At 47.3% G+C, this 284,250-nt stretch overlaps 6 protein-coding genes and 1 non-coding gene across 15 annotated transcripts; 5 read left to right on the plus strand and 2 right to left on the minus strand.

Moving 5' to 3' along the window:
• Positions 1-10,893: 10,893 nt before the first annotated feature.
• Positions 10,894-28,033, minus strand: FCF1 (FCF1 rRNA-processing protein). Of its 2 annotated transcripts, none has more exons than XM_012742102.2 (8): positions 27,957-28,033; positions 27,615-27,682; positions 26,049-26,120; positions 24,838-24,986; positions 19,628-19,700; positions 13,570-13,657; positions 12,277-12,371; positions 10,894-11,434 (listed from the first exon to the last, which is right to left on the minus strand). In XM_012742102.2, exons 1-8 carry the CDS (start codon positions 27,957-27,959, stop codon positions 11,386-11,388), a joined length of 597 nt encoding a protein of 198 aa, XP_012597556.1. In that variant the 5' UTR covers positions 27,960-28,033; the 3' UTR covers positions 10,894-11,385. The 2 variants fall into 2 exon arrangements, with proteins under 2 accessions (XP_012597556.1, XP_075859979.1); XM_076003864.1 differs by having other exon boundaries at positions 27,944-27,991.
• Positions 28,034-28,054: 21 nt separating this feature from the next.
• Positions 28,055-67,327, plus strand: AREL1 (apoptosis resistant E3 ubiquitin protein ligase 1). Of its 3 annotated transcripts, XM_012742065.3 has the most exons (21): positions 28,055-28,221; positions 40,858-40,961; positions 43,221-43,542; positions 48,164-48,224; positions 49,142-49,368; positions 50,312-50,549; positions 52,965-53,134; positions 53,398-53,578; positions 53,759-54,006; positions 55,486-55,563; positions 56,331-56,472; positions 56,606-56,727; positions 57,712-57,787; positions 58,314-58,423; positions 59,113-59,292; positions 59,473-59,598; positions 61,705-61,834; positions 61,922-61,980; positions 63,994-64,083; positions 64,499-64,674; positions 64,752-67,327. In XM_012742065.3, the coding sequence occupies exons 4-21, from the start codon at positions 48,209-48,211 to the stop codon at positions 64,852-64,854; spliced, it is 2,472 nt and encodes an 823-aa protein (XP_012597519.1). In that variant the 5' UTR covers positions 28,055-28,221; positions 40,858-40,961; positions 43,221-43,542; positions 48,164-48,208; the 3' UTR covers positions 64,855-67,327. The 3 variants fall into 3 exon arrangements, with proteins under 3 accessions (XP_012597519.1, XP_012597511.1, XP_012597528.1); XM_012742057.3 differs by lacking the exon at positions 40,858-40,961; XM_012742074.2 differs by lacking the exon at positions 40,858-40,961 and having other exon boundaries at positions 49,142-49,338.
• Positions 67,328-67,480: 153 nt separating this feature from the next.
• LTBP2 (latent transforming growth factor beta binding protein 2) lies at positions 67,481-202,305 on the plus strand. Of its 2 annotated transcripts, XM_076003865.1 has the most exons (37): positions 67,481-72,491; positions 73,612-105,013; positions 111,615-111,685; positions 126,984-127,230; positions 151,449-151,630; positions 153,732-153,902; positions 154,408-154,614; positions 155,279-155,562; positions 156,618-156,720; positions 167,777-167,851; positions 170,394-170,516; positions 171,850-172,014; positions 172,284-172,499; positions 173,619-173,638; positions 174,838-174,877; positions 175,488-175,601; positions 177,400-177,528; positions 178,291-178,419; positions 183,405-183,524; positions 188,646-188,765; positions 189,826-189,948; positions 190,162-190,287; positions 190,648-190,773; positions 191,046-191,168; positions 191,269-191,394; positions 191,791-191,913; positions 192,511-192,642; positions 192,936-193,061; positions 193,556-193,699; positions 194,582-194,773; positions 194,894-194,977; positions 195,704-195,832; positions 196,152-196,289; positions 196,379-196,546; positions 196,807-197,088; positions 198,824-198,973; positions 199,385-202,305. In XM_076003865.1, exons 2-37 carry the CDS (start codon positions 104,517-104,519, stop codon positions 199,528-199,530), a joined length of 5,451 nt encoding a protein of 1,816 aa, XP_075859980.1. In that variant the 5' UTR covers positions 67,481-72,491; positions 73,612-104,516; the 3' UTR covers positions 199,531-202,305. The 2 variants fall into 2 exon arrangements, with proteins under 2 accessions (XP_075859980.1, XP_012597491.2); XM_012742037.3 differs by having other exon boundaries at positions 67,481-105,013.
• A 3,980-nt stretch (positions 202,306-206,285) lies between these two features.
• Positions 206,286-206,417, plus strand: LOC142871784 (small nucleolar RNA SNORA17). Its single transcript, XR_012919972.1, has one exon. It is a non-coding gene; the product is annotated as a small nucleolar RNA SNORA17 (small nucleolar RNA).
• Positions 206,418-207,261: 844 nt separating this feature from the next.
• Positions 207,262-208,622, minus strand: ISCA2 (iron-sulfur cluster assembly 2). 2 transcript variants are annotated; one of them, XM_012742019.2, is made up of 4 exons: positions 208,497-208,622; positions 208,187-208,289; positions 207,967-208,082; positions 207,262-207,523 (listed from the first exon to the last, which is right to left on the minus strand). In XM_012742019.2, the coding sequence occupies exons 1-4, from the start codon at positions 208,565-208,567 to the stop codon at positions 207,349-207,351; spliced, it is 465 nt and encodes a 154-aa protein (XP_012597473.1). In that variant the 5' UTR covers positions 208,568-208,622; the 3' UTR covers positions 207,262-207,348. The 2 variants fall into 2 exon arrangements, with proteins under 2 accessions (XP_012597473.1, XP_012597481.1); XM_012742027.2 differs by having other exon boundaries at positions 207,953-208,082.
• A 317-nt stretch (positions 208,623-208,939) lies between these two features.
• On the plus strand, positions 208,940-220,212 carry NPC2 (NPC intracellular cholesterol transporter 2). Of its 3 annotated transcripts, none has more exons than XM_012741995.3 (5): positions 208,940-209,125; positions 215,318-215,425; positions 217,119-217,291; positions 219,370-219,487; positions 219,753-220,212. In XM_012741995.3, the coding sequence occupies exons 1-4, from the start codon at positions 209,044-209,046 to the stop codon at positions 219,454-219,456; spliced, it is 450 nt and encodes a 149-aa protein (XP_012597449.2). In that variant the 5' UTR covers positions 208,940-209,043; the 3' UTR covers positions 219,457-219,487; positions 219,753-220,212. The 3 variants fall into 3 exon arrangements, with proteins under 3 accessions (XP_012597449.2, XP_012597456.2, XP_012597464.2); XM_012742002.3 differs by having other exon boundaries at positions 219,757-220,212; XM_012742010.2 differs by having other exon boundaries at positions 208,942-209,125; positions 219,370-220,212.
• Positions 220,213-263,776: 43,564 nt separating this feature from the next.
• Positions 263,777-282,468, plus strand: SYNDIG1L (synapse differentiation inducing 1 like). 2 transcript variants are annotated; one of them, XM_012741985.3, is made up of 5 exons: positions 263,777-263,875; positions 278,830-278,987; positions 279,192-279,668; positions 280,445-280,585; positions 280,735-282,468. In XM_012741985.3, exons 3-5 carry the CDS (start codon positions 279,252-279,254, stop codon positions 280,891-280,893), a joined length of 717 nt encoding a protein of 238 aa, XP_012597439.1. In that variant the 5' UTR covers positions 263,777-263,875; positions 278,830-278,987; positions 279,192-279,251; the 3' UTR covers positions 280,894-282,468. The 2 variants fall into 2 exon arrangements, with proteins under 2 accessions (XP_012597439.1, XP_012597432.1); XM_012741978.3 differs by lacking the exon at positions 278,830-278,987.
• Positions 282,469-284,250: the final 1,782 nt, after the last annotated feature.

Raw genomic sequence — 284,250 nt, forward strand, 5'->3', positions numbered from 1 at the left:
GCTCAAAAATAGGCAAACTGAAATTATAATGTTAGAAGTGAAGGTAGTAGTTGCCCTTGGGGAGAAGGGAAAGGGGTGCAGGGGTACATGTGGGTTTCTGAGGTGCTGACAATATTTTATTTCTTGAACCAAGTGGTAATTTTAAAAATATTTGCTTTGTTGGCCAAGCATGGTGGCTCATGCCTATAATCCCAACACTCTGGGAGGCTGAGGCGAGTCAATGGTTTGAGCTCAGGAGTTCAAGACCAGCCTGAGTAAGAGTGAGACCCTGTCTCTACTAAAAATAGAAATAAATTAGCTAGACAACTAAAAATATACATAGAAAATAGCCGGGCACAATGGCGCATGCCTGTAGTCCCAGCTACTCAGGAGGCTGAGGCAGGAGGATCGCTTGAGCCCAGGGGTTTGAGGTTGCTGTGAGCTAGGCTGACGCGATGGCACTCTAGCTTGGGCAACAGAGTGAGACTCTGTCTCAAAAAAAATAAAGATTTTCTTTGTTAAAACTTATGGAGCTGTACATTTATGCTTTGTGTTTTCCTGCTTGTGTGCTATCCTTCATAATTTTTAAAAAAGTTTTTAAAACCAAAAGTGGGAAGAAGAAGAAAAGTGATGGTAGTAGAAGACAGAGAAAAATAAGATTAGATGGAGGAAGGTGGAAATCTTCCCTTTCTTCCCACCTGTTCTGATAGATTCTAGCTCTCAGGTCTTCTATCTAGAACCCCTCCCTCAACACAAGAGGCTTTTCAGCACTTACCTGGAAGATAGCACCACTGTTTAAACAGGCCCTTCCACATTCCCCTCATTGTTTCAGCCACTCAATGCTTCTAGCCTGCACAATTAATTTCCAAAGATTAACTGTGGAAATTAATTTTCCACATCTTCCTCATATAGAATCCTGTCATCTTCATCTTCATCATATAGAATCCCTGTCTTCAAAAAATTCTTTAAAGGAAGCCTTATTGTTTGTATAATGCTCTCCTCATGACATCTTAGTAACTGACTTAACATTATAAGATCAATGCAGGCCCATTTTTTTAGAGATTAATTTCACTAATCTAGAATGCAAAAAGTAAAGAACAATAAAAGCATAAAGTGTTCTTATTCACAATGATCTAAAAGATGAGTTAAAGCACAAATCACACAGAAGGTTTTATTTGGGAGACCCCAGAGAGGTTCAGCTGTTAATCGTCGGTGCTGTTAAAGTCAACTACCATGAATCTTCTCTGGACTAGATTTATAACCCAGCTGCATTTCTTACTTATTATGTTTCATTCTTGCTGTTACTAGGGTGATTTGGGTGAGGCAACGAGGACGTGATATTTTATTGGCTGGTGGTTTCAGGCTATATTCTGATTGGCTGACATTTTGCATACCATTTTGTGGAATAAAAACCCTGCTAGTTCTTAGAGTTCATGCTGCTGGAAACAATAGGATCTATTAATAGGTGCAGATTATCTGTTATGGGGCCTATGTACCCTCAGGCAACCATTTCACCAAGGTTCGGGATGGATAGTATCTAGTCTGAGAGTAACCTGGTCATACATAGCCTTGGCAATAATAATGCTTCTTCCTCTTCCCTTCACCATGGAGCCACGTTACCATTTTATCCTAAAAAAGAACCCTGATAGGTGTTTATAGATAATCTTAATCACCATGTGGTCAGTCCTTTCAACCATTCCCAGTTTAGGAGAGACTGGAACTTGAGGGTGGTTGTATCCATTACAGTTCTTTGGTTGTTAGCTGTAGCAATAGTTGAAACTTAAAAAGAAATGTATTAGAAAGATATTGTAGAAGTCACAAAATATACAAGAAGCCCATATGCTCCTTAGTCTAGGAGTAGGAAAAAACTTGGGTAGGACCTATTCAACTATCAAGGGACTGGATGCTGGAAGAAACAAGGTTCAAATCATATTTTTCCCCTTAAGCCACTCACTGCCTTCTATATGGGATGGTGAGAGGAAGGATCTTGAAGAAGGAGCCTCTAGTGCTTCCTTCAGCCTGTATAGTGAAAGGAGCAGGCACTCAGACTTAAATTCTACCAAACACAATTGAGGAAAACATAACACTTCAAGAAAAAAACCAAAAAACTCTGGACCCTATTAGGAAGGAAGGGTGGATGTGGGCATGCAAAAACAACAAACATCCACTAGCCTAGACACTTTTTCTATACTCTGAAACATAGCTCAATTGTGTAATTCTAGCTCAAACACTCACGTTTGAGTATTTGAGAAAGAGGTGTAATGAATACTGTTTGCCTACAGAACATCCATTTCCTTTCTTCTTCCTTCTAAATAAAAATTCCAATTTTGTTAAAATGAGGTGGAATTAGGCAAGACGTGGTGGCTCACACCTGTAATCCTATCACTTTGGTAGGCCAAGGTAGGAGGATCATTTGAGCCCAGGAGTTCAAGACCAGCCTGAGCAACATAGTGAGACTTCATCTCTACAAAAAATAAAGAAGAAGTTAGCCAGGCATGGTGGCGCATGCCTGTAGTCCCAGCTACTCAGGAGGCTGAGGCTGGAGGATTGCTTGAGCCTAGGAGTTTGAGGTTGCTGTGAGCTATGACTATGGCACTGCATTCTATCCCAGGCAACAGAGTGAGATCCTGTCTCAAAAAAAAAAAAAAAAAAGGTGGAATTTGAAAAAAATTCCTAATTTTATTCAGTCTCTACATCTCCCCTTAAATATCACATGTCACTCAGAAAAAGCTGACTATTTCCAGCTCCAGGAGTAGGTCCCAATTAGTCAATTATGGTGATATCATCCCTCTTGTAATTAATTGGTTCAGAGATACTGGATTAACCTAATGAGCATATGGCATTTCTTTGGCCATCTGCTTTGGTTTTAATATTTGTCCCTTCCAAAACTCATGCTGAAATCTAATCCCCTGTGTAGCAGTATTGAGAGTTGGGGCCTTTAAGAGGTGATTGGGTCATGAGGGCTCTGCTCTCATCAATGGATTAACCCATTCATGGGTTAATAGGTTAATGGGTTATCATGGGATTGGGAATGGTGGCTTCATAAGAAGAGGAAGAGAGACCTGAGGTAGCATGCTCAGCTCTTGCCATGTGATGCCCTGTGCTGCCTCAGGACTCTGCAGAGAGTCCCAACCAGTAAGAAGGCCCCTTGACCTTGGACTTCTCAGCCTCTATAACTGCAAGAAACAAATTCCTTTTCTTTTTAAATTACCTAGTTTCAAGTATTCTGTTATAAGCAACAGAAAACAGACTAAGATACCATCCAAGGGTTAGCATCTGCCCAAAGTTGGCACAATCATACTCGAGGAAAAGATTTTCATTACATAGTTGGAAAAGAGGACTTCTGTCTCTCCAATGGATGAGAACAAGGAGTATGTTACCCAACTGCTATTTACAACCAATTGGGAGCCATGAAGGAAGTAAGCTTGGTGACAAAGCCAATAGAAAGAGAAGGTCAGAATTAAGGAACATGATGTTACAGCCCTGATAGTGCACTGAGTTGCACTACCTTTGAAATTCCTGTTATTTGAGGTTCATTTCCTTATCGTTTAAGATAGACTGAGTTTGAGTTTCTGCTACTTGCACTGAAAGCGCCCTAACTGAAACCTGGAGAGATATTCTAACAATACAAAAACAGAAATCTCAGACACACAGTTGTGCCTCATGGAAACTCAGGAACCCCACTAGGGTACTACAAGAAGGGCTGTATATGTAGGCCTCACAGAGATTGGAATGTAGTTCAGGAACTGGATGTCCCTCAGTACCCGTCACTCCCTCAGCATCAGGAGGTTCTTCATCAATTTCTATCCTAGGACTCTGTCATCATGTGTACCCCACTTCTTTTTATGTATGGTTTCTTCTCTTGCTATAGCTGTTCAACTCTCCACGTCTTGAGATCTAAATTTCCCAAAGGATCTGTTTCCTTAGGACAGAATTTTCCTAACATTCCACCCTATAAGCTCCTGGCCAATCTGTAGATTGGATATTTGCGCATAAGATGCCCCAATCCTTGACCCAACTAGCAGTGATCTAGTTTCCTGATTATGAAGTACCAATTTGGCAATTTATGTGGAAGAAATCTCTTAGAATTGGCCTATGAGTATGCTATTCATGGCAGGTTTAGCTGTCCAGTACACACATGATAGATCACTGGATAATCTAAGCTCAAAGTTCTTTCATCATGCCAATCTCTTAAATAAAATATTAATCCACAATTTGTACCCATAATGTAACATTGGCCTTTATCTTTGCCAGAATGGTTCCACCTCTGATATTACATTATAATTACCTATTTCTTAATCATTTATTTCTATAACTCTATCACTTCCTCATTTTTAATATGCCCGTTATAGTCAACCTTCCTGAGTCAGTCCTTGGACTGATCCCTTCTCCCCTAGGCCACCAACCTCTGTCATGACTTCACTATTTTTTTTTTTTTGAGACAGAGTCTCACTCTGTTGCCCGGGCTAGAGTGCCATGGCATCAGCCTAGCTCACAGCAACCTCAAACTCCTAGACTCAAGCAATCCTTCTGCCTCAGCCACCCGAGTAGCTGGGACTACATGCACCACCATGCCCGGCTAAGTTTTTCTATATATTTTTAGTTGGTCAATTAATTTCTTTCTATTTTTAGTAGAGACAGGGTCTTGCTCTTGCTCAGGCTGGTCTCGAACTCCCACTCGAGCTCAAACAATCCCACCTCGGCTTCCCAGAGTGCTAGGATTACAGGTGTGAGCCACCATGCCCGACCATATGACTTCACCTCTTTTCCTATCCATTCCTGAAACTACGATATGTCAATTCAACCTCTCTGGCAAACATCCTCAACTCCCTGTTCTACTGTTGTACTTGCTCTATAAATTCCCAACTGTAGCTCATTTCGTCCACTCACTTTCCTTTGCTCAATGTTTCTGGAGAAACCACACAACATACTGTTGGTGCCACTACTAATTCAGGTGCTGTTCATTCTGAGTTCCAGCATCACTTTGGAATCATTTTATATGATGTTTGCCCGGAAAGTATCCAGCCATTGTTAATAAAATATTTCCTATTATACGCTGGATACTTTCTGGACAGACCTCGTATGTCATTGACCTCTCTCACTCACTACAATACCTATTTCAATCCTTCACCACCACCCCAAGCCCTGTCTCTCAATAAATGGCCTTGCTTTAACCTCACAGAGAGAAATGAGACCAGTGGACACAAACTGTCACAACTTCTGCCCACACACTCACATCCTAATTTTACTGGCAGCCACCCTTGCCTCCTATTCTTTAGTTCCAGAGTGGCTCTTCTCCTGTCCCAGGTTAATCCTAGCCCTCATGCTCTCGAGCTCATCTCTTGACACTACTCTGTCAGTAATCTCTTCTCTCTGTTTTGCTGATATTTTCCATCAAATTTTGTATTTTGAAAAATTGCAAGTCTGCAGAAAAGTTTTAGGAATAGTAAACACTGCTATACTCTTCACCTAGGTGCATCATTTATTAATGTTTTGCTACTTTTTCATCTCTTATTTCTTTTTCTACTATTAATCATCTTCCCCCCAAAACCATTTAAGAGCTAAAGATATTATTGCCCTTCATATATAAATATTCAGCATGTATTTCCTAAGAACGACAGTATTCTTGTATGTAACTATATAATATTTACACTAAAGAAATTTAATGTAAAATTCTACTAACAATCAGTTCATATTTAAATGTCTCCAATTGTCCCAATAATATCCCTTATATTTTCTTATTTTTTTTAAGTGAGAGTCTAATCAAGAATCACACATTGCATTTAGTTGTCATGGCTTTCTAGTCTCCTTTAAAATGGTTCCCCAACATTTTTTTTTTTTTTGTCTTTCATGATATTGACATTTTCTAAGAATCCAAGCCAACTGTTTTGCAGAGCGTACTTCAATTTTGGATTTGACAAATCATTTCTTCATAATTCAATTCAGGTAAAAAATTTTAATTTGGGGGACAAAAATACTACACAGGTAATGTATCCTTCTATGCATTGCATTATGATGTATATAATGTCAGTTTGTCCTATCAGTGATGACATCAAGTTTGATTATTTTAGTAAGGCAGTATTGGCCAGATTTTTCTATTGTAAAGGTTAAGTATAATCTCTGAGGTGATAATTGAGGCTCTGCAAATATCTTGTTCCCCACCTTTTTCCACAAATGCTTCTAGCATCTGATGATTCTTGCATGAATCAGTTATTACAATGGTGATTGTAAAACAGTGATTTTATATTTACATTATTCCTTCTACATTTATTAGTTGTCATTTTTATATATATATAAAAGCTCTTCTGGCCGGGCGTGGTAGCTCATACCTGTAATCTTAGCACTCTGGGAGGCCAAGGCGGGTGGAATGCTCGAGGTCAGGAGTTCGAAACCAGCTTGAGCAAGACCCTGTCTCTACTAAAAATAGAAAGAAATTAATTGACCAACTAAAAATATACATACAAAAAATTAGCCGGGCATGGTGGCGCATGCCTGTAGTCCCAGCTGCTTGGGAGGCTGAGGCAGTAGGATCGCTTGAGCCCAGGAGATTGAGGTTGCTGTGAGCTAGGCTGATGCCATGGCACTCACTCTAGCCTGAGCAACAAAGTGAGACTCTGTCTCTAAAAAAATAAAAATAATAAAAATAAAAAAAAGCTCTTCTGCCAGGCATGTTGGCTCATGCCTGTAAATCCCAGTACTTTGGGAGGCCACGGTAGAAGGATCATTTTAGAAATATTCACAATAGCAAAGGGAATAAGGATATTCTGATTGGCCCAGCCAAAAGGATGATCCCACTCACATTATGGGTTGTGGGAGCAGTGAGCCACAGTCCAGTCCAATGACATTGGTCTTCTCTAAGAAGAATTCTGTACTAGTGAAGGAAGGGGAGGGAAAGCATTATTTTCAGAACTTTTTCTATCCATTTACATATGTACCATATATTCCTATATAATATTTTTGTTCTTTTAAAACTTTAAAAAACAGATATCACACTCTACCTAATTGTTTTACAATTTGCTTTTTTCTCTTAATAATAGTTTATAGAGTCTATACTTCTATAGAGTTTATACTTATAGAGTATATACTTCCATTTAAGTAATAAAGCTCTACCTTATCTATTACCATCATTCATAATTGTGGTAACATAAACATAACAGAAAATCTACAATCTTAACCATTTTTAAGCGTATGTATGTGGCTCATTCATATTGTTGTACAACCAATCTCCAGAACTCTTTTCATCTTGCAAAATTGAACTACACACTCATTAAACAACTTTCCATTCCCCACTTAGCCAGTGCCTGGCAACCACCTTTCTACTTCCTGTTTCTGTCAATTTGACTACTCTAGGTACCTCATATAAATGGAAATCATACAGTATTTGTCTTTTTGTGACTGGCTTATTTCACTTGGCCTAATGTCCTTGAGGATCATCCATGTTGTAGCATGTGTCAGAACTCCCTTCCTTTGTAAGGCTGAATCATAATGCATTGTGCATCTATACCACATTGTGTTTATCTAATCATTCATCGACGGCACTGGAGTTGCTTCCATCTCTTGGCTATTGTGAATAATGCTGTGATGAACATGGGTGTGCAAATGATCTCTTTAAGATGCTTTTGATTCTTTTGGATATATCCCCAGAAGTGGAATTGCTGGATCATATAATAATTCCATTTTTAATTTTTTTGAGGAACCACCATACTGTTTGTGGCTACACCATTTTACATTCCCACTAACAGTGCACAATTTCTACATATCCTCACCTACGCTTGTCATTCATTGTTCTTTCATTTCTTAATAGTAGCCATCCTAAGTGGTGTGAAGTGGTATCTGGTGTCTTATTGTGGTTTTGATGTGCATTTCCATAATGACAGTGATGTTAAGTACCTTTTCTTGTACTTTTAGCCATTTGTATATCTTCTCTGGAGAAAAGTCTATTCAAGTCCTTTTCCCATTTTTAAACCTGCCTCATTCTTTTAAAAAGTTCATGACATTCCATAGTAAAGACCCTTTTGGTGCACATTAGTTTGATTTTAATTTTTCTATACTATAAATAGCAGCACAGTAAACATCCTTCTATATGCTTCTTTGTACACATTGAATGTTTCTTTACACACACACACACACATATATATATAAAATATTGTCCATGCTGATGTACTTTAAAGTAAATCACCTGTATGATACCTATAAGTAACCAAAAAATAGAATTGGGCTCAAAGGATATCTGCCATTTTTATTTTAATGGATCCTCTAACAGCTGTCTAAAATGGTTTTACCCATTTACACTCTTGTCAGCAAGACAGGAGTACCCATTCACCCACACCCTTGTTATGTATATTGGAAAATTTAGCTGGGCATGGCAACACGTGCCTACAGTGCCAGCTACTCAAGAAGGTGAGGGAGGCCAGGCACGGTGGTTCACGCCTGTAATCCTAGCTCTCTGGGAGGCCGAGGTGGGCGGATTGCTCAAGGTCAGGAGTTTGAAACCAGCCCGAGCAAGAGCAAGACCCCGCCTCTACCATAAATAGAAATAAATTAATTGGCCAACTAATATATATACAAAAAATTGGCCGGGCATGGTGGCACATGCCTGTAGTCCCAGCTACTCAGGAGGCTGAGGCAGTAGTATCGCTTGAGCCCAGGAGTTTGAGGTTACTGTGAGCTAGGCTGATGCCACGGCACTCACTCTAGCCTGGGCAACAAAGTGAGACTCTGTCTCAAAAAAAAAAAATTAAAATAAAAGTAAAAAAAAAAACAAGCTGAGGGAGGAGGATTACTTAAGCCCAGGAGTTAGAAACCAGCCTAGCCAGCAGAGCAAGACCCCATCTCTACAAAAAATTCAGAAATTAACCAGGCTTGGTGGCACATACCTGTAGTCCCAGTGCTTGGGAGGCAGAGGCAGGAGGACTGCTTGAGCCATGGAGTTTGAGGCTGCAGTGAACTATGATTGTGCCACTGCACTCCAGCCTGGGTGACAGAATGAGGCCCTGTTTCTTTAAAAATAAAAATCTTCTGATCATTCATTTGTTTTGGGGAGGAGAAGGAAGTGTCTTGTACAGAAATCTATAATTTTTTTTTTTTTTTTTTTTTTTTTTTTTTTTTGAGACAGAGTCTCACTTTGTTGCCCGGGCTAGAGTGAGTGCCGTGGCGTCAGCCTAGCTCACAGCAACCTCAAACTCCTGGGCTCAAGCGATCCTCCTGCCTCAGCCTCCCGAGTAGCTGGGACTACAGGCATGCGCCACCATGCCCGGCTAATTTTTTATATATATATCAGTTGGCCAATTAATTTCTTTCTATTTATAGTAGAGACGGGGTCTCACTCAGGCTGGTTTTGAACTCCTGACCTTGAGCAATCCGCCCGCCTCGGCCTCCCAAGAGCTAGGATTACAGGCGTGAGCCACAGCGCCCGGCCAGAAATCTATAATTTTAATATATTCAAACTTATCAATCTTTTATGGCTTTAACATTCTGCTTCCTAAGACTTTTATTTAAAGGTTATAAACACACTCTTCTTTGTTTTTTCTAATGCTTCCATAGTTTAAGGAAAAAGTTTAGATCTTTGATTCACTTGAAATATATTCTCATGAATCATGTGAAGCAGGAATCTAAATATTTTTTTTCAAATGGATAGCCACCTTGCCATTATAATAATATAACAATAACTGACATGTATTGAACAACACTTACTTGGACCAGGAACTGTTCAATTTCATCCCACCTTATTGGGCTTGTTTTGAGGATTACACAAAAACGTTTTAAAGCAGCAGCAAGGAAAGCACCAAATGTTTATGTGGTTTGCCTGAATCATAGAGACACTAACTGGTGGAAGCAGGAGTCTGATCCTAACAGAATGACTCCACACTATTTGACCTTCTAATATAATTTATTTTTCCCACAAATTTGAAGTACCACCTTAATAATATGCCAAATTCCCATAAATATGTAGGTTTGTTTATAGACTTTCTATTGTGTTCCAATGATCTATTTATCTATTTATACACTATCTTGTGAGCACTGAAAAAGTCTACTCTGATCATGTTATCTATCCTGCATAAAATTTTGATAACACCCTCAGGATCAAATCCAAAACCTACAGCGTGTCATGTAAGGGCCCCTCCCTTCCACTTTCTACCTCTGAAGTCTCAGATGTCGGTACAGGTCACTTTCCCCATGATTTCCTATCTTCTAGTCATAAAAACCCTCTGGCAGTTATTTGAACAGGCCAAGCACATTCACTCCATGTAACACTGTGCCTCCTTGTTTTTGTTCATACCACTTGCTCTGCTTTACCGTATCTGCCTTAGTTAGTGGGCAAGCACCTATCCATTTTTAAGATTAACTCTACTCTTTCCTTCCTCCCCAGCCCAAGTCAAAAGAAATCATTCTTTCCTCCTTTATGTGTCCACACTTGCCTCTAGCACTGCTATTTGATTGCATTTATTTTTTTTTTTTTTTTTTTTTTTTTTTGAGACAGAGTCTCACTTTGTTGCCCGGGCTAGAGTGAGTGCCGTGGCGTCAGCCTAGCTCACAGCAACCTCAAACTCCTGGGCTCGAGTGATCCTTCTGCCTCAGCCTCCCGGGTAGCTGGGACTACAGGCATGCGCCACCATGCCCGGCTAATTTTTTATATATATATCAGTTGGCCAATTAATTTCTTTCTATTTATAGTAGAGACGGGGTCTCGCTCAGGCTGGTTTTGAACTCCTGACCTTGAGCAATCCGCCCGCCTCGGCCTCCCAAGAGCTAGGATTACAGGCGTGAGCCACAGCGCCCGGCCGATTGATTGCATTTATTTATTTACATAGTTTTCCCCCTACCTTACCTAGTATAAATTTAAATGTTTGTTGAGTAAATCAATATAAAACAATGACCATCAAATTGTATGCGCAATCATCAGAGCAACTAATTTGTAAAAAGATGCAACAATTTTATTTTTATTGTAAATCAACAATTTATAATTGTATAAATTTATGGGGTACAAAGTGATGTCATCATTTATGAATACAAGGTGGAATAATTAAATCAAACCGGTTAACATATCCATCACCTCAAATACTTAACATTTTTGTGGTAGGAACATTTGAAATTTACTGTCTTAGCAATTTTGAAATGTATAATACTCTATTATTAATACATTTACAACGCTATGCAAGAGAACTCAAAAAAGAACAAAACATTCTTCCTGCCTAAGATTTTGTACCCTTTGACCATCATTTTAAAATTTTAAATGAGACAAAATATCATTTTCAAAATAGCATCCAACAGTGAGTGTATTTAACCATATTCAGCTCATAATAGAGCAAATGGGTGAACAGAATAATTCATTGCCCTGAATGTTTAACAAACTGCTAACAGAGAAAGTTGGTTGAAGAAATGCAGAGGAACACTGTCTTATAAGAATTAGAACCGAGGGGCTCCATAATCATCAGGCATCCGTTCAATATTGTATCTGATCAAGACAAAAAAATTAACACTGGTAAGAAAGATGGGCACAGAACCATCTAAAATCCCATCCTTTACTGACTGCAACACTCTTACCCCACTATGAATTCTTTTGTCAGTGGGAACATTTTGGGGGAACATGATAATGAATAATTTACATTAAAAAAAATCAAATTACTTATTTAAAAATAACTAATTAAAAAATTTTTCAAGCTGGGCACGGTGGCTCATGCCTATAATCCTAGCTCTCTGGGAGGCAGGAGGATCGTTCAAGGTCAGGAGTTCGAAACCAGCCTGAGCAAGAGCGAGGCCCTGTCTCTACTAAAAATAGAAAGAAATTAATTGGCCAACTAGAAATATATAGAAAAAATTAGCCAGGCATGGTGGCGCATGCCTATAGTCCCAGTATTCGAGAGGCTGAGGCAGAAGGATTGCTTGAGTCTAGGAGCTTGAGGTTGCTATGAGCTAGGCTGACACCACAGCACTCTAGCCCGGGCAACAGAGAGAGACTCTCTCTCAAAAAAAAAAAAAAATTTTTTTTTCAAAACAGATATTTCTGGCCAAAAATACTAGCTTGCTTTAAATTGCTGCTTTGTATTTAAATTGGCACATTTCTCTATTTCTTCTAATAATCTTACTGTAACGATTTAAATGTCTGCCTCATAACTAAATCCTACCTTTATCTTTTGCCCTTGTTCTTGCTACTCTGTCTCATTTCTTCAAGTTTAACTATGTAAACGTTTGATACAATAATTTCTTTCATATTCTCTATAACCTTATCCCCTGACCTCATTTTTAACTGATATCAACTATATACTTCTAATCACTTTCCCAAGAGAAATTTCTCACCTATGGTTAGAAATGTACATGATAGGAACTCCAGGGATTTTCCGGATTCTTCGTTTAAGGTCTCGGTCAACTGTGGCCACAATGTAACATTTGTGCTGTAAGAGACATAGATTGGTTTTCACACTGAGCTCACTGAGTACACTTAATGACTATTGGATAATGGCACAAACACTGACTAGTTTGGAGAATCATTCATTTTCACAGTGAATAGTTGAAGAGAAGATTGTAACAATTTGCTGCATTGCTATTATGATCTAGTTCATATTTATAAAATATATAACAAGATGCCTGGGCTGAATGTAGCCTTAAGAATCTTGAGGGGGAGAACAGAAAACTACTTAAAAGCTGCAGAGTGTTTTCTGTCTCATAAGTGGAAGAGACTTTCACATTTGAGGCAGGCAATTCCTGAGTTTTGGACTCTATGCAAATTAAAGTGCCTTAGATTGGAGGGCAGCTCTCTCCTTTTCCGGGATCTTGGGGCTTGAGCATGCTCTGAGGCCTCCTAGTGGTAGAGGTAGGCTACCCTATGGGCCAGAAAGCCAGAATAGGATCTTTAGGACCTGAAGTTTAAGCCTAGTAGCTCCAAAAGCAGTAACACTTAGGTGTCAGTTGGAAGTTATATTGTACCTTACTTTTGTCATATCTGAATCTCTCACTGAGTTTTATAAAAAGCTTCAGCATGGTGTCAGCTATGCTGTGGGAAATTAATGGAATGCTGGCCTTATCCATGGGAAATAGTGGCTAAAGGGATGGCCATGCAATTACCAGATGAAGATTATCCTTAGCAGATGTTCTGGTGGTGCTTGATAAGGAGGCCAGAATGGAAGAATTAAACACCTGCTTCTTTAGGGTATGTGTGAGATAGCACTCTGGGAGGCTCTCATATATAACTGAGAAACACTTTTGGGTTAGAGATGGTGGACAGGAATAAAATTCCTGCAACAGGAATAAGTGGAAATGTAACTTTATTTTATATATCCTACATTAACTCACTTAAACTATTTTACAGAGATTTGTGAAATAAAAAATCAGTAAGTGTCCCAATCACATACAGTGTAAATGCAGGTGCTGAGATCTAAAATCCATATCTCCTTCCCAAGCCTGTGCTCTTTCCATTATGGTTAGAGTATAGATTTTCAAGTTACTCTCTAAAGTAAATGAGGATACCTATGCTTTTTATGAATAGATGCTTTATAATTTTTTTAATCATTTATTTTACTTTACTGACATTCAAGAGATAATAGTTTGCCTTTTTTTTAAGGCACAAAATAAACATTTACAAATTGATGATACCTGAGTTACTCTCTGTACTAAGCAGTCATCTGCATAGGTTCCTTTATGTGTGCATGGTAATCGTTCAAATCTTGGATCCTTGGCAATTCTGTAGGGTTATAAAAGTGGATTAAAGAAACAATCAAGCAATTGGATGATTTTCTAAGTCTCAATCAGTGAAATAAATGTAACACGACCTCAATGGAGATTTTAAAGCCCCCCTCTCCTCCTAAAGCTTATGCTCTAATTGGAAAGACAACTCACAAGGAAGACAACTGGTGTGCTTACGTCATTTCATTATTACAAAATCCTGAGCTATTATGTATCCATTTTACAGATGAGAAGGCAGTTTCAGAAAAGTTAAATCAATTTATTCAAAACACAGTTGGGAAAAGCCAGGCTTCAAAACCAAATCAATTTTTTTTTTTTTTTTGAGACAGAGTCTTGCTTTGTTGCCCAGGCTAGAGTGAGGGCCATGGCGTCAGCCTAGCTCATAGCAACCTCAAACTCCTGGGCTCAAGCAATCCTCCTGCCTCAGCCTCCCGAGTAGCTGGGACTACAGGCATGCGCCACTATGCCTGGCTAATTTTTTTCTATATATATTAGTTGGCCAATTAATTTCTTTCTATTTATAGTAGAGACAGGTCTCACTCTTGCTCAGGCTGGTTTCAAACTCTTGAGCTCGAGCAATCTGCCCGCCTCGGCCTCCCAGAGTGCTAGGATTACAGGCGTGAGCCACCGCGCCCGGCCCAAAACCAAGTCAATTTTAAACTAACCATTTCACTTTTAGGAAGTTGTCTTACACAAATATACAAGAATACAGGCACAAGGATGGTCACTATAACACTGTTTATAGTAGTGAAAAACTGGAGATAATCTAAATATCCATCAGCAAGGTAAAAGTTAAACACATTTTGGTGCTCCATCAAAAAAAAGTGAAGTAGAGCTGTATGTACCAATGTGGATGGACTTATATGAAACTGCTGAATAAACAAAGCAGGCCAATGAACAATTTATAAATATATAATATGATTCAACTAAGAACACAAATCTATCTAACACTATTTATTTAGATTTGCAATTGCCCAGAAAAAGGTCTGGAAAAATATATAATGACCCTTCTCAGTTGTGACTCTTGGGGTAAGGGACTGGACAAAGTGTGAAAGTGGAGGAAGACTTTTACTTTTTTTTTTTTTTTTTTTTGAGACAGAGTCTCGCTTTGTTGCCCAGGCTAGAGTGAGTGCCGTGGCGTCAGCCTAGCTCACAGCAACCTCAAACTCCTGGGCTCAAGTGATCCTTCTGCCTCAGCCTCCCGGGTAGCTGGGACTACAGGCATGCGCCACCATGCCCGGCTAATTTTTTATATATATATCAGTTGGCCAATTAATTTCTTTCTATTTATAGTAGAGACGGGGTCTCACTCTTGCTCAGGCTGGTTTTGAACTCCTGACCTTGAGCAATCCGCCCGCCTCGGCCTCCCAAGAGCTAGGATTACAGGCGTGAGCCACAGCGCCCGGCCTACTTTTTATTTTATATATATATATATATATATGTTTATATTATTTGCCATAAAAATTCAAACACATATTATTTTCACACAAATTTGAAAAAGAAGACCCCCAAGTCTGTGATTCCTAGAGGCCTTCTCTTTCTATTGTATTTCACAATGATAACGAGTCACTGAAATGAAAAAATAGGTGTACAGGTAGTAAGTGCAACAAAAATCTTCCTCCATATTGCAGTAGTTTGGTGCTAGGTCAACAGGGGTTGGATATATTTATTTAAAAAAATGACATGGAGATGAGATAAAATGAAGATGAAAGAATGTACCAAGCTCTGTGAGTATAGGCAGGTACCAAACTGGCACCAACCACCTGTAAATTGGTTGTTGGTGTTCAGGGAGAGTGAGTGGAACTTTCTAGCTGGGGGAAGGACTTTTATGGAGAAGAGAGTTAAATAGGGCTGGAAAGAGTCTTCAACACTGGGCTGACAAATGTGACAATATAGGTGATGTGGACTCATTAAAAGATTTCTGAGCAACAGAGTGACACAAGCAAGGCTCTGTCTTGGGAAAAACAAGCTGGCTGTGGTGTGGAGGATACACTAGAGGGAAGAGTTGCCAAGAAACTAGGTAGGCAACAGTCTAAGATTTTGCTCTTTTGGTTATCTCTTTACACCAGAAATCATTTGTTTTCTTTCTATAAGCTCTTTCTCCAAAATATACCAACATGCTTTTGTATCTTTTCCATCTTAAAAAAAAAAAAAAAAGTAAAACACCTTTTTACTTACATCCCCCTTCAGCTAACACCCCACTTCTGTTTCTCTTGACGCCAAACTTAGTTCTTCCACTTGGTGCTTCTATTTCTCACCTTGCATTCTTTATTTTTATTATTTTAAAAATTGTCCTCTTTCCCCCTTTTAATTTGAATTATTTCAGGCATATAAAAAAGTATAAAAAATGCTGACCATCTAGTTAAATAAATGAAACATTACAAATAAAAATGGAGCCCCTTTCCATTTCTAAGGTCTCTCACCTCTCCATAAGTAACTATTATCCTAAATTTGTTTTTTTGTTTTTTTTTGAGATAGAGTCTCGCTTGTTGACCAGGCTAGAGTGAGTGCCGTGGCGTCAGCCTAGCTCACAGCAACCTCAAACTACTGGGCTCAAGCAATCCTACTGCCTCAGCCTCCCGAGTAGCTGGGACTACAGGCATGTGCTACCATGCCTGGCTAATTTTCTCTATATATTAGTTGGCCAATTAATTTCTTTCTATTTATAGTAGAGACGGGGTCTTGCTCTTGCTCAGGCTGGTTTCGAACGCCTGACCTTGAGCAATCCGCCCGCCTTGAGCAATCCGCCCGCCTCAGCCTCCCAGAGTGCTAGGATTACAGGCGTGAGCCACCGCGCCTGGCTCTAAATTTGGCATTTAGCATTTCCACATGTCCTACTATGCATGTAAGATTGCATATGTACATACAATGTAGTATTGATTTGCTTGTTTTTAAACTTAGATAAATGATATGCTCCTGACTTTTTTTTTTTTTCCAGAGACAGAGTCTCACTTTGTTGCCCAGGCTAGAGTGAGTGCCATGGCGTCAGCCTAGCTCACAGCAACCTCAAATTCCTGGGCTCAAGCAATCATACTGCCTCAGCCTCCCGAGTAGCTGGCAGGCACCACCATGCCCGGCTAATTTTTTGTATATATATTAGTTGGCCAATTAATTTCTTTGTATTTATAGTAGAGACGGGGTCTCGCTCTTGCTCAGGCTGGTTTCTAAGTCCTGAGCTCTAGCAATCTGCCTGCCTCGGCCTCCCAGAGTGCTAGGATTACAGGCATGAGCTACTTTGCTGGGCCTGGTCTACATTTCTTAATACATTTCTGCTCACCCCCAAATCATTAAGATGTTTTCTATAACATATATTATACTAAGAGTTTAGATAGTTAATCCAACTGGAATTGATTTTTATGTGAGGTAAAGATAAAATTTTATTTCTTTCCACAGGGATAATCAATCACTTTCCCACTGATCTAAACAATTGTACTACTCTAATAACTTCCATTTTCTTTTGCCTAAAAGAAAATACTTTTAGATATATATATAAAATATAATAAAATTCACTAACTATAAAGTTAGTTAAATGAGTTTTGACAAATTTATATATCCATGTAACTTCCTCCACAATTGAGAGACAGAACATTTGCAATGCCACAGAAAGTTCCCTGTCCCCCTCTGCAGTAAGTACCCTTTTCCTAGCCTTGGCTCCAAGCAACCATTCATCTATATTCTTTCCTAGAATTTCATATAAGTGGAAATCCATTTCTGGAGTGATAGAAATGTTTTACCTCATGAGTATTATATTATGGTAGTTCCACAACTGTATATATTTGCCAAACCCATCAAATTATACAAGTAAAATTGATGAGTTTGACGGTATGCAAATTATACCTACATAAAGGTGACAAAGAAAAAAAATCCACTGGTCTCACTCAAGTGATTCTTTTCTGGTTTTTTTTTTTGGCAAGGAGGAGGGGATAGACAGAGTCTTGCTCTGTTGCCCAGGATAGAGAGAGTGCTGTGGTGTCAGCCTAGCTCACAGCAACCTCAAACTCCTGGGCTTGAGGGATCCTCCTGCCTCAGCCTCTGGAGTAGCTGGGACTACAGGTGCAAACCACAACATCTGGCTAATTTTTTCTACTTTTAGTAGAGACAGGATGATCTCTCACTCTTGCTCAGGATGATCTCAAACTCCTGATCTCAATCAATCCTCCCACCTCAACTTCTCAGAGTGCTAGGGTTACTGGTGTGAGCCACCGAGCCTGGCCCTGGTCTCACTCAAGTGATTCTGTACTTTGAATGTATCCTTTACTTACATATGATTTTGTAATTTTAGGCATTAATCATTTGGAAAATATTAATTCAATGAGGCACATAGATTTTCCAAATATTGACACTTTTCATTAGATAACATATAAAAAAAGGCCGGGCACGGTGGCTCACACCTGTAATCCTAGCACTCTGGGAGGCCGAGGTGGGCGGATTGCTCGAGCTCAGGAGTTTGAAACCAGCCTGAGCAAGAGTGAGACCCCATCTCTACTATAAATAGAAAGAAATTAATTGGCCAACTAATATATATACAAAAAATTAGCTGGGCATGGTGGCGCCTGCCTGTAATCCCAGCTACTTGGGAGGCTGAGGCAGGAGGATTGCTTGAGCCCAGGAGTTCGAGGTTGCTGTGAGCTAGGCTGACACCATGGCACTCAATCTAGCCTGGGCAACAAAGCGAGGCTCTGTCTCAAAAAAAAAAAAAAAAAAATATATATATATATATATATAATGAATCACACTCAATATCTCTATGGGTTTCAACAGAAAGGTCTTTAGTATTGGGAATATAATATGCTCACAGTTTTCCAAAACTCTAATTTTCACCTGAAAGCTTGAATTTTAGCACTGGCAACAAATGTAAGGTGTTTTCCTTGAAATGACAGGCTCACTACCATTAATTTTTGAGGGCTGGGCATGGTGGCTTGTGCCTATAATCCTAGCACTCTGGGAGGCCAAGGCAGGCAGATCATTTGAGTTCAGGAGTTCGAGACCAGCCTGAGCAAGTGTGAGATTCCACCTCTACTAAAAAGAAAAAAGAAAGAAATTAGCTGGACAACTAGAAATATATAGAAAAAATTAGCCCGGCATGGTGGCACATGCCTATAGTACCAGCTACTGGGGAGGCTGAGGCAGGAGCAGGTCTGAGGTTTGAGGTTACTACAACCTGAAACTCCTGTGTTCAAGTGATCCTCCTGCCTCAGCCTCCTGAGTAGGTGGGACTACAATGCCTAGCTAATTTTTATATCTTTAGTAGAGACAGGGTCTTGCTCTTACTCAGGCTGGTCTCAAACTCCTGAGCTCTAGAAGTCCTCCTGCCTTTGGCTTCCTGGAGTGTTAGGATTTCAGGTGTGAGTCACGATGCCTGGCCAGCTCTGGCTTTAAAAAAAAATTGCCTATGGGTGATAGTGAAGAATATAATTACTAGCACTGTATGAGTTCACTGCCTTGATTTGTACTAAGGCATTAGCAGTTTTGCCATCAGTTTTGCAAATATCAACATAGTGACAAAGGCAATGTCTTTACATTATTATGAAAATAGTTTTGTGAATTCCCTGCACAGGTCTCTGGGACTCATAGGGTCCACAGACACACTCTGAGAACACTTACCCAAAATTTAAGGGTATTTCTGGAGTAAACTCAAAATTTAAAATGTGAATCCTTTAAGTTTGAGATTCTGAAGGAGACATCTACATAACAAACTAATAGAAAAACAGTTTCTAACTGAAAATCTAGAGGAACTTAAAAGGAGGCCCATAAGACCAGTATGGCTAAAATAATTGAGTTCAAAGAACTTCAGCTTAAAGTTTTCTAAACTTCCAATATTTGCTTTTTAAGTCACAAAGAAGCAGCTTTTTATATGATTTTTATTTAAATTAATTAGCCAAGAAACCTTGAGACAGCACACAGATGGAGGGTCAAAAGAATCTTCAGTATACCAATCTAGAACAAATCTAGCCCAGCTACTTCCTACCTGAGAGCCACTCGATACTTCTGCCCCAATTTCTCAATTTCAGCCATTACACAGTCAGTTATACAAGGAATACCTGCCAGGAAAAAAAAAAATTAGGAACAGAACTTGTGAAGAAATTATCTCTGAATTATATCCTGTTCAGAGTCTTTAAAAGACCCAAGGGAGTTCTAGAATGACAGCAGAATTAGCACAATGAAATAAATAATAAGAACTAGAGAAGAAAGCTCTGCCAGCCCAGCGCGGTGGCTCATGCCTGTAATCCTAGCACTCTGGGAGGCTGAGGCGGGTGGATTGCTCAAGGTCATGAGTTCGAAACCAGCCTGAGCAAGGGCGAGACCCCACCTCTACTATAAATAGAAAGAAATTAATTGGCCAACTAATATATATAGAAAAAATTAGCCGGGCATGGTGGCACATGCCTGTAGTCCCAGCTATTCATGAGGCTAAGGCAGAAGGATTGCTTGGGCCCAGGAGTTTGAGGTTGCTGTGAGCTAGGCTGACACCATGGCACTCACTCTAGCCTGGGCAACAAAGTGAGACTCTGTCTCAGAAAAAAAAAAAAAAAGAAAGCTCTGTTTATACTAGGGAACTGCCCCAACCCCGCACCACAGATTCACAAAAGTATCTGTCATAGACATATTTGGCGGAAAAAAAATTGGATCCTGTCATTATATTAATAAAAAAGTTCTAGGTGGAAAAAAATTTAAATATGAGCCAAACTCCATGAAATTAACCAGAAAATGCAAATTTGATCACATAAAAATAAAAACCTTCTGTCAGAAACAGAAGAGCCAAACAAAGCCATAGCAAAGTCAAAAAGCTAAACTGGGAAGAATATTCCCACAAATTTGTCAAACAGCTAATTTCCTTAATATACATAGATCTTTTAATAATAGCTTACAATTATGTGCTATGTGTCAGATACAATTAACCTCTATCAGGTAGCACTGTTATCATTATCCCCATTTTATACATGAGGAACCTGAGGTACAAAGAAATTAACTAACTAGATAGCACATGGTGAAGCCAAGATTGGAACTGAGTCTATCAGGTTATAGACTGGGACCTTAACTATCATGCTATATTTTATTTCATTTCATAGAAGAGGACATATAAATGGTCAATGAGACTGTAGATGCTCAATCTCACTCCTAATTAAAGAGATGCAAAAAATCTTTCCCACCTAGTGGAGTGACAAAAAACCCCATACTGAAAAATCTCAATATTGAGGAAACACATATCCTCATATTAAGTTTGTAGGTATATAAATTGGCATAACTATTTGACCATTTTCATTTCATTATTTGAAGGCAATTTTTTTTTTGAGACAGAGTCTCACTTTGTTGCCTAAACTACAGTGAATGCCGTAGCATCAGCCTAGCTCACAGGAACCTCAAACTCCTGGGCTCAAGCGATCCTTCTGCCTCAGCCTCCCAATTAGCTGGGACTACAGGCATGCGCCACCATGCCCGGCTAATTTTTTTTTATATATTTTTAGTTGGTCAATTAATTTCTTTCTATTTTTTAGTAGAGACAGGGTCTTGCTCTTGCTCAGGCTGGTTTTGAACTCCTGACCTTGAGCAATCCGCCTGCCTTGGCCTCCCAGAGTGCTAGAATTACAGGCGTGAGCCACCTCGCCCAGCCTATTTGAGGGCAATTTTGCAATACTTATTAAAAATATCTATACCCCTTGATATTGTAATATAGCTTCTAGAAAATGTGTCCTAAAGAAATATTCACATTTTTACATATAGACATATCCACAAAGGTAATCACTATAGCCTTGTTTTATAATATGATAAAAACTGGAAATAATCCAAATGTCAATAGAATATTGGGTTTAAAAATTTATGTATTTTAATAGAATAATATATAACTTAGGAAAAGAATGAGGTCCATCACATATACTGACATAGAAAAACATTCAAGATATATGTTCAATGTAAAAAGCAAGGAGAAATGAATAACCAAAATGTGATCAATCCATACAATATTATTCAGTAATAAAAGGAAAGTACTGATACATGCTATTAATTTGTGACCCCCTGAAGGATGCAAACACTCAGATGAAAATTAAAACAAAAACAAATAGAAAAAGTAAATATAAATAAAAAAATAAAATATAATATAAAAAAAATTTGTGACCCCTGAAAACATTATGCTAAATGCAAAAGGACTAAATAGTATATAATTCTATTTTTATGAAATATCCAAAATTGGCAAATCTATAGAGACAGAAAGTAGATTAATGGTCACCTAGGGATGGGAAAAGAGAATAGGGAGAGTGATGGCTAAAGGGTAGGAGGTTTCTTCTAGGGATAATGAAAATGTCCTAAAATTGTCTAGTGATGGATATGTACAACTCTGTGAATACACTAAAAGCCACTGAATTGTACATTTTAAAAGGATGAATTATATAGCATGTGAATTACATCTCAATAAAGCTGTTTTAAAAAAGAGGAAATAAGGTATGATCCATTTTTATTAATAAAACAAAAATAAACATTATCTCACACAGATTATATATGAATTTTTTAAAAATGTCCCTTCTTGAGGAAAAGCATTATAGGGAACTTTCATTTTTATAAATACATTAATACTTTTGAAAGCAGAAAAAGCTAAGAAAATTTTAAATGAAAATACAATGACCAGAAGAAAAAGCATTTGTAAAATAGAGGCACTAAGGCAGTGAGATCAGACAGTCATGGATTCAGAGGGCAATGCATGCTTTAAGAAGATAAATTTCAGAGCCATATGGCAGAGAAGTGAGCAAAGACTTACAACTGGAGTAAGGAGACAGGCCTAGGAAGACCGCCATAAGGAAAGGGAAAGTAACAGCCACAGCATTCATGGTCAGAAGAGAAACCTGATGGGAAGGGAATTATCCTCCCTCGTTGGACTATCAGGTAGAAATGGAAGGGACCTCTTCAAGGTAAGAGGATAAAGGCCTTCCTTAAGGTTTAAAGGCAAGCATGCATGCATGCATTCATTCATTCATTTATTTATTTAGACAGAGTCTTGCTTTGTTGCCCAGGCTAGAGTGAGTGCCGTGGCGTCAACCTAGCTCACAGCAATCTCAAATCCTGGGCTCAAGCAATCCTTCTGCCTCAGCCTCACGAATAGCTGGGACTACAGACATGTGCTACCATGCCCGGCTAATTTTTTCTATATATTTTAGTTGGCCAATTCATTTCTTTCTATTTTTAGTAGAGACGGGGTCTTGCTCTTGTTCAGGCTGGTTTCGAACTCCTGACCTTGAGCAATCCACCCGGCTTGGCCTCCCAGAGTGCTAGGATTACAGGCGTGAGCCACCGCTCCCGGCCGCAAGCAAATATTTAAAAAGCAGAACTTAAAACAGTTAAAGAGTCTCCTACAAATTTGTACTGTTCTTTAATATTTTTTCAGCCTTTGCTTTGAGGTACTGTGACATAGAAGCCTGCAGAAAGTGGTATTTTTCTTAATAAATTTATTTTTAGAAAAGGCACAGTGAGAGCATTTAGCTGTATACATTATAGCTGCATTCTAAGGTACACATATCTAGAAAAAGCCTAACTACAGGACTAAAGCTATCCTGATTAAAGTTCTCACTAGAGATTAAAGTTCTCCCTAGATATTATTAGTGTAGCTACAGAGTCAAGGAAACAATTCACCTCCAAAGGGCCACATTTTGACCCTCTATCCATTTAGCTGATAAATACAACACAGCATTCCTGAAGAAGCAGCTCAGACAATTATAAGAAATGCCATGGAGAATATAAAAAGCCTATCAAATTTAGTGTCTTCCTCCATACAAGGCCACCCAAGGCCCATTCTTAGAGGTCTAGTAGCACCACAACTTTAGATTATTATTTCTAAATGATTTTCAGAAAAAGAATATGCATACTGCTTCAAAAAGAAATACAGAAAGGCCTATAAGAAAAAATAACTTTCCTTTGACCATTTCCCATCCCACTATTTCTGATCCTCAGAAAAGACTATTTATTCCATTAGCACCATTTTTCTCACATACTAGTTACTTTTTTTTTTTTCTTTTTTCTCTGAGACAGAGTCTTGCTCTGTTGTCTAGGCTAGAGTGCTATGCCATTAGCCTCGTTCACAGCAACCTCAAACTCCTGGGCTCAAGCGATGCTCCTGCCTCAGCCTCCTGAGTAGCTGGAACTACAGGCATGTGCCACCACGCATGGCTAATTTTTTCTATGTTTAGTAGAGATGGGGTCTTGCTCTTTCTCAGGCTGGTCTCAAACTCCTGAGCTCAAGCGATCCTCCTGTCTTGGCCTCCCAGAGTGCTAGGATTACAGGTGAAAGCCACCGGGCCCAGCAATAGTGGTTACTTTCATCTTCATAAACATATACACCTAATAAATATATGCAGCCATTCTCACATTTATTAACTTTATGCATTTAAAGATTTTGCTCTCGTATACCCTTCACACATCACTTACCTCCATCTTTTCATCTTCTTGGTAATAACAAATCAATAAACAACATTGACATTACTATCACTCTATAAATGTTGTTCACTGTAAAGTATCCCTTAAAAATTAAAGAGGAAGGTGCAAATTTTTCCTTTGATTTCAATAATTTATTCTTAATTGCAAAGTAGAAGTCTAATTTACATTTGTACCTTTAACTGGATGACTGGAAAACATATGACTTTAAAACTATCACAAATGTAACAGATCTTACCATGAGAAAGTTATTCCCTGATACATGGCCTAAATTTTCTCATTCCCACACATGGTAGTGATGGAAGATCATGTGAGGGAGGGGATACCCAAATACACAAAGGAAATCTATTAATGGTAAACTGCATACCTAGGTGTAAATAAACTACCTCAGATCCTTTGTGGTACAATACAAATAAACACCAGGAATATATACACTTAATGTAAAAGAATATATATACTGAAAAATATATAGATTTTTCGTTTATATAGAATTTTAAAATAGAAAATTCCCCTTTTACATTTAAAATTGATGTCCATGATGAGTCAAAGCACTTTGTTTTCTGAATTGTGAAAGTTTAATTATTCTGTCAAGATTGCATTAGATTTAAATTCAGAGAATACGGTTATTGCTATAGTGACCACTGCAAATTAAATGGGCAGCAATTCAGTTAACTGGAACCCCCACCTCCCTCTTTTAATATATTTGGATAAAAATGATTATTCTGTATAAATATTGCAGAAATGTCTAAGTATGATACTCACACTTGGCATACAGACAGTCCATCATTGACTGTACTAAGTCCAGTTTGGCTTTAATAGAAAAGTTGATAAAGTTGGTATCAACCAAGATGTGGTACGGTGGGCCCAGCTGGGTATTATATTGGAAGAATAAGCAGGAAGGGTGTTGGGGGCTGAAGGTAAAACAAAACAAGTACACAAAGTAAAGTTTATATTGATACTTTGGTATCAACAAAAACAAGAAGTCTCTGCTTGGGACAGTTTACTATTGATTAAACTCTTCTTGTTCATTGGAAATAAATCTTAAAAAGGAAGGCAAGGAAGTAACATTATATTTTTATTTTCTTTTTTTCCAGTAGAGACAGGATCTTGCTCTGTTGCCCAGGCTGGTCTCAAACTCCTGGACTCAATCTATCATCCGGCCTCGGCCTCCCAATGTGCTGGGATTATAGGTATGAGGCACCACACCCGGCTGCAACATCACATTTTAATCTCAGGTCTAGTACACTCACCACAACTTTAAAAAAGCAATTATTCAACCAAGCTCTTCCTCTAATAGGAGCAGAATAGCCATGGGCACAGGAAGGTAGAATACAGCTATTATGAATGATCCTACAGCAAGTTTGCCATTCTCATAGGATCCTAAAATGGTTGTATGGAATTTGGTATAGGAGAAAAGTTTGTCCAGTGTTAGGATTATATACTACAGCAAGGCCTGTATCTCATCTAAATACCATGTCTACGTTGAATATGACAGTGATTCTAAATGTTAGTCCATGGACCAATATCCATCTGTGATAATATATCTATCACTAAACCAGGGCAAAATGAGAAAAATAAGGAAAATGTGGTGAGGTTTTCATAAAGTTAAATGTACTTATTTAAAAGGAATAATCTTTATTCTGAAAACATATGCTTACTTTTCTTAGTGATACAATCTCTCTTTTATGAAATGCTGCTGTGTTTAAACAATGGCAAAGAAAAATATTAATAATCCTAGATTATATCTCCAGGATTTTAGGGGAAATTTTATTGCTCAGTGAAATTCAAAACCTTCAAATCAATGCAATTGGTATGTGTTCATCAAGGTGACTTTCATTTGCATAGTTGTGTCAGAATTACCAACAAAGGATTGAGTAAATCAGCTCAGTGAAAGCCTGGATTTCTAAGAAGTCTATGGTTTTAGAATGTCTCTTTTAGTTTTAAAGGAAAACTTAAAATTTTTGATTACTCACACTTCTCTTTCCTTCAGTGTGCTGGGATCCTTCTTTTCTTTCTTTTTAGGTTTTAATCTGTCCTTTTCTTTACTAGGAAACAAAGTAATTTAAATCCAAAGGAGAAGAGAATACCACAGCAGTTATAATCTCATTCAAAAACCAAATGTTCCAGTGTTTTTTTCTACAGAGATAATCCTATTTTGTGATTTTTTTTTTTATGTTAGTATCAGCATACATCTCCTGAGCAATTAACTATAGTAGGAAGTAGCCTGGAAGTACTGTAATTGATACATAAAGCCAATAATGCATAAAAATTGTTAATGGGTAAATAAATGTTGGTTATACTATCATTTCCTTCTTAGTCAGAATCTCTCATATCAAGGCTCAAAATCCACTTCCAAGCAGTGGGGAAATAAGCTGATAGTTATCTTCTGAAGACCTAGATGCTTTAACAGTAGGGGGGTAAAAGGGTTACCCCATATGCCACTTATAAAGGGCTAAAATGTAAAGACACATGTACAAAATTTAACCTGTAATTAGAAACAAAATATTATCAATGGGGTATCATGTCTAAAAAATTACATAATAAATCCATACTAAAGGCTGAGAAGAATAACTCTGAAGGCTCTAATGACATTCTTTTGTTCTGAGACTCTTTTTTTGAGACAGAGTCTCGCTGTGTTGCCCACGAGGGAGTGCCGTGGCATCAGCCTAGCTCACAGCAATCTTAAACTCCTAGGCTCAAGCGATCCTACTGCCTCAGCCTCCCGAGTAGCTGGGACTACAGGCATGTGCCACCAAGCCCAGCTAATTTTTTTAATATATATTAGATGGCCAATTAATTTCTTTCTATTTATAGTAGAGACAGGGTCTCGCTCTTGCTCAGGCTGGTTTCGAACTCCTGAGCTTGAGCAACCCGCCCACCTCGGCCTCCCAGAGTGCTAGGATTACAGGCATGAGCCACCGCGCCCGGCCTGTTCTGAGACCCTTAAACACAAGGAAGATCAGTCCTTATTTAACAGCTATTTCTATTCTTCACTGAAGCTGGGAGCTGTTTAGATTCTCTTTATAAGGATTAGCACCCTAGTTTCTTCTTCCACGATGATTCTTATAAGATTTATAAAATGAAGATATCTGTGACTTTTCTCATTTTCTCTTTCAAAAATACTTGAGTGTTAGGCACTAGAGACACAAGACAAACATGGTCTCTGACTTCACCATCTTTCAATAATAACAACATCTTTTTCTGGGAAATGTAGTAATGTAATGGTAACAACATAAAGATAATCGTACCCACCTCACAAAATTGTTATGAGGTTTAAATGTTATGTGGTAGATAAACCATACAACAACAGTGGAATTAAGTGAACACTTAAGAAATGTTTAATTTTCATCGCCCTTCTCAGTGTAATCGCTCAGCAGCTAAATGACTGTCATATACTTGACAAATATCCCATGCTACATAAATCGAAGACACAATAATATCAGAAGCAAATAACAACAAAAACTTTGACTACTTATCCCCTCGTGATTCTTATTACATCCCTGAGTAGTCTAAGAACCCAGTTGATTCCGGACACTCACAGCCTCTGATCTCTGAGACTAAGCATTCGCTTCATGGTCGCATACTTCCTTGTTTTCTTTTGCTTCCCCTTGAAACAGAAGTTTTAGAGTTAAAAGATTTGGAAATACATTGCACCTTCTTAAATCTCTTCTTTTCTCTTGTCCACTCCCTTCCCTTCTTGCCTTAAACATCAACCCCCTCTCCACTCCCTAAAGGTTAACATGCACCGCTCGGAGCAGTTTAAGAGCTAAGACTAGAATGAAAATAAGCAAGAGGAATGTTGAGAAAATTTGGCCACAGGCTGACTCCTTCCATCCCCGCCCCAAATCGGTCTGACAACCGTTCCTACCCTCCTCTCTCACCATGCTCACGCCACACTCCTATTTCTTCCGGAATCACCAACGGCGCGACATTTTTACGTCATCCACATACTGCTTCCGGCAAAGAATAGCCCGGAAGCGGAAGGCGCTTCGGGAAACGGAAAAGCCCTGAGCCGGTTCCCAGGCCGGGCAAAGACCGGCACTGGGGTCTCTTGGGAAGGTTGGGGGATTGCCTTCTTCTGAATGCTGCCACCATCTCCCAGGACCGCAGAGCTGGGACTTCGCTACGCCGCAGCCCCCTGCTTGGGTAAGGTTTCTCTCCGGCCGGAGTGAGCCAAGAAGATCCGCTTGCACCTGTGTCCCAGAGAGGGGGAGGACAGGAGTGGAGGGTGCGGAATCCTGGGTTGCAAGTAGTTTGGGGGAACACATTCTTCCCATTCTCCAGCGCTGGGTCATCGGAACTCTACTGCCCAACCTTGAGACTCTGGTCTCTACTTGGTTCTTCTAGCTTGCATGGTGCTTTGTGCAGCTAGGTGGACGATTCTCTGCGGGGACATGTAGTGTATTCGTCTCGGTGAAGAGAGAGATAGCGCTTGAGCGCCTTCTTTAGACTATCACTAGAAAATTGGGGCATAAGGTTGAATATATTTCGATTTACCAAGCCAGGAAAATGGTGGGAAACAGTTAACATTTATTGTGAAGCCTTGGTGTGTTATCTTTAAAGAAAAAGAGAGAATTAGTGAGAACAAGAAAGGAAAGGTAACTTCCGCCTTTTTGAGTATCTGCTGTGTACTCCAGGGGTTCTTAACCTTTTGGAGATCACGTACCTCTTGACAGTTTGTGGAAAGCCAGGAAGCCAGGGACAGTTCTTTTACAAATGGGCGCATATACAATTTGTGATGCAGTTTATGAGTCTGGTGGACTCTGAGGCCCATCCATGGGCCCTTTAGGTGTCTGTAAACTTCAGGTAAGAACCCCTATCCTGTACACTGCACTTGTCACTTTATTCATATTACATTCTTTGACCTTCACAATAACTTAAGTACCCTGATTTTACGTATGGAGAAGCTGAAGCCCAGATTTTATTCATGGGTCTATTTGAGTCTGTTTGATCTCAAACCCTGCATTTTTCTTATTGCACCATGCTTCCCTAGTGTATGGAAGCCAAAAAGATTATCAGGTTAAAAAAAAAAAAAAAGGAGATCATCATATAGCTCTTACTGTGAAACATGGGCGTATGGGTTAATATGAACTTCGGAGTCAGACTGCTGTGCCTTGTACTAGCTGTATGACATTGCACAGGTTAATCTGTGCCTGAGTTTCTTCATCTGTAAAATGGAGATAATCATAATAGTGTCCATCTGATGGGGGTGTTAGCAGGTCTTATGTTATCCTATTCATAGTTAAAATGTGAAGTGCTTAGAACACATTACTACAAAGTAAACCAAAGTTTTTCTATTATTATCATTGTGTCTTCCAACTTAAGAGTATGTAGTAGAGTTGTAATTTTATGCCAGTTGTATTTTAATATAGTTGCACTAGAACTTGAATTAATAAGCTTCAGAAACTTTATTAAGTTTTCATGTCCTGAAAAGCTCAATTGCGGAGTGGTTTCTTCAGTTGATTTGAGTGTAGGCATACTGGTTTTCGGTTTCTCCTTTCTGTTTTGGGCATGCATGCATTTAGCTAGCTTTGTAGTTCACATATCTGTAGGCTCTGCATTTTTGATGTTGAAATAGTTTTATTATTGAAACATCTACAGATACTGTATGCACCTCCTGCTTTACCCCATTTGAGGTCACTAGAATTTCCTAATCTTTTGAAACAGCTTGTCTCTGGCAAGGTATCATTTGTGGGTGGAGTGAACAGTGGCCACTTTTTGGATGCACTTTCTGGTGACTAGGCAATACATTTTCTAAGTAAACATGGTCAATTATTTTTTTAAACATATGGGGACTGATTAGTATTATATATAGGTTCAGAGGGAAAATTGCATATGATTAAGTAGTAATTTGCATTTAAATTCAGGCATCGACAGAAAAATACTCTCCTCTTTATGTGTACCTTGAAGTTGAAATCTATGAACAATAACGATTTTTTTAAAAAGCAATTTGTAATTTCTATTCTGAGAATTTTCTGATTTCCTTGATGGTTAATACATCATAGGGAGCTAAATTAGTGTTGGAACACCATGGGGGATGAGAACATACTTAGAAAAATATGTTTTTGTTGCTTTGTAATTGTATTGCAATCTGAGATTTAAAGTACTCAGATACTCTATAGCATTGTTTGATGGGGTTGGGAAAGGGGGAGTTGGTGTTGATTTGTGTTGGATGGGAGCAGAAAGTAATTGCTTTTGGGCACATACTTGTGAGGAAAAGAAATTATTTTAGTCCTTCTCAGCAGTCAAGAGGGTTGTTTTGTATTTTTCTGCAGTCTTAAAGAGAAAAAATCGCTCAAGATATTGGACCCACAGTTTGAACACATAATTGGGCTTGGACTTCATTCCATTCACTAATTGGTCTAACTTACTAATTTAAGTTGATAAATTTCTTTATAAAATTATGGATAATGAAAGATTTCCTAAAGAACATCTTGTATTTCAATGTTAGTTATAGGTAGATTCACATTTGTAGCCATCAAGAGAAAAAAAATTAATGTGAAGATATTTTTTCCATTTTGAAGTTACAGTTTTTACATTTATTTTCGTAACTTATATGACATGGCTTTTTTCCCCCAACAGACATTTGTTGCTGTTAATTATTTTTCAGTTAACTTGACTGCCTCCTAAATGTGATAGCATAGTATACAGCATGTTCTGCTCCTGAGGCTTTGATATTGAATTAGTTTGTAAGGTTACTTCAGAGGTAAATTACTGCTGCATGTTCATTCATTCAGAAAGCATTTTTTGAGGGCCCATTCTGTCCTAGGCAATGTGGTAGTTACTCTTCAAGACCACAGTTCTAGGCCAGGTATGGTGGCTTAGGCTTACAATCCTAGCACTCTGGGAGGCTGAAGCGGGAGGGTCACTTGAGGTCAGGAGATCGAGTCCAGCCTGAGCAAGATCGAGACCTCATCTCTACAAAAAAATAGAAAAAAATTAGCCACGCATGAGTGATGCGTGCCTGTAGTTCCAGCTACTCAAGAGGCTGAGGTAGGAGGGTCACTTGAGCCCAGGTGTTTGAGGTTGCTGTGAGCTAGGCGGATGCCACAGCACCCTAACCCAGTGACAGAGCGAGACTGTCTAAAAGAAAAAAAAAAAACCCACAGTCTTGTATTGGAAAAAGACTTATGGTAGGGGGCTGATTAGAGGTATGAGTTGAATATTTTAGGGGAATTACTCTACCTGTTCATCTTTCTGATAGTGGTTCAGGTCAGAGTACTGTTGTACTCTGTAATATTCATTCATTCATTCATTTATTTATTTGAGACGGAGTCTCACTCTGTAGCCTGGGTTAGAGTGCCATGGTGTCAGCTCACAGCAACCTCCTGGGTTCAAGGCATCCTCCTGCCTCAGCCTCCCAAGTAGCTGGGACTACAGACACGCGCCACTGTGCCCACCTAATTTTTTCTATTTTTAGTTGTTTGGCTAATTTTCTTTCTATTTAGAGACAGGGTCTCGCTCTTGCTCAGGCTGGTCTCGAACTCCTGAGCTCAAGCAATCCTCCCACCTCGGCCTCCCAGAGTGCTAGGATTACAGGTGTGAGCCACTGCACCCAGCCTGTTGTGTAATATTTAATACTATCAACATACTGTGTAACCCATCAGATTTCATTACCTTAATGGATTCTATATAATTTTACCTTTTATATGGCTTTAGCTATTAACTAGCTTAGGTTTAAATTTCAGTTATTTTTCTGTGTTTTTTTCACTCTGAAAGGTTTAGCCTTTACCAATATTCTTTTGTGTAGTAGTTTTCAAACTTTTGAGGTTGTTTAACCTTATTGCAGTTTGTGTGTGTGTGTGTGTGTGTGTGTGTGTGTGTGTATGCACACATGTGCACATCTGAGCCCTCAATATTGTGTTATATCATCGTGAGAGTGTTTTCTTGGTGGGACTCTTGAAGCCTATTCTACAAGGTAGGGTTTAATAGAGAGAGATGAGTATTCATTTAGCTATTAGAAACTAAAACGTCTCATGGTAGATAACATGTTTTGTCATTTAGTCTGACTTGAACAGAACAGACTTGAACAGATTTTTTTTTTCTTTTAAGAAACAGGGTCTCAACTATGTTGCCCAGGCTGGATTTGAACTCCTGGGTTAAAGTAATCCTCCTCCCTCAGCCTCCTGAGTAGCTGGGACTACAGGTGTGCACCACCACACTTGGCTTGATTTTATATGAATTTTTGTTACCTTGAAGAATTTGCATCATGTTTTTCAGAGCTTATAGCTAAAGCATTCATTTCAGTGTAATTTGCCTGTTAGTGTTGAGATAGTCAACATCTGTTAATTGTATTTTCTATTTATTGTATGTTTTGGCCAGAGATCAGTTAAAAGTAATCTAGTAACATGCAACATACGTTTTCTATAGTGTTCCCTTGCTTTTATCTGGAGATCCAGCTCAACGTTATTTTAACCCCTCTCTTGTCCACTTTGGGAAGTTCAAATCCAAAGATACTCCTTTGTGTATATGGTGAAGCTATTAGGAAGAGAAAGCAGTTAAAACCTTCCAGGGTTGATTTAGTTTTTTCATGTTTTGATGAAGAAAGAAACCCAACAGGGTTGTGCAAATGGTTTGTAGAAAGGGGTTGGGTTAGTTTTAGCCCAGCATTACCTGAATTGGGGCAGTGACTAGGGAGGCCTGGTCAAAATCCTAAGGGGGAGAGAATATAAAGTGGAGGATCATATGTAATTAAAAAAAATTTTTATTGTGGAGTAATTTTAAATTTATATAAAAGTTGTAAAGATAGCACAGAGTGTTCTGTATACCTTTCACCCAGCTGCTCCTAAATGTTAACTTCTTATATAACCATGGCACATTTTTCACAACTAAGAAAGTAACACTGGTACAGTACTATTACCTGAACTATAGACTTTATTTGAATTTCACAAGTTTTTCCATTAATGTCCTTTTTCTGTCCTAGGACCCAATCCAGAATACCAGGTTCCAGTTAGACCATGTGTAATTTTGATAAATAGTTTGGGGTTTCCAATGAGTGCTTTTTCTATTCTATGTATGTGGTCTAGTAATCCCCTCTGCCTAGTGCTGAAGAGTGAAAGTCATTGACTATGAGAATAAATAATACTGCAAAGATAGTTAGTGTTTTTATTCTTTGACTCCCAAAGCATTGTTAACTCTGTGGAAAAGTTGGCTTTGCTTCCAGGAGGGTGCTGTGAAGTTTCCTGAGAAGCCAAGAGTTGATGCTGATTAAGGTGCCCATCCTCATCTATAGATTTTATAATACTACATGGAACTTTATGTAATTATTTGTCCATCTTCTTTACTAAACTGTGTTTCTAAGGGGTAGGGGACTGTCTTACTCATTTTAGAATCCTGAGGGTCCAACATATTGCTTGGCATGTGGTGGGTTCTTAATACACACTTGTAGAAATTAATAAATCCTTTTTTGGTCACATTGATCACATTGTTTGGTCAACAGAAATTTTGTTTTGAATGAGTGGTGAATTTCTCCAAATTGAGCCATTTAGGTTGCCATTTCTGTGGCTAGTTAAGTTTTTCTTCTTAGAATCCTAGGGTACTATAAAATGCTCATTTAAGGTTGCTTTTCCTTCCACTTATATAAGTAATTTATTTTCCTTAAAAATAAGAGTAGAATTGAATGTAACAGAGGGCAGTAGAGGCAGAAATTTTGGTAGCTTTTAAGTATATGCGTGACCATTCCAGTTCCACCCGACTGGGCTGCAGATCTGGCTGTTTGCCTGCCACTTCATGCACAGTTAATGAAATAACAACTTCCTAGACTTATTGAGGGAGACGGCTTGTCAGATTCAGAAAATTAGTTTTAAAATCTTTCTGTTATAGCCAAGATTTAGTGGTCCAAGGTCACCTAAGCATGAAAGCTGCCATGGGATGGGAACATGGGGGCCTCTGTCCTGATTCTGTGGACAGGGCACGGTAGAGTCAGTTTTGTATATAAAAAATACATCAGGATAAGAGAGAGCAGTACTCTGAAGCTAATATTTTCTAGATTTAGAGTGAAGAATGGTACAGAGACATAGATGTCTATTAACTTACTAGACATAGTTTTCTGTTTTGTTTTTCACCAGACATCCCACAAGTTACGAAATGAGCAAGGGTAAATTGTCACTTCTTGTTCTCCCTGTTTTACTCACATTAGCTTTGAATCCCTTTTTCCTGCTTTCTCTGAACTGTGCTGAGAATGAATGGCAAACTATTCTAGGGAACAGTTCAATCTAAGCTATGCTTTTGTGTATACTATGTTTTTATTTCATTTTGAGTCTAAAGAATTCTGGCTTGTTTTAAAGAGAATGGTGCTTTAGAGAAAATCCAAAGTGAATTAAGAAATGTAGAATTACTTTTGTCTTGGTCAGCTTAGCCTTTATAAAGCTAAATTTTAATTTACCCAGTGAGTGATTATAACTTTCTCCAGCCTCCTCACAGCTTAGAGTGACTCAGTATGGTAAGAATGATCTTTAAAAGCTTCTCTTTAAAATTAGAAGTGTAAATATTAATAGTTTATTGTCCTAGGCTTAACCTCAAGGTTTTGGGTTGTGATATTTAGTTGTTTTTAAAACCAGCATCAGCGGTGCAGAGATTTTGTATAGATTTGAGGAGAACTGAGGGACTAAAACCTTGGCTAAATTTAGGCATGCCATTTATTAGATTGAAGAGGGGGAAAATCTGTTAAAAGATAAAAATCTTCAAAAACAGACTAAAACTTAAATAGTTCATGCTAATATGGGGCATTGAATTTGAAAGAAAGAAAAGGATAATAAACTGAATAATTATGTGATAAATGGAATCCAGGAGTTTAAAAAAAATTGTTAAAAAATTTGATGATTTTCTCTTGTGAAACTTTTAGATGAACTTCTAGAAGAAAACAGGAGAAAAATCTTTGTGACCTGGAGTTAGGCAAAGATTTTTTTTTTAAATAGGACAAAAAAACCACAGAAACTATAAAAGAAAAAAATGACAACTTGCATTTCATCAAAGTTAGAAACTTTTACTCTTTAAAAAAAAGAGTTTATTTTCTGTTAAGAAAATGAGGCTGAGTGTGGTGGCTCACACCTGTAATCCCAGCGCTTTGTGGGAAGGCAAGAGGAGCAATTTAGCCCAGGAGTTTGAGGCTGCAGTGACAGAGTGAGAGTTTCTTATAAGAAAATAAAAAAAAGGAAAGGCAAACCACAGAAAACATTTGCCAAATGTAAATCCAATGAAGGGCTTGTATTTATAATATATAAAGAACTCTTACAACTCAATAGTAAGAGGGCACAAACAGCTCAGTTTTAAAAAATGATAAAACCCTGACTGTGCATTATATATATGTAACAAATTTTCTCATGTGCCCTATAAATTTGCACAAATTTTAAAAAATGACAAAAGATTTTAACAGATACTTCATCAAGTAATCTATGCAAATAACCAATAAGCACATGAAAAGATGCTCAATATTGTTAGTCCTTAGGAAAATGCAAAATAAACCCACAATGAGGTACTACTTCACACCTATTAGAATGGATAAAAGTTAAAAGATCAATAATACCAAGTGTTGGCAACTGGAGCTCTTGTGCATTGCTGGTGGAAGTGCAAAGTGGTACAGTCACTTTGGAAAACAGTATGGCAATTTCTTTTTTCTTTTCTTTTTTTTTTTTTTTTTTGAGACAGAGTCTTACTCTGTCACACTGGGTAGAGTGCAATGGCATCATCTTAGCTCTCTGCAACATCAAACTCCTGGACTCAAGCCATCTTCTTGCCCTAGCCTCCTGAGTAGCTGGGACTACAGGTGTGCACCACCATGCCCAGCTAATTTTTCTATTTTTCATAGAGATAAGGTCTAGCTCTTGCTCAGGTTGGTCTTGAACTCTTGAGCTCAAATAGTCCTCCCATCTCGGCCTCTCAGAGTGCTAGGATTATAGATCATGCCTGGCCAGTATGGCAGTTTCTTGTAAATTAAATATATACTTACCATATAACCCAGCAATCCCACTCTTAGATATTTACCCAAAAGAAATGAAAACATGTGTGCACACGAAGAAATGTACTTGAGTGTTTATAACAGCTTTATCCACAATAGCATCAAACTGGATGTAACCCAAATGTCCTTCATCTGGTGAATGGACAACTAAATTGTAGTATGTCCATTTAATGGAGTACTACCCAGCAATAAAGAGGAATGAACTACTGAAACATGTAACAACATGTATGACTCTAAAACAGGGGTCCTCAAACTTTTTAAACAGGGGGCCAGTTCACTGTCCCTCAGACCATTAGAGAGTGCGAACTGTGGGCCTGGGATGAGTCAGCTGCTAAGCATCAGTTGCTGCAAAAACCCCTGGAGGGCTAGATAAATGTGCTAGGCGGCCCGCATGTGGCCGGCAGGCTGTAGTTTGAGGATGCTTCCTCTAAAACCATTAAGTTAAGTGAAAAAATGCCACACACAAAAGACTCCATTTTTCATATTATTTAAATTTATATGGCATTCTGTAAAAGGCAAAACTACAGTGATAGATAACATGTCAGTATTTGCTCAGGGACTAGGGGGAGGGGGACTGACTGCAAAGGAGCATGAGGGGACTTTTTGTGAATGACGAAATGTGCTATATCATGATTGCATTTTATATGGTAACCTTATACAGTTGTGAAAACTAATTGTACAGGCCGGGCGTGGTGGCTCATGCCTGTAATCCTAGCACTCTGGGAGGCCGAGGTGGGTGGATCACTCAAGATCAGGAGTTCAAAATGAGCCTGAGCAAGAGTGAGACCCCACCTCTACTAAAAAAAAAAAAAATAGAAAGAAATTAATTTGGCAAACTAAAAACATATATAAAAAAAATTAGTGGGGCATGGTGGCGCATGCCTGTAGTCCCAGCTACTTGGGAGGCTGAGGCAGGAGGATCGCTTCAGCCCAGGAGTTTGAGATTGCTGTGAGCTAGTCTGACACCACGGCACTCTAGCCCGGGCAACAGAATGAGACTCTGTCTCAAAAAAAAAACAAAAACAAAAAACCACAAAACTAATTGTACATACTAAATTGGTGATATTTACTCTTTATAAGTTATACCTCAATAAAGCTGATTTTTAAAACGTTATGACAAGATTTTTTTGCCAGCAGTTTATGCAGGATTAGAGAATGGATTCAGATTAGTTTAGATCTGAATTTGTTATAGGCACTAAAATGATTTTGAAACAGTAATATCAGTGAATTGAGGCCGGGCGAGGTGGCTCACACCTGTAATCCTAGCACTCTGGGAGGCCGAGGCGGGTGGATTGCTCTAGCTCAGGAGTTCGAAACCAGCCTGAGCAAGAGCGAGACCCTGTCTCTACTAAAAATAGAAAGAAGTGAATTGGCCAACTAAAATATATAGAAAAAATTAGCCAGGCATGGTGGCGCATGCCTGTAGTCCCAGCTACTCGGGAGGCTGAGGCAGCAGGATTGCTTGAGCCCAAGAGTTTCAGGTTGCTGTGAGCTAGGCTGAGGCCATGGCACTCACTCTAGCCTGGGCAACAAAGCGAGACTCTGTCTCAAAAAAAAAAAAAAAATCACTGAATTGAGTTACAAAGAGCTTACTAGTTATCAGTGTTAGGTCAAGTTTAGGTTAATATTCTTGTTAATAAGATGGAAAAATATATAAATTTTATTGAAGAAGTTGCTACATCAGAAAATGAGAGTCTCAGGTAATTCAGGAAGAAAACCTTAGGGCCGATTTTGAGTCCCCCCCCCTTTGGTATCAATCTTTGAGTCTGATACTGTTGACCACTAATTTCTAGAAATAATCATTTTCTTTTGCCTCTAATAAACCACTTTTACCATTTTTTCCCCTCTTCTCTGATTGTTCCTTCTTGTTCTTTGCTAACCTCTCTTTTTTTTTTTTTTTTGGTAAGTTTAATACCCTCAGGGTTCTTCTTGGTCTACCTGCTTTCCACAATGATCTTATGATCTTTTCCATTCCCTGTATCTTCAAGATGTGGCTATCTCTATAGCTTTATGTGCTTATTTTGTTCTTTTTGTCTGGTGGATATATTTACCTGATTATCCTGTAGACACCAACTCTGGACAGGATGCCATCCCATTGCAGGGTACACTCATACACAGACCCACAATTCACTCAGATGGGGACCATGTAGACATGCCAATGAATATAACATGTACATCTTTGGGATGTGGGAGGAAACTGGAGTACCCAAAGAAAACCCATGCAGACATGGGGAGAAAGTGCCAACTTTGCATAGACAGTGGCCCTGGCCAGGAATCAATTTTATTTTTCCTCCTCAATGTTATAATGAAACAAGGTTGACCTGCTGTAACTTGTCCAAGATCACTCAGTAGTAAGATTCACACTCTTAAATTATTTGTGAAAACCCTATGTTGCATTTCACTCTGTAATTCACTGACTACCAACATCTTTAGGTTCCCCTTCATCATTCATTTCACATTTCTTGAGCATTTGCTCTATGACAGGTAGAGTGCTAAAAGCTAAAGTCACAAGGATAATAAATAAGACAGGGTCCTTTCTAAAAGGACCCAAGTGGTCTTTCTAAACACTTTGCTTTCATAATGTTGAACTTTTTATCACTCCTTATTTTGACTTGGTACTTTTGCCTATGCCATTCTTCCTGCCTAGAATATTAGTCGGCCCCCCCATATGCTTACTCATTTTTAAGTAATCAGCTCTGTTGTCTCTACTGTGAAGACTTCTCCACTTTTCCAAGCAAAGTTACCTTTCCTTCCTCTGCCTTCCATACTTTATTTATTCCTCTTTCATGGCATTTGCCACATTGTACTGCCCATCTCCCACAATGGAGGTGGAGCAAGTTCGTCAAGGTTAAGAAAGGACCCTGTCTTATTTATTATCCTTGTGACTTTAGCTTTTAGCACTCTTCCTGTCATAGAGCAAATGCTCAAGAAATGTGAAATGAATGATGAAGGGGAACCTAAAGATGTTGGTAGTCAGTGAATTACAGAGTGAAATGCAACATAGGGTTTTCACAAATAATTTTAGGCAATGAGAAAATAAATACAGGTATTTAGGGATGGGGAAACAGCAGAAAAATGTCACCTAAAATGTGAGTATATCTTGCCCAAGAAATCGGTCAAAAAAAAAAAAAAAGAGAAATACTATAATTAAAAAATAAATAAAAATTACTATTTAAAAACAAAAACAAAAAAATAACATGTGAGTATATGGAATGGGTGGTAATGCATAGTAGACCAGAATTTGAGTGGGGAGTGTAGTGCTTTTCAAACTTTTTGGCTCAAGTACCTCTAGTGGCAGAGGATAGTGGATATGTACAATCCCTTGGGAGCTGGGAGCAGAGACCTGTCCAAGCAGCCTTTCTGTATATGAAGCACAAAATACCTATGAACATTTTTGACATAGCTATGTTTTATCTTTAGAAATTCATGCAAATATTACATTCTACTTTATTATTATGAGTTTGTTTTAATATGAAAATACTTTTTTCTTCCCAGTCACTCATCCTCTAGTAAAATAGATGCTGCCGGAACATGTGTCATTTATCCTCTGGCTTCTAGTACATTCTGGCATGCCCCATATCCAAATCTGGGAGGCATGGAATAGGGTTATAGTCTAATATGGCAGCATACTAGCTTTCTGTGATCTGGGGGATGGCCTGCTCAGGAGTATTGTATTATGGAACTGAGGAGCGTGAGCTCATATTGTTCTAACAAAGCTGTTCCTGGAAAGCTGCAGTCATTTGGAGGCACCTCATTACCAGATCATTGGGGACCAGCTGGAGAGAGTTCACAGAAGACCTAGGAATGATTAAGAGACTAGAGGGGCTGATTGATGAAGAAAGTGTAAATGAAAACCATATAACTTGGCTGAACAAAAATAGCAGAAATATACAACTGTATGAATATCTCAAGAGTATAAACTTGGTGGGGGAGGACAGTCTTTTATGGTGAGATTTTGGTGTAGGGAGAATAAGCCAGGATGAAATTAAGCCATGGTAAATGTAAACTCATAATCCAAAGTATCTGATGTTGCACTTTATTTTTTGGAACCTCCTTAGTTAGGCCACCCTTATCTGTGCACTTTTTGCAAATTGAATGATTTGGTTTAATTTCATGTCCCTGTACTCATGGGTGGTGCTTCTGTGTAGAGAATGCTAGAGTCTACATCTTACAAAGCAAAATTCTTTCTTTTGTCCTGTCTTTGTGGAAATCAGTAGGTGATACTGAAACTCCTATGTGCTGCCACTAGCTCTGTATGCACCAGAATTCCAAAATGGGTTTTCACATCAGGTTTTCATAGCATTTTAAAAGTAGAGACTACATCAGTAATATGTATTGTAATAATTTTAGGAACTTGAATACCGTATTTGGTCCCTGAGGTACTGGTTTTAGGAAATATTAGCCTTGATGAAATGCAAGCATGATTATATGAAATATGTATTTTGGAAAATGATCATGCAAAATTCCTAATTGGGATATGGGAGGCATAAATCTTTTAAATAAGTATTGAAATTAGGAACATTTGCATAATTTTGCAAGTTTTGTAGCTCTTCTAGAGGGGATAGTAGAACTGGAAGAAAATGATTTTAATGCTTTATTTGATTTATAAAAATGCATTTGTTTATATAAGACAGTTGTGTAGCTTTAAAACTAAGACCACTTGACCAGGAATTGGTATGGTTTTTCTGTTAAGGGCTAGATAGTAGAGTTTTATGGGCCATGCATCTCTCCTGCAAGTACTCAGCTCTGCCATTGTGCAAAAGCAGCCATAGACAATATGTAAACAAATGAACTTGACTGTTTTCATTTTGTTTTTACAAAAACAGGTGGCTGTGTGGATTTGGCCTGCAGGCTGTAGTTTGCTGACTCCTGCTCTGGACTCCTACTCCTGAAAGTGTGGTTTATAAGACCAGCAGCATCAGCATTACCTGTATGCCTGTTAAAGATATAAAATATTGGGCCCTTCTTAGGCAGAGTGCTCTAGAATCTAAACCATGCTTCTCAAACTTCAACATACATATAAATCAACTGGGATCCTGTGAAAGTATAGACTCTGACATAATAGGGCTGAACACCATACTAGCCATTGGGAGGCAAAGATGATAAGACCCAATCAGTGTCCCCAGGGAGCTGAGAATCTTTTAGGAGAGACTACTATGTAAGCAAATAATTTTAATATGGATTAATAAATGTTATAATAGAGGTATCTTCAGCATAGGAGTATCACAGAGGAGGAAGTGATTGATTCTGTCTGGAGTGGGTAGAGTCCTCAGAGAGGCCTTAGGGCTGCACCAGAGAAGGGGGAATGCTTGAGTTGAGTCTTGAGTCTCACTAGAGGCACTGAAGCATGGGGTAAGCATGATAGTTCATGGTGGAGACAGTAAAGATTATATTAGAACTGGGAATTATTTGATTTAATACTCAATTAGCTGATCACAGGATTGGAAACCCACTAATATCATAATGAATAGAAATAAAAGCTCAGTATATTCTATCTTCCTTCTTTATACTGTTTCCTTATTTGAAAAAATGATAACTTTCCTATTCTCTTCTCTTTTTTAGGAAAATAGGTCCCTAAAAAAAATATGTTCTCCAGAAATAGGTACTTCTTACATATCCTTTCATCATTAAGAATTTAAAAACCACTAAAAGGGCCTGGTGAGGTAGCTTGAGTTTGTAATCCCAGCTACTCAGGAGGCTGGGGTAGGAGGATCAGTTGAGGCCAGGAGTTCAAGACCAACTTGGGCAAAATAGTGAGACCCAGTCTTAAAAAAAAAAGAAACAAAAAGAAAAACACTAAAAGATACAGGTAGAAAATAAAAATTATTTATATTTTTATGTTTTTCCTTCTAGTCTCCTTTATATAATATTGTATTTCTAAAATTGGGATTGTGCTATGTAAATAATTTTTTCCCTGCTTTTTCATTAAGCATTTTAATTGTGAACATTTCTCTATATTGTTATTCCTTAAAACTGTCATTTAAAAAATTCTTATGTAACATTCTCTCACAGGGATCTCTCACAGTTTATGTAACCATTCTTATTTGGGGATCTTTTAAGCTGGTTCCAGTTGCTAGTTGACCCACGTTTTGGCTCATGTACTTGGCAAGTCTATTGCTATATTTTAAAATAAATGTATATATTTATTTTTAATTTTAAATGTTTGCCAACTCGTTTGATTTGCTGGCCTTCACTTATATTCTATTCTTCTGTTCTTGTTAGTATTTTGTATTTTCTACCTTGGTTTCCCATAGTAGAGAGAGAGAAATGTAGTCACTAAAAGCATGGATTCTGGGTCCGGTTTGTCTGGATTTGACTCAACTCGTTGTGTATTATCTTGAAAAAGTATCTTAACCTTTCTATGTCCCAGTTTCTTCATCTGTAAAATAGGGATAATTGTCTGTCTTAGGGTTGTGAGTTAATACATATGAAGCACTGGGAATAGGTCCTGCCATGTGGTAAGATGGTCTCTTTTACTGGTTAGTAGTCTCCTCTAATTTGTTTCATGGTGGGTGTTTGTGTATGCATTGCCATAAACCCTCTTTCTGCTACATTTTTGGTTAATGAATATCTTTGAGAGTTATAAACTGACTTCACTGGATGTTATTTATTTAGTGACTTTATTTTGAAAGTTCACAGATTTGTTTTTCCCACTCGTAGCAGTGTATTTTACTGTTTTAAATATAAAATCAGCTTTGTTTAACCATGTCTTGGAAGTGTATACATGGGCACAAAGGGAGAAAACTGCATAGGCTGATAGATTGGGTTTTAAAGCTCTTTGGTGGCTTCTCTTTTCCAACTGAATATTATCTTGCTTCCTTATCGTGGTATATAAGGCCCTCTGTAATCTGGCTCTGCTGGTGCTTTCGTCTCATTTCCCAGACCCTGTGCTTAAGCCCCACTAAACTGAAATTGGGCATGTGGTCGTGATAAAGCTCACTCTTTAAATCTGTGCCCTAGTGACATAGTTACAGACAGTGAGGTTGCCAGTTGACTTTTCTTGTGGAGTTGGAGAGTGACCTTAAGGAAACTGTGGAGTTTTAATTAGGAATGCTTGTTCAGAGTTTACTAGCCCTTGGTTATTTTTAGTGGCCCACAGTTTCCACTACCTGTTCAACCTCCTCTTTATTGTTTTCTGGGGAATCTCTTTCAGAAATAACCTATATCACTAACCTTGTTTTCTTTTTAGGGTAGGATCCTGGGACACCAGAACATACATATCTTCGGGCAATTGATTGTGCCCTGCACTAGAGAAAAGTCTGGGAATGATATAATCTTGGGCTGTATTTCTCTGCCCTGGAATTCATACAGTTCCTTCCAGAAACGCTGACCCTCTGCTTACTCTGACACATCCTCAGTGAAGATCTGATGGACAGACCCTTTCTGGTGATCTTGTGGCTTTCTTCTTTCATGTGGAAGTTGGAAGATAAGGTGAAAGGGGCCAAAAGTTATCTGCTTTGGTGAATACAAGTGCTCCACATGGTTCTCAGAACATGGGCCCTCGTTTAAAGGTAAGGAAATAGATTGTTTTAATATTCAGTTATTGGGATGCAGAACGTGGATCCAGTGACCAGGTTTAAAACCTTTTCAGTAAGGGATAGCTGTTGAAGTATGCAGTTGCAGTGAGAATTGACTTTGCGTCCCGTAGGACAATTTTAATTATGAAGAAACCAATTCTCCATTTTCAGGAAATGACTTTTTCACAATTGATCTATCTATGGTATTGGAACTAAAATTTATTTGCTATTATAATTATAAATCTTAATACTCCAAAAAAGCAAAGCATTTTAGAATATGTCAGTCCACTTTCTGACAGTTCCTTGAAATAGGTATTTTCAAGTATTTCCCCCCTTTTTGTAGGTAATGTGAGCCAAAGTGCTACAGCATTGAGCAACTAGACCAGGATGCTTCAGTAAGCAAGTTATATTTTTGCACTAGATGATTGATACTACATTCCACTTTCGTTTGTCATGCTTTATTTTTATTTCAAAAGATTAGAAAAAGAGCCACAAGAGTTTATCATTCTAATTTTAGCTTTAGATTCCTTACAGTAAGATTGGGTAATGTTTTTCATACTTTTACCTGTTTTCTTAAATCTTTTCTGTTCCCAAGTACTTCACCATCCCTATGACTTCATTCTTTTTCATGATCCATTGTTGTATGAGGTTTAGAGCATTGGACTTCAAAGTTAGACATGGGCTTGAGTCTCAGCTGTGTCACTTAAGCATCAGTGAGATGTTTAGCAAGTTAATTGTTCTAAGCCCAGCTTTTTTAAACTATAAAACAAGAATAATAATACTTATCTCACTAAGTTGTTGTGGTGACAGTTACTTAAGCTAACATATGTAAAGCGCTTAGGCCAATGTTCGGCTTGTGAAAAGTGGCTCAGTAAGAGGGTAGAGAGTTATGAGTTTAGTACTACCATTATTCTACTAGCTTAGAGGATCCCAATGCTATATAATAAGGGCAAGAACACTAACAAGATGAACTGGAAAACGAAATACTCATGTAACAATTTTATGAAGTGGTATGGTGGAACCTTAACATACTTATTTGTTCTTGAATTAGACTCAGGAAAAGTTCCAAAATAATGTTATACAGGAGAAGTATGAACAGCAAAAAGCAGAGGGTACTGTAGAAACTGTTGTAGAAAAATACCATGCATAAAAACTCATGGCCCGAGTTGTGGGTGTTTGATACATACTTGTTGAACTGAATTAAATTGGCAACTTTTAGGTCTACAGAGCTTATAACCTCTGAATCAAGAGAATATACTGCTAGTTAGAGAAGTCTTTTAAAACTATATCTAAGAGGAAGATCCCATCTGGAAAATTCCTTAGGCATTCTGGACAAAGAAAGACATTTGACCTTATCTATTCAGATATTTTATTCATATTTATTGCAATTATATTGGATGCTTTGGATCATTTTTAAGAGTAGTCATTGCCTCATTTCTCACTTCTAAAATGAAAAAGAAAACAAACAAGAGACTAAAGAAATATAAATACTATAAGATAAATAAAAACAAAGTTGTATGGAAATTCAGATGAGGGAAGGAATTTCTAAACTGAGGATCTGGGAAGATTTCAGGGAGGGAAGATATGATTTTCCCTAGACCTTGTTCTATGTATAGATGTATAGAGACTGAGGGGGAGAAGGATATTCTAGGCAGGGGAGATGACTTGTTTTTTTTTTGAGACAGAGTCTCACTTTGTTGCCCAGGCTAGAGTTAGTGCCGTGGCGTCAGCCTAGCTCACAGCAAGGGAGGTGACTTTTGAAGGCATGGAGATAGGAAATTTCAGAACTTGTATGTAAAAGTGTAAAGGATATGATTTGGCTAGATCATAGGATCAACAATGAGGTATTGTGGAAGGCAGGGCCAAGGAGAACAGTGGGGCGTGGGGGTAGGTATAGCATTAAGACAAGGCAGAGAGTGATTTGTTTGAGAAATAAGTGAATGATGAATAATGACCAAGGACTCAACAAGGTAAAGCTCATTACTCTGAGCCTCATGAGAATTGGGCCTGTGGCTACTCAGTTCCCCTAGTACCTGACACATTAAGTGACCACTTAGTATTTGTTGGATGAATTATTTTAGGATGAGTTTTTAATTCTTTATTATAAAAATTTTCAGGCATAAAATTAGAATAGTATAGAGAGCTCCCATGCAGGCTGAGATTTTAGGAACAGTCATAGAAGCCATGCCTTTTTAAAAATTCTGATGCATTTCTCATTGGAAAGTGTGGGCCAGTAGAGAGATTCCCTGAGTTTCCTATCAGCCCCAAAGCAAAGGAGTGGTGATATTGGTACTACTGTTGCTATTTGTTACAGTCATTAAAACTTTGAGAACTCACTGTGTACCAGGCATCACTCTGTTTACATGTGTTAACTCAATCCTCATAGCACCCCCTGTGAGGTACATATAGGTGTTGTCTCCATTTGACAGATAAGGAAACTGGCACCCTGTAGAAAGATTAAGTGACTTGTCCAAGGTCACATTGTGAGTGGCAGAGCATGGATTTGAACTCAGGTAATCTAACACTAGAATCTGTGCCCTCATCCTCTATATTATACTACTTAACACAATTTTGTTTTAGAGCCTTGATGGCTATAGGTAGTTACATTGAAGTCATATCATACTTAAGTAGATGGCCATAGAAGTCATATCATACTTAAGTAGATGGCCATAGATGCCATAGAAATTACTAAATCTCAATTCTTTTTACAGCAATGACAATTCTGAAGCCAAGATGGGTCACACAGTTAGTTGCAGCCCTGGGACTGGTCTCCAGGATTGTGACTTACTACGTGTCAGCTACATCTCACAGAAAAGGTGGTTGTAGTTGTCAGACAGAGATAGTAGATAGAAATTTTTCCAACCCTGGTGACTCAAGCCATAAATTTTTCACTGCTCTTCTTCCTCCAAGGAGCAAGAGACATGAGACCACAAGTCTGTAACATCAGTCCCATATATTTCATTTTATGCTGAGTGCTGTAACTTCCCTGAGGACCAGAAGTTTCACATCTAGGATCAGATTGGATGGCATCTAGCTGAGGAAGTTAAACTACCATTTTGGTCTAACCAAGTCTACTAGCATTAGTGGTTCCCAACCCCTGGGCTGTGGCCCAGTACCGCCTTAGCTCTGCACCACCCTCCCTGACTCATGACACCTCACCTCCCCACCTTTGGTCCATGGTAAAATTGTTTTCCATGAAACCTGTCTTTGGTGCCAAAAAGGTGGGGACCATTGATCTAGTACATTCTGTACGGTGCAGACAATTGCTTTTTGAGAGATAATAGCAGCTTTTCAGCATTAGGAGTCCAGGATACAAGACACTTATTTGGGAAGGAGGCTCAGTATTGTGATCTTAAACTTGGGGGCTGTATATTATTTATAATATAATCTATATGTGTTGACAATTCTGTTCCTTGTGTGGATTTCTTTTCTATAGGACTTTAGACACCAGTCTAAGTAGGGATTTCTATGAAACCTTCCACAATCATTCCTCAAATTACCTACTTTCTGTGGGATCCATTGGATATATTGTCATCAAAAGAACTAATGGGCTGTTTTCTTTCTCTTAAATTTTTTGAGCACAATCAGATATAAAAGTGCACTCTGAAAAAAAGAAGTTTTGTTCCCTTCCAGATCTGAGCCTAGAAATTTTTAGCTGACTTGCCTTTAAGTAATATTCTGGTACTGATAAAAAGGTGCTGGTTCGAGATAACATTGATAACCTTGATATATATATATTGACTTGAAAGAGTGAGTTCAGAGCATTGTAGAATGGAGAGCATGTACAGCTTAAACTAAGGTCGAACTCAGTGATAAGATATGAACATCAGTGTACTTTGCATTTTTCCTTGGTGGCACCTTTAGTGGTTCAAATGAACAATGAAGACTGAAGTGTTATTCTGGAACAAGTTTTATGACAGTGAAATTCAGTTTCCCCTCAAACTCTGATCTTGACAGGCATCACTTAGGATGAGAAGTACAGTCCCCTTTTGTTCCTCTCCTTGGCCTTTCTGCTGAGCTCATCTTCCAGAGGGCCCATTAGTTTGACTGATTGGTAACAGCATAAATGACTTCCCTTACGTACCCACTGCTTATTATCGGGTTGACCCAGAGTTCATTTTAATTACATAATACCAACGTGATGATAATGATACTTGCTTTTTTAAAAAAAAATCTACATTTTATATAGCTATTTCTACTTAGCTGAATTACTTCCAGAAGGCAAATATAAGGGGAAAGTGACTCCATTATCTTCTTTGCTTGTGTTAATTAGCACTACTATGCATGGGGGAGGGAAACTGTCTTGGGAACCATGGAGCTAAGAAGATGAAAGCCATGTTATTGTATTTAGTAACTAGCAATATAGCAAGCAAGTGGCTGTTTGTGGTATCCCTAGGGTGGTTGGTAGATTGGAAGTCTTGAGGGGGAATGATGCAGTCTCTGTTTCTCTGAAATATGTCTTAGGGTACCTGTCAAGCCAGAGAGAGAAAACGGGAATAGTAAGGCTGCATAGACTAGAGTTGGTTGACTCAAGCCTTACGCTGTACTTTGTTTCACTCGCAGATGGCTATAAGGAAGAGTTCTAGGAAAAAACTAAACAAGTTTTCTTTTCCAGCTGCAGCTGTGATCCTCGGCTGTCTGTCGGCATTGAAGGGACCTGATGTTTTACGTTATTGGTATGTTATAGAAAGGGCTTTCTTTATTATCTTTTTGTTAGGGTTGCTTAGTTCCCTTTTGCCTCCTTGTTCATCCCCATTCCCCTTAATAATACAGCTAGAAATATTTCCAGTCATTCCAGAATGTATATTCATGGAGTTGGCAGTGGGATTCATTCATTTGGGAAATATTTATTGAGCAATTATAGTCAGTGCCAGACACTGTTTACTGTGGAGTCTAAAGTTGAATAAGGCAAAAATCTGCCTTCAAGGAGTAGGAATTCATAACGTGAAGGGGGAACTGGTGAAGGAAGAAAAAAGTTATAATAGATGAATGTACAAGAGTTTGAAGGAGCCCAGAAGAGGGAACCCCTAACTCTGATGGGGACTGGGGAGGGCTTCTGCTAAGTAGACAGGGGAGGGGAAGGCTCCCACGTGTGTATTCTTTTTAGAAGGAAATGGAGGGAACCATTCTTTTTTACTACTTCTTTTTACTGCTTCTGTGAGGGCCCACCACATGTAGGAAGAAGGGGGCAGAGGAGCATTATATGTAGTTCGTGTAGAGCAAGAGTTTGCAAGCTCTTCTTGTAAAAGGCCAGGGAGTATTTTCGGTTTTAATGGCCACACAGCTACTCAACTCTGCCAGTGTGGTGCCACAGACAGTTTGTAAACAAATGGGTGTGGCTTTATTCCTTAGTACTTTATTTACTGAAACAGGCAGTGGGTGGGATTTGGCCTGAGGGCTGCAGTAGCTGACCCCGGGGGTAGAAGATCCTGTCTTCATCCACGGGGGTAGTGACCCAGCATAGTGTTTCTTTGGCAGTCTTGCAGTCTCATACTGACTTCCTGTAAGTTTTGAGAGATGGCTATCCTTTTCCATTAACGAGAGGCTGTAATGTGTAACTAGCAGATGGTTTGTGTGTTTCTCCTTTACATAGGTGGAATCACAGTATCTGTGGTTGCATTCTTCTTCACAATTAAGTTCCTCTTTGAGCTTGCCGCACGTGTAGTCAGCTTCCTCCAGAATGAGGACCGTGAGCGCCGAGGGGACCGGACTATTTATGACTACGTGCGGGGAAATTACCTGGATCCCCGGTCTTGCAAAGTCTACTGGGATTGGAAGGACCCCTATGAGGTGGGCCACAGCATGGCCTTCCGAGTGCATGTAAGGGAATGTTTCTGTCTCCGTACCCATTGGGGTTTCTGAGTCACTTGCTTTCCAGAGCTCAGTTCAGTCTATTGGTAGTGCTGGCCTGGAATGTTAACATTTTTTGCTTGTTTTTCAGCTCCTCCCAGGAGCTTGGGAATTGTTACTGTCTGAAGAGTTATAAATTTCTCTATCATTTTGGTTTAATAGGTGCTTACCTTTGAAGAAGTATAAAGCTTAAGGTTACCTTTTCAAAACAAGAAAAATATTACTAAAAAGAGTAGATGTTACAGATCAGGGGTTGGCAAATCAGGCCCACCTTCTGTTTCTGCAAATACATTTTTATTGTAACATAGCCACACCCATTCATCATGTATTGACTATCGCTGCTTTCACACTTGAATAGTTATAGCAGTTGAGTTGTGTATGGCTCATAAAACCAAATATATTTACTGTTCTGCACTATACAGAAAACATTTGCTGAGACCTGCAGTGACTTCTCCAACTGTAGCATTAAGCTTGGCTTGAGAGCCTTCTGAAACCCTCTTACCCTTGCCTGGTGCTCTAACTCACTTGATGTCAGTGCTACTGGCTGACTTACCTTTAAATTTGGGTTAGCACTGATAATGTAATATAAACGGCTGATAGGACTAAGGAGGCAGGAGTGGTGGTTCAGAAATGTCAAGCTGAGATGGACATTTTCTTGATTCAGTGATAATTCTACCCCTGGCCTCTGAACATATTAAGAATTTTTTCATCATTGAATGGTCTCTTTGGAGTGTTGGGGGCATTGGTTTCTCTCTGTGTTTCTGTGAGTAAGACTGTAAGGAGTGGATAGGTACTGGGATTTACTAGTGTGGCCTCTGCCAGCTAATACCTTTCTCCCCACACTCTCTAATTACATAGGAGATGATTTTTTCCCTTCGTTCACTAATGGGTACTCCTCTTCTCCCCACTGCAGTTATTCTATAAGAATGGGCAGCCTTTCCCTGCACATCGGCCTGTGGGACTAAGAGTTCACATCTCTCATGTTGAGCTAGCAGTGGAGATTCCAGTAACTCAGGAAGTCCTTCAGGAGCCCAATTCCAATGTGGTAAAGGTGGCCTTCACTGTGCGCAAGGCTGGGCGTTACGAAATCACAGTGAAGCTTGGTGGATTAAATGTGGCCTATAGTCCTTACTACAAAATTTTTCAGCCTGGTAGGTTTTTTTTTTCTAATTGATTCTCCCTTTATCTCCTTCCCTCTTCCTCACTCCCTCCATTCTTTCTTTTTTTTTAAATAACACCTTAATTGAGATTTCATTTACATGTCATAACAGTTCATCCATTTAAAATATACAGTTTGATGGTTTTTAAAGTTCACAGAGTTGTACAGTCATCATCCCAGTCAATTTTAGAGGACTTTCATCACCCCAGAAAGAAACCCAATACATATAGCAATCACTTTTTCCCCACCCTCCAGCCCTAGGCAACCATTAATCTACTGCCTCTGCAGATTTGCCCACTCTGGACGTTTCATATAAATGTAATCATAAAATATGTGACCTTTTGTGACTGGCTTGTTTTATTTAATATGATACTTTTAGGGTTCATCCATGCTATAGCATGAATTAATACTTCATTTCTTTTTATTGCCAAATAATATTCCTTTGTATGTATATACTACCTTTTATTTATCCATTTGTCAGTTGATAGACATTTGGTTTGTTTCTGCTTTTTGGCTACTGTAAGTAATGCTGTTGCAAACATTTATGTACAAGCTTTTGTGTGGGCATATGTTTTTATTTCTCTATAAGAATTGCTGAGTCATCAATCTGGTAAGTTCTTAAGTGACAGGGTGCCAGAATAGACAAAAAATAAATCCTTCTGATTTTTGAAACCTTTTTAAGTAAAAGCACCTTGACCCTAATCCCATATTTGTTGCCAATATGTGTTTGCTTTGTCATTGAAGAGTGCCTGCCCAAGCTTCTAATATCTGAGAATTGAAGCCTTTATCCCTACTCCCCCCTCCCCCCATGTCCTTTATGCCAGATAACAGATGCTCACTGGTATTGAAGTCTAAAATTATAGTCTCCGATTCTCAGAACGGAACCTATATGTATAGTGTGTTGAGATCCTGTCTGTCCTTGTGTCATTTTTTATTTTAGCCATTTTGATAAGTGTTTAGTATTATCTTATTGTGCTTTTAATTTGCATTTCTCAAATGGTTAATGATGTTGAACATTATTTCATGTGCTTATTTGCCATCTGTGTATCCTCTTTGATAAAATGTCTCTTCATATCTTTTGCCCACTTCCTAATTGGAATTTTTTGGTTTTTTACTGTTGAGTTTGAGAGTTCTTTGTACATTGTACATGGTAGTCCTTTGTTAAATATGTGGTCTGCAAATCTCCCTATCTGTAGCTTTTCTTTTTATCCCCTTAACAGGGCCTTTCATGGAGCAAATGTTTTTAATTTTCATGAAATCCAGTTTATGCTTTTTTATTTTTTTTATCTGAGACAAAGTCTTGTTCTGTCACCCCGGGTAGAGTGCAGTGGTGTCATCATAGCTTACAGCATCCTCAAACTCTAGGGCTCAAGCTATCCTGCTGCCTCAGCTTCCCAGAGTGCTGGGGTTACAGGTATGAGCCACCTCAGCTGGCCTACATTTTATATTTAAGATCACGATCCACTTATAGTTAATTTTTGTATGTGAGATTTGGGTGAAGGTTCTCTTTTTTGCTTATAGATGTCTGGTTGCTCTAGCACCATTTGTTGAAAGGGCTATCTTTCCTCCATTACATTGCTTTTGCACCTTTGCCAAAACTCAGTTGGGCATATTTGTGGGATCTACTTCTGGGTTCTCTGTTCTTTTTCATTAGTCAATGTAAGTATTTCTCCACCATTACCACAGTCTCTTTCATTACTGTAGCTTTTATAATAAATCTTAAGATATATCATCTTATAATAGGTCTTATAATTAGTAAACTGGACTCTTCACACTTCATTCTTCTTTTTCAAAATTGTCTTAGCTATTCTATTAATAGTTCTTTTGCCATTCCTTATAAATTTTAGAATAATCTTGTCTAAATGTAATAAGAATTACATTAAACTTGTATATCAATTTGAGGAAAATTGACATCTGCATTATGTTGAGTCTTCTGTAAATATGATATGTTCCTCCATTTATTTAGATCTGTTTTGTTTCTTTTATCAGTGTTTTGTAGTTTTCAACATACAAGTCTTATACATGTTTTATTAGATTTGCAACTACGTATTTCATGGTGTTTTTTTGTGTGTTTATTTTTTACAATTGTTTGGCACTTAATTTTAGGGCCCACCTCACTCTTAGGTTCCCAGTGGGACTGTAGGCACCATATTTGTAACTCTTGTTTCTATTTCCTCCGAGTTCTTTACTTATTTTATCTAATGCTTACAGTGGTTAAGAATTTGTAAAAATGAGCCTCAAAGTTTACTTGAGTTAATTTTTCTATTTCCTTCCCCCACCCCTCTTAATAGTGTTATTTATCCCTAGATAAATACCTAGGGATCTAGCTCTCTAGGACTCACCAAGCAGACCTTTGTGCCCTAAAGAGTTCCCCTCTAAACTTTAGATTCCATTGTCTTTGTTCTAGGAATGGTGGTTCCTTCCAAGACCAAAATTGTGTGCCATTTTTCTACTCTTGTGTTGACCTGTGGGCAGCCACACACCCTTCAAATAGTGCCCCGAGATGAGTATGACAACCCTACCAACAATTCCACATCTTTGAGAGATGAGCACAATTACAGTTTGTCCATTCATGAGGTAAGCAGCCTCCCTTCTTTATGTGGTGGGGAGAGCAGACTCCTTTCTCTGTCATTGTCACCCTTTCTAATTTACTTCCATCTCTTGTCTCCTTGTCCCTGCCTTCCGTGCTGTCTGTATCTTCATCTGACAATACCTGTCTTATTAGTAATTGTGAGACTTAGATTAGATCATAGATAGGGAAGTTCTTGATAAAGAGTAAATTGTCTTGTAAATAGGGAAAAATTTTTTATGTGGAGTGATGCTTTGTTATCTTCTTGTAGCTCGGCCCTCAAGAAGAAGAGAGTACTGATGTTTCATTTGAGAAGTCAGTGACATCCAACAGGCAGACTTGCCAGGTGTTCTTGCGACTCACCCTGCATTCTCGTGGTTGCTTTCGTGCCTGCATTTCATACCAAAATCAGCCAATCAATAATGGCGAGTTTGACATTATTGTCCTAAGTGGTGAGTTGAAAGAAAAGGTGTGATTTAGTCCTATTCCTCAGCCACTTCTTTGCTTGACCTCACAAACATTTGATATTTGAGCCATGGTTGGCTTAGTTCCTGTGGGCTAAAGGACTGGTGATAGGCAATTTTTTTCTTCCCTGACTTCTACTTTAAAACTTATTCCTTATTATACTTCAGAGAACGAGAGGAATATTGTCGAACGCAACGTGTCCACCTCAGGTGTGAGCATTTACTTTGAGGCTTATCTTTATAATGCTACCAACTGTACCAGCACTCCGTGGCACCTTCCACCCATGCACATGAGCTCTTCCCAGCGCCGGCCCTCCACTGCTATTGAAGAGGAAGATGAAGACTCACCCTCTGAGTGCCACACCCCCGAGAAAGTAAAGAAACCGAAGAAGGTGTACTGCTATGTGTCACCAAAGGTTGGAACTCCCATTCTTGCCTTAAAATCCCTCTACCTGAGCCTGCATGTATTCGGTATTTGGTAACAGAAACCACGAAGTAGCAGTCTATTTATCAGGGCAAGATATTGACTTGTGGGGCTTCTGGGAGACTAAGTTAAGCAGGAGATTGTGCCACTTATACTTCTGCAAATATTTGGTTTCAGTGAGACTAAATGTGTATCTGAAGCCTTGGTGCTTTAGAGGACCTGTGTCATTCTGTCCTTTGATTGCTTCTAGAAGATTTTTCAAGGCATGGTTCTTAAGAGTTGTGTAGAAAGCTACTTTTAGCCATTAAAAATTTTTCACTAGTAGAAAAATCACTGTTGGCTTCTTGTGCTATATTGGAACAATTTGATCTTTCATTCTGTGATTGGTGAAACCACTGTAATGCATGTCACTATCAGGCTACAAGAATAAAGACATATTGTCAGGGAAAAAAGGTGAACTTCCCAAGCCCCTGAGCTAAGAGGCGCTTTGTGTTAAAAGTTCCTTTTTAATGTTTGTATTTTCATATTCGTTCAGTCCTCATAAAAATGAGACTCTGTTGAAACATCCCATTATATCCCTTTAATCTCATAACCAGAACTGAATTTAATTCTGTTCTACTTCAGAACACTTCACTGTTGTACCATTCTTCATTTAAAAATCTAGCCTTAAATTTAGTCTGGGTGGGATGATAATGAGGAAAATGGATGGAGTAGGTAAATGAAACAAGATTGGCTATGAGTTGATAATTGTTGAAGCTGTGACAGATTCATTGTATTATTATTTTTTTCTTTAGTATGTGTTCGAAATTTTCTTTAATGAAGTTTTTAAAAGGAAAAAAATCTGACCTGCACATTCAGATAAAAGGGTTTTTCATAGGTTAAAAAATTATTGCATTGTCCTTTCTTCTTTTGTAAATGGCATAAAGAGACTCCTCTTTATTCTTACATGAAGTGTTTTTATGAACTATTTTGTATGAGACACCCCCCTCCCCCCCGTCACCCCGCTGCCCATCTTCCTACCTTTCCTTCTCTGGCAAAGCCTTAGAACCATTCAAATAGGGGTAAAGCAGTAGGTTACTGGTGTCCTCTGTCCACTGATTTGGAAGAAGTCATTCTGAGCAGCATCAGGCTGAAGAGAAGGAGATTTTAATTGTTTCTAGGTAAAATCTTCTCTACCCATAAAGTGAAAACCTGATCTCAGATATTGAGAAATTGTAGTAAGACTTAAATATTAAGATTATGAAGTATCTCTGTATGAAATGGCATTGTCAGAGTAGCATTTTTCATTTGCCTTTTTAAAGATATAGTTGACATATTTATTTGATTTTAGTAGTGATTGGTCATTTTTGTCCATGGAGGAAAAAGGATATTATGAGAAATGTAGATGGGGACTATGATATTTGAATTCTAATATCCAAATAGAGCCATTTTATTTATCATTCACTTCCTGTTCTTCGTATTGGTCCTCTAGCAATTCTCAGTGAAGGAGTTCTACCTGAAAATCATTCCCTGGCGCCTTTACACCTTCCGAGTGTGCCCAGGAACAAAAGTAAGTTGAGCCTCACATCTGGCTCATGCTGAGCAGGCTTCGGCTCTGGAATGTTTCAGCCTTTTCTTTTTTCCCAGAAGGGTTTTTGGTGTTTCTGGAAGTTCTCGCTGTGCACACAGTATTCATTGCCTAACAAAGAAAGGGTGTTATCTCCTCGCTAAATTGCATGAAGAATATATATAAATTCTGGAAGGGCACATGCCTATAAAAGCAGGAATTAGTAACAACTCAGAATACTTCACTAGTTATCCTTTGCTTCCAAGACTAAGTTAATAGAAGGGATATTGGTAACTCTGGCCCAAGCTTGGTCTCCCAGTGTGCTGAAGCTAACTCTTTTAGAAACAGCATTCTCATATATTAAAAATAAATGGTTTCCTTAACTTTTCTGGGCCTTTGGAATCTAAAGTTTTGCCCAAAGTCTTGAATATGTCATTTTATAAAAATCATTTTCCTCCAGCCAGTTTGGAGTAGTGATTTCTTGCTATTTTATATATACTTGGTACTCTCACCCTTCTTATATTTTATGTTGGAAGGTCTGTAATGTTGCCTGTGATCCTTAGTAAAGGCAGTCTCTATGACTAAAATAATTTAAAATCTGAATTGTAGAACATTGAGGTGAAAAGAAAGGAGATGTATTCCTGGTAGGTACTCACTTGGAGAAAACAGACTTACTTGTTTTTGTTGGTTGGTACAGAAGGGTAGGGGTGTGGAGAGTTGTTGCTGGGTTTGAGGGTTTTATAGATTAACTTCTTTTTTTTCCTTGCTAGTTTTCATACCTTGGCCCTGACCCTGTCCATAAGCTGCTCACACTGGTGGTAGATGATGGCATTCAGCCTCCTGTGGAGCTCAGCTGTAAGGAGAGGAACATTCTAGCCGCCACTTTCATCCGCTCCCTGCATAAGAACATAGGTGAAGTTGGACAGGAATTCTGATGGGGAGGGTAGTGACCCACGCCACCCTGGGTACATGACGGTGTGGAGGTGGGACTCCACAGATGTCTCGAAATGAGGGAGTAATCATGATGGATCTTGCTGCTCCTCAGGAGGCTCTGAGACCTTTCAGGACAAGGTGAACTTTTTCCAGCGAGAGCTTCGGCAGGTACATATGAAAAGACCACATTCCAAAGTCACCCTGAAGGTCAGCAGACACGCCTTATTGGAATCGGTGCGTAGAGCTTCATTTCTATCACCAGATGCTGAAGTTTTACAACTAAGAACCTCTTTAGTATTTGGTTATATTCTACAGGTCATCTTTTTTATGAAACCTAAATTTCTATCTTTATATCTGTAAAAGATACATTTTTTATTTGTTTGATTATACTAAGTTTAGGGCAGAGTTGTTGGAGGTATGTTATTTAGGGAGAGAGATTAGTTGACTCATTGGCTTTCAAATCTACTGAAATTATTCATGAAGAGTGTCATGGAACTCCTATGTAGGGCAGGTGTAAGTGGTGGTTACAGAAGAAAGTTCTTGTTATTGAATCCTTGGAATAGAAGAGCTCTTGTTGGAAATGATTTTTGTTGTCACTCTGGTCTGATGGAAAAGGAACACCTGATGTGTGTCTGTCTCCACTGCACAGACACTGGCATAGTTCTTACATTCCCTGAGAATGAGAAGGGTTGGTCCCTCTCCAGAAAGTGTTTGTGATGTTTGGCTCTGGTAGGTGTGACTGGAAACCCCTTTTCACAGCCACATTCTCTGTGTGGCATGGCTCCCTGTCTGAACCTAGCCTTGTGGATAAAGATGTCTAGTGGATAGACTATACTTTGCTGAAAACCAGGCCTCCTTGGTTCTGTCGCTCACAGCTTACTAACTCAAGTCATTTTTTATTTCTTTATGCAAGAGATTTTCTATTAATAAAATGAGGGTTTGTTTTTTTAAGGAAATAAACCAAACAGCTTGAACTTTCCAACAAGTGATGGTATAAAGACATATTAGATTATTTTTAAAAACTTTAAAGTTCCTTTGGAGATATGTACATTCTAAATATAAGGTGGTATTATTAAAGCTTATTTATGACTAATCTGTCTCTCCAAGTAGTCGTGGTTAGTTCAGGAGACAATGGCGATGCTCTTGTGTTTTTGTCTTTGACATCTAGGGGATGCCAGCCAGTGTTCTGACAATTCCCTTCCTTTCACTGCTTTTCAGTCTCTGAAAGCCACTCGGAATTTCTCTATCTCAGATTGGAGCAAGAACTTTGAAGTGGTTTTCCAGGATGAAGAAGGTCAGTTTTGAAATTTATATTCATCTTTTTAACTATCCTCCACACTCCAACTCTCACTCTTACTCCTTCTCCACAAAAAAACAAAAACAACTCCCTCCCCACTGCCCCCTAAATCCCTCCCCCCAAACCCAGAGTCAAGAAAGAAGGGTGGTGGTTTTTGACTACCTGGCATGGAGGAGCTTGTAGAGCACAGACATATGGGGTCTTGGAGGGAGGACTCTAAGAGTGTTTGAACCAGAATGGCAAAGTAACTTTGGTTACTTTGAGAGAACTCGTCATTTCCTGGGATTTCTGATCTGTTTCGATACTAGGGGGCATTAGCTTATTCATCAAAATACCTTTAATCCTACAGAAAGGTGTAGGACTTCAAAAAAAGTCCACAGTTTAGGTGAGTTGCAACAGGGAAACACTAAGATAGTGGAATAGACGGGATGTGGAGAGTATATAATAAAATGATGACTAAATGAACAAAAGTGGTAAGTAGAGGTAGGCTGGAGTCACTTTTTATTTTCGTTATACTTTTCAGCTCTGGACTGGGGAGGGCCTCGCCGGGAATGGTTTGACCTAATCAGCAAAGCCCTATTTGACACCACCAATCAGCTTTTCACCCGGTTCAGTGACAACAACCAAGCATTAGTGAGTCTGTGACTTTCCCATGGGGTGGGTGAAAAATGGGGATTTTGGCAATTACGTTGTAATGGATATTATGTTGTTGTCTATCCATTATGTTGTAATATATAGACTAACAGGGGCTTGAAATTATGGAACTGACCTAGGAGTGTGACAACCTGTGTCCTGTTCTTAATTTTGCTACTTGTAATATGAGCTAATCAGATGATCTCTTTCCTCTTTACTTTCATTATTTCATCTGTAAAATAAGAAAAGATGCAGGTAGATGAATATTGGACTAAAAAGCATTATAGTACAATGGCTACTCTACTAATTATTATAATAGTTAAGCCATTTTCTCAAAATATACCTGAAGCAATTGATTTCTGTACTAGGTCTTTGACTAGGTAGAGGCATCAGGGATAGAGAAGTAGACTTTGGCTGAAAGAAGTTTTAGTTTAGGGAAAAAGTATCACATTACCCACTGATTCAATTACATACTCAGCTAGGGACCACAAACTTGATATAAGTCCATTTTTGCCTTTTATCCTCCAGTCACTTTGAATTACTATGTCTAATGTCATTTGGGCATTTGGCTTTTTGATCCTCACACTGAAATTCCTGCTTCCTTGGCATGGAGTTGGGGAGGGAGGGTCTTTCCAGAACTAGGCTTGAAGAAAAATGGCCCAGGGCCTTTCAGTCTTTTTCTTGGACAGGTGCATCCCAACCCTAATCGCCCAGCTCATCTGCGTCTGAAGATGTATGAGTTTGCAGGGCGGCTCGTGGGCAAGTGTCTTTATGAGTCCTCTCTTGGAGGAGCCTACAAGCAGTTGGTCCGAGCTCGCTTCACCCGTTCTTTCCTGGCCCAAATCATAGGACTACGTATGCATTACAAGGTAACACCTTGGGGGTGCATTTTCTACTAAGGCCCCCTGGCCATTAACTCTGGAGTCTCTTCACCTAAGCTTATTAATCTTAAGGTTAAAGAAATTAAATTAAGTGGTTCCAACCAGTTACAAATTTCATTTCTGGGCAAGAGCATTCATGTTCTGTTCTGCATCTTTCTGTCTCCCCAGTACTTTGAAACAGATGACCCAGAATTCTACAAATCTAAAGTTTGCTTTATCCTCAACAATGACATGAGTGAGATGGAGCTGGTATTTGCAGAAGAGAAATATAACAAATCAGGTCAATTAGATAAGGTGAGAAAGAGGACCAAAGGCTGTGGGTCTCATGTTCTCCAGCTTTCTCTAGAGCAGTATTGGCTAATAGAACTTTCTGCAATGGTGGGAATGTTCTATATTTGTGTTGTCTGTTAAGTACCCAAAATGTGGCTAGTGTGACCAAATAATGGAATTTCTCATTTTATCTTATTTTAATTAATTTAAATTTAAATAACTGTACTTGACTAGCAGCTGCCATATTGCACAGCTTTAGGGCACCACATCCCATACTTTATGATTTCAGCCCATTTGAGTGGAGCAAAAGACACATGTGCCCATCTGTCCCACCCATTCCTACTTTGCAGTCAAAAAGGAACTGAGTGTTAATGAAGTATCACTGTACAAGAAGATTTGGAAGAGATGGCAGTGTCTTCATCAGTATTAGCAGTAGTGATGTAGAGGATTCCTATTTAAACACAATGCCTATAAATTTCAAAACATTTTATTAGAATATTATTGGCCATAGGTATTTCTGATGCAAATATGTTTCTGTTTACATTGTGGGGTTAAACAGTATCAAATGATAATGATGAAGCTAAAGTTGCAGTAATATATAATTAAGAGCAAAATAGCAGTGATTGAAAATTGTGACCACTGGTACCACTGTAATGATAATCAGATATCCTATCTGAAAATTATGGGAATCCCAGCTGTCTGCCTTTGTACACATGAGGTCAGAGCCTATCTTCCTGACCCTGCATAGTAAGGCAGCGAGAGTCAATAGAATACTGAATTAGAGCCCTAAGGCCCAAGGGAGTGCTCATTTTAATTGAGTTTAATATGAATATTAAATCTTAATAATTTTTTTTTTTTGAGACAGAGTCTCACTTTGTTGCCCAGGTTAGAGTGAGTGCTGTGGCATCAGCCTAGCTCACAGCAACCTCAATCTCCTGGGCTCAAGGGATCCTCCTGCCTCAGCCTCCCGAGTAGCTGGGACTATAGGCATGTACCACCATGCCCAGCTAATTTTTTGTATATATATTTTTAGTTGGTCAATTAATTTCTTTCTATTTTTAGTAGAGATGGGGTCTCGCTCAGGCTGGTTTCCACCTCCTGACCTCGAGCAATCCACCCGCCTCAGCCTCCCAGAGTGCTAGGATTACAGGCGTGAGCCACCATGCCCGGCCTATTAATTTATTTCTGTGAAATGCTTAGTTGCATAAAATAAAAATGCAGAATTATATACAATAGAAAAAAAGATTTACATTTTTAAATCCATTGAGAATCCCTATGGTAGATTAACATTCTGTTCCTACCATGCTGTCATCAAGATCTTAAAATCTGGTCTTATAACTTCATTCACTTATGGAGACAACCATGGTCACTTTACACAAATTTTTAACATGGTGGTTTTAAACTGTGCTTCAGAGCTCCCTCAGATTTCCTTTACAAGTTGTTTATTGGGAGATACCAATTCTATTTGAGAATCATATAGCTTGTTCTGCTTTTGCAGATAGGAAAATTGAGGGCCCAAATAGCTAAGTGACTGAAGGTCTGTAGGAAGTTAGCATCAGGGTTGGGATTAGAATACAGTATCTCCAAGTTTTAAGCTGTGGCTCTTTCTGTTGACTCACATGAAAGATAGAAGAACATGCAGAACAACTGTTCTCATCTTCACACTTCTGAGACATAAAAAGAATTCTTCACTACTTATCTATTCACTCTCACTTGCTCAGAGAAGAAGTCAGTAATAGTTTAATTTTGGATCATTTTTTTTCTTTTTTTTTTTTTTTTTTACTCAGAACCAGTATGCTATAATTTTGGATCATTTGGATTAAAATATTGCTAGCAAGGAATCTTGATATATTCCTGTTGCATCACTGTTACTTGACTGGGTCAGAGAAAATGTCACACAGACACCCATTTCAGAAATAGTAGCTAGTGGAATATAGCAATAGTGGTAGGAACCATGAAGCTTAGTAACTAACTAAAAGCAAGTGTGTTAAAAAGCTGGATGCACAGCAGAAATTTATGACTGGCACTGATGGCGGTCAGTAATGCTGTTTTAGAACATACTGGGCAGGTATCATCGTATAAATTTCCATCCACAGCCTCTCTTTGTGTGTCTTTTGTGTCCTGTTTCAGGTTGTAGAACTCATGACAGGTGGAGCCCAAACCCCAGTAACCAATGCAAATAAAATCTTCTACTTAAATTTGCTGGCCCAATATCGGCTGGCTAGTCAAGTGAAAGAGGAAGTGGAACATTTCCTAAAAGGTCAGATCCTGTTTACTCTTGGCCTTGAAGTTAAAATACCTGTATCCGTGGTGTGGATATGGCTTTAACTTGGCTACTTTGTTTCAGGCCTGAATGAGTTGGTCCCTGAGAACCTTTTGGCTATTTTTGATGAGAATGAACTTGAGGTAAGTGCTTACAATTCAGACTACTCCTGTTCTTGACTCAGTATCCACAGGAACCAACCTGGTGCACCTTCTGTTATGAGATGTAGCAGGACAGCCGTTTATGCAAGGGTTGGTTTCACTTTTGTCACTTCCATTCATTGACCCTTTCTTCAGCTTTTAAAAACTTAGAATGTAAATGTTAGAAAGCAAATAGCTAATTATTATAAAGAGTAATAAGTAACATTCACTTATTCATCAAATATTATTGATACTGGTTAAGTAGTAAAGAATGTTGGTATCAGGTATAGTCTTCATAAAATCCCATGACATTTAAGGAAATAGTAGAACTTATGTATTGTGTGGCACTGGGGACATGGTAGTGAATAAGACAAAGTTCCAGCCCTCTTGGGCTATATTCTAGAGGAGGAGACAAACCAAAAGATGCGAACATATTTCAAAGTATTGGACCATAACACTGTATTGTATATATTTTTATTTGTTTTATTTTATTTTTTTTAGAGACAGGGTCTCTCTCACTCAGTTGCCCAGACTAGAGTGCAGTGGTGTGATCATACCTCACTGTGGCCTTGAACTCTGGCCTCAAGTGATCCTCCCGCTTTAGCCCCCTAATACAGGTGTGAGTCATTGTGCCCAGCCCATATTTTTATATACATAGTAAATATATTCTTATTTTAGGTCCTATAACAACAATAACAAAAAAAAAAAGCAGTAAGATGATAAATACAAATTCTATAATTGAAGTCCACACCAGGTATGGGCAAAGAATAGAATCAATTTGTCTTTAGCTGCTAACATGGTGCAATGCAAGTTACTAGTTTTAACTTTCCATAGTTTTTATGAGGCATGTGTTTCTGCAAACTGTTTCCTTTAGGGAGGATAATTCTTTAAAAATGGGGGTTGGGGAAAGTAGTTTCAGGTGGTCTTGTGTAATTCTTACTCTTATTGACTGAACTGGCTTGGAGAACAAGAATCAAAAACTTGTGTCATTTTTATCACATTTTGTACCTTCAGATGTGAAATCCAAACAAGATGAACTCTCCACATCTCAGCCTAAAGATATACCTATCAGTGCTTTTATTTTGGGTGCTAAGGAATAGATAACTGGTATATTTTATCTTGAAGCGAAGCATTTGTAACAATTTGTAAAAGTGAGTAGAAAGGAAGGACACAGTCTCTTATAGTTGTTCCACATCTTGCTCTTTGTGACTCATTAGCTTAGCAAATTCTTTTTCAAGGAGCCAAGGCTTCCCAGGCTTAGTTTGGGCTTTTCTTGTCTCCTGACTAGGATGTATCATTCTTTATAGCTATTGGATGAGTACTCACAGTCTGCTAAGTAACATGCTGGATCCTGAACCGAATTAGGATATCAACAAAATGTTTAGGAATCTGATGTCATTAATGTTCTCATTTTTTGGCATACTTTTTAATTTATCTGAAGAAGTAGAGGCAGGGCTAAAGGGAGGGTAGTAAAAGTTCAGTCCACAAAAGAAGGACGGATCCTGGGAAAAGGCCACCTGACAAATTCATAAATGGGGCCGAGGGTCTCCATCAAAGGAAAAGGGCTGCCTTTTCTCCCTGATGTTCCCAGAGCAGACTATCAGTGAACACTCAGGTTTTTTATTTTTTTCCTTTGTTTCAATTAAAAATAATCCATCGCAGAAGTTCTTAGGGTACTCATTAGAAACGCTGGAATACTCCTTTAACCTACACGAGCTTGGAACCCATTCCTAAAGATTTTGATTCAATAGGTCTGGGGTAGGGGCCACAAACATCTATATGTTTTTTAAAAGCTGTGTGATTCTTTTTTTTTTTTACCACGCTGGTTAACAACCATTGGCCTATTGTATGTAATTGATTTTCCTAAAACAGTATTCTGGCATTATGTTCTCACCTTCTGTCTTTTTCCTGGTGTTTTCTTTCTGGGCATTTTGCATGTTATCGTAGGTGGTTTTGACCTTATGATGTGTCTTTGTCTCTCTGACTGTTGTAGTCACACTTGCTGTTTTTCTGTAGCTGCTGATGTGTGGGACTGGAGACATCAGTGTGTCTGACTTCAAAGCCCATGCAGTAGTTGTTGGTGGCTCATGGCATTTCAGAGAAAAGGTAAGTGGGCCTTGTTACACTTGGATTTGTGCCAAGCTTAAAGGAAAAGTTTCAGAACAAAAAAGTAGAGGAGTCAAAGAAGCTGGCTTGTTGTTTGGGACACAGTGATACATATGGGAAAGATAGGTGGTTGTCCATGCAGAAAGGAGCCCTGATCCCTAAGGGCTGTCATGCTGACTGCCACAGGAATAATAAATTGGAATTACAAAGAAATAAAACCAGGCAATCATTGACTACCCTCCTGACCATGTGACAATGTAAATTCCTGAAGAAGTTGTCAACTCTAACTATTCCTACCTATCCCTCATAGAACCGTAACTGGGGTACAGCCCCACTTCATGGTATCTTGTTCCTTCCCCCAGGGACCAAATCCTAGCCTGTGTACCATGTGTGATCCTTGTGCTCTCTCTGCCAGGTCATGAGGTGGTTTTGGACTGTGGTTTCCAGTTTGACCCAGGAAGAGTTGGCTCGGCTACTTCAGTTCACAACAGGCTCCTCTCAGCTACCACCTGGAGGCTTTGCTGCCCTCTGTCCCTCATTTCAGATTATTGCTGCTCCAACCCATAGCACGCTACCTACTGCACACACATGGTAGGTATCTGACTGCCTGGTACATGCCTGGGGTTTCTGGTGGTATGAGTTAATCTCTTTTCCCCTTGCCCTTCCAGTTTTAACCAGCTGTGCCTCCCTACGTATGACTCCTATGAAGAGGTGCACAGGATGCTGCAGCTGGCCATCAGCGAGGGTTGTGAGGGCTTTGGCATGCTCTGACCACTCTCCTGCCATCTCCTTGGCTCTCAGGCTCTCTGGAGCATCCAAGCACACATTACAGACATCGTAACTACTGATCCTAACACACATAACCATCAGCCAGAAGATGCCGCATGCTCCCCTGTGTCTGGAGTATTTTGTCACCTACAAGCCTTGTCCTTACCTCACCCCCAGCCTGCCCATGTCTGCCACAGGCCACTTTGGCATGGTATGTAAGCTGAGTTCTCCGTTCTGTCGTAAGAAGAGGACTGCACTGCTGTCATTTCATTTGGTCATTTGAAGAACTCAGTAGCTGAGGGAAGCTGGTGTGCAGAAGCCTTAAATCCACACCTTGCTCCACCTCCCTCTGCAGATGCTTCTTGGAGGTGCCCTCTTTGGCCCTCACTACTTGACCAGACTGGTACCTGAGTCTTTTTCGTGGGTGGGATCATTGCCTCTTCTAGTCAGGAGCCAGGAGAGGCACAGATAGGAAGTGGCCCACCTGAGCAATCTTTGGTTTTGTCCCCCTTCACAATGGCAGGCACAGGCCATGGCACTGGACTACCTCTAATGAGGACTGATAGCACAAAAGGATCTTTTTTTGTGGTGTCAGAACTAGAAACAGCACTTTCCCTTCAGGCATTTCTGGAAGCGATTATTAATCCATAAAGAAGAACTCTCTAAGCTTTTTCTTGAATTTCAGCCAGTGAGAAAAGCAGATAGACTGAAGAATGTGAAGGATAGCTGAGCGGTAGCCTCCAGCGCTTAATATGATTCTCCTTTAGGGTTGTGGGGCATGTCTAGGCACATGACTACTGAGGCTTTTCCCTGAGTTTGTTCTTTTGGCTGAGGTGTGGCTGGGCAGGGCCACTGACCCCTAAGTTAGGTAGTCTACTAAGAGCTGGGGATTCTTTAGAGTTCTACTCAAGAAAATTTTGTAGCAAAGGATGGAACAGTAAGAATAGCATGCCAGCAGTCCCTGGTTTTCTCTGTGCTTGGTGTTCTGTGTTAGCATAACAAGAAAGGAACGGGGTTTGGGAGTTTAAGTGCTTATCACAGGTCCCTGGGGTCAGGATACTGGGGACAGACATGGAGTAGATAAATAGGTTGGGCAGTAAATGCCTAGTAATCCCCAGTACTTCCCTTCGCTCCTTCGGTTACCAGGAAGGAGAACTAAGGAGGGAGGAAGCTATATTTGGTTCACTGTTGAGTGATGATTGAAGAGTACCTGCTGCTGTCTCTTGGAAGATGACAACACCGTTTTTCATTACTGTTTCAGTGAAAACAATTTCAAGCCTCAGAATCTCATCAACTTCCCAGATTTCTGTTTTTAAGAAGGCTTTGTTGCAAGCTACCATTCCCGATGGGGCACTCAATTCTGAGAATATTACAAGCCATCTTTATTGCCAAAACCAGCAAGTACACAGAGTCCTGAGACAAGGCAGGACTTGTGGCAATGCCTTGGCCTCCTGGAAGCATGTCTGAGCCCTCCTGTTCCCAGGGATCATGTGAAACAAGCCCTCCTGAGCTGCTGCAATTCCTGTCTGACCTCGCTCCTTGCAGTTGTCATTTGTCCTTTCTTGGCATGGGTGCTGACCTCTCCTGTCCTTGGGTCCGGGATCCAGCAGCAGGGCGTCTATACCCCAGGATCCTCCATGCCACATGGTCACTGCTCTCCTCAGGGACCAGGACAAGGTGCTGCTGCTTTCCCAAATTTTTTCCCATGGGATATGTACAGGAAAGTTTAGTCATCACCCTGGGAAACATGATGCTGCCCCTTGGGCCCAGATAGGGGTTTCCAGCTGAGGGCATGTGGGCTGGTTCTGCTGTTTTTGGCAGTTGTTCCTCATCTGGATTCTGCATTCTTCCCTCTGGCAGCCATCCAGAGACTGATGCTAGAGATTGAGTTGATTGTCTTGGCTAGATCTGTCATTTTAAGCTCTAGTCATAGCACTTTTTCAGAGCATCCTAGGCACCATTGCAGCCCAGCTGGGGCAGCTGCATCCCTCTGGTGGTCCTTAGACACCAGAATCTTTGTTAACAAAACCCTTTGGTACTGTTGTGGTTTTCTATTCTTCCAGTGTACTCTCTCCCCTAACTCTATTCAAAAGTATCTTTGCTCTTTTGGGCTTTCCTTTTGCTTTTTTTCTAATCTTGCTGTGGTACTAGCCAGTGCGAGGAAAAGGTACAATATGTCAGAGAGCAGGGAGTGTGTGCTATTTTTTGAGCAATTTTCTATTCATTTTTCTTATTTTGGCTAGTTATTTTATTATGCCCTTGTGGCCCAGGTACTTGGGGAGCCAACTATCCTTCTGGCCTTTTAGTGTCTTTGAAGAAGAACAGGCATCAAGTGAACACCAGGAGAGTGTTTCTGGAAATTCAGCAGAGACCAAGCCCTGCTACAAATTCACTGGGCCAGGTGAAAGGGCCAGACAGTTGCAGCTTATGATGTAAATATTTTGTACAGTAAATAAATAAATGTTTAAAATAAGAACCAAGGAGCAAGTGGCTGCTTAAGTGGAGATTCACAGCTTAAAATGAAGGTGGGGAAACAAAGATTTAAAATGTTTTTGCATTCCCCAGTAGTTCCTCCATAAATGGTCGGCTTAGGGTAGAGTGTACACCTAGATCCCTGGCCTGTCCCATCCTTTCCCTTTCACCCTTCCATGATTGCTGTCCATGGTGCCAGGCAGGGCCCCTGTGCTCTTCTTCCCAAATAGCCATCAGGCAGGGATAGCAGGGTGACAAATGTTTGTGCTCAGCTCCTGAAGAAGAAACCAGCTTGACAATAGAAGAGGATATTTATTCTTACCAATCTTTAAACATTAATTTGGTGTTTTACTACCTAAGAAATTCAGTATAGAAAATTTGGAAATAATGGGCAAGGCACGGTGGCTCACACCTGTAATCCTAGCTCTTTGGGAGGCTGAGGTGGGAGAATCATTTGAGGCCAGGAGTTTGAGACCAGCGCGAGCAGGAGCGAGACCACATCTCTACTAAAAATAGAAAAATTTAGCTGGACATGGTGGCATGCACCTGTAGTTCCAGCTACTCAGGAGGCTGAGGTAGGAAGATTACTTGAGCCTAGGAGTTTGAGGTTGCAGTGAGCCATATGACACACTGTACTCTAACCCAGGCAATAGAGCAAGACTCTGTCTCAAAAAAACAAAACAACACAACAAAATTCTATCCTAACTGTACATTTTTAGGGTTATTTACAGTAGGGTTATTTACATCTTTTGTACTTGCTTCTCTTGTGGCTTTTAATAGGTCACTATGAACATTAATCATTGATTTCAGGCCATCACAAATTCCTTCTTAAGACTCAAGAGGATGGTTGGTTTGTTCTTGAATTTAAACATTAAATACTAGATTCAACGTCTTCTACACTGTTGCCTCTGAGCCATTGCAGATAGAGCTGTCAAACCTCTGCCAGCCACACTTCTCTTAGGGCTACAATAGAGGTTCTCCAGCAAGTGGCTTGAACCTTAAAGGACTCCTTCCCTCTACTTTGGCTTCACTTAGACCTTAAAGTATAATAGACCAATTCCTGATACCCTATAATACTTTTATTATAAGATTCTAAAATTCTCCTTTTATTTTGAGATGTAACATGCACAAAGGGTATACAAGCATGTACAATTTGAGTAATTTTAAAGGAAATGCACATCCAGGTCAAGAAATAAAACATTGCAGCACTGCAGAGCACAGTCTCATCCCATCCCTCTAGAGCAGGCGTCCTCAAACTACGGCCCACGGGACACATGCCACCTGCCTAGGACATTTATCTGGCCCACCAGCTGTCCTACTTAGCAGCCGACATCCTGGGCCCACAGTGTGCACTCTCCAACGGTCTGAGGGACAGTGAACTGGCCCCCTGTTTAAAAACTTTGAGGACCCCTGCTAGAGGTAACTATTATCCTGACTTGTAATTATTTCACCAATCCCCTTTTCAAACAGCCTGTCCCAAAATTAACAGTGGGGAGGGAGGAAATTGCCCATGTAGTCTCTTGATAAGACTCTAACCAAGATTAGTTTCTCCATAGTAATTACTAGAGCTCACAGTTGGTTTGAAAACTCTTCTGAGACCAATGTTGCCCCATGAGAATCTATTAATAGTGTATACTTCCTGTAAGGTAGGTCTTATTTTCTCTGTTTTACACAAGATACAGTTGAGGCACAGAAAGGATAAGTAACTCCCAAAGTTCCTTAGCTAGTAAGTGGTAGAGCTGTATTTGAACATGGGTCTGTTTCACGTCAGAGCCCAAACTCCATGTTTCTGGTTTGTCTCTCACAGATTAGTTTAGACTAAAACAGCCCAGGCGCTGGGCCACCATGCTTGCTGACTCTGCGTCCTGTTTGCTGTTCACTTGGTGATCCTTGTGTGACAGATGAGTACTTCGTACCTTGGCTTACCTATCAGTCACTTGGGGATTTGGGATCTATGGGGAGAAGGCCCTACCCATCCAGGGTAGAGAACTTGTAAGAGATACAGCTGTTGGAAGGAGCTTTAAAATCTTGCATGTGGAAAGTTCTATAGAATACCAGCTAATGACTTGAGTGAAGTGATTTATAAGTTTAAATGAATCCTAGATAAAGAATACAAGATATCCTTGAGGATATAACTGAGGGGAAAAAATCCTGAAATTTTAATATCCACTTTGGTGAAAGATCCATAAGTTTCATGCAAATGAAATAATTGGAATGAGGTCAGACATACTCCACAATACCCTGATGTTTATATCTGGTAACTGTCTGCAGAAAGAGACTTATTTGAATAAGTTTTTTGACTCTAAACTCTGCTTACACGAAACACAGAACCATTTGGCAAAGGCCAAATTCCTGGTGGATATCTCACTGAGGAAGCAAAACATTTTTTGAAATGCCAGAGTTAAAGGGAGATACACACATACCCCAAACAAGACTGTGATTCTATTGCAACTATAAGCATAGTATTCTCTCTAAGATGAGGGGTTTCTGTACCTCTCTTGTATGAAATCACTGTTTCTACAACCCCCACTTTACCTGCATTGTGGATTTGCACATGAAGGAAACTTTCTGAATCTTCTCATCCTCTGCAGACCATCAATGTTCCCTCTCTCCTAAGAACTCCCACTTGAAGGAGTTGCCAAGACATTCCTCTCTTTGCCCGTTAGCAAAGTCAGGGATATCAGAGAACTGGCTTCAGCAAGCCAGCTGAAGAGCCTTTGATGGTTTTTATGTTATGTTGAAAACAAAATGTGTTAATGTGTAAGGGGAAGATTATGTGTGTGTCATCACTTTGTACTAGGTCTCCTAAGTCCAGTCCTACTCCAAGTTATCATTTCATTTCCTATAAATGTACTTCTCCCCTCCCATTCTGATGTTTCTGCTCCATCACTGGATCTGTGGCCTTCCTTTTTCCTTTAGTTCTGTGTATCTTCACATTTCAGCAAGTATTTCCTGTGTATCAGCCACTATCCCTAGAGAGCTAGGGACACACAAGATAGAATGTGATCCCTGCCTCTGAGCAGCTCACTGTCTTATGGGGAGACAGACATATAAACAATCTATTTTCCTTACAGTTTCCTTCCCCTGAGGGTTGGGCACCCAAACCCATCACCATTCACCCCTCAATAGTTTCTAATGTTTAATGACGGCGGGGAGGGGCAGGCAGAATTTCTGTTTATGTATTTGGAGACTTTCCATATTATAGAGTAACGGCTGCAAGTTAAATTTGTCTAGCTCCCTACCCAAAGGGAGGGAAATTACTCTCCCTGTTGACTTTCAGAGAAGAATGAACCCTTGTAAAAGATGGATTCCAAATCAAGAGACTCAAAGAACAATCCCCTCATTTTGCCATAAATAGGCCATCACCTAGGCAGGTCCCAGGACAGGCTGGAAAAGGGGACTCGGGGATCTTAGGGCCCACTCTCCCTTTAGTCTGCTCTCCCAGACAAAGCAGACCTGAGGTGTTGACTTTGGCAGTGTGTGCTGGCCAGTAGCCTGCAGCTTAGTGAATGAAATTAAAATCTTGAGTAGATGGGGAGAGGAAGTAATCTCCAACACTAATAGCAATCAGAAGGGTTTGTACTATGGTCAGAATAATTAGGGAGTGGCAGAAGAAAGTCAAAGGAATGCCATTTCCATTAAACCTAGAGGCATGAAATGGCAAATCAACTTCATGAACAGCCATGAAGTTGGTTGGTTGTGACCACTATGGGTGGAAACACTGAGCTTTGGTCCAATTCCTTTAATGTTAATCAGATCCAGAAAATTGGAGTCTCTGATTCTCTCTCTCTCTATTATCTGCTGCAGCTGACAAGTATTCCTCTCTGGGGTTTGGGCAGACCTTAAACTTGATTCCCCAGGCTTCTGACTTGGATCACAGCTGGGTGGGGCTTAGGTCAGGCCATTGCTTTTAGGAAAATCAGCTCTTCCTTTAGGTTACCTTTCTCAAAGGTATTTTTCTTCTGAAACTTTGTTAATTATAATGGCAACTTGTGCCTCCTCAAAAAGTCAAAGCAGTGAAATTAAACTTGGATGTTTTATATATCTAGCATTTGATATCACAGTCCAGGTATACAGATGTGTTGCTGGATCCTGGCAGGCTCATGTGTGCAGCCCTGGAGGTGGTTGTGGGTCAACAGCCAACCATCTGCATGCTCCACAGTGGTTCTGATTTCAACAATTCTGACCTGTTACCCCCTAAACCTTGAAAATTCTATTATATTGGCATCCAGGCCATGTCTTACAAGACTCTCACACCCAGAATGAGCACAAAACTCTTTTGTCAGACTGTATGTTGAGTTTTGACTCCAAAAATGTCATTGTGGGTTAGCTATATAGAGGGAATAAAAAGTAAAACTCCAGTCTTAACTTTTGGGGGTAAGTTTGGGCTTACAGCTTGGCATGGTGGAAAGAAGGGGCCAAGATAGTGGTTGGCAAAAGAATATGGAGAACTTTGGGAGCAGAGCCAGAGACTGAGGATTGAAGCCCAGGAAAGTTTGGCACAAGCAGCAGCTGGGTATTTAACCAGGAACATTCACTCTTATTTTTCTCAGCCTTGGCAGTAGGTCAGAGCAACAAGCAATTCTCCCAGGGTCCACATCCTTCCTATTGTCTCCACCCCAGCCTCATTGTCCCAAACATCTGCTTCAAATTTGGGCCTTTGCCTTCTCACTTGATTCCTGTACCAAACTGTAGGTGGTACAGGTGGGGACAGGAAAGAAGAAGAGGAAGACTCTGGGAGAAGCTGCTTACAGGTTTAGTTTCAGGTCCTGCATAAGGAGTAAGGTTCTGACCTATGTTTTTAAAAGCATGAGCTTTTAAAATGTGATCCACACCTGTAGTACCAGCTACTCAGGAGGCTGAGGCAGGAGGATCACTTGAAGCCGGGAGTTCAAGGGTGCAGTGAAGTATGATCATGCCTGTGAATAGCCAGTGCATTCCAGCCTGGATGACATAGTGAGACCTTGTCTCTTAAAAAAAAACATATATATCACTAAAATCTAAGTGAGTTGTTTCACTTCCTGGGTAAAGGTAGCAACCCAAGGGAGAGAATTGGGACCAGCCAAGGAAGTCTTTGGGCCATCTCATGGCCTGCTTTTCAAAGGCAGCTGAGTCAACTCCAGAGTTAGCAAACTGAAGTGATTAGTTCCCACAACGAGCAATTGGAGGTGCTAATGAGGTATTAAACACCACTTCTCCAGCTAGCAGCTGTGCATAAACAGAAACAGACACAGTGAGTCAGAGCAGTGAAACCAGCCTGGACCTGAGGTGGCCAGGAGAGAAGCAACAAGCCCGTGCTAGCAGTTAGTCGCAGCACCCTCAACAGTCTCTCTAGGAGAAATTTAGAAGTTTCTCTAGCATTTGCCCTGAAATCTCACTCCATTTTAAGTGACAGAAAATACCCCAAGGTAAAATACTGGAAAGCCTAAGACCTCTTGTAAATAATAGCTGGCCTGGCGCCCGTGGCTTGTAATCCTAGCACTCTGGGAGGCAGAGGCGGGAGGATTGCTCGAGGTCAGGAGTTCGAAACCAGCCTGAGCAAGAGTGAGACCCCTGTGTCTTCTAAAAATAGAAAGGAATTAATTGGCCAACTAAAAATATATAGAAAAAATTAGCCGGGCATGGTGGCACATGCCTGTAGTTCCAGCTACTTGGGAGGCTGAGGCAGAAGGATTGCTTGAGTCCAGGAGTTTGAGGTTTCTTTGAGCTAGGCTGATGCCACTGTACTCTAGCCAGGGCAACAGAGTGAGACTCTCTCTTTCTATCTCAAAAAATAATAATAATAATAGCTAACATCTAATGCGGACTTACTCTGTACCCTGTTCTAAACAGTTTGCCTGTGTTAACTCATTTAATATTCACATCAATCTATAAATATGCTACAGACAGTTATTCCTATTTTACAGGTGAGGAAGCTGAGGCACAGAGAAGTAATTTGCCTAAGATTACATGTCCAATGGATGAGTCTAGGCGTCAAGTTGGCCCCAATACCTTTTCTTATACAGTATCAAAGGAGGTCGAGTTTGGGGGCAATCAAGTCAAATCCAGAGAACCCTGGTAAGAGACTTGCTAGTGTTGTGTTAATCCTCCAAATCAGGAAGACATTGTGTGGGTCTCTGACTTCTGGAACCACAGGGAGCCAGTCTGGCAGGCACTTCTCCATCCAGTCCTACCACTCTGTGCTTGCTGAGGTTTTTGCTGCCCATTCAGGGCAGAGGTTGTGCTTTCCATCTCCCCCTCCAGGGCAGGAGGTGCCCCTCCGTCTCCCAATCCAAATAAGCTGGGGAGGTGCCTCAGGGAGTTGGCCAGCATCCAGGCCCCCAATGAGGAGGAAGAGGAGCTAAAGGGCAAGAGCTGGCCAGGCCTGTGGGCTACCAAGAGACCCATTAAACTTCAAAGCGGAGGGCTGGAGCCACGCCCATCACTTGGCTGGAAATTTGGGTCCCTCAGTTGACGTATCAGCTCACCCTGATGGGCCTCTGCCTTGCAGAGAAGCAACTGTCTGGGTAGTGACAGGCTGCAGGCCTCTTGCAGCTGCAGCTTCCAGGGCTGAGCCAGAGCCCACTCTGTGGGAGCAGTCCCTTTCCACTAACAGAGAAAAGTGTGCTGGCAGGAGGTTCTAGGAGGCCTACCTGACTGGGCCAAAGACCCAGGGACAGCAGCTCTGAAGCCTGGCCAGCTTTCAGTGAACATCGTCTGAATCAGCTCAGCTCATGCCTGCCTTTATTCCTTATGTTGTGCAGTCTGCGAGGAATACGGCCCATCTTGTCCAACTTCCCATCCATCCTTCAAACCCAGCTCTTGTCATGGGATATGAGGATTAAATAAGAGAATTTGTGAGAAGTGCTAGCACAGTGTCTGACACATACCAAGCTTAAAAAAAAGGGTTAGTTGTCAAATTATTAGGAATAATGGTAAGCCATTGTCCACAGCTGTTATGTTGTAGATTTGAATGTGAAAGATCTGGGTTCAAATCTTGACCTTGCCACTTCCTAGTTGTGTATTCTTGCATAAATTGCTTAGTCTCTCTTTAACTGGGAAATACTGATTCTAACATATACAACAGCATACCCCAGAGATGAGAGCATGAAGCTCAAATGAGGTAACAGATGTCAAAAATATAAATGCTAACATTGCCTCTCCCACTTCACCGGCTCACATTGGTCACTGGCCTTGCCTGGCCCAGTTGTAGCTACATCCCTTTGCCCTTCCATTTATCAAAAACAAACCTGGAATTTTTTCAGAGGAAATGTGGTTTAAAAATTAAGAGGTTAATGGCTATGAAAGCTATAGTTTAAAAAAGAAAAAAATAAATATAATAAAAACTAAGGGGTTAAATTAAAACAAGAAAATGCAGATGAGGAACAATTGGGCTTATGGAACCCTGATGCCTCCTGCTATTAGGTCCAACCTCCGGGACCAAACTCACTGTCAGCCATGAGCTGTAACCCCCATTTACTGTCCCTCCTCAGCCTTGCCTGGTGGTGCCATGGCAAGGTCTTGGGGCACCAAGGAAAAAGAATGTCCAGAACAATACTGAGCTACTCTCCTTCCTTACACACAAATGGGATGTGGCTAAAACCCACAGGCCTTAAGATATTATGTGCCCAAGCCTCACAACAAGTTCAGTTACCATGTGCCAATTTCCTGAGAAGCTAATGAGACTTACACTTAGGGTGCCTTACCTGCGTGAGCTCCTTCCAAGGTCATATATTTTTCCCAAAGTCATAGTTTATAGTAGTTGCTTACATTAAAAAAGATTTAGCTGTATCTGGATACAGCAGCATGAGCCTATAGTCCTGGGTACTTGAGAGGCTGAGGTGGAAGGATTGCTTGAGACCAGGTGGAGTTTGAGGCTATAGTGTATTATGATTGCACCTGTGAATAACCACTGCACTGCAGACTGGACGACATAACTAGATTCCATCTTGTCAAAAAGAAAAAAAGAATGTTAACTCTAGTAGGTCTCCTGATCTCTATATCACACCTCCTCCCTTCCTGTCACGCAGTGATGGGATGGCTGTGTAGCATCTGGGGGTATGACTAAGGGAATTTGAGTTGGGAATACATTCGGTTGGATCTTCTGTAATATGTTTATTTGGTTATGTTGAGAAAAGAAAACATTTAGGTTATTTGTAATTATATTGTGTAATGTATTTATTGCTAGACATCCTGATTATAAATGGCTTACAGGAATATTTCCACCTCATACCATGCTGATTCACCTGACATAGTGACAGGTGCATGGCTGGCAGCTGTCACATCTGGGACCCATAAGGATGAGGATAGGAGAAACAAGAGTTGAAATGTATGGAGCCAGCAGCTAGTCTGTGAAAAAATCTTCCAGTCTTCAGAGAAAGTATATTGATGTTTTTTGTTGCCTGAAGCTTACGTAAATTTTGGGATCCCCCTTTAAGGAAAAGAATACAAAATTAGGTATGAAGGAGAATATTTCTTTGGAATAAGAAAAAAATTCACAACAATTCATAAAATTTAAAAAGCTGGAAAATATCACAAATATTATAAAGTCCAGAAGATTAATTCAGACCAGCATCTGGATCTGGGCCTGCCAGCTGCGTATGTATCTCTGTCCCATATAGGTCTACCATGCCCCTTCTGGTGGGATATGGAAGGAGGGGGCACTACAGGATGAGCTTCAGGATGACCATTGGGGTTCCCAGGAATACAGAAAGACGGCAGTCATTACTATGAACGTTATGCCATTTCTTGACATCCTGTGCAGGTTCCTGGAGGGAGGACACAGAGTCCTGAAGCCAGCAGGTTGGTTTCCTGAATTGAGAGCTGAGAAATACACGCCAGGGGCCATCCAGAGGTGCTGGCCTTTGCCATGTTCAAATTCAAGGAGCACAGATTTCCTCAGAGGGCTATTGTGTTGTAGTCAAATTTGGGACAACTTGCCTTGGCCAGAGGGTGGCTCTGCAGGAAGACAGGGTCACACAGCTTAGGAGACACCGCCTAATGTTTACTTGGCATTTCCCAGTGTCTTCAGATGTGTTTCCCAAAAGCAGACCCAGCGACAAGGATTTGTGTGAAAGTGGTGATTTCTTAGGAATCTTCCCAGGAGTGGGGGAAGGGGACTGGGAAAAGAAAGAGGCCAAGCAAGGATACCAAGCAAAAGGCTATGGAGGGTAAATGGCTCAGTCTGCAGGGAGCTCTGGAGATGGAGAAGGTATTTATACCCTCACACCCAGAGTCATTGTTCAGGGGCTGCTGTGGGGGCTCAGGGAAGTAACCTCCCAGGCAGGCCTACCCTCCATGCAAGTGACCAAAGCAGGTTCCAGCAACTTGCAGTCAGCACCCTGACAAAGAGATGTAGGTGCTGGCTGTTGGGAGTGAACCATGTGTCCTGAAATGATATGGGATCTGAGGACATGTGACAGAGCATTGACAGCATTGGCTATCTCCATGCGCTGACTGCTGGTAGCTACTTTGGCTATGTGGTCCTCTTTAGTGGTTTATTATTAATACTAGTTATTATGTATTGACTATCTCATTGACAAAGTAGCCCTGTTATCACCCCCATTTTACAAGTGAAGAAACTGAAGCTCAGAGACAGCTGCTGTGACCTTCCCAAGGTCTGCAAGATCTCTCAGCTGCAAGGCACTCTCCTAGGTCTTCTGAACATTAGTCCAGGTCTCAGCACCTGTCTGTTTCCTTCATGAGTGGAGGCACCCTGCCTGGTTTGTTCACCACTCACACCCACTGCCTAGCATAGTGTCAGCCGTGCATGTAAAAGGTGCTCAATGCATGGAGAATTCCAGAACCAAGAGCTTAATTAGCCACCACACTACATACCAAGCCTTGGGGAGGCCACAGCTTATGATGTGGTACTGCAGTGATGTCCCCTCACTGCCAGGCCAGTGCTGGGGACACCAAGGTGCCTGTGGACCTGGAATGAAAGCCTACTGGAAAGAGAAGACAACTCCAAGCAGAAACTTGGCAAGTGCCAGGGAGATGGGCCCCAGCTGCATTCCAGCAGCATCCTCATTCATATCTGCACAAGCATTTGCAAAATTGCCCTCTAAAAGGTTCCAGTCTCTTGGGAATGGCAACATTCTATTTTTAGATGGTTTTCAGTGTGTCTCTCAAGTTCCTCCCAAAAGTTGTTTAGCATTTACAGCCTGTGTACAAGTTTAAAATCAATTTGTGAGATTGCTAGTTGCCTTTGGAATGTGCCACAAATGGTCCTGAGCCTGAGAGCTCAGAGGGCTGTGGACAGACCCATAAAGGAAAATAAGACAACTGGATATGGGGCCCATATCAAATGGATAAAGTATTTAGATTGTATACAACCCAAAGAAAAAGCACAATTGTTTTTAGAGGGTGTTTGAGGTTGAAAGGGAAGGGCTGCCCCCAGCTCTTTGGAGGAGGATACAAAAGTGGCTCTATTCTGTGCTGTCTGACTGTACACCTGGGTTTGTGTCCTTGGAGGAAGTAGTGACCATGGTACAGAGACAGCTGCTGTGACCTGCCCAAGGTCTGCAAGGTGCTCTCCTAGGTCTTCTGAACATTAGTCCAGGTCTCAGTACCTGTCTGTTTCCTTCATGAGTGGAGGCACCCTGCCTGGTTTGTTCAGCACTCACACCCACTGCCTAGCATAGTGTGAAGCGCACATGTAAAAGCTGCTCAATGCCTGGAGGATCCAGAACCAGCTGTGCTGCCTCTCCCTGGTACTCAGGAGGGAGGGAGGAGATGTCACACTGAATGGGACCTAAAGCTGTGTAGGGGCTGAGGCAGAGCTATTCTTGCAGGCTTTGGAGCTCCAGGCTGGTTGCCACCTGCTCTTCCCAACTCAGATTAAATATCAAGACCTATGAGAAATTCCTGGCTTCAGCCTGCCCAGGCCTCTCTGGCTTGAAATTGCCTTCATGGAACTGGGGCTGCTGTCTGCCCTTGGCCTGTTCTTCCTGTTCCTCACCCCAGGGGGTCAAGCTGATTGGCAGACTTATCCAAGCATGGAGGGTAGGGGCACTGGCCTTGGGCAGCAGCCAGGAAGAGGGAGGGAGAGAGAGGCAGAGACTGAGGACAGACATGGAGTCAGAGAATGAGAGTGAGAGACAGAGTAAAGCAGGCTGTGACATAAAGACAAAGTGAAAGAGAGAGAGAGAGGCCAGCAGAGAGATCAGACATATCCTGTAAGAGTGCTAGAGAAGAAGTGCTTTGCGGTACAGAGGGAGGGTGAGAGGGAGAAGGCGACAGCTGAGCAGACTGGGCTCTTAGCTGGGTCTCCCACGGTGCCTGGGTGCAGCCTTGCCCATCAGCCTTCTGCAGCAGAAGGCATGGGCGTGTTCTCCAAGGTGGCCGTTAGGCACTGGAGCAGGGACTTTTCAACCTCCCCACATCTGCTTCCCATCTGCATCCGCACTCATGGCGGATTTACATCCCAAGGTTTTCTCGCCAGAGCCACAATCCATTCAAAACAAACCATGGCTTTTCATTTGTAGCTGCAAATCCATGGAGTCATCCATAGCTATATTGGGTTGCCTGAGGCCCCACAGGACTCCCGGCAGCGCCTATGTGGAAACCAGGGATGGAGAGTGGGTGGTGGAGTAAAAAGGGGAGTCATCTTTGGGGAAAGACAAAGGCCTTCTGGGTCTGACCTGTGGAGGACTTGAGACCTTGCTGAAGGGCTTTGGGAAGCACCCCAAGTCCCCTGGACCTCCCAGGTCCTTCCCCAGAGGCTGCACCTGGTGTGCTGGTGACACGGCCAATTTGTCCTTCCTGGATCTGGGAAGTGGATACTGAAACAGAGCCCCTAGCAGCCAAGCCACGTCAAAGCAAGATGCACCATGTCCTTGAAAATGACTCTTGTGTTTTTTTTTTTTTAAAAAAAAGCTTTTAAAAGCTAATGAATGGGCTCTCTAAAAGAGCCCAAGCCTCAATTTTTATGCAAACACAAGGCTGAGACACCTGGTGGCATCTATTTCCTTCCTGTGGTAGCTGCCCCATCCTACCCACCCTTGGTTCAGGCCCCACCCACTCCAGAGCTTTTTGTCCCTTCTGCCCCTCCACCCCAGGCCTATTACTGCCTCTCCTCATTAGTCTATTCATTTATCTGTTCATTTACTCACTCATTTCACCATTCATTCAATAATCCATTTATCGAACCACTCATTTCTTCATTCTGCGCTTACTAAGCACTGTGCAAGGCTTACAGTCCAAAGAAGCAAGTCTTATAATGAGTGAAAGTTAGCTTGAGAGGAGTTAGAGAACAGCACAAGAAATGTCATAAGTCAACCTATGATTAAGTGGCTTAGACAGTAAATTCTCTAGAATTTTGGAGAAGGGATGTGGAAATCTTCCCAAAGGAAGTGAGAGTTTAATTTCTCCTGGTCTGCCCTCAGGACACAGTTTTCTAACAGGACACGAAGGTGGGAGAACTCAAACATCTTGGAGTCTGCCTTGCAGTTGTTCAGGCCTGGATTTACAGGAAGACACTAGAGACAGGAGATTAGGCGATAAAAGGGACTCTGTAGGATGTGGTCCTCGGTGTGACTCCTGAGGTTGAGGTTGGCATTGTCCTGTTGGCCATCTGAGTCTAGGCTTTGGCCCCTCGGTCCCCTGGAGAGGAGGAGGCAGGGCCACGAGAGGCAAAACTGAGGGCGGGAAATTCAGCGAGACTTGCCTGGGAAGAAGAGGCTTGGACAGAAGAGTTTGGGAGGGAAGGCTCCAGCTCTGTGGAAGATGGGGCCGGGGTTTCCTTAGGAGCAAGTCAGGGGTGGGTGGGAAGTAGGATGGAGTGTGTTGGTGTTGGGATGTGTGTGTTTTACACTGAGGGCAAGGCAGGAAACTAAGTGCTAGAACAAGACCAGGGGCTCAGGATAGGCTCCTGCTTCCTGCTCAGGTGTCAGCGTTCTGAGGGATGGAAGTAAGCTCTGGACTCTTTCAGTAATAAGACAGAATTTAGGCCGGGTGTGGTGGCTCACGCTTGTAATCCTATCACTCTGGGAGGCTGAGGTGGGTGGATTGCTCAAGGTCAGGAGTTCGAAACCAGCCTGAGCAAGAGTGAGACCCTGTCTCTACTGTAAGTAGAAAGAAATTAATTGGCTAACTAATATATATAGAAAAAATTAGCCAGGCATGGTGGCCCATGCCTGTAGTCCCAGCTACTCGGGAGGCTGAGGCAGGAGGATTGCTTGAGCCCAGGAGTTTGAGGTTGCTGTGAGCTAGGCTGACGCCACAGCACTCTAGCCTGGGTGATAAAGCGAGACTCTGTCTCAAAAAACAACAAAAAAAAGAGGGAATTTATTGGCTTGTGTAACTGAGAAGTCCAACATAGGATGAACTTCAGGCCTATTGATTCGGGGGCTTGAACAACCCATCAGGACTTTTCTCTCCACTCTTGGCTCTGCCTTCAGTGGTGCTGGCTTTGTTCTCAGGCCACATCCCTCACTGCCCTGTAGCTCTTAGCTCACCTGGTTCTTAGCAGGAGGAGCCCCAGCAGCAAAAATCTTGCTGGTGCTGATTGGGTCATGTGTCCTTGTCAGAACCAACCATTGTGGCTAGGGCAATACAATGCTTTGATTGGCTAGTGCCTGATCACCTGATACCAATGGGTGGTTCCCAGAGGAAAATGGATACTTATTCCAGGAGAAAGTGAATGGTTTTGCTGGATGACAAAAATGCAACTGTCCCCATCCATTCACTACTGTCTTTAAAAGTAGTGCAGTCTTTTGTATGGTAGACTATTTTTATTCCAGGAGAATGTAAGGTGGGAGACAGCAGTGACGACGTCTCTTTTGTTCACTGCTGAGATGCCAGGACTCACAACACTGCGACGTTGATGCTCAGTAAACAATTGCTGAATAAATTTAGCAGGATGAGCTCCTTGCTGGAAATGCCAGACTCCTGCCTAATGGTTATTGAATGTTTACTTGTACCATGGACTGTTCTAGGAATAATACATTTTTAAAATCAGTCATTCCACGATCTCATGGCAAGTACTGTCATTATCACCTGCATGTTACTGATTTACTGATGGGGAAACTGAGGCATGGGGAGGTTACAAGGGAAGCAGCTGTGAGGATTCAGATGCAGGCAACTGTCTCCAGCACATGCACTCAAGCACGACCTCATATTGCTTGGTGGATGTGGAAACTCCCTGAGTCCAGTGTTCAGGGCAAGCTGATTCTCCAGACAATGTTTCCATGGACACAGTTTCCTTTGTCTTCAGGGTAAAAGTTTCTCTGACTTTCCTTGATGCTCACAGAGCAGTGGAGGCAAGTGATTTGATGGTTCATCTGAACGTCTCCTGTTCCTCCGCCCAGCTGAGAATTGAATTAGATACAGCTTCCTAGTTGGGGAATCATAGGAAGGCTGATTCCTTTGAATGTATGGCCTACTTTCTTACTACCATTCATTCATTCAAGGTGAGTCTGGAACATCTGTATCAGAGAATAAAGAAGTGCTTAGAGGGGTGGGCATATGGAAAGGACACAACAGCCAGTGTGTAGAAGCTCCTGGTCACTGGAACAATTTAAGCAAGAACATAAAATAATCATAATATTCTATTATAACCCATGGGATAAAATAAATACCCATGAGTCCTTACTGACATAAATAATTAAATAAAAATAAATGGAAATGAAGGAACATCTTTCTTTACACAAGAATTTCAATTAATAAATGTAGAGGAAAGAGATAAATATGAATTCACCATTAGCCAAACACAACACTAACATTTGTCATAGGCAAGATCCACCAGTAATGGGTGCTAAAATCAGTGGGAGAAAGTTTGAGGAGAATCAGTATATTTAAGTATTCCCAAAATATCTCCTTCAAGATATTTGTTAATTAAAGAAGGAAGGATTAGAGTGGAGAGAAAGTGCAGAAATATGGAAGACACAAGCTTGCACCAAATGATCAGGGTTAACATCACCGTAATAAGACATGTCAGCATCATGCACCCCTGAGATAATGCCCCAAGAAGCACATATTGTCACTTCTGTGATATTCTTCCCCCAAATGCGTAGCTTTAATCCAGTCATGAGAAAACAGCAGACATACCCAAGTTGAAAGACAGACTACAAAATAACTGAGGAGTACTTATCGAAAGAGTCAAGGTCATGAAACACAAGGACAGACTAAAGAGCTGTCACAGATTAGAGGACACTAAAGAGACCCAACTAGAACTAATGCTATGAAGGATCCTGGAACAGAAAAAGGACATTAGGGAAAAAACTTGGGAAATCTGAAAAGCGTCTGTCATTTAGTTGACAGTCGTATACTGTTAATTTACCCATGTTAATTTGGTTATGTAAGCTATTAATAATATTAGGGGAGGCTGGGTGATGGGTGTATATATGAATGCTCTGTGCTGGTTTTGCAACTTTCCTCCAAGTCTACAATTATTTCAAAATGAAAAATTGAAACATGTATTTATTGAGCACCTACTCACTGCCAAACACCTGGGATACAGGAACTTAGTTGTACAAAGATAACCCCAACAGGGTCCACTCCTGCTTTCAAGTAGCAGTTTCTCCATCTGTAAAATAGGAATAATATGCTCTCAATGTCATATGGTTGTTTGGGGATTAAATGAGATAATACATATAAGTACTTAGCACCAAAGCCTGGCAAATTGCATGCGTTCAACAAATACTAGCTTTTACTATTTTAGGGTGTCCAAGATGTTTAACATTGCTGGGCACACAGTGAAGTACCCTGAGTCCTGGATTCTACTCCCAGGAGTTGGTGGTCTGTGCTCTGACCTGCTGCAGTCCATTAGTGCAGCCCCACCTTGTCGATTCAGTCGGTAGGTGATGTTGAAAGCAGCTGATGCTGTCTGTTTGGGGACTGTGAACTGCTTCTGGCCCTTATCAGCAGTGCAAAGGGGGCCAGGTTACAGCCACGCTTAATGAGGACAACAGGAGCTTGGCGGCTGCCAGAGGGCAGTGGAGCGTGGGAGCACCAGCCCCTCCTCTGGAGGAGACACTGTCTGCCCCGGCTTTTGGCTGATGTGTGGTGTGAGATCTGACTTCCGCTCTTCAGTTTTCTTTTTAATAGAGAGTAACTTTCCCTATCTCGGGCCCTCGCCACTCGCTATCCAGGCCAGCCTCTAACTTGGAAATGGGATTTGAGATTCTTGGAAGCTCCCTTACTCATCAGGCACCCTGTTTTGAAAATTCAAGGTCCCGAGTACTTCCCCATTTCTGTCTTCCTCTCTCCCTTGTCCCATCAGGAGTATCTGTGGCAAGCTAAATAACAGCTGAGAGCGTTACCTGCATTTTATCATTCAATCATTTCTACAGTCCTACAAAGTAGCTCTTATCCATCCCAGAAAGGGGAGCAGAGTCTCAGAGAGGTTCAGATCTTTGCCCAAGATCACAGAGCTAGAATGGGGAGCAGCTAGACTTGGATTCAGGTCTTCTGACATCTGCTCCCCTGTTCTTCTATACCTGCCTTCCTCTGGGGAGGGCTGGCAGGATGGCAGGTGCCTGATGCTCACAGAGCAGTATGTCCAACTAAGGGCAGAGGTGGGAACAAAGGAGGCTACTGTTGCACAATTTTGCTGTAGGCTAGTCTTGGCTGGTGAAACCACCATTCAGACCCCAAGAGGCTTCCCAATTGCCTCTGCCTCCTCCTTTATCTTTGGAACCTTCCTCCAAGCCTGACTTGTAGGGCTGCACAGGGGTCTGCAATGCCTGTGCCACCTGCCTCCCGCTAAGGGGACTCTTGGTTCAGCAGCTGTCTCCAAGCTGGTGGCTGCCTTTGGCTTCTGCCCCAGGAGCTGCAGACAGGCCAGTGGGGGGTCTCCAGAGAGGTCAGACCCCAGAGTTAGCTAAATGAGGACCAGCTAGGTGAGGCAGGAACATGTCAGCCTTCTTGAGCCTCCTGCCATGCAAGCTCCCATCACCAGCTTTCTACTCTACTTCTTGGGGCTGAAGTTGGTGATATATTTCAGGTCCCTCTTCCCTGGACCCCTTCTCCTTGCAGCCCTGCTTTGAGGGCCAGCTGACTGTTCTCTCCAGCCTGTCTGCCCTGTTAGCTGCCCTCCCAGCCCGGTAGTAGCTGTAGATATCAGGAGGCGCCCCCAGTTCCCTAGGGCTTGGGAAAATACCCTACACTTGACCCTGACCCCCCAGGGGGAGAGGAATGTTGAGGCTGGAGCTGAGTGGGATCTGCTGTCCTGGCAGGCAGCCTGTCTGTGCCTCGGGATGAATGATGGGGATGGGCCAAGAGGGTCAGGGACTCTCCCAGCACAGGGGGAAGCAAGGGGCAGCATCTCATCCTTTGGGTCCATCCCCATGCCAGAGCCCTGGGCTGGCTCTTGAGGCTCTCCCCCTCCTTCTTAAAACATTAAGATGTACTGTGTCCTTGGAGCCTGTCCCCAGATCACATTCTCTCCAGGGAGGCTGGGTTAGCTGCCTGGGGTTAACAGGGAGGGCACTGGGGGTGGACGACTGTGGAGTCTTTGCTTCTCATCTGCAGATGGCTGAATTAGTGTTTTCAAGCTGTCTTCTGATAAGCCCTGGGTTCCTCCAAGATGCCTTGGAGGCTGTAAGGCAAAGGGATGTGTGTGTATTTGGCAGAGTTTGGGGAGAGGTGAGGATGGGCCCCTTTTCAGCCACAGTAGCTCATCAGTTTCCCGTTCACATCTTTGATCTGGCCCATGAGGTCCCTGCGCTCTTCCTCCTTTATCTCGCACACCCTGGTGATCTCCCGTGATTTCCTCCAACACAAGTGCTTTCTTACCTTGGGGATTTTTCTCATATCTCCTGCCTGGCCCATTCTCCTCCCTGTCTGTTTTCTTACTTCCTATGTACCCTTCAGGTCTCAGTGCCAATGTCACCTCTTTGGGGATTCCTCCTCCAACTCCCACCCCCAGTTCTGTGTTAGGTCATCTAGCTGCATATGACTCTTTCATAGCTCTACTTCAATCACTTCAATTGTAACGCATTATTGATCTACTTATCAACTTATGTGCTAAATGTCTGTCTCCCCCACTGTAAGCTCAGGTCTGTATTGCATGCAGCTATATCCCCACCGCAGCACCTGGAACACAGTAGGTATTCAGTAAATACTTGTTGGATGCTGAAACACTGCACAAAGGTTTTTGCTGCTTAAAAAAAAAGAGTTGAAAACCACTGCCATAAAGGCTCTCTCAGGCCCCTTCTAGTTCTGCATCCACATCCTTAAAACTTAAATGCAGTTACTTTCACCACCAAAATATTTCTGACCCTCCCCATTAAAACCTCACCTAGCCTTCTTTTAATTTCCAGGGTGCTTAGAAGGGAGCAATGTAGATAGTAATGGGAAGAAAAATAAAGGACTCTGAAGAAAGGTGGGGCAATGGCCCCTTCCACCCACTAGAGAAGCAGGTGGGGGCAGAGAGGACAGCCATGTGCTGAGGAAGGGGGCAGGGCCCAGTACTCAGACCTCCTCTGAGTCTCGTGGGGTTTGCTTGTCTCAGAGCACACCTGTCTCATGTCTATTGAGCTGCCTAACAGGGAAGGGGTGGGCAGCCACTCAGGCCACAGTGACCACGGCTCTCAGGCCAGCTCTTTCCTTGTTTTTGAATCAGTGGCTGACCCTGTGTTGTCCCCAGCATGTTCCAAGCAGCCTGGGAGATTTCCAGGCATGTCTTTTATGGGCCAGATGTGTGTCCACTGGCTGTGAATTCTCGTATGGAGAACAGGTGGGTGGTAATTATTCTAGCAGGAGCCAAGCGTGACTGGAAGCTAAGGAGACAATTCTATCAAGCTGTCAAGAACAAAAACAGTGTTCTCTCCCCAAGCTTGCTTTATAGGGGGAGAGGGAGCTGCAATCCAGGGCTGGAGCAAAAGCCTTGGCCCCTGTGGCAGATTCTGGAGTGTCCTGGAAATTCCCATACCCCCACCCCACCCATCTGCCGCCTCTCTAAATCGACATCCCATGTGTGGTGAGCAGCTGCTGTGTGTATATGCCCAGCACTCTTTCCCCTCCCTCGGATAACAGAAACTCAGTTTTCCTTTGGGGAACTCCAGCTCCCCAATGCCATGCATTCCTGGTGGGGCTGCCAGCCATGGGACTCTCCTCAAAGAGTCTTCTCCCTGCAGGGTGAGCACAGGACCCCAGGTCAATTAAACTCTTCCTGGAGAATTTGAATCTGAGTTGGAGTCACTACCAGCGACAGAAGGCGGTTGGCTTAGGACCATCCAAAGCCAGACAGCTCAGTAGTTTCCACCACCCAGACCCCCAGAGCTGCCCTGGTCCCTGGCTTCCCAGGCCTGGGTGTTGGAAACCTCCTTCAGCACCCTGTATGTTTCCAGTAAATTCTTTTTCCCCACTTAAGTTTGCCAGAGCCAGATTCTATAGCTTGCAACCAAAGCTGATGCATATCCCATATGCTTGTATCCCAGCCTTCTTTTCCAGCCCTCTCTCTCTCACATTCTTCCTGCAAATCCATTTTCACTTCCCACACCCTGAAAACCTTTATGTTCTCTAACCTTTTTCTCCTATCAGGGTCTACTGTCAGGAAAGACTCTACAGTCATTGTTTACACTTCAGAGAAAATGGAAACATTGTCTTTGCTCTCCCACATGTGGATGTAGTCCTGGCCCTATGTCTAAGTGTTGACTGGGTGCCTTTGCCTCTTGTTTCAGGAAGGAAAGCATTTGTGAAGAGGTGGAAGAGAGCTTTCAGGGGACAGAGTGGGCCTTCCCCAAAATACTCTGAAATGAACCCTGACCCTTCTCCTGAGCTGCATTCATCAGTCACTTGCATGCAATGGGAATTGTCTTGTCCCAGAACTGATCTGTTTGGTAGCTGTCCTCCAAGTATTGTCCCTTGATACTCATTAAGTTTTGTCCCCACTGGAGTTACCTGCCTCAAGCTGTAAGATTTTGATTCAGTGCAACTGAGCACTCACAGTGTGTAAGGTTCTGAGCCAGGCATCTGAGGCACAAATGTGTTTAGTAGTTGATATTCACAGTCTGGTGGAGCAAACAGAGCCTATGTGAGCCCGCTTGTCTCCTACCTGAGCTGAATCCCATGGGAATGCTGAGCCAAGTGCCCTGGGCTGCGATTCACCCGGCCTTTCTTGGCTTGTGTATAAATTAGGATTCTTTGGTTGTAAGCAACAACAAGGACTCTGATTAATTTGTACATAAAACATGAGTAGAATTATCAGAAAGATTTTGGGAGCAACCAGAATGGAAATGAGAACTGAACAGGTAAGTATCAAGAAGGCCAGGAATCTGGGCAGCAACATGGCCCTCAGCCCCAGGAACTCCTTGGACCATGTGTGTTTTGGTAGCTACAATGGATGGTTCAATTATAGTTGTGTGTCTTTGCTTTAGGGCCAGACCATTGGAGAGAATTTGAATGGGCCAGCTGGGATAGTGTGCCCTGTGGCAAGTATTGCAACTGGCTGCCCAGTCAGGCGACCTAGAAAAGGAAAGGGCAGTTCCCTAAAGGAAAGTGGGTGCTGGTACCAGAATAAGAGAGAAGGTAGCCTGGGCAGACAGACAAAGCCCACCATAGTTGCTGTGGCCTCAGAGTGTTACACCTCTGCCTGCTGTGTACACCATTGCCTTGTGCTGTTTCCATGGCAACCACAGTTTGAACAAAAGGCTGTAACCAATGAAAATCACTGGGTGTAGAGAGGGCCCAGTCCTCTTATGTTACAGGTGGATAAACTGCAGCCCCAAGAGGGGGAGCAACTTGTCTGTAGTCACAGCCTGGCCTGCCTGGAGGTCTCCCAGCCAGTGCTGAATGAGGGATGCACAGAAGATCAGACTGAATCCACAGGCTCTGCTTCTGGTAGAAATTTTCCATACTAGGTGTGGGATGGTGGTGAGAGTCCATATGGTAGCCATTGGGAGGGGTTACCCTGTGTGTGAAAGGTTAATGCAGATGCTCTATAAATATTTATTCAACTGCCCTGGCCCCATCCCGGTGCTGGGAGGCAGAATTATTAATAGCTCCCCTACACTTCTAGCATGCCCAGGGTCGAAATAGAAATGCCACTCTTGAGTCCCTGGCTCCTGGACCCTGGAGAGGAAAAACCACCTGCTGGGCGACCTGCCCCCTGCACACACAAAAGACAGTCCCAGCTGTCTGTCTGGGGCTGTGTCCAGCTCCTGGCTCTAGTAAGGCTTTCTGAGTTGTCCCTGGGGCTCCCAACATGACCCTTCCTCCAGGGTCTCAAGACAGTCCATGCAGAGGATGTCAGCCAGGCTCAAGTCCCCTTCCCCCACCAGCCTTCCCTTGCCAGGCCTAGCCAGATCCTTGCAGACCCAGTCAAGCTGTGTCCCTCTTGCTGTTTACAGTCTGCATATATCTGTGGCCCTGACAGGGCTGTGTGTACTCATCCTTTCTGCCTGCCCTTATTAACTAAGTCGACTTTCCAGCCTGTGTCTCTGTTCAGCTGCTCTCCTCAGGGCCTGTGGCTGTAGCTGACAAACCCCATGGGACCTTCTTTCTCCCCAGAGTTGGCAGGGTGCCTTTGCAGTTCCTTGGCTCTCTCTCCTCGATGCCATGGACCCTTGGCGTCTTTCTAATCCTCTTGTCCCCAGGAGGTCTTGTTTCAGCCTCATCTGATCAGCCCTCACCTTTCAGCCCCTTCTCCTGGGAGTTCCAGCCTCTAGCTTGAGAAGTCAGGGTTTGGGGAGGGGATGGGCCCTGTTTCCACCTCACTCCATCCTTTCCTGTCCAGCTGGCATGAGGAGGATCTTCCCTGGCTGGCCTGCACACGCTGTGCCGTTTCCGCCTGCTTCCAGCTCATTAGTGCAGGTACGACAGGAGCCAGCTCTGCCTCCTGCCCGACGCTGAGCTCACGGCTCCCACTGCCTGTGCTTCCCACCCAGTCTAGAACACTTGGCACACAGCATGCAGCCTCCCCCCTCTCCTGCCCCTCCTCTGGGGGTTCCTTCTCTCTCTCTCTGGAAGGCTTTCCCTAGCCTGGCTCTCTTTCAGGGTCTGGAAATAGGGATGCCTTTCTTCTTGGGCAGCCTATGGATCTAGCCAAACCTTCCTCAGACAACACCAAGCCACGGTGAAAAGCCATGGGTAGGTTTTGTTGGGGTGAGTTGAAGAGGTCCTGAAGCCCTGAAGGCTGTGGATGGGACCTCCTCAAGCCATCCAGCCCTTCCCCTGTCTTCTGGGAAAATACTAAAACCATCCCAGGTTGACAAGAATTTAATTATTTAACCAGTTTTCGATGACAGCTGCCTTTGCCTTACCTGTAACAAGAGGAAATGTCACATGAATTGTTTCTAATGTGTAAAATCTCTTGCTGCGCTCACTCCCTGCACATACTCACCCGCCAAGCCTATGTTGAACTCAAAATCTTCTCCACTGAGGTTCTCATCGACTCCCCTTCACACTGTGTGTGAGTGTGAGTGTGAAGAACACTGCTCACCATTCTCTGCATCAAATGAGCAAACACAGAGAACGCCTTGATATTGATGAAGACCTCAAGACTCCTCAAAGGAGGAGTCTTGCCTTCTTTTCCTTCTTTTGCCTTCCTTTGCCTTCTTTTCCTCTAGGCAGAGGGGTTTCAAGACTTTTTTTCTGGGGTCATATAAATGTCCACCCTTCTTGCTTCTCCATACCTTGCCCTCTGGATTTGCCCTGTGTGATCTCAGCCTCTTTCTGGGACTCCAGCAGCTGAGCCTGTATGTCTAGCCTAGGTGAGCGCAGAAATACATGTGTGGGTTGTGAAGTCACTGCAGTGAGCCACAACCAGTGTTAAAAAAAACAAAACAAAACAGAAGAGAGGTAATAGAAAATATGAGAGTGAGTCATACATAGAAAGGTAAGTTATTTCAGTTCTAGATGTATGTTCATGTGTACTGAGTCATGTTAAAAAATGTACTTCTTACTGTGAGTTGTAAAAGTTGTTAAAAAGTTTGTAAACCACTGCTCCCAGCTGGCCCGTGCTGCTGGCACTATTCGGTGTAGAAGTGGGGACACAGCCATCTGTGAGCTTGATGGGCCCAACGAGTCCCTTGGGTTTGGGGCACGTGGAAGGAAAGACCAGAGAGGACAAAGCCTGGAACACTCTGTCAACTGGAATCTGGAGGAGCAACGTGGGATGCTGTTGGGGGAATGGAGGGGGCGGGGAGTGGAGAGGCTGCAGGTTGGACAGCACTTGAGATCCCTTTTGACTCTGGCTTTGCTGTGAGTTATCCCAGCCTCTTTCTGGGACTCCAGCAGCTGAGCCTGCATGTCTAGCCTAGGTGAGCACTGAAATACATGTGTGGGTTGTGAAATCACTGTTGAGTCACAACCGGTGTTAAAAAAAAAAGAAAAAACAGAAAAGAGTTAATAGAAAATATGAGAGTGAGTCATACATAGCAAGGTAAGTTATTTCTGTTATAGAGATATGTTGATGTGTATCGAGGTTCTGCGAGACCCCCACCTTCACACTGTACATCTTTACACTACCTTTCCCCCTCCCTCTTTTCCTCTAGGCTGAGGGGTTTCAAGACTTTTTTCCCAGGGGCAAATAAATGTCCACCCCTGTTGCTTCTCCATGCCTTGCCCTCTGGATTTGCCCTGTGTGATCTCAGCCTCTTTCTGGGACTCCAGCAGCTGAGCCTGTATGTCTAGCCTAGGTGAGCGCAGAAATACATGTGTGGGTTGTGAAGTCACTGCAGTGAGTCACTCTCCCATGTGCTGGGATAGTGACTCCAGGTCCCTTGGTTCTGACTCCTCCTGCCATGAAATATGGTATTAGGAAATGTAGTCCTGGTTTCTTGTCACATGGGATATCTCCTATGGCTGGGCATGCAGCAATCCAGATATCTATATTGTCATCTGTACAATGGGAAGCACATACTGTTGCTGTCTTTTCCTCCTCCCTCCTTCCTCGTTCCTCCCTGGCTGGGATTCTTGTCCAGAGACAAGAAACAAAGAGGGTTTGGTTAGACTTCATGAGCCAGGTTCAGAAGCATGCACTGAGCTCTTTTTCCTCCAGCCTGTTATCCACCTGGGTTGGCATTACCCTTGTAGCTCTCGGGCAATTTCCTTGTATCTCAGAGTGAACAGACTACAAGCTCTGTGAGGGGGCCTGGGACATAGAAGATGCCCAACAAATGTTGGTTGGGTGAATGGATTGACTCTTGAATGTCTGTTTTGGTGACAGGGCATCACCCTAGCTTGTTGTGTCCATTCTGGGAGCTGTCAAGGATTCCCTCCCCTTTGCCAAGGCTCAGAGTTCACGCTGGAGCAATGCCGGACACTAGTCATATAACCATTGGCAACCCCAGCAGTGCAGAAACTCCATACAGTTTTTCAAATCCCTGAAAATAAGATTCTTCTAATGCCTAGGAAGAACTTCAATGTCCATTTTATTTCTACACTATGGTGGCCATTCCAAGTGGATGACTAAGCCAGGGTATCAAAGAAACAAACAAACAGCCCCAGTTGGGAAAGCTGCACAAATACATCTCGAACCCACTCACCTGAGGGGTCTCCCAGCTCCCTTTTGCCCCAAGGAGATGAGGGACAGATATAGTTGTGCTGTATGTCCTCCTTTTCTTACTATCTCAGGAACCCTGTGACGGTTACCATGAACTTCATCTCGCATCCTCTCCTTCCCATGTCTTATCCCTGGGGAAATGTTGGATGAGTGTGAGCCAGAGACACAAAGGCAGCTGTGGGATCGGCCTTTAGGCACATAGCAAAGAATGAAGACTGGTCCTCGCATGCTGTCTTTCTGGCCCTTCAGTCTCTTTCCCCCTGGTCTCTCAGGATGACTCAGTTCTCTCCACTGATTTGGTGAAACCTGCTATTGTGTGATCACCAAGCCCTGAGCTAACTCATAGCTCACGGGAACCCTCAGTGGTTGGAGAACTCCTAGCCAACAGCAGTGAGGTCCCTGGGGCTTCAGGAGGCAGGGCCATTCTGTCTTCCCACAAGCCAACCTCTCAACATCTGAGATGAGGAGCCCAAGGCCAAGAGTGGAAAAGAGATCTTGAGCAAAGAGAGATAATGAAATCTTAGGAAAACCCTCTGGGCCTTTCATAGACTCAAACACTCCTTAGAGGTCTTCCTTCCATGTAGAAATCTTTTCTACAGTGCCTCTTCAAGGCTCTCTTTGAATGCTTCCAGTGTCAGAGAGCTCGTTATTCAGCAATGGGATCTATCCAGCTGTTGAACTACCCCAAGTATTGGATTTACTGTAGGTGGAAATCTGTGTTCCCGTGTTTTTCTTATTCCTGATTTTGAATCTGGAACTACACTGTGAACCCCACTGTGGCAGACACAATATTATTATTACCTATTTATTTTATGTGACATCTCAGTAGTGTTGACTAGAGTTGGCCATGCTTTCCTTTTTTAAATCTTCTCTTGGATTCTGGGCCACTTCCTCTTTCCACTTTGGATATTCCTCCATTATCTCCTTTGCAAGATTATTCTGCTTTCCCCAACCTCCAAGTACTAAATGCTTAACTCTTAAAAAAATATTACTGAGGCATATTTTGTGTATCACATAATTCACCATTTTCAAGTGTCCAACTAAGTTTTGGTAAATTTACTAAGTTGTATAACTATCACCATAAATTAATATTAGAACATTTTATCACCCTAGTGAGATCCCTCGGGCGCATTTACTGTTAACCCCTCTGCCATCCCTAAAATATGCTTTCTGTTTCTCCTTTTTTTTTTTTTAAGAGATGGGGTCTTGCTATGTTGCACAGGCTAGACTTGAACTCCTGGGCTCAAGGGCTCCTCCTCCTCAGCCTCCTGAGTTCTGGTCAGTGAAATGTGGACAAAATGATGTTTGCCTCTTCCAGGTATTGCCCTTTAAAAACCTGTGCAGTCTTCCACATTCTTTTTCTTTCCCCATCCATTGGCTGAGTGTGAAGGAGGAAGAATCTCTGTAACATATTGGAGCTTCATAATGGAAGGATCCCAGTTCCCTGAATGACCACATGGATCAGAGCCCTTCCAACCCCCAGCTTGACAGGAGCAAAAATAAACATACTGTTTTGAAGTTGTAATGGCAGTTAACCTGTTATGCACAGAACAAGCTGAATTCCTCTCTTACCCAATAATCCTGTAAACATTTGAAGATTGCCAGAACCTGCTCCATTAAAATTTCTCTTCTTCAGTATCTCAACTTCTCCTCTTGGGTTGTATTTCTCTTCACTTAGGCCATCTTCCCCTACACATGCTTCAGGGTTGTGATATGCCATTTAAAACATGACAGCAGAGCTTTCATTGTGTCTTAATGGCTTGGAGTACACTGTTACTGTCCCTGCTCTGAGCCCTGGATTCTATCCAAGATGGCACAAGACCTTCTGGAAGGTTGCATTGTTAGCTTATTTTGAACTAGGCTCTCCCTGTTCAATAGTCTGCCCCACAAAAATTAAGGTCATTTCACATGAACTCCTATCAGAGAAAGCATCCCTTATCCTTAAATTAATTATTGATATTTTTTGGACCAAGATGCAAGACTTTTTCACTTATCTCTATTAAATCTTAACTTATCTAGATCAGTTTATATCTTGCTTCTATCATCTAGTTTTATCATTTATTCTTCCAGTTTTATGTCACGCAAAAATTTGATTAAAATGCTTTTTTTTTTTTTCTACTTCATCCAAATCGTGAGAAGTCTTGGACAGGTCACAGCCCTATCTCATGCGTGACTGTAGACCTCAGTGACCTCCACCCATTCATCAATGTGGGGAGTGGTTGTTTAAACATCTACACATATGCCTGATTACATTCCCATGGGCTCCACATTTTTCCAGCCTATTCACACTGAATAGCACCTGAATTTCATTTGAATATCATTAAAAATATGGCAAAATTTCTCTGAGATCAGGAACCCCATTGAAAAAGGGAATGGGGTAGAGGCTGATGTGGTTTAACTTTTTGTGAACCTGGCTCTGGTAATCACTGCTTAGACTCCTTCTCACCACCCTTTCCACCTTCTCCTTGCCTAGCCTTCCAGACCCAGCTCAGATAGTGTCTTCTGTAGGATCTTCTCTGACCAATCATCCTATACTCACAGCCTGGGTTGGGTGTTCTGTTTTTGTATTTGCATTGCACCTTGAGCTTACCTCACTCACAGCGTTCACCATGATATGTATTGTCTTTCCTGCTATACTGGAAGCTCCTTGAGGATAGGAACTATCCTTAGCCTTATTCCTCTTGGCACCTCTAAAGCCTGACAACATGGAGCTCAATAAGTGATGGCTAAAATGCCCTAGGCACTTGCCAGCTATCTGTTTGACAGCAAGCATATATGGCTTATCTACTTATGGAGCAAAACTATGAGGGAAGTTGCAGAGTTGGTGGGCTTGGAAATGTATATTGAGATACCCAGGCACAATGCAACTTCAACAGTAAGAGCTCATGGGATCAGAGAGGAACCTGAGGCCAAGAAAGAGTGAGTAAGATCTAGGGACAGGAGCCTGGCTGACCCCAAGGAACCCAGGTTCAAAGGAAGTGGGGAATTCAGACAGGGTTTGGAAAAGTAGAGGTACCTAGAGAAAGGGTCGAGAAGGAAGGGATACAGTCCAGTTGGTGGGTCATGGCAGCGGGACCCCAGGGACCGAGCCAGACCTGCCACGTTGGCAGTTCCATGGTTTCTATAAAAGAGGAGTCATGTGAGGGAACAGACTGGTTGGAATGAGGGCTGGGACTGTTTTTAAGCATGGTAACCTCACTGGCTTTATGTTGATGGATGTTTATTTGGGGTGGTTTTGAGTGGGTTGATGGAGATTAAGGTCATGCTGCTTCCTTCTCACACAGGTGACTTCTTGCTATTGACCAAAAGACATCAGTTTCAGAATTCCAGGTGAATAGTCAGTGTACTCCAGGGCCAGCTGGTAGTTTGGATGTGGGAACAGGTCCCTCTTTCTTAGAGAAGGGGCTCACAAGGGCTAAGCTCCCCATGAATTGACCCCAACCTTTCCTGCCAGCCCCTTCCCTTTCCATAACCTCTTTCCTATCTAAACCCCAGCCACACAAGCCACTTGTATTTCCTCTATAGCTCAGGCTTTGCATACGCACTGCCTTCTCCTTGGCATGCCCCTCCCCCACACAGTGAACTCCTCTTTAGCCTTGAAGACTCAAGTCAAAGTCATGACTCTCTGAGAAATGGTCCCCAGCCAAGCCCCAGCCTGCATGATTAGCAGTTTTTCAGTGAGTCCAAATGACTGTGTTAATTCCCCTGTTGAAGCACTTAACATCACATAGGCAGTGAAGATGTTCCATTGTTCCCAGCACCTAGCACAGTTCTCAAAAAATGTTTGTGGAGTGGGAGGGTATCATGATCCCAGCCAAACAAGCTGAGCTTTAGAAGCAGGTGCTTAGAGTCATCTCAGGCAGTGAGAGGAATCCCAGGCCCCTCCAAAGAGTGTGCCTAAGAATACCAATGGAGAATGAGGTTGCAGGTGGCAGGTTTCAGCAGCTAGGCAGGGGTGGATAGTATGGGGGGCACTCCATGGAGCAGTGTCTCAATCAGAAATGAAGATTGTTTCACCTCAATCATCATGGACCCTTCCCTGTTTCTTCCTGCCAGCTAGAAGAAGGGAGATGCTGACAGCTCATATCCAATACACCCTCCCTGGCCCCCAATCCCATCCCTCTCCCACAGCAGCTTTGGCACTTGCACTCACCATCAGAGATGTTCCCAGGCCCTGGGGCCCTGCTCTGACATGCACAGCAACTCTTGGCTTCCCTGGCCCAGACAGCTAAATAGCTCCCAGCTTCTTGCAGGAGTTGAAAGAGAAAGAGCTGAAAGGCCCAGGAGGCCAGAGACCCTGGTTCAAATGCTGGGTGCTGCCAATAACCAGTCATGTGACCTTGGACAAGCATCTCTCCCTCTTTGGGCCTGTTTCCTCCACTGTAAATTGAAGGGATGGGCTGGCTGATCTCTCAGGGAGGTGCCCTCTAGGATGCACATTCTGTGAGCCCTGCAGTTCTTGGATTCACACCCACCCCTTGTCTGTCTACTACTCAAATCAAAATCTCAATGTTGACAGGGAATTTGAGTTCATCCAGTAAAATCCCTTCTTCTTATAGATGAGGAAACTGAGGCCCAGGGAAGGGAAGGGGTGTGATCAGGAAGACACTCTGGGGGCAGATGCAGGGCTAGAGCTAGGGTCTGTGCTCCCTGCCATGATCTGACTTTGGCTTTTAATGACTACTTTGAATGGAAGAGCCCTTTGTTCCAAAGCTGCCCAAATACCCAGTGCAGGGTGACATAGGGCATGGTTGGTGGCTTTTCAGTCTTCTTCCAGCAATCAGCTCAGGGCACAGGCCTTTTGAGCCTTTTCAGGGCCAATCAACCTAGACCAAACCCTGGGCCAAACCCAGGTCCAGAGACCTGAACTGTAGCCTCCTCTGTGTAACTGACTAGCTGTGTGACCCTGGCCAAGTCACGTCACCTCTCTGGCTTTATCGTTCTATGGTTATATGAACCCTCATGGACTGTGAGCTCTAAGAAATAGGGACGTGCCTATTCTATTTTAATCCCAGGGCTTGGCTTTCAAAGTAAAGTTTCTTAGTTCAAATTTCAGAGAGAATCTGAATTGTTCAGCAACCAAAAGTGTCTGTATTTAAGTTAGACCACAGAAGTGTTAGGTCACTGACTGGCCAGTGAAAGGCCTGCCCTTGGGTCAGGTGCTCACCCTGGTCCAATCCGTTGTGGCGTGGAGTGCTATGTCATGGGTAAATGCAGTTGCTTTTTCTGGGCACCATGTGCCTAGAAAGATTCTACTGGATCTCTATTTTATTGGTGAGGAAACTGGCTCCAAGAGTCACTTAGCCCAGACCACACAGCTGGTAAATGATAATGCTGAGGTTAGAACTACAAAGCCCCATGTTCTTCCCACCACTCCAGGCCCAACCGCTGTGGACTAGTCATGTGCGGCAGAGGGAGGTAGACTGAGAGCTCCAGGGGTTCGGTGGAGGCAACGAGCTTTCCAGATGGAGGGAGGTGTCTGGGAAGTCTTCTTGGAGGAGGTGGCCTTTGAGATGGGCGTTAGAAAACAGGTGTGGGGGGATGAAGAACATTCCAAGTAAAGGGAATGGTGTGAGCCAAGGCATTTGGGTGAGGGGATCAGGGAGAGGAACCTGGGAGGATTTCTGAGTGAGTGGGACTCTGCTGAGTATCAGCATACATGGTGGGGAGGACCTTGAGACAAGCTGGTGTGCCAAGCCCAGTAAGAAGTTTGGGCTTGACTTGCAAAGTAGTAGGGAGCCACTGAAGGTTGTTGAGCAGGTGAGTGACATGATCAGAAACTGTGCTGCCAGAAAACATATGGCTGATTGATTACAAATCTGTTTCTCCTGGAAGGCACAGACTGTTCCACCTTCACTGTTATCTTTGGATAGAGGTGGGGAGGGATGGAGCGGAGATGTGGAGATACTGGTGGCACCACCACCTTCAGGCGGAGGACCGGAGGGGCGGTGAGAAGAGAGTGGGCAGTGGCCCAGGCTTCACGACTGGATGTGAGGGGTGAAGGGGGTGGAGATGCTGGAGACGCCTTTCCTTCCTCCCTTGGCCACCAGCCTCCTCTGGGCTGAGGTCTGGTCTGGTGAGGCAGAGTACAGAGCATGCCTCTGCTGTCTGCGTGAGTTCCTGAGGAGTGAGATCTTTAATTTTTGTCTGCTGAGCCCCGATGGGCGAGGGGCCAGCCTGTGTTACAACCTCCCGGGGGCCCCTGGGCCAAGGCACTGAGACCAGAGTGGACGGAAACAAGAAGTGAGTCATGCAGACCGGCTGGGGCCCACGGGATCTGGCTGCACCTCACCCCTCCCCCACTCCTCAGCCTGGTGTCTGTGCCCTTTCCTGGGGGGTTTTCAGGCCCTGGGCCTGTTCCTAAGGGATTGGGGACACAGAGAAAGTACTGGGGACACCAGGGCAAACCTCACTGAGTGTCCCCATGCTTCACATATGATCCAGGCAAAATGGAGCCAGGAGATGATGGCAGAGGGCATCCTTTTATTTGCCTTGATGATGAAGAGTGGGAGGGATGTTACTTGCAGCCGGCCTGGGGGAGCCTATTCTAGGAAGGAACCTATAGTAGCCCTTCTTCTCTGCCCCCACATCCCTCATCCCTCAGGGTATATGGAATGTCACTGTGTCCCAGCAGGAAGCCAAGATGGGGAAAGGCTGGGAGACCCCAGTGACAGCCAAGGGAAGTCTCTTCCTTGTCCTCAAGTTCATGCACAGCCATTCTGGAATCCTGGATGGGCCTGCACAGTCCCCCAGCCCACGGGACTTTCTCCCTGGGGATGTTGAAAGGATAATCCAATAGGTAACCTCTCCCCGTTAGAGCTCACGAAGTCCCTGTGGTCTTACTGGGAGGAATTAAAGGAGGTCTTCCACCTGCTCGCATTGTTGTCCTGCTCAGGTCTTCAGAGAGTCTGCTTGAGGAGAAGTTATGCTTCAGCCCCAGGAGTTCTAGAAGATCCTCCCTGCAGCCCCCAATCCCCAGCCAGAGACTGAAGGATTTATGCAGGTAAATAGGAAATGACATCTGAGCTTATAGTGAAATGCACAGAGCTTTCAGATCATCCCCCTGCTTCACCAGAGACTAGAAATGCAGGGACATGGAGTAAAATCAGTGATTTTGAAGAGCTGCCTATTTCACATCATTGCAGGTCATCCTGGAGGGAGGTCAGTGTGTTGTAGTGAAAACAGCACGGACTTTGGAGTTATTCAGACTTTTTAGTTGAATCCTAGCTTGACTCCTAGCTGTGTGACCTTGAACAAGGGACTTCATCCCTCTGGGTTTGTGAAATGGGAATTACAACAACTACCACACAGGGCTGCACAGTCTATTTATGTCACTGCAGGTTGAAATGAGCCTTATTCAGAAATTGCAAACTACTTGATGTAGAGTGAGGTTGGCTTCCTTCCTTCTCCTTGGTGGGTGGGAATCAGATTCACTGAAACTCACCATGTTGGCTTTTTTCTGCCCCTGACTCAGAGTTGGCCAGGCTGGTAAACAGGCCTGGAGGGGGACACTACTCTTGGTGAGGGGTGTGGGGCTAACACATGATAGCAACTCTGTGTGGCCATCAGCGTCCCCTGCCACAGCATAAACAGCTGTGAATGCTTCTGGCTCCCAGAAAAATGCAGCTTGAGGTGGTCTCCCCTTCCCTGGAAGGTAGCATTGGTTTAGTGTTTAGGACAAACCAGGAGTGAATCCCAGTATAGCCACTTACTAGCTTTTGACTGTAAGTCATTTTATCTCCTTGAGCCTTCATTTCCTCATCTGCTATATGGTGAAATAATAGTACTTCCTTCGTCAGATTATTGTGAGGATTAAATGGGAAAGTGGCTGTCAAATGACTTAGCATAGTGCCTGGCACATTTTAAGTGCTCAAGAAACATCAGCTGATAAATGGAGTAGCAGCCATTGGTCTTTCCCATGACAGGATAAATAGGGCTGGTTTTCTAATTTGCCCTGACAGAGAGAGTGGCATGAAAAACATCTCAGCTGAGAAAATAGAAGCCAAGCGAAGCTCAGACCTGAGTTCCATCCACAGAAGACAGAAACATTCTGTCAGACAGGGGTGTGGGAGAGACCTTTCCAGAACACTGTGCAATACAGGCCAGCTTGCCTGACCTCTGCATAGACATCCATACTATGGCTGCCACCACCCAGCCAGCATGTCATGGCCCCAGAGGAGACAGGCACTGGGCGACCAGGACAGGGTGGTTTTGAGTTCTGGGGACAATGCCAGGCCATGGTATCTGAGGTAGAGTGGTCCTGGCAGCCTCTGCAGGCCTTAAATCCCTCACCCAGGATGGACCTGGGGCCTCTCTGGACAGCCTCCACCTTCCAAACTGGAGGCTGAGACTGCACAGTAAAGAGGTCCCAGCTGTCCAGTGTCTGGAGAAGAACATCCAAGCCCATGAGCTGGTCCCATCTGGAAGGCTGGGGGCTCAATCAACCTTCCTTATGGTGGTTTTGCCCTCTGATTAACCAGGAAATGTGTTATTTGTTCTGAGCAGGGGACAAGCTCTCCTGGAGAGAGGAATTCAGGGCTGGAGGTCCAGTCACTTCCAAGGAAGAAAAATCCCTGGAATTCTGTCAGGAGTCTGGGTCTCAGCAAAAGGAGCAGAAATGCGGTCCTTGTTTTCGGTCCTTATTTACCAAATTAGTTCAGGTTCTGGTAGCTCTCTGGCTGCCAGCATTATTCCAGCAAGACATGGAAAAGCAATTAGGTTGCCCTGGGTGTCCAGCAGACTGCCGTCCCCTCTTGTGGTGCATGTGTCTAGGCAAACCTTTCTCTGCCGGAATGTCTTTATCAACCCTTTGGACTCTCTACAGGGCTTTCCAGAGATGATTTTCCTCCCCAGATCCAAGAGATGGGTGAGTAGGCTTAGCAGCATTCTCATGAGGGAGGAAGCTGGGATGGGGCTGGGGCAGTGACACATAGTGAGTCAGGGCCATGCCAGAAACAGTTGGCCACCCTTCTTTTACCAGGCACAGACAGTCGAGGGGAGCAGAAAGTTCTGATAACCCCACATCTCCAGGGAATCAAATTGTGGACTAGCAGGCAGGGAAGAGGGCATTTGGGAACATGCACCAGCGGTACTTTGGGGGTGACAGTGGTGTAGGTGGGTGGTCGTCCACTTCAATTGTGAGGAGGGCTACTGGCTCACAAGTCCAGGGTTGAGGCAAGATGGCACAGCCTTAAAAGCTTGGGCTCACGTGGAAAATGACCCTGGTTTGAGTTCTACATCTGCTACTGATCAGCTATGTCACTTTGGGCAAGCAGTAGCCATTCCCAACCTCAGTTTCCTCCTTTGTCTATGTGGAAATCATAATGCCTGCTTGGGATGGTTAAATGAGCCAATTTATGTTGCATGCTTAGCATGGTGCTTGGACTATAGTAGGCTCTATAAATTTTGGCAGCTTAATAAAAACAAACAAAACTCAAGTATTTATGGGATTGGAGATCCTGAAGAGCTGCATCAACAGGTTCCAACAGTGAGAGGGAAAGGGAGGGATGAGTAGGAGGCAGGACAGGAGGATGGCGCCAGGCTGGGAATAGGAGATGCCAGTCTTTGGAGTAGATGAGCTGGGCCATGGGGCCCCAGGAGAACGGGGTGGGAATGTCCAAAGACCACTTGTACTCACCAAGGAGTGGGAGGGGCCCCTGGTGGTGAGGGAAGCGTGTCTGCGTGAGGGTTTTGGCCGAGGCAAAGGGTGAGGGATGAATGGGCGGCAGACTTCCAGAAATGCAGACGGAGGAGACGGAGCAGTAATAATGACTTGGACACACAGGAGGAAAAAATAGCTCAGGGACAAAGGGGACGCCAAGGTTTCTGGCCTTGGGAGGCCTATGGGGATCTGAGGTGAGCCTTGAGGGATCAGAGCAGAGCTCCTGCAGTAACTGGGCAGGTTGCATGGAGAGGAAGGGAGGCCAGAATTACAGAGTTGGGCAGATATCTGGGCAGGGAAAGGTAAGCGTGAAGTTGGGGCTTCCACAGCTGTGCAGGAACAATGTTACAGGGAGAGCACTGAGCACTCTGGGAATTAAGGAGGCTTTCATCCCCACAAGCAAGGGGTAGATCCTGGAAATCTTTAGGGCCAGCCCTAAAGGCAACAAGCACATGAACTTGGACTAATAGCTACCACCCAGAACTCAGTTTTTCTCTCTTAAAATGGTCTGGTGATATCAGCCCTCCCTTCTTGATGAGGTTTTTCTGTCATTTATTCATTTCACACATATTTCTTGGCTGTCTGTAAGCAAGTACTGTAAGCAAGCACAGTCAAGCACTGTTCTAGGTTTGGGGGGAGCAGTGCTAAGCAAGGCAAACAAGATATTTATTCCTTTAGAGCTATCATTGTGGCTTGGCAAGTCAGACAATAAATGATGTTACAGGTTGTTGAACAAGACTTTTTCTGTGCTCTTAGAATGTCTGCAGAAGCCACAAAGCTAGAACAATAAGGGCTAAATATTCTCACATTCTAAAGAGAAGCACTGGCACCCTACTAAAGGCAGAACAGGTTCATCAACAATCAAACCACATATCTCATTTCCAGTCCACAAATGAAAGGGAGTGAAGAAAGTCACTGAGGTAGAGAGGTACAGAACTGTTGCATTAGCAGGCAGGGCTGAGATTTCTCCTAAGGGTACCCCCTGCATTGCAAACCAAGTGAAGAGAGCTCTGAGAGAACCAGTCATCTGCAAGAAGAGGAAACTGGGTCCCCAAAGCCATCTCTGCACTGATACTGTCTAAGTTGCTAGACGTTGCAGGCACCCCAATGCACCAAAGTACAGCAAGAACATTCTTGGGAGAACATTCCAACATATGTTTTTAGGAATTGAATATGTACGTAAATGAAGAGACTTGTGTGCACTTGCTATCTGGAGAATTCTGACTGTGGAGGCTGGCGGAGTGGACTGCATGGCAGGGTGAGCAAGGGACAGGGTGAGAAGTAGTTGTGGCAGGGTGAGGAGGGGGCAGGGTGAGAAGTAGCCATCCTACCAGTGCTTTGCCTGTGCCTGAGGTGGACACAAACATCCCCGGGGAGCCAGGGCCTGCAGGGGCCTGCAAGAGGCTGGCCAGAGAGTGCTTTGCTATGGCAGTGCAGGTGGAGGTCCTGCAGAGAGCCCCCCCCAAGAACTCACAAATGTTCCCATGAAAAGAGCTAGTGCTTGGCACCTGCCAACCTAGGGCACCTGTCACATAAGACTTCACTACTTTTCCTCTAACACCTCTCCCCCAACCTTGACACAGAAGAGCCAAAGCAGTAAAGGAAGGTCAGAAAAAGAGACCATGCCCCACTTCCAGCACTATAGGATCTCCAACTAAGAGACAGGCCTGTGGGGGAGAGGAGTATTAAATTGGATGAGGTTTTCATTTCAACAGGAACAGATTTTCTGAAAATTGCCTGAAAATTGGTCTTAATTATATAAATAAAGCTGTTCCATGTCCAGTTGGGATGAGCAAGCCAAGGATTCTGCCTGAGATGTCATCAGGGTGGGGAAGGGAAATTCACCATAATGCGGTTGAAGGCAGTAGTGGAGTAGTTTCCGGATTATCCCTCTTCAGGTTCAGCCCATTAAACAAGTTACACAAGTAAAAAATAAATAATGAGATAATTTCAGCTGGTCATTAGAGCAATGAAGATAAAACAGGGTGATGTTGATGTGTTAGAGAGTGTGCCCTTTTGCTCTAGATGGGGAGTTGGGGAAGGCCGCCCCAGGAGGTGATATTTCAGGTGAGGGTCCTAATTCCAGAGGCTGCATGTCTGTGACTCTGTGAAAAAGAGGTCACCTCTTCCAGCAGCCGCCATCATCGCCCCAGGCCCAGGCTGGTCCCTGACGCCATAGGAAGGGGATTAAGATCAAGGAGCGGCGGCTGGCAGCGGCAGGTCCCCGCGACGGCGGATGCCAAGGGCGCGGCCAGCTCCACCAGGGGGCGCGCCCGCCGCGGCCGAGGGAGGTGCGCTCCGCCGCTGCCCCCGCGCCGGCCGGCTTCCGAGGCGGGCGCCCCCAGAGGCCGGGGCGGCAAGAGAAGGGGCCAAGTGCCGGTGCTCCGGGCCCTGTTCCTGCCACGCGGGTCTCCCTACCTCTCCCGGCCTCCTTCAGACCTGCGAGGCTGCAGCCTTGGTCATCCCCAACCAGGAGTTTGCCCCTGAGGTGACGGGGCAGAAGATAAATTTGGGGCAGATCAGCAGCTCGAGCTTGCCCAGGGCAGGAGAAAGGTGGCTCAGGTGCCCGTGTCCCAGCAGGAGTCATCTGCCCGAGCAACCCCGGGGTCAGCCCTGCGCCAACCCCAGCTCCTCACGGGTTAATCCCCCTCGCCGCCTGCTGGCTTCCCAGTGCCAAAGTGGGTGTTGCTGGAATTCCTCTCTCCCTCTCCCGTAACGAGGGGGCTGAGCTGTCCCTCCGAGGAGGGGGCATGGTGTGGATAAAAGAGACCAAAAAGCAGGGGGAGGTTTCCAAAAATAAAACCCTCGGTTCCCCTTCAGACGGCTGCAGCGACGGCGAGGAGGCGCGAAGGTGCGGCGGCCGTGCGCGCCCGGCGGGAGTCGGAGCGCGGACTCGAGGCTCAGGCGCGCAGCCCGGCCGCTCTCGTCGCCCAGCCGTCGCTCTGGGGAGAGCCGGGGCCAGCCGGCTGCTTCGGGGGCCCCCTAGACAAGGAGAAGCGGGCCGCCAGCAGGGGTCGGGAGAGCAGTCCCCGGGCGGTCCGGCGCACGACTGCAAACCTCCGCTCGGTCCCCGGCGCGCACCGCTCTCCAGCCGCCCCTGGCGCCATGAGGCCGCGGACCAAAGCCCGCTGCCCCGGGCGCGCCCTGGGGGACTCCTGGAGGGGCTTCCTGCCGCTCACCCTGGCTCTCTTCTTGGGCATGGGTCATGCCCAAAGGGACCCCTTGGGGAGATACGAGCCGGCTGGCGGAAACGTGAATCGGCTGCTGCGGCGCCCTGGGGGCAGCTACCCCGCAGCAGCTGCAGCCAAGGTGTACAGTCTGTTCCGAGAGCAGGACGCGCCCGTCCTGGGCTTGCCGCCCGCGGAGCGGGCCCAGCTGGGCTGGGGTAACCCCAGGAGGCCCGCTGAGGCGGAGGCCAGGAGACCGCCCCGCGCGCAGCAGTCGCGGCGAGTCCAGCCACCTGCGCAGACCCGGAGAAGCACTCCCCTGGGCCAGCAGCAGCCAGTACCCCGGGCCCGGGCCGCGCCAGCTCTTCCGCGCCTTGGGACCCCACAGCGGTCTGGGGCTGCGTCCCCAACCCCGCCGCGAGGGCGGCTCACGGGGTGAGCACGGGAGAGGGAAGCGTGGGAGGTGCAGGGGGGAGCAAGTGCCGGGGCTCATTTGTGCAGGCGTGTGCAGGCGAGACGAGAGGGCGGCAGACTAGTGCCTTCGTCCCTCTGTCCTCAGTAGTGTGGGGAAACATGCACCTGGGTTCTGAAGTCAGTGCTGGGAGATCTGACCCTCTTTCCAAGAGTTGAGGGCAAAGATCAAATCCATCCTCACCGTTTCTTACCAGTTCGCTCTGAGTCCAGACGTTAAATCCTTTCGCGAGGCGCCAGGGCGTTCGCCCGCGCTCCTGCTGCCCTCAACTAAGCAGCTCTCGCAGACGCCCGCAACGCTGCCCGCGGCCCAGAGGCAGCGTGCGCTGGCAGGGTTGGGCGCTTCAGGAGCTTGAGGCCCAAGGGAGGTTGAGCCCATACGTGTAGGCGGAGGATGTCAGGGGCTCCAGGGCGCGAAGGCAGATGTGTCTCTCTGAAGGGGCTGGCAGTGAAGCGGGAGAACCAGGGCAAGTGTATAGGTTGGGGCACAGGTGGGCCTGGGCACGCGGAGGGCTGGATGTGGACGTGGGCTCTGGGGCACTTTGGGCAGAAAGCCTGCCCCGGATGCGCCTGCCCCACAGTGGGCACGTGGAGAATCAGACCTGCGTGCACCGGCGCTTCTAGGTGTCAGTGCGACGTGTGCACGTTGCAGGACTAAACCTCCTCCCAACCCTGCGATTTTTTGCCCCACTTGAGCACCACCCCCTTCACGCCAGGGGCGCAGACGCAGCGAGAGGAGGTCCCCCCCTCCCCAGCAACCCCTGGCCCAGGCCGGGATCTTCATGGCTGCGGGGCACTCCGCCTTGCCTGGGCATGACAGGTGTCTCTGGAATGGAGGGCGCAGGAGCCCTGGGCAGTGCGAGGCCGTGTGTGGGCACCGTCTCCAGGTCTGGGAAGGACGGCGGCAGCTTTTCTTGGCCTGGGCCCGATTTCCCAGTTGGGTTTAGTTTGGGGAAACAGCATGAAGGACCCTACTATCCCCAGATCTATTCCTAATGACTTTGGCCTCATGGCCTTTGCACTCACAATTTCCCGTGTGGGGCACTCTTTCCCTTATTTCAGCAGGGTCCACTCTCTGCTTCATTCAGAGCTCTGCTCAGAGAGGCCCTGCTCCATCCTCTCTCTCCCTTCACCTGCTTTGGTTTTCTTCGTAGCACTTATTCCATCTGACATATTCTATTTCTGTGTATGTGTTTATGGTCTGGCCTCCCAACCCACACTAATGCAAGTTCTATGAAACCAGACACTGTTTTGTTCATTTCTGTGTTACTAGTGCCTGAAACAGTGTCTGCCACAGTTGGTATTTGCTAGGTATCTGTCAAAGTGGTGAATGAACTCCCTGCTGCTTGTGGAAGGTCCAGCTTCAAGCAGGCAGAGCGTAGACCCATGTGCTGCCAAGTCGCTTACGCATAGGATCATTCAACAAGCATTAGTGGAGCACCTGCTGTGTGTCGGCTGTTTCCTGTCCTGCTTGTGCAAGTGAATGCATGCTTCCTCAGCAAGTGTGTGCAGAGCATGGGAGAGGGCATGAGGGCCCAGGGATCCAGGCATTGTTCCTGCTGGGAGAAGAACTCCATTACTTAAAATCAAATTGAAGAAATGAACAGATGTGTACTGGTAATCGTGCTTTCTAGGACTGGAAACTTCATGTTCAGTGCAAAGGAGTGTGACAGTTGGGCTGAAGAGCTCAGAGGAAAGGAGGGCCCCGTGACCTGGTCCCCTGAGGTTCAATGGGCAGTATGTGGAGAAGCAGAGGGGAGGTGGCAGGGAAAGGGCCCAGAGATCAGGGTGGCGTGCAGGTGTTGCATTGCTCAAGGACAAGCAATGCTTTTCACTGTTGACACTGTCCCATGGTTAGGACTGCAGCTCTGGTTTAGGGTAGCCATGGGGCTGAGGCTGGAGACATAGGTTGGGTTGGATCACAGAGGAGCTTGTACTGTATACAGCCAGGTACAAGTGGGGGAAGGGAAGGTGGAGAAGTGGAGAGTGGGGGTTGGAGGTTGTACTATTAGAAGTCATGAAATGAGGTGGTGATGAGCAAAGCAGATTGTCACCACAGCAAGGCTGGTAGATGCACACAGGTGTGTGAGGGCATGGGCTGAGTGCTACCTGCTGTACACAGGTGCACACATCACATGACACGCTGGGATGGACTCCTCACCCAGATTGTCTTCTGCAGCTTTGATACAGAGTGGGTTCCCCTGGCACTGCAGTCAGCCACTCCATGTCAGTTGGGGAGGGGCTGAGTGATAGTCTTATTCATTGGCTCTCTCCACCCTGGTCTGTTCTGGCTGATGGTTTCTGGCTAGGCTGACCACTCTGGCCATTGCCTTGTGAGCTGCTCAGAGCCAAGGACCAAGTGCCACCTGCTGGTGAATCTTGGAACTGCATCACTACTAATGGGAATTCTTCATTCAACAAATACTTATGGAAGGCCTGGTATACCCAGTGACTATGCTGGACCCTGGGGATACAACAGTGGCCAAGAAAGACAGCCTCTGTCCTCATGGAACTTTCAGTGTAGTGGTGATTTATTGCACACGATTAAGACTTATTAAGTATATGCCAGGTGTGCTAGGTGTCTGGGATACAGCAGACCAAATCAGACATGGTTCCTGCACTAATGAAATTTACAGTCTACAGGGGACTTATTAAGTCATCACTTCCCAATCTTCAGTGTTTCTTGAACCAGCCTTACAGCATACCATCTTCATAACATTTTCTTCTAACTTTTCCCTCTTGTTCTGTTATTTTTCTTTTTTTTTTTTTTTTTTGAGACAGAGTCTCGCTTTGTTGCCCAGGCTAGAGTGAGTGCCGTGGCGTCAGCCTAGCTCACAGCAACCTCAAACTCCTGGCTCAAGCAATCCTGCTGCCTCAGCCTCCCAAGTAGCTGGGACTACAGGCATTCGCCACCATGCCCGGCTAATTTTTTGTATATATATTAGTTGGCCAATTAATTTCTTTCTATTTATAGTAGAGACGGGGTCTCACTCTTGCTCAGGCTGGTTTCGAACTCCTGACCTCGAGCAATCCGCCCGCCTCAGCCTCCCAGAGAGCTAGGATTACAGGCGTGAGCCACCGCGCCCGGCTTGTTATTTTTCTTTAAGTTTATATTCTGTTAAAATTTTTAACAGGATTTTTTTATCTATTTTAAAGTATATTATGAAGTTTTACAAACATACAAAAAGATATTGAACATAATATAACTTATAATCCAGCTTTATCAAACCTTAATATTTTGGCATATTTTGCTTCTAATATTTTAGCTGAAATTTCCTCTATAAATTTGCGTCCTTCTTTCCTCTCTACCCTGAATTTAATTAATTCCAATGCATGCTTTCACACTATTACTACAGATGCATGTATCTATAAAATACACAAAATTATTTTTGCGTTCTTTTGGTTTTTTTTTTCAAGACAGGGTCTCACTCTGTTGCCTGGGCTAGAGTGCATTGGCATCATCATAGCTCACTGCAGCCTCCAACTCCTGGGCTCAAATGAGCCTCCTGCCTCAGCCTCCTGAGTAGCTGGGACTACAGGCACACACCACCACAACCAAGCTAATTAAAAAAAAAAATTTTTTTTTTTTTTAGAGACAGTGTCTCACTCTGTAGCCCAGGCTGGTCATGACCTTTTGGCCTCAAGCAATCCTCCCACCGTGGCCTTCCAAAGTGCTGGGGTTATAGGCATGAGCCTCTGTGCCCAGCCTGGCTTTTATGCATCTTAAACTTAGATAAGTGATACCATATTGCATTATCTTCTACAATTTGTTTTACTTCTCATTAGATTTTTGATATTGAACCATGTTAATATAATTAGCTCCAGTTTATTCATTTTAACTGTTGTATATTATTCCTTTGTCTGAATATACCACAGTTTATTTATCCATCCTCCTGTTTTTGGATATTTAGATGAATTTCATTTTTTTGCTATTACAAACAGTGCTTGACTCACTTTTCTCCATAAATAAATTCTTAACTAAAAGGAAATGTTGTATCATTATCATAAGTTAAAGTAGTACCACTTATCATAAAGAGAAGATAACTGCAGGAAAATGGAAATGAAAACACAATGTTCTTAAGTTCTAGTCAGACACCATTCCTCATCTTAGCAAGCTCAGTTCTGCAATGTGTTATCTCTGTTGCAATGGAGGACTAGCAAGGGTTGCGGCAGGACCTGGCAGGAGGGCCCAGCATCAGAAAGACTTTTTCACTGACCTCATCAGGTTAAAAAGATCACAGAAAAGGGAATCACTTCCTCACCATGTGACTCGGATTGTTGAACGCTGGGAGCTAAAGTCCCCTTTCCTACCCTCTGTGTTGGTCATCCCACTCTTTGGGAAACACTGGATTAAGCAACACAAAGAAGTATTAAATATATGCCATGTGTCAGGCGCTGTGTTAGACTCTAGAGGCACAAAGAGAAATAAGGAAGAACCCTCAAGTAACCAAGACTGAGACACAACTAACAACCTGAGACAACTGGTACTAAATGATTGCAGCAGGTGGAGAATAGGGAAAGCTGAGTAGATGTCAGGGTAGGTTTTATACAAAGAAGGTAGCATTTGATCTGGAAGTCTTGGAGAATGCAAAGGATTTCATTGACAAATGAGAGGGAAGGATTCTAGGCAGAGAGAGCAGCATAAGCAAAGGCACCAACGTGTGACATCCGTTGGTGCACTTGCGGGACTGCAACCTTGCATGCTTGGAGGAGCACAGCTTTGGTTGTGGATGGTTATGGAGGTGAGGGTGGGGTGATGGGGTGATTACACTGCACAGGCAGGTGGGGGCCAGGTGGCTTTGTAGATGTCAATGAGGAACTGTGAGAGATTTTTTTAAACAAAGGACTAGTACGATCAGATTTATCCCAGGTGTAACAGCAGCTGCCCCAGGCTTTGAGCCAGACATGTCCCCCATAGTGATGCTGGATATTGCTGAGTAGTGTCACCTGGAAGATTGGGGTCATGTGATCTCTGAGTGGTGCCTTCCAGGGAGTCAGAGTCATTGAATCATATGGCCTAGATATACGGGCTCATTTTTTCTCTCTGCTTGCCAGAGCCCACTGAAGGGACAATTCCCCACTAGTCACCTCCCTGGGCCTGTACCTAAGACTTTAATATTGGACTAGAAAGGACCCTCAGATGATTTCACTGGGTACCTGCATTGCTCTTGTGTGCCCGCCCAGCCTTAGCCCGGCTCCTCTGCGTGGTGGCCTTTGATTCTGGCCAGTCCTCACTGTGGCCTGAACATCCCTCCGGCTCCACTATGGATGGGCAAGGCAGACCCGGCCACTGCCCTTCTACAGTCAGCTGCAAAGCCACCCTGAGGGCAGCTGGAGTGACAGCTGGCTCAGTGGGCCTCCCTGGGCTCCGTGCCATGACCTCCCAGCCGAGCAAGCCCCTCACTCCGTGCTGTCTGGGTTCCCACAGGCCCTAGTTCTTAGAAAACTCCCATGGCATGTAGTCTGTTTCCTCTCAAAAACCTCCCAGCCCTCCTAAGAGGCCTTGCCACCACCACAAGGGGTAGTGACTTAGACATGGGGGGTAGTTTTCCGCTTTCACCAGGGCACACACTCAGAAACCCTCCCCCGCCCCCGGGGACGTGGGCCCTGATGGGAGGAGGCCGTCATGGAGCCAGGAAGCTGCTAAAGGTGGCGGCCCAGAGAGGCTTCAAGGTGGCCCAAGTGGCACAGCTCTTGGCCAGCAGGACAATCTGGAAACTCCCTGGGAGGGAGGCAGCTCCCTACAACTTTGGGCCAAAGGGCCAGGAACGGGTCTCAGCTTTTTCAAGCTGCAGGAATTTATTTTGAATTCTTTGTAAGGCTCCAAAACCCACACAAGCTTTGGGGTCCACTCAAATGTCAAACAAACTCCTAAGTGGGACCAGATGTCGCCGTGCTGGCCACAGAGATCACAGGAATGGCCGCCATGCTCTGTCCTTCGCCTCTCTGGCTTCTGTGTCTTCCCTCCCCACCGCCCACCCCCCACCCAGTTTCAGTGAGCGCTCAGTGGACAATTTCTGATGATAATGACAGGGTCCCTGGAGCCCAAGCTAGGCCCAGCCTGTGCCAAGGAGACAGTCCTCAGAGGTCTCCAGGAGGAGCCCATCCAGGGAGTCACCCTGGTCTGTCATTTGGGTCTTCAAGTAGAGAGGCAGGGCTGGGTGAAACCAGCGGGTGCTGCCTGAACCTCTCCAAACTGGCTTATCATCCTTATGATGGGGCCATTGTTGCCCCAGAGGACTTCCTTCCTGTGTCAGGGGCTTTAATCACGGGAAGAACCCAGTTAGGGAGGTATTATTATCCCCATTGTACAAGTGGAGAGAGGGTGACATTTCCCAAGGGCATGCAGAGAATGGCAGAGTCAGGATTCAATCTTAAATTTGTGTGATTCCAAAGTGCCTGTCCCCTAGTAGCCCTGCATGATCGCATGTGACCTCCCTAGAGAGAATGGGGACCATCTTCCAGGCCTGCAGTGTTCTCCCAGGCCCTGCTTGTAGAGGGTGGGACCATCAGGGGGGCCCTGTGAGTAGTCCCAGCTCTGAGCATCCTTGTGCTGACCCCACAGGAGGAACGTCTGCGGGGGACAGTGCTGCCCGGGATGGACCACAGCAAACAGCACCAACCACTGTATCAAACGTGAGTGCCCCCCCCCCCATGAGGTGGGCCGGGTTCAAGGACTCCAGAACCTGGAGCAGAAGCATCCTCACCCATCTGCCTCCTGAGGATGCAACCTTCCTCTGGAGTGGACATGATGTGCAGTGGAAAGGAGGAGATTTAAAAATGCAAATGCCTCCAGCTGGAAACAGCTTTTCAAATCACATCCTTGCTCATGGTTTTTTTTTAGAGAGAGTCTCACTTTATCACCTAGGCTAGAGGGCTGTGGCATCAGCCTAGCTCACAGCAACCTCAAATTCCTAAGCTCAAGTGATCCTCCTGTGTGCATCACCATGCCCTGCTAATTTTTACTATTTTTAGTAGAGATGGGGTCTCATTCTTGCTCAGGCTGGTCTCTAAGTCCTGAGCTCAAGCGATTCTCCCGCCTTGGCCTCCCAGAGTGCTAGGATTACAGGCGTGAGCCACTGTGCCTGGCCTCCTGCTCGTGTTTTTAAAGCTCCCTTCATTCCCTCCTGCTTCCTCACTGTGTTGGTGCCCACTATACCTGCAGGGTCTCAGGTGCCCACACATCCCTGCGGTTTGCAGAACACACCTGGCCCAGAGCCTCTACACCACACATTTCCAGGGGCACCATTCACATAGTGTGCAACATGACCCCAACTCTGCCCTGGCCCCTGGCCCGAATGTCCTGATCTCTGTCAGGTGCTCCACTGGTGTACCAGTATCTGATGGTGTATCACATGCATCTGATGGGCAGATAAGGCTCTGACCCTGTGTCTGGAGCAGTCTTCCCTTGGGCTGCTCTGAAGCCTGGCAGGCTGCCTCAAATGAGATAAAAGAGAGAACAGTCATCTTAGCCACATGGAAACCAAGGAATGAAACAGGAAGAGTCGGGGCCTCCTTGCCAGAGCCTTCTACTGATAGCATCAGAGGCAGTAACAACAATACTCTGGACAAGAGCCAATACCTATTTAGCACTCACTTTGTGCAAGGTGCGCTTTATCCTCTGAACAGGGAGTATCACTGTCCCTTTGGTGGATGAGGAAACTGAAGGACAGATAGGTAACTTGCCCAAGGTCACACAGCCAGGAAATGCAGAGCTAATATTTGAACCTAGATAACTTGACTCCAGGGCCCCACTTCTTAATATCTATTCTTTCCTACCAGGTATCTTACCTTACCTTTCTGGGCCTCACTCTCCACGTCTGTGAGCTGGGGGTGACAGTACACTACTATACTAACACTACTGCTAGCTAACGACTCTGCCCTATGGCCCAACACCATGCTAAGCTTTTGACATACATTATCTCAGTTAGACCCCTCAGTAGTCGTGGATATTTACTTATCATCCCTGCTTACAGAGGAGGAAACTGCAGCTCTAGACCATGGCTGCACTGCTGCAAGTGCTGGAGCTGAGGCAGTCTCATTCCAGAACTCCAGGCTCTGATCTCTGCGTCTTTATCCTCTCCCAACACCAAGTGAGGCAGACATTCCAAAGTGTGAAATCCCCACGGCCAATAGCAGATTTGGGGGTTTGAGGAGCCCCTTGGATCTTCCTCTTTCATACCCCACACATCAGCTCCTTAGGAACTCTTCCCGACTGTCCCTCCTGTAGCTGCCACTGCCACTGCCAGGCCCCAGCCGGCTGCAAAGCCTCAGTTTCACCAGCTCCCCTTCCTTCCCCAAGGACCAGGCCCTTCTCAGCGAGAGGGTTTCACGGCTAGTGGTCCAGGCGTATGACAAAGCTCGTGGTGTTCCCAGCACGGTGGATGCCCTCGTCTGGCTCTCCCGACACCCCCAGGATGGGGATGTGATGGGACGCCCCTTTCCCTTGGAGATGGAGATGCTGGCTCCCCAAGCTCCGGCCTCACGGCCCTGACCCTCTGCCTGCCTGAAGGTGCAGCTCAGGCAGAACCTCCAGATAAACAAACCGAAATCCAAAACTCAACAACAAACAATAAAGCAGATCTTCTGCCCGAACACCCTGTCCTTTCTGGGGAGCCTAGGGAAGTGGGGGCTTTCAGAGGACAGACCCTCTATGGCTAGGCGCAGGGCTATTTTTCCCTCATAATTTTAAAGATGAAGAAAGTGTGCCTCGGGGAGGTGGTGACTGGCTCAGGGTCACACGGCTCTTTCGAGGAAAGGCTGAGACTCAAAATCAGCTCTGAGCAACTCCTCTGGGGAGAGAGGCCTGGGATGTGGGTGGCCAGGTGGCTCTATGCTAAGCTGAAGCTCTGGGGGCAGGGCCCTGGCGCTGGTATTTTTGTTCTGAAGCACCCTAGGTGATTCTAGCTGTGGCTGAAAATCACTGAGCCTAGTTTGGGGGTCAATCATGGGAAGATCTGCGTTGAGGGCTCTCCTCCAATTTGAATGTTCCCACAAATCCTCCGGGGATCTTAGCAGATTCTGATACAGCAGGTTCGGGCGGGGCTGGATATTCCGTGTTTCTAACGAGCTCTCGGGATGCCGATGCTGCTGGTCCAGGGACCACTTTGAGGCCTGGAAAGGGATTTGGAGCTGGAGATGTGGAGGAGGGTTGGGGGGTTCTGTGGAGCCGAGCCTCTGCTGGGAGGCAGCGCAGGCTGACAGAGCGTTGCTGCGTTTGAGCTGCAGCTGGAGCAGGTGGCTCCACGGGGGGTGGGGGGGATGGAGGGGTGGGCTTCTCCCCAGCTGCGTGAAGGGTCTGGGCATGGGCTCCACCTGGAACCCCGGAGGTTCTTGGTTTCCTAACTTGCTTGTGATTTTCCAACATCACTCTTTGCCAAACCGGAGTTTCAACCCTGGAAACTTGAGGTTGGGTGAGTCTGCCGATTGTCACAGTACAAGCATGTGTGTGGGCCTCGAACCCCTGGGGCCCTGCTCCAGGATGTTGCCAATACCCCTCCCCAGTTATTTCTCTCCCTGGCGCTCTCACCCTGCCACTCTTCTGGTCGCCCACCCTGACCCAGGCCCGCAGGCCGGCAGCTCTCCTGGAGGGAATCAGCTTGCCCACTGGTCCCTATGCCGTGTGCTGGCTGCGATTTGGCAGCTAATAAGCCTAATGAGAACCACGTGGGCCGTGGGCGTTGGCCCTGTGCGCTGGGCCCAGAGCTCTGTAGAATGTGGGTCTCCTGGCTCCCGCTGCCCCCCCCCCCCCCGTGGAGTTGCATCTCCCTCACCCCACCCCGCAGTTGCCCTCCTGGCTGGAACAGAGACTGCCAGTGCCGGGGAATGTTCATGACTGTCCTAGCAGCTTTTCACATGTGGGGGTGCCTCCCCCCGCCGGTGGGAGATGGGGGTTGACATCTCTTCACTGCCAAGAACGAAGTCTAGTCCCAGAACCATGTGGAGAGGCAGGCTCTGCCCTGCTCTCTCCCAAATATCTGTGGGCCAAAACCCAGCACTCATTCATAGGGCGTGCTGGCCCGTGCTAGGTACCCCCTGTCCCAAGCACCCCCCAAACCCCACTGTCCTCTCTCGTCTCCTCTCACAGTCAGTCCTAGGTTGCTGTAACACACCGTGCGTCTCCCTGGCCTGTGCCTCTTCCTCCCTGCCCAGTCACTGGACCTCAGGGAGCCGCTGCGTCTGCAGGTGCCCAGTGCTGGGACCCCATATCCTCCCTCCACCTCCGTGGGGTCCCAAGCGGAGCTGTCGTCTTCCCCTCCGGTCTTGGTATCTGCCTTTCCTTCTGTGGCCTTGCCAGCTCTCCCGCAGGATTTATGTGTTTATGTATTTGTGGAGGCAGCTGACTGGGGCCAGTCTGGCCCTGCTCAGCTGAGGGGAAAGACTGAGGGTGTGGGGTGACAGTGTCCTGTTTATAGTTGCTGCTTTTGGAAGACTGTTCGGTCTTCCCAGACTGGCTCCCTCCCTCCCCCCGCCAGACCAGGGAAGGGGATTTGAAGGCTCTCTAGACTTCTCATTTTTATCTCAGCCCGAATGCTCAGGGGCTGGGGCTGCTCTGGGGTGGGGGGGCAGAGGGAACCCCTGGAGTTGATGGGGGACCAGGTGAATCACTCTCTCGTCCCCACCCCAAGCAGTGAGGCTCAAGGTTAAGAGCATGTGCGTTTGAATCCTAGCTCTGTGTTCTGGTGCAAGTGACTGGCCCTGTTCTAGCTGGGGAGCCTTATCCATGAAATGGGTGTAATAATCTATACAGAGTTGGTTTTGAGGATTAACGATAATAATACTCTATAGCTCTTACTGTGTGTCAGGTACTATTCTAAGCACTTTATGTTATTAATTTTTAATCATCACAACAACCCTCTAAGCTAGATTTGATTTTTCTCCCCACTTACAGAAGGGGTTAGCTATTTGTCCAAGTCACACAGCTGGGATCAACAGAGCCCAGATGTGAATCCAGGTAGCCTGGCTCAGAGTGCAAGGCTTAACTCTGCGCCCACTGCTAAATGGGCAAGTGTGTAGGCAGCCTGGCACGTGGTACGAGCAGTGGGTATTTGGATGCTAGAGCCTGGAGACTGTGCAGACTGCCTGGGTTTAAATGCCAGCTCCACTGCTTAGTGGCTGTGGGACGATGTGCAGCTTGCTTAAGCTCTCTGTGTCTCAGTTTCCTCTTTTGTAAACTGTGACTAATGTTAGTTCCTGCCTCCCAGAGTTGTAAGGAACAAATGAGTCAACTTAGGTCAAATGTTTAGTTCAAGGCCTGGCACGTCCTATGTGCTCCATACATGCTTGGCCTTGATCTTGAGGGCAGGGACCGTGTCCTGTCGCCCCCAGCACATAGCACTCTGAGCACAAGGTAAAGCCTTAGTGAGTGTGCACTGAGTAATCGAGGGCTTGTCCCAGGCTTGTGCTGAGAGCTCCCTTTCTGCTGCCCAAGTTCTGTCAGCCCTTCCAGAAGCTTCCCATGGTGCTCAGGGGGTCCTGGGGCTGGAGACGCTGGAGTGGGCCTGGGCATCTGCTCCTGCCTCCTTGGCCCAGAGCCTCTGCGTGCATGGTGGGCACTGGAACAGCCTTTCCTTTTGTCCTCATCTCAGTCCGACAAGGACCCCATCCCTCCCGATCTGGGCTCCTCCTCAGCTTCCCTGAGGGGGCTTGCTGGCCCTCACCCATGCCAATCCTGTAACTACCCCATCCTACAGTGGCAAGGTGGGTAAGAGCCCCAACTTTGCAGCCAGACTCCCTGAGTTCTAACCGTTGCTCCTTCACTTACTAGCAGGGTGATCTCAGGCAAGTCGTTGACTGCTTTAAGCCACAGTTTCCCCATATGTCAGATGGGGATGAGAATAGTACCTATTGTAGTTATAAGAAGGAGGTGATTACATGAGGTGATACATGTAAAGCCGTTAGCCCAGGACCTTATTATGGTAAATTCTTACTAAACCTTAGGAAAAAGGGTCAGGGCAGGGGTGGGATTTTCATGTTCTTCACTGGCTGGTTAGCACCTGCCAGGTGCTCTGGGACTCAGGAGTTGGCAGGGAGGAAAGTGGAAGGTGGCCATGAGGAGGAATTATATGACCTCAGTGGAGACCAGCTCATGTGGAGGGTGCAGTCCAGCAGAAGACACTGTCCCTTTCTGCTCCCACCATAGGGAGCACCTGAGACCTTCCTGGTGAGGCTCTTTGCCCAACTGAGCATTCAGAAGATGGCCTTTACCAGGAGCCGCCTGAAGCCAGGTCCGGTGTGCCATGTCCTATTGTCCCGACCCTCTCTGCATACCTGTGTATACTCTGCACACACTTGCTATACATTTGTTAAACAACTAAATGGGCAAAGGATCACGTGGGTGACCTGGTAGTTTCCTTCCTCCTCCCCAGCTGCCTCTTCTCAGCCTCCTTTATTGACTTCTCCTTCTCTACCCAATGTGGTGGGCTTCCCCAGGACTGTCCCTGGACCTTCCAAGTCCCCTGCCCCAAAGAGGAGGACCATGGGAGTCAAGCTGAACATACATTGCCACTCATTATTGAATACCAGCAGGCACTGTGCCAGACAACTAACATGCGATAATAGTAATAACAATGCCCAGTGTTTCCTCTGCCAGGGATGCACGGAACACTTTCATCTTCCTTCAACCCATTATGTTATTCTCTGTCCTGGTCCCTCCCCGTGTCCCCAGGATCTGCTGCATCCTCACGAATGTAAACATTGTCTCTGGGCTGATGATGTCAGATTTATATATATCCTCAGCCAGACCTCTCCCCCGACCTCCTGCCTCCTGCGTCTGCTGCCTTCTCGACATCTGCTCTTGATGCCTCCCAGACATCCCGATCGCAGCTTGTCCAAAAGGAACTCGTGATTTCCCTTCCTCTGAGCCAGCGCCCCCGCCCAGGCCTCACCCACCCTGTTAACTGGCACTCCCATCTACCTGACAGGGTACCTTCCTCTCACTTAGACTTTATCACCAGGCTCTGTTTGTCTTACTTCCTAAATCCCTTGTGGGACTGTCTGCTTCTCTCTGCTTCCCCGAGGCCTCTCTAACCAGCACCCCCCATGTGGTTCTTCTGGATGAGGGTGCAGCCTCTTCCTGCTGCCCCTGACACACCCTGTTTCCAGGCTCCGTCTCGGCACCCGCCCTGAGCTCCCCGAGTCCAGCCTGGGTTCCTGGCACGTGCCGCCTCCAGGCTGGTGCATGTGCCCCTGTTTCCCTTCATCTCTTTATGCTGCTGCCCCCGGTCATCCTCCCAGTCTCCGTTTCCAGCCCTTCGGGGGACTGCCCTACCCACTCTGTCTAGAGCTGTTCCCACCAGCCTTGCTACTCTGGATCTCAGCCCTTCCACTGTCTCCTCCCTACCTCACAGCCCAATTTCTGTTCGTCTACTTCTCTGTTTACTTGTTTAGTGATGGCCCCTCTGACAGATTGGAAGCTCCCTGAAGAAAAGGACAGTGTCCTTTGTTTATCATCGTAGGCAAGCAGAAAATGTGAACGCATGGCCACTTTCTAAAAAAGTGATCACAGGCTTGCTGTCCAATAGGGACAGAGGTTTGCAGAGCTCAGGCCACATGGTCAGAATTCAAATGCAGGTTTCTAACTGCAAGGCCACGCTCTCCTTCGTGCTTCTGCCCTGGCCGTGGCTGAGTTGAGAGTGTTTGGAATGGTTTGTGCGTCCCTCCTGGCTTTCCCGGGACCTGGGTGTGGAGCTGGTGCCTGGTGCTGCTGCAGAAGGGGTGGCTGGCTCCGTGCCAGCCATACACCGTCTTTGCTGGAATCTCTTCCCTGGAAAAGACTCATCCACAGGCTCGTCCCTAATGATGGTTGTCCCAGGGCCCTGTCCCATCCTCTCTCACCTCCAGAGGCTCTGCTGGCTCCAAGGCCTCCTCCCAGATAGCCCTGTGGGGATGGACAGGCAACTCTTCTCCTGTTTTGAGGCAGCAGCTGGGGACAGACTCAAGCCACAACCCTGGGCCGTGAGCCGTGCCCAGAGGTCTCCCTCCTTGTGCCTGCTGGTGGGGATGGGGGCTGCTCTATGCCCCAGCCCCTGGCCCTCCGGCCCCCACCTGGCTCAGCATTGCAGCATTTGTTAATGCAATTATCAGGGCGGTCCATGCTGAAGGGCTGGGGGCCAAGGTCTGACTCACACCTCCCCTTCCTCCCCTCCGGCCGCCAAACGGTAGAGGCCCACTTGGCCTGCCAGACAGCGTCTGCAGAGAGTGTGCGAGGGGCCAAGAACGGCATCTTTCTCTCATTAGGAGCTTTTATGTGAACACAACTGCTATTTTGGAGCTGGGCACTTGGCCGGTCCCTGAGCCCCGGTGCTGTTTCCAGCCGTCCTGAGCTGCGGCCCGGCCCGGCACAGCTGTGGTGGGAGCCAGGCAAGTCCTTGAGGCCCTGACTTCTCTCATAGCCTGGGGGCTCAGGCCCTGAGGGACATAGCCCCTGGGCAGAGCCTAGTGTGGAGAGGGCGAGTCCCAGGCCACATTCTGAGGCTGTGTGTGAGCCAGACTGGGACTCCTTGGGCTGGGGGATCTCTGATGTCAGGGCCCCTTCCTGTGGAAACCAAAGGTCAAGGTTGTGGAGAAACAGCTCAGGGCCACAGGTGGACCCCCCAGTAAGCAAGTTCCAGGGGTGCCCAGGGAGAGGCTGAGGTAAATAGTGTGGATGGGTTGGAAACTGTCCTGTCTGCAAAGGCCTCTGGGTGTGGAGGAGCACAGGGCTCAGCCTGAGGAAGGGGTTGGGTAGCTCAGTGGATAGTGTCTTACTGACCTACTGACACAGATTTTAGGGAAAATGGAGGGTTTTTTTGAGACAGAGTCTCACTTTGTTGCCCAGGCTAGAGTGAGTGCCGTGGCGTCAGCCTAGCTCACAGCAACCTCAGACTCCTGGGCTCAAGCAATCCTCCTGCCTCAGCCTCCCAAGTAGCTGGGACTACAGGCATGTGCCACCATGCCCGGCTAATTTTTTTTCTATATATATTAGTTGGCCAATTAATTTCTTTCTATTTATAGTAGAGACGGGGTCTCACTCTTGCTCAGGCTGGTTTCGAACTCCTGACCTTGAGCAATCCGCCCGCCTAGGCCTCCCAGAGTGCTAGGATTACAGGTGTGAGCCACCGCGCCCGGCCTGTTTTTTGTTTTTTTGAGACAGAGTCTCGCTCTATCAGCTTGGGTAGAGTTCAGTGATGTGATCATACCTCACTGCAGCCTCAAACTCCTGGGCTCAAGCAATCCTCTTGCCTCGGCCTCCTGAGTAACTAAGACTACAGGCTCGTGCCACAATGACCAGCTAGTTTTTTTATTTTTAATAGAAATGGGGACTCACTCTTGCTCAGGTGGTCTCGAATTCATGAGCTCAAGCGATCCTCCCTCCTTGACCTCCCAGAGTGCTAGGATTACAGGCGTGAGCCACCATGCCCAGCAAGAAAATGGAGGTTTAATCTGGGGAGCAGCTGAGCTTCTGGTGGCGGGGGGTGGCTGGGCCCAGAGTCTGGTCTGGAGCTGGGGGGGGCATTGGGAGCCACAGAGGAAGGGAGAGGCTTGAGGGACCCACCCTGAGGCGAGTGCCTCATTTAACAGATCATAGATGGAGGGAGAAGGTGCTCTGGGGCTGATGATAAAGGCCCAGGCAAGGGGGGGGGGTGCTGGCTGTATTGGACACCTGGGGAAAGCAGCCCTCACCTCTGCACCACAGTCCTTGGTTATCTAACTCTGCAACTGGGCCTGAGTGGACATTGCCTTACCCTGGGAAAAGGGTCATGGTGGAGAAGTTCAGAATCCATCTTGCCTCTGGCGATGGAATGTTTGTGGTTTTTGTTTTTTAAAGCTTTGCAGCGCTGTTCACTAGAACTTTCTGGAATGTTAGAAATGTTCTATACCTTGCTGTCCAATATGGTAGCCATGAGCCACATGTGGCTATTGAGCACTTGAAATGTGGCTAGTAAGACTGTGGAAGAACTGAATTATATATTTTATGTAATTTAAATCTATTTAAATTTAAATAACCACAGGCAGCTCATGGCTGCAGTATGAGACTATAGTGAACAGCACAGCTTTAGAGAGTACAAAGTACTTCCATATCCAGGATCTCTGCTGAGACTCACAAGGACTCTTTTTGTTGTTTGTTTTGGTTTGGTGTTTTGAGACAGGGTCTCGCTCTGTTGCCCAGACGAGAGTACAGTGGTATCATCACAGCAACCTCAAACTCCTGGGCTCAAGCCATCCTCCTGCCTCAGCCTCTCGAGTAGCTGGGACTACAGGTGCATACCACCAAGCCCGGCTAATTTTTCTACTTTTAGTAGGGACAGGATCTGACTCTTGCTCAGACTGGTCTCAAACTCCTGAACTCAAGTGATCCTCCTTCCTTCGCCTCCCAGAGTGCTAGGACTACAGGCGTGAGCCACCGCACCCAGCCTCCACAACTCTTTGAGGCAGGAGTTATCAGCCCCATTTATGGATAAGGGAACTGAGCACAGTTGAGGCATCTCAGTGAGATGAGACGCCTCCAAGGTTGCATACCTGGCATGTGGCTGGGCTGGAGTCCAACCAAATCCTTCTAACCCCCAACCCCATGTTCTTTCTGCCACCAAATGGCTTATCACCAGGGGCTCTGAGCAGTTGGTAGCAGCATCCTGTACTATAGGAGCTGTTTCTAGAGTCTCCCCCAGGCCTGCCCATTCTGAGTTTGGTCCCCTCCCAAAAGTAGGGGTTTTGTGTGGAAAATCTGAGCAAACCTCTGCTCGACTGTTTTGAGGCAGAGTGAAGGTAGAAGGGGCTCAGCCAGGGAGCTGGGGGATTGGGGGAACAATGCCTTTTATTTCTTGCTTTCAAAGCAGTTTTAGGAGTTTTTTTTAATTCCCCCGTTTGGCATCTTACTAACTCCACAGCGCTGAACGCCTGAAGCTGAGACTTTCTTTCCACATATCAGAGAGTTCCAGAGGAGCCCAAACTATGAATGGCTAAAGACAGGCATTGGTGAGTGGGCACAGGGAGGCTGCCCACGGTGTAGCCTTCCAGAGGCCTGAGGCTGTTCTTCAACGGGGACAGCTGAGTGTGCTCTGCCTGGTGAAGATCAGCCTTGGAGGGCTGAACATGGACCTCGGGGCACCATGCTTGTTAGCCCTCCACCAACAGTCACTCAGTGGAGATCCATGAGAGCCACACAACCCATGCTCGGTTGATTCTCAAATATGATCTCTACTCTTGAGGAAAAGTGGGAGGGATGACGCTCCAAGGGCAAAACATGAAGTTTGCCACCATGGTTGGAGGTTTTCTCTCTTAAACTTCCCACAGCTCTGCAGGGATCTGCTCTCCTGGAGCCTTCAGCATTTCTTTGTTTGCTTAAGCAACAGCTCTGCCACCACTGGCGATTCTGAGATGGCTGACTTCCTTTTTGATGTTTAAAGTTTTGAAATCTGTGCTCATTTGACACCGGAATGTTTTGCTTCAGTCTCCCTTAGACAAAGGACACACAGCCACTACTGCCCCTCCCTCTTCAAGGGTCACTGGATTTCATGCACCAGTAAAATATCCAAAAATATCTTAAGTACCAACACATAGTGGCCAGCTTTTCATTTTTCCAAGTGAGGATGTTAGGAAAAAACAAAAGAAAAAAACCCATCATTTGCCATCATCTTTAATTAAAAATAACATTTTACCACCAAAAGAGAGAGAGAGAGAGAGAAAAGACATAATCGCAAGACACTCTTTAAATGGGAAGAAATAACATTATAAAAACCTCAGGAAATTGTATTTACTTTTCTTATTTTATGGCAGACCAGTAAAAACTGTCAGAATGTTCCCTTTCATGGTCAAGCACTTGGAGCCTTCCTTGTGAGCTACTGGGGGTGACTTTTGGGGGACTAGAGAGAGAGGATAGGAGTCCGTGCACCAATCCCATAATGCATACACTCGGCTCAGAACATAGTCCTTAAACGCTTTAGTAAGGAAGTCAGGTAGTTCTTCACATCTTGCTGAGACTTGCGAAAGCAAAATGAGAGAGCACCCAGGTGAAGCTGGTGAGAGCCGGTTCAAAACCTCCAAAAATCTGAAACTTGTTGGAGGATCTGCCTCAGCAGACTGGACCTCTGTGCAATTGCCTAAATCATTGTTCCAGAAGGGTTATCTTCCCTTCTGGGCTTTTTCCACCAACCCGTCTGGCTAGTTTAGAAAGAAGCCTTTTACAACTTTCATTTACCATGATATTATACACATATATAAAATGCCATTTCCACAGTTTTCTCCCAACCACTCATTTCCCATGAGCTGTTCATTGTTCCAACCAAAGTTTGCCAACCCAGGTGCTCATTGAGGACCTAATTCCCTGCTTGGCAAGGGGCTTCCATGGGCGTGAGAAGCCACCACTGGGCAGAGCTTCCTCTGTGCAGGGCCCAGGCTGTTGGTCTCTGTGCCCCCAGCACCCAGTGTGACCAAGGCAGAGTGCTCACAAAATGTTTGCACAATGTATTGGCAAGTAAGGCAGAACCAGAATTAAGGGAGTCACGGTAAGGGACAGGGGCTTGGCTTACAGGGTTTGGGGTCTTGGGTTTCTAGAGAGTGAAAGATCTTACTGTTAAGTCAAGAATGGGCCATCCTCGGGGCTTTGCAAGGGAAGGATGGAAGGCAGACTGTTTTCCAAAGGTGGTCTTTGGAGCAAGGACCACCTACTCAGAGGTGGAAGCTGCATGACCTTCCTCTCACCCATGCCGACAGAGAGTGTGGGTCCACGTGAGAAACTGCTCAGGCCTTCCCTTTCTGCACCCCCACTGAAACAAACAAAACAAAAACAGGGCCAGGACCTGTCCTGGACACATGGGCTCCCTCAGTGTTCACAGGCCCTGGCTTGGCTGCTGGGCTGGCCCCAGATGACCATGCTTCTGGTGCTGGTAGTGACAGGAGCCTGGCAGGTGGGCAGGTGGGGGCTGTGTCTGCTTGGGCAGATGGAGTGGTAGCCAGGTGACAGGCCAAAGTCCTGCCATCATGGCAGCTTGTGTTTGAGGATATGCTCTGGGTAACAATTCTCTGACATGATCTGCTTACCTAGAAGGAGTGCCCAGGAGCTAAGGAAAATGTTCTGTGCTTAGGATGCTACTCATGGTTGGAATATTGTAGTGAGACCTATTGTCTTTCCACTATCCACTCATTTGGCAGGCTGGCTTGGGTGCCGTTGGTGAGCATCATGCCCAATCTACTCATGGTTTGTGTCTCTGGCCAGCATCACCTCCTCCAGGAAGCCTTCTCTGACTTTCCCTACTCCCTGTCTCAGCCTGGGTTAGAGGCATCGACTGACACAGCACTTGTCCCAGGGCCTAAGTGTCCTGCTTTCCATGTCGGATGGTGTGCTTGAGACTCTGTCACAAGCCTCATACCTAGTGAGTGCTCTATGAATGTGCATTGAATGAACCAATGAGCTGGTATACATCTTCCCTCATTATCTAAAATTTACTGTGTGGGCTTTGGAGGGGCATGGGATTCTGGGGTCTCCACCACCAGGGCCAACCTGGGATATGCAGCTTCCCAGGGCAGGACTCCCAAGGGTGCATTCAGTGGCTGACTTGCAGCCAATGGATCCCTCTTTGTTCATCGTCAGCGTTGGGCCAAGGCTCAGAGGTAGTGGGGAGGAATGAGAGCCATACCTGCCCTTCTGGGAGTCAGTGGGGTGGAAAGAGCCTGGACTTTTCAGCCAAACAGGTCTAGATCTGAATCCAGACTCTACCATTAACTAACTGGGCGACCTCAGGCAAGTCTCTTAATCTCTCTGAGCTTCAGAGAGATTATCTGTAAAATGGGAACCATAATCTCACCTGCTGCTTGGGATTGTTGTAAAGATTAAATGAGATGATATAGGCAAAGCACAGTGCCAGGCATATTGTCAGCATTCACTGGACAGCAGCTGCCATAATAAAAAGCAATAGTTGTGTCATTGTTAGGCACATGTGAGGCACTAAAGATACAAAGAGGTGTCAGGGACAATCACTACACTTGAAGGAGCTGACCTTAGGAGTGGGGAAAATGAGACACATATATAGAAAAACTAATGGTGGCACACAGAGCATGCCCAGTGATTGGTGTACACAGTAAGGGCTTTTCCTTGTTGTTCAGAAAAGGAAGCAGTTGCCAAGAGGTGGATGTCAGGGAAAGGGAGCTGAGGCTTGAGAGAACAAAAAGACGTAGGGAGGTGAAGAGGATGGGGAAAGAATCCAGGAAGGGGCCACAGCTCGTGCACAGGCAGAGAGAAGAGACAGCAGAGGCTACCTTGGGGCCATAGCCAGCGGGCCAGTTTGGCTGGAGCAGGCTGACATAGAGCAATACTACAGAAGGATCGGACTGGGGAGGGTCTTCAGTGCTATGGACTGGAGTCCTAAAGACACCAGATGTCACTAAAGGTCTCAGAGGGAGGTAACATGAGCCAGGTGGAATTTCGGAGATAATTATCCAGACTGGCCCCTGGTTTGGTTTCTAGTACTGGCCTGAGAAAGGAGAGTTAAGGTCATGAAACCCCAGGCGCCTGGTCTGAACAGTAGTGCCCAGTAGTTTCACAAGCGCACTTAGAACAACTGAGGTGACAAGGTCTGTGTGTCTGCCTCCTCTTCCTCACTGGCCTTGTCTACTCTGCCACCAAGCCCCAGCCTCCCTGGATCTCTTGTGGCTCCTTGAGCAAGCCACGTTCCTTGCAGGGTGCAGAGCTTTGCCCTTGTCTAGCCCTCTGCCGGGGAGCCTGCCCAGGCCTACGCTGGTGCACCTCCCATCTCACTCTGCAGAGAGGCGCCCTGCCCACCCCGTCTGGATCTCCTGGTTGGGCCTGGAACACTGCATCGCTTTAGTTAATTGTCTTCACAGCCCCTGATACTGCAACTTGCTGCTGTTTTCTTGCTTCTTACTGGTCTCCCTTATGGGACTGTGAGCCCCACTAGACAAGGACTTGTTCCCCAGTGCCTAGCACTTGGTAGGGCTCAGCCACTGTTTGTTGAATGAATGAGTGACAGATGGATGAGACATTGTGTTTAGAGGGTCCACCATAAGCCAGACCTTGCTCTCCTGGGCTGACACATGGTCATCAGGGGAGGTCCCCGGGGTGGGTGGCCCGGCTCTGTATCCCCACATGTGCTTCTGCATGCGACTCTCCCCGGGCCGCAGATACTGGATGTGGCTCTGGACTTTGCAAGGTGATGAGGGGCTTGGGGAGAGAGTTGGCCTGGGAGGCTGTGGCTGCTGCAGGTGCTGACTGGAAGGAAGGGGCCCAGTTTCAGCCCCACCTTGTCCAGCCTGGAGCCAGCTCCCAGCTCCCAGCCAGGGCCTGCCTTGTTAAGCAGGGTGGAGATTGACAGCAGATGCTGTCAGGGTGGGAAGGAGAGGAGAGACTCTGTCCAGCCTCTGAGAGACCTTGAGAGCCCCCCACCCCCGCCTCCTCAGCCGCCCCCTCATGTCACTCACAAGGAAACTGAGGCTCAGTGAAGTCAAGATCACACAGCTTGTGAGTGACAGAAAACACCCCAACAGCTCGACCTCCCTGACTTTCAGGCCAATGCTGAGCCCTTTCCTGTAAAGGGGACTGACTGATTCATTCACTCAGTACCTGTCAAGAATCTGCTCTGTGAGTGTCTATTCTAAGTTCTGGGGCTACCGTCTGCCCCCCTGGGCTTCCATTCAGGAAGGAGTGAGCATTTAATAATAAAATTCAATGTCAGGCAGTGCCCTCCCCCTTCAGGGTGTTCTGTGGGGAGCGGTGGCCTGAGCCTGCTCCACAGCTCTGGTCATGCAGTCTTTCCTGCGCTGTGACAGACCAAAGGCAACTCATCCTGGAGTCTGTGGCAAAGGAGAGAGAAGTGGCCAGGGAGCCTGCTGAGGCCAGGAGTGTGGCTCCCTGCTGGTGGGGCCTGCAGTCCTCTCCCTCGGGCAGGAGGCTCCCCAGGGCCCCTGGCAGCTGCTGTCATCTCTCTCCTTGTCTCCCCAGCTGTGTGCCAGCCACCGTGCCAGAACCGTGGCTCCTGCAGCCGGCCCCAGCTCTGCGTCTGCCGCTCCGGCTTCCGAGGAGCCCGCTGCGAGGAGGTCATTCCTGACGAGGAGTTCGACCCCCATAACTCCAGGACGGCCCCCCAACGCTGGGCCGAGCGTTTGCCCAACCTGCGCAGGAGCAGCCCGGCCAGAGAAAGCACTGTGGCCAGGACACAGCCGCTGGCCCCACAGCCGACAGTGGCTAGGTAAGTCCCCTCCGCAAGGGGACCTCAGGGTCTGGGCTCAGTCTCTCTCAGGAGGGCTTTGGACCGTGCGGTGAAGGCCGAAGTTGTTCTTCTTTCCCTCCTCCCCTCCCCCTGCCTAACAGAAGTGCGAGCAGGAGAGCCACAGGAGTGGAGGGGGATGAGGGAGGGGAAGGCGCCTGCCTGGAAGAGAGCTGTTGAAGGCATGTCCCTGGGATCTGGGTCTCTTTGGTGGAATCCCAACTTTGCTACTTCCTAGTGGTGATGTGGGCAAGTAACTTAACCTCTCTGTGCCTCTGATTCCTCATCAGTAAGGTGGGGACAATGATAATGCCTAGGTTACAGAATTGTAAGAAGCCAATTAATTCATGTAAGGAATGTGCTTAGAACAGTGCCTGGTGCATAAGTAAGTTCTTTATAAAGGTCCCTCCCCCTCCTCCTCCTCTCTCCCCTCCCCTCCTCCTCCCCATGTCTGTGTGATGGAGGAAGGACTCCTCTGCCAGAAGCCCCTTTGGTTTACTCACCGTCCAGCTTAGAGGGGAGGAGAAGCAGCCCCGGGGAAGGGAGCAGAATGAAAACTGAACAAGGGGAGTGTTCATGGGCAGGATTCCCGGCCTGCTTGCCAGCCAATCTGGCTAGACTTTTTCTAGCTCAGGACAGGAAATCTGAACTTCATAAACTGGTCCATTTCTAGGGGGCTGTGTTTTCTTTTTGGTTTTTCAGGTTAGGTTTTCCATTTGCTTGCTACTTCAGAAGTTCTTTCTGAAATGTTGCAAACTTGTCTTGCTGAACTAAGGAGAAAAAGGCCTTGTCCTCTGAGAGCCTAGGAGAATCAGGGAGAAGAGGCTGACCTTGAGGTTAGATCCCCATCGGGAAAGGTCAGGAGAGGCCAGTTGAGTGGGAGGGAGAGAAAGGAAAGGACGTAGAAGTTGTCCAGCAACTTGAGAGGGTGTGAGGCCAGGCAGACCAGGGACTTGATAAGGTGGGTTCCAGGGCCCTGAGCACTCATGCAGATAGTTTCCGAGGGCAGCTAGGAGCAGGAAGAAAGGAAGGATGGACTCAAATCGAGGCCTAGGGAGCTCCAAGGCCTCCAAATGAGGCCTAGGGAGCAGAAAAGCCAAACTCCGCAGCTGAGACCTGGGGATGCTGGGTAACAAGGAACAGAGCTAAGGGGCCTCCACGCCCCACTCCCAGTGGACAATACAGAGGGTCTGGGATTGGCTTTGAGCAGGTGGGCAGGGCCTGGACCATATTCTGATTGGTCCCAGCTGAGGGTCCCAGGCAGTCTGCCTAGCATGAAGTCACTGGAGGAACACCAGTGGTGCCAGCTCAGGGCCAACGTGGGCACAGAGTCCTTCCAGCGAGGGTTTCCCCTGCAGTCTCTTGGCTTGTGGAATTCGTTCATTTCGATGCATTGACCCCGTGTGTGTACATGTTGAGGTTGCCTGGCAGGTCACTCTGCCCCTCACACCCTTAAAGCAGAGCCATTTGGCCAGGCATGGTGGCTCATGCCTATAATCCTAGCACTCTGGGAGGCCGCAGTGGGCAGATCACTCAAGGTCAGGAGTTCGACACCAACCTGAGCAAGAGCGAGACCCCGTCTCTACTAAAAATAGAAATTAGCTAGACAACTAAAAATATATAGAAAATATTAGCCAGGCATGGTGGTGCGTGCCTGTAGTCCCAGCTACTCAGGAGGCTGAGGAAGAAGGATTGCTTGAGCCCAGGAGTTTGAGGTTGCTGTGAGCTAGGCTGATGCCATGGCACTCTAGCCCGGGCAACAGAGCAAGATTCTGTCTCAAAAAACAAAACAAAACAAAACAAAACAAAAAAAGACAGAGCTGTTTGAGGTCACTTGCTCCATCTTCCAGCCCATCTGATTGCTCCCCATTCTTCAAGGCCTAGTCCCACTTCCCCCACTGCCCTGATCACGTCCACGCAGCTACGGGACCCCTGCAGCACTTACTCCCTGGCACACGTCGTTGTGGGTCTGTGCCCTGCACCTGCGCTTAGAATGTTCAGCCTGCGCCCTGCAAGGCAGCCACTCCACCTAGCACCCCAGACTTCCCCAAAGCTCCTCCCACAGTGGCGAGCTTATAGAAAGTGCTCAGTTCATACTTGCCCTCTGACACTTGGTCCAAACTACAGAGTTAGCCTAACAAGGCCCACTTGGCTTTAAACTCTCACCCTGCACCTGAAGCCACGGGCACCAGCCCGTGTGCTGCTCGGAGGCCAGGAGGAGCCAAGGCTTCCTGCTTCCCTGGCATAGCACTTTTCACTCCACCTTGGGATGGTCTGTTTATTTGCTCACTGGACCAGGAGCTTCCTGAGAGCAGGGACTGTGTCCTGCTCATTCGTGAATATGTCCCTGGTACCTAAGGCCATGCCTGGCACACTGTAGGTGCCCAGTCACATAAGTTGAATGAATAAATGAATGAGGTGGGCTGCAAGGCAGGGATGAGGAATGTGGGCCTCCAGACCTTGGTGAAGTTTTCCCATGTGTGAGTGGCAGTGCAGGACTGAGGTCCCTGGCCCACAGCGGGCCTGTCCTCTTTGACTTTCACAGGCTCCCTGGCCAGGGGCTACTGTGATGTTAATGAGCTGCAGCCTCCAGGCTAGCCTCTCTCTGCCCTGGGACCTCAATGCCATGAAATCTGGGAAAGTCATAGTGTCCCGCTGTTGGCCCAGCTGTCAGCCCAGCTGTGTTTTGCTTTAGGAGGCCAAATCCCACTTGCCTGGTGGTGTCAGACATTTCCTGTGACCTTGGCCAGGTTTCCCAAGCAGCCACTGGCCGCTCTCCTGATAGCAACTTGGACAGACCTTGTGTGTCCAGATAGAGGAAGTGACAATACATGGAGGGCATCCTTGGCGTGGGAGGGGGCAAGATGTCTGGGGAGGGCAGACACTGCAGGGACCGGTGATGGCCAGAGGCCTCCTTTAAGAAAGCACTAGGCAGAGGCCAAGAGACTTATGTCCCAGGGGCAGACCAGAGGGAGGGGCTGGGAGAGTCTTGGGCAGCAGGCAGGATGCCCTACAGCAGGCCAGATGTGGATTGATGTTGTCCAGCTGTGGCGTGGGCTGGCTAGAGGGGCCTGGAGACAGACGCCCTCTGAGCCGAGCCGAGGCTTCTTCTCCAATGCTGGGCAGAGGGACTGCCTCACCTGGGGAGCAAGAGCCGGGAAAAACCACATTTTGAGTCGGGAAGGCTAGAGCCTGGGCTTTGGATTTAGATAATCCTGGGTTCCAATTCTAATGTACCACTCACCAGCTGTGTGACATGAGGCACTTGTCCTAACCTCTCTGAGCCAATGGTCTCCACCTGATAGGATTACAGGGAGGCTTAAATGAGATCGTGCGAGTAGAGCACTTAGCACGGTGCCTGTTACGAGTTCCGTGCTGGGTACGCGTGAGCCATTGGTGGGCAGGTTCTCTGGGGCATGAGGACTTAGATGGGAGGAGGTAGCAGAGGGCAGACAGAGAGAACTGGGGTGTGTGCGCAAGCACATGTGCACATGTGCAGATCTGTTCCAAGAAGTCAGAGTCCAGACCCAGCCTCAGGGTAGGTGTGACCAGCAGATCCAGTAGTGGCTTTGGCTGCCTTGGGTTATGGTTATTCCACCAGGACCATTGTCACCAGCCCATTGGGAAGGGGGTTAAGGGGAGGTGTCAAGAGCAGGAGAGACCTCCATTGGGTTTGCTCCTTAGCCTGGCCTGAGGACCTAGAGAGTAAGCCCTGGGGACATGCTAAGCAGGCTTGGTCACTGCCTGCAACAAGGGCAGGGCAGGGCAGTGCTGGGCAGGGCAGGCAAGGGTGGCTGGGAGGTGTCTGGGGAGCTGTGGCCCCGTGGTGGTGGCTCCCAGCAGGCTGCTTCTGTCTAGTCCCTTCTCCTCTGCGTCTCCTCCTATCTGCACACCCCACTTCTTTATCCACTGTATCCCCTTCCTATGGCTGCCATGACAGATTACCACACAATTAGCAGATTAAAATGACACATACCATACTTATCGCTGTATAGTTCTGTAGGTCAGACATCTGACGTGGGTGTCCAGGCTAAAATCGAGGTGTTGGCAAGCTCCTGAGGCTCCAGGGGGGAATGAATCTGTTTCCTTGCTCCTCCAGGTTGTTGGCAGAATTCAATTCCTTGTAGTAGTAGGTCTGAGGTCCCTCTTTCCTTGCTGGCTGTCACTTGAGGGCTGTTCCTAGCACCAGGAGCCACCCACATTCCTTGGCTTGTGGCCACCTTCCTCCATTTCAAGTCCAGCAATGGCAGGAGGACTCTTCATGTATTGAATCTCCCCTCTGCCTCCCTCTTCCGGCTCTGTCGCCCTCATGACTCTCCTGCCTCCCTCTGCCACTTTGAGGGGCCCTTGCGATGACACTGGGCACACCAGACAGTCTCCCTATTTTAAGGTCAGCTGATTAGCAACCTTAATTTCATCTGCAGCCTTAATTTCCTTTTGCCATTTAATGTGACATATTCAAAGGCATAACACCAGGGGAGGAAGAGTGCAGGGGCCAACCACACCCACCACTATAGCCCATCCCAGCTGGGGCACTCTGTCCAAAGTGTGGCAAGCCTTACCAAGGGCTTGCCACAAGGGTAGCCCTACATGACCTGGCCCCTAAAACCTTTCTCACATCTCCAGTGTCCACCCTCCCCACTCTCTCCCCACCTCAAACTTGCTGGAGATGTGCCCATCCCTTGCACTTCCTATACCTCTTCCTGGAACAGTGTGTTCATTTTCTTTTTTTTTTTTTTTTTTTTGAGACAGAGTCTCACTTTTGTTGCCCAGGCTAGAGTGAGTGCCGTGGCGTCAGCCTAGCTCACAGCAACCTCAAACTCCTGGGCTCAAGCGATCCTCCTGCCTCAGCCTCCCGAGTAGCTGGGACTACAGGCATGCGCCACCATGCCCGGCTAATTTTTTGTATATATACTTTTAGTTGGTCAATTAATTTCTTTCTATTTTTTTTTTTTTAGTAGAGACGAGGTCTCGCTCAGGCTGGTTTTGAACTCCCGACCTCGAGCAATCCGCCTGCCTCAGCCTCCCAGAGTGCTAGGATTACAGGCGTAAGCCACCGCGCCCGGCCAGTGTGTTCATTTTCTGGGGCTGCCATAACAAGTTCCCACAAACCAAGTGGCTTAAAACAACAGAAAATTATTCTCTTGTGGTTCAGGAGGCCAGGAGTCCAAATATCAAGGTGTTGGAAAGGTCAGTTGCTTCCAGTGGCTCTGCGGGAGAATCTGTTCTATGCCTATCAGCTAGCATCTAGTGGCCCTGGCAATCCTTGACATTCTTGGCTTATAGATGCATCACCCTAATCTCTGGCTCAGTCATCATGTGGCCTGTGTGTGCGTGTGTGTATGTGTGTGTGTGTGTGTGTGTGTTGTCTCTTCTTCCTATAAGGATGCCAGTTGTTGGATTTAAGGTCTTCCCTAATCCGGTGTGACCTCATTTAAACCTAACTAATTACATCCGCAAAGACCCTATTTCCAAATAAAGTCACATTCATAGGTCTGGGGGTTAAGACTGCAACACATTTTTTGTGAGGACACAATTCAACCCGCATCAAAACATTCTTCCCCAGATACTCACACGACTGGCTTCCTCTCCCCTCTCCTTCTCCGCGGGGCCTTCCCTGTTTACCGGATCTAAAACCACACCCTCCACACAGTCCCTGCCTCCTACCTGGCTGTTCTCTGCAGCACTAACATGTTAGATATTTTACATATTTGTTTGATGTATTGTTTTTCTTACCCCAGTAAGATGTCAGGTGCAGAAGGACAGGAGTTTCATCTTCACTGGTATGTCCAGCACCCTAAACACGACTCAGCCCAGAGTAGAGTAAATATGTGCCCAAACGAATTGGTCATCTATATGCTTCCTCTCGTTTACTTCTCCAACTCCCTGCAGTAGTTGCCAGCGTTCCTGTTCTGTTGGTGAGGACAGGCCCGTCTGAGCTGACACTCGGTTCATCCCCGAGCATGTCACTGATGAGGAAGGGGCTCTCCCGACCCTCCTAACCGGTGGTACTTGCCCACCCCATGCCCCTTGGCTTTGGGGCTCTGAAGCCAGGATAGACTGAGGACAGCTTCTCTCCTGAGGTTGGCCAGAACAAGGTTTAGCGACCCTTGGAAGTGCCAGGAGTCTGGCAGGGGGGCTGTAGTGTCTGTAAAGGGGTCTCTTCCATCACTTGACCGTTAGAAGAGCCCTGTGGAGCCTCTACCCTGCGGCTGTGGGTTTGGAAGAGAGCGGGCTCCGACAGGGGTAGGCAGGGGGATGCTCGCTGAAGGTCTCCAGCCAGATCACATGGAAAGGTTTCGTTTCCCCCAGTCCGAAGCTGCGAAAGCCCTGCTACTGCTTTTTGAGGAGAGTAGAGACCTTCGTCTCAGCTGAGAACTTACTTCACCACCCATGCCCCGTTCCCCTGCTGTTGCAGAGGGTGGGTTCTGGAAGTGCAGATGGGCCACTTTAAGATTTGTGGAGGGCCCCCTGGCACTCAACCCCTGCCAGCTCCAGTGCATCCCTGCCCCGCAGAGACTGCTCGGAGTGGCTGGATGCGGCTGAAGCACTCCATTCCAACCAGATGGAAGAGGAGGCAGGTTGTTCTGCACTGGAACTTTCAGCTGCTGGACACGGCACCAGGGGTTGTTCTTCACACTACAGTCTCTGTGACAAGTAACCCAAGAGTTGTGCAGTGCACAGCCTGAGCAGCTGTATGTGGTGACCCTAGACCCGGCTTCTTTCTGAGAGAGAGAGAGATGTCTCCCATTTCCCCCACAAAACATGTTGCTTCATAGTAGTCCTCTCCAGCTGAGGTTGGCTATTGAGGTTCCTTCTAAGTTCTTCCGAAAGAGGGATGGAGGGAGATGGACCCCTGAGGTGTTGTAGAGTTAATATGCATCTCGCCAACCCACGCAAATACCTGAGACCCATGGAGTTCAGGTTCTGAGCAGGGCTAGGGCCTTAGGGTGCATTTGTGTGAATTATAAAAAGACACTCAGTTCTGGGACAGATATAGCCCAGGGCACGCTGTCTGCCTATGCTTTGATCCTGGGCCTAAGGGTCCCCAGAGAGGTTGTGAGGAAGGTGGGGGCCAGTGTGCCTCTCTCTCCTTGTAGCACAGCCAGCAAGCCTGCTCCTTCCGCACGCTCAGCCCAGTGCAGACACCCCTGGGTTGGGGAAGATGCCCCTCCTGCTCCCCCACGGGGAAACGGGGCAGATTCAAGGGAAATGCCGTCCATTTTCTACACACTTCCTCTTACCTTTCCCTTTCTCCTATTTAAGCCTGAAGGTGGACATCTGGCCCAAGATGGCCTCAAAATCTTGATGAGGACTGAATGACTCCCTCTTCTAAGATTCTCCCAGAGTTGAGGATTACCAGGACCCCTACCTAGGTTTGGTTCCAGAAGAGGACCCCAGGCCCAGCTCTTTGCAAATCTGAGATACAGGCTGTTCATCCCCTGTCTGCCCGCAGCCTCAGCTCAGCGATGCAGAAGGCTGTAGACCTTCTTCCTCTTCTGGTTCTTCCTTGTCATTGTCAGTAGGGTTCCTTGCACCCCTGCTAAGTCTCAGGTGCTGTACTAGGTGTTCTGCCCTCCTCCTTCCTCTCGCTGTTGTCCCACATCAGAGTCACTGGCTCAGTGACACGCAGGATGTGGGTGCTGCACGAATGTCTTTTGGCTGAGTGTGTAGTGTTCAACTAGTGGAGTTTAAATGGAGTCGGGTGGCAGGCTGCACCTGCCACCAGATGGGGCAGGCACCCGGGGAACAGAGGAGGAGGGGGACACCCCCATGCTTGTCATGGCCTTAGTGGTGTGTGTGGAATTATGGTTACAATGGTGGGTGACTGGGTTGTGATTGGGTAGAACTAGGGCTGTGGTTAGGGTGACATTCTATTTAGCAGTACAGTAGTGGTTAGGGTAAGATTAGAGGTATGAGGATGAAGTTTTAATCTTAGCATTGTGGTTAGGGTTAGGTCAGAGTTATGCTAAAGTAGAATTCAGGACTGTGCATTTTTTTTTTGAGTGTATGTGGTTGTTGTTCTATCCTGCCATTGATAGAGCCTCACTGAGTAAGTCACCACTTTACAGGCACCAGCTCATTTGACAGGGGCCAATTCGGCACAGTGGCTAAGAGAAGGGTCCCGAGTCAGACCTCAGTGTCATCTGACTCTGTGGCTCACCAGCCATTTGATGCGTGAGTTCTTCCACCTCCCTGGGTCTCAATGTAAAAGGATGATGATGATGCCAATATCGGCTGACCACAGGGTTGTGGTCAGAATAAAATAAAAGAACGTGGATAAAGAGCTGAGTCACATAATTAAGCGCACAGTACTTGATAGCTAATACTTTGTCTTATCTGGATCAGTTGGAGTTCCATCAGGAAAGAGACGGCACACTCGGTGTGTCCACACGGAGAGGGTCAGAGGAAAACAACAAAGGGTGGTGGAGTATCCCAGGCGTGGCTATGCAGGTCTAAAGGGACAAGGTACCAGCGGTTGCTGGAACCCAGAGTGGCTCCCCCTGTGGCAGAGGGCCACCAAGAGGGCTGTGGCTTTTGGTAGAGGAACACAGGCCTCATTCACCTACAGTGCCTGTCGGGACAGAGCTGGAGGATCAGTCCTCCACTGGCTGTCCTCCTGCCTTCTGACCTCCTGCTAGGGTTCCCCGTTGGCCAAACTGGACTGGAAGGCAGAGGGTGAAGGATGCACCCCAGGGCCCAGAGTAGGGTGAGAGGGGTCCAGGGGCAAGTGGAAGATCTTCGACATATTTACCAGTCCCCAAAGACCCTGTGAGGAGGATATTCCCATTGCCCCAACTTCACAAAGAGGAAACTGAGGGTAAGAGCGATTCCAGCCCAGCTCTGCTCCGCTTCAGAACCCGTGCTACCAAGCATTTTGCTAAACAGCCTGCAGAGCAGGTGAGCATGGGCAGGTGCGGGAACATCCAGCTTGGCTTGGGAGCTGCAGAGGACAGGGTGAGAGGCAAGGAATCCAGTGTCTTCTGAGACAGCTACCGAAGCCGGTGAGAGCCAGGAATGGCATCTGCCGCAGCCACAAGTGGGGAGGAAGGAAGCTCGTCAGCCTCCCTAAAACGTTCTTGTGTGCGGTTTCTAGCATTGGACTTAAAAAAATAGCAACAACAAATATTTCAAGCTTGTAGCTGTACTCATGGCATTTAACTGACTTAAATCCTCTAGGATTTTTGTTTGAAAGGAAAAGGTTCGGGAGTGAAGCAAGGAGAGAAAGGAAAGACAATCAGAGCTCTTTTCAGGTGCCTCGGGGCAGGTTCTTCCCATGCGGCTGCCTTTTCCAGCGCTGGCTGCTCCACGAGGTCACCGCGTGGGTGTGTGTGCGCGCATGTGTGAGACAGGCGTGGGTGGAAGCTGTGCAGAGAACATGCCTCCAAAGTAATAATGGAGATTTTTCAGGCCCTGTGAATTCTCTTTTTGAGCCCAAGGCTTTCAAATATATATCAGGTTTCACTCCTTTTCCGGAACATGGAGGAAGTTTCTGATTTATGGGTCCAGTAGTTTTTCCAGCTACTCCATCTTTAAATCTGCCATCAGTTAATTAAATTGCCACTGTCAGAAAAGGCACTGTGAGCTTCCCAGGTGAAAATCGCTTTAGCAAAGTGAAGTGGTATTATGATAACAGTAATAAAAAAGGGACTGTGAAACGTACACTTGTTTTCACTTGTGGAACTAACTGAATCAGTGTCTTGGGGTTCCTCCTCCTCCTCCTCCCCAAATCATGGCACATGCGCAGACACACTCTCACCGCCTCTGTAGAGGGGCTATAGGGGAAGCTTTAAACCTTGCAGGAAAATTTCCCAGAAAAGGATTAGAAAGGGAAAATGGATTAAAAGTGAAATCATCTGACGACCATGTTGTAGGAGGCTGCTCAGATCCCAGAGGGGTGTGTGTGTCTGTCTGTTCGTCTGCCTGTCTGCGGATGACACAGTGAAGATTGCTAAATGATTCCCAATAATGAAATGTGAAAACACATAGTTCCTTTGCTAGCCACATAGCTGTGGTTTTGTGTCCGTGATTCATTGTGGAAGTGAGTTGCTGTGACAGGCATTCTATGGGTTTTTTTTTTTTTTCATCTTATTTCTCCTAAAAAAATATTTGTGCAAGGTCTAAAATTCAAGGAAGTTGAGTACTTTTTGAAGAGAAAAACCCCTGTTCCTTGCAAAACAAAGATTACAGATCAAAACCTCTGGAGCTACCACATTTCTGCTTCTAGCTGTCGCCTACACTGTATTTTCCTCGTGGAGCCTCAGCCCTGCCCATGACCTGACATGTTCACCCGCCCGTGCCCAGGGAGGGAGGGGGCTGCGTCCGAGGAGTCTTGAAGGAGTCTGGGTCTGTGGGGGGAGGCGGTATCCGGCCAGGCCACACCCTTCCAGGACCTCTTCCTTCGGGAGAAAATTGATTCCACATGTCTTTCTTTTCTGACGTTCTTGGGGCAAGGTCACAGGCCCTACAGAACACAGTAGCATGTGAGAATGGAATCGTGAAATAATTTATGTCTTATAGTTAGTTAAGCCTGGGTTTGAATCTCAGCTCTACCACTTAAGAGCCATGCTGCCTGGAATAAGTGATTTAACCCTGTGAGCCTCAGTTTTCTTATCTGCAGGATGGGGATGACCATTACCACCTTACAGAATTGTCACGAAGGTTTACTAATACATGTAACTGCACCTTTTAGCTCTTCTATAAATGGCACCCACTCTTATTTGTCCCTTGAGTCTGGGATTACCTGAGCCTTTTGTTTACATCAGAAAATCAGTAGCAGTCACTAGAAACTCTGAGAGTTTGCCCAGAGCACTTGAAGGAGTTTCTCACCTTGTGAGGTTTCCTGTCATAGCTAAGGGTGAGCAGCAGGGTGGGAATTTCATCCACTGAAGGCAGACCGAGCTCAGGCCTGGAGACCCACCCCGGCACTTCCCTGCTCGGGATGACCTGGGGCAGGTTAACAGCTCCCCCTCACCCCATGCCTCAGTTTTCCCGTCTATAAAATGGGGGATGTTAGCTCCTATATTATAGGGTTGTTGTACTAATTAAGGCAACAAATGTAAAGGGCCAAACAAAAATAAAATAAAATGCCTTAGCAGGTGTCTGGCACATAATAAGTGGATGAGTTTGGGCTGCTAGATTGCTGAAGGAAGACTTCCCAGGTTGGGGTCCTAGTTCTCATAGAAATCTCCTTTTGTTTATGCCCTGGGGTAGATTTCCAGCCCCTGGGAGAGCAGGAAGTGCAGGCTGGCTGCTGCCCACTGGATTGTGGCCAGCCCCCGAGGAGTGAGGAGTGTATCTTTGACCCAACCCCCTCAGCTGTCTTTGTCTACAATAGGCTTTGTCCGGGCAGGCCCAAGAGTGGGGTAAATGCATCTGAAGTCGGAGACCTGCATTTGCTATCTAGTAAGCAATCCCTGCCAAATTCTGTGTGTGCATTTGGGGTGGGAGGAGGGGTACATGAGAGAAGGTGGAGGGATCCCAAAGGCCACGAGCTGGGGACTCAAGGGTTCAGGAGGGGAACACCTGATGGCCAAGTTGCTGGTGGTGAGATGCCCCGTATGCCAGGCTCTGTGGCTTTAGGAGATGGGCCTGGCTCAGTCCCCTAGGCCTAAACGCCTCTCCTCTCCCTCCCCCACCTCCTCTGCTAATCTCCTGCAGCACTTGCCAGGTCCCTAGGCCCTGCCTGTGTTTTCATTCCCTTTTCACCACTGCAGCTCTCCAGCCACTTCTGCTTTTCATTCACTTCTCTGTGGTCCCTGCAGCACCACCATGGCAGCTTGTTGGAGAGTTAGGCCGCAGTGATGGCAGGAGTGTGATAAGCTTCAGAGCCCAGCAGACCTGAGCTTTAGAGTCCTGGCTTTGGCTATTTGTTCTTGGAGCTTGGGTCAGCTACCTTCCTTCTCCACACCCCAGATTTCTCTTATGCCCTACCGGGAGAGTAAGACCTGCCTCTCAGGTGGTTGTTGGGGGCTGTTATTGGCTATGCCTATCGACATATTAATTGGGCTTGTGCCTAGGTGTGCTAACTCCACCCAAAGCCATAGGCTTTACAGGGACTCAATAGCAATTATATATGTTAAATTTATGGTTTACTGTGAGGGCTTTACACACTGCCAATTATATAATCAACATTTAGCACACAGACAGTGATAAGAGTAGGGTAACAAACCACAGTAATGGCTCGGGAGACCAGTGTGCCAACATGGGAGTTGAGTGGGTCCAAAAGTCCTTGGGACACTGGTCAGCAAGGGGGTTTCTCTCAGAGCTTTTGGTGATAGCTGCACAGTGGACAGAAGGCCTCAGAGTTCACGTGGGCAGAGCCTTCAAAGGCGTCTTAAACAAGGCCAGGCCCTGGCTACTTTTATGATCCTCCCAGATGAGACTATTTTCATGATCTCCATCAACTTTTACTTTTCGTGGGTTTGTTTCAGGTCTTGGGTGGTACCAGACAATGATAGGTACGATCTTATCGCCTCAATCCATTGCATATATGTTTTTCATTTTGAGAGAAGGGTAAACAATTTTACTGTGGGCTTAATGTTACTTAACATGAGTGACTCCATTTTGAGACATTAAAATGACAAATTATTATATTAAGGACCCGTATGTGGTTGGTGCCTGGTGTTCAGTCTCTGTTAGTGAGTGTCATGGTTATTTGATCAAGGTGGGTCATGTGGGCAGTACTGTGGCTCCCAGAGACTCCACTATCTCACCCAGCCATACCCCTTGGAATAGCAGATACTCAGAGGAGAAGATGCCAGGGACAAGTCTCATTATGGTCTGATCTCTGTGCTCAGTACAGCTGGCTTCCTGTCCTTGGCCTTGGGAGGAATAACTTCCCTTCAGCACTAGCTGACATCCCATTCCAGTAGCCAGGCAAGGCCCAGGCCTTGGTCTGGGCTCCAGCAGCATCTCTGCACACACCTTTTGTCCTTCAGTTCAACATCCCCAGGTATCTGCCCCCACGGCAACCTGTGCTAAGAGGAGGTCCCCTGCAACTACCCCCATAGCTGCACCCCTCAAGAGACATTCCACGTAATAAGCCAGGAATAAATAAACTTCTCCAGTGCAAACTCCATGCTCCCTGTTAATCCCTCTGCCATTCAATCTAAGTGTGTCCTGGATGGATTTTGTCAGGCCAGCTGGAAAAAAGGGTGCTCAAAAGAAGGATCTCTGAGTCAGGCAACTGACAGGCTCAGCCTGCCTGCCTGCCTTCCTGCCTTCCTTCCTTCCTTCCTCCCTCCCTCCCTTCCTTTCTCCTAGGCACAAGAAATACTAGATGACTCAGACCCATGCCTTGCCTCCAAGAGCTCAAATCCATGCACAGTAGCTAAAGCACACCCAGCCCTTGGGAAGGCTTTTGTGAATGCTCTAGGAAACAGGGAGATTAGCATCCCTGGGCAGAGAGGGAGTCTCCAGGGAGGAATCTTCCATGACCATCTGCCTAAGAGACCATTCGTAATTTTGTTACTTCCTGGTGAAAACACCTCAAAGCTTCCCTTTCATGCGTGAGGTTCATAGGATGAGGCCCAGTCTCTTGGCCTTCTATAGCTCAGTCCAAAAGTAGAGTTCTCAAACAGCAAGACTGTTGAGACTGGCTCCGGAGCCAGAATATCTGCAGGATCCCTGTGTTTGATCTCTGGCTCTGTTAGTCATTGGCTATGTGACCTTAGACGAGTTACCTAGCTTCTTTGGGCCTCATCTCTGAAATAGGGATAATAATAAAAACACCTAATTTCTAATTTTAATTGTGATTAAATGAATTAATATACATAAAGTGCTGGTGTATCATAAGCACTATGTAGCTATTTGCTATTAGTATTTTCATCCTTGGCCATTCCTGTTTTTTCTTTAACCGATGGGCCTGGTTACCCCCTGAACACCATGCCAGCAGATTCCTAAATGTGTCCCTCTGTGCTCCTGGTTCTCTTGGTCCTCCCCAGCCCTCTGGAAAGCCTTTCCCAGAGACCCAGCCCCAGGGCCGTGCCTGCCTGGGGAGGCTAGGCACCTTCTGGCTGGACAGCATACTCCACAAGACTCCTGGCTCCAGCTCCTCTCTTGCTTTTCCACTCTTGGATTGTTATGAAACACTCATGTGCAGGGCCTTGTCCTGGGGCTGCATGTTGCACCCTGCACAAAGGTGTAGATGAAGGGTTGAATCCTGGGGCTAAAATCTTCCTAGCCTGTGTTCTGCTCACCCAGTCCTGCACCCTGCTGCAACAGCCCAAAGGAAGTGGAGTGACTGACTCCTGTTAACTGGCTGCCCACAGGAGCCATTTTTCTAATTGGCACGAAGGCACCAGGTGTGCTAGGCCTCTCCCTAGCCACGCCTCCCAGTCTGGACCGTGAGCTTTGGATGGGCAAGACACCCTTCCCACAGTGCCTGATGGGACTGTGCACCTTGACAGTGATGGAACGATGAATTCATGAAATCCAGGTTCCCTCTGTGCTGACACATCTTCTCAGGGGGACTTGGAGCCGAAGGCCTCAGACTGCCTGCTGGCCCTGGCTGGCTGCAGAATGGGGCCCACCAGGGCTGGGGAGACAGCCCCAGGCAAGCGGGAGAGCTGGAAGAAGCCATGGGGAAGTTCAGAGTTCAGTGCAATAAATATTTCAGGGGCAGCAGCTGTGTGCCCAGTGCTGTGATGACTCCATGGAGGATATAAAGAGGGTAGGACCCAGTCCCTTCCCCTCGGGGGGGGGGGGATCTGCATCCTGGCCAAGCTTCAGCCCTTTGGATGGTCCCGCTGGGCCCAGGAGCAGGCAGGGGAGCTCTTAGACTCTTTCTCCTCGTGGGAAGGCGTGGGCTGTTGCCCCAGCAGTTTGACACTTGGGCAAGCTAGGTAGAAAATGAGGGACATTTCTTGGGGCCCTGGGCGGCCACCTCCCACTTGTGCCCATGAGGTGGCTGAGGTGTGATCCCAGTGCCCAGACAGCCTGCTCTGGCTCTCCTGCCCTGCTCCCTTGCCCAGCCAGGACAGAGCAATGGCCATGCAGCATCTCAAGGGGCGAGGGCTTGGCAGCCAGGCAGCCTACACAGCAGGCTGCTCGGTGGAAAAGCGTCCATGGTGGACCGCGCCTGAGGGTAGAGGGTAGTGGAAGGTAGAGGAGAGGGATGAGGCTCACGGGAGTCTCTGGGCCCTTTAGAAACTGAGGCAGCACCTATTTGAGGGCTGTCTTGAGATGGGGAGCAGGCCTTAGGCAGGGACTGGGCACCCTCCTCCCTGACATTCCCGGGGCATGCGGAGCTCATGCCTCCCTCTGCTTCTTATTTTCCTGCCTGGAAACAGGGGTGCTGTGCTCCCTCCCGAGCTGGCTGGGAAGCAGAGCAGGATGCAGTCTGGGCAGGAGAGACTCTTCTAGGGTCCTACCCCCTCCTCACCCCCCAGCCTGGTTGGGGCATCCTCTGGGGTCTTTGTGCTGGGGCTGCAGATTCCTATGACCTGGGTGTGGCCATGGAAGGAGCTAGAGGTCCAGAGCCTCAGAGCAGGCCAGGTGGGGCCGAGTCAGGGCTTTGGGCTGACCAGTGAGGCTGAAGGGTTGGGTGGGTGGGTGGCCACAGCAGGTACAGCAGCAGGAATGATCTTGAGACACCTGGGGGACACCAGGGACAGGATTGGCTCTCAGCCATTTCCAGATGGGCACCAGGGAGTGAGGGTGCCGGTGCTCATGCTGTCTGGTATAGGAGAGTGCAGGTTCCCATCCTTGCACCATCTGCTGAGCATGCAGCCCCCACTTGTGTCTCTGTCTTAGGTCCCTCGGGGTTCGGCAGCCAAGGGCCATCTGACCCTGGCCTGTGTGTGAGGCCTGCCCGGCCAGGCAGAAAGAGGGGGAGCGGGGCTCTGCCAGGGCTCATCCCCTGCCTTGCCAGCACCCAGATCCTCAGGGGAGACTGAGCCACTTGGGAGGCGCCAGGACATGTTGCCCTGCGTGGGAGTGCCCGCAGCCCCAGGAAGGAACAACCCCTGCCCCTTTGGCCAGCAGCAGAGGGAGAGTTCTGGAAACATCCTATTCCTCTATTGCTGCTTTCTCCTTGGTTCCCTCCTGCTCTCTGGCTGCTCCCTCCCAGGGGCCTTCAGAGAGTCTTCCTCCATTGGCCCCTTAAGCCTTTGTGTCTCCCAGCCCCCCTCTGCCCTTCGTTCTCTCTTTGCTCTCACGTTTCTCAAACAATTTAGGTGTCAGAGCACCTGGAAGCCATAAGGAATGCCACGAACTATCAATATAGTTAATTCCATGAATAGAGCTGGGAACAGTTTTATTAGCAGAAACTATGACGATCGTCTGTATGTGCAAAAACAAAAAGCTCAGCTATAGGCACATTCACGCGTCCACAAAGAGAAGAAACTGTCAAATGAAGTGTGGTGGGCTGCTGCCACATTTTTCCATTAATATTAATTTACAGCTTGATCATTTGTTTAATCGTGTGCTAGCAGACAAGTGGTAGCAGGCGCCAAAGGTTGGAGAAGAATTTATGAGAGCAAAACTTAAAACTGAGACCATTCTGTTCATTAACACATTTTCTCCTTTTAGATTGGGAAGTATTAGCAGAGTTAACGCCTCAGTCCGGGAGTGGACTCTAAAGTATGGTTTGTTCTGCATACACTCCCTGAGTGATATCATCCCTCCCCATTAACTCTGCACCCACCACCTCCTCACTTGCTGTCTCCCTCCACCCCGACTGTGTCTACAGCCCCAGAACTCTCTCCTGACCTCTGCCTCCTGAGTGTTTCCATCTTGAGGTTCCAAACACTTGTCATGTCCAAGACTGAGCCCATTATCCACTTCTTGGGTCTCTCACGTTGAGACATTGGCTCCCAGAAGCCTTTCTTAGCCTTGTCCAAGCCAAAGCTGGGAATTATCTATGTCTCTATGTCTTAAATATCCCTTGAATCCATGCCTTGTTCCTGGCCCCTTCCTGGGCCACTGCTAGCCTAAACCACAGCCAAACCTTCCAGCTGACCTCTAGCCCTCCCCTTTCTGGTCCATCCTCCACCATATCGTCTTTCACCAGAATGGTTGTCATTTAAGAGTGCCCACCCCCTCATATCCTGGACCCACTTGAAGACCAAGAGTGTCCAAGGCTAGCATGTGCCTCTTGTACTCCCTCACCTTTGCAGGGGTGCTGGTCCCTTTGTCCAGCCCTCACTGGGGCTGAGAAAGTAAGAGAGTCTTTGCCATTCTTGGGCTCCAGAGCCTTCCTTGGACCATGTCATTTCCCTGCTCCAAAATCTCCAGGCTCTCCCCCTTGCTCATTTAGTACAGCCCGGACACCTCACCCAATATTTTGGAGGCCCCACCTTAGAGGCCCAACCTATTCTTCTTTAATCACTCAAAGCCTCAATGTCCTCATCTATAAAATGGCAATAAAGAAACAACAAATGATGGGTGGATTTAGAATGAAGTTTCCTGGTTTGGTGACCTGGCTTCTGCACTTAGGAGTTCTGCAACCTTCAGCAAGGTATAGAACCTCCAGACTCTCTGTTTTCTTGACTATAAAATGGGGATAATGAATATAACTCCATAACTCTGCGAGAATGCCTGTGATGGGCATTACTGTCAGAGTAGCACCAGTTTATTCCCCACCCTCTACTTCCCACTCCCTGTCCTCCCCCCGACACACACATAGGTAACCACTGTTTTTAATTTTCCAGGTTATCCTTCCAAAGTTGCTTCATGAATATGCAAATGACTGCAACAGCAGCCTTATTTCCCACATTTTACACAAAAGTTTACATGCCCTACACCAGGAGTCAGCGCACATCTTCCATAAAAGGCCAGATAGTAAACATTTTAAGCTTTCTGTGACATATGGTATCTGCAACTACTCAACCGTGCTGTCAGAGGGGAAAAAATAGACACAGACAATGAGCGTGGCTGTGTTCCAATTAAACTTTAAGGACACTTAAATTTGAATTTCATATTTTCTCATGTCATGAAAAAAATATATCCTAATTGATGTAAAGGAGCTGCTTCTTTCTGTTTCCAGAGTGTATTACTGCATTCTGTGGACAGGTCCTGGTTTCTTCAGCCAATCCTCTGCTGCAGGACTCTTGTTTCTATCCTGTACAAAACCATTTTGCTATTATAAAATAGTGTTCTATGAATAATCTTGTTAATACATCATCTTGGACACTTATTTACAAGTGTCTCAAGTCCCCTACAGGTGGGATTCAGGTATGTGTGATTTACTGGGGAGTGCTAAGAGAGAGAAGGAGGCAGAGTGGGAAAGAGGAGAAAGCCAAGCAAGGATGTGGGCCCAGGTTAATTGCGCTTTGGCCTGAGGGAGGATGGAGCTTCCAAAGTTGTCCCGCCTTGAGACAAGAGGTCCAGGGCTTTTGACTGTCCCTTTCAGGCAGTCATTGGCTGTGTGCTCGTGGTGGCAGGAGGAGCTTCTCAGGTGGTTCCCATCAGCTAAGGGTATGGTTCAGAAGAAGTCACAGGTGCAAGACTTTAGCCACCACACTTGCAGGAGCTGGGGATGCACCAGCTGGGAAGGGGACCTGGGCAGGGTGGCAGCACCTACCACAGCCGGGTTATCTACAGGATAGTCTCAGAGGTGGAACTGCAGGGTCAAAACACAGATCCATTGTTATGTGGTTAGGCATCACCAAACTGCTTTGGTGTATCAATATCCGTTGTATCAATATCCGTTCCTGATAGCAACAACTGAGAGTGCCTGCTTCTTACAGTCTTGCCAAATGAGTGTGTTATTAAGCTTTTGGATTTTTGCTAATCTGATGGATTAAAAAATGCTCTCTCAGAGTAGTTTCCATTAGTACATCTCTTAAAAGGAGAAAGGTTTGAGCATATTTTTCTGTGTTTAAGAAACATTTTATTTTTTTCTATGAACTGTTCATATCCTTTGCTGATTCTTCTTCTGGGGCTGTTGGTCTCTGTCTTTTCTGTTCCTAGGAACTCTTTAGATGTTATGAAGATTCATCTTTTATCTATGATATGAGTTGCGCATATTTTTTCCATTTATCTTTTTACTTTGTTAAAGTGGTTTTGGCCAAGCAGAGGTTTTTGATCAGAGTTGTTTGGACAAGTGTAATAAATGATGTATTATGTAAAACACTTAGCATGATGCCTTCCACCTGATAAGCACCGAATGGGTATTGTTTCTCTTCCTTGTGCTGGGCTCTGTTCTGTGCTTTATCCAAACTCTGCTCATTCTTCCTTAAACGTGGCCTGTGCTTCCCACTTTCATGCATCTCTTATGTTGTTTTTCTGACCTGGAATGTCTTCCTCCTTATTTGGGGTGGTTAAAATCCTACTCATCCCTTAAGCCCCAGCTCAAATGTTGCTTCCTCCCTGAAGCTTTCTAGAGTTTCTACTAAATATGATCCATATTATACCTGAACTTCTATACCTCTGTTAGCTACCACAGTCCACCTGAGGTCCTAGTCATGCGTACACATTTACCATGCTTTTTCTGAGCCTCAGTTTCCTTATCTATAATATGGAGTTGCTGGGAAGAATAAATATTTATTTTGATTACAAAACAAATACATGTTTATCTTGCACAATCATATTTTAAAAATTTAAAAATGTAGGAATATAGAAAGTTTAGAATGGTAATTCCATATACACAGGCATTCTCATTCCCAAGGATTAGCCACTATTTACAGATCTTTCCAGTGTCTGTGTAAATATCTATAGGGGGAGAGAGACAGAAGTGTTTTTTCAAACACAAAACTGGAGGCATATATCCATCTTATTCTGCAAATTACTTTTTCCACTCACTAATATAAATAAGATGATATGATATAAGGTGCCTAGCTCAGAGCTCAATAAATGATAGCTATAACGATTCTGCAACTTGTAGCAATAATTTTAAACTTTCTTTTTACCAGTAAGACCATTTTCAAATAAAATAGTATTGTTGTACCTCAGTATCCATGGGGGATTGGTTCCAGAACCCCTGAAGATACCAAAATCCACAGATGCTCAATCCCTTATGTAAACAATGTAGTAGTTGCATATAACCTATGCACATCCTCCTGTATGCTTTAAATCCTCTAGGTCTGTGGTCCCCAACCTTTTTGGCACCAGGGACTAGTTTTACATTGACCCTCCCCAAATTTGTTTCAAAATTTTACTGATCCACAAAATCTTGAAGTCTAGAGATGGCTGTTTTGGTCTATTCTGTTTTGTCAGGACTTCCCTGGAATAATCCCAGAGAGATAATGAGTTCTATTCTCATGCCAGGTGAGTTTGGCAACCGCTGTCCTTTGATGGAATTGCAGCAGCTCTTCCAAGACTGATAGTAGATGGAGCCTCTCCCAGGGGCTGTTTAAGAAAGCCACTCTCTCATTGAGGCTTTTGTTTGTCCTTCTTGCCACCACTCTGTTGTCCTTAAGGGGGGCACTGCTTCTTTGGACCACCCTGGGCCAAACATGGTGCAGACCCTTCTCTTGATGTCCCACAACCTAACTCGGACTAGGATGGGACACACAGCCAGGACCTGGCTAAGGGCTTGTGATTCGTTTAAGGGAGATGAGCACAGAGGTAACACAAGGCCAGACGACTTGGGCTTACAAACTCCACAGTCCACAATCTCCACCCCATCCTAGCCGCCTCTGCTCTTTTAGGTAAGTGGTGAGGGCAGTGGCGACCAGTTGGAGACCAGCAGGGGGCCAGAGATGAGCCAAGAGCCAGCCTGCAGCCTTGCCCAGTTCTGAGGACTAGGCTAGGGTTTATGAAGGGAGGAAACAATCTCCTTATATGGCTGCTTTTTGTATAAGGCGAAGGACCTATCAAAGAATTGAGGCTTCCTTCTTTACACTGCTGTGAGCCACTCAGAAGGCAGGGCTTTTAAATTTCTGTCATTTAACCCCAAATCTCTACCGCAGCAGTTGATGACAACGAATTGGGCGCAAAGGATTCTGGCTGTTAAAAATGTGTTGACACCAGATTAGGCACTTGACCCTTTATATATAGGACACTTGGATAACAATAACAAGTGTTTTTTGGGAGTCTTTTTATCTTCCTTAGATGAAGAAGAATTTTAAGTGAGTCAGTCACATTTTCTGATTTGCTTGGGGAGAAGCACTTAGTATGAACTATAGCCAAGCCCTTTTTTCCCCTTCACTCACATGATTTTAAAATTTTGGCATAGTTTTCAATGTGTGACCGTTTACTTATATTTGCAAAACAATCTCATGGTCTCCCTGTCCTCTTAGTCTTCACAGCCGCCCAGTGAGGTAGGTGTTGCTATTCCCATTTTGCTAATGAGGAGTCTGCCCCACAGGGCGCTAAGTGATTTGCTCGAGCCCACACTGCTGGTAAGAGGCAGAACTGACCTCTATCTGGCCCAAATCCCAGCCTCTATCCTCTGTTCAGCTGGCTCCTGTCTACAACTAGGGAATGCATGGTTTGTTTATTTGGTTTTCTCCTCTGCAAAGCTAACCAACTGGCCCTTAAGGGATTTGAACTCTGGAATCTTGGTGCCATTAGCATTGAGTGCCAATTAGAGAAACAAGTGACAGCAACGATAACATAACCATGACAAGAAGACACTGAGAAAGAATCCAGAGTTTTCATCTTGTCCAGTGTGGAGCGCTCTTTGTCAGGGTCAAGTTCAAAAAAGCGGCAGGTGGTCTGGGCAGAACATGAGCTACCCTTTTTGCTTCTCTAGAATGCTCTGTGGTGCTGGCTCTAACCTGAGCAGGCCACCCGCCTGGTATCCCAGGGGGAGGCTCCCGGTGACCGGCCAGCTCACCACCTGTCTTGGGCACTCTCTTGGAAGCCCTTGGAAGGATTGTGTTTTCTGCTGCAGCTGGCTGTGCCGACCTTCTCCTGGGAATGAAGGGTAGATGCCTGAGGTTTAGGTTCCTAATTCTGGCCATGACATCTCCCAGAGCTTCTGGGGTGACTAACAGGATCTCTCTCCCACTCCAGCCCTCAAATTCGGGCAGTAGGGTGAGGTCAGCTGGGGCCCGTCAGGGTAAGGACTTGTTGCTGATAGTACCGGGAGGAAGAGCAGCAGTAACGTTCACAAGAGTCCAGTCCTGAGCCAAGCGCGCTGGGGAAGGGCTGGACAGGTGCTGGGGTGGCTGGGGTGGCCAGGCCTTACGTCTCTCCTTGTCTGGCTTTTGCTAGGAAAAGATAAGAAGGAGCTTGCTCATGGCCTGGGCACCCAGGGCCAACAGAACTGGGGTGGGGATGGAGGAAGGAAAGTGTCACAGGACCTCCCCCCACGTGGGCAGGGAATCCAGTGGGGAGACTGGGCCTGGGACCTACTGGGGGAAGGCTTCCAGGCTGAGCCTCGACTGTGGTCTGGGCTGGTTTGTTGGGTGGCACCAAACACGGGCTTTCAAGTCAGGCCACCCTGGGCTGGCATCCTGGGGCCCTGATTTAGTTGTCGTGTAACTTTGGGCAAGGACTGAAGGGCTCTCAGCTTCAATGTCCACAATACGCTCACACCCACCACAGTCCAGACGCTGTTGTCTATGCAGTGGATCGTAGACATTTCAACAATGACGGTATTTACAACGGAGGCTGCCTTTTGGAGCAGCCCGCCCAATAGTAAACAAAAAGAATGTGTTCAAATCTATGAGGTAACTTAAATAGTTAACATGTCAAAGGACATGAGCAGAGAATAGTGGTAAATAGATAGCAGCGAAGTGGTAAATACCTGAAAAAGTTTCAACCTCAGAAGCAAAAAAAAAAAAAAAAAAAAAAAAGGTAGGGTGAGGTGAAAGCAACATTGTAGTACCACTTTATGCTTATTCAGAATCAGTAAAGTATAAAAATTAATAATATGCTATGTTGGCAAGGTTGTGCTCTAAGTGGTCCATTTATACATTTTGATGCAACCCTTTCAGAGAGCAATATACCATAGCCATAAATGTTTATAACCTTTCACGTAGTCACTGTTGTCTAATAAATTCATCCTAAAGTAATGATCCTTTCAAAATCTTTCTTATAAAAAAATTTCAAGCATACAGAATAAAATAGAATAGTACAATGAATTCCCCTATACTAAAGGGATTTTTTTTTCTAAAGGGATATTTTAATAGAATATTAAATCCTTACCATATGGGTTAGGATGTCCACAGTTAAAAATTTTTTAAAATCCAAGTATGTTACAGGAAAATATCTGAATAAGTTGTGATTTATCTTCAGATAGACTATTATATAGCGATGAATACAACAAATAAGAAAAATGGAATTGTATAAAGTGTGATCCAATATTGAATGAAAAATCAGAATTTCAATTGTATTTATAAGTGATGACAATAGTGTAAAACCGGCCGGGCACAGTGGCTCATGCTGGTAATCCTAGCACTCTGGGAGGCCAAGGCGGGCAGATCACTCAAGGTCAGGAGTTCAAAACCAGCCTGAGCAAGACTCTATCTCTACTATAAATCAAAAAGAAATTAATTGGCCAACTAAAAATATATAGAGGAAAAATTAGCTGGGCATGGTGGCACATGCCTGTAGTCCCAGCTAATTGGGAGGCTGAGGCAGAAGGATTACTTGAGCCCAGGAGTTTGGGGTTGCTGTGAGCTAGGCTGATGCAATGGCACTCTAACCCGGGAAACAGAGTGAGACTCTGTCTCAAAAAAAAAAAAAAAAAAAAAAATAGTGTAAAATCATATATGTGAGCAAAGGTTAAAGAAAACAGGCAAAAGTATTTGCTGTGTTGTGGTGGGGGATGATGGATTCATGTTTTTGTTATATTATTCTTACAATAAAAATAAATGAGCTTACCCCTATAATCCCAGCACTTTGGGAGGCCTTGGTGGGAGGATTGCTTGAAGTCGGGAGTTCAAGACCAGCCTGGGCAACATAATAAGACCCTATTTCAAACAAACAAGCAAATGAATAAGAAGGAGATTCTAGACTCCACCCCTGAGTCAATGTGAGTGTGTATTTGTTGGGACCTAGTCCACAGGTTATTCCTATTAACGGTCGTATTAGGAAGTGATGGGGGGTGGGCATAGGGCCTGGTTGTAGGGCAGGGGCTCCCAAAGACGCTGAATGTCAGAGCTACATGGGAACAGTCTAACACTTTCATTTTGCAGTCAAGGGCCCTGAGGCCCAGAGAGACAAAGTGACTTGCCCAGAATAACCCAGCAAAAGCCTGGCTGTTCCACATAGGGGAAGCCGTTTCCGCAGAGTGAGCCAGCTGAGGGATGGCACAGAGAGGCTGTTCATGGACCCAAAGGCCCATGCCCTGGTTGTCTCCACAGGACCCTGAGTGGGCTGAGCCAGATCCACCCCTCCCAGCATGTGGGACTGTCCCGGACCGTCCGACTTTATCCAACTGCCGCGGCCAGTGGCCAGCTGACTTCCAACGCCCTGCCCTCAGGACCAGGCCTTGAGCAGAGAGATGGCACCCAGCAGGGTCTGGACTACCTCTCATCCTCCTGGGGTAAGGATGCCCTGGCTTACCCCCTGGGGTAAGGATGCCCTAGAAGAGCAGGGCATCTAAATCTCAGCTTCCCCCTCCGCTCTCACAGAGGGGCTGAGCTGTCACCTTGTCCCTCATTCTTCCAGCCGATCAACAAATACTCACTGAGCACCTGCTTTGTGCCAGGCCCCGGGGGGCCCAAACCAGCCGATCTGGACTTTCTCCTTGTTGTGACCCTTCACTGACCCTTGACTGTTCTATTTCTGTCCAATCTATCCTCTCCTCTTGCCTCCACTTCCTTCATGTCCAGCTGTGAACCTCAACTCCCTGCCCCAGTCCTTCCACCTCCTCTTTCCTGCAAATCCCAACCCTCCCGGATCAACCCAACCCAACCAATTGTTTCCTCAGCACCTACAGCTGCACCGCTGCTGCCAACAGGAGAAACTAGCTAGTGGACTCACACCATGGCACACTCTGTGTGGTCGCCCAGCAACCCTTCCCTGTGTGCCTGGACATCTTCTCCCTCCATTCCTCAGAGCGGCTACTCCAGGCCTCCCCCACTTTCCTGAGCTCCCATCCATTAGTCCATGGATGCACCCTCTACCTCCCAGAGAGTCCTCAACCCATGCTCACCACTGCCTTAGCTCAATCTGTGCCCGAGCATTTCAAACATAGAGATGAAATTCACATAACATAAAATGAACCATTTCAAAGTGTACACTTCAGTGGTTTTTAGTATATTCACAATTTTGTGAAACCATCACCACTATTTGATTGCACATTTTCATCACTCCAAAGAGTGACCCTGTACCCTTTAAGCAGTCACTCCCTAGTCCCCTGTCTCCACAGCCCCTGGTAACCACTGATCTACTTTCAGTGGATTTGCATATCCACTGAAAGTACATTTCACACGGTGGAATCATACAACATGTTGTCTGTTGTGCCTGGCTGCTTTCACTTAGCATAACGTTTGGGGGTTTATCCACGTTGCACCATGATTAGTCCTTCATTCCTTTTTACGGCTGATGACCTCCTTTTTCGCCCTCTTGAAGGGGAGGCGCACCTCTTGTGTAAGGCACACCCCTGCATCCTTTTTGTGTCTTCTGGAGTGCTAGGTATTGACCCCACTTCTGTGTCTTCAACCTGTTCCTCTCTCAGCCCTTTCCCTTCATCATATACCCTTGCTTCCAGCTCTCCCAGTAACACACACACACACACACACACACACACATGCACATACACACACACATATGCACACATGCATATGAACATGCAGAGTTGTTTCTCTCTGGCTTCCTCTCTCTCTTTTGCCATTACAGTCAAGCTTCTTGAACCCATGGTCTGCATATACTTTTTCCACTTCCTCCTCTCATTCCTTCCTCAACCCTTCACCTTCAAGCTCCCCTCACCTGGCTCTCCCTACTTACTGAATTAATAACTTCCTTTGCAATTCCACTGCTACCACCCTTTTTAAATGAGGTGACCTCAGCTCATGCTGCTCCATGACCTGCCAGCTGGTCACCCACCCTGCACGTCACAGCTGGAGGACACCTTGCTGATGATGGCTTTTGTGGCTTTCTCCACTACCCTGTCAGGCCTCCCAGAATCTGACTCTAACTCTTCTTCCAGGCTTTATCTTTCTCTATTTCTCTTAGAAAACTCTCCTCTCCAGCAAGCCTGGGCTGCAATCCATTCCCTGCCCTTGGGTTCAAAGTCCCACCACAGCACTTGCTAGCTGTGTGCCTTGGGTCAACCCACACTTCTCTCAGCCTATTTCCTTAACTGTAAAATGGAAAATATGAGGTTGGACATATGAAAATTGCCCGAACTCTGCCATAGCAGTCTACAGAAATGGCAATTTCTAATGCTTCAGCATAAAGTAATACCCACCCAAGAAGGCTGAGTTAATGTGCATGAAGCATGCGCTTGGTGGCTGGCACAACTGTGATCTTCTCAAAGGTCTCACGCTGCCCCCACCATGGGGCCTTGCATCCCGTAGGTGTTCAGCAAATGCCCTCAGGATGGACGCACCCCTAGTCCCGTGGGCCTTTCTAACCAGGCTCTAGCGGTCACGGCTGTGCCTCTCAGCCCTGCCCCCTGGACCCAAGCCCTCTCTCTGCAGGGCTGAACCTCACAGAGAAAATCAAGAAGATCAAGATCGTCTTCACTCCCACCATCTGCAAGCAGACCTGTGCCCGAGGGCACTGTGCCAACAGCTGTGAGCGGGGCGACACCACCACCCTGTACAGCCAGGGAGGCCATGGGCACGACCCCAAGTCTGGCTTCCGCATATGTGAGTCCCTTGGCCCTCAGGGGGTCCCAGCTGGCCCCAGGGGGGTGGATGGCCAAAGGATTAAGCCTTTCCTTGAATTCAAGCCCACTGCTCTTGTGCTGTAGCTCCACCAGTTGTCCCAAATCGCACGAAGAGCTGAGTCCCCACCCAGCTCTGTCACAGCCTAGTTGTGTGACTCTGGGAGCCATATAACCTCTCTGAGTCCAACTTTCCTCAACAGAGAAGTGATGGAGTTCGTATAATGCCACCACCCTGTCTTCCAGGCTGTCACTGGGGGCAGGGAAAGGCATGAATGGGCTTTTTAGAAAGGCAAGAGCTAGTTATTATCTCCCCTTCTCCACGCCTGGGCTTTGTGGACAGTCCCTGCATTTCAGGGGGTTCTGGGCTACATACGCCATCCAGATTTGGGGTCCTGCTGCCCCTGTTTCTCTGCTGTCACCGGCCGGCCACACGGTGGGTGCTGCTGTTCTTCCACCACCCGTGACCCTGAGGGCCGATGTTGCAGATTTCTGCCAGATCCCTTGCTTGAATGGAGGCCGCTGCATTGGCAGGGATGAGTGCCGGTGCCCTACCAACTCCACCGGGAAGTTCTGCCACCTGCCTGTCCTGCAGCTGGACAGGGAGCCTCCAGGGAGGGGCTCCCGCCACGGGGCCCTGCTGGAAGGCCCCTTGAAGCAGTCCACCTTCACGTTGCCTCTCTCCAACCAGCTCGGTGAGTGCCGGCACAGCCGGGACTGGGGGAGCACCAGTCAGGTGGGTACAGTCACCGGTCACTGTTGCTGTACCAGGGACCGGGAACTGTCTCCAGCCATTCCTCTACAGTCAGACCTCCCCCTCACTGGCTCTCAGCGTCACCCCCTAAACTTCTCTTTCCACTCCCCTCTCAGTTCATCCACATGTTTTTACTCTTACCCCGTGCTGAAGACCTTGGGGAGAAAAAAGCATGAATTCTCTAGGAAGTCCAGGGACAGAGAGGCCACTAGGCTAAGAGCGCTCTGGGGAGGCTGGTGGAGGGGATGAACTGCAGTCGGGTCCTAAACAACGGGTGACATGTGGTCAAGCAGAGGGGCTGGTGTGGGCAAAGGCACGGAGGTGGGACCAGGCAGGGTCCGTGGGCTGGAGCTCAGGGGTCGTACAGGGGCGTCAGGAGGAAGGTGGTCTGGAGCTTGACACTGAGGGTTCTTCAGAGAAGGAGCTTGCGCTTCGCCCCATCCTCACAGGGGAGTTGCTCTGGGGCTCCAAGTAGGGAGCAAAGAAATGGAGGGAGACTTCTGGGGAGACACACAGCCAGTGGCCCTCCTGGCCCAGGGCTGAGAGGGTGGGAAAGCGAGGGTGGGGCCCCACTTCCCTGGCTCTAACCCTGCCCCTGTGCCCAGCCTCTGTGAACCCCTCCTTGGTGAAGGTGCACATTCACCACCCACCCGAGGCCTCCGTGCAGATCCACCAGGTGGCACGGGTGCGGGCTGAGGCAGAGGCCCTGGAGGAGAACAGCGTGGAGACCAGACCCCCACCCCGGCTCCCCGCCGGCCCTGGCCACAGCCTCTTGGACAGCAACAGCATCCCTGCTTGGCCTGGAGAGTCCCCTCGGCCATTGCCCCCCACGGCACCCAGGCCTCGGGGGCTGCTGGGCCGGTGTTACCTGGGTGCTGTGAATGGACAGGTGAGAAAGCAGCTCCTGCCTCAGCCCTGGAACCTTCCAGAACTGCAATTGCCCCTACTCCACCCTTCTTCTACTCACCCTCCTCCTTGTTCTTATGGAACATGAGTGTCTGCAGAGTCTCCCACTTCCCAGGTAGAAAAACCCAGGGCATAAAGTTGCCCAAGTGTGGAGAGGCTGGGCCTCCTACCAGGCTTGCGGAACAGGACCCCGGGAAGATCCCCTCTGGAGGAGCTGTCACCGGCATCCTCAGGCGAAGATAGCCCACAGTTTGGTCCCACTAAATCCTGGGCTCTCTGAGAGCTGGGCCTAGGATCTCCCAGACAGTAGGGCTATTAGGATCCAGCAGGAAGGAACCTGGCTTCCTGGCTTGAGACTGAGGTCAAGAGAAGTGGAATTAGCAAATGGAAGTTACACCCCAAAGCCCAGGTGGTACAAGGATGAGAGGCACTCCCTTCCCCACTGGAGGCATCCACAGTCCCTGTGGCAAGGCAAGTGAGCTTTTCTGAGGCCAGGCATTCAAGAATTGAGGTTAGACCAGACCCAGGATGGTTTTTCTTGGGACTGCAGTTTGGTGTTTCCAGAAACCCCTTCTGAAGTTAGGGACCTGGAGAAGGTGAGATAGCTAGGGAATAAGGACCCCAAGTTCCCAGATCCTCCCTGGTCTCCCAGCTTGTGGTGTCCCTGAGCCTGAGGCTGTATGCACAGGTGGGCCCACATAGTGGGTGACCCTGAGTTCCACAGAGAAAGCCTGTCCTCTGGGACCCTCTGCGTATGGGCTGAGACCATGGAGGGTGGTGGTTTGCAGACTAGCACAGGGCAGGTCTGTGTCTAGGGTGTCCCACCAGCAAACACAAAGGCTGGGGTCTGGCAGAGTGGACTGCAGATTTCTCTACCCGCTTCCAGGATGTTGGCTGACTCCCTTCTCCCCTCCTTTGGGTGGGGGTATCCTCTGGCAGAATGTGGGGAGTGAGCTCTGTATCCCAGGCTTTCCTGGGACATCTGTGCACAGCAGAGGAGAGAAGGGAGGGTCACAGGTGTCCATGACCTCTTTTCAGTGTGCCAACCCTCTGCTGGAGCTGACTGCCCAAGAGGACTGCTGTGGCAGTGTGGGAGCCTTCTGGGGGGTGACCTCGTGTGTCCCATGCCCACCCAGACCAGGTGAGTGCTGGGTGACTATGGGGGAAGCTCTCTCAGGGCCTGGCCTCTGCTGCCAGGGTTTCTGCTCCAGGGTTTCAGGGGCCGGGCAACTAGGACAGGCTGGTAAACTGTGCAGGCTTCCCAGACCTGCCTTGAGGGGTTTGTGGCAGCACCCCAGGCTCCCGGCAGCTCAGCTGGCTCCCACCTCTGCTGGTGCAGCCTGGCCCCTGCCCCATCTGATTGCCTGTGAAGGGCTGCTCCCTCTTGCCGTGGTTCTTGTTCAGATCTTGGGGATCCCATCCACTGTCCCCGTATATACCCCTGCCCACGTGTCAGGGACCTGGAGGTCTGGATTTGGTGACTCAGTGTTTCCCTCATTCTCTCCCTGGTGGGGTCCCCAGGCCTCCTCCTAACCTCCTCACCTCCTGTTCTGGGCTCTCTGTCCTTGAGTATCTGTCCCAGAATGTCTTTAGCCTTGGGGTATGGGAACCCCAGTTCCTTGCCCTCTTTTGGATGGTGGGAAAAACCTAACATATATTCATTAATTCATTCATTCATTTAGCAAATACTCACCAGGTACCTCATGTGTGCCAAGCACAGAGGGTTCAGGAGTGAGCAAAACACCCATTCATGCTGTTCTCATAGGTCTTGCTCTTGCAGGTGGGAGGGGGTGACCAGGCGCTTGTGCCTGAGCATGGCTCTGCCTGCTTGATCTGTCTCCCCCTCCACGCCTCCATGCTTGATCTGTCTCCCCCTCCACGCCTCATTCCTGGGCCCTCTTTGCCTGTCAGCAGTCGGCTTGGTGAGTGGCTTTGGGGAGGGGCTGGACAGGAGCCCAAAGGTGGGAGGGAGGGAGGGAGGGAGGGAGGGGCAGGCCTATTCCCAACATCAGGCTCAGCTGTGGAGCAGTGACTACATTTTCCAAAGTAAAAATAAGTGCAGAGGGTTTCACAGTGTGACAGAATTTTTGGTGAAGCAGCAAAGGGTAGGATTCAACTCCCAGGCTTTAGTGTCCAGCACATACCAAGTACCAGTCCCAGCTCTGCCTCAGTCTCCTGATCCGTAAAATGGAGACAGTAAGAGTGCCAGCCTCGCAGGACTGCCGTGGAGATTAAATGGGGCAATGCATGTGCTCAGCGTTAGGTCAGTACACTGTAGCCATGACCAGTAAAATCACTGTTATTGTTAAAAGTACCCCTCCAGAAAGGGAAAGAGAAGGCCCCACCAGGTGTGCTTTGAACTAACTGCTCAGCGTCTCCCTGCAGGCCAGAGATGTTTCTGTTGCTTTTCTTCTTTTCTTGTTTGTCTTTCTCCTTCCCGTCAGGCAGACCCTTGAAACGTCTATATCCCACATTCTATTCAGTTAACAAATATTTACGTTGGCCAACCCCCATCTGAATTGCCCATAGTGTGCAGGCCCTGGACAGACAATGGAGAATGGGGTAGAACAGTGCCTCCCCTCTCCAAGCCATAGACAACTGGGGGGCCTCAGAGTTACAGAGGCTAGTGCAGTGATGAGGCAAGTGCTGAGTGCAGTGTGAACACGGGCAGCATAACCCGGGCCACTCGTTGGTCCTGTAGCACCTTCGTGCAAACTGGAAAAAGATGCCCCTTCCATTTGTTCAGAACCATCTTCATAAATACACAGACATAGGATGCCAATGATTCCTTTAGATGTGGTGCTTTTGTGCAGTGCACAACCTCCACATGTATGCACCATGGCACAGGGGGCCCTAGCTCAAGCCGACGGATCAGAGAAAGCTCCTTAGAGAAGGTGACACCCAAGATGAGTCTCCAAGAACGATTACGGGCAAGATAGTCAAAGAGGTAGGGAAGAGTTTAACAACTCAAGGAAACTGCATGTGCAGGTGAGACCAAGAAAGGAAATGACATTTTCTGGAACACAGTGTGCCTCTTGCTAGGCCTTGCCCAGCCCTGGCTGTCCTGCAGGAAGCAGGCATGTCACACGTGTTGGGAGGAGTCAGGGCTTCCAAGCCCCTTGTCTGGGCAGGTTCTGGTTCCCAAGAGCTGGCTCGTTCAGACAAGTGGGTGGGGTCTCTCCCTCCTTCCCCCATCACCCCCCTCTGTGGGGCATCCAATACCTGCTGCTGCTGACTGAGGCGCTCACCTTCCCGGGGACCTCCTGACCCATAGGGCTGTCCTAGGAGGGAGCTGACTTCTCTGGGTGGGTGCAGTGAGGTTTCATCCAAGTGGCAATTCAAGAGTAGCCTTAGCATTTTCTCCTCCTTGTCTCGGGGACTGGAAGCTGTCATGGTGTTGCGTCCAGAGTCTGTGAAACAATGAAAGGGAAGAGTGGGCTCAGCTGCCGACAGCTGTGGGTGGCACAGGAATGGAGTGAGTGATGCAGCTGAGAAACAGGGTTCTGGAAGGGGCCTCCCAGGGATCCTGCTTCACTGCGGGGTTCGACCTCGCCTTCCTCACAGCCTAGGTCTGGGCCCCTCTTGGAACCTTCCCTCTGGGAAAGTTTTCAGGCCCTAAGGTATCAGGTTTGGCCACCAGGCATGGTCCTGAGCCGTTGAGATGCAGCCCTTTGGGTGGGGGGATAGCACTTAGAGTCCTGCAGGCCCAGTATCCCCTCTTCAATTCACTAGGCCAACTTGACAGTGATGTTAGTGGCCAGAGACCTATCAGGTGACATTAGTGGGAATGAAAGTGAAGCCCCTCTGGATTCTTCATTTAAACGTCATATCCAGTACTTAGAGGATTTCAGCAGAGAGTGGGAGCAGAGGGCCCTGCCTGTCCAGGGCACCAGAGCCCATTAGGGATACAGAGACGCAAGCTGTGAGGTCCATCCCTGGGATGGCTGCTGTCAGTGGAGGGTCCTGGGCCCATCCCCCTCAGCCAGGGCCGACAGGCACAGCGACCATGAACCCAGATCTCAGAATCAGTTTTGTGTCTGGAGGAGCCTTCACTTGGAAGAGTGGTAACAGGAGAAAAAAACAGAGTTAACACTTTGGGGGCTGCCTACCCAGCCACCTGCCCCACTCCTGGCCCCACCTGTGTGCCAGCCTCAAGAGCTTAGCCCACCTGATGCCCAAGGACCCTGCTCCCAATAGAGCTGGTCAGCTGTGTTCAGGCAGGGCTTGGAGCCCAGTGGCGGTGGGGATGGCAGCAGAGCTCCATGGGTAGTTGCCTCTACATGCACACGTGGGTGCAGAACACCAACTATACCCCCCCCAACACACACACGCCAAGGTTCAGCCTTAGTCCCCACCCCTCCTCCACCGTGTTCAGCACATCTCAGCAAGCTGGGCACCAGGGCACAGACCCTGGAATTCGAAGCATTCCAGCACACCGAGCAAGAAATAACAAAGACTAGGGCAACATAAACATTTAAAACACATGAAAGTACGGCTGGGCATTGTATAGAGAAAGGGCAAGGCGCTGGGAACCTTGTTTGTGTTGACAGGGTGCCAGGCACCCAGCTCCACGCCCGAGCCTGGGGCTAGGGTGGGGTGCTTCTCAGCAGCTCGACAGGCGAGCACCTGCACAGGGAGCAGAGGAAGGAAAGACGGGCTCCTGGGGCGGGTTTGGGGATGGCTGGCAAGACAGGCCAGACTTCTGGGTTCTAGAACATCCTCTGCTCTCGTGGATTTGCCTCTCTGATAAAATGGGGCTATGCCTCTTGGGGAAGTCTCTGTCATTCCCAACAAGACGACAGGAGTGACACAGTGAGTAGCCTGCGAACCACGTGACTGCATGGCTTTCCTTCAAACACCATTTGGCTTTTGAGGCTCTGTGTCAGACTGCTGAAGATGGTCCTTGAAGAATGCTGCTATTTCTAACATGGAGAAGGACTGCCTTGAAGTCTCAGTTGCATGGCACAGAAGATTCCAGAAGATTCTACAGAGCCCCCTGCCATGGAGAAGTGGCCCAGAGAGTTGGCCTAGACCACAGTTCCCCTCTCCTCCCTTCACTGCAAGTGACGGATGCAGTGCGTGCCCAGCTGACCTCCCAGGACTTAGCCCGAGCCGTGTCCTCCTGATCCGTTGGGATTTAGCGAAGGTTATAGCTCAGAGCCTCTTCAGTTCCCCTGCCAGAGTCTGCAGAACACACGGCTTTCAAAAGCCACTTTGATTGAGGCCACATTTTTGAGTTTGCATCTGAGAAAGACAGACATCTGGGTTGACTGGAAAGTTGGCCGAGGCCCCATCTGGCTTGGCACTGGCTGTGTCAACCCCGAGGCCCCTGTGCTGGGACAGGCGGGGCTGGCACAGGGTTTGGGGCCTGCAGTGGTGGGCTCCAGCTGTTTGCCACGAGATCATCTTTCCATCTGCCTAGGGTGGGGCTGAGTTCACCTCAGAACCCAGGACCCCTGTGTCTCCTGAGAGAGCTGATCCTCTCACCCTGCTCCTTCAAGGAATCCTGCATCTTTCCCTCTTACGGCAAGAATAGCTGCCAGTTACTGAACTTCTACACTGTGCTGGGCCCTTCACCTGGACTGTCTCGTCCCATTTGTGCAACCACCTGCAAGCCAAGGCTCTTTAACCCCGTGTGATGGACGAGGAAAACGAAGCTCAGAGAGGCCAAGGAACTTGTCCAAGGCCGCCCAACTAGGACAAGTGGAGTGAGAATTCAAACCACAATGTGTCTGATTCTAAGCTGACCAAGATCTCCCTAATCCTTCTGGGGAGACCTGAGTCTGCCCAAAGGAAAAAAAGTCAGGATACTAGAGGGAATTTGGTAGCCAAGACAATGCATACCAGGATTATATTGCATGAGTTACTCATGCAAGGACAATGTCTGTCAAGAAGATTGGGGTTGAATAGGCAGGTTAGAAACACACAGCCTAGGCCTAAGAGTTAAGAGGTGTGATGAAAGAATTACCCTAGGGAGAGGGGCGTGTACTTGTTCCACGCGGTTCTGGAGAGAAAAAGCCAATGTGTGATGTTTCTGGTAAGCAAACTCAACTTAAAACTGAGCACAAAGGACCACTTACTAAAAACTGCAGGTGCCCAGCAATAAAAGGGGTCATGCCTGAAAGTACTGAGCTCCGATCACAAGGAGTGTGCCTACCAAGAACAGGGTTTCAAAGGAGTTGGGGAAAGAAATTAATTTTTGAGGGAATAGGGATATATATATATATCTGTTTCAAAATTTATTTGAAGCCCTCAACAGAAAGAAAGCTTTGCTCTGCTTTGGTCCTGACCCTTGGCCATGAGGAGGGTCACAGGTGTTGCCCTGTGATGCCATCCCCGGGGGAGGGGTGCCTGGGAGGGCGATGGGGGCATGAGGGGAGGTTCGAAGCAGAGAGCCTTAGCACAGGTCGCAGCAGCAACATCATCGTTCCCACCATCGTTGTCATTAGCAACTGTTTATTCGGAACACTTAAAAATGCCAGGCACGATGCTTGATGCTTTCTCATTTTTCTCATTTCATTGCATCCTAACAATCTTTCTAGGCATTGGGTGCTATTATCTCCGTTTTACAAAGAGAAACTGGCCTGAAACCCCAGGTCTATCTGACTGCAGACCCCTACCCCCCACCGTTCTGTGATTCACTGCCCTGTGCTGCGTCTTGTGCACGTGGCTCAGGCATTTGCTACACCAGAGGACCCCAGCTTGGGGCACAGCTGTGCTGGGGTGGGGCTCCTGTTCTCCAGGACTCTGGGGGAGACGCCCAGTCTCCTACCCTAAAGAAATGCGATTTTCAGAATTCCAGTTGTCAGCCTGAAAGGGCAGTGTGTCTTTGGCTCAGAGATGTTCTGAGAGCTTCTTCCAAGGGAGTCGAAGCCTCCTGGGGACTGTGCCTCAGGCTTAAGTGAGCACCCTCCCCACCCCAGCAGCAGTGGGTGTCACTGCCACGTGGCATCTCTGGCCTGGAGGGCTCAGGAAGCGCTGGGGCAGGGGTGGCTGAGTGGCACCTGTCTGAGCCAGGGGTGGGAGCAGACCCCTCCCCACCTCACGGTTTGTGGGGCCTTCGGTTCTGTCCCGCTCTGGGGCAGCAGGCAGAGGCCCTGCTTGGTGGAATGTCCATAATCACTGGGGCAGTTCACCCAGGAGGAAAATCTGAATAATGCTCATTGTGATAATTATCAAAAATGCGGCAATTACTGTGCTTAGAGTTTTACAGCTTGTTTAATGTTCGCAATGACCCCATGAGGAAGGACTTGCCATCTCCATTTTACTGATAAGAAAACCAGGCTCAGAGAAGTTGCCCAAATTCATCCAGCTAGTGAGGGCCAGCACGCTGTCCTTGAGGCTGTCGCTGGGCGGGAGGGAGGGGTGGAGGAAAGAAGAAGGAAGGACCTACAGGGCCAGGCCAGGCATCATGCTAGGAGCAGTCCGACATTCCCTGTTTCAACAGAGCTAATCCCACAACAACCCCAAGAACTCAGTTTCTGTCCCCACATCTGCAGATGAAAAAACTCAGGCTGAAGGAGGTTAAGAAATGTGCCCCAGGTCACACCGATAGAGTAGAGCCAGGAATTAGATATGGGTCTACTGGAAGAGTGGAACTTTCTCTCCAGCTTGCCCACCTGAGGTCTGCAAGGCAAGGGGCCCAAGGCTCCAGCCTGCTCCCATGCCCGTGGCACTGAGCGCGGCCTCGTGGGGCATGTGTGTGTCTGGTCTCTGGGCAGAGGGGGTGTGCCGTGGGGACCCTCCACATCTCCCTGCTGTAGGCACCTGTCATCACAGGCTGAGATCAGCACAGCTTGTAAACAGCCCTGTGGCCAGACACATGTCTTCACCATCTCCTCCCAGCTCTGCTCATGGAGTCGGGGCCAAAACTGTCTCAAGAAATTAGTTTGCCTTTGCTAAGGCCTCCTTGGGAATTAGCTGGGCAGGGGCAGCCTGCAGCCGTGGCGGTCTCTGCTTCTGTCCCCGGTCTGTGAACAATCGAGGTGCAGCAGTGGGTGGGTAGGGCTGAGGCTGGGGCCAGAAGTCCACATGGCCCCAGTGTCCTTACCAGGAAAGTCACCCATGTCTGCTCTGCACACTTCATGGCATTTTGTGGCGTTCAGACTCCTTGGGGTTCAGGTTGATCCCAACTGATCCCAGCTGCTCTGGCTTTCTCAGGTCTGAGGGTCCCAGTGGCAAGGGCGACACCACTCGCCAGGTGTCTCCTTGAAGCAGCCATGGGAGTCAAGCTTAGCCACTCACCCGCTCCAAATCACACAGATTCTCTCCTCTCTCCTCTCTGACCCCTTGTTATATCCTTGACCTGGCTAAGGGGCCATGGGGGCTAGGACAGCTTCCTCCTGATGTCCTTTGTCAACTCCACATGGCACTTTGGTTATACACAGCATGGAGCACTTATCAAGCATCCAATTAGTTCCTCTGACCTCCTTCTGAGTATCCTGACATTTTATTTCTATTTTCTCTCCGATCCCTTGGAAACAGGGCAGGGGAGGGGGTGTCTTAGGAAGGGTGGTGAGTCTCCAGCTGGGCAGGCAGTGGAGAGAATGGTTCACAATTTCTCCTCTGCAGCCAGGCTGCCTGGGTTCGTAATCCCAGCTCCATCCACCCAGCTGGGTTTGTTTCCTCACTTCTCTGTGCCTCAATTTGCTCATCCATCAAATGGGGGATAATGTTAGTAAGTACCTCCAAGGGCTGTTGTGAGGCTTAAATAAGTTAATACCTGGAAAGCCTTTATACAGGGCCTGGCCCATACTAAGTGCCACTTTAGCGTTTGCTATTATTATCATTTGTCCCCATACTGCTCCAGGTGCCATGCTTGGCACTAGAGACATAGCAATGGTGGAGAGAACAAGGTCCTCATCCTCATGTAGCTTTCAGTGTAGTGGGGAAACGGACAAACGGGCAGTCACAACACACCATGACTCAGGTGGGTCTACGTGTGATGAGAGCACCTGGGGAAGGGCACCTGGTGTGGGTGGCAGGGTCAGTGGGATAGGTGTCCCTGCCTTCCCATATCACCATGAATAACACAGCTCACTGGCTGCTGAGACACATGACCATCTATGCTTCTGTTTTCCTTCTCCCAAAGAGATTTAAGCTGAATTTTCTAGATTGGACACTGTCCTTGCTCTTATAGAAACTGAGAACTAGCCCCTTATAGACTGCCTCTGGCAGGGGTGAGGAAGGGCACTGACAGCCCTGGTTTGGGGTGGTGGTGGGGGTGTTTGCAAATCACCAGGGACGGTGGCTTGGCATTTATTTCTCTCTAGCAGCCTGCCTTCACAATCTCTTCAAGCCAGCAAGCGGGCAGAGTCCCCTTCCCAAGAGAGGAAACCACTTTATAGAAAAAGTATACACACGTATCCAGACTAACGAATGAACCCAGGTCCTTTCAGCTCAACACAGCCCTCAGGTTCTCTCCGTTTCCTGCAGGTGCCAGCAGCTGGTTCCACTCTTGCTCCCTGTTCTGATGCAAACTCTCCACCACTTTTCTCCTGATCATTAAAGAAGCAGAGACCTTCTGTCTAACTTCCCCCTCTTGAAATCTGGAAAGGTGATGCTGCCCTGGCTGGCCTCTCCCACCCCATAAAATGGGGACAATGATCCCTGCCTTAACAGAGTTATTGTTGCGAGAAACAAGACAGTATGCACCCACGGCCTTGCAACTCTGAAGCATCGTATAAATGCCAACTTGGCATTATTCCTCGGCCCTCTGGCCGCAGCCTTGCGTTACCCTTTCCCACCTTCTGCTCTTCATAATGTTCATGAGATGCATCCAATCAGCCTGCTATCTGAGTCCCTCCAGACAACTTCCTCTCTTTCTTCCCTGCTCTCTGTCCTCAGTTCATACCACGAGGCTCCATGCCAGGGACATGCACATTTTCCAGCATCGCTCTCATCTTTCCATCTCAACCTCAGCGTTTTCAGAATCCACGTGTGTCTCTGTAAGAGTGGTCTTCTAGGTTAGAGCCTAGTCCCCACAGTGGAACATGCAAACCAGAGCAAGGCAGTCCAAGGCAGGAAAAAATATTAGAACTTCAATTTGCATTGTTCGATCTTAAATAAAAAAACTAAGTGTTACCAATTTCTGTCCTCGCTTGGTCTGTCCATATGTCAGACCGTCACATGTCATGTTTGGCACACAGTGTGTCCTCAGGGAAGAGTGGGAATTCCAGGAAAATGTGGCACCCCCTTATGTTTGTCTTTGGCGTGTTACAACATAGCGCATTTCACAGTGCTCAGTTTGCTGGACTTTTCAGCTGTGTTGTCCAGTGTTAACTAAACCAAACCTCACAAAATGAAGAAATGTCTCGAAAAAATTCATGTGGACTCAAAATAGTGTGAGTAACATAATTGTAAGCAGTCATTAAAAAATGCAGTGCTGACACTTCTCAGGGGACGTCTCACATGTCATTAGCCATATTACAAGGTAAAAATAATTATGACCTATCAGATGTGACCCAAAAGTACCACAGGATCCAAATGAACAAGAAGACAATATGAAATATAGAGCTATATATGCTGTCATTAATAATAAACCTTGCCTTAAGTGTATAACGTGCCCAGAGACAGCAGCTACTGATGAAATAAAAGCTAGCTTAATTAGAAAAACATTTTAAAACACCAGGACAGTCAAACTTTGCCGTACAATTGGAGAGAAGTATAGATATTTCTAGTATGTCTCTTGGTACTTGCAAGAATCCATTTCAACAATAAAATATATGAAGAACTATCTTTCTGTAAGCCACTAAAGGATGAAACAGCAAACATATATTCTCAATGGTTAATGATTTCTTGGATGAAAATAAGCTTTACCAAACCACTCTGTATGTGTAGCCACTAATGCTACAACTGTAATAAAAAGGAACTGTGGTAAGTTCACAGTGATGGAGAGTCTGTGTGTATAGTGCCCCAGACAAGCTATTGCACAAGGTGGTCAAAGCCAGAAGAAGACAAATTGCTACTGGAAGTCATCATGTGGCTAGCTTTATGAAGTAAGACCTTTAAAGTATAATGGTATCTTTAGGGAACTTTGTGTGGAATAAGTTCTGTGAAAACTTCTTGCACATTTTAAGAATTGCTGGCTATCTCTTGGCAAAGGAATTGTCAAACTTAAAGAGGAGTTATTCTTTTAATTTTTTTTTTCACAAAAAGATGGTATTCCCTATTTGCTGCCTTTTTCTGTGATGACAGGTGGCTGTCAGTAATATGCTTCCTGCTAGAGCTTTCCATGGGGGTTGACACGCTTGTCTGTCCCTCTAAAGTAATGGAGATGCTTTCCCTGTTTTTAATTAACGTCAATTGTTTGGGTTTTTTTCTCTGTAAAGGAAGGAGGAATGTTTTGAAAGCAAGGCAAGATGTGTATTAGCATCAAAATACTGAGAACCATTTCCTTGTTGCTCAATCTGCAATCAGACATCTCCCATGTACCTAGAATTATTTCAAAATAAAACCTCTTCAAGCACATGTTATATTGTATAACATGCATATAGTATAAAATATATACTATATATAAAGTATAACTATATATGAAGTATTATTATATAGTCAGTATAATTTTTCTTACTATTTAAATATTTTAATTGATAAATAAAAATTGTATAATATACAATTATTGTGTATAACACGATGTTCTGAAATATATATACATTGTGAAATGGCTAAATGATGCTAATTAACATGTGATTTATCTCACATACTTTTGTGTATGTGTGTGTGTGTAGTGACAACACTTAAAATCTACTCTTCCAGTGATTTTCCAGTATACAATATTAGCTATAGTATACAATACATTGTATTGTTGTACAATAGATCTCTTGAATCTGTTCCCTGTGTCTAACTGAAATTTTGTGTCCTTTCACCAACATGTCCCCAACCCCGCCCCTGGTAACCACCGTCCTGCTCTCTGCTCCTATGGGTTCGCTTTTTGTAGATTCTGCACATAAGTGAGGTCATAGGGTATTTGTCTTTCTGTGCCTGGCATATTTCACTTAGTATCATTTTAAATAAAAGCAATGTGGGCTGAGAGGAGCCTGGTGACAGCCAGAGGCACAACTACCCAGGGCAATGGCTGGCGGCCGGGGCTCTCAGCTGCTGAGTGGGCTGGATGCCCAGATGGTACCTGCCCCCCGGCATGGGTGACAGAGGAGCTCGAGGGCCCTGCGGTAAGACCTGTCTGTATCTTCACTCCTCAGCCTCCGCGGTGATTGAAAATGGCCAGCTGGAGTGTCCTCAGGGGTACAAGAGACTGAACCTCACTCACTGCCAAGGTAGGGTGACCGGGGCTGGGCTTGGGGGGGTGGGAAATGACAAGGCCTACTGATGCAGGGGCATGCCACCCACGCCAGATGGGAGGAGGGTCTGTCCCTGCCTGAGTGGCCACCACTGGGCACCTCTAAGCCCCAGCTTGAGGGAGCAGTGGGGGCTGCTGGTTCCAGGGGCCTAGGGAAGTCAGGGGCTTGCTTGAGAGTGACAGAGGGAGCCAAGGGAGCCCAGCCCCTCCCCTCCTCCCATCTCCACTCGCCCCTGCCTGGAACATGGGCCAGGTGCCTCTCTAGGGCAGTGTGGTGCTGTGTCTGGAGGTGCTACCTGGTCCCTGTGCATCCGCATCCGGCAGCTCCTGAGCTGGTCTCCCTGGAATGGGAAGAATTTCCACTCAGGCCAGCCTGGGCTGGTGGTGACCCCTGTGGACCCTTCCCAGCCAAGCACCTTTAGCTGCTCAGGCCTCCCTCCCACTGCCTCCACCCACAGCCAGGAAGGGGAAAGAGACTCCCTTCCTGGGGCTCCAGACTGGGAAACCTGCCAGGAGGAGAAGCCATTAGGGACAGTTTAGATACGAAAAGCCCTGTTGTGCCCTCCAAGGGCACAAACACAGATTTCTCCCCGTGTCCACCATCCACTAGGCCTCCCACCATTGCCCCTGTGGGAGTCTGACCCCAGGCCAGGCTGGGCCAGAGACTTGCTATTTTGCCTGCTCTAAGCACCTTTTCTTATCCATGGGCTAGAAATCATTTCTGCATCCTGTCACCCCACACGTAGACAGCCCCCCCAGCCCCCCAGGGCTTCCTCAGACTCCTCTCTCCTAAAGAAAGCTGGGGGGGGGGGGAGTACCTAGGAGGCACAGTCCCTGCCACAGGTGAAGACAGACACCTAAACAATTTCACACAATGAGTGACATGTTCTTGGTGGAAAGAAGCACTCACCCCCCCATGGTGGGGGCCCTTCCCAGACTGGGAGGATCAGGGAAGGCTTCCTAGAAGAGGTGACAGCTAAGCCAAGACTTTAAAAGAAACAGGTTCGAGTTGGCCAGCTACAGGGGATGCAAGCTCTCTAGCAGAGGGAACAGCATGAGTGCGGCAACAGTTTGGGGAGGCCCGAGTGCCTGAGAGGGCACTGCATGCGGCCTGTGTGCACACAGGAGATGCCACAGGCATGCCACTGTCATCAGAGTCACCTGCTTGCCCAAGGCTTTGGGAAAATGGTCGAGGGCCTTGGATACCATCTTAGGGTTTAGGGGCTCCCTCTAGGAAGTGATGGGGAGCCCAGAAGCTTCTCACGCAAAGGGAGACAAGTCAAATTAGTGTTTAGAGGTATCACTGTGGCCACAGGCTGGAGGCACCTGGATTGATGCCCCTTCCCAGCTGCCGGGCACCCCACTGGGGCGTCCCTACCAAGGAGCAGCTCTCCTTGGTGCCCATGCTGGATCGTCTTTCAGGCGCTCACTCCTGTGCTCAGTGCCAGTTCCCCCAAAGCCTGTGGGCGAGCTGGTGGCTCTGACGACACTGGGCCGCCTGTGCTGTCTCCTGGGCCTGTTGGAGGGTGCCCCTCACACACCTTTCATGCTCACCATCTCTGCTGCCATCATGGTCGTCAGTGGAGGCGCCATCACCAAAATGGTCCTCGACTTCTTGAAGTTTAGAGTGTGAGGGTTGGGATTTCCCCTCGGCAGGAAGAAGTTTGCAGCATGAAAATTTTTGAGATCGCAGGGGGAGCTCATGTACTTCCCTTGTTTGAAGAACAGCATGAGCGTCCACTGGTCTTGGGGGGATGTGTGGGGGCTGCCCAAGGCTGGGGTGTTCACAAGGACCTGGAGGCGTGCCCCCCAACCTCTGCTTCTGCCCGAGGGCCCCCCTTGCTGCGGGCCCACTCCCCTCTTCCTCCAGCCTCCAGCACCTTCCTTGCCGGGGCCCCTCCCTCCTCCAGCTCAATGCAGACATGTTCCAGGGTCTTGGGCCCTGCCGTGGTGCTTCAGGGCCTCTGGCATAAGCCTGAATGGGAGGAATGTGGCTTCCCCTTCTCCAGCCTCCAACCCACAGTCCCCTTTACCTGTGTCCCCTATGTCCCAGCATGCCACCTATCAGCTGAGTGTCACTGGACAAGTTACTCCTGGAGCCTCAATTCCTTTGCCTATAAAACTGAGGACATGTGGACCTACTTAATAAAACTGTTTTGTGAGAATTAAATGGGGTATGTTAAATACCCGGCAGAGTACGTGGCATGTGATAGGTACTCCATGAATGTTAGTTCTTAGTATCGTGATCATTATTACATGGCATTAGGGGACCAAGTGTTTGCAGTTTTTATCTCGTTTTATCCCTCTAACAACACTAGCTGGTAGTTACTACCATTATCCCAATTTTACCAATGAGGAGACTGAGGCATGGAGAGAGGAATCGCACTCAGTGAATGGTGGCTTTCTTCTTGTTGTCATTTTATCTGGAGAAAGTATTTAAAGGTCTCTTTGAATACCAGCCGCTCCCCTCCATAAGGCGTCGGTGGGGTGGGTGCTTGGTCATCTCCTCCACCCCGCAGATATCAATGAGTGCTCCACCCTGGGCCTGTGCAAGGACGCGGAGTGCGTGAACACCAGGGGCAGCTACCTGTGCACATGCGGACCTGGCCTCATGCTGGATCCATCTCGGAGCCGCTGCGTGTGTGAGTGCCAGTGGGGACCAGGGGAGGGAACGCTGGGAGGCAAGATGGGACTCTCCAGATCCACAGGCAAGGCCCAGAGCAGTAATTTTTCCCAGACCTCATCACTCTATGCTCGGGGCCAGTGTCTGCCACTCAACCTGGAGTTGGGCCCTGTGTACAAAAACAGATTGGCCCACTCTGCAGGAAGAGAGATGGTTACAACTTCACTTTTTGCATTAAGCATTTCTTCTGGGGCTCTGCAGTTTGGGATTAATAATTTCTGCTTCTTCTGTTTTTTCCTGCAATCATTTCTGTTCCATGTGTCTCTTGATTTATGCTGGGGGCTGGAGGGTGGCACAGGGGTGTTACCTGTGCTTTAATGTTGGGCTGAGCCACTGCTGCCCCTTCCAGCAGCTGAGCTTAGCAGCGTGATCACTTGGTTGCCAAGTGACCTTTCTTAAAGGGCTGTCTGTAGCATTAATGGTGCTGTTTCCCAGCACCAAGCCTATAGCTCATGGTGGAACAGGGACTGGAACTTGGTCTACTGAGTCCTGGTCCCAACCAGGACTTCCCCAGGGTCATTCATTCCTCAGTTTTGCTTGGTGTCCCTTTCACCCCACCCCTCATCCCCTTAGAGTCCCGTCTCTTCCAACCTGGCATGGCCTCCTCATCTAATACACAAGAGACTGTTTTTTAATGTTTCACATCAAAGTACAAGAAAGGGGATAGTAGTGATGGTATTGCTATGACCTAAGCCAAGCATAGGTCGAACGCACTGTGATCCTCAGCATTTCAATTCATTGATTCAGTGTTAGGTTGATTCATTGACCTAGCTGTCCATCCATGGATTCAACAAGCACTTACTGAGCATCTATGAGCACCAGACACTGTGGAAGGTGCCTGAGTGACAAAAATGACCAAGACAGAGTCCCTGTCCTCAAAGCTCCCCATCAGGCCTTTGGCTGTCACCTTTCGCATCTTCCCAGGAAGGCTGTGGTCCTCAGAGCACACTGCTGCCCCTTCGGCCCCAGGCGCATGTGGGCCTGCAGGAGACACTTGCAAACTCAGCACAGGAGACGAGCAGCTGCACCCTCATTTCCTGCTCTCAGGTTCTCCGCATGAGGGTGGGGAGTCAAGGGTCTCATCAAACAGATAACATGCAGAGATGCCGAAACATTCCTCCTAAAGTTCTTGTGAACATTTTCTGGGATCCAAACTTCCAGATGGAGACGTGGGCCAGGCCCGTCTGCGTGCATGTGGCCGGCCACACCTCTCCACCCACTGCCCTCTGTCTATCTGCACATTCCCCTCCCACTGACCAACTAGCCATCCACATGTGCCATGTCTGTTGCAGCGGACAAGGCCATCTCTATGCTGCAGGGACTGTGCTACCGGTCGCTGGGGCCTGGCACCTGTGCCCTGCCTTTGGCCCAGCGGATCACCAAGCAGATCTGCTGCTGCAGCCGTGTGGGCAAAGCTTGGGGCAGCAAGTGTGAGAAATGCCCCCTGCCTGGCACAGGTAACTCCCTCCCTCCCTCCTGGCTCTGACCACCAAGGGGCTTCTTAGAAGCCAGGGGCCATATTCCCCAGCCTGTGTAGACCTCCCTCCAGCCAGAAGACTCAGTCTTCCCTCCTTGTTGACTGTTTATCCCCGCCTGGGGCTCCCTCCCTCCCGGGGCTCCCTCCCTCCCTGCTGCCACAATTGTCTCCCAAAGGGAGGGAAAGGAGGGCCCTGGTTCCCTGCAGGGACAGCATTTCTCAGTTTGTCCTCTGGCTGTCGCTTTGCAGAGGCCTTCAGGGAGATCTGCCCTGCCGGCCACGGCTACACCTACTCGAGCTCAGACATCCGCCTGTCCATGAGGAAAGCCGAGGAGGAGGAACTGGCCAGGCCCTCAAGGGAGCAAGGACAGAAGAGCACTGGGGCGCTGCCTGGGCCAGCAGAGAGGCAGCCACTCCGGGCGGCCACAGACACCTGGCTTGAGGCCGGGACCACGCCTGACAAGGGTATATGAGCCGGGGAGATGCCTGAGGGATTCCCTTCTCCCCTGTGTTTGCAGTATCTCCAAGAGGCACAGGCATTTATTGGGGGTCCCTGGGGACCCCATCTCTGGGACATAAAGAAAGGGAGCTTGGAGCAGCAGCACCTGGACCTGGGAACCTTCTGTCATGGCCTGGCATGACAGGAGGGCCTCACTCATCTCCTCTCCCATATGGGATCAAGAGGTGCCCGCATCCTGAGAGCTGCTTGTAGAGCGCGGGAGAGGGTGGCAGCAGAGCCCACCTACTGATCAGACTCTCCGTGCTCTGCCCTGGCCACGCAGCTTCGGGGCTGACACTTGCTGCAGGCCTGAAGAGCTGGCCGTGGGTCCTGGGAGGCTGTGTGCTTCACGTCCCAGCTCTGGCCTCGGAGTCAAGTGCTCACTCCCCTCAGCTGCCTCGGATGGAGGAGGCACAGGGCTGGAGAGAGACTAGGCTTGAGGCTCTCCTGGCAGGTGCCTTGGGATACTGTGGTGAAGTCATGACCCAGTTACTGGTAACATGGAGTACAGGAGGCCTGGAGCATATTAGGGCCAGGCAAACTATGTGATTCCTAAAATTGCTCCAGGAATCTGGCATAGACAGGAAGTGAGGACAGAGCCCCAGTTGTCATGGACACTGGACACCGGCAAGCCAGGAACATCTCCACCCTTCCTGGAAGTCTTCCCCTGGCCCGTAGCCCAGGGCAGGGGGCTGAGTGACTCAGGGTGGCTGGGAGGCGTTGAGGGAGGAGGCTGCCATGCAAGGAGGTAGGCTACAGGATCAGTAGGGTGCACTGGCCCAGGAGAGGGTGGCACTCCTGTCACTGCAAGCCTTAAAGGAAAGCAGGGGCTTCCTCTCACCAAGCAACAAGCCAAGCTGAGCTACCTTCAGGCCCTCCAGACTGAGATTCTGTGGTGGCCAGTCCCCACAGGGGGGTGACAGGACAGAGACAGGTAAGAAGAGTCTACACTGTCACTACTGCTGACCCTGCTGGGGACACAATTGGAGGGGTGCAGACCACAGAGCTGCTCAGGCCATGGGTGGAGGGGAGAAGGCAGCCAGACCCTCCTCCCTGAGCTCACACTGTCACCTTTCCCTTCCCAGGTGACTCTCAGGCTGGCGAGGTGAGTGAATCCTCCCATTAGGGAGCTGGGCAAGGGTGGCAGAGTGGGCCCTGGTAGCCACTGAGGCCCCAGGGCAGTGTCCTGTGAGGGGGGAAGAGGAGAAAAATGAGTATCTGTCGGATTGTACTTGGAGAGATGACAAACCGGGAGGGTAGGGCCAAAGCCCAGTTTTACCGTAAAGGAAGTAATAAAAACAACTGTTCACGGAGCAGCTGCTGTGCACGCTTTCTGTTTGGGATGGGCTGAGGCCCTTCAGAAAGGAAGTAGGAACATGTCCTGTCAGTCCTGGCTGTCACTCAAGCTTTAAGCACTACAGATGGGGTTTAGAGTTAGTTCCAGTTCATCCTGGATCTGGCACTTTCTGAGCCAGTGTAGGTTAAACGTCAAGGTCCCCTCTGTGAGTGGTGTAACGGGAAGTAGAGGCACAGCTGGGAATAGCCCCAAACCACATCACTGAGAAAGGGGCATCTGGCTCCTTTCTCTGTGCCCAGAATTCCCTGTGAGGAACTGGGTGTCCTCCTAGAAAAACATTCCAGAAGAGTGCATCTGCTGCTTCCTTCACCATCTTCCAGTCCCTACCCTGTCCCCTGCCCTTACAACCTGAGTATCTGATTGTACCCAAATGCAGTGTCTCCAGCGGGCCTGTTTTCTCTCTGGAGCACCACGTGCCATCCTCCAGGGCCAGAGCTCTAATCCAGTGTCCCTACAGTCCCAGCCATGCTCCAGGGCCTCTTTCGTCCTCTGCCCATTCCCCTCCTCCTGTTCCCCACCTCTTCACTACCTCCATCCTCGGGCTGTGTTGCGGGACACAGGTGTGGCCCTGGATCCTGGGTTTGCCACACTGGCCATGTGGCCCTGGGCACTCTAGTTAACTTCTGGAGACATGGGATTGCATCATTGGTACTATACATGCTGATTTCCACCATATGCCCAGCACTGACCTGGCACGGCACATACTTGGGCTCAGTCAATCATTTCAACCTACTATGCTGAGCTAGTTGAGAAGATTAATTAAGACAGTGGATATAAAGTGTCTAGCAGAGTGCCCGGCATACAGTGAGAACTCATCAATACCTGGAATGAATGAAAAGGTGAATAAGCAAGTTGGACAGAAGCCTGGAGTGGGTGTGAGTGTGGTGGAAGGAAACACATCCTAGAGATAACAGAGGAGCCCAAAGTGACCCCTTGTTTCTGTGCAGGTCACCACCAGTGTCACCCATGTATCTGCCGGGGTCCCAGGTGAGTCCCTCCTCCTAGCAGCTACCTGGGGAAAGAGGAGGGAGGCAGAACGACCTTAATCTAGTAGTGGAGTTGCTATACGTGAGCTGGCCTGTTCAGAGGACGTCGTGAACGACATGGCACGTGAATGCTCACACCTAAGGTGCAGGGAGGTCGGTGAGAGACCCTGTGATGCCTTGCAGATAGTTTCCTAGCCACAAAACTCTTTCTGAATGTCATGGAGCCACTCAACACGTACATCAGACCAAAGAGGAAGTACTTGCTGAAACGGGCAGTTGCTGGGTCCCTGGAGCTCTTTCACCCAAAGTGGTTAGGGGCTCCAGCTCTGCCTCCAGCAAGCTGGCTGGCCTTGGGCAAGCGGCCACCTCTGCGAGCCTCAGTCTCCTCTCCTGTGAAATGGCAGGTTGGACTGGATGCACTCCAATGCCCTTAGAGCTCTCAGACTCTGACTGTGTGGGTCCAGGTCTAGGTTCAAGGGACTAGGAAGCGCAGGGGTGACCCAGCCTAGGCCTCTCCACTTGTTCTTGGGAGTCGGAACAGCAGGGAGCAGGGGAGGGTCACTGTCAGCCAAGGGCCTGTGGGCTCACCTCTTCCCCTCTCCCCTCCGCAGGGGATGCCATAGGAAGACCCACACCACCACCGCCTGAACAGAGGACTCCAGAGACCCAGGAGGAAGAGCAAGTGACCCTCTCCACCAATGTGCTGGTGACCACGAGCCCCCCAGGTAGCTACAGCCGGCCCTTTAGGGCTCTCTGCACGCTCCCCTGTGCGGTGTGGCTGTCCAGCGCTGACTCCAGGGCGGGGGCATGAGTGGAACCCCTCCCTCACCTCTCCAACCAGATCACCTCCCAGGCTCTGCGCCTCTGGTCTCCTCCTATGAAGAGCACCAGGTCCCCTTAGTGAAAACAGGAGCCCTGTCTGGAGCACTACTCAACCCAGGGAGGGGAAGAGAAGGGACACTTTGGGGAGGGTCTTACTCGGAGGCCTCCAGGAAAGCCAGGGATCTCCCAGGAGAATACAGGGCGTGCTCTCCAGGAAAGGGAGCACGGGGAGTGAGAGCCTCTGAGCCCGGCTCTTCCAAGCCGTTTGCCCTGAGTCAGCGGAGTTCCCTGGCAGCAGGCAGCCTCCTGCCAACGGGGAGGGCTGACTTTCGGGAAGGAATACGGTTCTGTTTCTCAAGGTTGTTTCCCTGAGCCTGCATTCCTCTCCCTCTGGTCAGCTGCATTCGTGGGGGGTGGGGGGGGCGCGCGGGGGGAGGCGTGGGGGAGATCCCTGGCAAATCCACCTTGCTCTGGAATGTACCCTCCTTAAAGGCTCATTGTCCGGGGACTTGGTTCCAGAGAAGCGGGGCTGGTGCTATCACTGTTGCTCCCTGTGCACATGTGTGCCCTCCCCCCGGGGCTCACTGCTCTCTTAACCTCGCCACCGAGAGCCACAGATCCAGGTCACCTTGAGTGGGAGGTGCGAGTGGGGGGCGCTGACACAAACTCGGAGCCAGGCCAGGGGAGAGGACAACCTTGCAAGCAGGCGTGTGTGCACATTCAGTTCTGCCCACTCTAGCCAATACTGCTGAGCCCCACTGTGTACCAACGCAGGCCTCTTCCCAACCCATTCCCGTGGGTCTTCAGGCTTCTCTCAGAGCTGCAGGGCAGGGCAGGGAGCCCGGGGCATGTGCGCTTCAGGCTAAGACCCCGGAGCAGACACAGAGACTGAAAGCATCATTTATTCATCCATCCATTCATTGATTCATTCATTCATTCGGCGTGTTCTAAGTGTCAGGTAATTTTCTAGTATTAAGGATACAATTCAAAAAGCTAGAGTCTCTGCCACCTATGTGGCCAACTGAGTCCCGGTGAGTCTGCCTCCAAACTGTTTCTCAATTTAGCCCCTATCCCCCCACTTTTCACCCCATTACCACCACCTAAGGCAGATCCTCATTAAATTATTTAGACAGGTTCTAGGGGCCCTTGTGCCTCCCATACAGTTTATCCACTGTCTTGCTGCCTGGGTGGCCTTTCTGAGACAGCTCCAGTCCACCCCCTCCTTCTGTGACCCCCTTGCTTACAGGCCAGTCGCAATGTGGAATTCAAGGCCCTGCTTGGTGGGCCCCAGCCCCCCTCTCTCATTTGCCGCTGCACCCTCCTCACCAGCTCTGCTGGCTGTCTGGGAACTCGGCAGGAGTTGCAGGCAGGGGCACTGGCCACAGGGTGGGGGCCAGGCCCATATTCAGAGCGAGGCCAGGCTGGAGGCCTCAGTGGGGAGGCTGCGTACTGGATATACAGTTCCTAGAACCTATTAGGTCTTGGCTGGGGGATGCACTCCTGTGAGCCCCACCCTGGGTAGGGCGCAGGGCCCCAGATGGAGTCGCACGTGAGGCCATGCTGTGCATGGATATGGGAGGGCCTGGCTAAGGTTGGTCTCCTGAGACCCCTGCACCCTAGTCCCCACACACCCTACCCTGCTCCACTGCCTCCATCCGCCCCCTCCCTGCCACGACCTCTGCTTTGCTCTGTCTCCCACAGGCATTGATAGATGTGCTGCTGGAGCTGCCAACATCTGTGGCCCTGGAACCTGCGTGAACCTCCCAGATGGATACAGATGTGTTTGTGGCCCTGGCTACCGGCTGCACCCCAGCCAGGCCTACTGCACAGGTATTCACTTGGCCTCCTGGGCTTACTTGGTGGCTGGGGTAGACAGGGGCAGGAGCTGGGGAACTGAGTCAAAAGTCCGAGGCAGTAGAAGATCCATGCAGTGCTGGGTGGTTGATACGTTTAGGAGGAGCATGACTAGTCAGTCACTGTGGACAAAGCTAACCTTGACCTTCAGGGGAAGGCTGGTCTCTCTGAGACCCATCTGATGAGTCTCCAGGACTCCAGGAGGGTAGAAAACTACCTCACAGCACCCCGACCAGTGCCTGGCAGCCCTTCACTCTGAGAGCAGCCCACCCCTCAATCTGGCCATTTTGCTGCCTGCAGAGTGGACCAAGGTCTGCCCCAGTTGAAAATGTCTCCGCCGGGGCCATCCCCTGGGGAGAGGTTTGGGGCCAAGATAAATGATCAAGTGTGGGCTTCATTCCTCCTCCCTCAATATTTTTATACAAAGGAGAAACATCCACTGTGGTCTTGGAGGAGAAAGGAAGTGATGACAGGGCCACTGGAGAAAAAGGACCAGGAACAGGGAGGAGGTGTTGGAAGTCACCCAGGCCCTGAGTGCCTGAGTGGGCCCAATGGGCCGACTTTGTAGCTTCTAGCCGTAGAGATTTTCATCTCCCTGGCCTCCTCTGCTCCCTCACCCCTTCCCTGCCACACAGCGCCATCCCCTGCCCAGCCCCTAGTGTGGGCAGTTGCTGGCAGGTGCCCAAGGAAAGGCCCTGCTGGCCTCCCTGACCTCCCTCCCTGCCTTCCTCTGGTCAGATGACAACGAGTGTCTGAGGGACCCCTGCAAGGGAAAAGGACGCTGTGTCAACCGTGTGGGCTCCTACTCCTGCTTCTGCTACCCTGGCTACACGCTGGCCACCTCAGGGGCCACGCAGGAGTGCCAAGGTAAGCCAAGCCAGCCTGGCCCTGGGCCGGGCACAGGAGAGTGCATCCTGGCCGGGCCCCACAGTCTCGTGGGGCTGGAAGAGGAACCAGGCATTCTCAGCCCCCAGCCACAGTGCCGCAGGCGGGAACGCGAGAGCTGTGGGAAGAGAGACCCGGACTTGGCCTGGGCCTGGGAGGAAGCTGACCCTGTGCCAAGAGCACAAGGAGGGACAGACATCCAAAGGGCAGCAACATTTGCAAAGGCCCCAAGGGCCCCAAGGGATTGTGGCTGGAGCCAAGAGTGTGAGGCAGCAGGGGGACACGGCTGGAGATGGGGACTGAGAGTCTGGTCCCCAAACTCTAAGTGACATGTGGCTGCTTTAATTTGGGGGAAGGAGGGCGACCCATGGGGATGGGCTGAGGCTGTTGGCAGGCTGGGGAGCAGGTGTGCCTTTGAGAGAAGAGCACAGGTCCCCAGCAGCTTAGAGACACCTACAAGGCTTTGAGCTTCCCTGGGAAGGCCTGGCCCACTGCTCGGGGACTCTTGATAAACGTGCTCCCAACGCAAACCCTGTAACAATACAGAGCACTCCACATACACTTTTATGAGTGAGTTCACAAAGAGTGCAATGTGGCGCTTTCCAAGCCGTGCCATGAGATTCATAACCCAGTTGGAAATCCTTCTCCTGGAGAATGGTCCTGCCTGTTCTTGGGGCCCACAGTGCTGGTTCTGGCCAGGGCAGCCCAGCAGTCACTCACAGGCGCCCCAGGGAGGCCAGGGAAGCTCTGTGTTCTCCCACTGTCAGGGTCCCCTTGGGTTCTAATCCCCTAAGGATCTAGTCTGCAGAAACCAAAGCTATCCAGGTCCTCACTTAATTATGGGGGGAAGAAATGTGGGGGAGACAGGCCACCTCACTTAATGGAAGAGTAGGAGAATCATGCACATCATTCATTGAGCACTCAAGCGTTGAGCACCTGTGTGCCAGGCACTGTGCCAGGCTCTGAGGGTGTGAGATGAATGAGGTGTGAGCGGCAACACTGTAGGATCCAGATGAGGAAGCAGCTGGTTCTGTGTGAGAGAATCTGGGAAGGTTTCCCTGAGGGGCGTGCTTGAGCTGTGGCTGAATAATAATAGCTACCATTTAATGAGCATTTATTATATGCCAGCCCCGTCTTGAGCACTTTAGTATATGAAGCTCATCATCCAACTCCATGCAGTAGAAATGCTCATCCCCGTTTTGTGGTTGAGCAAACTGGGGCTCAGAGAGATGAAGTGAAATACCCAGGGACTCACACCTCGTGGTGGCAGAGCTGGAAAGAGAATCAAATCACTCTGGTTCCAGCACATGGTTTGCTTCCAACGACACATTCCCTTATAGTGGGGTGTTGGACACCACATGACTAGGATTGGAGGGAACAGAGGGTATTCCACGGAACAAAAACCATTTCTGCAGAGCCCTGAGAAGTGAACAGGCCTGGCATGCTCTGGGAAGAATGACAGATTGAGTATGATTGGAGCAGGGGTACCTGGAGAAAGTAGCAGGAATCGAGGCCAGTTTGTGAAGTGTCTCTGGTGCCAGGCTGAAGTGCTTGGATTCCGTCCCACAGGCAGTGGCAGCCAGTAGGGGTTTGTGAGCAGAAGGGTGGTGATTCGGTCAGCTGGCTTTCAGGGAGGTGACTCAGGCGGCAGTGCTCAAAGCAGGCAGGAGGAGCCAGAGGAGAAGCTGGGGGCAGGGGACTTCTCCAATACTCACCTAGCTGCCTAGGTAGGTATTGTGGCCAGAGGTGCTGCTCTTTACAGACCTAGCACAAGGAGCTGGGCCAGGATGAGCAGTGGCTGCTGCAGGGAATGGTTTCACCAGGACTGGCCCAGACAGGGGTTTTACCACGTGCCAGCCTGGGTGACCGGGATGTCTCTGCCAGACCCAACAGCTGGAGGTCAGCTGTAAGTGCCTCTCCCCATGGGGCTTGGCTGCCACTTGAAGAGGACTTATCCAGGATAACACCCACTTTCTAAAGTCTGCCGGTCTCATAATGTGATATCTCATTATTTCATTGATTTAATATTTGTTTTTAATTATTTATAAAATTAATTTTATAAAAATTATATATAATTATAAAATTAATTAATTTTAATTATTTATAAAATTGATTTATAAAATTAACATAGTTTATATTATATAAATTAATATAAATATAAATAGTTTAAATACTAAATATCTAAGTAAATATTTACTGGTAAGTGCAAGTGTCTCTTTGTACATTAGCCTGTGGGTTTCCTCATCTGTAAATTGCTTGTTCCTGTCTTTTGCTCAGTTTCCCAAAGGTGGCTGCTGTTTTTCATGCAGTTTTTTCATGTGGCTTCTTAGGAGAGTCCCTTGTATATATTCCAGATACTAGGATGGGTTTAGATTGCACCTCTCCCATTTTGTCTTCTTTCCATTAATCTTAGCCACATGTCCTTCTTTGAACAGAAATCTTTCATTTTGATGTATTGAAATTCACTTTTTAGCCTTATTTTTTATGTTTTGGGTCTTTATTTAAGAAGTCCCCTCCCTACTCTTAAGTCACAAAGATATTCCCCTATACTTTCTTATATTAAGGTTATAGTTTTACCTTTTATGGTATACTTTAATCCATCTGGAATTCATCTTTGTATGGAGGTTAAGAACCTGGTTTTTTCCATTTCCATTGCCATTTTTCTCCATAGAATGAGTCAGTTTTCCCAGCACCATCTATCGGGCAGTCGTCCTGGCCCTGCAGGTTAATGCGTTCTTCACCAAATTCCCACACATGGCTCAGCCCACGAGTCCCTGTCCTCTTCCATAGGGATTAGATCTTCCCAAAGAGAGCATCGGTTCTTTCAGAATCGCCTGAGGAGTTATAACAATGCAGGTTCCTGGGCCCGCCCAGCACTGCTGGGCCAGCATTGCTGGAGGCCTAGGAGTGTGCATTTTACACCTCTGCAGTGACTCTGCTGTGGACAGGAGTTTTATGACGCCTTGCTCAGATGAACACTGTCCATGAACAAATGGCTGTTATTCGATTCCTTTGATAAGCGCTTATTGGGGTTCTGTGATGGGCCCACAGACACTGGGATAACCAGACATGTTCCCGGCAGCGAGGGAGAAATGAGAGAGTGAATGGACAGTCACACTAAGGGCTGGGCTGTAAGGAGCCCTGGGAAGGGGCACCTGGATTGGAGGGGCAAGGTCAGCCTCATAGAGAGACGGGTGGGAAAAAGTCATGTGGGTGGCCACTCCAGGCAAGGGGACAGCACAGGAGCTCAGAAGCAGGCCCTGTGTGGCCAAGGTGAGGAGCAGTGTGGGAGGCAGGAAATGAGGTGAGAGAAGTGGGCCCAGGACAGGTCATGAAAAATCCCCCATGCCAGGCTGAGCAGCGTTGACTTTACGGGCTAGGTTTAAAGCTAGGATATTAATAATAGCCAACATTTCTTCGGTGTTTACCTGGGGCCAGGCAGGCACTGTGCTAAGCTCTTGACCTGGATTATCTCACTTAATCTGCACAAGGACTCTGTGAAGTGTTTCAACCAGTCCAGGCTTGGTGGGGATAGCCCAAAGGTGGGGCCTCAATTAATTTGACTGTGGGGCAGGGAATGGGGAGTGGCAGTAGGACCCAGAGTTGATACATTAAAACAGTCCTTGAAAGGGGAGTAGGAATCTGATGGCCAACAAGGTGAGGAAAGACACTCCAAGTAGAGGCATTTGTGTGAACAAAGTCTCAGAGGTTGGACCAGCGAAATCTGCTTTAGTAAGGCTATTCCAAGGGGCACATGCAAAGCAGCAAATACAGCAAGTCTGGGCCCAGGTGGCATGGGCTCCGTGAGCCAGGCTGCAAGCAGGACTGGAAGTGGTGGGGAGCCCTGGTAGGGGATTAAGCAGGAGAGTAGCATGGCCAAGGTTGGGCTTTAGAGCCATCATGGGGCGCCAGTATGCTTTGGAACAATGACATAAACAACACCCTGCAAATGCAGGGCTGTCTAAATTGCTCTTTCTCACTGGCTGCTTAACTCCTAACTTTAGAGGAGATCCTTAAGAAGAACTCTAGGAACAGCCCAAGTGGGATGTATTGGGGCCAGGTGGGGACTTTCCTGGTCTCCTCATGTCAGCAGCCTCCAAGTGGAGGTTTTTCCACGTTCTTGGTGATCGTCAGGAAAAGAATTTCAGGACAGCACCACGTAAGCCAAGCAAGCAACAGCTTTTTATTTTTTATTTATGTAAGCGAAAGTACACTCTGAGTGTACTTTCAGAATGGGCAGGCTTGAAAGAGAGCAGCTGCCCAGGGAGGAAGTGGTTTTTGGTCTTCTGAAGTCTTACTAATTGAGGGGATGAATATTCACAACCAAGGGGTTGGCTTTTACTAAGAATTTGAGTAGGAATTCCCAGAATTGGGTTCCCTCCCATTTTCATACTTTATATGGTTGTCTCGAACTGTCACGGTGATTTCAGGGGTAGAGAAATTTTAAAACCACAAAGTAAATGATATTGTAATTAGCCAAAGTTCATGTCAGGTGGCAGAGATAGCTGACAAGCTGGTTGAAGCTGGTTCTTGCTCATGGTTATCAGCCCCTCTAGTTAGTTTCTGCTTAAGGGTTATTTATTTTAGCACCTGCCCCCACTCTGCAAGCCCCTGCATGCAGTGTCAGCCCCATCTCCCAGTCTCCTGCTCCAACACTCAGACCATGCCTCATGGACTGCCACCTGACCTCAAGACCAGCCCTTGCATCAGGGTGAGGAGACACTGAGAGGCCCCCACGGGCCCCAGAGTTGCCTCCCTGGGAGAAAGGTGCTCAGGGCTTATCAGGGGACTGAGCTATAGCAGTCTCACACCTGGCTGAGAGCCTGTCCAGCCAGTGTGGCTGCAGCAAGGACGCCTTCCCCGCCTGGGCCTCAGCATGGGTGCTCTTGTCCTCGGCCATTGAAGGGATGCCCCAGGACCCCCTCCAGGGCCAGCTGTGACTCAGGGCTTTTCACGTGTGTTCACAGATGTGGACGAGTGTGAGCAGCCAGGAGTGTGCAGTGGGGGGCAGTGCACCAACACCGAGGGCTCATACCACTGCGAGTGTGATCAGGGCTACATCATGGTCAGAAAAGGACAATGCCAAGGTAAGAAATGGGAAGAAGGGAGGCAGCCTGTACCCCACCGTCTACTGGGCCCTGCCCATGTACTGTCTACCACCAACTCCCCTTTGAGCCGATCCCTATGGATGAAGACATGTGTACAAATTCCTGAGCCCTCCCATCCCCTCAGTGAAATTTGGCATCCTGTCTTCCCCATGCAGTGGGGGAGCACAAATACCATTATCTACATGATACCTGAGGAACATCTCCTGTGTATACTCCTGCCCTCTTACCTTGAAAAATGTGCTCTTCTCGTGTGGCAGAGGAAGTCAGTCTGCCTAGGAGTCTTGGGCTTCTTGCTGAAGCTTGTTAGACTGGCAGCCCCTGAGGCTGGACCATATCCTTAGACAATCCAGGCATGCACACCTGAGAAGCACCCAACAGTGCTAGTTGAACAAATCAAGGGAAGAAGGAATGTGGGATCCCAGATCCTTGTCCCTTCCCCAGATACAGCCAAAGGCACTGTGACATTGCTAACTGGTGTCCTCACAGACCCTCCCTGCTGACTTGAGCCTGGAACTCTCATGCCAGCTCTGAAAACCTCCTGGCAGCTTTGCCACCATTGCCACCCTGACAGGCTGGGAAGTCACAGGCTTGAAGGAGGCCTAGATCCTGTGCTCTTGAGACTGGCTGAGACAGGAATAAATGAGGGTAAATTTAGGCTCTCTGAGGCCGGGCAGGATGGCTCACGCCTGTAATCCTAGCTCGCTGGGAGGCCAAGGCGGGTGGATTGCTCGAAGTCAGGAGTTTGAAACCAGCCTGAGCAAGAGCGATAGAGACCCTGTCTCTAATATAAATAGAAAGAAATTAATTGGCCAACTAATATATAGAGAAAAAATTAGCTGGCATGGTGGCACATGCCTGTAGTCCCAGCTACTTGGGAGGCTGAGGCAGCAGGATTGCTTGAGCCCAGGAATTTGAGGTTGCTGTGAGCTAGGCTGATGCCATAGCACTCACTCTAGCCTGGGCAACAAAGTGAGACTCTGTCTAAAAAAAAAAAAAAAAAAAAAATTAAGGCTCTCTGGGAAAACTCTGCCCTGGATTGGGCTTAGGCTCAGACTCCTCCCAGCCTCCAGGTTTCCCTGGCCAGGACTTGCCTGGTTTCAGATGGTTCTGGAGGTGAGGGAGGAGCTCCTGTACCTTGTGAAGGGACAGTCCCCCCACCCCCAATGCCACTACCATGGGAGCAAAGTCCAGAATCCTAGATGGTCTTAGCACAGGGGAAAGGGGCTGCAGGTGCAGGACAGGTGACTCTGCCCCCACCCCGGTGTGTTCCCTCCTCCTCTCAATGCCTCCTTCATGCTCTTCTCCTTTAAAACTCAGGCCTACCCATGACCAATGCCAGAACCCACGCCCTTTGTCTTCATTAGCACAGTGGACACATGACAGCCTGGCAACTGCCAGGAGGATGGAGAGTGAAGACACCCACCATTTGGTAGATGCCTGGTGGCTGTGCTGGGGCCTTGACAGATCACCTCATTTAAGCAACACAACAACATTATGAATTTGACATTTAACTTGATTAAAAAGAAAAGCAAGACTAACGGAAATGAACCAAGAAAATACCAGAACATGAAAAACATCAGATTTATATTAACCAGTCCGTGTTCAGGGCACAGGCTCTGGCACAGACAGGCCTGGGTTTGGCTCTTGTCTCAGTGTCTGAAAATGGAAACCATAGTGCCCATCTCAGAGATGCTTGTGAGGACGGAATAAGCTAAAATATGCAAAGTGCTCACTCGGCCCCGTCTCTGGCACACACAGACCCTCAGTAACTAGGGGGAACTGTTACTATCAGAGGGTTGTTCTTTTTCACGTCCACACTCCCCTCACACCTCAGCCCACTCCTCTGGATTGTCCTCTTCCCTTCCTAGGGAAAAATTCTAGACACACACCTCATCTAGGAGGTCAGGCTGAGTTCCTGGCCCAGGACAGACACCCTGAGTCTGTTGAAAGAAAGAATGATGTAGCCTGCACACTTCTCCAGGTTTCCATCAGTAACCACAAACCCGGCCCATCACCCTGCAAGCCCAGTCAATTTCCTCTCCTTCTTTCTTCTTCCTCCAACTGAAAAACCACTCTCTCCACTGAAACTCAAAGTCTCTGGTGAAAGACTCAGTGGTCTGGCCAGCAGCCCATCCAATAGTCTCCATGGCATTTCCGTCGTACCAGGACTGTGGGTTCCCACGGACAGAGGGTAGATTCCCCTACAAGCTCCCAGGGCCTTTGCTGTGCCTCACCCCTATCCAAGGTCACCTGAGCTTCTGGCCCCTGCCTGAGTGCCTGCCCCACCCCCGCCCCATGCTGCCACAAGGAATAGAGGTGTGTGGTTATGCATGTCCTCATTCCAGGGCTGAGCCCTGATAGGAGAAACTCCAGGATCTTCCCAGTCTAGCTGGTCCTGCAGGTGACTGTTTGCATGGGTCCTTTGAGGTTTCTTCAACAGCTTTATACCAAGAAGATGATGTGTGAAGCTGGAGACACATCATGCTATTCTTTGGTCAGCTAACATTTGTTGAGTGCCAGCCATGTGTCAGCCATGGGCTGGGCATAGAGCAATAAATAGGACAGATAGCTCCTGCCCCCATTGACCAGAGTATTAAAACCCACCAAACATACCATTGTCTTAGATTAACATTCAACCCCTGCACTAAGCAGAAATATCTGCAGCTGGGGACTGGCTCCAGTCCAGGTACCAAGAGGTTGATGGAACAGCCTCAGGATATCTAGGGACAAAATCAACCATCCAGAATCTTCATCTAGTTCCATTGGGTTAGTGTGGATAATGGCTCAGTTGGGTCCACTTCCACACAGGAGAGCTCTTCCCTGGCTCAGGTGGAGACAGGGCTGCTGTGATCACCTACCCTCCCCCTCCGCAGCTGGGGCTCTGGTCTGAGGAAGGAAGAAGCCAGCAGTGTGCCAGGATAGACCAGGTTATGCTGCAGTAACAAACAGCCCCAATCTTAGTGATATAGAATACAAGTTTCCATCTCTGTCCCATGTTTCCTCACTTGAGACATAGGCTAAAGGAGTAGCCAGTATCTGGAATCTGGCCAGTCTCCATGGAAAATGAAAGAGCATCCTGGAGGGTTACACACAATTAAATGGTTTGGTTCATAAATTACACGTGTCATATCCACTCACAGCTCACTGGCTAGCACTAGTCTCATGGCCCCACCTAATCACAAGGGACTAGGAGGCACAAGCCTACCATGGCCCAGAAAGTGAAGAGCTAGAATAATTCATGGACAGCATTAGTGAGCACCACAAGTCTCCTAAATGCCCAGCATTAGGACACTTCACACACCACCTCCAAAATGTGCCCAGCGCGCTTGGGGCAGAGCAGACCTCAGGGCCCTTTGCTCTTGGTAAACCTAATCTCCTCCCTGCATTGCCTGGTCCCTGTGGGAGATGTGCAAAGACTTCATTTCTTCTTGGCATGGATTTAGGAAGATCTTTGCCTCAATCTCTTCCTCTTTGTCCACAAAGCCAGGCATCCTGAAGCATGGCTTGCTTGTCACTCCCAAGGGCTTTGCCCATCCTCCTCTAGGCATCACTGCCAAGGCCAGCAGGCTGTGGTGCTGGCTGCTTTCTCCCAGGCCACAAAAGTTGATCATCATAGATCCTTCACTGTCTCTCCAGCTCTGTCTTTACCAAAACTCTTAAAATAACTTAGCCTAGTGTCACTGAAAACCTACTAGGGCCTTGTGGTTGCCCTCTTTCCAGAGATGAGCCTTACCTCAGTGTCCCCAAGATTACCTAGGAGTTGGGGGCATTTTCTTGCAGATAACCACCTTCCCTGTGGTGTATCTTCTTCTTCTGGACCCTCAGGGTGAAGCTTCAGGCTTCAGAGGATCCCAGTCCCATGGGGCAGAGGGCTTTGATGCATCCTGACTTCAGGAAACCAAACAACCTCAGAGAGGACTCGTTTTCACCCTCCACCGTAGGGTCCAAGTCCTGTTCTGCAATAATAGCTGCTAGCTTTAGTGACCTTGCAGAAAGCCTGTGTTCTGACCCGTGGCCAGGGTTCTGCATTTCCGCCATGGGTGCCGGGTAGTTCTTCTTCCCAGGCAGTAGCGCCTCTGAATCTGCATAAGCTGGTGGACCTCTTCTAGGAGAATGACCACTACCCATTTAGAAAGAATAAATCCTCCCATTTGCCCTGGAGCTTGGCCAAGCTGTCTATCATGAAGGATGACCAGGAGTCTCAACGTGGAGCTGGTGGAACATCCTCCTGCAGTTCTGAGCAGGTTCAGGCCCTGTGATATGACCTCCCTAATGTAGTCCAGGTCCCCTGGGTGCCTTGGTGATGGACTCCCTGACATGCCAGGTCACATGGGGACTAGCCCTCCCCTCAGCTCCTGGGGGAAGTATCTCCTTCCTCCTCCTGTTGTCACTCTCCCTCTGTGGGTCCCCTCATTCCCTGTCTGTCCTGTTGGTGTCCAGGCTCAACCTTTCTGGCCGACTTTCCTGGGTCTCACCAGAGTATGTGGCATGAGCCCTGCCTAGTTCTTGGTTGGACTAAGATATGACACCTCTCCAGCAGAGAAATCTTGCTGGCCTCCACCCTTCGGTCTGCTCTCAGCCTCAGGACTGGTCTGGGAGGTTCATCCTTGGTCCTCATTTCCTGGTGCAGGGAAGCCCATTCTGCCTTCACTGCCCCCTGGGTATCTATTCTGGGGGCCCTGGCAGCAGTCCAGCCAGTTCCTGTGCCGAGCTCGTCCAATTCCAGTAACTGTCTCTGCCTACAAAGGATTAGGTTTTCCCCAAGGGAGATAGGAAAGCCCATCCCAAAGAGCCCAGCTCACAAAGTTGAGCTCTCTGATCCTCCCACAGCTCGTGGTAACCGCAGCCTTTTGCATCCACCCAGGGAGTCTCCCCATCTAATTTTTAAGTTCTTCCATTTCTCCCTTTTGTCCAGGACAACGGGTGGGAGGTGGAGTTGGGAACACAGGGTAACTCTCATTTTTTTCCTTCTTTTCATCTGCACGGAAACTGACATCTTTCCCCTCAACCAAGGGCAGGGTCAAGGATTTGCTTTGTCACAGGCCTACCCACATGCTGTGGTTCCCAGAGATGACCAAGGGAGGGGCTGTTGTTTTGCAGATATTGACGAATGCCGTCACCCTGGCACCTGCCCTGATGGGAGATGCGTCAACTCCCCTGGCTCCTACACTTGCGTGGCCTGTGAGGAGGGCTACAGGGGCCAGAGCGGGAGCTGCGTAGGTGAGGTCTGCTTGCCAAGACGCTAGGAGGGTTGTTCAGCCTTGGGACTGCTGGTGGGGCCCACACACAGGGAGGGAACAACGTGGGCAGAGGGGAGTGGCTCGGAGGCTATTGTACACAGTGATCCGGCTCAGTTCCCAGACAGCGTGGGCATGAGGTGGGTGTGCTTCGGTTACTGGTGCTCTGCCTCTGAATCAGCTAGGGCAGAGGCCTCTTCTGCTCTTCGGCCATATCCGTCCTAGAGCTATAACCCAAAGTCCCAGGAGCTTCTGTGGCTGGATCCTAGGGAGTGGGCTGAGGAGCCTAAGGGTCTCAGGATGGAGCTGACTTCAGTGGCGAGAGCTGGCAGGCAGGCCCTTCCTCAGCTCCCCGGGAGGAGGGTTTCTGCCCCCCATATCTCCACAGCAATGTCCAAGCAGCACCACCTCCTGGGGGGTGGGTGCCCTGCTCCCCCCTGAAGGAGCTCACCCAGGAGTAGGAGTGTTTTTTTCTCCTCAGCCCCCTCAGGAAGAGGGGCCCGGGGTTCAGAATGCCAGGAGGGACTGAGTTTTGAATGGACGCTTTGAGGCTCTGGAGAGGGCAGGCATTTCCCAGGCCCTCTAGACTGCCACCCGGCCACCCAGGCACGGCCTGGCCTCCCTCCCCACCGCCCGCCCACCGCTGAAGCTAGCTGTTGGGCTGGGAACACGGGTTGTTTGGTTGGCAGGTAGGAGGCCGGAGAGGTTCAGAGCTACGATGAGGTGAGTCAAGGGTCTCGGACACCTCATTCCAGTGTCCTCAGATGGGCCAACCCAGCTCCAGGGCTGGGGAACCTGACCCCCTTTTCAGGATGTAAGCAGGGCGCTGTGTTACTACATAGGGCTGAAGTGAGCCCCGGGACAAAGGGCACCGTGCCCTGCATAGGTGGGATGAGGGAGCACGGCCTCAGGGTCCCCCAGGTGGCCTACGGCCCCACTGAAGACTAGCTCCCTGGCCCCATAACTGAGGTGCTCAGAGCCTGCTGGTGGGGGCTGCATGAAGGAGGAGAGGCCGGCTGCCATCTTGGACTTCTCTCCCACAGACGTGAATGAGTGTCTGACCCCCGGGGTCTGTGCCCACGGGAAGTGCATCAACCTGGAAGGCTCCTTCAGATGCTCTTGTGAGCACGGCTACGAGGTCACCTCAGACGAGAAGGGCTGCCAAGGTACACAGGTGCCAAAGCACCTGTCCTCTATGGCAGCCCAGCCCGTTGCTCCTTCCCCTTGGCACCCCCACCCCAGCAGCCACCCCAGTCCTGCCTCCCCAGCCACGCCCACCAAGGCCTGTCCTCTCCCTGTCCCTGCCCACCTGTCCGTCTCTGGCTGTCCTGGCATGTCTGTGCTGCAGAGTCCCACAAGAACTCGATGCCCCATTGCAGATGTGGATGAGTGTGCCAGCCGGGCCTCATGCCCCGCAGGCCTCTGCCTCAACACCGAGGGCTCCTTCGCCTGCTCCGTCTGCGAGAGCGGGTACTGGGTGAACGAGGATGGCACTGCCTGTGAAGGTAACCTGGGGAGGCCTTCTCACCTCCCGAAGAACATTCCATTTGCCCCCAGCTCTGGGCTGATGCTGAGGGCCTCCAGGCTGGACTAGAGGACCCCCAGGGAGAGCTTCTATTGTCATAATCCCCAAGTTCAGAGGTGAGGACAGGAGGAAAAGGGAGTCACAGAGACAAGAGGGAAGCTGAGGGCAGAGCCACCCCCGGAGCATTCTGTGGAGGGTGTGTTGGGGTTGCCTTATAGAAGGCCCCCAGCCAGGGCCTGCCCTTCCCCAGGGGCTCAGAGAGGAAGGCCAGAGGTGTGAGGTTCTGCATCAGCAGGTGAAGGGAGTCCTCCCAGGTTGTCTGTCCGTCTGTCTGTCTCAGACCTAGATGAGTGCGCCTTCCCGGGAGTCTGCCCCTCGGGGGTCTGCACCAACACTGTGGGCTCCTTCTCCTGCAAGGACTGTGATGGCGGCTACCGGCCCAGCCCCCTGGGCCACACCTGTGAAGGTGAGAACCCCCCAGTGGGGGAGAGAGCCAGTGGGGAAGCCCATCCAGAGGCAGGGGCCTGCGGGGGTGGTCGGGAGGGGAAGGAGCTGCAGTCAGCCTGCTCCCTCCAGGCTCCCGGACGCCCCTCCCAGCTGGGCTGCTTTAGGAGGGGATGATTTCCCTACGGGTCCAGTCTCCACATGCAGGTGGCAGGTCTTCTGGAGACCCCCCCCTTGGTTCCTGTCCTGGGAGGTGATGCCACTAGCTGCCTTCCTCCCCTGTGTGCCCTACAGATGTGGATGAGTGTGAAGACCCCCAGAGCAGCTGCCTGGGAGGCGAGTGCAAGAACGTGGCAGGCTCCTACCTGTGCCTGTGTCCCCAGGGCTTCCAGCTGGCCAATGGCACCGTGTGTGAGGGTGAGTAGGCCAGCTCTCACACTGGGGACAGGGGACAGCGAGTGTGTGGGGAGGTGGGGACATCCCCAGGAGACACCCACTGCCCATCTTTTCCCCACAGACATGGACGAGTGCGTGGGGGAGGAGCACTGCGCGCCCCACGGCGAGTGCCTCAACAGCCATGGCTCCTTCTTCTGCCTGTGCGCGCCCGGCTTTGCCAGCGCAGAGCAGGGCACCCGCTGCCTGGGTGAGAGGCCCGCACAGCACGCTACTGGCCAGCGGCAGGGGCGCCAGAGGCCACATCTAGAGCCGAGTCCATTTTGACACCAGTACTGAAATGAAAGGCTCACGGGCCCACCAGGGGATAGGAAGACGGGAGGCCAGTGTTTGCCGTGGGGGGGCGGGGGGGCCCCTTCAGGAGGTTGGCGGCAGGCGTGCACCCTGCCCAAACTCTGAGTGTCAGAGCCGCTGCCCCAGGCACCCTCCCCCCAGCCCAGCCTCTGGTTTCCAGCTCTGGACTCTCCCTCGGATCTTCCAGCCCTTTCCTACCCTGAGCCACTCCCTAACCTCCCAAAGGACGCTGCATGGGGCCCTAACAGGGAAGGGACCATGGCAGGGTCTGCTGACAGCATCTCTGTTGTAGATGTGGACGAGTGTGCCGACACAGACCGGTGTCTGGGAGGGCACTGTGTCAACACCGAGGGCTCCTTCGACTGCGTGTGTGAGACTGGCTTCCAGCCCTCCCCAGACGGCGGGGAGTGTGTGGGTAAGGGCTCTGCGGGACAGAACAGGGCTCTGCCTCAGTCTGCCCACCTCCACCCTCCTGTCCCTCAGCTCCCGAGAAGCAGGTGTTCGCCACAAGTTCATCATCTGATAGATAATGCATTTATTGAGCCTTTGCTGGCTCAGGGACTGTCCAAGGATGACAAAGTGAAGACAGTCATAATCTTTGTGCTGGCAGAGCACACAATCTAAAAGCCAAATTGGTTCAGTAGACATTTATTAAACACCTGCTACATTCAGTGTCTTTTGCTAGGACAAATAGACAGTTATAGACCATCTTAAAATTGAGCAAGGGAGACAGATATGCTGACAGCTCTGTCATACACCCCACTGAAGGTTTCACATGCAGAGAAGTATAAAGTGCTTCCCGAATGGCACGCAGTTCTCTTCCTACGTGCTCAGCCCCGCTGGGTGGGGGGCGATTGTCCCAAACCGGGTGTGCTGGGGTTGAGATGAGCACAGTCATTTGGAACAGATCAAGGACCCCAGAGGGTGTGAGGCATGACCCTGTAATGCCAGCGAAGTAGGACGAGAGCAGTGACCTGGCCACCTCTGTCCCCTCTTGTGACTCTGGGGACAGATATTGACGAATGTGAGGACTACGAAAACGCCGTGTGTGGGGCCTGGAAGTGTGAGAACAGCCCTGGCTCCTACCACTGTGTCCTGGGCTGCCAGCCTGGCTTCCACATGGCCCTGAACGGAGACTGCATTGGTAAGTACGAGGGAGAGCTGGAGGCCTGCGGGCCGAGGACGCCCATTTTTCATGTACTGAGCTAGAAACGATTTTCTCCTGCGGACTGTTTCTGCAGCTGTTCGAAGTTTGTGTATTTTCCATACAGCAGAGCTTACACAGAAATTGAAGAGGAATGTTACTGTTAGTTTTCTTGTCCTGTGTTTAGAGGTTGCTTTTCACAGATCTGGGTGTTAATAGACCAAATAAGTATTCCCAGGAGAGGGAGGGGGGAGCACGTGCGCTTGCACACGCACACCGCCTACTGTCCACAGACATAGACGAGTGTGCCAACGACACCATGTGTGGGAGCCACGGCTTCTGTGAAAACACCGATGGCTCCTTCCGCTGCCTCTGCGACCAGGGCTTCGAGATCTCGCCCTCAGGCTGGGACTGTGTGGGTGAGAAGCCTTTGGGTGACCCAAGGTCTGGGGAAGGGAAGGTCCTAGGGCCCCCTCCTGAAATAGTCCTGGGCACATGGCTTCATCCTAGGTCCCCATAGCATGGGCAAGGGAGGCTTCAAGGAAGAGGGGGGTTTCAAGGCCCCCTGCAGCGGGCACCCTGCGGGCTGGCGGGGGAGCAGGCCCTGCTCCACCAGCAGGGGAACAAGCACAGTAGGGAAGGCGCCACCTGCTCTAGAGCCCCTGGGGCCCCTGAGGCACGAGGTTTGGGGAACGTGTACAGAGGGGTACCCCTTCCTCTTTGTCACTTTTGTGACCCTTTTCTGCCACTCCTCTCCTTCTCTCTTCCTTCCCACATCCTGTCCATCTGTTCTTCCTTCCTGCTCATTCATACCCATCTCACTTCTTCCCCCACGGCCCAGCCTGTTTGTCTGGGGGGAATGGGCGGCATGGACCGCCTCTTCCCGCCCACGAGCCTGTCCTCATGCCCGCAGATGTGAACGAGTGTGAGCTCATGCTGGCGGTGTGCGGGGCCGCGCTCTGTGAGAACGTGGAGGGCTCCTTCCTGTGCCTCTGCGCCAGCGACCTTGAGGAATATGACGCACAGGAGGGGCGCTGCCGCCCACGGGGGGCTGGAGGTGAGGCCGGGAGACTGCAAGGACCTCCCTCCCCTCTTGTCATTGGCCATGAAGGCTCTTGGGCTTACAGGGCCTCTAGCCGCTGGGAGGGAGACTGGGCCGGGCCAGGGGCAGAGCAGGGGAGGCTGGGAATGGAGCGTGGAGGCCGAAGGTCTGCTCCAGGCCAGGCAATGTCCAGAAAGGCGGCAGGGCTGTGATGACCCTTGAGGAGGCTCTGGAACCCTGACACTGACTTAGGGTGGCCCCTAGGGACCTCAGATTGAGCCTTGGAGGGACCTTGAATCCATCCAATCCCTGGGAATCTTCTGGATGAGAGAGGACTTGAAGCTGAGCTAAACTGACCCCTCCACTTCCCACCCCACCCCAGAGCTGCTGGGTTCAGCCTCTCACCCAGGCTGGCCGAGGACTCAGGGGCCTGCACTGACCTGGAAAGGAGAGGACTGAGAACGAGGCGGGGTGGAAGGTGCTGGTAGATGTGAGGCAGAAGAATAGGTCAGAGGACTGCCATGTGGTGCACCAGGGACAGGTCATCCCACCGCCGGAGAGGAAGGCAAGTGGGATGCTGGGAAGAGCGTTAGAAACAGAATGATAGCACCAGAGGAACTGGGGCCAAATCCCTGCTTTGCTGCTTAACAGCAACGTGGCTGTGGCAAGGCGCCTAGCTTCTCTAAGCCCCGGCTTCCTCATCCATAAAAGGGAGATGATAATGATAATAATACCCACTTCATAGGGGTTAGAGCAGCACGTGAGGTGATACAGGTAATAGCATTTTGCATAATGTAAAGTGCTATATAAATATTAAATTTAAGAAAGAAATTCAAGGTCTGGGGTACCTCAGAGAGTCATGAAGGTATAACAGTATGGGGCATCTACCATGCACAGGTCAGAGTATCCCTGAGGCCCCGACAGGGGACCGCCCCCCAGAGCCCCTCCGCATGGAATGCTACTCCAGGCAGAACGGCCACCCACCCTGCTCCAGTGTCCTGGGCCGGAACACCACACAGGCTGAGTGCTGCTGCACCCAGGGCGCCAGCTGGGGAGATGCCTGTGACCTCTGCCCATCGGAGGACTCAGGTAAGGCCCCAAGGTCCCAGTTCCTCTTAGGGTCAGCTCTGCAGGGTGACACTGAGAGAAGGGGTGAGAGGAAAGGGGCAGAGCCTTTCCCTCTCTGAGCCCAGACACCTCTCTGCACAGTTGAATTCAGTGAGATCTGCCCTAGTGGCAAAGGCTACATCCCTGTGGAAGGAGCCTGGACATTTGGACAGACCATGTACACAGGTAACCTTCTTTTGTACCCTCCCTCCACACTCCGTCCACCTGCGTGGGGCCTGGCCTGGTCTTCCAGGAGGTCCCTTGAGGAGTCCTGCACCCAGCCCTGACCTCCCAGGTTGCTTCCATCTTCCCCGTCCCAAGGCTGACTCCCTGCAGAGTTTTAGCTGGAAGTTCTGACCCAAGCTCCTCTTGGAGTGTCCACATGACCCTGGCCTCAGTTTCCTTGCTCCCCCAAGGCCGCACCCTCCAGGAACAGGATGGCTTGATTAACCCCACCCCCAGCCATCTTTGGCACAGGAACAAAACAGAGAGTACTGCCCTAGAGGCCAGAGGCAGCTGCTTGTCTCCCTGGCCCCATGTATGAAGCCAGAAACTCTGGGGAACCCATATTCACACTGGGGTGGTCCAGGTACTGAGCCCCTCGGTGTCCTTGTGCTGAGAAGGAAATGATAGAAACAGAAGTAGCTTTCCTTGAGCGCTTGCTGTGTGCTGAGCACTATTTTGAGCACCTTACATGTATTAACACCTTTTAATCCTCATAACAACTGTATAAGGTTAAGTAGTATGTGGGAAACTGAGGCAAGGAGAACTTCAGCAACTTGCCCAAAGCCACCCAACTAGTAAATGGCAGAGCTGGGCTTCAAACCCAGTCTGGCTTTGGAGTCCCTGGTCTTGAGTACTGCCTCATGCTGCTTCTCACCTTCCCCTCACCTCAGCTCTGCCCTCCCGCAGATGCCGACGAGTGTGTGATGTTCGGGCCTGGGCTCTGCCCCAACGGCCAGTGCCTCAACACGGTGCCCGGCTACGTCTGCCTGTGCGATCCTGGCTACCACTACAATGCCTCCCGCAGGAAGTGTGAGGGTGAGGACACACTCGGGCCCTCCCCAGCCCCGGCCCGCAGCCCCGGCCGGCCAGTCCCATTCTCACTGGGAGTGCCCCTTCCAGGGAGGATGCCCGCTGCAGCAGGCAGGTCTGAGTTGGGAGCTCTGGCCTGTCAGGGATTGTCCCCAAGGACCTGTTGGAAAGATGTCCCAGGGAAGGGCCTCCCAGGCTGGGCTGGCTTGGGGAGGGAGAGGCAGGAGGCTACCTCTGCATCGTCAGTTACAGGAGAACCCCCTTCCCTGAGGGCAGTCAGTGGAGAGGTGGCCTTGGCACTGCCCCCCCTTTCCTGCCACCCCAGATCACGATGAGTGCCAGGACATGGTCTGTGAGAACGGTGAGTGTGTGAACACGGAGGGCTCCTTCCACTGCTTCTGCAGCCCCCCGCTCACGCTGGACCTCAGCCAGCAGCGCTGCGTGAACGGCACGGGCGGCACGGGTGAGTGGGCCTGGGTGCCGGGGCCGGGGGGGCGGGGGAGGGGGACCTGGGCTCGGGGGCTCACATGCCTCCATGCCCTGTGCCGCCAGAGGACCTCCCTGACCACGACATCCACATGGACGTCTGCTGGAAAAAAGTCACCAGTGACGTGTGCAGCCACCCCCTGCACAGCCACCGCACCACCTACACGGAATGCTGCTGCCAAGACGGCGAGGCCTGGAGCCAGCAGTGTGCGCTGTGCCCCCCCAGGAGCTCTGGTGAGGGGGAGCGAAGGGGAGACACCTGCAGGGCTGGGCCTGGCCCCTGGGAGGGGGACGCCCTCACCTTGGAAGGGGGGGAGCTGGAAAGAAGAGCAGGGCAGTCAGCAGCCGCCTTGTCTTCCATCCCTGTTGTCTGGGGACAAAGTAGTGCAGGGAGGCCTGGCGAGGGGAATGCTGTTGGGAACTCCCAGAGGGCGCTGGTTCCCTTTAGCCAGCTGGAGTTGTAGCCCACTCCCTCTCTCCGTCCTCCCTGACAGAGGTCTATGCTCAGCTGTGCAACGTGGCCCGGATCGAGGCAGAGCGGGAGGCCGGGGTCCACTTCCGGCCAGGCTATGAATATGGCCCTGGGCCCGACGACCTGCACTACAGCCTCTATGGCCCAGACGGGGCCCCCTTCTACAACTACCTGGGCCCTGAGGACACCGTCCCCGAGTCCCCCTTCCCCAACACGGCCAGCTACCCAGGGGACCACACACTGGTGCTTGAGTCTCCCTTGCAGCCCTCAGAACTCCAGCCCCACTACGTGGCCAGCCACCCAGGTCTGTGTTGCTGCAAAAATGGGGACGAGGTGGGCACTGAGGCTGTTTCACTTCCATCTCCTCTGCCTGCCAGTCACTGGGCTGCAGGGTGAGGACAGGAAAGATGAACCAAGCCAGAAGTCCCTGCTCATGGGTCACTCCAGAGACAACTCCATATGCGGGGGTCAGAGCCTAACGACTCCCTGTGATGCACTGCGCAGGGACACAATGAGGCACAGCACGCTGTCACGAGCTTCCCTGTGGGAGTGGTGAGCGAGAGAGCGGGTTCCCTCCTGTCTGTTCCTCTCCCTCCACACCACTTATAGGACACAGAATAACCTGCTCCGAGGAGACCCAGCATTCAAACTTTGACCTGAAATAGGAATTACAGATTTCTAATGGCTTTAAAGGCCTGCTGTGGTGACTCAGTTTGTGAATGGTGACGGTTCCAGCACTCAGGGGGGATTCTAACGAGAAAGTGGGGCCTGGCACCTGTGCCATGGACACAGCGCCCCCAACAGGCACAGCCACCACAGCAGACTGATTAAACCCGTACTGCCACGGGGGATAGAGCCTTTTGCACAGGGTATAGAGCCTTTTGCACAGGGTGGAGGGGCGCCTAGAGAGAGAAGAGGGTTAGGCAGAGCTGGCAGAAGTTCTGCCTTGTGTTGAATACAGCCCCTCTGCTGCCAATCCCCCCGGAAAACATGATGTAAAGATTTAAACAAAATACCCCCCAACCATACCCTAGCCCCAGAACCATATGGAAACACCCGGCTGCTCAGGAGCTGGGAATGACGAAAGCGGTGAGTCCAAACCTCACTGGAGCCCTCATTTAAAGTGCTGTGTTGGGGCCAGGCGTGGTGGCTCACCCCTGTAATCCTAGCACTCTGGGAGGCCGAGGCAGGAGGACTGCTTGAACTCAGGAGTTCGAGACCAGCCTGAGCAAGAGCCAGACCCCATCTCTATTATAAGTAAAAATAAATTAGCCAAACAACTAAAAATAGAAAAAAATTAGCCGGGCATCGTGGCGCATGCCTGTAGTCCCAGCTACTCGGGAGGCTGAGGCAGAAGGATCACTCGAGCCCAGGAGTTTGAGGTTGCTGTGAGCTAGACTGACACCACGGCACTCTAGCCTGGGCAATAGAGTCAGACTCTGTCTCAAAAACAAAAATAAATAAAGTGCTCTCGGCCGGGCGCTGTGGCTCACGCCTGTAATCCTAGCTCTTGGGAGGCCGAGGCGGGCGGATTGCTCAAGGTCAGGAGTTCAAAACCAGCCTGAGCAAGAGCGAGACCCCGTCTCTACTATAAATAGAAAGAAATTAATTGGCCAACTGATATATATATATAAAAATTAGCCGGGCATGGTGGCGCATGCCTGTAGTCCCAGCTACCCGGGAGGCTGAGGCAGAAGGATCACTCGAGCCCAGGAGTTTGAGGTTGCTGTGAGCTAGGCTGATGCCACGGCACTCACTCTAGCCTGGGCAACAAAGCGAGACTCTGTCTCAAAAAATAAATAAATAAATAAATAAAGTGCTCTGCCATACTTCTCTCTCACCTCAAATGGCATACTTTTTTTTTAAGAATATTCCTTTTGTTCTAGCGTCTTCCTGCGAGAATTCTGTGACCCTCCCCACCCCATCCCTACAGTTCAATAGGGGCAACCCTTTGTGTTGGAGGTGAGGGTCCCAGCACTGGAGAGGTTGGGGTCCCGACACAGGCCTCAGCTTCCCTCTCGCTCTGACTCCCCCACCAGAGCCCCCGGCCGCCTTCGAAGGGCTGCAGGCGGAGGAGTGCGGCGTGCTGAACGGCTGTGAGAACGGCCGCTGCGTGCGCGTGCGGGAGGGCTACACCTGCGACTGCTTTGAGGGCTTCCAGCTGGACGCGGCCCACATGGCCTGCGTGGGTAAGTCTCAATCCTGCCGCAGCAGACTGGCCCGCTGCCCGCAGAGCGACGGACACAGGGTGGTTCAACAGTCCTCTGCTGCCCCCTAGTGCGGCCGTCTGCGTCAGGCTGGGGGTGAGGAGCTCCAAAGGAAGGTCTGATGCTGTGCTTAGAAAGCCCCTTCCATGGAGGCTCCGAGACAACAGAGAGGCAGGGACAAGAGAACACGGCCTTGGGCACAGTATGAGCTCACTGCCCTCTGCTTTGTGTCCTTGAGTTGCTTGGTTCTGGGAAGTGACTTCAGCCTCTGGCTGTCATACCTAGGATTCCACTGCAGGGCAGGGGTCACAGAACTTAGTGACCAATGGGCCAGAGGCCACAGGCCAAAGGTAACTTGGGATCCCTACAGCTCTCTCCTTCCCTCCCTCTTAGATGTGAATGAGTGTGAGGACCTGAATGGGCCTGCTGTGCTCTGTGCCCACGGTTACTGCGAGAACACAGAGGGCTCCTACCGCTGCCACTGCTCCCCAGGCTATGTGGCTGAAGCAGGACCCCCACACTGCACTGCCAAGAAGTAGCAGCAAGGGGTCAGTGTGGGCAGCTACCTGGAAATGGCCTCCAGCCACAGGCCGGGGCCTTGAGGATGCTTTCCTAGCTGGGAAGACACCATGACGACATCAGGCCAGAGGCTCAGCCTTGCCTGCCTTCATCTCGCCCAGCTTAGCCCCTGGCTGTGAGCTTCCATCACCGCCTCCATGCCCCTGCTTGGCTCAAATACCACCAATCGCTTTCATGCTTCAGCCACTGGCCAGGAGGCCCAGTCCACCACCTGTCCTGGCCGTGCTATGGGATGCTAACCAAAGGATGGCCCTCGCCCACCCGCTCGAGCTGTGCAAATGTGCAAGGCCCTGTGGCCTCACACTGCAGACACCCCCTTCCAGCCACGATCCACCTATCATCTTGATGATTCCACAACTGGGACAGAGGCTACATCTGCCCTGGGCAGGTCCTTCAGAATCTGTGGAGCAAGAAAGGGTTCAGGGGAGCTTGGAGACTGACCCCAATGCCCCCTCCCAAGAACCATTGCCACCACTCAGCCAGTCTGGTCTGGGCCCTGATTGTGCCCCATCTCCGTCCTGTAGCCGGTTCTCTGGCCCCAGGGAGTGGCAGAAGATCCCCTCACCCTTCACTCAGAGAGGCATGACTGGTAGTAGCTTGTTGAATGTAAGAGGCACAAATGAAGAGGAACAAAGAGCCTGAGAAAGCAGCAAGAGGGCAATTCGAAAAATACGTGGAGTTGATAAGAAAGGGGAAGCCAAGGCTTTATACAAGCCTAAAGAAAATATTAAGTAGCTTTTGGTAAATTAACATTCAAAATCCACCCAGTGGCAGCCCCTGTGCACCAGCAGCAAGGGATGCCACAAGATAGAACACCCATCTCCACAGAACATGATTGCATACATACTGCTTCTTACAGGAAACAGACCTCTTCTGGGCTCTCCTTTTGTAAGGACCAGTTTGATGTGCTAAAAATAAAAAGGTCTATTTTCTGGTGTAGTCTTGTTCAAAGGAAGCCAGATTTCCAATGTTGTTTGTCCCCTCTACTCAGAAGCCCCTGCCCTCCTTCCCTTCAGATAATGGATGGCAGGCATCCTCTGAGTTTACACGCAGAAACTCACTCCAGCCCAGGCTAGCTGGGAGTTCAGAACCATGATGGAATAAAGAAATGTACATCTGGGCTCTTCTGTTCTTGTTTTTATTTCAGATTAGACCAAATTTCTTTACCATGTTGCCTAAGTCTAAATATTAGAGATGAGGCTGTGCCTACCTCCTCCTGGTCAGTTCTGCTGATAGGCCGTGATTGGGTTCCAATGGGAAAAGGTTCTTTACTATGAAAAGACAAGGAAAGCTCTGACTTTGCATGTCTCTGATGAATGGCAATGTCAATGAACAAGCCTCCATGTGACTGGAGACATGGAAATGAATGCAACTTTCTTAATTTAATCTCTCCTGTCCTACCTGCTCCTCTGATTGTCAGCCATCATATAACTTATTGAATGCTTGCTTTGTGCCAGGCACTGTGTTGAGTATGGTACATAAATTTCACTTAATTATCCAATAATCCTATCTACCATTTTTATTCCCAATTTACAGGTGAAGAAATTAAGACACAGAAAGCTTGAATAATTTACTCTAGGTGACTATACTGGTTTTCAATAGACAAAAATAAATGGTTCTTAAGCATATGAAAATATTCTTTCATTCATAATAAAAGAAGTACAACTTAAAACCACTCTGAGATACTTTTTTAAATTGTCAGACTGGCAAAGATCAAAAAATTTGTTAAGATTCCTAGTTGGCAAGCATTGGGAGAAATAGGCACTCTCGTAATAGCTGATGGGAGTATACATTGGTACAACCTCTGAAGAGGACAATACAACAATGTCTTTCAAAATTATAAAAGCACTAGCTCTTAGATCCAGTAATTCCACTTCTAGGAATTTAATCTTCAGATATACTTACACCAAGGGCAAAATAACATATGTAAGAGGTTTTTTATTACAGCGTTATTTGTAATAGCAGATTAGAAATAGATTATAAACAATTTTTATGGGACCCTTACAAAAAAGTAGCTTTAAATGCCTTGATAAGAAAAATATCCAGAATAGACTGAGGGGAAAAGGGAGGTTGTGTAACAGCATGTGATATATGCTGCTATTTGTCTAAAGAAAGGGGAAAAAGAAGTGGTTATCTGCTAACCTCATCCTTGCCACACTGCCTTACATCCACCATTCAGAGAATATCTTACCATTCCCCAAACATACCCTGCAGGCACGGGACCTTCTTAAATACTATTCCCAGTGCTCCCCTAGCCCTTCCACCCTCACCTTCCTACCTGTCCTTCCAGAGATATTGCATACATACACACATATTTCCTTTATTAAAAACACAAATAGCACACAATGCATGCCATTCTACACTTTGCTTTTTTCACTTTATACCTGCAAATAAAGCTCCCTCATTCCCTTTTATAGCTGTATTCTATTCCACAGACTGGATAAACCATAATTTATTTAATCAGTCCCTCATTGACAGACATTTCCATTGTTTCCTATCTTTTGCTATTATAAATAATGCTGTCATAAATATTCTTGTGCACATGTTATTTCACATTATATTTATGGGAGTTTATCTGTGGGATAAATTCTTAGAAACAAGGGTAGTTTGTGGGAAGGGTGACAGGATGGATAGGTACAGGATTGGGAGATTTTTTGCTGTATCTTTTTGTATCTTTCTGAATTTTGTACCATATGTATTACCTACTCAAAAAAATAAAATATTTTTAAATACAGCTACTGGTCACAGACTGCTTATATGTTCCCTCTCTTTATATACTTATCTGACTATAATTCACAATTAAAGCCAGGTGATAATTATTTCAAAATTTCTTAAAGCCAATTTCTGTTAGGCAGCCCTATGGCATTTTTATGGAGAAAGAATGGCAAACAGGGATTTTTAAAGAGCAGTCACAAACATCAATGCTACATACCAAAGTAGAGGAGTTTCCTGCCTTTCAGACAAACATGCAGAAGTCAGTGCTAGGCCTTGCCCTAGGCCAGCTGCACATCAGCTGGGGGCCAGAGTTCAGGGAGAGCTATACCATCTGATCAGCCCACCTCGGTTATACAAGGTTGCTCCTGCCAATGTCAGCCCTGCACACTAATGCCTTATAACAAAAGACAAAAAGGGCTGAGTGAGGTGGCTCACCCTGTAATCCTAGCACTTTGGGAGGCCAAGGCGGAGGATCGCTTGAGGCCAGGAGTTTCAAGAACAAAAAACAAAAGAACAAGGCTCAATTCTCATAAGAAAGGTACAGAAAGAAGAGTATCTTCCTGGACACCTACTTCAGTAGTCCTTCCTAATCTCTTCTGAACTGGTTTTCTCCTCCTAATCCCTAGTAATCAGTCAATATTCCCACACAAAGAAACTAAGGGTGGGTGGGACACAGACAGCTCACACACCACTTGTCACTACCGTCCCATAACTGAAGTGAGATACCACAGTAAGATTTGGACATTGACCAACAGGCCCCCTTTTTGAATCAACAACATAAAGCTGATTCACAAAATAAAGCAGATTCGGGGATCACTTGACTTTGGTCCTTGTGCGACGCCCCAGGCAGTGGCATGAATAAAAAGTTAAATAGGCTGGGCGCGGTGGCTCACGCCTGTAATCCTAGCACTCTGGGAGGCCGAGGCGGGCGGATTGCTCGAGGTCAGGAGTTCGAAACCAGCCTGAGCAAGAGCAAGACCCATCTCTACTATAAATAGAAAGAAATTAATTGGCCAACTAATATATATATAGGAAAAAAAATTAGCCGGGCATGGTGGCACATGCCTGTAGTCCCAGCTACTTGGGAGGCTGAGGCAGCAGGATTGCTTGAGCCCAGGAGTTTGAGGTTGCTGTGAGCTAGGCTGATGCCACAGCACTCACTCTAGCCTGGGCAACAAAGCGAGACTCTGTCTCAAAAAAAAAAAAAAAGTTAAATAATGCCAGCCTGTAATAACTAAGACCTTGACAACCTTCCCTTGAAAGTAATGGGAAGATAAAAGATCTTCCAGTTAATGCTGGAAGAGTATAGTTTTCCTAAATGAATTTACACAGTGAGCAAAAGTTGTGAAAATGACGACTGGCTTTTATGGGCCATCAGGAAGAGGGTATCTGGTCAGAAAGGGCCTGCAGAAGATTTTAAAGCCACTTTACCATGCATTCTGTTTATTCCAAGCAAATTGCCGTGTTCCCTTGGGGCTATTACTCCCCCATGCCCTGCGTTCCTAAATCATCTCCTTCCAATGGAGACTTCTTGTTACCACTTCTGGTTTCCCCATGAAACTTTCTCAGTGTGAAGTTAAGTGACTTTCCCCAAATCCACCTTTTCTGAAACACAAAACTTCAATTCTCCCCTTAACAGTAAGTATACATACAGTCTTCTGCATGCTAAAGGACCCTGTTTCTGCCTAGTTGATCACTGCAATTTAATGATTTATTTATTTAGCAACTAAAATTATTCTGCTTGTGCTCGGCAGGAGTTTTTTTTTGTTTGTTTTTTTTTTTTTGAGACAGAGTCTTGCTTTGTTGCCCAGGCTAGAGTGAGTGCTGTGGCGTCAGCCTAGCTCACAGCAACCTCAAACTCCTGGGCTCGAGCGATCCTTCTGTCTCAGCCTCCCGAGTAGCTGGGACTACAGGCATGCGCCACCATGCCCGGCTAATTTTTTATATATATATCAGTTGGCCAATTAGTTTCTTTCTATTTATAGTAGAGACGAGGTCTCGCTCTTGCTCAGGCTGGTTTTGAACTCCTGACGTTGAGCAATCCGCCCGCCTCGGCCTCCCAGAGAGCTAGGATTACAGGCGTGAGCCACCGCGCCCGGCCTCGGCAGGAGTTTTAAAACCACCAAATCAATAAATAAGCCACAAAAATATTCTGGAAGAATAGATTCTAACATTTAAAATATAGCAAAATCTCTTTTTAAGGAGCGTGAAAGGCTTTAGGTAACCTGAACTGGAAATCTCATTAGGCCCAGGTATTTGCAGCAGCTTTTTTTTTGAGACAGAGTCTCACTCTGTTGCCCAGGCTACAGTGCCGTGGCATCAGCCTAGCTCACAGCAACCTTAAACTCCCGGGCTCAAAGTATCCTGTTGCTTCAGCCTCCCAAGTAGCTGGGACTATTGGCCTGTGCCACCATGCCTGGCTGATTTTTCTATTTTTAACTGTCTGGCTAATTTCTATTTTTAGTAGAGACAGGGTCTCGCTCTTGCTAAGGCTGGTCTCAAACTCCTGACCTAAAGCAATCCTCTTGCCTCAGCCTCCCAGAGTGCTAGGCTTACAGGCATGAGCCACCATGCCTGGCCTGGCAGCAACTTTGTCTTAGAAATGTGTGTACACACATGCTTCCATGGTGTGCTGCTTTCTGCCTCCTTCCATGGCAGCTGAGAAATTTGCTCAGGTTTCTGAATGTCCCCTTCTTTCTTCTAATCACATGATAGGTTTGTTTTCTCTAAATCCTAGGTTTTCCTACAGTGAAAATATAAGTAAGCTTCTCCCTCAGATACTTTCTGTTTCTAAACTATTTCCATTTTTTAATAGTAAATTCTCTTACTAAATGACCTTAATTCCAATCCAGTTCAGAAATGCAAATGCTTACTGTAACAAATTTGTAGGCTCCCAGGCAAAAGATACATTTAACCAATAATGGTGCAGAATCAACTTGACTGTGGCTTCCCCAACATTCGTATTAAATCATTTGTGGCTGGGCACAATGGCTCATGCCTGTAATCCTAGTACTTTGGAAGGCTGAGGTGGGAAGATCACTTGAGGCCAGGAGTTAGAGACCAGCCTGAGCAAAAGGAAGACCTGTCCCTACAAAAAACAGAAAAATTAGCCAGGCATGGGGGTGTATACCTGTAGTCCCAGCTACTCAGGAGGCTGAGGCAGAAGAATCGCTTGAGCCCAGGAGTTTGAGGTTGCTGTGAACTATGATGATGCCATGGCACTCTAGCCTGGGCAACAGAATGAGACCTTGTCTCAAAACAAAAACAAAAACAAAACAAAAAGACAAAAACAAAAAATAAATCATTTGTTGTGATAGTGGCAGATTTTTTTTCTTCTTTTAGTTGTCTGTCCATATAGTACTGGGATCCCAGCATTTCAAGCTCTGTAGCCTATTTAAGTGCCATACCTAAACAAGTACTTTAATCCACTGGAACTTGTGGTGGTTTAAAAAACTTCTGATGACCCTAAAGTAGGGTTGCCAGATTTAGCAAATAAAAATACAGGATGCCCAGTTAAATTTGAACTTCAGGTAAACAATGAGTAAGTTTTTTAGTAAACTATGTCCCAAATATTACATGAGACACACTATACTAAAAAGTATTTGTTGTTTATCTGAAATTTAAATTTAACTGAGTATCCTGCATTTCACTTAGTAAGTCAATCTTAGAGAAGGTCCCAAGTATCTATTATCTATACCAACAAAGGGACTGCTTGCTGCTATGCATGAAACCAGACACATTTTATGCCACAAGATAGGTGAAGCAACATATGCTAAAAAGATTCAGTCACTAAATTGTCACAGAATCTTGAAATGTTTGTATGAGTATGGAGTAAGTAGGCTATTTTCCAGATAATTCATATATCAATGAGAGTTTGGTCTAAGATTTCTGGGTAATGGGCTCTTGGTTTTATTACATATTGATCCATGAGTATGAGAATAACATGTATCTGCCCTTTCAAATGGGAAGTGGAGAATGGGCTGCATGGAAAATACAGATAACTTCTCCTAGAGGCATTGCAGATGTGGGTGCTGTGTCACATTTGTGTCATTAGGTGACAGAGAGAGGAGAGGCTATGTCTACATTCAGTGTTCTGACCCATGAATGTTTGAATGATTAATAGTCTGCCATAAAACAAAAACAAAAACAAAACAAACAAACAAACAAACAAAAAATAGGCCAGGCATGGTGGCTCACGCCCATAATCCTAGCACTCTGGGAGGCTGAGGCGGGCGAATCGCTCAAAGTCAAGAGTTCAAAACCAGCCTGAGCAAGAGTGAGACCCCCGTCTCTACTATAAACAGAAACAAATTAATTGGCCAACTAAAAAATATATAGAAAAAATTAGCCAGGCATGGTAGTGCATGCCTGTAGTCCCAGCTATTCGGGAGGCTGAGACAGAAGGATTGCTTGAACCCAGGAGTTGGAGGTTGCTGTGAGCTAGGCTGATGGCACAGCACTCACTCTAACCCGGGCAACAGAGTGAGACTCTGTCTCAAAAAAAAAAAAAAAAAAGTCTGACACAAGAGAAAAAAATAAATAAATAAAGATAAGTCAAGTGGCACATTCAGGCAGGGTGAAATGAAAAAAGAGAATATTTCATTTGTTTTTCTTATTCTCTCTAGTGACTGGTGTTCAAGCAACCCAATCTGTAACCCTGATCCAAAACACAAGTAAATAAGGACTTTCTTTAAAATGAACCTTTACACACAGCTATACACATATGTATAAGCAGTTCTGAAGGCCAGAGAAGTAACTCCAAATTTTGGAGCCTTGGAGGCTCTATAAATTATAACAGAGTTTCAACCAGTGATTAAATCTGAGGTAACAGCATCTGGAGGCTTGGCCTTAGCATTGGCAGTCGGAGGGAGGGATGCAGAATTAAGCCAAGAGTAAAAGCTTCACATTCTGAAAATAATAGTGGCAAAACGCAATACTCCTGGACTGAGGGAAATAAAATTAAGAGAGGGACATGATTAGAAGGAAACCTCTAGAATTGTGCTAATCCCAGTTTCCTCAAATTGGTACAACTGGTGGCAATCTCAGGGTCACCAATGATCACATCAAAGTTTAACAGAGAAGGATGACCCACAGGAGCAGCCTTGCTGTGCTTGAGGATTGTTCAACACTTGAAATGAGCTTCGGATCAGTTCTTGGCTGAAGTCCACCTGGGCTCCTTTCACGAAGGCCAAGCTATCAGAGTCAACCACCACTCTTGCCCCACCCTGTTCAAATACCCTGAAAAGACATGAGGAAGGCATTAATGAGTATCACAAGCACCAAAAAACCCAACACACTCTGAGCCCAGAGGTGTACATACTCTGTTTTCTGAAGTACAAAGGGACAATTCCTTATTACCTCTAACAAGTGCTGATTTTCTTTGGGTCAAACCGATTCAATGGAGTGAGTACTGGGGAATGTTTAAGGACTTAGGCCTGGAATCTAGTCCAGTCTGACTCTCTATCTACTACCCTACAGACCTAAACAGGCCAATTTTTCTCTTATAGCTTAATTATTTTGAATCAAGACAACAAATCATTGCTGCAGCCTCACTGTGTGAGAAGAGCAGTGTTAACCATCCTTAGCAAACCCTCTAAAACGTCAAACAAAAGTGCACCAGAAACTGGAGACACTTTTTTCCCTACCGTTCATCCTCTGAGGACCCACCCCTTCCTCCTTGCCTGTCGTCGGGGTTGATAACTGTATCCAGTGAAAATTTGTATTGGAATCCGGAGCATCCACCTCCCTCCACTTGCAGCCTGAGGAATTCTGACCCTTCGGTGATTTCCAGAAGCCTCTGAAATGCAGGAAGGGGGATCAAGATTGCCAGGTAATGGGAGTTAAAAGAGTTGACGAAGGGGAGGTCGCCTGGGTACCGCCGCCTTGCCTCCTGCCTCCTACCTGGACGCAGCTGTCCGTGAGGCGGATCTGTCCTTCGCCTGCCTCGGGCCTGGAGGATGACGCTTCCCAACTCGACTTACGTCCTAGGGAGGACGCGAGAAGCCTGCGGCGCAAGAGAGAAGCATGAGTCCAGGAGCAGACGGCGACCTGGAGACGCTTATCTGGAGAGACAGCCTCACGCCAAACCAGGACACCCCCATCTGGACGGCCTCATACCAAACCCTCACCTCCCCCGCGGGCCTTAATTTCCCCGTTGTCCTGGAGGTGCAGAACCTAACACCGCTCCCGGGTGCCCTTCTAGCCTTGATACCTGCCCTTCGGCCAGGGGGTGATCACTCTCAGGGCCGCAGCCTTCAGGGACAACCCCAGGGCGGCCGCCATCTTCGCCACAAGCTCCGCCCCTCGCGTCGCCTTATTCCCCAACTGCACCGCCTGGGCCTCTGGAGGCGGGAGAATGGGACAGAGGGCGGGTCCTCGAGGATGCCCCGCCCCCTAGCGTGCCTATTGGGTAATGCGGAGGGAGAAAGGGCTTGATTGGCTAGAAATGCTCCCGATTGCGGAAATGGAGACGCACCAATAAGGCCGAAGCAGAGCGCTAAGAGGTGGAGCGGGGCGGGGCCGGAGATGACCTCTGCGCTGACAAGATTGGCGGAGATAGTGGGCTTCTGAGCCGGACCGAGCTGGAGCTGGTTCCCCGGAGCCATGGGCGGGGCGTGGGCGGGGTGCGGGCGGGCCTCCGTGGTTGCTGGTGACAGGTCGCCTGACTGGGCTCCTCCCCGGGCCCACCCCCATAGGTTTATCTTGTGACCGCGGGCGCCGAGTCTTCTGTCTTCGAGCTTGGAACCTCCTTATCCGCGATGAGTTTCCTGGACGCTGCATTTCTGGTCCTGGCGCTCAGCACCGCCGCCCAGGCCGAGCCCGTGCAGTTCAAGGACTGCGGTGAGCCCTGGGCCCGCCCGAGGTTCCCGCACCCTCTGCGGAAGCCGGGGCCAGAGCCGCGCTGAGCCCCCCGGGCTGGGTTGGGCGGGTCCCTCGGGTGGTCTGGGTCAGCCAGGGTCTCCCAGTGGAGTGGGCTGGGTTGGGGGAGAAGGTGCCCGCCTCGATTAATCCCCACCGCGCACAACTTTGTCTCTTTCCTTGGAGTTCGTATTTTGGAGTCCCTGACACTCCTGGAAGTGGGGCCTTTTGCCGAAGTTTCCTAGAGTTTGTAGGGCAGACAACAGAAGGTCCGTATGGAGCCCCAAGGTTGCGGGGAGGGGTGCAGAACTTCTCTTTATGTCTTGTATCTTCGGTTCTCCTCCACCACCCTTTGCTTTTCAATTTCCTTTTTGCTGACAAGTCAGAAGTCAATTTCCCTTTTCATAATTTATTCTGTTAAAAATAGGGCTTCCTTTGGGCTATGGAATCTTGTGATTCTTAATCAGTTTTTCCTCCTACAAAACTTGTGACACATAATTCCCTCTCTCCGCTGGGGTTGGAATCTTTGTTGAAAAATACAACAGGGGGTAGAAATTCTGAATGTCTTCTTCAGTCAAGTCTATGGAATTAATGTTGGAGCAGAACTCCAACAATTCTGTTCGAAGGTGGAGGCGGAGAAAAAGATGCAATGATCGATGAAAGAGGCTTGCAACTGGTTTCGTAGTTGAAAGAAAGTATGGAGATAGTATAGTCAAATATTGAATTCCAGAGATATTAGGTATCCTACCTGAACTCACACAGCAGAATGGGGAACCAGAGTAAGTTTGCTTCTTTCTATCCAGTACCCAGGTAATAGTAACTGCTCCACAAAGATTAGTTGAAAAAGTAAATAAGGGACTATGTACTCTTTCCACCTAATCATCAAAATTCATGTTGAGGCCAAAGCAAGGTTGAGGATTAGGGGACAGGATTGATTAAGGAATAGACTGCTGGCCTGTTAACACTTAACAAATGCTGCTCTATTGAATTAGGAGACTGGCACCTGAAAGATGCTATTATTTCTTCAAATTACTGCCTTTCCTTCCATTAAACTTGTGGCCAACATTTGGATAAAGACACTGTTTTAATTCTTTTTTTTTTTTTGAGAAAAAGTCTCACTCCGTTGCCCAGGCTAGAGTGCCGTGGCATCAGCCTAGCTCACAGCAACCTCAAACTCCTGGCTCAAGCGATCTTTCTGCCTCAGTCTCCCAGGTAGCTGGGACTACAGGCATGCACCACCATGCCTGGCTAATTTTTTCTATTTTTGGTAAAGACAGGGTCTCACTCTTGCTCAGGCTGGTCTGAACTCCTGAGCTCAAACCATCCACCTGCCTCGGCCTCCCAGAGTGCTAGGATTATAGGCATGAGCCACCGCACCCGGCCTACCATATTAATTTGATTAACTCATTTAGTCCTCACGATCTGTTTTGCAGATGAGGAAACTGAGACATGTAGAGAAACTTGCCCAAGATCTCACAGCTAGTAAGTGGTGGGAAACTGGTGGATCTTCATGAGCCACTTTGGGTTTCATTGATAACATTTAAAAAAAAAGAAGAAGAAGAAAGGAAATAAATTCTGAATTATTCTATTCATTTGAAAAAAGCAGGAATACACTTATGGGAAGACTTTAAAGGGAAGGAAGTTTTCAGTTACAGATTTTCAATTTACTTTTGAATTGGGAAATAGAAAGTAAAAACTTAAGCGCCCACATCAAAAGATTTTGTGTTCCACTCTACAGCCACCTTCCCTGGGGTGGGATTTCCTCAAGTGAGAAATGGGGCCAGGGAAATTAGTTTTGTAATGTTTGCAGATTACAGCTGAGGAGTTAGTTCTATTGACATTGGAAGCCCAAGAACCTCTTGTCAGTGAAATACTGGAAGAAAGAGCTATAAGTACTACCCGTTACTTACTTCCTACTAGATTATGTGAAAGAAGCCTTGAAAGAAGCTGGTAGAAGCTGGACGTGGAAAGCCTTAACATAAGCACTGATTTTCAATGGATCATTGATAGAAGTTCAGGATTTCTTTTTTTTTTTTTTACTGTCCACAGAAGATGGGATAGAGTGGAAGAGAGTACTTCTCACACTGTTTTGGGTGCTTAGAGTGTGTACAGTTTGAGAACTTTGCTGTGACGGAGAAGCAAGGGGGATAAAGGACTGCAAAGTATTATTCACAGACCTCGCTGGAGCAGTGGTCAATGTGATGACAGAGGTCATTTAAAGAGAGACCGTCACACCCAAGGGTAGGCACAGGCAGAGAAAGCAGAGTGCTTCTACTTGGTCTTCCCAGTGCATATCATACTTTCATTTATTTGTTTGTTTGTATTTATTTATTTTTCAGAGACAGAGTCTTGCTCTGTCACTCAGGCTGAAGTGCAGTGGCACAATCATAGCTCACTGCAACCCCAAATTCAAGCCATTCTCCTGCCTCAGCCTCCCCAGTAGCTGGGACAAGCGCACACCGCCGCCACCACCTGGCTAATTTTTTCTTGTAGAGACAGGGTCTCACTGTATTTCCAGGCTGGTCTTGAACTCCTGAGCTCATGCAATCCTCCCACCTTGGCGACCCAAAATGCTAGGATTACAAGTGTGAGCCACCGTGCCTGATGCGTACCATGCTTTTATAGTACTGAGCTAATCTGGGGACCATGTAGCAGATAATGTACTCTCACCCTGCATTTTGCCTTCTGTCTTCATGCATTCTACTTCTGAGACAGAAAGAATCCATTTTATTGGCTGGAAACATAATTTCTATCCACAAAGTATATCTGAGGTGAGTGGCCCAGCCTTTGCGTCAAAAGGGAACTTGCTAACCTACCCAGGAGGGGGAACTTGCTAACCTACCCAGGAGGAACTAAGCTGTTCTAGATTAAATTCATCGACTAAATCTGGATAAGATAACAGTAAACACTTATGTATCACTACTGTGTTCCAAACACTTATCTAAGCTGTGTGTATGTTAGCTCACCTATCCTATGATTACCCCCAGAGAGGTTGTTATCCTACCTTGACAGTAGCAGAGCTAGTGGAGAATTCAAACCCGAACATCAGGCTCCAGAGTCTGCCTCTCAGTGTTGATCGCTGAAAGGCAGAACTTAACTTACCCTGTTACGGGCACTGTTACCAGACAGTCCACTTGCATTCTCTCCCATTCAGCTGTCCGGATTCAGGACAGCTGGATGAGGAAATGGGATTTGTAAAGACTTGTATTTAAACAACCTTTTTTGCTAAAGCATTTATTTTGTACAAATAGCACTTCTGTCCTTGGTTAGACTGAGATTGAAAAAAAAGGAAAATATAAGGACACACTCTGCCTCAGAGATGCTTATTTTAGAGAACGCAGGTTTCCAAAGTGGAGTATACATCTTGTGTATTGTGGATGTGTGCTTACAATTATTCTCATTGGTGGGAGTGTATAGCCAAAGTTTAGAGACCACAGAGTGGGGAGACACTAAAGCGAGATTGAAAGATGGTGGGGGAGAGGTGGAAACAGTTTGAGAGTGACCAGTCTCAAGATTGCAAGTGGAAACAGTAGCACTTGAGTCATAGCTTGTATATCCTGTGTGCTGCTTTAAAATCCTGTATTGGGGCTGGGTGCGGTGGCTCACGCCTGTAATCCTAACACTCCGGGAGGCAGAGGCGGGTGGATCGTTAGAGCTCAGGAATTCGAGACCAGCCTGAGCAAGAGTGAGACTCCGTCTCTACTATAAAAATAGAAAGAAATTAATTGGCCAACTAGAAATATATAGAAAAAAATTAGCCGGGCACGGTGGCACATGCCTGTAGTCCCAGCTACCCGGGAGGCTGAGGCAGGATTGCTTGAGCCCAGGAGTTTGAGGTTGCTGTGAGCTAGGCTGATGCCATGGCACTCACTCTAGCCTGGGCAACAAAGCGAGACTCTGTCTCAAAAACAACAAAAAAAATCCTGTATTGGGATGAGAGGTGGCATGGGGGTATACCTTTCCCTGCTATAGCCCTCCCAGGATATAGAGCAGGGGAGCTGGCTCTAGATACTTCATAATTGGCTCAGCTCCTCTTTACCTATCAAATATGAACAGTTTTTAGGTCCTTTTAGAGAGAGTGTTAGTTCAGAGATTTGTGGAGAATGTCTAGTGTTATTCCTCAGTGCTTTGTTCTCTATCAGAGGACTCATGAGCTACACCAGGTTTGTGAGTCATAAATCAGTTTTGAAACTGCTTAGAAACATGGGTAAGTCATATGAATCCCATTTCTGACTATTCCTAGTACTTTCCTTCATCTGACCCTTATTTTTTAAACATATGCAATATTTACAAACATATTATTCCCAGGAGCTATAGCCAAGTAAGTATTTCAGAGGAAAAGAAACGTAGACTTAGGTAGCAGTATTCTTCTTTAACCCCACCGTACTTCTGCCATCTTGGCTGTGTGAAATGGCCCTGTTGGGAGTTAAGTTTCATTTGGGCCCTAAGCTTTTATTGGAACTATAAAGATCTCAACCCCTTGGTTCTTGGAAAAATCTTGCCTGGTACCTTAGGCAAGATTTGAGATAACTGCCTGTTATCTTTTGAGCCAAAGTATTTCATGACTCATAAGTGGGTAAGTGGGCCTTTTAGATTTTTTTCCCTCAAAGAACATGACTAAATAACTCAAGAAAACACAGAAGTGCAGTGGAGATGGTGTAGTTCCCAGTTCAGAAGTGGAAGGTCATTCCCAGTTCAGAGATAGTAGGTAGTTTCTCTGTTTAAGTCGTTCCTCTGTTAAAGATTAAGCTAGGAGTTCCTCTTAAATTCTATACTCTGCTTACTCGGAAATGAGTGGGCTTCTGAAATCAGCCTTATTTAAAAAGCCAAGACTGGGTGTTCTGACACTTTTCATTATTTTACCCACACCTTTAAGTATACTTTATTTCTCCAAGAAGTCAGTTTGGGGCAAAATAATGAAGAGATCCCAAGAAGACCAAATACTGGGCAAAGGATTTACCAGGAGTTTGTGGAAAGGATATAAAATCTGGGCAGAAGATATTTCACTGAAAATCACAAAGGATACGGGGGCTGAGCATCTAATATAGAAAGAGAAGAGTAGTGAGAGGCAGAGGTGACGCTGAATCGAGGGACCTGAAAAGACTCTTTTGATTGATTTTGATTCTGAATCTTCATCCTAAGTCTTCAGATAGTTCCTAGTTAGGAATTTCCTTGGGGTCTCCTTCCCTTTGTCACTATGGCTACATATTTAAAGCTTCCTTTGGGTTCCAGTAGCAAGGACTTCCAAGTCAGGCTGATCCCCTGAGTCCTGGATCTGCCCCTTCCAGGGGATGTGACCTTGGGCAAGTCACAGTAACCTTCCTGCTCTTCTATTTTCTAACCCCTAAAACAAGGATAATAAAACCCATTGCTGTGAGATGTTTTCTTCAGATGCCTTGGCTTTCCCGAATTCTTGCTACCCAAGGTGCAATTTCCTTAGGGTCTAAAAATAAATAACTCAGGAGCTAAAACCTCCTGGAGCCAGGAATTCCAAAGAGGTTCTCTCTGTTCCAAGATCTGCAGACTTTCTACCTGATAATACTGGACTCCCTACACCAGCATTTGCACTTATAGAACTTTGGGTGGAAAGATGGTGAAACTCATTCTCATCTTCCTTCTTGGAATTTGAGGCCCCAGGTTGCCTTTGGGCTATTTTTGCAGTTTTTCAAGTAGTGAACAACTCTCATAAAATTTACATGCTTATTCATGTACTAGAACATGAAGGGAAAAACAGGAATATTTTAATCAAAAGGAAAGTTGAAGCAAACATTTTCAAGGTTTAAGTTCAGATTGTGACCCCTTACCATTAAGAAGGCAAGACAAGAATCTAGGAACATTTGGAGTTTCTTTGGTTGTAGTTTAATCCCTTAAATATAATCTTTTGTGGACATGGTCTCAGGATATTATTTAGCTTGATAAATATTAACTTTCTCTTCATCAAGAAACCAACCAGCTCCCTTTTCATCTCATTTACAGACTATGATTTTAGCAGTAAGATGAATCAAGATTCTGACTTTTGACTGGACGTTTTCTTAAAGATTCCATTCCATGAAAGCAGTCAGAGGAGATCGAGCTCACCCTAACTAGGAGAGCAGGGCATCTTCCGACTAGGTGGTGGGCAGCCTACATGGTTTATTTTTCCTCTTATTCTAATTCATTTTTCTTTTTTTGTAGGTTCTATGGTTGGAGTTATAAAGGAAGTGAATGTGAGCCCATGCTCCACCCAGCCTTGCCAACTGAGCAAAGGACAGTCTTACAGTATCAATGTCACCTTCACCAGCAGTGAGTAAAAGTGGCTTTTACCCTGTGATTCATGCTAAAGCGTAACATAAATCTTAGGTATTAGAATGAGCATGGGAATGTGCGAGGAGGGGGATTGGTAGTCAGGAATTCTGTGACCTCCCTTCCTATTTGTGCAAAGCTACGGTTCACTATGCCCTTAGACAGCCTTCTCATACTGGTTTCCCATATACCTGTTGCCCAAAGTCCGTGGCTCCCAGACCCCTTTTAAGCAAGCAGGGAGATTTCCATGTGTTCACAGGTTGGAGAAAACAGTTTGGCTTTTCTCCATCCTGTCTTAGGCCATATTGCATAGCAGGCTTTTATGAGAACATCAGCTCTGTTTAGCTACAGACTGCAGAATATCAATACACACCCCAATTCTGTAAACCATGTTTATTCTGTAACCATGTTATCAAGAAATGTACTTCTTTCTAATCTTACCAAGTTCCTAAAGGGTACCTTTTTTATAGACCATGGATTGAAGACACGCAACACCAACTCTTCCAAAATGTTATTTTAAGCAGTATACTTTTCAGCTATTAAATTTACATCTTGCCTGACAATAAAGGTGCAATGACTACTGAACAAGCTCTGTAAGGTTTAGGGAACCTACTGGAGACCCAAGAAACAATCAAGAAATCTGAGCTGACCGGGCGAGGTGGCTCATGCCTGTAATCCTAGCACTCTGGGAGGCCGAGGCAGGAGGATCACTTGAGACCAGGAGTCTGAGGTTGCTGTGAGCTAGGCTGACACCACTGCACTCTAGTCCAGGCAACAGAGTAAGACTCTGTCTCAAAACAAAACAAAAACAAAAAAAGAAATCCGAGCTTTCTTCTCCAGTAATATTCAAGAAATATTATCAGAACTTGGTACTTTCTTGTACCACATTTATCACTTTCAGATTCCCAAGAATCTAGACCAATGTGAAATCTGTATTTCCAGACAGTGCATCTGCCTTGAATCCTTTCTTCATTTTCCATCCTATGGAAATAGACTAGATAGTCTAATAAGAAACCTCAAAGCTCCTGTTATCTCTTACGTAAGCCTGAAAACCCTCTAACTATTCACTCCCTATTTTCTTTCCTAGACTATACCTTCGCCCCTCTATTATTCCAAAAAAAAAAAAAAAATGCCTTCTAAACAAAATCCTTCCCAGCCCAGACAGGAAGAAACATATGGAACCAATTCTCTGGATCTCCACAATACTGCAATAGCAGCTCCTAAAGGGTACCTTTTTATAGACCATGGATTGAAGACACGCAACACACTTTGACAGAAGCTGATATAAATAGTAAACAGAAGTTTACTGCCAAAAATCGGTTGCCTTGTTGGATAAGGTTATTTACCGAGGTAGCTTTGATTCTCCTGAGAAGCTGTGAAAGGCAATGAAGAGCAAGGTTAAGAGCAAAGAACACAAGTCCTGTTGCTTCTTCTTTTTGTATAATTAATTCTTCTTTTATATAATTTTTCAAGTTCGGAGTGAATGCTTGTACTGTGCTAGATAAAGCACAGCTACAAAGAGAAATAGTCCCTAGGAATTAAGAGGCATGTGCATGATGATTTGCAGCCATAGCAATGCTGTTGCTTGAGATTATATTGATATCTGAAATTTTGATTTAGGGTTTGAAAATAGTCTGTTTTGGTTTAGGGGTTTTTTTTCACTGTCTGATTCTCTTTTTTTTTTTCCTCCTAGATACTCCATCTAAAAGTAGCAAAGCCTTTGTGCATGGCATCATAATGGGTGTCCCAGTTCCCTTTCCCATTCCTGAGCCTGATGGTTGTAAGAGTGGCATCAGCTGCCCCATCCAAAAAGACAAGACCTACAGCTACGTGAATAAACTACCCGTGAAGGGTGAATACCCCTCCGTAAGTGACACTGTTGTTGGAAACACTGGAGGCCTTGGGACTGGATTAGAAACTTGAGGGCAGAGATAGGTGTGAGTGTTAGGGTTTTTTATTGTGTCCCTTTGTTCTGGTGCTTTGCCTGGGCCTGAAGATCCCATTTTTACATATGATATTTTGCTTAATTCTCCACCCTATATAGCGTTGAGAGAAATTTGAGCCTTTGATGTTATGCAATGTGGACAGAGTCCACTCAACTAAGAAATATTACAGCCTACGTTTAGAGCTGGGTCTTATGACTCCAAAGGCTGTGCAGTGTTTAAAAATTTGGGCCAGATACCAAATAGTTTATGATCCAAGTGTTTCAGCATTGTTATCCAAAAATCCAGGTTTCTTCATTAATCCCACAACAAGAGAGCAGTAGTTTGTTAGCTCCATGGGGGAAAAGTAGCTTTTTCCACTCTCTTTCTCCCCTCTGACTCCCACCCTCACCTCTGGACACCTCACCTCCCTTTTTTTTATGCCAAGCACTTGTGAAGTGGATCCTGCGGGATGGGCCTGTGTTAAAGATATGAATCTTGAAACGAATGGAAGAAGTAAAGGGATTACCTTTTTCCATAAAGAAAAAAGAGCTGTATTCCTTTTTTTTTTTTTTTTTGAGACAGAATCTTGCTTTGTTGCCCAGGCTAGAGTGAGTGCCGTGGCGTCAGCCTAGCTCACAGCAACCTCAATCTCCTGGGTTCAAGCAATCCTCCTGCCTCAGCCTCCCGAGTAACTAGGACTATAGGCATGCGCCACCATGCCCGGCTAATTTTTTCTATATATATTAGTTGGCCAATTAATTTCTATTTATAGTAGAGATGGGGTCTCGCTCTTGCTCAGACTGGTTTCGAACTCCTGATCTCGAGCAATCCACCCACCTCGGCCTCCCAGAGTGCTAGGATTACAGGCGTGAGCCACCGTGCCCGGCCTAAGAGCTGTGTTTTTTGAAAGGAAGTCAAGTAGAACCCAGGAACAGGCTGGCCATTTATTTTTCTACAAGAGGCAAGTAATTAAAGAACACTCTAAAGGGACTCAAATACAAGGAGTCTGTGTTTAAGGGATGTTGGAGAGTTGGAGACCATCAAGGTCAGGGAGAGCTTTATAGATTAATTTGCAGGGTATCCGTATACTCATGGGCATTTCTAAACCTCAGTTATGTGTTCAGAGTGTCTGGTCAGGGCCTGATAGGCAGCAGGTGCTTAATGTCTCTTAAGTGAATTACATTTAATTTGAAAAACAGCTCAAACTGCTTAAGCACAAAGTGAAGCAGTAGTTAATGCATACTAGTCTTGAAAAACTTACAAAACAAGTGAGAATCTGGGTGTTATTATCACTCAAATGGTTTTCCATTGTGAAGAAACATTTGAGTACAAAAGAGAGGTTGTAACTAATGACAGATAAGCTAATGTCCACATAAGAAAGGACCCACAAAGTGTCAGTGAGTTATTAAGAATTAGAAGTGACAGCTCATAGTATACCTGTGATAAGTCAAGGAAGAGAGCTCTAATGAGTAGTTTAAGGAAGTTAACTGAAGGTGTATTGCTACAGGGGGTTGTTGTACTTAAAATTATTCATACAGCCATAGACTGCTTTGGACTATCCTTTGTGCATTGACATTTCCATTTCCAGCTAATGAGAAAGTTTTCTTAGACCTAGGAATGTAATTTTTTTCTCTCTCTGCTCTTCATTGTTACAGTTAGAAAAGGCTGGGTCAGATTGCCAAATACATAAGAAATTGTTTAAATGTATAATTATTATTCAATTGATATAAGAGGGAAAAGAATGCTTTAGAAATTATATTTGATAAATTAACTAGGTTAGTATGTGGTACTGCTAGCACCAAACCATAGGTATAACTTGGTTCACTCTTTCAAGTTTACGTCCACAGGCTGTGCCCATATCCTAAGTAGCATTCATGGTGGCATGATTTAAGAAGAAAAATATGAGGAATTAGGCAGTTTGTTTGTTACCATATACATCCAGGATACATAGTTAGGTCAATTATGGATGAAGATCAGGTCCTACTTTCATTTTTCCCAATTCTTTTTCTCTTTTTCCAGATAAAACTGGTGGTGGAGTGGGAACTTCGTGATGACCAAGACCGACGTCTCTTCTGCTGGGAAATCCCAATACAGATCAAAAGCTAGAGCTATTTGGTGCCAATGTATCTATCCAGGGGTGAGAGGGCATGGGTAGAGAGGGAAGGAGGAAGTGAGGGAAAAATTCAGACCTGAAACTAAATCAGTGTGTAAGATGAAAGGAATTGCAAGACTGTTGTTTTATGCCTCTCAGCTTCTAAAAGCATTTAAGACCCTATTTCCTGAGAGCTCAGAACTGTTGTCTTTGTAATATCTTTTATGAAAAGTTCGAAGGAAAGAAGAGAGAGTGCAACTGTAGGGATTTAATTGTCTTCTTTTTTTTTTTTTTTTGCTGTTGGAATAAGGAAGGCCCAAGCAGACAGAACACGACGGAGGTTGCTTAAGGATATCAGATGACTTGCCCTAGGGTTATGTCCCTCCCAGTGGAGGATGGGTTCCACTTCCATGTAGCTGGGACGGTACCTCTACAAGTTCCCCATCTCTAAGTGCCTCGTTGAGTTCAGTGCTTTCTGCTCAATGAGTCTGCTGACTCTTGACAACACCTCCGCCTCCGCGGCTTCAGCAGTGACTTGCTCTCCAGTGGTGTCCAGTGACTCATGGGAGAGGAGGTGTTCTACAGCAGAAATTCAGCTCTGGACGGCTGGTTCTCTCTGGTTGTCTCATGTCTCTTTTTCTACTTAAATGCAGCACTGGGTTAGCAGATGTTTGATTTTTTTTTTTTTAACAACATTAACTTTTGGTCTCTTTTTGCACCTGGAAATGTAACTTTGAATAAATAAAAACTCATCAGTCTTGTCTTCTGCATTTGAGCTGTGGTCACCTGCTTGTTTCAAAGTATGTCTCCCTAGAACTATAGAAGGCGGGAACTGGGGTTCCATGGTTCTGGAGTGCACTGAAGACATAACTTTTTCAGAAATTGTCTTTTTCCTCCTTTTTTCCCCAGTTACACCTTGTCTATGTTATATTAAAGGACCTATTTTCCTTTATTTTGCACAATCATATACCACCAGTCATGCTGGAAAGAAGCAGGTAATGCAAGCATCACTTAGTTGAATAATACCACCCCTGAAAGATTGAGGGAACTGGTATTTGAGGGGGCAGGTAGGGGAATAGGGGTTACAGGTTAGGATGAGGCATAGTGATCTTTTGGAACCCTCTACCATGTTGAGGAAAGCCTAGAAGCTTAAAGACAAAATATGAAGTTGAAGCAAGTAATGGCCAAATTAATTCAATCTTGGAATTTCCCACTCTGAAAGTACAAGTATAATCATGGGCATATATTTTACCATCTGTTTTGAATCAATGTACTATATCAATTAGCTTTAAGATGGCACAGAGATTACAGCCCTATTTGCTATTGAGTTGAATTACATGGAACTTGGAAGATCAACTGTTGTTAGGTTGGACAAAAGGAAGAAACTCTTAGGTGAGTTTGTACAAAGCGCTTATGAGCAAATAATTCATTTAGTCTGGTTCTTTTCATCCCTTAATTTCACTAGACCCTTGGGTCTCTTTGGCCTGTGAGTTTCCCAGGAAAACCACCAGGGGACAGCAATGGATCAGGAATAAAGTTAAACAGCCAAGGTTTACTAGCAAATGTCAGGAGCCTTTTAACCACTGTACTTTTTACCTAAGATCTTTAACGTCTCCTATCACACCCTATCTCCCGTGCCGGGCCCTCGGTGCATCCGGATTGCGTGAATGCCAAAGGTGGTCAACTGCTGTGGTCTCGGGCTTCAGACCGCCTGTGGTTGGATCCTGACTCCACCAATTAATAGGACGACCAGTGCGATCTGGAAATCACTCCATCTCCCTGTGTGACAGTGTCCTTATCTGTTAGTACAGGAGTCGGGCTGTGAGGATGAAATGAAATGAGGCATGTAAAACACTTTGAGTGACCTCTGGCATACAAGCTACACTCCATAAATGTCAGCTATTACCCTAGGAGCCATTGTTCTTTGTCTAGAAATAGCAGGCAAATCAAAAGGTTCAATCTGACATGTGATGATGTCTCCTCAGAAAGACGAAGCTATCCTCTGCCCAGGAACTTTCTGAGGCCTCTAGAGAAGCTTAGCTCTCATGTGCCTGCTGCCTCCTATTCCCAGAAGATTCCCCGTGTCACTTAGCTTCAGCTAACAGCTACCTGCCTGGTATACTCCTCTGCCCACACTACCATGCAAAATGAGGACTGCCTGTAACTGGGAACACTATCTACTTCAGGGAAAATTGATTCTGATACAACTGACTAGTTGAGTGTTAAACTATTCTGGAAATAATTCACATATTTAAGTGCTAAAATAGATTTCTTTTTCTTCTCCCCACTGACGCTTCAAATAAAAAAAGTATTTTAAAACTATAAACCTTTCATCGTTTATGCTGTGCATTCTTTGTGAAAATTTGTTCTTGGGGACAAAAAAATCTTCGCTTTATGTATAAAACACGAGTATAAATATAATACTATTAAATGTATATATATTAAAATGTATGCAGTGGTTGATTAGGATTAAAATGTCTAAACAGACTTTTTAAAGGAGTGATAATGGAAAAAAGGTAGAGAAACATTGGTTAAGACATAGAGTATAAATAGATTTTTTGGAAATTAGAGAAAAAAAAGAAGAGAAGCTGTTCAGCTCATATATACCGCCAGAACAGAAGGGGACACACAGCTTGTGACTGTTTACCAGCCATCGGGAGGCTGCGTGGGGCCTGCAGCCGCAAGCTAGGTAGGGCTCCCATGGGGGGATTAGTTTGAAAGGTCGCCTTCTACAGACAGTTCACAGACACCCCCCTCCTGAGTCATTAAAACATTGGGAAGCACTGAATCTTAGGTATATAAAAAAAGGTCATGCTCTTTCCAATGACAGGTTCATGCTTTTCTAGTCCACTAAGCAAGCCTTGGAGGCTTAGACCCAACTCCTATTTTACATGAATTCCAGGGCAAGTAAATCTTAGATTCCAGTTGTTAAAAAAATAATAATAGCACCCCTGCTTACAGAATAAAGAGAATCCAACACCTAGTATCCCCGCTTTGGGAGTAGGTTAAATGTGATGCCTGGTGTTCAGTCACATCTTCAGGCTAATAAAAATCAATAAGCATGGAGTAATTTCAAGTCCTTCATGTTCGGTTTTGAAATCTTAGTTGATTTTTTTTTTAAAGGAACAGAATGATCTTGATTATGCTTTGCAAAGGTTGATAAAACAGAATGTTCTCTGAGAACACCCCCCAAGACATAGGAAGGATGATTTGAAATAGGTGAAGTTGACTAAGAGAAGATGATCTGAGCTTGGCCATTCACTTCAGAGAATCCAAAAAACAATGCTTAAATGAGTGGGTTGGCACGAGGACAGGGCTGTGACACATAGCAAGAGCATTGACACAAAGGAAAAGAGTTATGTGTAAAAAAGTTGCTAAGGTGAGAGTCATGTTAAACAAGTGTCTGTTCCAAGGGCCCTCTGGGAAGAGACAGAACAGGAAATGGAGGTTGGAAGGGGGGGTGCCTTGTTTAAAGGCGTGGGGTACTCATTGAATTGGTGTGTGTGTTGGGAACGGGGTGGGGGCAGAGTTGGGTGACCCGAGGTAGAAAGTGGCTCTGGATATCCGCAGATGTGTCTAAAAGTCTTTAAAGGAGTTGGGCTGTTCTGGGTGGTTGTGTCTTTTTCTCTGAAGAGACTCCCCTGGCCTATCCCTAGATTCTAAGCTGAATCCGATTCACTTACAGCTGTCAGTTGACTAGCAACTAAATGGTCTGAGTGTTGGTTGCTATGGCAACAGCTAAAAGGCCCATTGCTATGGGAACCTACCAGGCTCTCCAAACCAGGGGTTTGGTTCCTCAAAAGGGGTGGAGGGGAGGGTGGCATCCAGGAGATGGCCTGCACAGGTGGCCCGAGGGTCCTAGAAGAGGATGGGCAATGTGGGTGAGTGGGGCAGAAGAACAGTGACCTTTTCCACTTCTGCAGGCTTTCCCCTGCCTGTTCTCGGCTCACCGCTCCGTGCTAGCCACAATGCACAGCTGTTTGCAGTTCCAAATGGGGAATAAGGGCATGAGATTCTGGAATGGACCTGGCCCTGTGACCCTTACCTGCAGGGGCGCTGAGAGGGACAGTCTTGGCTCCCCTCTGGCAGGCCCTTCTCCACCAATCATATGTCCCAGGTAAGCAGCCAGCAGGGGAAAAGATCAGCTTAGCTCTGACAGCCAGTGGGTCGGGCCAGTAAGGAGCCTGGCAGACAAAATGATGGCTGCTGGCCTCAAACACGGCAGAGAGGCTGGCCCGCCCGATCAGGAAGCAGAAGGGCAGGCCAATGGCAGCAGTCTCTGTCCTCAGCATTAGAGAAACGCATTACTCCGCTCTCTACGCACACACCCCTGCCCCCATATGCCACTGCCACAAAAAGGGGTACTGCAGATGGATCAAATATGAAAGTCGAGGTTTGACGGAGATTCTCCATGTACACACAGCGGTTGTAAGGGTCTCTTCTGTGTTTTGCAATCAAGGGAAATGACTCTTACATCAGTGTTTAATGGTAAGATGATTTTTTTTTTTTTTTTTTTACTGAAGCAAAGAGAAAGCATCCTAGTGGCTCTGCCATTAACTACTGTTAATGTGTAATGTATAAATTGAAGGGATTGGACTAGATAATCTCTAAAGCCTCTGGCAGGACTAACCGCTCATCATTCACTGCGACACTGAAGGGAAGTTTGAGCACTGCAGGCAGCGGACACAGACGGATCCCTTTTCAGTTACTCACACCGTGAGGGCAGGAAAATCCTTGAAGCCCAGAGGGGCTTAGGACTGACACTAAGGCCAAGACATTTGATTTAGAGACCATCTCAGATGATGTCAGGCCCAGGAGATTTTCACTGGATTCTGCAGAATTCTGAGCTGTGTGGTGTTTTCTCTCCTAATCTTGCCTTTATCCTGCCCGGAGTTGCTGGTCTCAGCCCCTCCTAGGGAGCTTTAGCATCTTACAGGGGTCCTCAAACTATGGCCCACGGACCACATGCGGCCCACCAAGGACATTTATCTGGCCCGCCGGGTGCGTCCCGGGCCCACAGTGCACATGTGTGGAATGTGCGCCGTACTCTCCAACGACCCTTCAACAGTCTGAGGGACAGTGAACTGGCCCCCTGTTTAAAAAGTTTGAGGACCCCTGGCAAGGAGCCTGGCACCAGAAAGGGAGAGATGCCACCCAAATTTGGACTGCTCCGCAGGACAATTGAGTATTTCCCCAGAATCCATGGGGAGGTTTTCACTTTTGGAAGCAGCACTAGTTTACACGTTTCTATAATATTTAAACTTTTCAATACAAGCTGGGTTTATATCTCACCTTCAACTTTTCCCAGCTGATTGACTTTGGATAAGTAACTTAATCTCTTAAGGCCTGATACGGTTTGGATGTTTGTCCCCTCCAAATCTCGTGTTGAAATTTGATCTCCAGTGTTGGAGGTGGGGCCCAGTGCGAGGTGAGGTGTCCAGGTCACGGGGCGGATCCCTCATGAGTGGCTTGGTGCCCTCCCTGCAGTGATGAGTGAGTTCTTGATTTATTAGTTCACGACAGAGCTGGTGGTTTAAAAGAGTGTGGGCACCCCCTCCTCTCGCTTGCTCCCTCTCTCACCATGTGACACACCTACCCCCCCCTTCACCTTCTGCCTTGATTAGAAGCTCCCTGCAGCCCTCACCAGATGCTGGCGCCATGCTTCTCATACAGCCTGCAGAACCATGAGCCAAATAGACTTCCTTACAAATTACCTGGCCTCAGGTGTTGCTTTAGAGCAACACAAAAGGGACCACGACAAGGCCCTAATTTTGTCATCTGCAAAATAGGATGACGAGAATACCTACCTCGGGGTAGTTCTAATGATGACATGAGGTGGTTGGTGCCAAGCACAGTACCTGACGCATAATAAATACCTGAGAAAGGTCGGTGGTATTATTATTATCATTGTCCTAGATAGAAAAGGAAGGTTGCAGCCATGGAAACTGCTCAGTGGCCTAGAATCACAGGCATTTGCCATGCATTTGTCTTCCAAATTTAATTCCAGGTGCCTTTCAAGACTGATGGTCTCTGGATGCCCCACTCTGGTTGGCCTTCATTAAGCCAGATTCTAATCCTCTCTCTGTGACACCTAACCACATTCTTTTTTATGTGTAATTTTTGTGCGTCAGCTTACTTTCCACTAGACTGTAAACATCGCGAGAATAGAGACTGCTCTTTCATCTTTAAGTAAATGCCTAGAACTCAGCACTCAGCAATTGTGTAATGAATTTTTTTAGTAGGGAAAAATGCCATTTTTCTTTAGGTTTTGGATTGGAGCATTTAACCCTAGAGCAGCTCTGTCTCCAAAGGGGAGGGAAGAGTAATCGTTGACTCGGTGTCATTCTCTTGAAGAAGGATACAGTAGTACCCCATCCTGAGTAGGCAGCTCTAGAGCAGGATCAAGGCTCATGTCTTCTAGAAGCCAGCTGTCATGTCTATAGGACTCATTGACAACACTAGCTTGTCTCCAGCCTGAAGGCTCCCTGGCCCTGGGCTCAGGCAGAAATGGCTGTCCCTCCCCTCCTGGCCGCTGTCTGTCTTCAGTTCAGCCAGCCTCTCCCTCCCGATTGCTCTTGTCTGGGTCACCATGATGGCTCTGTAGCGGCAAGTTATATCGGGTTGCCTCTGGGAGGGCGAGAGAAAGCAGATCTGCCTTATGCAACTCTCTCCTCTCTGGTACACTGAGTCTCTGCAGCCCCTGGCAGACCCCTCGGCTTCCCACCAGGGCTCACCAGGGTTCGGCTCTGCGAGAACAAGGCCCAAAGAGCAACATGGAGCATCTCCCAGACTGTGGCCACTGAGAACCATCTCCTTTCAAGGTGAGTAACAGGGAAAGGGCTGGGGTGGGGAGTGAGGCAGTAGAATGTAGGAGAAAAAGCCTCTAGGCCCAGCTGATTTGCCATGTGACCTTGGATGAATCGTTTAACCGCTTTTAGTTAAATACCCCATAGAGGCGTTGTATAGACAAAAAGAAACCATGGGTGTGCACATGTAACTTGGAAATACAAAGCATATTCCTACTGAGAATATCAATATCATAGGCTAGGACAGAGAACTAGTAGTTAATCCTTTGGATTTTCTTACTTAGATCCCATTGGCTTGATGAGCTGGCTGAGCGGGCTGGGCACACCCACAGAAAGCCCCACAAGAAAAACAAGGCCCTGGATTTGATCACCAGAAGAACAGGGTTGAGACTGACTCAGTGAATGCTTTTCTCTGGCCGCAAAACAGACCTGTAGTGTAGCTGGCTCTCCAGAAATGTTTGCTCTTAGTTCTGAGGGTACAGGAGGCTTAGGCAACTGTGTGTTTCTGTCATCCCAATCGTCATGCTGTCTAGATGAATTTATACACACAGGAAAGGACGCCTTCCTTCAACCAGTACTTACTGAGCACCTGTTAGGTGCCAGGCACTGTGCTCCATGCTGGGGATGAAAAAATGAGTAAGGCATGGCCCCTGCCTTCAAGGAGCTTAGAGTCTAGTGGGAGAGGCTAGCGGCAAACCATCAATGCAATACAGTAGGACAGTACCATGACAGCCACATGTACAGAATACATAATGCCATGGCAATAAGAGGGAGGAGCACTGTGGATGATTTGCCCTGGAAGAGGCAGAACCAGGTCAGCCTTCTGCTTGGAGCATGGCTGGAAATGGAGACCTCTAATACTGATCTTTATTCATTGGTCATTCATCCATTTTTTCATTCATTCATTCAACAAACATGTCATCTGGGAATTTTTGGAATATTTATTGTAGTGAATTTACCTCCTCCTGAAGTGCTAGTCTTGGTTACTCTGGTCTTATTTAAAGTTCCTCCTATTTAATTTACTCTGGAGCTGAGTAAGCATGTTTGGTTTTGTCCTGAATACGCACCCAGTATATACCCAGCTATAATTATCTATTTGGATTTTAGAATTCTGCCCCTGCCACCAACTCTCCAGCCCATCTTACACCACTTCTCCTTTCTCTGTCCATGCTCCAGCCACATGGTCTTCTTTCAGTTCCTCAGATTAGGTGTACATCCTTCCGCCAGCCACAGGACTCTCACACATGCCGCTCCTCTGCCTGGGATGCTCCTGGCCCCAGCCCTACCCATCCCCCACATTTCTGCTGCAATGTCTCTTCCTCAGGGAAGCCTTCCCTGACCACCTCCCCTAGATCAGATCCAGCACTTTGCTACACATTCTCATAGCACCCTGCTGTCTCCCTTCGTGGCACGATTCAAAATTCCATACTGGTATGATTATTTGATCAATGTCTGTCTTTCCCAGTCACTTGAAGGCATCACTGGGAGAGACAATTCTCCTTACCTCATCTCTGTGTTCCCAGTGTCTAGCACAGCTCTTAGTCTAAGGAGCATGTGGCCAGTAAATGGTTTTTTGAAGGAATTAATTAATGGAATGATTAATGACCCTTTTTCGCCACTATTTGCCTTGGGCCTGAATGGTTGTGTGTTCAAAACCAAAAGCAATGCCAAACGCAAAAACAAGGACCAGAACCAAACAGGGAGTCCCCTCTTAAGAAAGGCACAGAAGGAAGGTAAGCCGGGGAGGGGTGTCCCAGGCCAGGAGGGTTAAAGGAGTAGAGGCTCAAAGTGAGAAAAGTGAAAAGTTCTGAGGCTGCCTGGCATGGTTAGATCTAAGAGGTAATCTTGGAAGGAAGGAAAGTTCCAAAGCCCTGCTGTCTTCTACATCTCGGGGTTGGGAAATCAAATCAATAGGTATTGAGTGTCTGTAACCCTGAGGCTCAGGGGTACTTTTGTCCCTGGGTATAAGATAGTGGCCAGGGATACAAAAGACAAGATAAAATTACCCGATTTCCTGCTGCTTCAGTGTTGTAACAGACTTTAAAGAGTATGGGGTTAGGGAAGAGGAAGATCATTTATATTAAAACCAATACTGGGGCTGGGCGAGGTGGCTCACGCCTGTAATCCTAGCACTCTGGGAGGCCAAGGCAGGAGGATTGGTTGAGGTCAGGAGTTCTAGACCATCCTGAGCAAGAGCAAGACCCCATCTCTAATAAAAATAGAAAGAAATTAGCCAGGCAACTGGAAATAGAAAAAATTAGCCAGGCGTGGTAGCACGTGTCTGTAGTCCCAGCTACTCGGGAGGCTGAGGCAGGAGGATTGCTTGAGCCCAGGAGTTTGAGGTTGCTGTGAGCTAGGCTGATGCTACGGCACTCACTCTAGCCTAGGCAACAAAGCAAGACTCTTATCTCAAAAAAAATTAATTAAAAAAATAAAACTAATACTGACATACAGTAAAATATAAATTTCATATGATTATAAAAACTCACACGAAATTTTAAGGACATTAATGCTAGGACTTCAGTGGTAGTACAGGGAAAGAGTCTGAGAACCATCATTACCTCAAAGTACTATATTCCAAAGGATCCTGTATGAATTGAAGTTTTGGAAATCAGATAATTAGAAATCCACGCTATTTAGAGGTAAAGCTTTTCTTGTTCATTTTTGTACCTCTCCCTACTCTAAGACCTAGCACAGTGCCCTGTGTGTGCTGTAGTTGCACATTCAGTGTGGAATTAGATACATAGCAAACAACTCACTCTTAGTCTGGTCTCTAAGTTGTTAATTAGATTTTATTAACAAGATTCCTCTGCCTAGCCACTCCTCCAGAGAGAGTTGGGGCCACTCTGCTTCTCTCTGCAGAGGATCTAGATAAAGAGCCTCCATGGGGTGTGGTGTCCAGGTCATTCCAGCACGGGTCTAGAGGGCGGCAGGGCAGCGGGAAGCTAACAAGAGTGAGATGACGGCAGGAAGTGCAGAGAGAATTCATAGCTGGGACTGCCTCTAAGGAAGTTATTGTCTAGTTCCTCTGCAGGTTTCCATTGTTATCTCTGTTTACCTTGACTCCACCAGCAACTGTGAACTTCTTGAAGACAGAACTGTGTCTGTTTTTAACACTAGGCACCTTGATGAAACCATGCACAGCAAATACTTACTCACGGTCTGGCCCCGGGGATCCCTGGGATCAGAGTAGATAAATCGTTGGCAAGATAACCATTCAAATTGCAAAGCCATACAGAGCAAAGTTCTCGGAGGGAGGCAGTAGAAAACAGGAAATTGGAAGAGTAGGTGTCTGAGAAAGACCACTGGTCTTTTCTCTTCTCTCCTAATCTACCTAAGAAACTAGTGAGTCTCAGGTGGTGGTGATGGGAGTAGTGATTACAGGGATGGATTCTCTCAGCAGGGCCTGAGACAAACGAGACAATGTTCTCAGACTTAATCCGCTGCTTTTAACTCCCCCAACATAATCCCTCATGGTCCCTGGCTGGTGCCACTCAGAACCTCCACCCCCAAGCCCATCACTCTGCTTATCTGAGCAAATGCTGCCAGCTGTCAGAACTGTGTGTCTGGTGTCCACACCTGGCCCCTCTATTGCCAGTGCATGGTGTCCCTATGCATTCAGTGTTCAAGGCAGGAGAAGGAGAGGGTTGCATCTGCTGTCTAGATATTGTTTCCAGAGTGTACCACCCCAGAAGCAGCTCTTAGGTGAAGGGACCAGACCCACGGGGAAAATGTAGCAAGCCAAGAGCCCTGGATGGCAAATGCTTACAAGCTGCCAGGAGGCAGTGATGCAGTTTAGAAGCAGGGGCCAGGCTGCAACCATGTCAAGAAGGGGCTGGAAGGGAGCCAAATAGAACAGAGTGGAAAACAAGAATCATATGCCGGGGGCTGGGGACACAAAGGAAGGCAGAAGGGCAAGGGCAAGGGCACGGGCTTGTTGCCAGAGAAGTTAGAGATGAGTACAAGAACCCTCGGACAACACTTTTCTCCACTCCCTCTTGACTGCATTTTCTCCTTTTCTTATAACCTTCTCAATAAATCACCTGTAAGTTGTAACTGCGCTGGCTGCACCCACTTGAAATTGCAATCTGGCAGCCCTAAGATTGGCATTCAGGGACTGTCTTTGTCACGAAAAGCAGAAATCTTGTTTATTTTGGTAAATTAATTGCTGGCAGAGAGGGCTTTTCATTTCCCAGCCAGAACAATAAGCAAAGAAATTGCAGGGTTGGAAAGCACCTAAAGGTTACTGTGGGTTAAGCCGCCAGACTTAGCAACAAAAACATACTGTTCTTGGCATCTCTGAATTTAAAGCCACAAAATAGGTCAGGACTATGTGCTGAGCGGAATCCGTGCACGCAAGTAGCCCCTGATCCTCCATCCCTCAGCAACGTAGGCAGTTCAAACAATCCAGAGTGCCCTTGGGGTGATGGGTGACAATGTCTGCACCTCATCTGCAGGTGATGAGTGCCCAGACTAGGGTTAGGGAAGGACACCAGGTGGCCATATTTTCATGAAAAGGCTCTGGGAAGTCTCATTGTCATAAAGGTCACTGTGGCCTCTGCACCTGATGCCATCCTGCCGTCTTCCTAGACACCAAACTTGACCTGGTAGTCTTCCTACATAATGAGGCTGCAGTTGGTCAGCAGTACCAGTCTCATCGTGGGGAACCAGTGGGTCTGGTCCCTTTGGGAAGGAGGACCCTCAGGCACTTGACAGCACCGCAGACACCCCTCTTCTACCCACACACTGCAGAGATGCCAACCCTGTCACAATCAGAAGGTGCTCAAGTGAACAGAGCCCAAGATCTCAGTGAGGTTATTTGAGGACAGTTTCCCTGAGAGCGGGAGATAGTTAACCGGTTGTTTGAAGGGTATTTATTTGATTTAGCAGAGAGGAAGGGGAGGGCGTTGCAGGTGGTGGGTGAGGGGATGGTTTGGAAGCAGGGGAAGCAGGAAGCTGATTGTCTACAGAGGGGCCGTGGCCTGCAGGCTTGGTGCCTGGAGCGAGAACCCAGTGGGCAAAGGCAAGTCCTCGCTGAGTAACTCGGGCGTAAGCAGGATGCGCACCTGGACACGCAGCGGCAGGTTTCCAAGCAGGGAGGAGAATGGTCCCTGCCGCTGTGTGTGGGAAGAGCTGGTGCCCAGGGTCCAGATAGGAACTTTTGCCTCAGTAGGAGCTCAGTGCCAGAGGAGGGGCCATGGGAAAGGCTGGGGACAGGGGTGGGGGTTAGGGTCACCCTCCTCCTTCAGCCCCTTCCAACTCGCCCTCCCACTGCCCTGCAAGGGCCTCCCCTCAGCCGCTCCTGATCCTTTCTTGGGCACTTCGCTTTCTCTTATTGGAAAAGCTAATTGGCTGCATGGGAGTTAGCTGGTGTTTTATTGTTCAGATAAGGGATTTTCATATCAGTCCTGATGAGAGGCAGATGATGGGCTATTCTTGCCACCTGCTGCAAGAAGCAATTTTGTTTGGCCAAGTCTGGATGCACTCGGGAACTGAGCTGTTGTGGGGGTGGAGGGGGGTTGACAGCATTAATCTGAGCCACCTGCACCTCACCCAGACTGAGAAGGTGCTGAGCCTGCACCTAAGGCAGGCGGGGTGGGGGCACAGCCGCCTCGGACACCGCCCTTCTCCGCCCTCGGCTTAGGACCTGACCCCTCACTCCCCCGACAACCAGGACCCTTATATTGGAGAGGACAGGGTGGGATCCGCTCAAGCTTCTAAAAGGAGATAGCAAGGTGACTCATTAATGAGAAAAGTGTGAGAAAACTGTATTTACCCACCTCTACACCCAAAGCCAGTAGTCTGGAAATATTCCGAAGGCAGCTTGGCCCAGGGAATTCTCCCTTATTGAGTGTGAGGGGCTTCTGGTGGAGAAGAAAGAAAGGTATAATCCAGGGGTCTTCATTTTTCCTGTCCTCAATAAAACTTGTGTTAATTCTGCAGGCGGCCCTGGAGCCAGGCACAGTGACCCAAACATTCCCAGTGTGTGATCCAGCAGCGGTTTCCAAGGGCTTCTAGAAGCTGAAAGAAACAAACGTTTAAGCCCAGCGGTTGTCACATTCTGTCTAGCAGAATTCTTTCCCAGAGGCTCCATAGTTAGGATGGATAAGTGACTCCGCCCTGATCAGGGAAGGGGCAGGAGAGCCCTGTCAGCCTTCACCTTCCTTCCTTTCAGCCCAAGCCCAGCAGGAACCCCTTGTTTATGGAGGGGAGGGTGGCGGTGGTGGTTTATGGAGGTAGACTGAAAGCCACTTATGTAGTACCCTGTTACAAATGACAAAACTGAGGCCAGGAGAGAAAGCCATTTGCCCAAGATCACATGAGTTCCTTCAGGGTCAATGTCTTGGTCAATAGGCCAGATGGCCCCGTTCTCCTTCTCTCCTCGGGGCCTCTGTTCCACCCACTCATGGATGCAGCCATCCGTCCATCCATCTGTCCAACCAACCAGTGTCAGGGGAGCTCTGTGCCTCCCACTGTGCTGGCCATAGATGCAGCATGACTGTGACACAGGCCCTGCTCCCTGCAGTCAATGCCACCTTCCCAGCAAACCTGGTAGCTGCAAAGTTTTCCCACCCTGGCACAAGCCCCCACCCTGCCTGTCACTCAGGCTCCCAGCAGCCAGAGCTAAAGATAGAATTGAGGGCAACGTTTTAAGTGAGCAGCAGCAGACCTGGCTGGCTGAGTGGGGAGGGGGAGTGAAGCCGAGTCAGGAGACCTCCTCCAAGCAGCCAGGCTGGTTTCTCTGATATGGACTGTTCCCCTGAGACTGGCAGTAGCTGCTGCTGGTCTTCCTCCTCCTGCGCATAGAGCCCTAGACAGGGCTGGTGGCGCCTGGTCTGACCCCTAGCCTTCCCTGAACCTCAGACATCCTCCCCTGGCCTTTTCTCTCCTGTTCTCACTGCTTTGCTGAGCCCAGGACTTTGATTATCCCTCAAAGCCAGCAAAGACCCACTTCTATGGACCTGCTCTGCCCTCACGTGGATGCTCACACGTTAGGGAAAGGCCCGGAAAGCTGGAAGATGAGGCCCCGGGTCAGGGAGGTCAGGCCCTCCCCAAGGAACCCTCTGCTAGCTGCCAGAACCTGGACGTCACCTCCAGGACCTTATGGAGGACGGGGTCACCATCAGACCCCACCATCTGTGTTTCCCCTTCCTGTCTCTGGGCCACCTGCTTCTCGCTGCCACTCCCTGGCACAGGCCATCTGATGTTCACAGCATCGCACTTGCACGGCAGGGAGGTGAGCGGTGTGGGGGAGGAGGAACACCTGGATTTGTTCCCGTCCCGCCCACAGCTCTCCACTCTCCGCCGTGGTGGGCTTTGGGCAGCCATGGGAAGGAAAGTGGGAGGAGAGACAGGAGGATCCGCCCTGAGCTGCCCACCCTTCCTCAGAAATGTGCAAGAGGAATGAAAGCCACCCCCTGTTCTACCTGGGCCTGACTGGACTCTGAAACAGGTGGATCTGAAGAAGATGGATCAGAGGTGCCAGGAGAGACAGGCTGACCCAGGATTTAGCCCAAATGTTCTGACTTCCCTGGGGGGTCACCTCAGTACCTCACCAGCACCATGACAGAGAAGTGACACAGACAAGATGCCACCTGCAACCCTCCAGATGGCTGCTGTGCCAGTTTCAGCCACGCTTTCTAAGCCCAAGGGTTTGGGGCGAGCCCCCAGGGAGGGGCAGGCCGGAGAGCTGGAGGAGGCAGGTCGGCCCGACGTTCACCCTCTTCTCCCCACAGTGGCAAAACAGGGACTATCACTCCAAGAACCTGCTTTCCAGGTACAGAAATAGTATGGAAGGGTGGGGTGCGGGGGCTGGGGCTGCCACATGCTGCCTTTCCATGGGCATTCTGGGTAGGAATAATAATGAGGCTATTAATAACTTCTTACCTCTGTATAAGTCTCAAAGACCTTTCTCAAGATGTTTTTACCGCCTGCACACCCATGATCTCATTCAATTTTTGAGACAACCCTGTGAATCTGTGGGACCATCACCCTCACTTGGGAGATGAGGAAACTGAGGCACAGGCAGGTGATTATTACATTCTAATCAGGTCATGCTGCTAACAAGTGGCCTAGCAGGGACCAGAACCCAGACTTCCTTTGGTCGTCTCCTCAGTTGTCCCATTGAAGTGTGGCTCCAGAAAGCCAGGGCTTTCTGCCGGGCTATTGTGAAGTCACCTCTGGGGACAATGGAGTCCCAAGTCCCCCAAAGCAGTGCATTTGTTTCCTAGGTCAAGGAAATCGGTCAAGGCCCATTTGCCGGCAATTCCCACACTCTATACCCTGTGCTAGGTCCGAGACAGCCATCAACACACATAGTTCTTGCCTTTGAGGAGTTCACAGTTTGGAGAGGAGAGAGAGAAACCCTTAGATCATCTCAATACCACAGGATTTGTTTAGGGACCAAGGTAGCACAGGGTGTCATGGGAACACAGAGGAGAAACCCTAAGCTAGCCAAGGGGTATCAGGGAGGGCTTCCCGAAGGAGGTGATGTCCCGACCGGCTCTTTAGCCAAGGATATTTGCCCAGATTGTGCACCTCTTCTAAACACCAGCCTGTGCCCTTTCTCACTCTGCTCATCCCTACCCATAACCCGACCCTCTGGCCTCTTTCAGGACTGGTACAAACACACAGCAGTAGCTAGACTGCTCTGGCCCTGCCGGCCAGAATGTGCCCATTCTACAGCCCAAGGGTTTCCACAGTCAGACTCCACTGCTGGAAATGGACAAGAGATTGGGTTCTGAGTCCAGCTCTACCTTGGACTGGCCGCCCATGCAGCAACGGAAGGTGTAGATCCCAGGGCGTGGTGGGTTACCCACTCCACCTGCCCTTAGCTCCGTCTACCCAGGAGTCATCTCCAATGTGCAAAAAACTAGCCTACTTTCAAAAATCTGCTGATCACATTCCACATTGCTCTAGCTAATTCCTGGCATTTAATGCTTCTTTTCTCTAACCTGGATCTGTCATTTCTGTCATTACTAAAACTTAACCTTTTCCTATTTGGTCTTTGGAGGAGATAGGGCAGTTGGTCATATTTATCAAAGCGAAGAGGCTCTTTAGGCTTGAAAACCATAATCAAATCACCCCTCAGTCTTCTGCCTCTGAGGTTGATAAATCTGTCGCTTTCCTCATTAATTTATGGCTATATCCTTCTTGTTAGGGTCTCTCCCCTCCTCCTTTAGTCGAGGAATCCAAGACTGAACAGAGTAGCCCCGAGGTGCTGATCTGAACCGATGACAGTGGGAAGAGGGCAGAAGCATGGCAGAGTCTACGGTGTTGCAAGGAGAGTTCGGGGGTGCAGGGAGTGGCAGGAGATGGGGTTAGCAGAGGCCAGATGACAGGGGCCTCGTCCACATGTGCAAAGAAGGGAAGCCGGGCAGAACTCCATAGTGCTCCAACCCTTAAGCGACGGTGAAGAGAAGCTGGTGAAATCAACTTAGGAGGAGCAAAAGGTAAAGGAAAACCAAGAGCCTGTGATATCGCAGGAGCCCAGGAAGGGCGTGGCTTGGGGGGACAGCACCCCAACATGGCATGTGGCTGATAAAGACTGAGAAGTAGCCACTGGATTCAAAACAAAGAAGTCATTAGGGACTTGGGGAGAGCAGTCTGAGAGAAGAGGTGAGGGCGAAATGTGGAGACAGGCAGTGCTCTTTGGGGAGGTCTGGCTGTGAAGGAAGGTGTGGGTCCAGCCCCCAGGATACCCCCAATAAGCCTGAGCTCTTGGGATTCCCAGCCTTGTCAGCTCCCTCCCACATTGCATCAGCCTTGGTCTGTGTGGTCCATAGAATATAGCAGAAGGGATGGAATGTCACTTCCAAGATTTGACTACAGATGCTCCTTGACTTATGATGGGATCACACCCCAACAAACCCATTGCAAGTTGGAAATGCATTTAGTACACCCAACCTACTGAACATCATAGCTTAGCCTAGCCTACCACAAATGTGCTCAGAACACGTACAGCCTACAATTGGGCAAAGTCATCTGGCAACATGGTCCACGGTGGAGTACCAGTTGTTTGCCCGCGTGATCACATCATCACGTGGTTGACTGGGAGCTGGCACTGCCCACGTCGAGACAGAGTATCATACGGAATATCACTAGCCCAGGAAAAGCTCAAATTCAAAATTCCAAGCATGGTTTCTACTTAATGTACATCACTTTTGCACCATTGTAATGTTGAAAGCTCCTAAGTCGAACCATCAGTAAGTGAGGATTATCTGCATAAAGAACATCGTAGCTTCCATTCTGGCCTCTTTCTCTGGGTTCGCTCACTCTGGGGGAAGCTGCTGTGTCATGAGGCCCACGTGGTGAGGAACCGAGGCTTCCTGCCAACCACCACGAGTGAGCCGTCATGGAGACAGATCCTCCAGCCCCCGTCCAGCCTTCAGGTAGCCGCAGCCCCACCTTGACTGCAGCCCCAAGAGAGATGTGAGCCATCTGTCTCCCTCAGCCATTCCTGGGTTCCTGCGCCTCAGAAGCCCTGGGAAGGTTTCTTGTTTATTGTTTTAAGCTACTGAATTTTGGGGTAATTTGTTACAGAAGCACTCGATAATAAATACAGGGGAACTGAGATAAGGATATAAGGATAAAGGAGAAGACTTTTTTTGAGACAACGTCTTGCTCTGTTGCCCAGATAGAATACAGTGGCATCGTCATAGCTCCCTGCAACCTCAGACTCCCGGGCTCAAGGGATCCTCCTGCCTCAGCCTCAGCCTCCAGAGTAGGTGGGATTACAGGCATGCACCACCACACCTGGCTAATTTTGTAATATTTTGTAGAAACAGGATCTTGCTTTGTTGCCCAGGCTGGTCTCAGACTCCTGACCTCAAGCAATCCTCCCACCTCAGCCTCCCAAAGTGCTAGGATTACAGGCATGAGCTGCTGCACCCGGGCTGATTTTTTTGTTTTTAAAGAGTGAATCTCAAACATGTATAAATGCTAATTAGAAGCCAGTAGAGAGGAAAAAGTAAAAAATAAGGGAGAAGTACACAGAAAATCCGTGAATGAGATTTCCAAGCAGGTGGAAAAGGAGACAGCCCAAAGCTTCCTGAGCTCCCAGGAGGGGCGCCTGGACCCCCACCTCTCCCACTGTGGCCAGAGAGCACAGGGGGAAAGGATAAAGTCTGTTTGGTGGCAGGATGTCGATGGCATTTCTGCCAAATGACTCCTGTTTTCTCTGGAGCTTATCTGCTGAGGGTGTGGAGGGAGATATTGGGGAAGGTGATGCTTTTAGGAAAGTGGAGAATGTCTGAAATAGCTAATGATGAGCTCTAGAGAGCTAAGGAAAGAGAAGAAAATTCCAGGCCATTTGAAAGCTTGGTTGTGACGGGGGCCATGATGGTGCAGTCCCTCTATCTGTGTGGCTGTCATTTTTTTCCCACAGTGCCCAGAGTGCTAGATATGGGTGCAGAGAAGGCAAATACTTGAATTAACTCTGGGCTGGGACTTTGCCAAAAGGGAATCATGAAAAGACCAGAGGACGACAGAGATGTGGCTCTTAGTGTAAGAGTGATTAGAAGAAATGGAATATGGATGCCAGGTTGGCCCGAAATGGAAGGGAAAACAGGAAGGGCCAATACAGGGAGAAAATAACAAGCCGGGGGATCAGAGAAGCACTGTGGTGACAGGACAGTTGTGGGAAAGGCTAGGGCACAAAGGGCGTGGGGTTGTGGTCTGCCTGCAGGAGGTGGGGCAGGTCCAGGCTGACCAGGTTCTGGGGGTGGCCCTGGAATGGGGCCCTGCAGTGAAGAGACCAGGCTGGTGGGAGGGTGGTCCATGTAGATGTGATGTCATCCCAGATGATGGTGACATTTAGGTTTGCAAATGTAATGGTGTAAAATTGTCCCCGAAAGAGGGAGAGCAATGTCTTCCATGAGCGTGACGGATCCATGACAGCACCTGGAAGAGCAGGGTGTGGAGCTGGTGGCGGGAGCCCCCAGGAGCAGGCTTTGGGGTGAGAAGGCGAGGCTTAATGGAGCTGCCCTCCCCCCCCAGAGCCTGAGAGAGAAGGGCAGCCTCCCCCTGAGGAGGTACAAAGGGAAGCCGTGTGCTTAGGGAGAGAGCCAGCCCCTTAGGCCCAGATGAGAGGAAGGAGGAGCCCAGGGGCCAGGGGAAATTTTGGACAGAGCGGAGCCAGGGAAGGAGGGAAGGGGACGCCCAGAGGACTGTGGGAGAAGAACAGGCACCTGGCTGGCAGAAGGGGCTAGGGACACAGAGACTTTACCTGGCTGTGATGTTTAAAGGAATCCATCTGGCAGTGAGTTTGGGGGCCTCTCTGAAGGGGTCAGCAATGGCCCTGGTTACTCTTCACAGTTCTGAGGGAGCCCTGGTCCCTGGTGCAGGCTGGCGCCATGACGCAGCCTGAGTGGGAATTAGCAGTGGCCTTTGGTGGCCAGCAGGCCCTTTGGCCCATGGGTATACAGTTGGCCAAGGGCTGGATAATTACAGCCCTGGAAAACACTTCAGGTTCCCCCACAGGCTCCTGGACCAGAGTCTGGCCCTGTGTCACGGGTCTGGGAGGTGACATGTTTGGCCTGAGGCTAGCAGTGAGGAAAAACACACCCCTGCCAGACTCTTAGCTCAGAGCCCCATGTCCACTCTGCCATGTGACGCCCTGTGCCTTTTCTCACGTGCACTCACTTCCTGCTGGTTTCTGTCCAACAGCCAGCTCGCCAACACCGTGGCCAGCCTGGGCCCCACGTGCACTCTGCTGCTCTGAGTTCCACCCAGACGGTTCTGGTAACTTCTCCACTGGGCGCTTCATCCCATGTCTGAGGTGCTGCACGTGCTCTACCACAGGCTCTCAGGCACTCTGCCAATGCCCCCGTCACCACCAGACAGAGCAGGCAGGCGTCCCAGTCCCCCGCAGAGGGTGGACGGCAAGGAGGAGGGAGGGTGCCCCAGACCCAGCCTTGGCCCCTTGCCCACAGCGTGGGGCTGACCATTCTGCCTCACCAGCTCACAGCAGTCAGGCCAAGGTCAGTGAGAGGACGTATGTCTACAACTTTTATTGAGGAAACTTCAAAGTGCCCATTTAATGATTTTCCAGGTACAAAGGAGAGCCAGGGTGATGCCGTAACAGCTGCCTGCGCTTGTCTATAACAACTAGCATCTGCACAGCACTTTCTAATCTCCAAAGCATGTTCACAAACCTGCATAAAGGTGATCACATTCGAAAGGGCCTAGCGTGAAGCCTGCTATATAGAATGTGCTCGATAAATGATAGCTGTTATTTTCCAGTCCTCACAGCTCCATTTTATAAATGAGAAAACTGAGGCTTAGAGAGGTTATGAACCTACCTGAGTGTCTTTCAGAATCAGTTCCCAAACCGAAGGCTTCTGATTCCAAATCTTGGGCCCTTTAAATGGCATCAGCTGCAGACAGACCTCTTTCCTCAATGACCCTAAACTCTGGAGAGAGAAAGGAGCCGCCTGGGGAGGGAAAGGGGTGGACGGCTTTGGGTCTCTCTCTTGTAACCTGCAGAAAACCCAAGTCCAGGAACAAGTGCAAAAGAGGGGGTAGGAAGCAGGGAGAGGAAGAAAATAAACAGCCAAGCTGGAGACAGGCAGAGAAAGCAAATGTGACCAGCGAGGCAGAGAGCTGATGGATGGCGGTGTCTCTGGAGGAGGAGAGGCAGGCCCTGGAGGACGCCAGAATGCACGGGAGGCCCAGGGAGGGGCCGGGAGAGTGGTTCTTGGTGAGTCAGGCGTGCAAGGGGCTGTTGCTCCTACTCAGTGCAGGATATTGATGGCTTATTGACCCGAAGCATGGGAGAGGGCCACTGCAGAGGGAGGGGAGCTCAGCTCTGGGCTGGCTGGGGAAGGAGGTGCCAGGAATGAGGGGAGGGAGGCCCAATGTGGAAGGGATGGGGGAGGAGGGAGGTGGGGGTGACTCCTTGTGGAGCAGGAGAGGGCATTCATTGACCCGGCCGCACCCTCCAGGCTGCCTGGGGTTGCCTGGAGTCTCTGGGGCACTAGAAACCACCAGCAACTCTGCCCTGCCGTCTGGTCACATCTGTCTGAAGGCCTTGGGCACACTGGCCCTACTCACAAGCTGCCAGCCCTAGATACTTAGCATGCATCGGATAACACTCAGAGGGTTGCGACAAAATTAGCCAATCTCCAAAACCTATTAAATACGCCTCCTGATAGCATCTCTCTCAGGGCCATTTTCAAAAGCATGAATTGCCTGGGGAGGCTTCAACGTGACTAATTCTGAGCTGCCCTCTCCTCCCATCTGGCCTGACTCCCTGGACTGCATGACTTTCCTAGGTGGTCCCTGCAGGGCACAGCCCTGGCTCCTGGAATCCTGCCTCCAGGACCCACAGTGATCTCACCAGGAAGTCCTATCACACACCTCCAGGCCTGACTGATGGACGTGTACCAGGCTCCTGGCCTGTGGGTTCCAGCTCCAGCCGGGCGGGAACTAGGCCATGTGACAACCTCCCCCAGCACCGTCCTGAGCTCCAGTGACCCTTCTCCAAGATGAAACAAAATGAACTTATAACCGACTGGGAAAAGTAAATGGAATTTTAAAAACCACTGAGTTGAAAAGGATCTTTAAAATGACCTACCTCTCTCACTTCCCTCCCTCACTTTATATGTAAGAAAACCAAAGTCCAGAGAGGGGACCAGACTGCCCAGTGACACAGAGCCACCTGGCAGCAAGGCTGGGACAAGACCTCGGCCTTCAACTCTGGGCCTTCTACTCTTCTCTCTGGTGAAGAGGGCCAGGTCAAACATGGCATAACCAACAGACTCCTAGAAGGAGCACTGGAATTGGAGTCCTAAGACTTGCCCTCAAATCCGGACTTTGTCCCTTAAGAACTGTCTAACCTTGGGCCTCCTTTGCCCCAGTTTCCTCATCTATGTAGTGGGGGAAATGGGGTTTTGTGATCACACGAGAGGACGGCATCTTGCCTGGCACTTAATAGGTACGGATAATATTAGGGTTTTCTCGCTACCCTACTCCTGCCCTCCTTCCCCCTGTTCCATGAGAAATTCTACCTTTCATTTGATTATAAATGCCTTGAGGGAAAGGACTGTGCTTCATTCATGTTTGTAATTCCAGTGTCTGGCACATAGTAGGGTCTCAACAGAAGACTCTGAAATACTGGGAGAACACCAAGGAGCAGTCTTTTGTCTGTCCCTGTGGCTATTGCTGCAGGTTCCTCATTAGGAATTTTCTTAGGTGGTGTAGAGGGAAGGGAAGAGGGAATACAGGCTGCATTGTAGGGTGTGAGGCAGTCCCCTGGCTTTGGCAGCCTTGGTCCCCTCCCTGCTTGCAGTCTGAAGTCCCTGATGCCCGCAGGGAAGAAGAGAGCCCCGATCCTGGCGGGAGATGCACACAGGGAGCCATTCCCTGTAGGCAGGAGGTTATCTACTAAAAGGAGCCACGTGCCTCTCCCTGAACAACAAACTCCATTCAGCCACTGCCCCAGGAGGGACAACAGCACCATTAGAGGGGAGGCACCTGCCTTCCAGAACTACAGATGAAGAAGGGCTTGGGAATGTGCAGGGGAGGGGAGGGAGGCTGAAGAGCAAGCAGGAAGCCTTAGAGGCCAGTGGGATTGGGGAAGAAGGAGGGGTACTGGCATTTTCCGCTTCTACCTGGCAGCGGCTCCCAGTGGGGTGGCATGGAGCAGGGTGAGGCTGGACAGGGACACAGCAGCCATTCTCTGCCAGCCTGGCCTCCCCACTGGTTCTTTCGGCCCCTTCTAGGCAGAGCACAAAGAATGATGAGAATGGGCAGCCCCAGGTCAGGATGGGTGTGGTGGGGAGTAAAACAGGAAGGGAAATGCAACAGTTGGGCAATCTGGTGCTCTGCCTAGACCAGCCACCCGGGAGACTCACCTGCCCGGGAGACTCACCTGCGGGAACTTCCAAAAGACACTCTTGCTCAAGCTCCATCCCCAGAGATCCTGATGTAATTGGTCTGGGATGGGCCTCAGACACTGGAATTTTTTTAAAGCTCTCAGGAGTTTCTAATGTGCAGCCAGGGCTGAGAGAGGATGTGGGGGACCGCTGGGTCCTTGTGTTGTCCTGTTCCCTGGTGCAGTGACCACAGACGTGGGTGGGCATGTCACGGTGGGCAGCTCCAGGGTCCTTGAAGGGAGCAGGGGAGCTTCACAGAGACACTGGAAAGTGGTGGCTCTGCCCCTACTTGCTGTGGGTCCTTGGGCAGGGACTGCATAGCTCAAATTCCATCCATTTAAAGAGGAGGTAGAGTGGGGGTGGGGAGGATGATCTCCTTGGCCTTGAACCATTCTTGGGATATGATGCTAGGAACCATCTACCTCGTGGGGACTACTTTGCTTCCCTTTCTTGTCCCTACCCCTCCAAGCTGACAGATGAGTCCCAGAGAAGGGGAGAATCTTGGCCTTCCTGCGTCCATCCCTGACAGCACAGAGGGAGGGTTCTTCGGAAGGCCCCGCTGGCCCACCGCCTGTCACTCCCTCCTCCCCAAACACTTGTTTTCCTTCTTTTCTTACTTTAAGGAGAGAGGAAGAAATGGGTGGGGTGCATGGGTGTGCCAGTCAGGGTTCTCCAGAGAAACAGAACACTAGGCTACGTAGACACTAAGAGATTTATTTCAAGGAACTGGTTCGTGCGGTTGTGGGAGTTGGCAAGTCCGAAATCCGCAGGATGAGCCGGCAGGCTGGAACTCAGGCAGGAGCTGATGCTGCAGTCTTGAGGCAGAATTTTGTTCTCAGGGAAACCTCAGTTTTGCTTTTAAGGCCTTCCAACTGACTGGATGAGGCTCACCCACACTGTGAAATATCTCCTTTACTTAAAGTCACATCAGAATAGCTTCAGAGCAGCACCTAAATTAGCATTTGATTAAGTATGGCCTATCCAAGTTAACCCACACAACTACCTTTCATGATGAATGAATTTTTCCTTTAAATATTGTTTATTTCCTAATGTGTACTAGGACCACTCTAACTGCTGATCAAAATCTTTATTTCATAGCTATTATTGCCTAAGATGAGGCTAAATTTTTTAATGAGCCAATCTAAAGAAAAGTATTAAGTAAGCAGTAGTAGGTAGTAATTTAAGAGGACAAAAATCATGAAGGTGAAACCTCACAACTGAAATCTGGAAAGCAATCGTGATGTTTAACTTGTGTAAAGAACAGAGGCTTTGGAGTCAGAGAAACCTGAATTTTGTCCAGTCCTGCCATTCTCTAACTGTGTGACCTTGCAGTCTACTAAATTTGTTGCGTTAACTTCTGCTGCCCTTATCTTTGTTATTTCCTCCTTTCTTTGTATTTGTATTCAGTTCTTTTTCTAACTTCTTTTTTTCTAACAGCTTTATTGAGGTATCATTGACATAGAATAAACTTCATATATTTAAAGTATCCAATGTGCGAAGTGTTGACCTATGTATCTATACACCCATGAAACTATCACCTTAATAATGAACATACATACCCTTCGCTCCCCAAAATTCCCTCATGCTTTTCTGTAAACTCTCCTTCCTGCTCCTCCCCTCCCTCTTCTCCCCACCCTAACAACTGATCTTCTTTCTGTCACTATAGATTAGTTGCATTTTCTAGAGTTTTACATACATGGAGTAATACTATATGTGAGCTTTGGTAATTGTGTAATTGCCCATTTCACCTAAGTTATTAAATTTATTGGCATAATATTATTCATAGTATTTTCTTACTATCCCTTTAATATCTATAGAATTTATAGTTAGTTACATCTCTCTTTCCTGATATTGGTAATTTGTAACTTCTCTATTTTTTCCTAGTAAGTCTGTCTTAGAGGTTTATCAATTTTACTGATGTTCTCAAAGAACAAGCATTTAGTTTTATTAATTTTCTCTTTTGTTTTTCTGCTTTCTATTTCATTGCTTTCTACTCTGATCTTTATTATTTTCTTTCTTCTGGTTATTTTGGGTTTGATTTGCTATTCTTTTTCTAGGTGGAATCTGAGGTCATCATTCTGAGACCTTTGTTCAATTTCTAATTTAAGTGTTTAGTGCTATAAGTTTGCTTATAAGCACTGCGTTAGTGACATTCCACAAGTTTTGATATGTCATATTGTCATTTTCATCCAGTTCAAAATACTTTGTTATTTCCCTTTTTATTTCTTTTTTGACCCACGGATCATTTAGAAATATATTGTTTAATTTTCAAATATTTGATGATTTTCCAGATATACTTCTGTTGATTTCTGATCTCCTACTCTATAATAATAATTTCACTATGGTCAGAGAACACACTTTATGTGACTTGAATCCTTTCAAATTCATCGAGGTTAATTATGGCCCAGAATATAGTCTGTCTTCGTAAATGGTCTGTGTGCACTTAAAAAGAATATATATAGAAGAGGGTATTATATTAAAATTTTTCAACTATAATTATGGATCTATTTCTCCTTACATTTCCATCAGTTTTGGCTTCATGCTTTGAAGCTATTATTAGATATATAAATGTCTAGAATTGTTTTTTTTTTTTTCTGTTTTTTTGAGACAGAGTCTCACTCTGTTGCCTGGGCTAGAGTGCTATGGCGTCAACCTAGCTCACAGCAATCTCAAACTCCTGGGCTCAAGTGATCCTCCTACCTCAGCCTCCTGGGTAGCTGGTAGCATGCACCACCATGCCTGGCTAATTTTTTCCATGTATTTTTATATGTCCAATTAACTTCTTTCTATTTTTGGTAGAGACGAGGTCTCGCTCTTGCACAGGCTGGTCTCAAACTCCTGATCTCAAGTGATCCACCTGCCTCAGCCTCCCAGAGTGCTAGGATTACAGGCATGAGCCACCGCACCTGGATTTGTTATGTTCTTTTGATTAATTAAACCCTTTATCATTATGAAATAAGCCTCTTTATCTCTGGTTATATTCTTTGCTCTGAAATCTACTTAATATCGCCACTCCAGGTTTCTTTGGACTGAGGGTAGCGTGGTATATCTTTTTCCACTCTTTTGCTTTTAACCTATGTGTGCCTTTATATTCCAAGTGTGTTTCTTTTTTTTTTTTTTTTTTTTTTTTTTTGAGACAGAGTCTCGCTTTGTTGTCCAGGCTAGAGTGAGTGCCGTGGCGTCAGCCTAGCTCACAGCAACCTCAAACTCCTGGGCTTGAGTGATCCTTCTGCCTCAGCCTCCCGAGTAGCTGGGACTACAGGCATGCGCCACCATGCCCGGCTAATTTTTTTTTATATATATATCAGTTGGCCAATTAATTTCTTTCTATTTATAGTAGAGACGGGGTCTTGCTCTTGCTCAGGCTGGTTTTGAACTCCTGACCTTGAGCAATCCACCCGCCTCGGCCTCCCAAGAGCTAGGATTACAGGCGTGAGCCACAGCGCCCGGCCCCAAGTGTGTTTCTTATAAGCAGCATATAGTTGGGTATTTTTAAAAATTATTATTCTAATCTAATAGTCTGCCTTTTAGTTGGAGTGCTTAGATCATTTACATTTAAAAACATAATTATTGATATAGTTAGATTTAAGCTATCATCTTAGTATTTATTTTCTATTTGTCTCATTGTGTCTGTGTTTCCTTTTTCTTCTTTTCTGCCTTATTTAGGATTCAATATTTTATAATTTAATTTTGTTTCTTTGTTGGATTATTAGTTATAACTCTTTGTTTTGTTATTTTAGTACTTAGTACTAAAATCTTTTAACTATCATGTTCTACCTCCAAGTGATATTTTGCCACTTAACATAGAATATAATATTTCTATTTCCCCCTTCCTGGACTATGCTATTGTCATACATGTTACTTATCCATATGTTATTAATTATATAATACATATTTATTGTGGTTGTATTCTCTACTCTTTGGGTGTGATGTTCTATGTTTTGCCATTAGACCAAGATCATTTCTTGTGTTTTTCATATCTATACTTTCCTGCCCTTAATTTGTCATCTTAATTTTTCAATTATTATAAGAAGTGTTAAAATCTCCCAGTATGATAGTAGATTTGTCAAGTTTTTCCTTGTAATTTTGCAATTATTTTTGAGGCTATGTTACTAGAAACATATAAGCTTGGAATTTTTACTATTATTGCTTGACTAGTGGATTATACTTTTTTTCACTAGACAGTGACTCCCTTTATCTATGGTTTTACTTATTTTTTTATCTTAAAGTTTACTTTGACTGTTATTAATATAGCTACAACAGATTTTTTTGGTTAGCATTTGCCTGCTATATTATTTTTCATTCCTTTTTGTATTTTTATATTTTATATGTATTTCTTTTAAATAGCATATAGCTAGGTTTTCCTTTTTAATCTAGCTTGAGAATCCTTTACTATAGCATTTAATCCATTTATATTTATTGTAATAAACAATATGTCAATTAATTTCTGCATAGTATTTTCTACATTATATTTGTCTCATCCTTTTTATATTTCCACCTCTCTTCTCTTGACTCCTTTTGCACTAATTGAATTTTTCTCAGTCCATTTGTTTCTGACATTAGTTTGGAAGATATGTGCTCTTTTTGTGTGTGTGTGATTATTTTAGAAAATTTCTACATGCTTAAGTTATTAAAATCTCACATTAATTAATTTTTACTCTCTTCTCAAATATTACAAGGACCTTGGAACATTTAGGCTTTCTTTCCTGAGTCCTGGGAGTCTATAAAATCTCAAACTTAAGTTTACTAAGATTGAGAAAACATCCTCAGGGTGATAGCCAGCTTCAGTGGCCTACTCAATTATTTGAGTTCCTTCTTTCAGTCTGTAACTACTTTAATTTCTTGCCAGATTATTAAAAATATTTTATCCTGAGTTGCTTTCAGTGGAAGGCTTGTTTAGTGTATCTAGACTTTCATGTTTCCAGAAATAGAAGTCTAACTAATTTCTCTGAGCTTCAATTTTCTTTTATATTAAATAGGGATAATAATAACTACCTCATAGGATTATTTTGAGGAATAAATGAAAAAATGTAATAAAACAGCCTATACAATATTTACACAATAGTTTAAATCAAATTTATATACATACATATTTGCACACACATCTCTTTATAAGGAAACAACATACATACTCAAATATGCATCATATTTTAACACATTGCAAGGCAGCTTCCAATGTGCTATTGTGACTAGCTCATTTTTGTACAGACCTTACAATAAATGTCCTTTTGCAACCTTTGATTAATTAGAGAATATTTTGCAATTGTAAAGTAAAACTCTTATTTGCAACTACTGATCTGAATGAATCAGGATTGGGGGACTCTTTACAATCGAAGCAAAATAAAGAAAAAAGGCCAGGCACGGTGGCTCACGTCTATAATCCTAGCACTCTGGGAGGCCAACGCAGGAGGATTGCTCAAGGTCAGGAATTCGCCACCAGCCTGAGCAAGAGCCAGACCCCGTCTCTACTAAAAATAGAAAGAAATTAATTGACCAACTAAAAATATATAGAAAAAATTAGCCAGGCATGGTGGTGCATACCTGTAGTCCCGGCTACTCAGGAGGCTGAGGCAGGAGGATTGCTTGAGCCCAGGAGTTTGAGATTGCTGTGAGCTAGGCTAACACCACGGCACTCTAGCCCAGGCAACAGAGTGAGACTCTGTCTCAAAAAAATAAATAAAAATAAAGAAAAAAGTTGGTTTCTGAGCTCAGTAGAACTCCTGATTTTTTTACATCATCAGAAGAGTCTCATTTTTCATCTCATAATAAGTAAATATTATAAAAATTGAACTATAAAATAAATTCCTTCAAATAAGTATCATTTTACCTGCTTCATTTATTACAGTATCAAATAAACAAATAAATTGTTTTAGCAGGGCTCTATGTGCTATAGGCGTTGAGAGAAGTCAGTGAGTTGAAGTGGTTGATGAATCGTGGATTGTAACTGAGATATGCACAAATGGAGGTATGCTAGAGGTTTGGACCTTCACAGGGAAACCGTCCCTCCCCACCCTTCACTGCCAACCACAGTTACTGGCTCAGCTTGCCCTTCTTGACCTCAGGACTATGTGATTCCTGAAAAAAGTAGCTTCAATCTCTTCTCTTTTCAGCTGTTCTCCAGGTCTGCCTTTCGAGAGGGCTTAGTCTAGTTTATAGTTTTGAATTTAAGCCTCACTGATGTCAGGTGGAAGCATGAAGATCAGGTACCTGAGTCTTTCAAAGAATTCATATCATTTTCTCCAAGGCAAACACACTGGGTTCCAGTTTACTCTGGCCAAAGCACCGCCCTTAGCATTTTATATGCATCATATTGCCTAAACCTCCCAAGACCCTCAGGCCTACTACTGCCTGGTCTTCTTCCTCCCCTGTGCAGTTGTGAAGAACAGTCTACACTGTGATCATTTCCTCTCTCCCCGCTCGCTCTCTTCAACTCTGGCGTCACCCCCTCAGTCTACATCCGCAGCTCCCGCTAAGGTCACCAGTGATCTCTGTGTTGGTAAATGCACTGAGCATCTTTCGGCCCTCATTTAACTTGACCTTTTATCATCTTTCCACATAACTGAGCACTCCCTCTTTCATGAATGACTCTTCTCTTCACTTCTGTGACTTGTGATTTTTTGGCTTTGTTCCAGCTCCCCCTCCCCCTTTTCTCCTTCTCAGGGTCCTTCTTGTCACCCAACAATGAAATGTTGGACTTCCTTGAGGTTGGGACCCAAGCCCTCTCCTCTCTTTGCACTATGCTTGATTCCTGGGGCATCTTAGTCGTAGGCACAGCTTTGATTACTGTCTCTGCTAATTTTCCCAAAATTTGTATTTCTAGTTCAGACCCATGTATCTAGCTGCCTGTTAGAAAACTAATTTGAATGTCTCAAGGGCACTACAAGCCAACAGGTCCAAAGTCACTCAGGCTCATTCCCATACACCTGAATCTCCTCTGCAAGTCCTTCTTTTAGCAAACTATCAGCCATCCAATTACTCAAACCAGAAACCTGAGCATCATTCGGTACAAATTCCTCTCTTACTACCCCCACCCCACCCAACTAATCAATTACCAAGTGCTGTCAAATTTATCTCCAAAGTAGTTCTCTGATCTATTTAATTCTAACTCCCTCCTTTCCTACCCCATTCTAGGCTACCATATTATTTCACCTGAACCACAGTAGTGGCCACCTAGCTAGTGTGCCTAAACTCATTTTACCACCTCCGCCCAAATCTTTTGTTAGCTAGAGATAGATCTCTTCTAAAAGCAAACCTGATAATATCAGCTCCCTGCCCGAACATTCAATGGCCTCCTACTGATTGTGGGATAAAAATAAAACATGACCTGAGACCCTGCTTATCTCTCTATCCTCACTTGGTCCCATGTTCCCTTTTATTCTTTCTGCCTCCTAGCCTGTCTTCTTTCTTATCTTTCACTACAGGACTTTTGCACATCCTGTTTCCTCTTTCATCTTCAGTGCCCCACACAAGCACCACCTTCCAGAAAAACCTTCCTTGAAACCCCTTAACATATCAGATCCCTCTGTTGTAGATTCTTATAACATCATATTGTCATTAGTAGTAGCACTTGTCACAGTTACAGTTTTAATTTTGTTAATATGGCTATTCAGTGGTTTTTGTTCTTTGCTCCTCTGAAAGGTCCATCCTGTTTTTCTCATAATTGTATCACAGTGCCTGGCACAGTGCCTGCCTCACAGTGAGCAGTAAACACATATTTGTAGAATGAATGGATCCAAAAAGAAAGGTATTTTTTTGAGATAGGCACCCATGTTAGTATTATTAACCCCATGTTACATAAGGAAGAAACTGAGGCTCAAAGAGGTTAAGTAATGCGCCCAGCTAAGAAATGGCTGAGTCAAAATTTACACCAGCTCTTTTGATTCTAGAGCATTCAATGCGTAAACAGCACTCTGGTTTCCCAACTGGACCAAACACCAAAACCAAACTTACCAGCACCTTCCTACGGACATTGGTTCCTTGCAGCTACATCTGCATAGTCCTGAAAATCAAAGAGCAGAATCCTGGAAATCAGAACAAAATCCTAGAATCCTGGAGCTTGATGGAATCTAGAAATCCACTGATGAGATGTGATCTGTCCAAAATCACACAGCAAGGTGGTAGCAGGTTTAGGGTTAGAACTTCTAACTCCAAACTTAATGCTTTACAGCCTGAATCTTATATATCCACCCTGCCTCCTCTCCCAGGGTAAGAGCTTATTGTCCAAGGTCCAAGGTTCAGTCTGGCAAGAGCAGTTCTTCTAAACTTTTTTTGACTGTGGTTAATTTGTGATTGGTGAAGCAATGTGGGACAGGAGAACAAGAGATCCCTGGATACACCTAGTCTCACTTTGCAGGATAAAAAAAAATTCAATGTGAGGCCGGGCTCGGTGGCTCACGCCTGTAATCCTAGCACTCTGGGAGGCCGAGGCGGGCGGATTGCTCAAGGTCAGGAGTTCGAAACCAGCCTGAGCAAGAGCGAGACCTCGTCTCTACTATAAATAAAAAGAAATTAATTGACCAACTAATATATATAGAAAAAATTAGCCGGGCATGGTGGTACATGCCTTGTAGTCCCAGCTACTCAGGAGGCTGAGGCAGGAGGATCACTTGAGCCCAGGAGTTTGAGGTTGCTGTGAGCTACACTGACGCCATGCCACTCACTCTAGCCTGGGCAACAAAGTGAGACTCTGTCTCAAAAAAAAAAAAAAAAAAAAATTCAATGTGATTGATTAGGGGCTGTCCTACAAACAAATTTAGGGGAACCCTTATGCATCTGCTCTAGCAGTAGGAGTGTGGCTGCCTCAGATTTGAACTACAATAACTTGCTCTGCCTCAGGCACTGTATAAAACCCATTAGCATTATCTCTTCTAGTTTATACAACTCCATGAGGGAAGTACCATGATTAGTCCCACTTTACAGATAAAGAAACTGAGGCTTAGAGAGATTGCATAATTTATTCAAAATTACAGAATTTATGAGGGACAGAGTGGGGACCTGACTCCAAATGCTCCAGCTCTAGGCTCTTAACCACTATGCCGTGCTTCCTCAGAACAAACAGCTCTGTGGACATGTCTGAAAGTCTAGTCATTGGAAATTTATTCCTTTCACTGTTTACCTATTTGCCTAGTAATTTACCATTTTGCTTAAAAAAACTAGTGTAATAAAAACAAACATGAGGTTTTCTATATATTTAGATATGGAGAGTTATATTACTGAGGCCAAAAAAATGCCATGGTAGATTACATATAATCTTGTACTAAAAAGTACGTATATACTTCTGTAAGGATGTGTAATAAATCATTAATCAGTTGAGAGCAGGCCATAAGCCTATGGGAAGGCCATAAGCATGAAGAAGGCTTTTATTCTTCACTTCTCTACTTCATAAGCAATTATTATGTGTATAATTTTTAAAGTTGAAAAATATAAATATTAATATACATCATTTAACAGTATAGTTAACTAAAAACCCACCACAAACTAAATTGATTCAGTACGAGTAGCAGTTTAATCCCCCTATCCACACTCAAGCCAACACCCATGAAGATGAAGGGAAGACAGAAGCAATGCAGGCACTAGTCAGACAGCCTCAAATCCCTGTTTGTTCTATTTACTAGCTTTATGACTTCAGTTGTGTTATTTAACCTCTATGAACCTCAGTTTCCTTATCTGTGAAATGGGATGACACCACCTCACAGAGCAGTGATAAGAATAAGAGAGAGAATGCATGTCAAGCCCTTTGTATAGAGCTTGGCAAGCAGTGAGAAGTCAATGGGGCTAGTAGCCATTTTTTATGCCCTGATAACAAAACATTCTTCCCCCATTACAGGAATTCCAACTGTGTTCGTGCTTGTGTGATAGGAAATGTAAGATTATGTAAGATAGGAAATATAAGATTGCCCATGGTCAAGGGGCAGTCAGGCTTATGGGTGGAAAAAAGGTCTAATGGCCTTTTATTTTTACAATCTATGTGCCATTCGTGAGGTTTTCAGGATCTCCAGCTAAACCACAAGAATAATTAGCTATTTCTCCCAAAGAGAAGGTTATGCTTGTGAATTTGGGATGGAGGATGGAGGAGTTTAAGCAATAAATGGTTCAAGCTGCTTTTCTTTGCTTTAATTTTATTCCTGTCCATCCCTTGCCTCCAACCCCTAGCAAGGAAATTTACAAGCTTAGAAAGTTTGATCAACTATAGGGATTTTTATAGGTCAGCTTGATCCAAGGTAGGGCTGGAAGCACTGTGGGCACACAATCCCTTAACCAAAGTTCTGAAATCCAAAGCACTCTATAACTAAAAGCTTTTTTTTTTATAAATCTAAGGAGAACTCATTTGGAGGAAGACCCTTCCGGGAACTGCCATGAGGTTATTTAACATCTTTTTTGATCTCATTGGGATTACTAGTCATACATTTTACTGGAAAAATATTGATTTGCTTGGGTATGTGGTGCTGCCCCAAACCTCACTAATGGGTTTATAAAACATACAGTAGATGTACTATATTTCCTTGTTAAAATCTGAAAAGCTCTGAAATCTGGAAAATATCTGGCTCTAGGGATTTCAGATAATAGGCTGTGAAGTTGTATTTCCAGACAGAACTTTGGGATTTGGGATCTTCCTTGTCCACAGTCCAGCTTTTTCCTATTATTCATCACAGGGTCATCTGTGGGGGCAGAACCTGGCTGAGCCTCAGAGGCCTTGGGGCCCTGACCAAGGACGTCAGCACCATGGACAGCAATATAGACCCTGGGAGACGACCAGACAAATTTGCTGACATCTTGGACTCAGTTTTTCCTACCTATAGAGAGATTGACACAATGAAACTTGCCTGAGAAATGCAACCAATTGTTTTCTAATTGTAAAACACAAAGTATAGAGGTGGAGGTGGGAAGGACAGTTGGTGTAGTCCGGGCAGAGAAAATAAATGTGTTTCTTATCTTTTCCCTCCAGCTGGTTTCAGACTCTTCTCCTCTGACATTATTAAAAGCCTGGCAGGTACTTTGAATGTTTGTTTCCAGCAAGTTTCCTAGCCATTCTAATCTGCAAATACTTCTGGCTAGTTTCCTTCCCTGAGTGTTCTGTTGCCTAGCCACTGAACATCCCCAACCTCCCCTGCCCAACAACCAGGTACCCTGTTAGGAGTGGACAGCACATTCCCACTGGATGTCTGCCAGCCCTGGTCATTCTAATCAAAAGAGATGTGAAGTAAGCCACAAGTCCCCACTGTTGTTCACGATCAAATTATCATTAGGTCCCTGAGCAGGAAAAGAGGGGAAATAGTGAGGGGGTTTCCTTCACTACTAAATGAAGTCATTCCCTACTACACCTCAATGAAATTGAACCTTCTGACACTGAAATTAATACCTTAAGCTGCAAACATATAGTGCTAGAATGTGAGAGCTACAAGGGCTTTTGTGCTTATTTATATGTTGGAGGCAGTAGAGGCAGAATGGTTGGTTTTCATTTTTTTTCTTTTTCTCTAATTTTTTAAAATATTTTTGAGACAGAGTCTCATTCTGTTGTCCTGGGTAGAGTGCTGTGGTGTCAGCCTAACTCACAGCAACCTCAAACTTCTGGGCTCAAGTGATCCTTCCGCCTCAGCCTCCCGAGTAGCTGAGACTACAGGCAATCGCCACCACGCCCGGCTAACTTTTCTATTTTTAATAGAGATGGGGTCTCACTCTTGCTCAGGCTGGTCTCGAGCTCCTGAGCTCAGATGATCCTCCCACCTCGACCCCCCAGAGTTCTAGGATTACAGGCATGAGCCACTACACCCGGCCAGTTGCTTTTCTTTATTCAACAAATATCTAGTAAGTTCCAGGTATAGGCTAGGTACTAGGGATAGAAAAATACAGCCCCATCCTCCTCCCAGAAACTCAGAGTTAGGTGAGGGAGAGACAAGTAAGAAGTAAACATACAGTGCACTGTGTGCGGTGGGAGGGAAAATACAGGGTATTGCAGGAAGCCAGAGGGGGGTCACCTAGTTCAGGCTGAAGAGTCTGGGAAAAGACACCAAGGAGGAAACACCTGATCTGAGCTCTTGTGGGATGAGGGATTTCACAGAAGCAGACCAGCACTTACAAAGGCAGGCACTGTGGAGAGCCCAGACTTGTCACCTCTTCACATGTGCATGTATTTGTCCTTATCCCATAGCTAAAATAATCCTATCTTTGATGACCAAGGCCATATCCTATATCTCCTTGTATCCCTAGAACCTTCCCTGTTCTCTATATGCAGTAAATGCTTCATTGATGGTCATCAGTGATGATGGGTTTGAGGCCTCACACATCATAATTGCAGCCAGGCAGGTGATTTCTCAGTAGAAAGCAGAACATTACAGTAGAGACTTGCACGCATTCACTCTATGCCTCCAACACTTGCTGTGCTGCCTTAAGGAGCAACTATGGCCTGAGGGCTCCAGCACATTGTAAAAATTAAAATTGTTCCTTACTTCCCATGGCTGAAAGTTGCTCTAGAAAGTGTGTTGCCTAGCAAAAAATTCTCTTGTACACGTCTTGAGAAGCTTTAGTTTGAGCCCCAGAACCAGCAGTTGTCAGCCCAATGACACTGGGAGAATTCCATGATTTGTTTGAACTGCTGTTTTATCTACCTACAAAAAATAGAACTTATTCTTGGATTACCTACCTCAATGCATATCATGAGGGTAAAAGAAATCAGATTCACAGCAAGCCCTTTAAAATGTCACTCCTAATCACTTCTCAGCCTTTTGGCTAAGATCAAGTGTAAAACATCCCTCCTATTATTAATGTAAGTGATCATCCTACTGGGTAAGGAATCAGAAAGGCCAGACTCCCTTGCCAACCAGCTCTTGGCCCTGGCTGAGTCTTCTATTCTCTATCTCTCATTTCTTTCCCTGCAGTTGGACTCTACAGATGACCCTTGAAGATCTCACATTGTTTAACAATATTTTTTAATGCTTTGCAAACTGGAAGCTTTAGGCAGCCTTTGTACACAGTGCTCTAGAACAGCTGGGCTTTAATCCCAGTGTTTATGTCCTGACTCATGTCCATTGGTACCTAAGCTCCCAGTGTTGGCTGGTTGAATTGCAGCAGAGATATGTCTAGTTGTCCCTGGCAAATCGCAGTGGCCACAGTCCAGAGAGGTCCTTCTTGGCTGGAGCTTTGAGAACTGGGAGATGGCGAGGCAACTGGAAGAGAGATTCAAGTTGCAAGCCTGGGGAAAGTCTTCCCGTGGATGTAAGCAGCATTTGACTGCAGAAAATGGTATCTGTAACATTGGGGCAAAACACTGCAGCTTAGCAGGAATCTTGGCAGATGAAAAGAATTAAATCTCCGACCAGTTTGCTATGTAGTGTGTGTGTGTGTGTGTGTGTCTCTGTGTGTGTGTGTGTGTGTGTGTCTTTTCTGCCCTCTCTTTATCCTGCCTCATCAATCATGCACTTTCCCCTCCCAGTTTCCTGACCCTTCTTGAGGTTCCAGCTGTCCTTTATCTCCTCCCCTTTCCTCCTCAAGTCATCTCCTCTGACACCTTTTTCTCTCCTGTCATTACATTGCCCACTCTCTGCAACCTCCACACTGCTTTTCTTTGCCTTCCTTTTTTCTGTGAGGCTCACTAGGGCTGTAAGGAGAACACGATCCTTTAGAAATGTGACCTCATTTATTATTATTCTCCAACCAAGGCAGGCTTGGGGTAGAGGTCACTCCCCATCCCACCATTGTTCCTGCTGGGAGTAAAGATTTTGAGAGAGAAGATAAGTCTTCAAACGGTATCCAATATTATCAGTCATTCACCCAGCGAACATTTATTTCTATTTAAGCTTTAAAATAATTTTAAAGTAATGCATGTATATTGCAGAGAATTTAGAAAATATAAAAAAACTAAAGAAGAGCATTTAAATGAACTATAGTTGCCGTTTAAATGAACTATAGTTGCCTTCACCAAAGAACAATCCTTAATAGCATTTTGTTTTAATTTCTCCTAGGATTTTTTTTCTGGGCTTTTTTGCATACTTATGGTTAAATTGTAGGTACAATTTTAAAAGCTGCATTTTTCTGCTTCGTTTTATAACATAAGCATTTCCCACATGGTATTGTAAATTCCTTCTAAAAATTGTTTAACATTGTTTACCCATTGCCCTGTTTTTTGGACTTTTGTATATGTTCCAAATTTTCTGTAACAATAATTACTACTATGATGGCCAATTTTATGTGCAAAGCTGTCACAGTCCGTATGGTGTAGGGTTGAAGAGTGAGGCTTTAGGGCCAGACTGCCTGGGCTGGAATCTGGGCTCCACCCTTACAAGCCATATAACCTTGGGTAAATTATGTGTCTGTTTTCACATCTGCCCAGTAGGAATGATCATAGTACTGACTTTATGGGGTTGTTAGAATTAAATAAGATGATTCATCTAAAGCAGTGCCTGGTACATGGCAGTTACTCAAAAAATATTGCCTATTAATATTGCCTTAGGATAGATTCCCAGGAGTGGACTTACTCTGGCCCTTGGTGCTGAATTACTTTCCAGAAAAGAACAAATATGTATTGACACACCTACCATGATTTGAACCCAGGCCTGCCTGGTATGAAGAGCCCTGCTCTTTCCACTAGTCCCCAGGGTACCCTCTCAGGCAAGAGTTAGGGATCCCTGCAATAATCGTTCTTCCAGCACAAAAGAAATGGAGTATTGTTAAAACTAAATGCAACAGGCCGGGCGCGGTGGCTCACGCCTGTAATCCTAGCTCTCTGGGAGGCCGAGGCGGGCGGATTGCTCGAGGTCGGGAGTTCGAAACCAGCCTGAGCAAGAGCGAGACCCCGTCTCTACTATAAATAGAAAGAAACTAATTGGCCAACTAATATATATAGAAAAAATTAGCCGGGCATGGTGGCTCATGCCTGTAGTCCCAGCTACTTGGGAGGCTGAGACAGAAGGATCGCTCGAGCCCAGGAGTTTGAGGTTGCTGTGAGTTAGGCTGACGCCACGGCACTCACTCTAGCCTAGGCAACAAAGTGAGACTCCGTCTCAAAAAAAAAAAAAAAAAAAAAAAAAAAAAAAAAAAAAACTAAATGCAACAGTATACAGAGCATCTAGCACAAGGCCTGACATCTATTCAATTATTTAGGAATCAATACAAATTATATTTTATAGTGAATGCCTACATCATAGATTTAATAGATAATTCATTGAGATAATTAACTCTTAGCACAGTTCCTGGCACATCGCAGGCAGTCTAAAAAGTCTCCCCTCCCTCCCTCCCTCCATCCATCCATTTCTCTTTCTATCTCTATTATACCTCTATCTTGCTAGCTCTCAGTGCCCAGCCTGGCACAGTGTGCATTCACTACTCTTGTTGCTATCATTCTCATTGACACAGCAGAGCCCTGCCATTCCAATGCAGCCTGGGGCCCTAGGCTGTGCTGGGATAACAGGCTTGGGAGCCAGAGGGAGAGGACTGTTTCCCAAGGTGTGTAGTAGAGATGGGACAAAGGCTTCAGTGGAACCACACGTGCCTGCAGTGAGGCAGGGCCTGATGGGGACCATGGGTGACCAGGGATCAAGAAACTGATAACTGGGCCGGGCGCGGTGGCTCACACCTGTAATCCTAGCACTCTGGGAGGCCGAGGCGGGCGGATTGCTCAAGGTCAGGAGTTCAAAACCAGCCTGAGCGAGACCCCGTCTCTACCATAAAAATAGAAAGAAATTAATTGGCCAACTAATATATATAATATAAAAAAAAATCAGCCGGGCATGGTGGCTCGTGCCTGTAGTCCCAGCTACTTGGGAGGCTGAGGCAGGAGGATCGCTTGAGCCCAGGAGTTTGAGGTTGCTGTGAGCTAGGCTGACGCCACGGCACTCACTCTAGCCTAGGCAAGAAAGCGAGACTCTGTCTCAAAAAAAAAAAAAAAAAGAAAGAAATTGATAACTGGAAGTAGCTTGGCCTCCAAGGGCTTAACCTTCCTTCTTCTTTTCTCTCTCTCTCTCTCTCTCTCTCTCTCTCTCTCTCTCTCTCTCTCTCTCTCTCTCTCTCGTACACACACACATACACACACACTTTCTGAAGCAAGAGCAGAGGAAATATCTTGGGAATGGGTGTTCTTGCAAGAGGAAAACACCAACTTGAGTGTTCCACCTTCTCCTTGGGAGTTTTTTCATTCTACTTTCTGCTTGCACACCCTGCCTGCCCCCAGGGTGGCATTCCCACTGCTCCTCCCTCCCTCAGCCATTCACTCCTGGGTCCCCTTAACCCAGCTGAGTTAGGCTTGGATCTTCAAAAGGCACATCAGAAAAATTCAAGAAAAACAAAAGAGAAGTAAACAAAGAAATCACATTAAAATCCTCAGCCTCTGAGTTTGGCAAGTACAGGTTTCTGAGCTGGTAGAGAATTGGGGGCCTTGTGCCATTTCAATCCCACCTGGGGGGGAGGTATGTCCAAAGAGTCTCTTTTTACATTTTGAGGTTGTTTCCTCTTGTTTCTTTTTCTGCTTCTTCATTAAATGCCCCAATCCTTGGACAATGATGCGGGTGAGCAGGGTTGCTAGGGAAGAGAGTGCAGGGAAATCAGCTTTGGCATCAGACAGACAGCTTTCAAATCTCACCTGTCACTTGTGAAATGTATGGATCTGACACATTAATTTAACCTCCATGAGCCTTGATTCAAAACAACCTAATTGAATTGTTTTGAGGATTAAAAGATAAAAGTGTTTGAGACAGAATAAGCACACAGAATGGACTCTCTTCTTCATGTCCTGAGCTGAAGAGTATAAAAAGTTCTCCACCTTCTCTAGGAATGTTTTCTTAGTGCCAGTAACCCTTTTGCCTCCCCAGACGCTGATCTGGAGAGGAAAGAAGGGTCATTTCTGTCATCTGCCCATCGGATACACACACACACACGCAGCAGGAAGGGACAAGGGAAGTGTCTTTCTCTACACAGAGGGAAAAAGTCTTTTCTTTCAGAAAAGACTCAGAAAGTCATTCCTGGGGCAAACACATCCTACCCTTCTCTTTCTCTCTCTCTCTCCCCCGCTCCCCCCACCACCACACAAATACAGACATGCACAGAGATGGAAGTAGTCCTGGGTCCTGGGTCTTAGCTGTTCAGCGGGCTCCCTGTAGGAGTTTGTACTGTCCCAGTTCAGGGTGGAGGCAAAGAAGGCCTCCTTCTGCAGACCCCACCTAGCTGGCTCTGGCTTCAAGGGCAGGGAGAAGGTGGGATCATGCATCAGTTTCATTTCTTTTTCTTTTGGCTTAGTATTGACCTCTGACTATTTTTTCCAAGTTGGAAGTTATTTAACTTCTCTGGGCCTCGCTTTCCTTATCTGGGGGTGATACATGGTTATGAGAATGAAATGAGGTCATGGCTGAGCAGATGCTTCAAAAACTGTAGTGTGCAAGGCAAATATAAAGCAATCTTATGCTTCCACTCAGTTTCATATTGTCGCCGCATCAGGTGAAAGATGCCACCGTCTGCTTGCCACTGCTGATGATCCCCACAGCCTAACGCGCACACACTCACACATCCCTGCTCCAGCAAAGTGGGGAAGTGCCAAAAGCGCAGGTTTCTCTGCCAGTGAGCCATGCTCACATGCCCCCGAGGATGCCTCAGCTTCTGCACGCCAGAGTTAACGCTGGATTTTGAGCTGCATTGCCTGCAATTGCTGTCTTCCTCCACCTTATGCTCTGGTTCTACCTCTCAAAGTTGCAGTAACTCTCCCCTCCCCAGGCTTGAGTTATGCTTGTGTCTGGCAGGAGAATAGGGAATTGGGCAGGACTGGTGCTAAGAACCCTCCTCATCTTCTTTCCCTGGCATGAATCAGTGTGTTTCTAAAGAAATGGCTTCATCTTCAGTTTTTGCAATCTCCTATGGAGAGAAGAAGTGAGCAGCTGTGGTAATGTACTTCCAAAGTCCCCCAAATGAGATGTTTAAGAGACAGACTATTGACTCCATTGCTGGTTGTCTGCCTCTAACCAAAGGGCCCGACTCAGAAGCAATAAGGGTTTCCAGGGTTCTCTCTTGGGTCCAAAGTTAAGAATTGGTTCTCACTCTTTGCTTACATCCCCAAAATGTACCCCTCCTTGGAGCTCTGTCATCCTGGAGCTATGTCCTCGGGCATCCCAAAGACTCACCTGTCCCTGTCCTCTGCCTGACTGTCTCCCTCATTTCAAAGGGCTTTGTGGGTCACAGCTGTATGGCCTTGACCATGAGCTTGACTCAGAGATATGGAATCTCTAGGCCAGAGCTGGGGCTTGCTTTCCCCCTAATGGGGAGCCTCTCTCCCAATGTGTAGCCTATTGAAGCAGCGAGTGAAGCCGATCTCCCTCCACCTGATGCTGATTTACATTCCCTAGGGAATACTGTGGGGCAATCAACCCCTTGTAAAAAGAACTAGATTTTATGCATGAAAAAGCTTATGAAGGGAAGTCCCCAGGTGGAAAGAGATTAGCAGCCCAAGCTGACTCCAACAAAAACAGAACCCACCCATGTTGGATTTTGCTTGGGGAATGTCAGAGAGGTAGGAGGAGAACAGGATTGAAGACATCTCCTCCTAGGTTTTCACCCTGTGCCTACTCTGTCCCTTATCTATGGAGCTCACTCTGGTCCCAGTGCTGCCTCGTCCAGGTGAGTTTTCAGGGCTGCTCTGCCCCACTCACATCTCCTGGGCCAAGCCTGGACCTTTCCCTTTTCCATTAAGATAATCCAGATAAGATGGGAGGGGGTCTTTGGACTTAAGAAAATTTCCTAGGAACCAAAGGGAGAATGAAATTAGAAAAGAGAGCTCCTAGAAACTGAGGGCTTAGGCGCTCAGCAGCATTCCCCGGGGTGGGCAGCCCTTGCTCCCCTCCCGACACCCTCAGGCAGGTAGCGTCAGCTTTCCAGAAGCAGGAGGCCCCAACATTACCCTTGATGCCCCGTCCCCTTCTCCCCTTCTCAACTAGCTTCTCTTCTCTGTTCTCACCCAGAAGTGTCTCAAATCCACTCCCTGTTCCCCATCCTGCCAACTCTGCCTTTTTCAAGTTCTCACCATCTCTTTCCTTGTCTCTGCTGTAGCTTCCTCACCTCCTCCAATCTCCTCTCTTCACTCTGGGTTTCCTACCCAGAATTCCCACCTCCCCTGGCCTGCCTGGGGAACATCTCATTCTTTAACAAAACTCAGCCCAAATGTCACCTCTTCTGGGAAGCCTCCTGGGACTTCCCCAGGTGGGGCTAGTGGTTTCCCCCTCTGGCAAAGTTCACCTACTTCATGACAGCATTTATCCCAACGAGCTGGAGTTGCTGGCCCTCATGTCTATCCACCCCACCACTCTTCACTGCAGCTCCTACAAAGACCTGGGCAATGGCTTGCATTCTTGGTGTCTAGCAGTGGGGTTGACCCTCACTACATAGCAGGAAATGCTTGCTGGAGAAAGGAACGAAGGATAAAGAGAGGGAATAGAAACTGGAATGGAAAGTTTGCATAGTTATAGATTCTTCATTTCCTGAGCCACCTTGTGAGGGGTAAAAGGTAGTTACCTTAAAAGAAATGCTTATCATTGTATTACTCACTTTTCTCTGTCACAAATGTCATATACTACTGACTGCACTTACAATTTCTTCAGAGCTACTGAAGGGGCTTAGAATACTAAGGAAGCAAAGGCCCAGGAAGATTAGGCCACTGCCTAAGATCGCACAGCCAATTAATGACAAAAGCAAGATTAGAACCTGGGTCTGCTGGCACTAGGCCAAGGCCCTTGACACAACACCAATGGCTCTCTTTGAGTTTTCCCTCCAGGCAGCAGCATATAATTATCAACATTAGTATCTGGAATTTATATGCGGCTTTTGCTTCACTGGCTTTTTTATTATCCTTTCAATTAGTAATTCGGTATGCAGCCCAGGCATGGAGCAAAGCCAGGGTGGGGAGGGGAGATGCAGAGGGAGGACAAGGCTAAGTAGAGGGCTTTGAGCCCCTGTGAGCAGGAGGGCCATAGGGAAGCAAAGGTGCAGGAGGGCACACCAACTCAAGGGACAATGTCTGGTGGGTGTGTGAGGGTGTGTGTGCTGGCGAGGAGGGTGTCTGTGCAGATGCTGAATGGGCTCCAGAGGAGTGTTCCAAGAGCCTTCCTAGCCCCGAGAGTCCTAGACTCTAGTGGGTCAAGGGCAGGAAGAACAAGAATATATTTAACACTCAACCAGTTAAACATCAATGCCAGCCCTGAGACAGACCACAGGCTGAAGGAGTTCTCTGCCTAGCCTCAAAGGGAAGACCCAGCCCCATGCTGGGGTCTTGCTCCCACTTCCTACCATGCTCGCACACTGGGAGCTACACAGGACTGTTCCAATGACCCATGTCCTGCGGGAGTGAGGGGGTCCTGGCTCCCACCATTCCATGTGCTATGACATCCTTGGGTGGGGGAGGGTGGAAGCCCACTGCCAGAGCTGGGTTCCTCCTGCCTTCCAGCCCCAAGCCTGCACCAGGGTTTACTTTGCAGGCCCCCACTTATCTTCAGAAAATGAGAGTACTCTCTCCTCCCAACTCCTGGGACTGGGGTAAGACTCAAGACCTGGGGTGAGGGCTGGGGGAGCTTGAAGAATGGCCTCACCCACTCACAAGACCCAAGATCAGGGCATCCCGATGCTTAAAAATTAAAGCAAACTGAGGCGAGGTCACATAAGGTAGGCAGCACAGTGGGGAGATACCGGAAGCCTTGCCTTAGATCTCAGGTCCCCAGCTGAGAGCAGTGAGTGGCCTTCTCACCCAATGAGGGCTATTGGGTGCCAATGTGCCACATATGTCATCTCATTTTGTCCTCATATGACCTCTCACGGATGGATACAGCTCCCTCATTTTGCCCATGAGAAACCTGAGTCTTTGAGATCTTAAGTATCGCTCAATGTTATACACAGTAAGTGGGACACAGGGACCAAGACGTAGGCCCCTGGGCTTTAAAGCCTGTGCACTTCCTGGCACGGGGCCGTTACCTCCAAATAGAGAGATTTCATTTCTGTGAGCCCAGCGTCCTCATCTGCAAAATGGAAGGGAGGGCGGATATTGCCTAATAGAGTTGTCAGAAAATTAGATGTGGTGGTGGTGCTTGAACACATTATTTGGCATGGTATATGGCTATAGTAGGTGCTCAACAAATTTCGTTCGTTTTTCTTTTGGGGGCAGATCAATATTAAAACTCAGGACTGGGAGCCCCCAAATGCTTCAGGAAGCCCAAGGGCCGCCCATCGCTTCTGGGGGTGCGCGGGAGGAGGGCAGGGGAGCAGGGCTGGGCGAAAGGGCTGGGCTCTAGGCATCAGCGACGCGGGTTCCAGCTGCGAGCCCCGGAGCTCCGCCGCCTCCCCCGGGCTCCCCCGACTTCCCGCCCCGCCCCGCCCCGCCCCGAAGCTGGGTCCGGAGCGCCTGGTGGGCTGATTCCCGAGCGTGGAAGGGAGCACGGAGCACGGAGGCGAGAGGGAGGCGGCGGCGGCGGGAGGCTGGGAGGAGGGGACCCTCCTCGCTGTTCTCCCAAGTCGGCGCGGAGCCGCCTCGGCCGGGCTGAGCCCTACGTGGTGGCGGCGGGGCCCGGCCAGGATGCGGGGCTCCCGGGACCGCGCGGGGCGGGGCGGGCGGCGGCGGCCGGCTGCGGGCGGGAGCTGTCCGCGGTGCTGAAGCGGCGGCGGCGGGGACGCGGGGCCGGAGCAGGGGACACCGGGGGGACTTCAACGCGGCCGCGAGGCGGGGGCGCCGTCGCTCACCGGCCCATGCCGAGCCCCCGATCCCCGTGGAGGAAGCGGGACCGTCCGCGGCGGGACAGGTAAGGGGCCGTCTGGGGGCGCAGCGGGAGCGCAGAGCTGGGCGCGGAGCGGGAGTAAGCTGGGGAGGACAACCGGAGTCCTCTCAGGGAAGGGGTCTCTGACTCTCTACTGGCTGCACCTTGTCAACCTGCAGGTTGGGCATGCAGGGAGGGGCCTGAGGGACTGAGGTCAAGACAGGCACCTGGGCACAGTTGCCTCACACCAACAGGCCTTGACCCTGAACTCAGGCAGCTCTGAGATACCCTGCCTGTGGCTGCAAGGAACACTGATTAGAGTCTCCCAGACTCCCTTGGACCCTGATCCCACCAAGGTTCTGCAACACTAGCAAAATCTGAGCGGGCTTCACTAAGCTGCCCTATTCTCCCACCCAAACCTGCTCAGCAGGGTGACCTGGGTGGCTATGGTCCCCCAACTCTGAGATTTCTTTCCCCTGGAAATGGCCATTGGGCCAAGGGGTGGGCCAGGCCCCTTAGGACTGGTTAACCCATTTCTTCCGGAAAGGAAGGAGGTACTGGAAGATATCTCAATTTCCTCCCACCCCTCACCCCAGTGGCACTCTTGACTCTCATGGAAAAAGGCCAGATTTGCATTTCATTGCTTGGTGCATGAGTGCTGTTCCCTGGGTCCCGTTTTCTATTACATGCTGGTGACCCTAGACAGAGCCTGCATTTGGAGTTCTCTCTCTTTCTGGCAAGGGCGTGCTGAATGAGCTCATTCAGGCCTGCAAAGTGCTTCCAGTTCTTCAGAGCAGAGTTCTGTGCCTGGCAGAATGTAGCAATCAAATAAAACTGCGTAGAGAACTTGGCCTATCTCTGAGGCTGACCACTGCTTTATACTGCTTTATCCCCACCCTCCAACCCAACTTCCCCACCTCCCATGGGGAAAGAGCACTAGACTAGGAGTTCCTGGCTGGGCACTGGCACTCACTGGCTTTGACCAGTTACCTGAGCTCTCTGAACCTCATTCTCCTCGCCCCTAAATGGGGAGAAGGCAGCTGCCCTGCTCACCTCAGAGAACTGCCTTGGGACTCAGTGAAACAATATACCTAACCAGAGGCTTGTCAACTGCACATCTCCGTACCAGTGTGAGCTGCTGTCACTGTTCCCATCCCCTAGCCAGGTCTGCTAGCAGTGACCTGATCATTGTCACCCCTACATCCTCTTCTCCCAGCCTGGCAGTGGATCCCTTTGCCCCAGGCCTTCCCAGGGTCCCAGAATCAATAAGGCCCAACTTATAAATCTTAAGGAGACAAAAGGCGTTCCATCCTCACTTCTCCTCTCCATCAGCACCTATAGAAGATAATATAAGGTGAGAGTGTGAGTCACAGCCCCCCCCCAAAGAATTACAGATCTAGGCAAACAGCTCCTTGAAGGCAGGGATTGTGTTGTTTTTATCTCTTTGCCTCCTTCCACAACCCCCTTCCCCTCAGCATCTGGAAGATAGTAAGGACTCAGTAATTGGGTATAAAATAAGAGAAAGAAGGGTTAAAATGTATCAGAATAAAAACATTTAACTGGGAGTCAGAAGCCCTGTGTTCTGGTCCCAGATCTGCCACTGACTGTCTCAGACAGGTCCTTTGCCCTCCCTGGGCATCAGCTTTCTTATCTGTAAAATGAGAGAGTTGGACTAGATGAGTTAGAAGATGTGGGGACCCGATGTTCTGCGGGGCTCTCGGAGACTGTCCTGAATGCACAAACTGCTTGGTTCACCTTGAATACACAATACCAGCTTCATTAACCTGGTTTGAAGAGTAAGTTGGTGACCTGTCAGTGATGACCTGGATTTTATGAATGGAAGGGAGAAATAGGAACCAGAAATAGTCATTTATATTTCTAGTGTTTTCATAAGAACCCCTTGTCTTCCTTATTTCTCTGGGAAAGCCACAAGTACAGACAGAGGGACTGAGCTGAGAGAGCTCCTGCCTCTAAGCCAAGAGCCCAGGAACACCCCCTCCCCACCACCGCCACCACCCCCAACATCCCTTATGAGTAGCCAAGGGCCAGGGACCCCATGCTTGGCCATCTACCAGGGACCCTGCCTGGCTGGGAATTCCCTCCTAGGAAGATTAGAAGAGGGGACAGGCAGGAAATGTCTCTCCCTGTCGAGAGTTTTATATACATATTTATAAAACAAAATGAGCTCCGTGATAATAATTCCCCTCAACTGTGGCAGGCCCAGCCAATGCTCAGAAAAACCTTAGCTAATTGGCATTTCGGTAGAGCTGAGTAAGCCATGCCAGTGACCTCTTCGATTTACTCTGCAAGTGCCCAGCCAGTGTGGGGGACCAGTCTGCCCACCCCACGTCAGCGCTTTCTGGCTCCCAGCTGTTGGTGCAGCGCTGGCAAGAATCAGCTCTCTGGAGTTAATGGACAGTCACTAACCCTCATAACAAAGTGGCGGCGGCAGCAGCAACTGCAAGCAAAGAGAGGTGCTTTATTTTCTGCAAGAGTGGACTGTGGGGGAGCTGGCCTGCTACTGGGATGAGAACAATACACTAGCCCTCCTTCTGCAGCTGTCTGGGTGGACACTCCACCCTGCCAGAGCTGTCAGAGTGCAAGGCATCTGTGGTCACCCAGGCAGATAACATCTGGCTCTTCTCCCAACCAGGGAAGATGGGAAGACTACCCCGTGGCTACTCCCTGGGTTCCTCTATTGCCCCCTCTTTGCTTAGGTTTCTACTCTGGGCCCCTCTGCAAGGCCTCAAAGGGAAGAAATGAGTCAACCCTGGTACATGATTGGGTGATTTTAGTTATCTGGGGCCAGGGTATGGGAAGCTGAGGAAAAGGAAGAATAAATGCAACATGTTCATTAAGAAATGGGGTGGGTGCGTGTGTGTAAGAGAGAGATTAAAACATTGAAATAGCCGGGCGCGGTGGCTCACGCCTGTAATCCTAGCTCTCTGGGAGGCCGAGGCGGGCGGATTGCTCGAGGTCAGGAGTTCGAAACCAGCCTGAGCAAGAGCGAGACCCCGTCTCTACTATAAACAGAAAGAAATTAATTGGCCAACTAATATATATAGAAAAAATTAGCCGGGCATGGTGGCTCATGCCTGTAGTCCCAGCTACTCGGGAGGCTGAGGCAGGAGGATTGCTTGAGCCAGGAGTTTGAGGTTGCTGTGAGCTAGGCTGACGCCATGGCACTCACTCTAGCCTAGGCAACAAAGTGAGACTCTGTCTCAAAAAAAAAAAAAAAAAAAAAAAAAAAAAAAAAAACATTGAAATACACACATGCAGGTCCCTTCCCTTATGTAACACATAGGAAATGGCAGAGGAAAACAATATCTGGAGACATCTGCATGTTATTATTATAGTTACCTTCAAGTTCAAAACCCAATTCACCTGGCATCCTAGAGAGACTTCCAGCCCCTAAGTACGCCACTCCAGGGAGAAAGGAGCAGAGGGAACAGCCCTCACTTTAGGGAAAAGAAACATCACGGTTCTCTAAAGCTTCTTCTGCATTTCCCAATCCCCTTCCCTTCTCAGGGGCTCAGTTAGCATCCTGTATGAGTCAAGGTCCCCTCTGCCACAAGCCAGGGGACAATGAAGACTGATCCTCATCCCTGCTCTTTGTACCAAGTCCTCATGTCTCTTACTTCCTCGCTTATTCTCTCTTCTCCTTCCTCCCTGCAGCTGCCACCTCCCACCTCCCAACCCCTGCCAAGCAAACCAAGCAGAGAGTGAGAGCTATACCCCTCGGTTAGGTATGTTATCTTCTCCCATTAGATGCGCTGTTTGCTTCTAAATGGTTGGGAATGAGCTGCTTCAGGGGAGAGACAGGTTTTTTGGGGGAGAATAAAGATTTGATTTCCACCTGAAAATGGGCTAATTTGAGTAGTGGAACCACCATCCCAATCCTCTCAGCAATTTTCACCCTTGTCAGCCACAAACCCATCTCCCAGGCAGGTAGATTATGCTTTGAAGGAGAGGTCCGTTCCGCTCATGGGAGCCCAGCGTGGCAAGGGATAGAAATGAGGTTAAATTGATTCTCCCTGGAAAACAGCAGCTAAGAAAACTCCTGTGACAAGGGGGAAATGTTCCAGCTGTTTTACCTGCCCTTCCTGGGTCGCCCCCTCAGCTCCCCCCTTTTCTGTTCTCTCCTCTGCCTGCTCTTCTCCCCCCTCTCCAAAGGTCCTTTGATGATTCTCACATCTCTCTCCAGCCCTGACTACTACCCAGGGCCTCAACTCCATACATCCAACTGCCAGGTGGAGTTTCTACCCTAGTATCCACTTTTCCTGGCCATTCTGCTCTTCTGTATGTGTGTGAGAGAGAGAGAGGGAGAGAGAAGGAGAGAGAGAGAGAGATTTTTCCAGCTTGGTACTTGGTGGGCCTTTTCAATCTAAATATTCTTTTTTTTTTTTTTTTAAGTTCAGGAAACACTTTCTGCTTGTGTTTCTCTAATTATTATTTTTCTCCTTTAGTTTCTCTGGTGTATCTTTCTGAAACTCCTTTTAGATTGATGTTGCAACTCCTGGGACTCTCTTCCATGTTTTTTAACTTTATTTTAACTTTATCTATCTTTTTGTCCTTTTGTTTTGTGTCTTAGAGAATTTCATTAACTTTTTCTTTTACATTTATAGATCAGTCTTGGCCAAGCACACTGGCTCATGCCTATAATCCCAGCACTTTGGGAGGCCAAGGCAGGAAAATCACTTGAGGCCCAGAGTTTGAGACCAGCCTGGGCAACATAGCAAGACTCTCTACAAAAGAAATTTTTTAAATTATCCAAGTGCAGTGGTGTACACCTGTAGTCCCAGCTACATAGGAGTCTGAGGTGGGTCACTTGAGCCCAGAAGTTTGAAGCTGCAGTGAACTATGATCACACCACACCACTGCACTCCAGCCTGGGTGACAGAGCAAAACCATGTCTCTTAAAAAAAAAAAAAATTCAATCTTCATGTTTATTCCAATTCTATTATCCAGTCTCCTACTGAATTTTTGAAAATTTATGCAATTATTCCAAAACTCTCATGTTCTTGGATTTCTCCTTTTTAATAACAGCCTGTTCTTGTTTTATAGATACAGTATTCTCTTCTATCTCTCTGAGAATATGAATTCAAAAGAAATATTTAAGTTTTTTCTGTAACTTAAATAATTTTGTAATCTTATTGGGTCAATTGTTCTATTTGTTTATTTAATCCTCCTCATTTATTTTCATGTAGTTGTTTTTCATTATCCTTTGTTGTCCATTCATACTTATGAATGAAGATAGCTGTTGACTAGAATAGGCAGTTGGTATGAATTTCCTCTGTACTTGGGTAAGTTTGTTTCCCCAACAGGCCTCTCTTCTGAATGGGAGTTGTTCTTACCTCTGATGTTTCGGGCTGCAGGTTCTCTGCACTGATCTATTCACCAAGGAATCTCATCTACTGTTTATCTTCCAGGAATTCCTGGCCAACTGATATCATTCTTTTTTTTCCCAGTTTTGTTATGATTTCATTTTTTTAAAATATATATCCTGTCATTTTAATAGAACCTTAAGAAGAAAAAGAATTGGTCACTTGTGCTCAGGCTGCCCTCTTGAACAAGCAGCCTCCTCCTAGTTTCTCTAACTCAGTTGGTTGCATCACCTTCTATTTGGTTGACAAAGCCAGAAACCTGGGAGTCGTTCTTGGCTTCTTCTTCCTCACTTCTAGTTAACCACAAATTCCTATTCATTTAGCCTCCTAAATACTCTTTGGATATGACTCTTCCTCTCCATCAGTTCTGCCACAGATCAGTTTCAGGTCCTCCTCTTCTGCCTGCATTTCTGAAATAGTCTCTTAAAAGGACTCCTGCCCTCCATTCTCACTCACCTTAAGTCCTTCTCTCCACTGCTGCCAACCAGAGTGCTCTGTGTAAAACACAGGCTTGACTGACCATGTCGCTTCCCTTCTGCACCCATCATTGGTTTACCAAAGCTTCCCTGCATGGAATAGGAGGCCCTCCCACCACTCCAGCCTCACTCCATCAATACCAAACCACCTGGCTTGCCCTACCTACCACTACACCATGTCTTTTTTTGTGCTAAGAAATCCCCTTCTCTCATTGTCTCTCATTGTCATTGTCTAGATGAATCCTATTCCTCCTTCCAACAAGGCTCAGTTCAGACGTCACCTGCTCTGAGAAGTCTCTCTCCAGTTCCCACCATGTGCGTTAGGGGATCCCAAGACGGGGTCCCCCCTTATCAGTGCACCCATAGCATTCTGTATGCTGCCAGCACAACTTACTCCATTCTATTAAAACTTTGTATTTGCTAGTCTGCATTTCCCACCCCTCCTCATAATAGGTACTACTTCATGTTTATTTTCTAATATTTGACCTGAAATAACTGTTTAGGAAATGTTTATTGTGCAGAACTAAATATGCTTCAGTCAGATGTGCTCCATCCACTCTACATCCTGGAAAGTACTTTCTTACCAGAAAGTACACCTAGCTCACCCACTCACTACTTCACTCATTCATTCATGAGATCTGCAGTTTATTGAGTGCCTACTATATACCCTGCAAGGGGATGCAGGGATGAGCAAGACAGAAACAGTCCACACCCCCCTGGAGCTCACAATCTGGTAAGGGAGAACGACACTAATGAATGAATCACATATATATAAATAGAGACCATGATAAGCACTTTGAGAAGAAGAGCATGGAGCCTCGGGGAGCAGACAATAAGGGATTCGAAATCTAGACTGAGGGTGGAAGGATGGGCTCCCTGCGGAAGTGACCTTTAAGCCAAGAGTTAAAGCATCCTGCTGTGAGTGAAGCTTCTGAGAAACAGGCCTGGGAGGTGAAGGAGAGAGGTCACAGGAGCTGAAACGGGGAATGGCAGTGGGGAAGGCTATGCCAGTTCTCTGTTGCCTCCTGACCACCCCCAAAATTAGTGACTTAAAACAACAGACATTTCATGATGCCTCATAACTTCGTGGGGGTCAGGAATACAGGCAAGGTTTAGCGGTGTGATCATTCCACTCCCTGTGGCATTAACAGACGTCAGCTGGTGACAGATGGGCTGGTTTAAAAAGCCCAAAGGGGCTTCACTCACATGTCCGGCGTCTTGAGGATGACTTGGAGGCTGGGCTCGGCAGGTTCCATGGACAGAGCATCTACACACACATGGCCTTTCCAGCATGGTGGCCTCAGAGTAATCCAACTACTTATAGGGCAGCTCGAGCTTCCAAGAGTGAGTGTTCCAGCGAGCAAGGTGGAAGGATGCTTGGCCTTTCATAACCTGGCCTCAGAAGCCAGCTAGCATCACTTTGCGGTGCTCTGTAGTAGAAGCGGTCACAAGCCCACCCAGATTAGAGAGGAGGGGTATAGACCCCCCAACCTATCCATGGCAGGAGGGTCAAAGTATTTTCAGCCAGGTTTTATAATCATCACAATGATTTTTTTTTTAAATGAGGGAGACAATATGTTTAAGCACTGTTAGGAAGGATCAGGAGTTAGGAGCTGGTGGCGACAGAGGAGAGAAACAACATAATCAGTTGTGTTAGGATTGCTGAGAAGGCAAACTGAAACAAAGAAAGCGAAGTTCCCCATTTTCCTTGACTCTGCCACCCCTGGCTCTTCCTTCCATTCCTGTCAGAGGCAGCAGGCTGCAGCTAATGAGTGCAAGCTGGCTTGGTGGCTCTCGCTTATCACCAGCCAGAAATCATCAAATCCGGCCTCAAGCCATCAACAAACAGCCATCATAGTCACAACACTTCACAGTTTGCAGAACAGTTTATGTATTATCCGACTAGAGGATGGTCTGGCGCCTATTCTTTTTTTTAACATGGGATATGTTTTTATTTGTTTATGTCTTAATTTTTTTTCCATTTTTTTATTTCATCATATTATGGGGGTACAAATGTTAAGGTTACGTATATTGCCCATGCCCCAACTCCCTCCTCGAGTCAGAGCTTCAAGCGTGACCATCCCCTAGACGTTGCATATCTCACTCTTTATGTTTGTATATACCCATCCCCTCCTCCCCCCTCCCACCCGCCCGACACCCGATAAATGTTATTCCTATATGTCCACTTAGGTGTTGATCCATTAATACCAATTTGCTGGTGAGTACATGTGGGGCTTGTTTTTCCATTCTTGAGATACTTCATAGAATGGGTTCCAGCTCTATCCATGAAAATACAAGAGGTGTCTAGTGCCTATTCTTAAAGATTTCACCCTTTCCCTAGATTTAAATCATTTATATTTAATCTTCTGCCCTTTTAGGAAGTTCTGGCTTTTACCTCTCAGTTTAAAAACAATCTCTCCTGTTACACTGAGAGATAGTGGTCAGTAGCTCAGCGTCTTCACAAAGGCTCAATATTTATTTGAACCCAGACTTTGGGGGTTATCAAAGCAGCCACCTTGGGCTGCCAAATCCCTTAATCTTTTCTTTAAAGCTCCCATTTCTCATTCCTTCCGTGAGGATTCTGGTTTTAGCCTGTTCTAGACCGAATCCTCACCTCTCTCGCCACCCACCCTTGCGTTCGACCCTCCCCACACACAGGTGCACCCTGGAAGGCATAGCCCAGGAGAGCCCAGGCTCTGACCAAATCAAACCTGAGTTCAAGTCCAGGCTCTGTCACTGTTTAGTCTTGGGCAAGTTCTCAACCTTTCTGAGCCTCAGTTCTCTCATCTGAAAAATGGGGAAGAATAATAACCAGCTTCATTAGTTGCTGTGAGGTTTTGAGATAAAGTATATGGAACACCTGACTTGTGAGGGTGCAATAACTAGTAGCTGTTACCATTTTGCAGGGTTCTGATAAAGGCTGACCCCATCCTAGTGTGTGATCCAAGTCCTGGCCACACATCACACTGTCCTTTTGGCCTCTCTTGAACATGTTCACCCTGCCTCCTCTCAAGCACTTCAGCACCCACCTGGCAGTCAGTACACATCACAAACCTCCCCAAGGCCTCGGCCCTGCAACTAATCCTGGAGAACGCGGCGCTGTTGGGGCCAGCCCCACTGGCCAGGACCACGTTCTCCCATCCCTGCATCACCGGTAGCTGGTTAAAAGCTTATACTCTGGTCAGACTTGGGCCAAACGGGGCTCTGCCACTCTCTAGCTCTGTGATCTCAGAAAACCTCCCTAATTTCTCTGAGCCCTGGTTTTCCCACGTGTGAAAGAGGACAGATTCAATGAGATCGTGCATTTGAAGCACTTGGCATGGCATTCAGAACAAAGCAAGCACTCAGTAAGTGCCAGCTGACACACACCGGCTCTAGGATGTAGCGACTCTGCAGTCAGACCCCCAGGGTTCCAGGCCAGCTCTGCGCTCAGCAACTGTGTGAGCACTGGTGTGAGTACTCCCAACACCCTTATGCCTTCATGTCTTTGACTGTAAGGTGGAAATAACGATGGTGTAGACTTCACAGGGCTACTGTGAGGATTAAATGAGATAATACGTAGCATTTAGAATAGTGCCTGGAACACAGTAAGAACTTAATAAGCATGGGGTGTTATTATTCCATCCTTTTACTTTCAATCTTTTTATATTTTTACATTTAAGGTTCATCGCTTATATGCAGCATATAGCTGGATTTTATTGTCTTTTTAAAATCTAGTCTATATTCGTATTTTTTTAAAAAATCATCTTTGAGGTATAATACACTTATAATAAAATACACTTATAATATAAATTCACTAATTTTAAGCATACAATTCCATGGGTTTTGTGAAATACATACAGTCATATATCACCACCACAATCAAGAGACAGAAAAGTTCCATTGCTCCAAAGTTCTCAGGCTCCTTCTCGGGCAATGCCCTCCCCTTCCCCCTGCCCTGAGCAATCACCAGTCTGCTTTAGTCACTATAGTTTTGCCTTTCCTAGAATTTCGTATAAATGGAATAAAACACTATATGACTATTTTTGTTGTTTTAGGAGCAATTTTATTTCATTTACATTCATTGTAATTACTGATATAGCTGATTTTAAGTCTACCATCTTATTTGTGTTCTGTCTCACTTGTTCTATATTCCTTATTCTATTTTTTCTTGTTCCCTTTTAGGTGAATTAAGTATTTTTATCATTTCATATTCCCCATCTATTAGCTTATTGGTTATACCTTTTTAAAAATCTTCTCTCACTGATTATCAGGGCAGTAGTTCTTAAAGTGTAGTCCCTGGACCAGCAAAATCAGCACCTGGGAACTTGTTGAAAATGCAGATTCTCAGGCCCCATCCCTGAATCATAACCTGTGAAGGTGAAATCCAGCAATCCAGGATTGACAAATACTGCAGTTTGGAGAGCCACTGCCCTGGAGACAGCTTTTGCCTCCAGCAGGCAGCTCGATATGTGCAGATCACCTGTGTCCAGGTAGGATGGAGCTGACTCCAGGCCTGGTTTCAGTCCTGGGAGGGCTGGTTTATCTCCAGTTTGCTCTGACTCTAGGGTGTAGCCCTAAAGAGGTCCCGGTGGAAAACCAGGAATGTATACTCGGGGACCTCGTCCTTAATAGACCCTGAACTCCGATTTTAATCCCCAGCCCTGACGCTGCTGGAAGAGCAGGCTCTAAGCTGCCACCTGGGAATCAGGGATGTCCTCAAGGGGGAAAGTGGTGCCAAGTGCCAGACTCACCTGTCTGCATTTCCCTGTCCTCTGGGTTCTTGGCATTTTCACCCCTCAAGTTTCCCCTCCCTTGGTGATTCTTTGATGCCTTCATGTTTTCCTCAGCTTCCTAGCTCTTATTGGCAGTTTTGTGTGACATGAGTTAGTCTGTAAGAGGAAAGCCCCTAACCTATTTTCATTTTTGCACTCAGACTATAGAGTTAGAATGAACATTTAGAACCGTTCAGTTCCTCATGATAATAAGCTCAATATTCTTCTTCTCCTCCTAGTAAAATCCTGGGGTCACATTGAACTGTATAAAATCAACTTCTCCTAACCCTCTCATACATTTAATAGATAAGCAAATCAATGTCACACTGCATGACTGGACTCCAGTGTGATTGGACTCAGCAGGAAGCTATAATTGGACTCCAGTGGGTTCCCAGATGGTTTCAGGCTCCTGGTCTGGGAGGTGGCAGTGTGTTTGCTCCAGCACCTAATCAGGGAGTGGAAAACCTTAGGACCCAGCTAAGTTCTCGGCTCAGAAGGAAACAACCCAGGGGCTGTGGCCTCAGAGCCACCTTCTCTCCCTCTCCTCATGTGGGGCTCAGATCCTGAGCCCTAAGTGCACAATCTAGAGCACCCTTAGCTTGAGAATTCCAGACCCTCTCACGTCTTTCCTCTGGAGCAGACTGCACACACGCACACGTGCACACACACACACAGAGACACATGCCTGCAGCCAGTCAGGCAGCGGGACAGATCTGGAAGGCGTACACAGTCCAGGTGAGACCAGACAGCAGAGGTGGCGATGACAATCACTCGGCTCTGCTCTCCTTACCCCAGGGAATGGGGAGAGGCAGACCCAAGGAACAGCCTGGAAGGCCAGGTCAAGGGTAGGAAAGGCTGGGACTGGGGACCTGCCAGCCCCTCCTCTGGCCAGGTCTCCATGCTGGGCACACAGGGTCAGGTCCCTGAACTCCCGTGCAGCCCTAGCAGGATGTGCGGGAAACACGTGCTGGGTAGAGAATTGCGGTCCCTGGCTGGACTGGGAGCAGGTGCTGCCACTGCTGACTTGGGCTGCCTAATGGAAGTGGAGGTGTGGGTGTGAGTAGCCGCGCGTGTGTTGCTGTGTGTGTAGGCAGGCTTTAATGCCGTGCTCAGCCGCCAAACCCAAAAGGAACCCTCCAGCCAGCCTGGAGAGGTTTTAAGCTGATTTAAGATAATTTGGCTCAGAAGCAATCTATGCACTTAATTTTTTCTGGTTTAAAAGTAGTACGTGCTCATTGTGAAAAATAAATGTGGAAAACAGAGAAAACAGGGTGTATAAAAGGAAATGAAAAGTACCTGTGCTCCCACCCCTGGAGATAATCACTGTTGACATTTTGGCGGTGTTGAGATTACACGCACTTAACATTTTCTTTTCTTCCTTCTCACTGAATGTGCAATGAGCATTTTCTCACGTCATTACTCTTTGTAAACCTGTTCGGAGGCCTTGTACCACCGTATTGTGTACCATCATTTATTTAACTTGTTCCCAATTGTCGGACATTCAGGCAGCTTCCAGTTTTTCCCTATTGTGTAAAACCAGGGTCATTCATCTTCGCACGTGAAGAGCTGAGAAGCCCTGCTTAAAGGCACCCTCAGGGAGGAGGGGACCCTGGCAGGGCTGAGTGTAGTGAGTTGCGGAGGCTCAGCTGGGTGTCTTTTGACCAAGAGAGTGTGACATGGGGTGGGGGGGGGGTGAGCTGGGATCTGGCTGTCCTGCCTGCTTTGCCCAGGTGTCCTGCAAATGCCCTACAGTCTCCAGGGATCATTCCATCCCATCTCGGGGGATCAGACAGGAGAACAGGAGACTTGTCGGGTCCTCCTGGTAAGACAGAGGTGGGCAGGGCTGGGTTTGACGTTAGTTTGCTCTGAGGGCCCTGGGGCTGCCCACCCCCACCCCCAAGGCCCCTGCAGACCTCAGCCTGCATGGATGGTTACAGGACAGTGCTTTGGCTGAGGGACCCTTGAGGCTACAGGCTGAGACCAGCTGGAGGAGGGGCTGGAGGACCTTTGGGCGCCATGTTCCAGACTCCTTAGGGTGGGTGAGATGGGCAGGGGATAGAGGGATGGGGCTGGGGCTGGGACTGCCCAGGGTCAGTTGGAAAGCCACAGGATGACTCCAGGGCTCTGCTGCCTGTCTGGAAATTAGGTGTCTCACCTTTCCTTTGCCTTCCTCAACCAGCTCCAGAGCCATGGGAGGGAAGATGAGGACTGTGCCCCTCGCTAGGCTCTGAATGTGTTCACCTGTCCCCAATCCTTGAAAGGGGGCAGGGGTGGGGGTATTTCACTTTTGTGGGCTCCTTGGGGCTATGGGATCATGGAACGTTACTGCCACAATCAACACCTGTGACTGTTTCATCCAATGCCAGGTGGGGAAACTGAGGGGCCAGGTCCAAAAGCTAATGGGGGGACCAGGAATGGAACCCCAGTGTACCTGACTCCCAAACCCATGAGCTTTATGGTCACATGTCTGTCAGCTCCACACCTGTGGTCACATCTGCTTGAAGGAAGGAGGCCAAGGCAGGGGCTCAAAAACTGCTCTTGGGGTCAAAAGAGGCCAGTCCTGCTGGGCTTCTGTCCAGAGGAGCCCTGGCCCAGTGAGGCTTCTGCGTTGGGCGCTCTCAGCTCCCCACCTGCAGGAAGGTGCCCCTCCACATCCCTGTAGCCCAAGGGGCTCCCTGCATTTCGGCCCTCACAGAGGGGGGAGGAGGCCCTGCATTTGTGAACACGAGAGAGCTGTGATCTAAGCCTACACGACCTGCCCAATCCTGGGTTGCCCCATCGCTGCGTGTGGAGAGGCTTTGCCACTAGTTAACGCGCCCGCAGGGCCCCCAGGCACATGGCAACCCAGCCTCTCCAGCACCATGTGTGCCCTCCCCAGGTGAAGAATCGGGCACTTGGCCACATCCCCTGCTCTGTGCCCCTCGTGACTCTTTGTTAGACTTTCTCGGAGCCCAGCTCAGAGGCAGGGCCCCGCAGGGGTTCCGAGCTCAGAGCCAGGGGCAGCCTCTCTTGCTCCTTTGCCCTCATGCCGGCAACTGCCCGCCCCTGCCCCACCAGCAAGCCAGCCGGGGAGCCTGGCCCCCGGGGTCACACCCCAGGGCCCTCCCCCGGGCTTTCCTCGCCCCTCTCCTCCCGCACTCATCTGGGCAGTGTTCCTGGAGTCCTGCTCTGTCTTCAGGTTTCTCAAGAGCAGCTTTCTAGAATCAAGCCATTTCTCTTAGGCAGAAGTAGAAATGACCCTTTCCCAGGCCGTGGGTTCTTGGTGGGGGTTGGGAATGGGAAGGAGATGAGATCATCCCAACCCGCTCCCCACACTTTGCCCTTTACCATTAGCAGAGGAGCTGCCAGTAGGGCAGACAGGGCCGGGTGAGCGAAGTCAGGGGCTGAAGCCCAGAAATCAGGATGGCAGCACCCCACTTATAATCCACTACATGCCGTCATCTCGGCCATCTCCTTGGATCCTCAGAGCAGCTCTGTGGGGTGGGCAGGGATAGTCATCATGCGGGAACTCAGAGGAGCACGCTAATGTGTCCAAGGCCTTCCCAGGTGCACAGCCCGTGCTCAGGGCTGGCTGTGGAGGGAGCCGCAGCCCTTGAGTGTGTCTGCACTTCTGGCTGGGGCGTGCAGGGCCAGACCTCAGCACCCAGGAGGCCCCACCTTAGATGCCTCAGGAACTTCCCGAAGTCACAATTTGCCTCAGGAGGGAAATTAGCCTATGCTGCTAATTTCTAGCTCCCTCTAAGACATTGACCGGGGAAGCCTCCTCCCCCTGTAAGAGCTGACAGCTGTGAGCACGCACCACCACTGCCAAGCTCTGGACTAAGCACAGTCCCATTGCACTCTAGAACAAATCCTCTCTCACCCTCAAATCCCACCTTCCGCCAAGTGCTGGCAGTATCTCTGAAGGCCCGCCCCCTTTCCTCCGCCTCCTCCACCATGAGTCAGTTGTCCTCAGCTCACCTGAAGCCATAGCAAGAGCCCCCTGATGGGGTCACAGTCAGCCCCGCCCTCTCCAGTTTGCTCCCCACATGCGGCCATGGGGAAGGCTTCAGGACTCAAATCTTATCCTATCACCCCCACTAAGACTCCCGTGGTCCCCTTAGACCTCAACAGGGCAGCCTGAACTGGCCCCACCTTCCTCCGTGCCCAAGCTGCTCCCAGGCTCCCAGACCTATTGTCCTGCGTCCAGCCCCAGAGCCTTTGCTTACATTCTTCTCTCTGCACGAAACGTGTTCCCGTGCCCTTTACCTTGTTGACTTGACTCTTGCTTCAGACCCCAGCTCAGCGTCTGTGTGCCAGCTCTGTCTGTTGCATGTTGTTGCACCCACCTGCCGTACTTCTCCTTCAGGACTGAGACAGGGTTTTTCAACTGTCTTGTCCACCAGCCTGGAAGCTCCATGGTGACAAAGTGTGCACCCTCTCCTTTCCCCTCCTCTCGCCTCTCTCACCACTGTATCCCGAGCATCTGGTACAGTGCCTGGCATGTAGCTCATAGCCCATAGGTACGTGTTGGATGGGTAAAGGACTGAGCCAACTCTACCAGGTAAGTGTGACTGCTGTCCCCCGTCCACAGGCAAAGAAGCAGAGGCCCCAAGAAGTGACATGGCCAGCTGCAGGTCCCACAGCTGGGAGATGGCACAGGCAGTGTCTGAGTGAAGTCAGACTACAGAGCCTGTGTCCTTCCCCACTTCCAGTCCCGCACCCAGTGCCCTGGCCTCAGTGCCCGTCTGTCTCGCTCTTCCGACAGGCTCTCTGAGGACTGCTCGGCCGGTCCAGGCTCCCCTCCCTAGCAGCTGCCCCCAGAACCATGGAGAGTCTGAGTGAACTTCAGAACCCGTTGCTGCCTAGGAGCCCTGCCCACCTCCACGGTCCCTGTCCCTACCCGGAGGCTCCACCCAGCTGGTCCTGCCAGGAGAAGCTGTATTCCTACCTCCTGGGTGGCGCTGGCCCCACTCGAGCCCACCAGCTCCTGGACCCAGGGTCCCTGCAGCTGGCTGTGGAGGCCTGGTACCGGCCCAGCTGCCTCCTGGGGAGGGACAAGGTCAAGGAGCCCAAGGCAGGCAGCTGTGAGACCAGCTTCACAGAGGGCAGGGAGCCGCAGGCAGGGCCCACGGAGCGGCCCACGGAACCCAGCCAAGCTGAAGAGGATGTCACCATCCAGACAGTGTCCTATGGAGTTCAGGAGGAGCTGCAGGGCCAGGAAGATGACCAGGAAGAGGACGAGGTAAGCACATATGTTTAAAATGAAGATTCTCAAGGTTCCACCACTGGATGTTGAGACTTAACAGGCCTGGATGGGGGCCCAGGAATCTGCATGCTACCAAAGAAAAGGTACTTCTGAGATAGGTACAGTCGCCACTTTGAGAAACACTAGTTTGAGTTGACCATTTAATTGTTTAACAGCATTTATTGTTCTTGTTTTCTTAATGATATAAGTGATTTAAACTCAGTACAGAAAACCCTCAAAGAAAACATTACTATTTTGGTGGATGACTATCTAAGTCTCTTTATTCACGTTTTCCCCACCCCACTCCCCAAATGAAATCGTGCTGTACACACATTTATAACCTGATTTTTCTCTCTCAGCAACATATTTCAGTATTGCTCCAAGTATTTAATATTTTCTACAAGGTGATTTCTGATGGTGACGTGGTCTTCCATTTAAGTTCTCCCGTCATCTATTAACGCAATCTCCTGGGCCTCGGCCATTGAAAGTGTTTCTAATCTTTTGTACAATTGCTATCCTTTGACAACCATCCCTGGACATAGACACTCACATTCTTTCCTCGTGACAAATTCCTAGAAGTGGAATCATCGGGTCATTGTTACGGCTCTTGATAGGGAGCGCCAAGGCCAGCCTCCCCGCCCCCAGCAGCTGAAGAGAGGCCCGCTGTGCCACAGAATTGCCCACTGGCTGTTGCCTTTTTAAAAAAAAACTCTTGCCAGTCTGGTGGGGCTGGGGTGGTCCAGGCCTGGTCACCACACCCCGCTGTTTTGCAGAGTGATGCGACTTCCACAGAGAGCGAAAGCGAGGACAACTTCCTCACGCTGCCCCCCAGGGACCACCTGGGGCTCACGCTCTTCTCCATGCTGTGCTGCTTCTGGCCTCTGGGCATCGCCGCCTTCTACTTCTCCCAGGGGGTAAGAGCGCCTGGGCCCGGGGCTGCTTCTCTGGCCACCTGCCTCCGCTGGCGGGCTTGGCACCCATCTGCAGGATGGGGCCAGGGGCCTGGCGGGCTGGGCTGTCTTGCTGGGTGTGGGGACGCTCATCAGCTCGTCTCTCTCCCTAGACCAGCAAGGCCATCTCCAAGGGGGACTTCCGCCTGGCCAGCACCACCTCCCGCCGGGCCCTCTTCCTGGCCACGCTCTCCATCGCCGTGGGCGCCGGTCTCTATGTGGCCGTGGTGGTGGCTCTGGCAGCTTACATGTCCCAGAACGGCCATGGCTAGTGGCCGGTAGGGCCTGCATCCTGCCTCCCCTGCCACCTGAGGAAGCACAGGGCTTAGGGCAGCAGATCCGACGGAGAGCCCCGGCCCCCCCAGACAGAACCCGAGGGAGTGGCTTGCTGGGGGGAGCCCCCAGTCTGCAGCCTGCAGAGCTCAGCCTTCACTTCTTCTTGCCCACTGCTCCCAGCCCCGGCGCAGGGCCAGGGGCACCGCTGTCTAACCCAGGCTGCAGCGGGGACGCAGGAGAGGGCAGGGCTGCTCACCAGGCCATCGGGCAGGGCCTCGCTCAGCCCACCCTGCCCATTCCCTGGAGGGTCTCCTGCCCTGCAGGCAGCCCACCACTCACTCTGCCAACCTCCCCACAGAGAACGAGCAGGGGGTCACAGGGAAGGAAAAGGGTACCCAGGGGAGAGGGGACCCAACCCAGTCTTCTTGGCCCACAGGGGTCTTCATCTGGGGACAGCCCAGAGCATCCCCCAACTCTGCTCTCTGGCCCCATCACACCCAAACCCCAGCCATCTGGAAGGAAATCCATGGAGGCGCAGGGGCCCTTGCTCTTCCTGCCTCTAGGGGATGCTCATCTCCCCCCTGGAGTCTGGATAGAGGAGTCTCACTCAGCATGTGAACTCTGAACCAAGGGCAGGTTCTCGGAGCTTTTCCGTGCAGGAGCAAAAAGGCAGATGTGATGACAGAGAGACTAAAGGGCCCTGAAATATTGCTGGACCACACTCTGTCCCTGTTCCCTGCCCCCATCATCCTTTTCTGCCTGGAGTCCTGAGCTGGTGCCATCCCAGGTAGACAGAGAGAGAGTGCCATCAGCCCACCAGCCCGAGTGCAGGGCCCTGGATCCAGCCCTGCAGGAAATGCAGCGAGGAGAGACCCTGGGGAGTAGTGAATGCAGGTGAGGGGCACAGGGCAGGTGTGGCCTGCTGAGTAGCCAACAGTCCTCAGGAAGGCTTCTTGGAGGAGGTGTCCCTTAAGCAAGGCCTAGCAGGATGAGTAGAATTCAAAAAGAGATCCATTTTCACATAATTCCTTGTATTTGTGGGCAGGGGTGTGGCAGGAGCCTTCCATGGGGGTTTCCAAGGTGTTTGGATTCTGCCTGGAACATCCAGGCTGGAGCCAAACTGCAGCCTTTCCCAGTGGTTCCACCAGGTCAAGGAGGAAGGTCCAGCCGTCTCTCAAAAACCAGTGATGTTTTCCCACCTCTGAACGCTAGGGGGTTGGTGGTGGGCCTCTGGCCACCTTTGGGGCATCTTCATGGATAACCCCGCTCAGGGCTGCTCTCAACACCCCCAGCCACTAAGGAACACCCAGAATTTTAGAGATATCCAAGCAGCCAAGGGGAGAACGTTGGGAGGGCAGGTCTGTCTGGGCCCAAGCTACAGGACCCTGTTGTGCATGATTTGGGGACCTGGACGTTCCCGTGCGCCATCCAGCGCCCAGGGCTTTGCTCACCGTGGGCCATCCCTTGTCCCACCATCCTCCCCCACCTGGGGCATTGCCAGCCCTCCACTCCCTGCATCATCTGCAGTTTTAAGGTCACATTATTGTATTTATTTATCCTTGTAATAAACGTTTCCATAACACCTGGTGCCCTCTGGGCCTCTTGCTGTCCTCTCCTGTCCCCCAACCCCCGCCTTGCCCGCATCCCATCTTCCCCAAGATCCACCTCCATCGCCCTGTCTGCTGCTCCCAGCGGCCTCTGAAGAGGACAAGCCCACGTACGGGCCTGAGGAGGCAGGATGGCCAGAGTGTCTAGCCTGTCCCCGGATTGCTTTGCTTGGAGTCGCCTGGATGTAGGGTGATAGCATGCACTTGACCCTGTGCAAGACAAGGCAAGCTCTGCGCCTGGAGAAAAATCCCTTCTAAGCTCAAGAGCCCTGGTAGTCAGGGAAGAGGGGGTGTGAGCCAGAGTGACAGGCTCCACAGAGCTGCCTGCAGCTGCTAAGGGTGCACCCAGGGTGTGCGGGCCAAGGAGCCCACTCCCCCGCTGCCCATTCTTGAGTTCCCCAATATCTCCCGTCCCAGGAAGCCATCCCTGCCTGCTCTAGGTCCCAGCCTCAGCACCAGATCTCCAGTGTCCTCTTGGTCGTGGGCCCCCAGGATCCTGCCTGTGCTGGCAGAAAGTCTGGCCTTACCTCTAGGTCGCTGTGCACAGAAGGCCCTGGGAGGGGGGTTGTGCACACTCTATATGCATATGTTCACCACGTAAGACACAGCAATGCATGGGTGCCCACATGCTGCATGGGTGCCCCAGAAATTGTGATCAGAATGCAGGATTTATATTAGGGGCTGCTCTCCAGATAACATTTGTGAGAGGGAGGAGAAGGAGGCAGATCTGGGCGGAGGGAGAGGTCAGCTTGCGATGCAGTCTGAGTGACAGTCTGGGCCAACCTACGGTAGAGCAAGGGTGTCCTCCAGAGTTGATCCAAGTTTGGGCAAAAGGCCAGGCCTTTCTACCCCCTCACAGATCCGTCACTGGATGTGGATCACCCAGAATAGGCGTGGGACCTCCCTCATGCAAGGTGACTTTCTTCAGCTAAGGCAACCCACACCAAAGTTTGCCCCAAAGGCTATTTGCTGCTGGCACCTGCAGCAGCTGGGGGCTGTCCGTGCAGGGGCTCTGAGCTGCACGTTACTGCATCCACCACACCCTCCTGCCCCCTAGATCCCCTGTACATTCACCTCTGCGTGCCGAAGCTGCTTCCTGGGCACTCTGTGACACTCAGCAGGTGAAGCCCAAAGTGCTGGAGAGCTAATGCAGCCTTCGACACTGACCAATGGGAGCAAGCAGATAAACACCCTAGATGTCTGGCCCTTGGATGGGAGAACATTGGTTCCCAGGGTTCCTCAGTCACCCACAGCAGCAATCTGCTGGTAGCATGTCCCACACCTGCTGTCCTCTTCCTGACTGCCCCACTGTGCTTCCTGGGGTCGCCTCCCAATAAACTGCCTTCAGTTGAAGTCTTGTCTCAGGGTTGGCTTCTGGGGGACTCAAACCCAGGCACATGCATGCCCGTTCACGTGCACCTGTATGAGAACCACAAACGTGCACATACTTGCATATGCATGTGCAACACATGTATACACGTACACACAGGCACAGCCATGCACCCACGCACACCGTGGACACCCACATACACGTCCACAGGCACCGCCCACACAGGCACAAAAACCGCACGCACACACTCATATGTGTGCCCACATGTGCAGCACGAGCACATGCAAGAGGTGAAGAGAGGCAGGGGGCTGAGCAGTCTCGGCCCTGCCTGCTCTGAGCTCCCACCTCATCCCCAGGCTGGCTCAGGGCCCCAGAAGGGGCAGGTGGCTGCATGCACCCCAGTCCAGGCCCTGCCT

Source organism: Microcebus murinus, chromosome 6 (assembly GCF_040939455.1).
Source record: "Microcebus murinus isolate Inina chromosome 6, M.murinus_Inina_mat1.0, whole genome shotgun sequence".
Classification (NCBI taxonomy): Eukaryota; Metazoa; Chordata; class Mammalia; order Primates; family Cheirogaleidae; genus Microcebus; species Microcebus murinus.

Coding starts and splice junctions, on each gene's coding strand:
- NPC2 (XM_012741995.3), top strand. CDS start 209,044: ATGAGTTTCCTGGACGCTGCATTTCTGGTCCTGGCGCTCAGCACCGCC. Junction 215,426..217,118: donor CAATGTCACCTTCACCAGCA/GTGAGTAAAAGT, acceptor TTTTCCTCCTAG/ATACTCCATCTAAAAGTAGC. Junction 217,292..219,369: donor TGAAGGGTGAATACCCCTCC/GTAAGTGACACT, acceptor CTCTTTTTCCAG/ATAAAACTGGTGGTGGAGTG.
- SYNDIG1L (XM_012741985.3), top strand. CDS start 279,252: ATGGAGAGTCTGAGTGAACTTCAGAACCCGTTGCTGCCTAGGAGCCCT. Junction 279,669..280,444: donor ATGACCAGGAAGAGGACGAG/GTAAGCACATAT, acceptor GCTGTTTTGCAG/AGTGATGCGACTTCCACAGA. Junction 280,586..280,734: donor CCTTCTACTTCTCCCAGGGG/GTAAGAGCGCCT, acceptor CTCTCTCCCTAG/ACCAGCAAGGCCATCTCCAA.
- AREL1 (XM_012742065.3), top strand. Junction 49,369..50,311: donor GCATGGCCTTCCGAGTGCAT/GTAAGGGAATGT, acceptor TCCCCACTGCAG/TTATTCTATAAGAATGGGCA. Junction 57,788..58,313: donor GGTTTTCCAGGATGAAGAAG/GTCAGTTTTGAA, acceptor TATACTTTTCAG/CTCTGGACTGGGGAGGGCCT.
- FCF1 (XM_012742102.2), bottom strand. Junction 19,701..24,837: donor GGACTGTCTGTATGCCAAGT/GTGAGTATCATA, acceptor TTTTCCTGGCAG/GTATTCCTTGTATAACTGAC. Junction 13,658..19,627: donor AAGTATCGAGTGGCTCTCAG/GTAGGAAGTAGC, acceptor ATAACCCTACAG/AATTGCCAAGGATCCAAGAT.
- LTBP2 (XM_012742037.3), top strand. CDS start 104,517: ATGAGGCCGCGGACCAAAGCCCGCTGCCCCGGGCGCGCCCTGGGGGAC. Junction 153,903..154,407: donor CAAGTCTGGCTTCCGCATAT/GTGAGTCCCTTG, acceptor CCGATGTTGCAG/ATTTCTGCCAGATCCCTTGC. Junction 170,517..171,849: donor ATCTCGGAGCCGCTGCGTGT/GTGAGTGCCAGT, acceptor TGTCTGTTGCAG/CGGACAAGGCCATCTCTATG.
- ISCA2 (XM_012742019.2), bottom strand. CDS start 208,567: ATGGCGGCCGCCCTGGGGTTGTCCCTGAAGGCTGCGGCCCTGAGAGTG. Junction 208,083..208,186: donor TCACGGACAGCTGCGTCCAG/GTAGGAGGCAGG, acceptor CCTGCATTTCAG/AGGCTTCTGGAAATCACCGA. Junction 207,524..207,966: donor GTTATCAACCCCGACGACAG/GCAAGGAGGAAG, acceptor ATGTCTTTTCAG/GGTATTTGAACAGGGTGGGG.